This window comes from Balaenoptera ricei, chromosome 1, assembly GCF_028023285.1.
Source record: "Balaenoptera ricei isolate mBalRic1 chromosome 1, mBalRic1.hap2, whole genome shotgun sequence".
Taxonomy (NCBI): Eukaryota; Metazoa; Chordata; class Mammalia; order Artiodactyla; family Balaenopteridae; genus Balaenoptera; species Balaenoptera ricei.
In genome coordinates, this window is record NC_082639.1 from 47,842,995 (window position 1) to 48,131,352 (window position 288,358).

The window sequence follows — 288,358 nt, forward strand, 5'->3', positions numbered from 1 at the left end:
GGATACTTTACCACTGGACCACCAGGGAGTCCCTAAACTCACCTAATTCTTTAGAAACACAGACAAAAATGCAAATCAACTAGTCTGTTTCTAAAGTCATGATGAAGTACTCTAATCCAGATGATGAGCTGACTAGAGATTTTTAAGATGCTTTCAACGTAGCAGGAGGATTTCAGATTTGCATTGGGTAGAAAACAACTTTAAAATTGTTATTTTAATAGGACAAAAGAGTCCTATGGATTCTGAAGGCTGACTTTTTCCCCCTTAATCATAAAGCACTCTGTCCTGCCATCTAGCGTTCACTAGCTTATCAGAGGGAAATTTGTAAGGAGTTGCATATCTGTTTACCAGTGGCAGCACTACCAGCATTTTGTGGCAGGACAATTTCTAGTTATGCGGGGCCACCCCAGGCATTTAGGAATATTTGTGTCTCTGCCTCCACCCCACCTCCTCACTAAATAGCAATAACCAACCCCAGTTATCGTGAGGACTGAAAACCTTCCCACACGCTTTCAAATGTACCACTGCAGGAGGGGTTGACCGTGAGTCCCCACTTTTCAGATGAGGAAACCAGGGCATAGAGAAGCTAAGTGACAAGGTCACATTACAGAGAAGCAGTGGGGCAGGTGCTGAGTAAACACAGGTCCTTTTCTAACTTCCCCCTTTCCCTCTACAAAGGGTCTTGAAGTAACTTAAGCATTCTTAGTGCATTTGTACAATGACACAATTTATAAAAAAATTATTTTCACATGGCTGTATTTCATAAAGTGAGGTTCAATTGTAAGATTATCAGGGTAACAAAAATAAGACAGTTGAGAGATCAAAGTCATGAAGTACAAAGATCACTGAAAGTTTGAGAAAGAACTTGTGAGAGGAAATTTTAAGCAAACTTGGCTATTGAGTCTAAAAATTAGAATGAGGATTTGATAATGGCCTTCTGGCATATGAAGGGTTTTCACACAGAGAATGGTGTGTTTATGTGACATACTACATAGTCTGAGATAATATGAATTCATGGTGATTGTATTGGGGTATTGTTTGTACAGCGCTTAAAAGCTTATCAAGCACTTTCATATACATTATCTCATTTAGTCGAGTTAAAATGTCAATGTTATCTATATGTATCTTGTTATGTACATATGTAAAAGACTAGGAAAAAAGCAAACATTACTGATAAAAATGAGAAAAAGGGCTATTGAATACAAACATAACTAATGACCAAGTTTTAATTAGATAGGAAGATAGGAGTTCATATGAGCCCATGCCTGACCACCTAATATCTAGGTAATGTAGGGAACTGATTAATTTAATTGAAGGTATAGGTATGTATTACAAGACTTAGCTAGCTGAACAAACCAATAAAACATCAATCAAAGTGAAATCAAGTTCAAAGAGAAAGTATATATGCCTGACATATTGCCAGTTATCTATGAAAACAAACCAGAAAACAGTTAAATTAGGGACAGAATTACAGGGAATGCATGAGGCACAACAAAAAGACAGGACAAAGAAGATGATATAAGAGAAAAGCCTGAAAAAACAAGAGATTTGAGAACTCCTTATGAGAACAAAACTACATGTAAGCTGCAACCATCTAATTCATTATTCATGAAGAATTGTCCATCTAACTACCCACGTTTGTTAGCCTGAATAACTAGAAATGGGCACCTGATATGAGGTAAGAATGATTCACTATGCACTGTGGATATTTGTTTTCATAGTCACAGTATCTGACCAACTTTTAAATCAAGGAATTATCTTCTGTGATGGTGCTGTTACACCTTCCGTCTTGCATTATTCATTCCACAGAGAGAGCACCCACTATGTGACAGACACTATTCTAGGCACTGGGGATATAGTAGAGAACAGGATAAATATATTCTTACACTTATGGCGATTACTTTCTCATGTGTATAAGAAGCAGGGGAGGGGAGAAATAGAAGATAGATACACAAAATAAAGAAGTAAAAGAAGTGCAGCATGTAAATAGTGTTACAGAATTAGTAAAGCAGGAAAGGAGGTTAGGGACTACTGGGGCATCAAAGAAAAAACAACATTTGTTGCTTAGGATAAAATATTAGGTGAATAGAGCAGGACTGAAAACTGCATGTAAGTACATTGCCTGTTTTTATGTAAAAATATATTTTAAAAATATGTATAGAAAACAGAATCAAAGGAAATATTCTTGAATATTAAAGTGATTCTTTTTGGTTGGTGAATCTCAAAGTGGTTTTTAAAGTGCATCTCTTTATTCTTTGCTATTTTATTAGTTTTTCTATGATTAGCCTATATTACTTTAATAAATCAGAAACAATAAAAATTTTAAGATATTTTTCTAAATATCTGTTTTCCATTGCCACTGAATATAATGGTTTATGTTCCAGCATAATATATTTGTGTTAGATGTATAGAAGAATCATTTACTCAAGGGATAAAATAAAACCTTCCTGAAATGTCCTGTATTATCTATCACTACTCACATTTCTGTTATAATGTTATGAATTTTTAGTTCTGAACCATATACCCCTGACTTCTCTCCCCTCATGCACTTACTGCTTAAACCACTCATAAGATGCTTATCATGTATTTTCTTGTATCAGTAGCCTCCCCTTGAGAAGCTGCATGATAATCTCTAGGTCCATCCATATTGCTGCAAATAGCATTATTTCATTCTTTTTTATGGTTGAGTAAAATTCTATTGTGTATATATACCATATCGTATTTATTCATTCATCTGTGGATGGACATTTAGATTGCTTCCATATCTTGGCTATTGTAAATAATGCTGCTAGGAACATTGGGGTGCATGTATCTTTTTGAATTAGAGTTTTTGTCTTTTCCAGATATATGTCCAGCAGTGAGATCGTTGGGTCATACGGCAGCTCCATTTTTAGTTTTTTAAGGAACTTCCATACTGTTTCCCATAGTGGCTGCACCAATTTACATTCCCACCAACAGTGTAGGAGGGTTCCCTTTTCTCCACACCCTCTCCAGCATGATTTGTAGACTTTCTGACCAATGTGAGGTGATACTTCATTGTGGTTTTGATTTGTATTTCTCTAATAATTAGCGATGTTTGACATCTTTTCATATGCCTGTTGGCCATCTGTATACCTTCTTTGGAGAAATGTCTATTTAGGTCTTCTGGCCATTTTTTTGATTGGGTTGTTTATTTTTTTGATATTGAGCTGTATGAGCTCTTTGTATATTTTGGAAATTAAGCCCTTGTCAGTCACATCCTTTGCAAATATTTTCTCCCAATCTGTAGGATGTCTTTTTGTTTTGTTGATGAATGTTACTCATTATTATTCTAAATTTAATTTTCCAAAAGGCAGGGACCATGTTTTATATTTCTCTATATTCTTAGCTACAGCTAAGCACATAGTAAATACATCCATCCATTTTATTTCCCTAGGACCTAACATGTGGGGAACAGGTGAGATTTGGGGTGGCGGTGGGGGAGAATTAAATGCCAGTTTTAATTAAAAATTAAATGCAGTTTTATATGTTACGTTTGTAATCCACTCTGTTATTCTGTGAGGTAGATAGCAGATATGAAAGATGAGGCTCTGAGAATTTAAACAACTTGCCCGATATCACCCGGCTGTTAAGTGCAAATTAAGTCCATGTTTGTTTGACTCTTTCCATTGTACTGTGTGTTTGAAATGAATGTGAATAAATGGATGAGTGAATTTGAGAAGGATCTGGAATTGTCTTTTGGCTCCTCCTGTGTTTATCTATTTACCACTGTATTCCCAGAACTTCCCACAGTGTCTACTTCACAGGAAGAGTTCAATAATTATTTTTTAAATGAATGAATAAGTAAATGAAGAAAAGGACAAAGGAACAAATCAAGGAATGAATGGACAACATAGCCACTCAAAACGTCTCCTACATCCAGTATATGACATATTTATGACAAATTCTTCTATTCGGTACCTAGAGAAAGGGGAGGAAGTAATTCATTACCTATTTGCTACACGTACAAATTCAGACCAACTGGTACACAATCACCTTTGGCTTTATTTTTATAAAATGAAGAAGTAATAAGTCTCTAGCTGTGCAACCATAAGCTTCATTTATTTGTCTGTGGGTTCACTTGGAATAAGCAAAGGAATTCAAATAAATCTGTGTAGTGTATCCCAAACATATTTTTTCTTTCTGATTCAAGGAACTTTGGCAAAACACACATTTGTTTGTATTTCAGATAATTGTGTTCAACTCCCACCCTGTCCCACTCCAAAAAAAACAATCAGCCTCAAGCTGGTAAGGGTCTACAGGGACTAGGGACTCCTGGAGGGACTATTACAGATACTTCTTTGGATTGAAACTAGTCTCCCACTTCCTCTTAATATAAGCATGGGGGAAACACCATAAGCTTAACATAAAATGGATTTGTTTATAATAAGATGTCATCATGATAAAAACACATTAATATATCTGCAGGGTACAATGAAAAACTACTGCAAAAATCAGCTGTAAAAATAATACACATTTCGATGAAAAATACCAGATAGCTCAGGAACGAGCCAATACATGTCTTTGTGAAGGAAGTTTATATCCCACTTGTGCTTATAAAACATTTCTCAATTTATAAAAATATGCTTTCTTGCATGATTTTAGAGGATATAAAAATACTCATACTGGAAATGGCATAATATCACTATGTTTTATATGGTTATGTTCTCTCCATTCACACATACAAATCTTCAACGTTATAATTAATTTTGGAATGCTGAGGTTGTTCTGAGATAGCCACATAACTAAGAATCACAAATACTTTGTAGTGAGAATAGCAGAAATATAAATGAGTGTTAGTTGTAGATGATTTTCAAGTTTTGTGATGTACTGCTAATGCACAGCATTGAACAAGAAGTCTTTCTTAGTGTTAGAGCTACAACCTTGCTACAGATGAGGAAATTGCTAATGTTTGGTATGATTATTTTTATTATCACACATATTCGAGTATATAGTTATATGACATTGTATTCATAAACATGGCTTTTTTATTTTGTTTCCTGTGGTCATTGGTGGATAATGAAAACCATCTGAAGCATTTAATAAGCCTAAAGTTCTATTTTATTACAGTGAAGCTCCCTTACCTCATGTAATTTTCTGCATTGCATTAGATTAATGGCAATAAACTTTATTGTAAAACGAATCACTGTCCTTTTGAATTTTATAATCTAAGGAGAATCATGACAGATACATAGCTATTAATTATTTATACAATCATACAGATATATAGACATACCTGTAGATTATTGCCTGGCTCCTAATATTTGCATCCTAATATTTACATACAATTTGGTACTAAAAAGTTGACATTCTATTAAGGGTGATCAAATGGAGCATATTCCACAATCTGTATATAGCATTAGCTTGTTTTTTGTATTGAAAATCACTTCAGTTATCTTGCCTTTTGTTTATATTGTTTACTTTTTTTCACATATGTGTGCTCATAAGGTTGACTCATATTAATCTTATTTGCTGCAGTAACAAACAACCTCAAATTACAGTGGCTTATATTAACAAAGATTTATTTCATACTCATAGGTCTGTGAGTTGCCTACAGCTTTGATGGGTTCTGTGTGTTTTCTCAGTCTAGGACTATCTGAGGAAATCTCTTCTTTTGGCAGAGGTCAGAAGCTCAAGAGGCCTTGTCAAATTGTGCAAGCATATTTAACACCTCTGCAAAGACGGGGTGTATGTCACATCTGCCCACGTTCCATTGGCCGAAACAAGTCACATGGCTAAGCCCCTGGGGAAGTACATTCCTCCCATTGTGAGGGAAAGGGGATTGGAGAGTTAATATTAACACACTCTATCATGACTACTGATTATAAAGTTAAGTCATATCCCTGAGTTACAAAAAGAGTTAAACACTAAAAAATCATTGCAAATGTAAGTAAAAGTTTAATATTTCTTTGAACAGCTACTTACCAAGGACATTATTGTTTGGGAGCCGGAGTGGAAGTTGAGAGAAAAAAGTCCGATACATTAATTAAATCTAAGAAAGTACAAAACAAAACACATTCATTCCTCTTTGGGGCTTCCTTAGCACCTGTGCTTACCTCTATCATGTTGCTTATCACTGTGCTTTCTGATTGTTCATTTCTAAGACAGGAGCACTACTGATTATCTTTGTATACCCGAGGCCGAGTAAAATCCCTGGCACAGAGTAAGCACTCAATGACTGTTTGTTGAATGACTAAATGAATCCATGCACACATAACCCAGAAAACATTGTTTTATTGTTTCTTTTTTTTTTTTTTTTTTTTTTTACCATTTTTATTGCATTTACTTTAAGATTTTGTTTCTTTTTTTAAGTGTGAAGTTATTTATATTTTATGACATGGGAGAACTAACATATTTGCTTTTCTACTCCCCATTTTTTTTTCTACCTGGGACTTTACATGTTTCCTTCCCTCAGTGAGGTTATTTTATTTTATTTTATTTTATTTTATTTTTTCTCTTTTCCTTTTATTTATTTATTTCTTAAATATAATTTTATTTATTTATTTTTAATACAGCAGGTTCTAATTAGTTATCAATTTTATACATATTACTGTATATATGTCAATCCCAATCTCCCAATTCATCCCACCGCCAAGCCCACTCCCCACCCCCGCTTTCCCCCCATGGTGTCCATACGTTCGTTCTCTACATCTGTGTCTCTATTTCTGCCCTGCAAACTGATTCATCTGCACCATTTTTCTAGATTCCACATATATGCGTTAAAATACGATACTTGTTTTTCTCTTTCTGACTTACTTCACTATGTATGACAGTCTCTAGATTCAACCACGTCTCTACAAATGACCCAATTTCGTTCCTTTTTACAGCTGAGTAATATTCCATTGTATATATGTACCACATATTCTTTATACATTCATCTGTCGATGGGCATTTAGGTTGCTTCCATGACCTAGTTACTGTAAATTGTGCTACAATGAGCATTGGGGTGCATGTGTCTTTTTGAATTATGGTTTTCTCAGGGTATATGCCCAGTAGTGGGATTGCTGGATCATATGGTAATTCTATTTTTAGTTTTCTAAGGAACCCTCCATACTGTTCTCCACAGTGGCTGTATCAGTTTACATTCCCACCAACAGTGCAAGAGGGTTCCCTTTTCTCCACACCCTCTCCAGCATTTGTTGTTTGTAGATTTTCTGACGATGCCCATTCTAACTGGTATGAGGTGATACCTCATTGTAGTGTTGATTTACATTTCTCTAATAATTAGTGATGTTGAACAGCTTTTCATATGTCTGTTGGCCATCTGTATGTCTCCTTTGGAGAAATGTCTATTTAGGTCTTCTGCCCATTTTTTGATTGGGTTGTTTGTTTTCTTAATATTGAACTTCATGTGCTGTTTATATGTTTTGGAAGTTAATCCTTTGTCCATTGATTCATTTGCAAATATTTTCTCCCATTCTGAGGGTTGTTTTCTCATCTTGTTTATAGTTTCCTTTGCTGTGCAAAAGCTTTTAAGTTTCATTAGGCCCCACTTGTTTATTTTTGTTTTTATTTCCATTACTCTAGGAGGTGGGTCAAAGAAGGTCATGCTGTGATTTATGTCAAAGAGTGTTCTTCCTATGTTTTCCTCTAAGAGTTTTATAGTGTCCGGTCTTACATTTAGGTCTCTAATCCATTTTGAGTTTAGTTTTGTGTATCATGTTAGGGAGTGTTCTAATTTCATTCTTTTACATGTAGCTGTCCAGTTTCGCCAGCACCACTTGAAGAAACTATCTTTTCTCCATTGTATATCCTGGCCTCCTTTGTCATAGATTAGTTGACAATAGGTGTGTGGGTTTATCTCTGGGCTTTCTATCCTGTTCCATTGATCTATATTTCTGTTTTTGTGCCAGGACCATACTGTCTTGATTACTGTAGCTTTGTAGTATAGTCTGAAGTCAGGGAGTCTGATTCCTCCAGCTCTGTTTTTTCCCCTCAAGATTGCTTTGGCTAGTCGGGGTCTTTTTTGTCTCCATACAAATTTTAAGGTTTTTTTTTTCTAGTTCTGTAAAACCTGCCATTGGTAATTTGATAGGGATTGCATTGAATCTGTAGATTGCTTTGAGTAGTATAGTCATTTTCACAATATTGATTCTTCCAATCCAAGAACATGGTATATCTCTCCATCTGTTTGTGTCATCTTTGATTTCTTTCATCAGTGTATTTTAGTTTTCTGAGTACAGGTCTTTTGTCTCCTTAGGGAGGTTTATTCCTAGGTATTTTATTCTTTTTTGTTGCAATGGTGAATGGGATTGGTTCCTTAATTTCTCTTTCTGATCTTTCGTTTTTAGTATATAGGAATGCAAGAGGTTTCTGTGCATTCATTTGGTATCCTGCAACTTTACCAAATTCATTGATTAACTCTAGTAGTTTTCTGGTGGCATCTTTAGGGTTATCTATGTATAGTATCATGTCATCTGCAAACAGTGGCAGTTTTACGTCTTCTTTTCCAATTTGTATTCCTTTTATTTCTCTGTCTTCTCTGATTGCTGTGGCTAGGATGTCCAAAACTATGTTGAATAATAGTGGCGAGAATGGACATCCTTGTCTGGTTCCTGAACTTAGAGGAAATGCTTTCAGTTTTCACCATTGAGAATGATGTTTGCTGTGGGTTTGTCATATATGGCCTTTCTTATGTTGAGATAGGTTCCCTCTATGCCCACTTTGTGGAGATTTTTTATCATAAATGGGTGTTGAATTTTGTCGAAAGCTTTTCCTGCATCTATTGAGATGATCGTATGGTTTTTATTCTTCAATTTGTTAATATGGTGTATCACATTGATTTGTGTATATTGATGAATCCTTGCATCCCTGGGATAAATCCCACTTTATCATGGTGTATGATCCTTTTAATGTGTTGTTGAATTCTGTTTGCTAGTATTTTGTTGACGATTTTTGCATCTATATTCATCAGTGATATTGCTCTGTAATTTTCTTTTTTTTATATACTATGTTTGTTAGTATGTATGGTTAGTATAGTATGTTACTAACTATGGTTAGTATAGTATGTTAATATAGTATGGTTTTGGTGACAGGGTGATGGTGGCCTTATAGAATGAGTTTGGGAGTGTTCCTTCCTCTGCAGTTTTTTGGAAGAGTTTGAGAAGGACGGGTGTTAGCGCTTCTCTAAATGTTTGATAGAATTCACCTGTGAAGCCATTTGGTCCTGGACTTTTGTTTGTTGGAAGATTTTTAATCACAGTTTCAATTTCATCACTTGTGGTTGGTCTGTTCATATTTTCTGTTTCTTCCTGGTTCAGTCTTGGAAGCTTATACCTTTCTAAGAATTTGTCTATTTCTTCCAGGTTGTCCATTTTATTGGCATAGAATTGCTTGTAGTAGTCTCTTACGATGATTTGTATTTCTGCAGTGTCCGTTGTAACTTCTCCTTTTTCATGTCTAATTTTACTGATTTAAGTCCTCTCCCTCTTTTTCTTGATGAGTCTGGCTAAAGGTTTATCAATTTTGTTTATCTTCTCAAAGAACCAGCTTTTAGTTTGATTGATCTTTGCTATTGTTTTCTTTGTTTCTATTTCATTTATTTTTGCTCTGATCTTTATGATTTCTTTCCTTCTACTAACTTTGGGTTTTGTTTGTTTTTCTTTCTCTAGTTCTTTTAGGTGTAAGGTTAGATAGTTTATTTGAGATTTTTCTTGTTTCTTGAGGTAGGCTTGTATTGCTATAAACTCCCAATCTGATCCTAATCACCCAATTCAGCACACCACCATCACCACCCCACCGCAGTTTTCCCCCCTTGGTGTCCATACGTTTGTTCTCTACATCTGTGTCTCAACTTCTGCCCTGCAACCTGGTTCATCTGTACTGGGTTTGTTTTTGTAGATCCTTTTCTTCTCTTGTGTTCCCCACTCAGAGAAGTTCCTTTAGCATTTGTTGTATAGCTGGTTTGGTGGTGCTGAATTCTCTTAGCTTTTGCTTGTCTGTAAAGCTTTTGATTTCTCTGTCAAATCTGAATGAGATCCTTGCTGGGTAGAGTAATCTTGGTTGTAGGTTCTTCCCTTTAATCACTTTAAATATATCATGCCACTCCCTTCTGGCTTGCAGAGTTTCTGCTGAGAAATCAGCTGTTAACCTTATGGGAGTTCCCTTGTATGTTATTTTTTGTTTTTCCCTTGCTGCTTTTAATAATTTTTCTTTGTCTTTAATATTTGTCAGTTTGATTACTATGTGTCTCAGCATGTTCCTCCTTGGGTTTATCCTGCTTGGGACTCTCTGCACTTCCTGGAGTTGAGTGTCTATTTCCTTTCCCAGGTTAGGGAAGTTTCTGACTATACTCTCTTCAAATATTTTCTCAGGTGTTTTCTCTCTCTCTTCTCCCTCTGGGACCCCTATAATGCAAATGTTGGTGCGTTTAATGTTGTCCCAGAGGTCTCTTAGTCTGTCTTCATTTCTTTTCATTCTTTTTTCTTTATTCTGTTCTGTGACAGTGAATTCCATCACTCTGTCTTCCAGGTCACTTATCCATTCTTCTGCCTCAGTTATTCTGCTATTGATTCCTTCTAGTGCCTTTTTCCTTTCAGTTATTGTACTGTTCATCTCTGTTTGTTTGTTCTTTAATTCTTCTAGGTCTTTGTTCTTTAATTCTTCTAGGTCTTTGTTAAACATTTCTTGCATCTTCTTGATCTTTGCCTCCATTCTTTTTCCAAGGTCCTGGATCATCATCACTACCATTATTCTGAATTCTTTTTCTGGAAGGTTACCTATCTCCACTTCATTTAATTGTTTTTCTGGGGTTTTATCTTGTTCCTTCATCTGGTACATAGTCTTCTCCCTTTTCATTTTGTCTCTCTTTCTTTGAATGGGGTTTTTGTTCCACAGACTGCAGTATTGTAGTTCTTCTTGCTTCTGCTGTCTGCCCTCTGGTGGATGAGGCTATCTAAGAGGCTTGTGCAACCTTCCTGATGGGAGGGACTGGTGGTGGGTAGAGCTGGCTGCTGCTCTGGTGGGCAGAGCTCAGTCAGTGAGGTTACTTTAAATAAAATAAGTTGAACACGCTTGGTTTCATATACCTCAAGTGTGTTCCTGCAGATAAGCTTTGTGAATGCACATGTGTGCAGCTGGGTGTGTGGGAGTGTGTGTGTGTAAGAGAGAAAGACATCTGTGTTTTCATACATTTAGGAAATATCTTTAGGGTATTCACTATATATTAATGAATATCAGTTCTTGAACTGAGTTCTTGCCACTTTTATTTCTTTTGTGATTTGCTTACTGGGGAAACCTTCAGAGAGTCACATTATATAGTTATGAGCCTTTCAGAAGGACTATTACCATACTAGCACAGTTAAAAAGATTTCAAATAGGTTGTATAATGCAGCGCCTTCACAGTAAATATCAGACAACAATAAAGGAATGAGAAAGCTATGATAATTCAAAAGAAATGAAAATGGAAATAGCAGAATGCCAACTGGTTTCTATTACTATTCAACACAAATAATAAACTTTTCAATTTCTATAAAATTATTGTTAAACTCACTTGGCTCAATTGTGTATTTTTAAACTTCACACTGAAGTATTTTCAAATGAAGTTCATAAAAAATTGTATCTTTGCAAGTCATCAAGAAATAATATAGAGATATCATCTTTACAGTTCCCCACAACTTTCCAATTCTGTGGCTGGTTTTTGATAGACTATGTATGTGACAAGAGTAGAAAATATTTCAATGTAGCTACAGAAAAGGAAACAGAATTTGCTCATGATTTTTACAAATGCATATCATCTTACTGTGGAAAACTTAATTGCTCATGACAAAACTTTTGAGCGCTCAGAGGGATGATTTCTCAGTTCAAGTGACCTTGTTTTTTTTTTTTTTTTTTTTTTCCTTATAGGTTAAAATGTGAATAACAGTTTAGAGACTAAATGAATAATCCAAAGCACAGAGAAAAGCCAGCTTGCCCCATGAAATATCAGATGTATAAGGAATATCCAGAAGAATATTTTAACTTTGGAACTTAGACATATCACGGCAGGAATACTAACGTCATTAAAAATAGTTAACATTTGAAATCTCAAAATCTTTGGTGACTGCTGAGAAATATTAGCAATACAATAAGATTGTTGTTTTTACTTGATGATTGATTCTATTCTAAGGATGCTATCAAATACAGACTCAGCTAAGACTCATGACATAAACCTATGATATAGAGCTTCCAACAGCAAAGGAATGAGCATGTACAAATTCTTGTAGGGATTTATTTCTTAATTTATATTTGAAAAATGTTTCTAACAGATGGGAAAAAGTAAGGAGCTATTCATAAAACTTTTGGCTTATTCCCACGAAAATGCTCCATTCATTGAACAGGAAACAAGGTGTTGAATGTACTTTTAACCAAACTGAGAATTCATTTCTCCAATTTATAAAAGCTATTCATTCCTTCTACAAATCCAAACATTTCCTCATCTGATACCACTCAATATGCTTGACTTCTTAAATCAAGTTCAGGAAGAGAAAAAAAAAAAAACATCCCTTTTCAAAGTTGATGAATTCTAGTGAGTGACAAGGTTGGGGATTACTTGGTATGACAAAAAACTTGACAGATTGGCATGTTCCTGGTTTATTTGATACTATGGCAACCTTCTACTCAGGCAAAAGCCTGGAGCTTGCTAGGAGGTGCCCACAATTTTTAGAATGAATTTTGGACCTGTGAGGATGAGCCAGATGCTTTGGAGACCTTTAGACTGTGGATGGAACAGGAATGGAAAACAAGTGTAAACATCAAAAATGTAGAATTAACTGGCAAACTAAGAGGGAAAGTAAGGAACCACTGGTGAGCTGGTGAGCACGTATTTACGACCAATGCAGAGAGCACTTCCAGCAATAACTCAGAGTTGAAGCTGAATTTTGGATTCAAGGAACATAATCAATGTCAGGGTTTAGAAGATTTATTACAGACAGGTTTGATTAATTCTGTCTCAAAAAACAAAAACAAAAAAACAAAACCTCTTTGCCTTCCAGCTTGTTTTCACTAAGCAATCACCATACCATTTAGTTTTTGTCCTGTGGGCATCATAAAAACATCATTAGATTTTAGAATGAAGAAGTAAAGAAAAGGGTGGAAAAAATGTATAATCACAGTCTCTCTCTTTTTTTTTTTTTTTTTTTTTTAACAGGTCTATGTTTCTAAGGGTATTTATGTTAAATGCAAAGAAAGTAGGTAACAAAAATCGGGTAACTTCTTTCTTATGTAACTAAAGAGAGTTTGGAGAAAGAAATATAATGAGCCGCCGTTTTCATCCACGAGTTAAAAGATAAGTAACTTGTCTTTAAATTGTTTCCTGGGTATAAGTCTTCTCCTTGAGGAGGTAAGAGCCGTCAGGGCATTGTTCATGAGATACTTCTTTTGTATCTAGCACAGTAGGCATTAAAAAATCCTAGAGGCTGGAATCATACTCTGAAAAATTAGCATTTAACTTACTCCAAAAATTCCTCTAATGATTCAACTTTATAATAAGCCAAATAATAACTAACTGAAAAGAAGTCATGTTAAAAGTAGTTGTAAATTTGAGAAAAGTGAATTAGATCACCTAAAAAAGTACCTCCAATTTTAAAAAATTAATTGTTCCTCAAACGGCCTTTGAAATAGTTTGTAGAAGGCTTGACATGTACTTTATAAAATGAGAGGAAGATACTTAAGGTTTTTTTTTTTTTAATTCCCTAGGAGGAAAACCTTAAAGCCCTATTTCTAAGAATATAGTTAAAGATAGCTTTGAATTCTTTTTTTTTTTTCCTGGAACAACTCATGAGAAATGTTGTGATAAGTTTTTCATTATACGTCATAATTGTTAGCATTTCCCTATGTCCGTAGCTAAGTACGCCTGAAATTCTACACAACTTATTACATAATCTATGTGAGATATCAGGTAGATCAAGTAATGAAAGAGTAAAGGAGCAGGATCACTGTGGAGATGCCAACCACATGCTCACTTTCCGAATTCTGGCAAGGGCACCAAAGTGTCAAATTTGCACAGGGTCCTCCCCACGACATGGCTTGTTCTCCCTTCTCCCTTTATCTCAGTAACAGGAGAAGCCTTCTGGGGCACTAGGATGATGACAGAAAAAGAAAAAAAAACAAAGTGGGGGAAATAAAAGCTGCCTCCAATCTTTGGAAAAGTAGAAGATGTTCCCTGCGAAGGTAACCCAAGTGGTAGAAGAAAGCAGAAAAGACAGGTACAGTTGACTTGGGCTATTCAGTTATGGTTTGCAGGGATACTACTCATGACTACTTGTGGATGATGTCCTTAGTATGTTGCTGAGTCCTTTCCCTGAGAAATCTGTTGCCAGCTCTTCATTGTCAGGGGCTGTGGACTAAAAGAACAAAATCACCTCGTCAATTGTTAGAGTCGTCACCGTGAGGAGAAAATAAAAATCCTTCCTCCTTAATTTTGAGAATCAGGATGGCAGCAGAGGGCGCCAGATGGACAAACAGCGCTGAGGATCACTGGGAGATGGAAATGAGTGTGGGTCACGTGGGTTCCACAGAGACTAGAGGTCAGAACTCAATAAAACCTCAGAGTAAACTCAGTTCCTGAAACATTTCTACTTGTTTCCAAGACTAGCATGACCTGGGGAAAGGAGCATCATTTTTAAAAGTAAAACTATTATTTTCTTGAGAATTTAGTTTATGAAGGACATTATTGTCTTCCTCTAACCTGCACAAATAATTATTTCTGGCTCTAAATAGTAATAGATTAAATGAGTGGACTTATTTTGTACAAAAGACAAAGTCTGAATTCCATCTGAACTTGGTAGTAGAAATAATGCTCCTTCCTTCCTTCTTTTATTCATTCAGCAATTATTTAAAGAATATCTACAATGTGTAAGCCTCAGTGGAGCAAAAGATAATCATAAATAGTTACTAATGACAGTGTAAATGCAGTAGAAAAATTGTTTATTTGAACAAAATAAACCATATCAGATTCAAGAGTGTTGATTTACATTCCTTTCCAGTGGGAAAGGGTAGAATTATACCAAGTGCTCTAGGAATTGGTAGGGGTGTGTGCTACCCAAGTGCAGCAGTGCACAGAAGAGTTCAGAATCACAACGTATGGGCATACAATGAAGAATAAAAGGTTTCTTGTTCTTAGGCTTTCGTAGATACTGTATATAAGTAATATCCTAGAAAGCGATAATTACACAGAAGAGATATAGCTACAGTTTAATAGGATGCCAGAGCAAAAGATTAATTCTAGCCAAGAGTGATTAGGGAATTCTTTGTGAAGGTGGAAAAAGATGGGCATGATTACATGATATAAGACTTTAAAAGGTAAGATAGCTCCTTAATTATTAAGTAATACATTCTTAAAACATTTATTGCGAACCTAGGTGCTTGGGATACAAAGATAAACAGGATAAAACCCACGCCCTTGAATATTTCAGGCAGAGAGAAATGTTTTTCTCTCTCAAAAAGGGAGAAAAAACAATCCCACAGAACAAATACAGTGTTATATCACAACATAGTGCTAGAACGGAAGTGATAGAGGGCCTTATAGGAATAAACCAAAAGAAGCCTTTAGTGCTGCCTAGGAGGGGATAGGTAAATTGAGATAAAGTTATGCCTGAACTGAGATTTCATTCGTTACTCATGCCTACTATGTTCACAGTGCCTGCTCTCAAGGACTTAATAGTCAAATGGTGGCCCAGACATAAACAGATAAGTACAATGATGGATCTAATTAAGTGTAATTTACACAGCATTATTACATGCAAGTGGTCAAATGCATCTGGGAGGTTGAAGAAAGCCTGCATAGAGGAGGTGAATTTTGAAACTATGTCTGTTAGGCAGACTGTGATTGAGAGTACCAAGGACTAAAGAAGTTCCAGATAATGAGAACAATGGAGAATGAGTATATAGAGGCTTACTATAGCTTGGTGTGTACACAGAATGGAAATAAATTTGATATGAATAGAGCTTTGAGTAAGGAAGATGAGGTTGGCAGAGACCAGATAGAGGGCCTTGAATGCAGAGTTAAAGACTTTGAATTTGACTTTGTAGACCAGTACTTTTCAAACTGGATTCCACCAAGTCCTTGAGTTCCAAGGAAGTACCTCAGGAAGATGAAGGGCAAAAGGGCAGATTTTAGAGGTCCATGAATTCCATTATAGAGTTTTAAACATTAATTTTTAGGCAATGTAAAGTCTTTGATTATTTTGAAGGAAGGAAGTGATAGACTAAGAATGGATTTTGGAAGATTCATCTATCACAATAACATCATCCAGAATTGCCCCATTTCTCTCCTAATTTATAAATAAGCTTCACCAAATCCTATTCATTCTTTCTCTTAAATATCTCTCAAATTCATCCATTCCTCTCCTTCCCTACAGGAACTGGCAGTGGCTCGGGTCCTCATTATTCTTCCTCTGGTTAAGTACAAGAGCCTTTTAACTTCCTGCTCTACACTCTTCAGTCAGTCTTATCCACAACTTAGTCATATCACTCACTGCACCATTTTGAAATTTATTAATTTAAATGTATATGTTTTCCATTAGAGTTTAAGTTCCTTGAAAGCAGGTATGGGTGTTCCTGAAGGAGTGTCAAAATGGGATCCACAGCTAAATGTTCTATAGTATTAACTCTGTCATACACCATCCTTTTTTCTTTTTCTACACGATCATTCCTATCAACATACAAGCATGTTGAATTTTTCTTCACCCTAAAAAAATCCACCCTTGCCTACACATCCCCGCTTTGTTACTGCCCCCTTCATAGCAAAACAAAAATTTCTCTGCTCCCTTTCATGGCAAACATTAAAAGAATTGTATAGAATCACCTCTCTACTTCTTCACTGCAGCTTTCTCATAAACTCAGTCCACTCTTTATCTCCATCATTCCACTAAAAAGTCATTTGTCAAGGCCATCAAATCTAACTGTCAACTCTTCATTCTCATCTCACTTGATCTTTTGGTAGCATGAGACATGGTTGATAAGTGTCTTGAAATAGTTGACAATAGTTTCTTAAATTTCCTCCCACTTTAGTGGATATTCCTTTTCAGTATCTTTTGCTAACTCCTCTTCCTTTTACATATCCTTAAACCTGGGATATCTCAGTCTGAGAATCTTTTCCTTTTGCTGTTTCTATTTACTTCCTAAGGGATCTCCAGTCCTATTGTATATATGCTGATGATTTTGAAACTTACATTTTCAGTCTGGACCTCTCCCCTGAAGTTCACACTCTTGTGGTCAGCTACCTACTTGACATATCCTTTCGAATTTCAATTAAACATCTCACACTCACAATGGTCAAAACAGAATTTTGTCCCTCATCATTCCCTTCTTCCCAACTTATTTCTCATGAAGTCTTTTGCATGTCAGTCTATGGCACCCTTGTTCATCTAGTTGTACGGGCCAAAAAACCCAAGTCTTTGATCCCTCTTTGGTGGTTCTTCTTACACCTCCCATCCAACACTGGCAAATCCGCTTGGTGCTAACATCAAAATATATGCCAAATCTGAATGCCTCTCACCATCTTCATTGTAACCATTGTGGTGTAAGCTACTATCAGCACTCAACTGATCTACTACAGTGGGCTCTTAATTAGTTTTTCTTCCACTTTTGTCCCCTTAGACTCTTTCCCACACAGCCAAATAGAGAGATCCTTTATGTTTATAATTCATATCATATCACTCCCCTGTTCAAAAATGTTCCAAAATTATGTGATCACACTTTAAAAGAAAATCCATAGTTTTTAACATAGCCTACTCTAGATGATCCGGCTCCAGGCATTCTAATTGCAAACGCTGCCATTCTCATTCTTGTACTTACCACTCTGAATACACTGACTTTCTTGCTGTTCCTCCAAAATGCTATTTGTACTGTCTCAGGGCCTTTGCACTTCCCCTTCTTTCTGTCTGGAATGTTCTTATCCCAGATATTTCAATGACTCCTTCCTTCACAGAATTCTCAGGTCTCTGCTCAAATGTTACATTCTCAGAAAGACTTTTTCTGACGACCTATATAAAATGCCTATTCAACCCTCTCCCTTTCCCCACTTTCATCTTTGTATCCATTTACTCTGCTTATTTTCCTTTACAGCACTTGTCACTAACAGTACATTATATTATATATTTGTTTGATTGTTTATTGTCTGGCTCTTCCACTAGAATGTGACAAAGACTCTCTCCTTGACCTAACTCTTGTCAGGCTCCTCTGAGCCCAAATAGGCCCCATCCTTGGGCACGTCTTCAAGAGCCCAGTTTAAACAGGAATCCTGCTAAGTCAGTTTAGCCAGAATAATCATCCTTGATATCCAACAAAATTCCTCATCCTCACCATCACCTTGGTCTTCCTCTGGCAAGGATCCTGTTAGGTTAGTTTAACAAAGAATTACCCTACCCTCTTAGTTATTTTCTACCCACCAATACTCCCACCCTACTCCTTGGCTGTAAATCCCAACTATTCTTTGTTGTATTCAGAGTTGAGCCCAGGCCAATTTCTCTCACCTCCCCTATTACAGTAGTCCCTATACCTATAAAAATAGTCCTGAATAAAGGATGACTTAGCTTCTTTAAAATTGTTATGAATATTTTTTTCTTTAACAAATGTTAACACTACGAGTGGTAAACAAGAAAGACACCAGGTTGTCTTGTTCATTACCATATCCCCAGTACCTAGAATAGTGCTTAGCACACAGTAGGCATTCAATACATCTTTCTTCAATGAATGAATATATTTAGAACAAGGAACAATATACTCAAAGACTCTGGGAATCTTTAATTGGTGAAATAGCTAGTTTTATAACACTTTTAAAACATTTCAGTATTTTAAAAATGAGAGTGAAAAGTTTATTAATGAACATTTTAAAAAATTATTAACACATTTAATTTCATAAAATCAGAACCTCAGGGCTTCCCTGGTGGCGCAGTGGTTGAGAATCTGCCTGCTAATGCAGGGGACACGGGCTCGAGCCCTGGCCTGGGAAGATCCCACATGCCATGGAGCAACTAGGCCCGTGAGCCACAACTACTGAGCCTGCGCGTCTGGAGCCTGTGCTCCGCAACAAGAAAGTCCACGATAGTGAGAGGCCCGCACACTGCGATGAAGAGTGGCCCCCGCTTGCTGCAACTAGAGAAAGCCCTCACACAGAAACGAAGACCCAACACAGCCAATAAATTAATTAATTAATTAATTTAAAAAAATACTTAAAATCAGAACCTCAGAGTTAAGAGCCATTCAAGGGCACCTAGTACAAGCCCACATTCTAATTAAAAAAGAAATGGAAATCTCTGGCTAATTTTTAAGGTCTTTATTCTCGGAGGGAGAGTTATTTTATTATTTACAGAGCATTTGCAAAATTCGAAATTAGCTAATTGATCTTAAGTTTGCACTAATTAATCATGTTAAAGCTTTGTAGTTAATGTTCATAGGCTTGAACCAAAAAGCCAAAGCATTAACACCTGCTGGAGGTCATTAAAAGTGTATTATAAAAGACTTCAAATAATGTATATACTGTATAGTTTTGTCAAGGGTTGTTTTAATTCCAAAGCACAGCCATAACAAAGATGATAATCGTTTCAAGGTGACATTGGTATCTCTTTACTCAAACCTCACTAGTTTAAAAGCACAGTATAGATAGGCACTGAATCCATGCCAGGGGAGAAATAATTGATTTAACTGATTTAAAAGTATGTTTGAGATTTTTTCAGACAAGCTGTCAACACACACATGAAAGCAAGATTCTAAAAATGCTGTTAGATTCATAATGTTTATACAGCAAAGCAAACAATCTTTGTTATTCCAATTAATGAATCTGCTCACGGAGGAAATCTGATCCAAAATGTTTTATTTTTTTCTCAACTACGCTGAAAAAATGTTGACTCATATTGAAGCAATTTAGAAACATACTCGGCCACAAAATGGAAATGGATTACATTAAGTTTAATATTTGTTACTAGGCTATCTGCTAAAAATAACATCGCAAAGTTTTACACTTCCTTGAAAGGGTTTTAACGGTTGTCACATGTATTGTATCTACTAATCTTTTCGGAGAATGTTGGGCCAGGTAATATCATTCTCTCAACCTTACAAACCAGTAATAATAAATGTCAAGAGGTAAAATGTATGCAAGAAAAATAATGTAGCAAGATCAGTTTGTTGAGATACCTTGGACTATAGCCTATAGTACTTCATAGTAATCTCCCTTTTTCCTTTGATAAAATGGGGGGTGGGATTTGGGAATTGAATTGCCTAACAGTTGAAAAGAACTTTAAAAATAATCTACTTCAACACTACTAGTTTTACCAATGAGATGTAAATGATCTGTTTAAGGATACACTGTTAAGTGACTAAGCTGAGACATGAACTCAGGATTTTGTTTCTAAATACTATGCTTACTACAACACCATACTACCTCTTATGATCAAGAATAATTATTGAGCTAAGTCCAACAAGGTTTATAATATTCAACAGGTAAAATGACCCACTTTTTCAGCAAATAAATGACAGTTTTTAAAAAGAGGGAGGAAAAAAATCATAGATTAAAAGAGATATAAGATCCATCTCAACAAAGTGCTAACTGTAGACTTTTTAAAATCTTGTTTAGAATAAACTAAATGTACAATTACATTCTTAAGACAATCAAGGGAAATTGAACTCAGAGTGCGTATTTTATAATAGTAAGGAACTATTGTTAATTTTGTTAGATATGATAGTGGTAGTATGGTTATGCTAAAAAGAAGTCCTTATCTGTTAGAGGTATATACTGAAGTATTTACCAGTGACATAGCAAACAATATGTTTGCTATAAAACACCTTAGGAATCAAACAAATTAAAAAGTGCAAAGATAGACTGGTAAATGTTAACGATATTGATAATCATTAAGGGTGGGGATTATTTATCCTACTTTGGTGTATGTTTGAAATTTTTCATAATAAAAATTAAAAAGAAGGAATTATTGAACTTATACCACATATAAGACACCATCGACACACTTCATTAATCACTGAGTGTCCAACTTTCTTTTTATTTTAAACTGGAGAACGATAACAGGAAGACCTTATCATGAATCTCTAAGGTACTATACGTTCTAGGTTCTGCCTATCACCAACCTCACTAATGAGTGCAACACAGAGATGGGAAATTCTGCTTTGTATTTAACATATGTATGCATAAAATGAAACATTAATTTTGACTTATTTTTAAAAATACTTTTCCCAGAGATTGGTTCAAGATGGCAGAGTAGAAGGATGTGCGCTCACTTCCTCTTGTGACAGCACCAGTATAACAACTAACTGCTGAACAATCATCGACAGGAAGACACTGGAACTCACCAAAAAAGATACCCCACGTCCAAAGACAAAGGAGAAGCCACAATGAGACAGCAGGAGGGGCGCAATCACAATAAAATGAAATCCCATAACTGCTGGTGGGTGACTCACATACTGGAGAACACTTATACCGCAGACGTCCACCCACTGGAGTGAAGGTTCTGAGCCCCACGTCAGGCTTCCCAACCTGGGGGTCCAACAATGGGAGGAAGAACTCCTAGAGAATCAGACTTTGAAGGCTAGCGGGATTTGATTGCAGGACTTCGACAGGACTGGGGGAAACAGAGAGTCCACTCTTAGAGGGCACACACAAAGTATTGTGTGCATCAGGACCCAGGGAAGGAGCAGTAACCCCATAGGAGACTGAACGAGACCTACCTGCTAGTGTTGGAGGGACTCCTGCAGAGGCAGGGGGTGGCTGTGGCTCACCGTGGGGAAAAGGACACTGGCAGCAGAAGTTCTGGGAAGTACTCCTTGGCATGAGCACTCCCAGAGTCCACCATTAGCCCCACCAAAGAGTGGGTTAGGCTCCAGTGCTGAGTCGCCTCAGGCCAAACAACCAACAGGGAGAGAACACAGCCCCACCCATCAGCAGACAAGTGGATTAAAGTTTTACTGAGCTCTGCCAACCACAGCAACAGCCAGCTCTACCCACCACCAGTCCCTCCCATCAGGAAGCTTGCACAAGCCTCTTAGATAGCCTCATCCACCAGAGGGCAGACAGCAGAAGCAAGAAGAACTACAATACTGCAGCCTGTGGAATGAAAACCACATTCACAGAAAGAGAGACAAAATGAAAAGGCAGAGGACTATGTATCAGAGGAAGGAACAAGAAAAAACTCCAGAAAAACAACTAAATGAAGCGGATATAGGAAACCTTCCAGAAAAAGAATTCAGAATAATGATAGTGACGATGATCCAGGACCTTGGAAAAAGAATGGAGGCAAAGATTGAGAAGATGCAAGAAATGTTTAACAAAGGCCTAGAAGAACTAAAAAACAAACACTTAGAAGAATTAAAGAACAAACAGAGATGAACAATACAATAACTGAAATGAAAAATACACTCAAAGGAATCAATAGCAGAATAACTGAGGAAGAAGAACGGATAAGTGACCTGGAGGACAGAATGGTGGAATTCACTGCTGTGGAACAGAATGAAGAAAAACGAATGAAAAGAAATGAAGACAGCCTTAGAGACCTCTGGGACAACATTAAACACAACCACATTCGCATTATAGGGGTCCCAGAAGGAGAAGAGAGAGAGAGAAAGGACCCGAGAAAATATTTGAAGAGATTATAGTCAAAAACTTCCTTAACAGGGGAAAGGAAATAGCCACCCAAGTCCAGGAAGCACAGAGAGTCCCAGGCAGGGTAAACCCAAGGAGAAACACGCAAAGACACATAGTAATCAAATTGACAAAAATTAAAGACAAAGAAAAATTATTGAAAGCAACAAGGGAAAAATGACAAATAACATACAAGGGAACTCCCATAAGGTTAACAGCTGCCTTCTCAGCAGAAACTCTGCAAGCCAGAAGGGAGTGGCATGATATATTTAAAGAGATGAAAGGGAAGAACCTACAACCAAGATTACTCTACCCGGCAGGATCTCATTCAGATTCTACAGAGAAATCAAAAGCTTTACAGACAAGCAAAAGCTAAGAGAATTCAGCACCACCAAACCAGCTATACAACAAATGCTAAAGGAACTTCTCTGAGTGGGGAACACAAAAGAAGAAAAGGACCTACAAAAACAAGCCCAAAACAATTAAGAAAATGGTCATAGGAACATACATAATGACAATTACCTTAATTGTGAATGGATTAAGTGCTCCAACCAAAAGACACAGGCTCTCTGAAAGGATACAAAAACAAGACCCATCTACATGCTGTCTATAAGAGACCCACTTCAGACCTAGGGACACATACAGACTGAAAGTGAGGGGATGGAAAAAGATATTCCTTGAAAAAGGAAATCAAAAGAAAGCTGGAGTAGCAATACTCATATCAGATAAAAGAGACTCTAAAATAAAGAATGTTATAAGAGACAAGGAAGGATACTACATAACGATCAAGGGATCAATCCAAGAAGAATATATAACAATTATAGTACCTATGCACCCAACATAGGAGCACATCAATACAAAAGGTACAAGCTAACAGCTATAAAAGAGGAAACTGATAGGAACACAATAATACTGGGGAACTTTAACACTTCACTAACACCAATGGACAGATCATCCAGACAGAAAATTAATAAGGAAACACAAGCTTTAAATGACACAATAGACCAGATAGATTTAATTGATATTTATAGGACATTCCATCTGAAAACAGCAGATTACACTTTCTTCTCAAGGGCACATGGAACATTCTCCAGGATAGATCACATCTTGGGTCACAAATCAAGCCTTGGTAAATTTAAGAAAATTGAAATCATATCAAGCATCTTTTCCGACCACAACGCTATGAGATTAGAAATCAATTACGGGAAAACAACATAAAAAACACAAACACATGGAGACTAAACAATATGTTACTAAATAACCAAGAGATCACTGAAGAAATCAAAGAGGAAATAAAAAAATATGTAGAGACAAATGACGATGAAAAATGCAATCCAAAACCTACAGGATGCAGCAAAAGCAGTTCTAAGAGGGAAGTTTATAGCAATACAAGCCTACCTCAAGAAACAAGAAAAATCTCAAGTAAACAATCTAACCTTACACCTAAAAGAACTAGAGAAAGAAGAACAAACAAAACCCAAAGTTAGTAGAAGGAAAGAAATCATAAAGATCAGAGCAGAAATAAATGAAATAGAAACAAAGAAAACAATAGCAAAGATCAATCAAACTAAAAGCTGGTTCTTTGAGAAGATAAACAAAATTGATAAACCTTTAGCCAGACTCATCAAGAAAAAGAGGGAGAGGACTTAAATCAGTAAAATTAGACATGAAAAAGGAGAAGTTACAACGGACACTGCAGAAATACAAATCATCGTAAGAGACTACTACAAGCAATTCTATGCCAATAAAATGGACAACCTGGAAGAAATAGACAAATTCTTAGAAAGGTATAAGCTTCCAAGACTGAACCAGGAAGAAATAGAAAATATGAACAGACCAACCACAAGTAATGAGATTGAAACTGTGATTAAAAATCTTCCAACAAACAAAAGTCCAGGACCAAATGGCTTCACAGGTGAATTCTATCAAACATTTAGAGAAGCGCTAACACCCGTCCTTCTCAAACTCTTCCAAAAAACTGCAGAGGAAGGAACACTCCCAAACTCATTCTATAAGGCCACCATCACCCTGTCACCAAAACCATACTATATTAACATACTATACTAACCATAGTTAGTAACATACTATACTAACCATACATACTAACAAACATAGTATAAAAAAAAAAGAAAATTACAGAGCAATATCACTGATGAATATAGATGCAAAAATCCTCAACAAAATACTAGCAAACAGAATCCAACAACACATTAAAAGGATCATACACCATGATAAAGTGGGATTTATCCCAGGGATGCAAGGATTCTTCAATATACGCAAATCAATGTGATACACCATATTAACAAATTGAAGAATAAAAACCATACGATCATCTCAATAGATGCAGGAAAAGCTTTTGACAAAATTCAACACCCATTTATGATAAAAACTCTCCAGAAAATAGGCATAGAGGGAACCTATCTCAACATAAGAAAGGCCATATATGACAAACCCACAGCAAACATCATTCTCAATGGTGAAAACTGAAAGCATTTCCTCTAAGATCAGGAACAAGACAAGGATGTCCACTCTCGCCACTATTATTCAACATAGTTTTGGGCATCCTAGCCACAGCAATCAGAGAAGACAGGAAATAAAAGGAATACAAATTGGAAAAGAAGAAGTAAAACTGTCACTGTTTGCAGATGACATGATACTATACATACAGAATCCTAAAGATGCCACCAGAATACTACTAGAGTTAATCAATGAATTTGGTAAAGCTTCAGGATACAAAATGAATGCACAGAAATCTCTTGCATTCCTATACACTAACAATGAAAGATTAGAAAGAGAAATTAAGGAAACAATCCCGTTCACCATTGCAACAAAAAGAATAAAATACCTAGGAAGAAATCTACCTAAGGAGACCAAAGACCTGTATGCAGAAAACTAAAATACACTGATGAAAGAAATTAAAGATGATACAAACAGATGGAGAGATACACCATGTTCTTGGATTGGAAGAATCAACATTGAGAACATGACTATGCTACCCAAAGCAATCTACAGATTCAGTGCAATCCGTATCAAACTACTAATGGCATTTTTCACAGAACTAGAACAAAAAAATTTCACAGTTTGTATGGAAACAGAAAAGACCTCAAATAGCCAAAGCAATCTTGAGAAAAAAACGGAGTTGGGGGCTTCCCTGGTGGCACAGTGGTTGAGAATCTGCCTGCCAATGCAGGGGACACGGGTTCGAGCCCTGGTCTGGGAAGATCCCACATGCCGCAGAGCAACTGGGCCCATGAGCCACAATTACTGAGCCTGCGCATCTGGAGCCTGTGCCCCACAACAAGAGAGGCCGCAATAGTGAGAGGTCCGTGCACCGCAATGAAGAGTGGCCCCCACTTGCCACAACTAGAGAAAGCCCTCGCACGGAAACGAAGACCCAACACAGCCATAAATTAAAAAAAAAAAAAAAAAAAAAACGGAGTTGGAGGAATCAGGCTCCCTGACTTCAGAGTATACTACAAAGCTACAGTAATCAAGACAGTATGGTACTGGCACAAAAACAGAAATATAGACCAATAGAACAGGATAGAAAGCCCAGCGATAAACCCACGCACATATGGTCACCTAATTTTTGATAAAGGAGGCAAGAATATACAATGGAGAAAAGACAGCCTCTTCAATAAGTGGTGCTGGGAAAAGTGGACAGCTAAATGTAAAAGAATGAAATTAGAACACTCCCTAACACGATACACAAAAATAAACTCAAAATGGATTAGAGACCTAAATGTAAGACCATACACTATAAAACTCTTAGAGGAAAACATAGGAAGAACACTCTTTGACATAAATCACCACAAGATCTTTTCTGATCCCCCTCCTAGAGTAATGCAAATATAAACGAAAATAAACAAATGGGACCTAATGAAACTTAAAAGGTTTTGCAAAGCAAAGGAAAGTACAAACAAGACGAAAAGGCAACCCTCAGAATGGGAGAAAATATTTGCAAATGAATTAATGGACAAAGGATTAATCTCCAAAGTATATAAACAGCTCATACTACCCAATGTAAAATAGATAGCTAGTGGGAAGCAGCCGCATAGCACAGGGAGATCAGCTCGGTGCTTTGTGACCACCTAGAGGGGTGGGATAGGGAGGGTGGGAGGAAGACACAAGAGGGAGGAGATATGGAGATATATGTATATGTATAGCTGACTCACTTTGTTATAAAGCAGAAACTAACACACCATTGTAAAGCAATTACACTCCAATAAAGATGTTAAAAAAAAATCCAATCAAAAAATGGGCAGAAGACTTAAATTGACATTTCTCCAAAGAAGACATACAGATGGCCAAGAAGCACATGTAAGCTGCTCAACATCAGTAATTATTAGAGAAATGCAAATCAAAACTACAGTGAGGTATCACCTCACACCAGTTAGAATGGGCATCAGCAGAAAATCTACAAACAACAAATGCTGGAGAGGGTGTGGAGAAAAGGGAACCCTCTTGCACTGTTGTTGGGAATGTAAATTGATACAGTCACTATGGAGAACAGTATGGAGGTTCCATAAAAAACAAAAAATAGGTGGGCAGGACTTCCGCCGGAAATGGAGTGGTCTGGGAAATCTCTGAGCTGAATTCAGGCCAGGTTTTTCCCTGCAGGTTTGGCTTGTGGGCTGGGTGAAGATGGCTTGCGCCGCTGCGCAGTCCCCGGCCGACCAGGACAGGTTCATTTGTATCTATCCTGCTTATTTAAATAACAAGAAGATCATAGCGGAGGGGCAGCAAATCCCCATAAGTAAGGCTGTTGAAAATCCTACAGCTACAAAACAAAACAAAAAAAACCAAAAAATAGAATCACCATATGACCCAGCAATTCCACTACTGGGCATATACCCAGAGAAAATCATAATTCAAAAAGACACATGCCCCCCAATGTTCACTGCAGCACTATTTACCTTAGCCAGGTCATGGAAACAACCTAAATGTCTACTGACAGACGAATGGATAAAGAAGTTGTGGTACATATATACAATGGAATATTACTCAGCCATAAAAAGGAACGATATTGGGTCATTTGTAGAGACGTGGATGGATCTAGAGACTGTCATACAGAGTGAAGTAAGTCAGAAAGAGAAAAACAAATATCATATATTAACGCATATATGAAGATCCTAGAAAAATGGTACAGATGAACCGGTTTGCAGGGCAGAAATAGAGACTCAGATGTTGAGAACAAATGTATGGACACCAAGGGGCGAAAGTGATGGGGGGGTGGGGGGTGGGATGAACTGGGAGATTGGGATTGACATATATACACTAATATGTATAAAATAGATAACTAGTAAGAACCTGCTGTATAAAAAATAAATAAAATAAAATTAAAATATTTTTAAAAAGTTGCTCTTCCCTGTATTCTGTTCCTTGGTTCTACAATTTGGTAATCATTTTCTTTATTTCAATTCAATAAATATTTCTTCAATAACGTACCAGGTCTGTTAGGCCCTAGGAATAGTAGATGGGGTATGTCATTTTCACATGTATATGAAATATTAATTTATTTATGAAAATATGTGAAAGACATACAAAGTATTCATATATATAACAACAGAATTGATAGATGCTGTATTAACTATATGAAAAAAGCACTATGGGAATCCTAAAGAGGAAGATGTGAAGAGAAACTTGATCAATCATGTTAGAGGAAGAATGGAATTATCTTTCTATTCTCTCTATAAAAATATAAAATATGAAGAGGCAATCAAAGAATACATAGCCAAAAAAATGTAGAAAATAAGTATTATAGAGACATGTGGAACAGCTAATTTATAAAAAATATTGTTATTTTTCTGGATTTAGGGACGTTTGTATTATTTGTTAGCTTCAAAAATTTTGTAGATAGTTGTGTTTTTTTCATTTCAAATATTCACATTTGTGCCCAATTTTGTATTTTTTAATTAAAGAGGTTCCCCCTCACTGTATAAACTTCAGGTGCCCCACCAGCTGAATCCACTGGAGGGTCTGTAATTTGCTAGGATATGTCAGTGCTAAGGATATATCCATCAGTGAACAAAAATAGAGGGGAGAAAACTCTCTTGTGAAGCTTACATTCTAGTTGTGAGAGACAGACAAAACAAAAATGTAATAAACAAGGAAATTAAACAGTATGTCAGAAGGTAAGTGCCATGGAAAAAGTGCAGAAGGGTTAAGGGGATGACAGTGCAAGGCAGGGAGCATTGGGTGGGTGGTCAGAGTAGGTAAGCCTCATGCAGAAGCAAAGAATTGAAGGATCTGGTATTTGATAATATCAATGGAGTCTAGTTAAGTATATAAGTTTAGTGGTGCTTCATTATTCTATTACTCAGGCCCCCAGTTTAGAATATTTGAAGTAAAATAATTCCAAAGTCACAGTAGTAGGAGGGTAAAGCAGTAACAGTTGGACTGGGGTGAAGAATTGAATAGCTGCGTGGGACATTAATCTTAGAGACTGGTACTGAACAACAGAGGGGCACTAAAACATCACTGGAAAATAATAAAATGGGGAATACTGTATTTACTAGAACTTCTTTGGAGTGGGGAGGTGAGACTCCCAAGTGGCACAGCTCTTAAGGAGATTCAGTCTGATGAACTGTCAGGTTGTATTGCGGGGTAGGGTGAGACAAATATGGAACCGTATCCGAAATATTCAGGGCAACAGAAGGCTGAGTGCTGCCACCAAGAGTTGTCCTTTCCCACCCTCCTCACCCACTTAGCATTCGATCTTTCCTCTAAATAAAAGTTGGGAAAACAGCCAAAAATGTAAGTTTAAAGTATATATTGTTAGTCTGCCCTAGAAATAATAAAAAAATGAGAATTGGACTATAATTGTGAAAAATGTAAACATTCTTAGAGCATCACATATTCTTTTTTATATTGGTAGCTGTTGTATAGTAGAAAGACAAACGGACGAGTCAGAACTGGATATGAGTTCTGACTCTGCCACTTAGCTGATTTGCCTTGGGCAAATCAGAAGGGGAAAAACTAAGATTTATCATCTATGAAACGGGGATAATAATAAGTTTCTTTTATGACAATTAGTGAGATAACTGTGTTTAAATGAACTTTTTAATCAACAAAGTATCGTCCCAGTTGTTTGGCATAATAATAAAGCTACAAGGTAGTTCATAGTTGCTAGGTAAGGATCACAGTTATGAGGTGTATAATAGTTGAAGTTGCAATTATTAACCAACAGTTAAGACAGTGCAGAATGCTTTAAAATCTCTATTTATAGGCTGTCTTCATATAGCTTCAAGAAAGCAATCTAACACTCTTTAACATCTTTTACTAGGACTTTATAACAAGAGACACATACATCTTGTACCTCAAAAGTAGAAGAGGTATTTTTTCTTACTAACTTGAATGAATACTGAAGGAGTGACCCTTAACCAAATGAAGGTTCAGTATCAAAAATAACTGGCTATTTTCCCCGAATTGCCGGCTAGGTAGAGTGATTCTTAAATGATACTTCTTGTCAGCAAGAAAGAAGATCCCAAGAATGAACAAAAATAGCCTCTGTTCAACAGCTGTGATGTCTATAATTTATAAGCTGTGATCACCTCTCATCGGATTGTCTTGGTGTCCAAGCAAGAATGGATGCATGTTTGTCATTTGTATATTTATCACTTCTCAGAAAACAAATTTTTGTTACATCTTATTCTTTCTGATCAATACATTTTTCTCTTTACCTATAAATAGTGAGATGAGACTTACTGTATGGGGAATGTGACCTTGAAACTCTACTGTCAGACACAAAGTTAAAAATGTTCAACTAATCCTTAAACATTTATTCTCAATCACTAAAGCACTAAAAGACAGGCAACACTGAAGAATAGGGCATGCAAGGAAGGAAAGAAAGAAGAAAAGAAGGAAGGGAGGGAGGAGGAAGCAATAATCACTTCATTTACCATACCTCGGCAGTCTTTAAATGCTCTGCCTGGATGTCACGCTTCTAGTTACCTCTTACCGGTTTTCTCCCCCCCGTCCCCTTCAATCTTTACCTTTAATTTGTGTCCTTATATAGCTCTTGCTCTTCATAATTCTTTGTCCCTTAGGTATCTTACTTCCCATGCTCACCGCATTCAGTTTCTCTCTCCATTTCTTTCACTGTTTCCCTCTTGTGCAGCTCTACCACAAACTATTCCTACGCTATATATTTATGTAAGTATGCGTTAAAATACAATCGAGCAAATATTGGGACTGATTGACCGGAGAACTTTGTGCAAACTAGTTAAAATTGAGAGCTCTGGGGGAGAGGGTCTCCTCCATCTCCAGGGCAAAATAATTGAGAATTAGAAAGTACGTAGAGGAGGACCACTGAAGCCAGCACAGAATCGGGTTCTCTATTGCGCTGTGACCTGTATCAAAACACTCAGCCCGTGACTCAAGAAACTTCCTTGTGGCTCTCCTCCGACTGACCTTCGATCAATGCCCTTCCCCACCGTCTCCAGCCCCCACTTCCCTTGGACCCACACGCTGCTTTTCACGTCCCTCTCTCCTCACACTTAAGGCCTGTTTCTTCTCCAGATTCTACTTCCATCTCTTTCCATTCTCTAAGATTCGGACCAAATCTCACCCTCTCTTTTCCACTCCCTCCGGTTCTCCTGCTCACGGGCCCCCTAACCCGGCTCCCGCCCTTGGGCTCCTCCCCCAGGTAGCGGGGCGCCGTCCTGCCCCTCACCCCTCCCGCGCACACCTGTCTGCCTCCGACCCTCCCCGCACGGAGCTCGCGCCCTCCCTCCACTCCTCCCGCAGCACTAGGCGTCCCGCGCCCACCCCGGCCGCCCGCCCGCCCCGGGGGCTGGGCGCGCACACCACCCCCCCCCGCCCCGCCCACCTGCTCGTGGGCCCCCCGCCCCGCCTCGCTCGGTCCCCGGCGTCTCGGGCCCCCGCCCCCCGCGGGCCCGCTGCACTGTGGGTAGGCGGCGGCGGCAGCATAGAAGAGCTCGCGGCGGCGGCGGCGGCGGAGCGGGCGGCGGAGCGAGGTTGCGCGCGCCGAACATGGCTGAGAAGCAGAAGCACGACGGGAGGGTGAAGATCGGACACTACGTGCTGGGGGACACGCTGGGCGTCGGCACCTTCGGCAAAGTGAAGAGTTGAGTACGCGCCGAGGCCGCCGCGCCGAGCTGCCAACCTCGCGGGAGGCCGAGCCCCGGAGCCCCGGAGCCCCGGAGCCCGGGAGCCCCGGAGCCCGGGAGCCCCGGGCCGTGGGCGGGCGGCTGGCAGCGGGTGGCGGGGCCTGGCGGCAGGTGGAGTGGCCCCACCCGGGCCGCGCGGAGCCTGGGGACCCCGGGAGGGCAGCGGGCAGCGCCTCGCCCCGCGGCAGCTGCGGGCGCCGGGCGAGGGGGCGCGGGCGTCGCGGGGTCCAGGGCCGGCGCCCACCGCGCTTCTCCTGGCCGTCCTCAGTGCCCTCCTCTGTGAAGCCGGGAGACTGTGCTGTAGGGCGAGGTGCCTTCCAGCTGGGAGGCTGTATGGATAGGACTGGGGAATGACCCACGTTCCTGATGGTGGAGTTTCCATTTCGTGCCAGGTGCCCAGTTAGGTGCTTCACGTGTGATCTCCTTTAATCCTTATAGCAGGTGCAGGTGTTATCTTCACCTTAAACGGGAGAAAACGGGGACCCCTAGGGGTCTAGGAACGTGCTCAAGGTCACACCGAAATTGGCAGAACCGTGATGAAGGTCTAAAATGTCCTCTAATTTTGGCCAGGCTGGGCGGTTCCTGACATCCCGATTCTTTCGTGCTCCCAGACTCTGGGTTGGTGGGGATGACAGTTTAGGGGATGCTCCCGGGGCAAGAGCGGGGTGGGTCTTTCTGATGCCTGTGTGAAACGCTGGAATGCAGCTGGCTTGGGTCAGGGCTTAATCAGAACTGGGAGGTCTGAAGGTTGGTTGGTGTTTGTAAAATGGTTCTAGGAAGGCTTCTGGGATGGGGAGGACGAGGATGGGGATCTTGGAGGATGTAGGGCTGAGGCCAGAACTGCTAAGACATGCTCTGCTGAGGTCTGTATTCTTGGTGATGGGATCCCATTTTGGGTGTAGTAAAACAGGCTGGTTTAGAAATTTCTTTACTTTACTTCTTACTAGTTAAGTATTGAACTTCCCTGTTTTTCTTGTTAATAAGGCTCACGTGGGATTTAATTAATTTGTCCTCTCTCCAGAACTAGAACGAGCTTATTAAAAATACTTCTCTTTTGATTGTTGCAAATCCAATATTATAAGTAAAATGTTTGCTTTTTCTTTTCTTTTTGCAGGGGAAATATTAGGTAGGCAGTTTGGAGATTTTATTGAGGCGTCTATTTCCTTAAAAAATCGTATTTTAACCTTAAATCAAGGCTGTTAAATGGATAGAAGAGACTTGTTCATTCCTGTGGCAAGGATTAGCTCTTATTTATTTCCACGTGTCTGATACCCTTTCGTTTGTTCAGAAAACACTTATTGAGTGCCTACAATGTGCCAGGCACTGTTCTAGGTAATGGGGATACCCTAGGAACAAAATCAGATTAAAATCTCTCCTTTTGTGAAGCTTCTTTTCTAGTAGGGGAAGACAAACAATAATTGCAATATGTATATAAAATATTCAATATACAGTATTTTTAGTACTATTGAGAAAAATTAATCAGAGAAGGGAGGATAGGGAGTTTAGTGAGGTTAGCAATTTTCAATAAGGTTGTCAGGCAAGGCCTCACAGACAGGGTGGTATTTATGTAAAGACCTCAAGTTTGTAAAATTCTTTGAAGTCCTGTGAGGGCTGTGAAGGCCTGGCTTAGGTTTGAAAGACATCATAAAGTGGACAGTTAGGAGAATATATTTAGAATGAATATAGGAGGATCCAGGAATTGGATTAATGCCTGTGACATTACTAAGGACTATTGTGTTTTGACGTTATACCCTCAAACCTTTGCCATCTAGACATGTACACTCTCCAGGTTATATAATGTACCCTACGCCCTTTCAAATTGTGTTAAAATTTTTGTCTTTTTAAATCCTTCTGTAATCTGAATGTTGGCTAAAACACCCATCAGATCAATCGGTCCATTGTCATAGGACAACTTAAATATCTTTTTTGTATATATTCTTGAGCTGCTTCTAGGCACTGACTTCTTAAAATATCAACCAACAGAGGTACTTTGATTTATGAGAAATCCTTTTCCTGGAGGACCCCTTCCCAGTGAGCAACCAACTGGAGGGGTGTTCCTAACACTATATTAGCACTTCTCCAAAGTTAGGCTGTGGTTTCCCATCCAAGGTTAGAATTAGTACAATTGCTTAATAAAAATTATATAAGTTGCTGCAGTCTAAAGTTACTCATTTACAGTTGACCCTGGAACAACACGAGTTTGAACTGCACAGGTCTACTCCTACAGCAGACTTTTTTCACTAAATACATACTACAGTGTTATACAGTCCCAGGTTGGTTGACTCCTAGAATGCGGAATCATGGTTACTGCAGGCAGACTGTAAAGTTAAATACAGGTTTTCAACTGCCTGGGGTTCAGTGCCCCTAACTCCGGTGTCGTTCAAGGTCACTTGTAATTCTTTAAGGGACTAGAAACAAAAGCACATGCATTTTAAACACAGCTTTATTCAGGTGTATTTTACATATCATAAAATTTACCCATTCCAAGTGTACAATTCAGTGATTTTTAGTAACTACCAAATGGTACAGCCATCATCATAAATCGATTTTAGAACATTTTCATCACTGCAGTAAGTTTCCTCATGCCCATTTATAGTTAACCCTCAGCCCTAGGAAACTGCTAATCTGTTTCCTGTCTGGATAAATCTGCTTTCTCTGGACATTTCTTATAAATGAGATCATTCAGTATGGAGTCTCTTGTGTCTGACTTATTTAACAATGCTTTTGAGGTTCATGCATGACACAGCATGTGTCAGTAGTTTGTTCCTTTTTATTGCTGAATAATATTCGATTGCATGAGTATGCCACATTCTGCCTATGCAGTCACCCGTTGATGGCCATTGTTTTCCGTTTCTGGCTATTACACATAATGCCACCACAAACGTTCACATGCAAATCTTTGTGTGGACATATATTCTCGTACACATTGGGTAGATACCTAAGAGCAGAATTGTTGGGTCATATCATAGTTTTATTTTTAGCTTTTGGGGAAACTGCAGACTTTTCCAAAGTGGTTGTACCATTTTACAATCCCACCAACAATGTATGAGGGTTCTTATTTCTCCAAATCCTAAGATTTGTTTATTGTCATCTTATTATAGCTGTTCTAGGAGGTGTGAAATGGTATGTCATTGGGGTTTCAGTTTGCACTTTCCTAGTGACTAATGATGCTGAACATCTTTTCATGTACTGATTAGCCATTTGTGTATCTCCTTGGGTGAAATGTCTGTTCATATATTTAGTTCATTTGTTGAGTTGTTTGTTTTAAGTTGAGTTTATAAGAATGTTTTTTTTTTTATAAATTCTGGATACAAGTCCCTTACTGCAAATATTTTCTCCAGGTCAGTTGTTTGACTTTTCATTTTCTTAATGGTGTCTTTTAAAGTATAAGTGTTTTGAATTTTTATGAGGTCCAGTTTATTGACTTTTTTCCTTTTATGGACGATGCTTTTGGTGTTATATTTAAGAAATCTTTGCTTTGGGTTTCAAGGATTTGCTCATTTTTTTTTAAATAAATGTTTTATTGTTTTAGCTCTTACATTTACATCTATGACCCATTTTGAGTTAATATTTGAATATGGTGTAAGATGAGTTTCTAAGGCCAACGTTTTGAATATGGATATCCAATTGTCCCAGCACCGTTTGTTGAAAATACATGCATTTTTATTTGGTATAGATTTAGACTTTGTAAATTTAATTTCTACTAAAAAACTTAGTAGTAAATGATTTAGTTTTATATGGCTATAAAAACATGGAAATGGAGGAATGATGAATATTTTGTGTGCCTTCTCTCTTAACTATTATGTTATTTACAGATATTGAAAGTTTAACTTCAGTTGTTGATGTATCAATTTACAGACCAAAGTTAGGTACAGTAAACAAAAATGGAAATAACTAGTTTTCATTTAATAGTACTGGTTTCAAGCTATTTTTAAAAAGCATATTGAAATCCTTCTATTTGTTGATAAATAATTGAAGCCTTATTTAAAATATTCTAAATTGATTTTTCTCCATTGTTCTAGTGTAAGAGTACAAGGAGAGTGCTTATGGAAACAGATTATGTGGGCTGACAGGGTTTAGAAGTAATGCTTTTTATCTACTTAAATTTTTTTCTGTATATTGATTGTTTTGGTTCTTACTCTTTCCATGGTAAGGTAGAACTTCTGTTTAAGAGCTCTTGTAATTAGACTTGCTCAGTTCTTATCTAAATAATGAACGTGATAGAAATTCTAGAATAGATCTGGTGTTTGTGTTATACACTGGTTGAAGAAAAAAAATGTTTTTAATATAATGGTAATTATTTGTTTAAAAAGAAGCCTGTATTTTCGAGGTGAGGACTGATAGATTTGGTTTATGAAATAATTACTCTTCATTGGAATTGTACACCATAGGATCCTTTGTAGTCAGAGTAGCCTTTTCTAGTCAACAAGGTCTCATCAAGGCATTACTTTTTCTGTTTTTCAAATAGCTATGTGCATGGCTCACAGAATTGGCTTTCAAGAAATTAAGTAAATATTTTATTATTTCCCCACTTATTTTTTAGATAACAGGAAAGATAAGCAAATGGAAACATTTTTATTAATTTTTTTAAACAAGTAATGTTACTTTTTTGAAATGTAAGTAGCAAGTCCTAAATGATAAATTAGATTTTGGACAACTGCCTGGTCAGTTGGTGGGCCTCAGAGTTACACCTATGGTGTTTAGGGCCCACACTGGCATTGTTTTTGACTCTCTTGTAGTATCAAGGCCCTAAACAAGACATTTAACCTCTCTGGGCTTTGTTTTCTTCTTCTTCTAAAGCACGGCACTAGAACGTGAAATTTGTGAGGTCTTTTACAACTTATTTTTTAAAGATTTAATTTCAAAAAATGGGAGCGTTTAATTGTTCCTTCCGGCTTAATGGAAATTTGAATTACTGAAGACCAGAGCTGAAATAAAGATGTAATATAAAGCAAAAGAAAAGGGAAACACATTTGTAACACTTTAGTGATAAAAGCTACAACTTGAATCAGTTTTTACTATGTTTACTATATACACATTTGATTTTATTTATTCCCCAGAGTAATCCTGCATTTGATATTATCTCCATTTTACTAATGTAGATATTGAGAATCAGCTACTTTAAGTAATTTGTCCAAGGTCATGGTGCTAGTAAGTGGCAGAAATGGCAAATTCAGGGTTCTCTGATGCAAGTCTGTGGTATATGGAATGGAAAGTAAAAGTGCATAGTGTGATATCTTTTGAGTTTCAAACCTACAAGGATATAATTTTTACATGTCCATAGATATTTATCAAGGATTAAGAAAATAAGATTTAAATGTATTTGTTTTAATCCAAATTTACAGCCAATAACAGTTTTTTTGAAACTCCATTATGGATGGTTAAAAATTATATTTTCATATAAATTTTACTCTGGTGCCTTAATCCATTCCATTTTTTACATGATAAATTTACTGAATTCTGACAGTTTTAACCCAAATTTTTAAAAATACCAGGTATTTCAGGGGTCCCCCCCAATTATGAAAATAACCTTGACGAAAGATTACCAGTAACCTTTCGTAAACAGACAAAAGAGAATTTGTAAAAAAATAACTTGATGTCCTAGGAAAAAAGAACATTGGTTTAGGAAGGCATTAGCTGGGGATTGTTAATTCCATACCACAGCCAGTTATATGAATTTGGGAAAACCATTAAACTTCTCTGAGCCTGTTTCCTCCTTTGTAAAATGACAATAACAACACTTGGCCTACCCGCTTTCTAGAACTTTTTTGAGGATTAAATGAGTTGAGGCACTAAAATGGCTTTAAAAAATAAATTGCCGTACAAATAGATGGCACTGTTGTGGAGATGACTAGATACACGGCCATTGTGAGTGAATCCTGCACCCTGTGTGAGGTGTTAGTAAGTGTTTGCTGATTGCAATTCTGATTGCAACATTGAGACAGAGCTTTTATAATCTGCCCCTATTTTTTGGTTGCCTGCATTGGAAAGTTCCCAATGACTAATTCATTTGTGCTATATGATAATTATTAATGTTTATATTAAAAATGTGGTATCCTTTTTGGTTAAGCCATGAAATTTGTTTTTTCACAAATATGGAAAATGAATAAAATAGAAATGAAATGGAAATAACTGAATGTTCATGTAAGTTGCTAGCTGAACTGATTTTACTTTTGAAAATATGCAAATTCTAAACAACTGTTAAACAATACTTCCAAATAATGAAGCTATATATTTTCTGAAATACTAGAACATTAGTGTTGGAATGAAAATCAATTCATCATATCTCTCAAACAATTAAGTAAACAGTGTGCTATTTAGGGTTTTGTTTTTTGGTTTTGCTGATTTATATATTGTTTTTTATGATTTCAACATAGGTAATTTTGTCCTTAGTGCTGCCTGGATTTTGTTCATTTTGTGTAATCCATTGACTCTCAAAAGATATTTTTCCATAGGAAACAATGTTATAAATGATGGATAGATTTCAGGTTAAGTCCACAAAGGCAACATGGTATATAGTATAGAGAACACTGGATTTTAGAAGGCCTGGTGTGGAAGTTTGCTGTTATATAAGCCAGCTATGCGGCCTTAAGCCAAAGTCACTTGATCTCTGAAAAAGGGAATAAGACTATATGTTCTTTTATACTGTTAAGAGTAATACAGAAGAAAATGTAGGTGAAAAGATACCAAGTACTTAACTTTTAGGTACTTTATATATACTTGGGTCCTATTATGTACTTAAACCTGTAATTTGCTGAACTCTGAGAATAATCCGTGATCTGGTTCTGAGACCAGAATTTATTTGATGATGAGGAGGAAGAGTTTACTATCTCCTGTTTTATTTTTCCCTGGTCTTCTTTCCTATTTCATTTGAATATTTTCATTAATCTAATTCTCTAGACGCTGCTCACTTATCACCATCTTCTGTACACCATGCGTATGTATGCAATGCATATATGCAAACATGTAACAGATGTATATTCCAGGTCTCATGGTAGTGATCATAGAACTCTTGGAAGAAGGAGGCAAAGCTGGAAAAGGGAGGAGGATGTGAGCAGCAGTTGGCAGTTTTTATGTGTGGCTTGTTGTCAAGGTTCTACTTACAGTAGAACCAAAATAATACATGCAGTTCATTTTTTGTCGAACTATGGAAAATGCAGACTCTGAGCTAAAAATGCCTTTCTACAAACTTTCTCCTAACATATCTATGTAAATTAGAAAGGATTTTTGTAATTCATCATATACTGAGGAAATTACTTCAATTCTGTGGACTCTTTCCCTTTCCCACGCTGACACAGCACTGCTTTATCTAGGTTTTTTTGTTTTTTGTTTTGCTTGTTTGTTTTTTGTAAGAACATGCCAAAATATTCACTTACCTCCTGGTCCATGTTAGCCTTCCTTAAAGCATTTCGTACTGTTTTGTAATGATAATACTGCCCCATTTATTCTTCTGAGATTCCTGTGGTTTCCTTGATGATAGAGAAAATATTTTATAGAGAAAGCAGTTAATTTTTTGAAGCCAGGTAGATAATTTAATTGGATCTAACAGAAGATCTAATCTCAAATCCTTTAAGGGATAAGGAGAAAGTGGGCACACAAGACCCCTAAAATACTGAATGGGTTATGAAAGTGAGAGCCAATCTCCCTAGTATATTTATTAGATGCAGATATAAGAGCAAACACTTTGAATCAGGTTGAATAGATTTTTATCTATTATTTAAACCATTGAAATGCATGTGCAAAGCAATGTGTTTATTTTTAAATGTGGTGAACCATTTTATTTTTAGTTTGGTGTTATTAAGGAAAGAATTTGAGGCAGTGCTTATCTCTGCTAATAATAGAAACCTTCACCCCTTCAAAGGAACAGTATTCTTGCTTAAGTGGTGTCTTATGGTTAACAATGCTTGCCTCTGATAAATTTTACTGTATTTCTTTCGGTGGTGCTTTAGTTTTTAAAGTGTTAATAATTCCTTTTTTAATTTGCCCTTAGTTTTTTAAACAGCCTTTTATATAATCATCAAATCTTGCTGTAATGTCTCTTATCCTGAATGCTTGTGTATCAGTTTATTAAAATACTTTTTTTAGAATCTTTTTTCTTCATAGTATTTTGTACATTTTACACGCTATTAAAACCACAATGAGCAATATGTTCTCATTTAACATCTCTCAATTTCTAAATTATAAATTAGTTATAAGTTATCTAGCTATCATAATTGAAAATAATGGAATTAAAATTTTAAATATACCATAAATTTTTCTAAATTCTTACTTTACTTGATAAATACCGTAAGTATTAGTTATTTAATTTTTGTTTTTACTGTGTTGGAGCATAACTTGGTACCATATGTATTCCATAATTGACTTCAGTTCTTCCAGACTTAGTTAATGAAATAATAGAATGAATATATATTAAGCATCTACCATGTTTAGTCATACTGGATTTTAAGCAAACTATTTTTACCAGTGTTAAAAATGTGGCAATGACACTACAACAGATGATTTACTAATTTAAAATAAAGAGGAAAATATTCATCACCGAATTTACTTAAATGATTCTTCTCTCACATTTGAATTCTAAGTCAAATATGATATGATGAATCCACCTTTTACTCAGATTTATACCAGGCCCTCTTAGTGCTCTACTAATTCACAGTTGGATAGTATAACAGTTATACTATATGCTGTAAATTTGCTTTTAGTAAGAAATTTGACTTTGTGTCTTATGGTAGCTTTTTGGATAAGATAAAGAAATGTGCTCTGAATGTCTTATTGCTGATGAACAACTATTCCCAAAGAATTTAGGAGTCATTCTAAAGGGAAATCTTTGTCATTTATTCCATTTAATAATTATAGTAAGATTTCCTATTTGGGGTAGTACAAAGCTAGATGAGATAGTTAATAGATAAATCACAGAATCAGAATTTAAATGTGTATCGACTGCTTGAATTGCTAGGTAGAATTTAATAGGGATAAGTGTCAAATCTAGCACTTGGTTAAAAACAGAAACAAAAAACAGGTGCATAAAAGAGTAGAACAGTTGATAGCAGTTCCTAAGATGTTGAAGTTCTGTCTGACCATGAGTTTTGGAAATATATATTATGAGTGCTTAAGTGTAAAAATTGTTATTGGATAGAAAATAGACATATAGAGGGCATATTAGTTGGTAGTTGTAGAGGTAGTATAGTTCTGTACTTCGTATTAAGCTAAATTTTGATGATTGGATTTAGTTCTTTGTTCCACAATTTGGAAAAAATCTTAGCCAATTATGTTTCATTCAGAGAATGATCATTATAACTAGGGGAGTTCAAAAAGTGTGCCATATGAGGTATGGTAAAGAATATTTTTCATACTATGAGAAAACCTATTTTAAGTGTGATAGCTGTTTTTAGACAACTAAAGTACCATCATCTGGAAAAAGGAGTCCCCATATTCAGTGATGCTTTGGAGGATAGAACTGTGACTACTGAGTGAATGTTTTAAGGAGGCAAATTATAATCCAGAATAACGAGGATCTTTCTATCAAGGAGACTGTCTAGGAATGCTACAACTTATACCACACGTCAATTGTATTTCTGTTATTGACATACTTACTTGGGTACCAGATGGCTACCAAGATTGTTGCCATAAAATTTCTAGTTTGAATGGAAAGTTGGCGTAGATAATCTATAAAGTTCCTTTTAACTTTAATATTCTATTACTGCATATACATTTTTTTCCAGTGTGATTGACTTCCATATCTGGCTATGATTTCTAACTTGCATCTAATCAATTTTCTAGTTACAAACAATTAGAAAATCTGGAGAAAGTTAAAAATCTGAAGGCAGTCAGGACTTGAGTGATCACTATCCCTGGGAGAAGAAAAATGCATTGGAGTGAGTCTGACATTTTATTTGGCTTTTCTCTTTGAGTCATTTGCCAATTTGTAAAAATGGTAACTGTAAGAAGCCAAACAGAGAGCAGTGGCTAAAAGGCACTGCAGAGTTTGACTCCTGGGGAGAACGACAGCTGGAGTTCATAACTTATCAAGGAGGAAAGTCCCAGGTAACCAGTTGGGTTTTGGTTGCAACCCCCTGAAGACTGAAATCCTTAGAATCAGCTTAATCCTAGACTTATTAAGATGATCTGCCTCCTATCTTTATTCTCTGGAGGAAAATAAAATCAGGTGGACCCTCTACAGTTTTTCACACACAGTGTTTAACATTCCAGGAGACAAGGCCAAGACAATAGAAAAAAACCCCTAAGGATTCAGATATTAAAGCTATCAGACATGGACTTTAAAATAACTGTGATTGGAGTTATGTCAGCATCATGGTGGTGTGAGTTGTTCCTTTTTTCTCTGCCCTTCAATTTACATCTAATTGGACGTGCATAACCAAAAAAAAAAAAAAAAAAAAAAAGCACTTCTGCATAGCGTACCAGGGCACTCGGGAGATCCATCTATCTGTGTACCTGAAAGCGGGTACATTGGACTGCAGAAGAGGCTGTGGAGTGAGGGAATGGCGGCAGCAGGTCTAGCCATGGGCCAGCACAGACCTTTTTGGCAGAGGAGGTGAGGGTGAAGGTGGTCAGTGAGGTCTGCCCAGCTTTGCATGCTGCAGCTGCAGGAGCTTGTTGCTCTCTCTGAGGAGGGACCTCAGTGACTGGGGGAGGGGAAGGAAAGGGAATTAGGCAGACAAAGAAAACTGAAGGAAAGCATCTCCCGCTGTTGGTCCTAGGATTCTGGCAAGAGGACTGCCCACGGTTGCTGGCTGCCCGTCCCCCCCAGCCCCAAACTTGGGGATTCCTCTCCTAGGATGCGGGCACACCCAAAGTCTGAAGTGCTTAACATACACCTCCCTCACTGTGCCGCCAGCCACCCTCCCCTCTTTCATTTTTCTCTGACAGTTTTTGTTTTGTGTTGTTTTGTTTTTAATGTACCACTCCCAACTCCCAACCTTAGTGATGAGTTGGCACTGGTAAGAGAAATGAAGAACCTGTGCTATAGCGCCACCTTCTGGAAAACAAAAGGAAGTCTTCTAATTACCAACCTACTGAACTGTTAGGAGCAAAGTAAACAAAGCCTCGCCTAAATAAAGAAAGGTGTTGCTACTTCAAATGTGGCCACAAAGGCTCTTTTCATCAAACACCATGGAAAAAAATCATTGTAATATGGTATCACAAAAAGAAAATGACAGTTTTCCAACAACCAAACCCAAGGACATGGAATATTGTGATCTAACTGATAAAGAGTTGAAATTAGCTGTTATGAGGAAATTCAATGAGCTACAGGAAAACTTAGGCAATACAGTGATCTCAGGAATAAAATTAACAAACAGAAGGAGTACTTTACCAAAGAGATTGAAATTCTAAAAAGGAACCAAACAGAAATTCTGTAGCTGAAGAACTCAATAAGTGGGATGAAGAATTAGAATGCAGTGGAAATAGAGCAGATCAGATGGAAGAAGGAATTAGTGAGCTCAAGGACAGGAATATAGAGATGATTGAGGTGGCAGAGGAGAGAGAAATAAGATTTTTTAAAAGTGAAGAAACTCTGCAAGAACTCTTGGACTTCATTTGACTAGCCAAAAGAAGAAGAGAGAGAAAAGGGAGCAGAGGGTGTATTAAAGAAATAATATCTGAGAACTTCCCAGACCCGGAGAAGGAACTGGATATACAAGTCCACAAAGCTAATAGAACCACTAATTATTTCAACACAAAAAGACATTCTGCAAGACAGATTATATTAAAACTGTCAAAGGTCACTGATAACTTTAAAAGGTGGCAAGGAAAAATAGTAGCCTACAAGATTACCCTCATTAGGCTATCAGCAGATTTCTTAGGAGAAACTCTTATAGGCCAGGAGAGAGTGGAATGACATATTCAAAATATTGAAAGATAAAAGCTGCCAACCAAGAATATTCAATTTGGCAAAAGGATCCTTCATATATGAAGGAGAAATAAAGGCTTTCCCAGACAAACAAAAGCTGAGGCAGTTCACCACCACTAAACCTGCCTTACAGGAAATGTTGAAAAGAGCTCTTCAAGCAGAAATGAAAGATGAAAGTACACAAAGCTCTGATTAAGATGATAGACAGAAAACTAACCTTTTTTAGAATTGTATATTAAACTCTTAATTAGAGTATGAAGTTTAAAGGAAAAGAACTGTAGCTGCCACAACTTGTAATCACCGCATAAAAAGATAATTTGTGATGTCAAAAACGTAAAAGGGGTAGAGTAAAAGAATGGAACCTTCATAGGCAAATGAAGATAAATTGCTATCAGCAGAAAAAGAACTGTTTTATCTATGAAATGTTTCATGTAAATTTCATGGTACCCACAAAGCAAAAATCTAGAATGGAGATTGAAACATTAAAAGAAAAGGGGAGGGACTTCTCTGGCAATCCAGTGGTAAAGAATCTGCCTTCCAATGCAGGGGACGCAGGTTCGATCCCTGGTCAGGAAACTAAGATCCCACATGCTGTGGGGCAGCTAAGCCTGTGTGCCACAACTATTGAACTCATGCGCCTCAACAAGAGAGCCCGCATGCCACAAACTACAGAGCCCACTCTCTCTGGAGCCCACACGCCACAACTACAGAGCTCAGGTGCCCTGGAGCCCATACACCACAACTAGAGAGAAGCCCAGGAGCTGCAACTAGAGAGAAATCCTAGCAGACCATGCACCATAATTAAAAGATCCTGTATGCCTCAACAGAGATCCTGTGTGCTGCAACTAAGATCCAACGCAGCCCAAAAAAACAAGGAAAATAAATATTTTTTTAAAAATGGGAGACTGAGCAAATCACCATGAAAAATCACCAACTTATAAAGGTAGACAGAAACAGAAGGAAAAAGAAACAGTGGAGAGATAAAAATAACAGAAGATAAAAATAAAATGGCAGTAGTAAATTCTTACATATCATATAATCACCCTAAATGTAAATGGATTGAACTCACCAATCCAAAGGCACAGTGTGGCTGGATGGATTAAAGAAAAAAAAGACCCAATTATATGTGACCTACAGGAGACTCTTTAGCTCTGAAGACACACAAAGGCTCAACGTGAAAGGATGGATGATGATATTCCAAGTAAATGGCAACCCAAAGAAGGTGGGCATAGCCATACTTATATCAGACAAAATAGACTTCAAGTCAAAAAGTGTAAGAAGAGACAAGGTCACTGTATAATGATAAAGGGGCCAGTATATCAAGAAGATATAACAATCATAAATATATATGCTCCTAACATGCAAGCACCAAAATGTATTAAGCAAATAATAACAGATCTTAAGGGAGAAATAAACAATAATACAATAATTGTAGGGGACTTCAGTATTCTACTGTCAGCAGTGGATCATACAAACAAATTCAACAAAGAAATGTTGGAATTGAATCATACTTTAAAACAAATGGACATGTACAGAACATTCTATCCAACAGCAGCAGAATACACATTCTTCTCAAGTGCACATGGAACATTCTCCAGGATAGATCATATGATAGGCTACAGAACAAATCTTAGCACATCTAAGATTGAAATCATACCATCTTCTCTGATCACAATGGTATGAAACTAGAAATCAACAACAAGAAGATAGTGAGAAGATCTAAAAATACATGAAAACTAAACAACACACTTATAAGAAACCATTGGGTCAAAGAAATCAAAAGGGAAATAAAAAGTCTTGAGACAAATGAAAATGGAAATACAGTATATCAAATATTTTGGGAAAGCAGCAAAAGCAGTTCTGAGAGGAAAGTTTATAGCACTGAATGCATATATTAAGAAATTAAATCTCAAATAAACAACCTAACTTCATACCTTAAGGAATTTTTAAAAAAAGAGCAAATTAAGCCCAAAGTTAGTAGAAGGAAGGAAATAATAAAGATCAGAAAGGAAAACAATGAAATAGAGACCAGTAAAACAATAGAAAGGATCAATGGAACTGAGAGCTGGTTCTTTGAAAAGATAAACAAAATTGACAAACCTTTAGCTAGACTAAGAAAAAAAAGAAGTAAGACTCAAGTAAAATTAGAAGTGAAAGAGGAGACATTACAAATGACTACAGAAATATAGAATCATAAGAGACTGTTATGAACAGTTATATGTCAACAGATTACATAACCTAGAAGAAATTGATGCATTTTTAGAAACACAGAACCTACCAAGACTGAATCAGTACTGGAATCCTAGCTAGAGCAATTAGGCAAGACAAAGGAATAAAAAGCATCCAAATTGGGAAGGAAGAAGTAAAATTATCACTTTTTGCTGATGATATGATCTTACCTAAAAAATCCTAGAGTCAGTCAAGAAACTGTTGGAATTAATCAACAATTTCAGTAAAGTGGCAGGATACAAAATCAACATACAGAAGTCAATTACATTTCTTTTCACTAATGATGAAGCATCTGAAATAAAGAAATAAAGGAGACTATCCCAGTCACGATAGCATCAAAAACAATAAATGCTTAGGAATAAACTTATCCAAGGAAATGAAAGATCTATACAGTGAAAACTATGAGCCTTTGCTGAAAGAAATCAAAGACACAAACAAATGGAAATACATCTTGTGTTTATGCGTTGGAAGAATTAATAGTGTTAAAATGGCCGTACTATACAAAGCCATCTGCAAATTCCATATAGTCACCATCAAAATGCCAAAGGCATTCTTCACAGAAATAGAAGAAAAAAATCTTAAAGTTTATGTGGACCCACAAAAGACTCTGAATTAGCCAAAGAAATCCTGAGGAAAAAAATAAAGCTGAAGGTATCATACTTAGGAATTTTAATCAAAACAATATTTTACTGGCATAAAAATAAGCACATTGACCAATGAAACAGAATAGAGAGCCCAGAATTAAATTCCAGCATGTACTGTCAACTAATTTTCAACAAGGGAGCCAAGAATACCCAGTGAGGAAAGGATAGTCTCTTCAATAAATGGTGCTGAGAAAACTGAAGAAACACATGCAGGACAATAAAATTGGAACCCTCTTTCACAAAAATTAACCCGAAATGGATCAAAGACTTAAACAAAAGACCTGATATTATAAAACTCCTAGAAGAAAATGTAGGGAAGAAGCTCATTGATTTTGGTTTTGGCAATGATTTTTGGACATGATGCCAAAAGCACAAGCAACAAAAGCAAAAATCAACAAATGGGACTACATCAAACTCAATAGCTTCTGCACAGCAAAAGAAACAGTTAACAAAATGAGATAACAGATTTGAAAAAATGTTCATAAGATGTTCTCACTCCAGATGAACAATAGAATCTTCCAGAAACACCCCCAAAGCTTCTTAAATCATCTGTAGGTTTATAGAATGGGAGAAAATTTTTGCAAACCATATATGGGATAATGGGTTAATATTCAAAATATATAAATAATGCAGTCTCCTTAATAAGAAAACAATTCAGTGAAAAAACGGGCAGAAGAACTAAATAGACATTTTTCCAAAGAGGACATGAAAATGGACAACAGACATGAAAAGATGCTCAACATTGCTAATCATCAGGGAAATGCAAATCAAAACCACAATGAAATATCACTTCACACCTGTTATAATGGCTGTCATCAAGAAGACAAGAGACAACAGGTGCTGGTGAAGATGTGGTGAAAATGGAACCTTTATACTTGTTAGTGGGAATGTAAATGGGTCCAACCACTATGGAAAATGATATGGAGGTTCCTCAAAACATGAAAAATAGATCTACCATATGATCCAGCAATTCCTCTTCTAGGTATATTCCCAAAGGAAAAGAGAGCAGGATTTTAATGAGATATATGTAATCCCATTTTTATTACAGCATTATTCACCATAGCAAAAATATGGAAACAGCCCAAATGCTCATCAACAGATGAATGACTGAAAAATTGTGGTACATGTACACAATGAAATATTATTCAGCCATGGGAGAGGAGGATATCCTCCAATATGTGACAATATGGATGGACCTTGAGCGCATTATGCTAAGTTAGATAAGTCAGAGAAAGACAAGTATTGTATCATGCCATTTATATGTGGAATATAAAAAGTTAAACCTGTAAAAAACAGAGTAAAGTGGTTGTTACCAGAGGATTGGAAAGGGGGATAAGAGTGATGGTATTTAAGGGTACAAACTTGTAATGAATAGTAAAATAAGCCATAGAGATCTAATTCACATTATAATTAATATAGACAATGATACTCTATATAATGTGATAAATATTGCTATGTTGAAAAACATATTACAGCATGTAAATGTATCAAAGTAACATGCTGTACATCTTAAATTTACACAATATTGCATGTCAAATTTATTCAATTAAAAAATAATTGTGATTAATATGTTCAAGGTGAAGAATTTTAGCAGAGGACGGGAATCTATAAAAATAACCAAAGGAAAACTCAGTGCACCCCTTTTGCAGGGTTTAGAAGCTGCATGCGTTGGCTGTTATTTGATGTGGTTACTGTTTGAGACTTATGAATGCTGGAGTAGATTGTATCCATCTACAACCTAGTCTCCCTGTGTGATTGATTAAGGGTCTGGGAAGCAGCCACTGATATTTTAAGGACTCCTGATAAAGATGTGTTTGATTTTGCCATGCTGATACACTGTTTCCATTCCTAAATCCTTCCAAAAAGCTAAGTCTTAAGATTACTACCTGTTGTGTCCTGTGAGTATGAATGTCATTTTGAACCCAAGACCATTGATGATCATGCAGAGTAGGCACTTTCACAGTTCCAGAAAAGGAAGGGAGAGGGAGTGGGGCAGAAGCGATATCTGAAGAGATAATGGGAGAGAGTTTTCCAAAATTGATAAACACATCAAGCCACAGATTCAGAAGATACATGAACTCTAAGCAGAATAAATATAAGAAAACCATTCCTAGGCGCACATCATTGGAAAACTGCTCAAAACTGTTTTTTTGGTTTTGTTTGGTTTTGTTTTTGCTTGAGACTCTCCTATACTGGAGTGGACTTCATCTGTCTATGCAGAGATGGGGGAAAATGTTCAGAGAAAATCTTAAAGTAGCCAAAGGATAAAAAAAGGCATATTGTTTTCCAAGGAACAAAAATAAGCAGACTTTCTCAACAAAAACAATGAAAGCAAGGACGTGGTGGAATGATATCTTCAGAGAGGTGAAAGAAACAAACTGCCAACCTATAATTTTGTACACAACAAAAATATTCTTCAAAAATAAAGGCACAATACATTTTCAGGTAAGCATAAACTGAGAGAATATGTCTCCAGCAGACCTACAGTAAAGGGAACACCAAAGGGAATTCTTCAGGCAGAAAAATAGGTGATGCTTTCCCAGATGGAAGCAAGAGTACAAGAAGAAATGAAGACCATTGGAAAGGGTAAATATGTGGGTAACTAAATAGATATTCACTATGTAAAGTAGTAACATCTTGCGAGATTTTGAATACATGTAGGACTAAAATACAACAACAGAAAAAGTAGGAGAGGAAGCATAGAGTTAAAGTGTTCTAAAGTCCATACATTGTCTAGGAAATGGTGAAAACATTATATTAGATTCTATTAATGTCCAAGATGAATGTTGTAATCTCTAGGGTAACCACTAAAATGAACACTTGGAGAGACCTCTAAATTATTCCACAATTCTACTTTCAGGAGAAATTATGGAACATAAAATGATATTCAGTAAATATATTCAAAAACAAAAATTATTCAGGTAGGGGCAGTTGATGGGCATAGAAGGGGAGATGTTTGAAGACAGGAAAAGGAAGGAGAGTGAACAAGAGGGAGACAAAGCATGTAGAATAAGAGAGACACAGAAAGAGAATAGACACATAAGGACCAGAGTTGGAAAGACAAGAGAGGGGATGATTTAAGAAGCTTTGGGAGTGTTTCCAGAAGATTCTGTTGTTCATCTGGAGTGAGAAACATCTATGAACATTTTTTCAAATCTGTTATCTCTGACCTGAATGCTAATACTTTCTCCAGCAGTTTTAAATAATCTATACCAGAAAACTTTTTCCCTGACTCTATGTAAATGATTCATCTTAAATGATTCTGTAAAAAGTAAGTTGATTCTCCTATGGAATTCTTGATTGACTTAAGTTTTAAAGAAGTACTTTAAAATTATAGTCCAAGCCAGTATAAACACAGGTTTTAAAAATAAAGCAGAATACAGCATATCATGTAATCAGTTCTCAAAGAAGGTAGCTTTAGAACAAGTCTTTGCTAAAAAAATCACATCCTCAGGCCCTTCCTGATCTGTTTAAATTAGTTTTCCCACCTTCACCCCAGTCATTCTTGTTATTCCCAGTACTCTGCTTGATTTTCATTTTTTTATCATTCTATCACCATTATTATATGTTCATTTATTGTTTATATTCTCCTCCAGAATACAAGTTCCATTTATACCTGCATTTTCAGCATTTGGAGCAATGGCTAGTACACATTAGACCCTCAGAAGATATTTGTTGATTGAATGAATGAACAAATGAATGTTCAGGCCAACAGGGAGTAAAAACAACTAAGAGAAGAAGGTCTTCAATGATATGTGAGTTTGTTCTCTCAGTAAAAATCTAGTGCATGTTGCATATTGTATTATGGGATTATTTCAATCTGCATTTTATTTTCTTGAAATTAGGCAGTTCTTAAAGAACATCTTTCATATATCTGATCCATAGCAAAGGCCACAGCCCTACCCCAGCCTGCATTTGAGCTGAACATAGCAATTCTTCTTCCTTGATTTTTCTCACTCCATCCCTTTACTGTGCCCTAATTTCTCAGCTGAAATGCTGGACATAAAAGGATAAACATGCAAGTAAGCACTCTTGACGTGTTATAATCAAGAGAGCCTGGTTATTGGGAGGCAAAGTAATGTGAGTTTTGAACTTGTGTGTTGGAGGCAGATAAACCTTGCTCCTCATTGTTCTCTAATTCTGGTTTCTTCATCTGTAAACTAGGGGTAATGTTTACTTTTAGGGTTCTGGGGAATAAATAAGATTTGTATATAAGGTGCCCATAGTACTTTTTAAATCAGTGGTATATCAAAACAGGAAGTCTTTTGCTTCCTGTTCATAACTGTCCTTTAGAGAATTTTAAGGGACTTTCAAGGAAAGGAAATTTGGAGAAAAGCAATGAGACTGTTTTGTTTCACCATGGGCAAAGAAGAAAGGAGGCTTGTGTTATTTTGGCAGGAGTCTGCTGAAGGTAGGGGTCAGAACATGTGTGCATCAGATGACACTCCTGACTCCCAGAATGAAGGCTCTTGATACAAATGAGTAAGGGTGGCTGGTGCCACACAAGGCCCTGCTTGCTGACACATGGTGTCCCTTGGCTTGTAATAGCCTAGGTATGGATATAGTGTCATCCAAACATTCTTTCTTAACGTTTTAAATTGAATTGTACCATGTATGTAAAGCGGTACATACATTCTAAGTGATTTCTTACATAAATCCTCAATGAATTTTCACAGACTGAACATAGACATATAACCACTACTTAAAGGCACAAAAAATGACCAGTATCACACAAGCCCCCCACCTTTGTCCCATTTTAGTTAACGTTTCCATCTTCCACCCCCACCAAAGGTCACCACTATCCATGGATTATAAATAGTTTCATCTATTTTTGAACTTCATAGGAATATAATCATATTTCTCTCATTTATTTAACTTGAGATTTTGTTTGTGAGATTTACCCACGTCATTGCATGTAGTTGTAATTCATTCATTCTCACTGCTGTATAGTATTACATTAAGACTATACCATTATTTATACATAATGTATAACAAAAATATAATAATTCAAATTATTATACATATTATACAGTTCGTAGCCTTTACAGAAGAATGACATTTTGACAGTTCTTTGAGCCTCAAAGATAAATAGATTATAATTTAGACCTAAAATACACAATAGTTTATTTTTTGATTGTTCTTTTATTAGATTTTAATAAAGGATTTCTATTAAATTAGATTTTAATAAAATATTTTAATAAATCTTAATTAGATTTAATTGTTTCTTTGCTTTATTAGATATTACTGTTCTAAATTATGATATTAAAATTGAATGAAGTATTTTAAATGAATTAATATGGAATAATATATAGGAAGAGAAGTGTTCCAAGTTATTTTTCATAAAATTATAGGGTCCGTGCTTGTGGTAAAAAACGCTAGACTTCATTGGGAATGATACTGGACATTAGAAAAATTATAGTCTTTGTGCAAAACAATCATGTATTTACAACTCCATAATACAGCCATAAGAAGTCCTGCATCTTGTGTATGAAGAAAAGCTGGAAAGCATCCAGAAAATGACAACTAAAATCAAGAGGCTAGAGTGACTTAAAAGATTTATACCCTTAAAAGATGTAGTGTGGAATGATCCTTGGGGATATAATTACAAAAATCTTAGAATTGGAAGGGGAATTAGGCTTGATCTAGTCCAACCTGTTAGTTAATGCAGGAATTTACCTTATGGTGATCTTGACAAATGGCTGAGCTCCCTCTATTTGAATATTGGATAGTGCTTGCTGCTGGGTTTTAATTCCAGCCCTGCTACTTCATAGCTGAACGACTGTGGGCAAATTCTTAACTTCTCTGTGCCTCATTTTCTTGGCTTACCGCTTATTGCCAACCCTGGCAATAGAAAAAGACTACAGGGGACCTGACCTCCAGCCCCCTCCCATCTAGTATTGAGAGATGAACTGAAAAATCAATAAATGTTAGCATTACACATCCTGTGAAAAAAAAGTTACTCAGGGTACAGTAGTAACATTAAAAAATTTTAATGTTTTAATTTTCAGTATAGGCTTGAGTGGTGAAAAAGGAGGTGAGAGGGGCTTCGTAGAGCAGAGGACTCTGTTGAAAGAATTTGTATTGATTATTCCCAGTTTTGCTCCTAGAACAATATAAAACAGTTTTATTCTTCTGTATAACAACTCTTCACCTTATCAAATGTAAAATTCTAAAAGGATAGATTGGGTAAGTGTAGATTTTTCAATCGCTTTAGAGAGTATTTTGTGTAATTTGAATAGAGTTTGGGAAAAACAAAATGGACCACTAATGAGTGATAATTTTGTAGAATCCTTTAATCCAAGAAATTGTATGGGCTATAAATTATAGTTTATTTCCATTAGTTAATGGATGGTAGTTCAGCAAAATGGGAAATTTGAAATAAGTTCAAACATTTTGCATTTTAAAGTATTCTGAATAGAGTATTATTGAGATTCAGCTGTGAATGACAAGGATTTTCAAAATAAGAATAGCTTAAACAAGATAGTATTTTACTCTCTTGTAACAGTCTGAGCAGGTAGTTCCAGGCCTCAGGATGGAGGAAGGGATGAAGAAGCTGCTGCTAGAGACATTTCTGCTCGCATGTCATCGGCCAGAACATAGGTCACATGGCCATACCTAGTTACAAGAGATATTAGGATGCAGTCTCTACTCTGGGTAGACATGTACTCAAGTGTAATTTGGGAATCACATGTCTGGGAAGGAAGGCTGGAATAGATATTGGGGGACACCTAGCAGTGTGACAGAACTAATTTGTTCACTGCTTACATCCCAAGTGCCTATTAACTGCACTTGGTATGGAATACACCATAGTAGGCATTCATTAAATAGTTGTTCCATGGATGAGTGTTCTTTATTGCTCCTGTCAAAAGAGGTATTGATCTGGATATTTACTTATATACATGATAAACTATGGCAAATTTGTCCATCCTTGGTTTTTAAAAATGTTTTGTTTCTCATCTATGTTCTCCCTTCACAAATAAGGTATCCCTAACAGTTTTCAGACAGATTTGCTACCATAGAGAATCGATTTTAGCTCCTTTATTGCTCATGTTTCTTCTCCCTGCTAAAACTTGGAGACCTATTAAATCTCTCTTTACATGTGTCTTTGATCAACACAGTCCTGGCATGTAAATGGTGCTCAGTAAATGTTTTTAGATTGAATAAATGAATGTTAGTTAAACATTAATGAATGCAAGCCTTTTTTCCCCTGTTACTTCCATAAAAAGGTTATAGCTGTAATACACAAAAAGAAATTCTTGGTGTTAAATCTGTTTATATTACAAGATTTTTAGGAATGTTCATTCGGCTTTCAGGTAGGATGTGATTATGAGACAACTATCTGGATTTAATTAATTATAGCTAAGTACTAATTCACTTAATAAGTTATTAGGTAATAGAGGGCTTCCCTGGTGGCGCAGTGGTTGAGAATCTGCCTGCCGATGCAGGGGACACGGGTTCGAGCCCTGGTCTGGGAAGATCCCACATGCCGTGGAGCAACTAGGCCTGTGAGCCACAACTACTGAGCCTGCGCGTCTGGAGCCTGTGCTCCACAACAAGAGAGGCCGCGATAGTGAGAGGCCCATGCGCCGCGATGAAGAGTGGCCCCCGCTTGCCACAACTAGAGAAAGCCCTCACACAGAAACGAAGACCCAACACAGCCATAAATAAATTTTAAAAAAAAATTATTAAATAAAAAATAAGTTATTAGGTAATAGAGGCTAGTATATTTCAGCAAAAAGAGGGGGTGTTCTTAATGCATTTGAATCTTTTGACCTCAGATAAGCAATTAGCTTATCATTGTGCTTAAGTGTTTCAAGGGATGATGCCATTTCTTTTTTTTTTTAATTTTATTGGAGTATAATTGATTTACAATGTTGTGTTAGTTTCAGGTGTACAGTACAGTGATTCAGTTATACATATACATATGTTCATTCTTTTTCAGATTCCTTTCTCATATAGGTTATCACAGAATATTGAGTAGAGTTCCCTGTGCTATATAGTAGGTCCTTGTTGGTTATCTATATATAGTAGTGTGTGTATGTGTATGTTAATCCCAAGCTCCTGATTTATCCCTTCCCCCGATGTTTCCCCTTTGTAAACCGTAAGTTTGTTTCTGATATCTGTCTTTTTCTGTTTTGTACATAAGTTCATTTGTGTCATTTTTAAAAAAAATTAGATTCCACAGATGAGTGAAATCATATGAAATTTGTCTTTCTCTGTCTGACTTACTTCACTTTGTATGATAATCTCTGGGTCCATCCATGTTGCTGCAAATGGCATTATTTTGTTCTTCTTTGTGGCTGAGTAACATTCCATTGTATACATGTACCACATCTTTATCCATTCCTCTGTCGATGGACATTTAGTTTGCTTCCATGTCTTGGCTATTGTAAATAGTGCTGCAATGAACACTGGGGTGCATGTATCTTTTTGAATTATGTTTTCTCCAGATATATGCCTAGGAGTGGGAATTGCTGGATCATATGGTAGTTTTATTTTTGTTTTTTAAGGAACCTCCATACTGTTCTCCACAGTGGTTGTACCAATTTACATTTCTACCAACAGTGTAAGAGGGTTCCCTTTTCTCCACACCCTCACCAGCATTTATTGTTTGTAGACTTTTTGATGATGGCCATTCTGACCGGTGTGAGGTGATACCTCATTGTAGTTGTGATTTGCATTTCTCTGATAATTAGTGATGTTGAGCATCTTTTCATGTGCTTTTTGTCCATCTGTATGTCTTCTTTGGAGAAATGTCTATTTAGATCTTCCGCCCATTTTTTGATTTTTTTTTTTTCATTTTTGAGCTGCATGAGCTGTTTGTGTATTTTGGAGATTAATCCCTTGTCAATCACATCATTTGCAAATATTTTCTCCCATTCCGTGGGTTGTCTTTTCATTTTGTTTATGGTTTCCTTTGCTGTGCAGAAGATTTTAAGTTTAATTAGGTCCCATTTGCTTATTTTTGTTTTTATTTTCATTACTGTATGTCATGGTTCAAAGAAGATTTTGCTGCAATCTGTATCAATGAGTGTTCTGCCTATGTTTTTCTCGTAAGAGTTTTATAGTGTCCGGCCTTACATTTAGGTCTTTCATCCATTTTGAGTTTATTTTTGTGTATGGTGTTAGGGAATGTTCTAATTTCATTCTTTTACTTGTAGCTGTCCAGTTTTCCCAGCACCACTTATTGAAGAGACTGGCTTTTCTCCACTGTGTATTCTTGCCTCGTTTGTCATAGATTAATTGACCATAGGTGCATGGGTTTATTTCTGGGTTTTCTATCCTGTTCCATTGATCTATATTTATGTTTTTTTGCCAGTACCATACTGTTTTGATTACTATAGCTTTGTAATATAGTCTGAAGTCAGGGGGCCTGATTCTTCTATCTCCTTTTTCTTTCTCAGGATTGCTTTGGCTATTTAGGGCCTTTTGTGTTTCCATACAAATTTTAAAAAATTGGGGGCTTGTTCTGTGAAAATTGCCATTGGTAATTTAATAGGGATTGCACTGAATCTGTAGATTGCCTTGGGTAGTGTAGTCATTTTGACAATATTGATTCTTCCAATTCAGGAACATGGTATATCTTTCCATCTGTTTGTGTCATCTTTGATTTCTTTCATCAGCATCTTATAGTTTCCAGAGTACAGGTCTTTTGTCTCCTTAGGTAGGTTTATTCCTAGATATTTTATTCTTTTTGATGCAATGGTATATGGGATTGTTTCCTTAATTTTTCTTTCTGATCTTTTGTTCTTAATGTATAGGAATGCAACAGATTTCTGTGTATTAATTTCATATACTGCAACTTTACTGAATTCCTTGAGGAGCTCTAGTAGTTTTCTGGTAGCATTTTTAGGATTTTCTATGTATAGTATCATGTCATCTGCAAACAATGACAGTTTTACTTCTTCTTTTCCAATTTGTATTCCTTTTATTTCTCTTTCATCTCTGATTGCCATGGCTAGGACTTCCAAAACTATGTTAAATAATAGTGGTGAGAGGGGACATTCTTGTCTTGCTCCTGATCTTAGAGGGAATGCTTTCAGTTTTTCACCATTGAGAATGATGTTAGTTGTGGGTTTGTCATATATGGCCTTTATTATGTTGAGGTAATTTCCCTCTGTGCCCACTTTCTGGAGAGTTTTTATCATAAATGGGTGTTGAATTTTGTCAAAAGCTTTTTCTGCATCTATTGTGATGATCATATGGTTTTTATTCTTCAGTTTGTTAATGTGGTGTATCACAGTGATTGATTTGCAGATACTGAAGATTTCTTGCATCCCTGGGATAAATCCCACTTGATGATCATGTATGATCCTTTTAATGTATTGTTGGATTTGGTTTGATAGTAGTTTTTTGAGGACTTTTGCATGTATGTTCATTAGTGATATTGGCATGTAATTTTCTTTTTTTGTGATATCTTTGTCTGGTTTTGGTATCAGGGTGATGGTGGCCTCATAGAATGAGCTTGGGAGTGTTCCTTCTTCTGCAATTGTTTGGAAGAGTTTCAGAAGAATAGGTGTTAACTCTTTTCTAAATGTTTGATAGAATTCACCTGTGAAGTCATCTGGTCCTGGACTTTTGTTTGAAGTTTTTTAATCACAGTTTCGATTTCAGTATTTGTGATTGATGTGTTCATATTTTCTATTTCTTCTTGGTTCAGTTTTGGAAGGTTTTGTATTTCTAAGAATTTGTCCATTTCTTCTAGGTTGTCCATTTTACTGGCCTATAGTTGTAGTAGTCTCTTATGATCCTTTGTATTTCTGTGGTGTCCGTTGTAACTTCTCCTTTTTCATTTCTAATTTTATTGATTTGAGCCCGGTATCTTTTTTTCTTGATGAGTCTGGCTAAAGATTTGTCAATTTTGTTTATCTTTTTGAAAAACCAGGTTTATTTCATTGATCTTTTCTGTTGTTTTCTTGGTCTCTATTTCATTTATTCTCTGATATTTATGATTTCTTTCCTTCTACTAGCTTTGGATTTTGTTTATTCTTCTTTCTCTAGTTGCTTTAGGTGTAAGGTTAGGATGTTTATTTGAGATTTTTCTTGTTTCCTGAGGTAAGATTGTGTTGTTCTAAACTTCTCTCTTAGAACTGCTTTTGCTGTGTCTCATAGGTTTTGTATTGTGGTGTTTTTGTTGTCATTTTTTTGTTGTCTCTAGATATTTTTTTAAATTTCCTCTTTGATTTCTTCAGTAATCCATTGGTATTAATCCAACATGTTTAGTAACATGTTGTTTAGCCTCCATGTGTCTGTTTTTTACAGTTCTTTTTCCCCTGTAATTGATTTCTAATCTCATAGTGTTGTGGTCAGAAAAGATGCTTGATATGACTTTAATTTTCTTAAATTTGCCAAGGCTTGATTTGTGGCCAAAGACGTGATCTATCCTGGAGAATGTTCCATGTGCACTGGAGAAGAAAGTGTGTTCTGTTGCTTTTGAATGGAATGTTCTATAAATATCAATTAAGTTCATCTGGTCTAATGTGTCACCTAAAGGCCTGTATTTCCTATTGATTTTCTGTCTGGATGATCTATCCATTGATGAAAGTGGGGTCCCCCATTATTATTGTGTTACTGTTGATTTCTCCTTTTATGGCTGTTAGCATTTGCCTTATATATTGAGGTGCTCCAATGTGGGGTGCATATATATTCACAATTGTTATATCTTTTTGTATTGATCCCTTGATCATTATGTAGTGTCCTTCCTTGTCTCTTGTAACAGTCTTTATTTTAAAGTCTATTTTGTCTAATACGAGTATTGCTACTCCAGCTTTCTTTTTATTTCCACTTGCATGGAGTATCTTTTTCCATCCCCTCACTTTCAGTCTGTATGTGTGCCTAGATCTGAAGTGGGTCTCTTATAAACAGCATATATTTGGGTCTTATTTTTGTGTCCATTCAGCCAGTCTGTCTTTTGGTTTAAGCATTTAATCCATTTAAATTTAAGGTAATTATCAATATGTATGTTCTTATTGTCATTTTGTTAATTGATGTGGCTTTGTTTTTGAAGGTGTTTTTTCTTCCCTTCCTTTTTTGTTCTCTTCCCTTATGATTTGATGTCTGTCTTTTGTGCTATGTTTGGTTTGCTTTTTCTTTTTTGTATGTGTATCTATTTTAGATTTTTGGTTTGTGGTTCCCATGAGGTTTTGATATAGCAGTCTATATATGTACAAGATTGTTTTGAGTTGTTGGTCTCTTAATTTCCAGTGCATTTTCAATATCCTGTGTTTGTACTCTTCTCACAATTGCTGGTTTTGATATCATATTTGTGTGTGGGTGATTTCCTACCTTTGCTTTGTGTTTGCCTTTACTGATGAGCTTTGTGATTTGTAATTTTCTTGTTTCTAGCTGTGGCCTTTTATTTTCTGCCTAGAGAAGTTCCTAGGGTTTGTTTAATGCTGGTTTGGTGGTATTGAATTCTCTTAGCATTTGCTTGTCTGTAAAGATTTTGATTTCTCTGTCAAATCTGATTGAGAGCCTTGATGGTAGAGTATTCTTGGTTGTAGGTTCTTCCCTTTCACTTTGAATATATCATGCCCATTCCCTTGTGGCCTGCCAGGTTTCTTCTGAAAAATCAGCTGATAACTTTATGAGGATTTACTAGTATGTTGTTTGTTGCTTTTCCCTTGTTGCTTTTAAATTTTTTTTTGGCTTTAATTTTTGTTAGTTTGATTAATATGTGTCTTAGCATCTTGTATGGGACTGTCTTCACTTCCTGGACTTGAGTGAGTGTTTCCTTTCTCATGTTAGAGTAGTTTTCAGCTATAATGTCTTCAAATATTTTCTCAGGCCCTTTCTCTCTCTCTTCTCCTTCTGGGACCCCTATAATGTGAATGTTAGTGCGTTTAATATTGTCCCAGAGGTCTCTTAGACCTCTGTCCTCATTTCTTTTCATTATTTTTTCTTTATTCTGTTCTGCGGCAGTGATTTCTACCTTTCTGTCTTCCAGCTCACTTATTCGTTCTTCTGCCTCGATTATTCTGCTATTGATTTCTTCTAGTGTAGTTTTCATTCAAGTTATTGTATTGTTCATCTCTGTTTCTTTGTTCTTTAAACCTTCTAGCTCTTTGTTAAACATCTTTTGTATCTTCTCGATCTGTGCCTCCATTATTTTTCTGAGATCTTGGATCATCTTTACTATCATTACTCTAAATTCTTTTTCAGGTAGGTTGCCTATTTCCACTTCATTTAGTTGTTCTTGTGGGTTTTTATCTTGTTCCTTTGTGTGGAACATTTTTCTCTGCTGTCTCATTTTGTCTCACTTTGTGTGATTGTGGTTTCTGTTCCACAGGCTGCAGGATTGTAGCTCCTCTTGCTTCTGCTGTCTGTCCCCTGGTGGATGAGGTTGGTCCTTGGGCTTATGCAGGCTTCTTGGTGGGAGGGACTGGTTCCTGCCCACGGGTGGGTGGAGCTAGGTCTTGTCCCTCTGGTGGGTAGGGCCTTGTCAGGGGATGTGTTTAGAGATGGCTGTGAGCTCAGTATGGTGTTATCGGCCTGTCTGCTGATGGGTGGGGCTGTGTTCCTATCCTGCTGGTTATTTGGCCTGAGCATTGTAGCAGTGAAGCCTGTAGGCTGTTGGGTAGGGCCAGGTCTTGATACCAAAATGGCGACCTCTGGGAGAACTCACACTGATCAATATTCTCTGGGGCCTATGCCACCAATGTCCTTGCCTCCACAGTGAACCACAGCCACCCCTGACTCCCCAGGAGACCCTCCAAGACTTATAGGTAGGTCCAGCCCTGGCTCCTATTGAGTTTCTGCTTTCTGCTGGGTCCCTGTGTATGTGAAGCCTGTGTGAGCCCTCCAGGAGTGGAGTCTATCTTTCCCACAGTCCTGTGGAGCTCCTGCACTCAAGCCCCACTGGCCTTCAAAGCCAGATGGTCTGGGAGTTCCTCCTTCTGATGCCAGACCCTCAGGCTGGGGAGCCTGACGGGGGCTCAAGATTTTCACTCTTGTGGGAGAACCTCTTCAATATAGGTATTTTCTAGTTTGTGGGTCATCTACACAGGGGTATGGGATTTGATTATGTCATGAAAGCACCCCTCCTACAGTTTTGTTGTGGCTCTTTCTTCGTCTTTGAATGTGAAATATCTTTTTTGGTAGATTACAGTCTTTTGTCAATGGTTGTTCAGCAGTAAGTTGTGATTTTGGTGTTTTCATGAGAGGAAGTGAGCTCAAGTTCTTCTTCTCTACCATCTTTTCCGGGATTGAGGGCCTGCTCTTATTTTGGATTCTGGCTGTCTCTTTCCTCAGCGTGTGTTGGCTGTTATCCCCTTGATACAGCGTATGCAGGTGCAGTGGCCCTTGCGCACTCTGGGGAGAGCGGGGGCAGGACTTGTTGCCCGCTTGCGGGTCTGCTAGGGGCAGCTGCCATTCCTGCGCTCCCAGGACAGAGCTTGGCACCTGCTCACCAGTCTCCTGAGGGTGGCTACTACCCATGCACTCCTGGGACAGCACTCCTCTGGAGCCCAGGATGGTAGTGACAACTTGTGCCCGCCCCCAGAGTTCCTGTAGGTGGTGTCCTCTTGCCTGGGAGAGCTCACAGGGAAGGAAGCTCTTATGGTGTTCCCACCTCTCTCCTCGTGCACCCCCAAATAATGGCACCTTGCCTCTCCAGTGGGCTCTGGTTTCTTCTGAGTACCCCCTCAGTTGCCACAGTCCAGCCTCTTTAGGCTGTCTCTGCACATCCAACCCTGGTCCTCTTCCTGGGTCTGACCTCTGAAAGCTGAGCTTCAGCACCCAGCCCCCACCCACACTGACAGGCAAGCGTCTAAGGCTGGGGAGCACAGGGTGGCAGTGACAACCTTCTGTGCTCGTTACTCTCCATTTTGCCTTCCACAAACCAGTTGTTGCAGTCTCCTCCTAGGCTCCAAAGCTCCCCCTCCATCCAGGCTGATCTCCACACTGGTGAGGGTACTCCCCAAGGTGCATAAACCTTTCTTCCTTCACAGCTCCCTTCCTGGGGTTCAGGCCCTGTCCCAATTCCTTTCTTTATCTTTTTCCTTTGTCCTATATGGTTACATAGAGGTTTTCTTGCCCTTGCGGAAGTCTGAGGTCTCTGCCAGTGTTCAGTAGATTTTCTGTATGAATCATTCCACTTGTAGATGTGCTTTTAATGTTTTTGTGGGAGAAGGTGAGCTCCCTGTCCTACTCCTTTGCCATCTTGATCCTCCCCCAATTCCATCGATGCCATTTGTTTGCCATTGCTTCACGAGGAAAAATTTCTTCATAAAGAAATTTTTTTTTATAAAGATAAATGAGTGTGTTATTTCTTCAGATATCATAGATGAAGCAATGATTTGAAAAAAACTTAAAGATTCAGCTTTATTGGGGTATAATTGACAAAATTATAAGATATTTAAAGTGTTCATCATGGTGATGTTTTACATTAGATCCTCATATCTTATTCATCTTAGAACTGAAAGTTTGTGCCCTTTTACCCACTTCTTCTTATTTCCCTCATCCCCCAGCTCCTAGCAACCACTTTTCTACTCTCTGTTTCTATGAGTTTGACTTTTTTTCTTTGATATCCCACATATAACTGGATCTCATGTAGTATTTCTTTATCTGGCTTATTTCACTTAGCATAATACCCTCAAGGTCCATCCATGTTGAAAATAGGATTTCTTTCTTTCTCATGACCTAATAATATATTGCACTGTGTGTGTGTGTGTGTGTGTGTGTACGTGAGAGAGAGAGAGAGAAAGAGGGAATATGCACACCACATTGTCTTTATTCATTCATTCATATGTTCATGGACACTGAGGTAGTTTCCATATCTTTGCTTTTGTGAATAATGCTGCAATGAACATGCCAGTGTAGATATTTCTTTGATATCCTGTTTTTATTTCCTTTTAAGTATCCAGAAGTGGGATTGCTGGATCATATGGTAGTTCTATTTTTTATTTTTTGAGGAACCTCCACACTGTTTTACATAGTGGTTACATCAATGTACATTCCCATCAACAGTGCACAAGGGTTCCCCTTTCTCCACATCTTCACCAACACTTGTTATCTTTTCAGTTTTAATGACAGCCATTCTGACGGGTATGAGGTGATAGCTCATTGTGGTGGTGGTTTTGATTTGCATCTACCTGATGGTTAGTGATGATTACCTGATGATTTTGTGTACTTGGCCATTTGTATACCTTCTTTGGCAAGAGGTTTATTCAGTTTCTCTGTCCATTTTTAAAATCAGATTGTTTGGTTTTTTGCTATTAAGTTGTTAAGTAATGTATATATTTTGGGTATTAACCCTTTATCAGGTATATAATTTGCAAATATTTTCTTCCATTCAGTAGGTTGCCTTTTCATTTTGTTGATGTTTTCTTTTGCTGTGCAGAAGCTTTTTAGTTTGATTTAGTCCCACTTGTTTTTATTTGCTTTTGTTGCCTTTGCTTTTGTTGTCAAGTCCCAAAAAATCATTGCTAAGACTAACATCAAGGAGCTTACCCCCTTCTAGAAGTTTTATGGTTTCTGGTTTTAAATTTAAGTCTTTAATCCATTTTGAGTTGATTTTTATGTACCGTGTGAGATAGGGGTCTATTTTCATTCTTTTGTATGTGGCTATCCAATTTTCCCAACACCATTTATTGGAGAGAGTATCTTTTCCCCATTGTATATTCTTGATTCTTTTGTCATAAATTAATTGACCTTATATGCATGAGTTTGTTTATGGGCTCTTTATTCTATTCAATTAATCTCTATGTCTGGTTTTATGCCAGTACTATGCTGTTTTGATTACTATAACTTTGTAATATAGTTTGAAATCAGGAAGTGTGATGCATCCAGTATGTACAAAATACTGCGCTTATATACTTCCTAGGAGATTCAGATGAATACTGACTGTCTTATTCAAGGAGGGTAAGAGCTAATAGCTCATGTCATATGATTTTTCAAAAATACAAATATATATAATAGCCTCAAAATGGTGAATGACACATGAGCTTTATAAATACACTGTGAGGGTTTGAAAGAAGTAGAGATTCCATCAAATAGGGAGAAAATGGGAAAGCTTTATAGAAAAGGCAAAAAAAAGGGTTACATGTGGATTTTCTGATGAAATAGTTTTGAAACTAGTTATGAGTTTTAGTTTATTATAGCAATTATTTATTCTTCAATAATACAATGACTGGATTAACCAGAAGAGGAGGAAGAAAGAGATTAACAAAACATAGTAAATTCTATTCTATTCTATCCAAAAGATGTTTCAAATTTGATTATACTTTTAGGTAAGAATATGGAATTCAGTCATCCTTTCCACAAAGATTTAATTAACATCTCTGTGCTAGGTGTTGAGGATACAGAGGAGACTAAGATATAGTTTCTGTCCTCAAGGAGTGCATACTCCAATAGAAGAGACAGACATGAAAAGAGATATCTTCTGTTCTATGCAATAAATGATATCAAAGAGGCATACATGAGTAAAGAAGTTTGGGGTTACAGTGGAAGGAAGCATGAATAAATAATTATGTTGCTATGACAGCAAGGTTATTTTCCTTTTTCTTTTCTCTAGTTGGAGAACATCAATTAACAGGCCATAAGGTGGCAGTTAAAATTTTAAACAGACAGAAGATTCGCAGTTTAGATGTTGTTGGAAAAATAAAACGAGAAATTCAAAATCTAAAACTCTTTCGTCATCCTCATATTATCAAACTGTAAGTATTTTTGCACTTGATAATATAAAAGAGAAACTGTCTTGAAATATTATATTTAATAATTATTTATTTTTAGTTAAACTTTTATAAATATACAATTTTTTCATATTTATATTTAGCAAGTGTTAATTCATTTAACCTCATCACTCCTTTTTTGCATACTTCTGGTTTAGAATTAAAAGTCTAATTGTAAATTGGATCATCGCTAATATTCATGTTGAAGGTCATTTAGTATTTTGCTATTTCTAGATTTCTTTTATAATTATTTTCTAGTCACTTTTAATTAGCATACCAAGATATTTTCTTTATGGAAAAGGTAGAAAGTTACTATTAAAGATTATCTGCCATAGTATTGAATATTATTTGCCAAACTGCAATCATTACTTTAATTACTGATCGTAAAGCCCTTAGGAAGGCAAATGAATTTTTTTCTTTTTGGATAAGACAAGTTACAAATTTAGAAGATAAGTAAATTAAGAGTTTAATAAATAAACTACGTAATTAAATTGAAAGATAAATAATAATTTAAAATCAACTAGATCCATAGAAAATTTAGACATTAAGTGTGCAGCAGTGTTCCTTTACATCATTTGAAGTTGTGTTTAATATTTATTGCAAAAATGTAATATGCTAAACACTGAAAACTGTCTTTACTTTTATCTTAAAGCTTGGATAGAGTTTAATAAAATAAATATTAATTTTATTGACTACCTGATAATGGCTAGAAAATGTATTGAGCATTTTACATACATAATTTCACTTCATTCTCACAATAAGCATATAAGGAGTATTATTATCCTCATTTTATGGATAAGAAAATCGCATATCTAAAGAGGATCAGCAACTTGTCCAAGGTTAAATAGCTAGTAAGTTGCAGAGCTAGTAGTTGAGTTCATATCTGATTTCAAATGCCATGCTGTTAATTTCTACTCCAGTACTGAGAAAACTGAAATGACAAGCAGTAGTATTAATATCTTTGAGGCTTCGTTTGCTAGGTCATTATAGTCAGAGGTTATATTTAGCCTAAACTTTGTTAGTGAGTAATCTTTAGATGTCAGCATTGATGGGGAACAACTTGATAACCCTCTAGAGGTATGTTGTTTACCTAATAACAAGGCTGCGTAGTAACTGTGGTAGGGAATAGTGCCCCCCAGTCCCAAGATATCCTAATGCCCAGTGAGTATGTTATATTACATGGCAAAGGAGAAGTCTAAGGTTATAGATGGATTTAAGGTTGCTAATCAGCTGACAAAAATAGGGAGATTTTCCTGGGTTATCTGGGTGGTCCGAGTGTAATACAATGGTCCTTAGAAGTGGAAGAGGGGATCATAAGCCAGAGGGAGAGATTTGAGGATGGAAGCAAGGTCAGAGTGATGGGATGTGAGAAGGACTCAACTGGCTGTGCCTGGCTTTGAAGATGGAGGAAGGGGGCCATGAGCCAAGGATTGCAGATGGTCTCTAAAAGTTGGAAAACACAAAGAAATGGATTTCTTTTAGAGCCTCCGGAAGGCAATGCAGGCCTGCTATGTCTTGATTTTAGCCCAGTGAGGCATGTGTCAGACTTCTAACCTATCAGACTTCTTACCCCTATGTAAGATAATACAGAATACATTTGTGTTGTTTTAAGCACTAGGTTCTAAATATGGCAACAATAGGAAACCAATACAGGAAGGATTCTTGAAATCCTTAACTGAATGGCTGATCCAGTTATTGCTGGGATTTGGAACACGCATTTATATATTTCTAGTATTTATAGTATTTTTGTAACTAGATACATTTATTGCTAGAGGACCATTGCAAATTAGTATGTTAAATGAGGGTCCCACTCAGTGTATCTTACCAACAGCATGAATATGTCACCGACTGTTCAAAGAATGCTTTTCTTGGGTTTGGTGTGCCATTGGGTGACCTGTGATGACTCTGTTCTCACATCACTATGATGAAAACTTCATTCTAACAGTAAGCTTCAGTGTCATTTGATCTTCATTTGAAGTTCACTTGATCATAAACGTAAACAGGAAATGAGGCCCCTGAAATTGTATGGCAGTACTTGATTATGAGGTTGTCATCTAGGACCTGTATTCTAGATAATCCAGAATATGTATATACAGGTTTTTAAAGATTATCATAGGAATTAAAATATCACCTATGAGTTCAGTTACTCACTCTCGTATTCTTTGTTTCCTTAACTTTAAAATGGGGATACCCCATGGTGCTGTTTGAGGATTAAATGTGTTCTCACTGTTACAATGTCTGCTACTAGATGTGCATTGGCCCAGAAGCAGGAATGGGCAGCCTGCAAGCTGATTCCAGTGCTCTCATCATTCCGAATGATTTTCAGTTAACTGAAACAGCTCATGTCTGACTTCAGCTCCGTGTTAGTAATGACTTTATTCTAGTTACTGAATGACTTCTAAGCTAAGTCTCTTTGCTCTTCCTTACTGAGTGGTCACGTCCTATAAGAGGAGAAAACTGGGAAACCAGACTAAAAATGTCATATGCCAAAGTGAGAATGGAGAAGGGAGAGATCTCTGTATTTTCCTTGTTTCCTGACTTCATCACTTTTAGAATGCCAACCCTGAAAGATCCCAGGGAAACTTTGTCCATTTAGGGTATGAGTTCTAGTTCCTGTTCTGTTCCTATAAACACAGATCAGATTTTGTCAATAAGCAGTTGCAGTTGTCATGAGGATTTAGAAGCTTATGTTTGATGTTGTAATTACTAGTGTTTTCTTCCTTCCATTTCTATAATTACTTATAATTGTTTGATTTTGGTTTGATTACTTATATCATTCTGTTTTAGAATTATTTAATTATTTGCTGTTTTGTGAAGGAGTTATAGAATGTTCTCAGTATTGGTCAGAAGGTAATTGGCAGAGGTGAATTTAGTGTTTAAAGCTTCTGGCTTCCAGCCTTGAGCTTATCCATTCTGCCACATATCCTCTTTTATTGTGGATCTGAATTTTTTTTAAAAAGGCACCCATGTATTCTTGCTACACAACAAGCTTATTGACATAGCCTCTAACAGTGTTAGTGATTTAAACAGGGAGAGAGACCTGATCCTTTTACTGGTTTTGTTTTCTCTCTGCAGTCTTGGACTAACTGCCAAGAATAGTTTCCTTGCTACAGAATGGGCTTCTAGAGTAAGCAAGAAAGTTTGAAAACTAAATACTAAGAATGAAGGTTATATATTGCACAATTTCTTTATTAATTCCAATTGAAAAAACCCCGCTGGGAGAAAATTAAAAGGAATAAACAGGATTGAAAGGAAACTCCAAACTTTCCCATGAACTAGAATTTGTTGAAATGACTTTTGTCCTTGTTTTTCATTCCCCCATGGTTCTTAGGGAAACTTCATTTTAACTGGTCAAAGGATCAATACTTTCTAATTTGGTAGAGATGGTTTTGCCTGCCAACTTTTAAAAATGTCTATCTTATCCGACCTACGGACAGCTTTTAACATTATTCATCACTACCACCTTGAAATGTTGTAGTCTCTAGGTTTCCATGGCACCACAGTCTTCTGATTTTCTTTTTACATTCTTGCCTCTTCTTGAGACTTTCTTTTATGGGTCCCTTGTTATCTGCCTGACCATTAGATATTGATGTATTTCAGCATTCTGAGCTACAGTAATCTTAGTGAACCCTTTTTGGATGACCTTATCTACTACCACGGTGTCATTTGTCATCTCTATCTTAAAAATTTACAAATCTATATTGCTTCTGAATTCTGAACACATTTATTGAACTGTTTATTGGGTGTTTCCATTCTGGAGTCACAGAGTCATCTGAAACTAAGTTGAACTTTTTCTCCCATATATACATATTTTTGTGCGTGAATGAGAATACCATTCACACAGCTTCCTAAGCCTAAAACTTGGGCATCATATTTAATTCCTCTTCCCTCGCCCCTTACATATAATTGATCATTAAGTTCTGCCACTCTTAATCTTGAGTGTCCCCTAAATCTGTTCATTTCTCTCTGCTCTTATTGTCAGGCCACCATCTTCTCTTGCTTGCTATATTTCAACTGTTGCTTCTGCTTGGAAAACTTTACCTATATCTCCCTTCCTCTAGGCTTCCAATTCCAGCTTGTCCTTTAAATATCAGCTTTTAAATGCAACTACCTCTAGAAAAACTACTTTGCCCTAGTCCTAACACTGGGTTAGGTTTCATCCTCTCGGTCCTGGAGCACCCAGAATTTCAGCTTTTCCAAAGTCCTGGGCATTATATTGTAATTGGTCATTTTCTTATTAGTATCGCCATGAGACTGAATTCTTTAGGAGCAGAAGCTATGTTTGTTGTTTCTTTTATTCAGCAAATTTTTATTGGGCACCTAGTATCTGATAGGTACTGTTGTAAGGCATTGGGGGTACAGTGGTAAAAGACAGCATCTCTGCCCTTGTGGAGTTTATATTCTAGGGGTATCTAGCAGTTCTCGATAGTAAGTAAACAAATTAACCAGACTATTTTAGGCACTGATAAGTGCTATGAGGAGAGTGAAACAGGGTGCTGTCCTAGGGTGTGACGAGGAAAGAGGAGGTGCTAATTTAGATTGGGTTGTTAGGAAAGCTTCACTGAGAGGTAAGGTTTGAGCTAAGACCTAAAGGATGATAAAGATCTAGCCATTTGAAAATCTGGGGACAGAGTGTTTTTTTGTTGTTTTTTTTTTAAGGAATTCCTTTATTTTTATTATTTATTTATTTATTTATTTATTTTTGGCTGTGTTGGGTCTTCGTTTCTGTGCGAGGGCTTTCTCTAGTTGCGGCAAGTGGGGGCCACTCTTCATCGCGGTGCGCGGGCCTCTCACTGTTGCGGCCTCTCTTGTTGCGGAGCACAGGCTCCAGACGCGCAGGCTCAGTAGTTGTGGCTCACGGGCCTAGTTGCTCCGCGGCATGTGGGATCTTCCCAGACCAGGGCTCGAACCTGTGTCCCCTGCATTGGCAGGCAGGTTCTTAACCACTGCGCCACCAGGGAAGCCTCAGAGTGTTTTTAAAGCAAGGGGACCAGCAACCTCAGAGTTGCTGAGGTTGAAACAATGTTCGAGTATTATAGGAAAAAGAAGATTGCTATAATGTCTGGAGTGGAGTGAATGACGGAAAGAGAGGTAGTTCATGAGGTCAAAGAGTAGACATGGACCACATATCATAGAATCTTGATGACCTTGCTGATTTTGGATTCTGTTCAAAATGGGAAGCTTTCAGAGAGCTGGGGGAGTGACATGATATGACCATAGTGTGGAACGGATACAGAGGCAGAAGTGGAAGCAGAGAGACCAGTTAGGAAGCTGTTGCTATGGTCCAGCTGACAGATGAATGGTGGCTTTAGCCAAGAGGTGGTATAGATTTGTGCTGTCCAGTACAGTAGCCACTAGCCATATGTGACATAAATTTAAATTAAATGAATTAAAAATTTTGGTTATCTGGTCACACTATCCACATTTCAAGTGCTTAATAGCCACATGTGACTAGTGGCTATCATATTAGACAGAGAAGATATAAAATATTGCCATCATTGCAGAAAGTTGTATCTGACAACACTGGTCTAGCTGGAGGTAAATCTGTCAATTCAATGTATATTTTGGAGGTAAAACTAATAAATTACTGAGGAAAAGAAAGGGAGTGAGGACCCTCCCCCCACTTTTTTTTTTGCCTGAGCAACTGGGATTTTGGGTTTTGGCTTGAAAAACTAGGTGTTGATCATGATACCATGTTCTGAGATACGAAGAATGGAGGAGAACCATATTGGGGTACAGGTGAACATTAGTGGTCTGCTTTGGCTGTCCTAAGTTGAGAATCCCATTAGATATCCAAGTGGAGATGTCCAATACCATCTTTATCTCTCCAGCACCTAGTACAGCACTAGGTGTTCAGTGATTACTTACTGCATATATAAGGAAGTAAATGTGAACAAGGTCCTGATGATTCTAGGAGGACAGCAAAGCAAAAGAATGAAAGTGTAAAGAACATGGTGTGGTGGGAACAAACAGTCTTGTTTGTCTCATGCACAGAGTATGTATAGGGATATGGAGGAAAATAAGGCCAGAGTGTTAGCTTGTTGATCCATTCATTCAACAAATGGTACCATTTAGGTACTGGGGATACACCAGCAAACAAAAAGATGACAACAAAATTTCTGCTATTATGAAGCTCATATTTGTGTGTGTGTATTTTGTGTGTGTGTGTGTGTAGTGGGTGGCGTTGAAGAGATAGACAATAAATGCTATGTCAGTAAAATATGTTGTATGTTAGACAGTGAAGAGGAGAGGGGATATGCATGCAGATATCTGGAGGGGGGAAATAACAGATGGTGAGAACAGCACATACAAAGGCTCGGAGGTGGAAATTGCTACAGGCAATAGTAGGTAGATCATAGTAGCAGAGTGATCTAGGGGGAATTGGAGTAAGAGATGTGGTCAGAGACATAAAGGGGAGCCAGATTGTGTAGGATATACTAGACCACTGTAAGAGCTTTGGCTTTTAACTCTGAGTAAAAGAGAAGCCATTGGCAAGTTTTATCCGGAGGTGTGATGTGACCTGACTTACGTTGAAGCAGGGAAATCAGTTAGGGATCAATTGCAGTATTCTGATTAAAAGAGATGGTGGCTTGGAATAGAGCATAGTGTGGAGGGTGTTGAGAAGTAAGCATATTTTGTATATATTTTCAAGATAAAGAACAGCGTTTGCTGACAGATTAGATGTAGGTTGTGAAAGGAGAGAAGTCAAGGATGACTCCAAGGTTAGCTGGCGTGGGCAAATAAAAAAATGGAGTTGCCATTAATTGAAATGGAAAAGACTGTAGGAGGAACAAGTTTGAAGTGGGATGTTAGGTATCAAGAATTCGATTTTGTTTTTTTTGAAGTTGAAATGTTTATTATGCATCCAAGTAGAGATGCAAGTAGGTTATTTGATATGTGAGTCTGAAGTTAAGGGGAGAGGTATAAACCAGAGATAAATTTGGAAGTCATCAGCATATAGATGGTATTTAAGATATTTAAGACCCAAAGCCTAGATGATGTCACCAAGGATGTGCATATAAATAAATAAGAATTCTAGGGATTGATCTCTATGGCAGTATGATGTTAAGATGTCTGGGAGATGAGGAGGAACCAGCAAAGGAGAATGAAAGTGAACAGTTAAAATGGTTGGAGAAAAACCAAGAGAATTTGGCATCTTGAAGCCAAGGGGAAAATGTGTTTGAAGAAAGAGAGATTATTAACTGTTCCTATACTGCTGAATATTGAGTAAGATGAGGCTGAGGAGGAAGAGCTAATTGTAGAAACCAAGTCCTTTAGTAGGTGGGGCAGAGGAATCCAGTGCATAATTGGAGGAGTTAGTCTTAGACAGTATATGACCATGGAATGAGTCATTGTGTGTGGTAGAGGAAAAGAGAGTTAGAACTGAGGAGTCAAGGAAGTTAGAGGGCATGTATTGGGCAGATCATCTATGTGGATATTTTGTTTACCCGGAATGATGACAGCATTAGCAGTGGGGAAAGAGACATTAAGTCAAAATGAGAGGGAGTTGATAGTGAGGTTGGTTGATGACTATAACAAGAAAAGGTATTGGGTAATGTAATCTGGTGGCCTGCACTTCAGAGACAGTGGGGTTTTTGAGGAAGGATTTCCTTTAGACCATAGTTCATTACTAGACTCTGGAAATTGGCCAGCATTTAAAATTTCATTGTGAGTTAATAAAATCTAGGCTGTGATCAGTAATGGCTGCTAATATCTCAAAAAAGAGACAGATATCCTACACCTGTGGCTGGAAGCACATACCACCATCTAGTCTTTAAGAAGAAAATTAAAATCAAACTGAAATCTGATCAAGCCTCTGGATACAACAGTATTTACTGAAGACTGCAATATACTCGGAGGAATCAGCAACTAAATTTATTAGAATTGCATCACTTTTCTCTTTTACCCCAAAGATGTACAAAGCAGAAAAGTGACTGAGAATTCTGTTACTGAATCAGATCAGCCTACAGTGAAGTGACACAGTGGGTGCTCCTGTTCCTCACTATTCATTTTATTCAATTAGAGTTTGCTGCCTGTTAGGATTGCTTTTATAGAACCATTTTTTTCCTCGAGTTCTCAGGGAAGATTCCCTTTTCACAGTTCATTTGAAGTAGACTCAACCTTATTTGCCAGTTATATTAGTTTATTCTGTGTAAAGTGGGGTACCTTGTCATTTTTCATCCCAAAGACTAACGATGGCTATTATAAATATTTCTTCTGAAAGTCTGTAATCATTTTCAATACTACAGCTTTAATTTTTACTTTTTTCTAATTCTTTTTTTAATTGAAGCATAGTTGATTTACAGTGTTAGGTTAATATTTTACTTTTTGCAAGTGTTTAATTTATACATGATGTGTCCTCTTTTAAAATATATAGTAGGGCTTCCCTGGTGGCGCAGTGGTTGAGAATCTGCCTGCCAATGCAGGGGACGCGGGTTCGAGCCCTGGTCTGGGAGGATCCCACATGCCGCGGAGCGACTCGGCCCGTGAGCCACAATTACTGAGCCTGCGCGTCTGGAGCCTGTGCTCCGCAACAGGAGAGGCCGCGACAGTGAGAGGCCCGCGCACCGTGATGGAAAGTGGCCCCCGCTTGCCGCAACTAGAGAAAGCCCTCGCACAGAAACGAAGACCCAACACAGCCATACCATACATACATACATACATAAATAAAAAGAATGTAAGCAGACAAGAATAGCATTAAAAAATAAAAAAAAATAATTAAAAAAAATATATATATATATAGTATATAGTTACGTCACCAACTTCCTGGTCATTTTTTCCCTCCTCTTTTATGAAGACTAGTAACCAGAACCGCCATTTAGAACATACTCTCTTTTTTGCACCTTAATAATAAAAGGTGCCCCATCTGGGTGGACTAATTACCAAAATGTTCCCCTGCTTCTGGCATATCCTGTGTCAAGGCATACTTTCTACAGGGGGGCATCTGGGCCACTTCTCAGCCCCTGCTTGTGCCTTCCACTGGGTGCCTTTAAGCCATGCAGAACTGCCAGCTACACTTAGTGGCTTTAAATAGCAACTCAGTGTAAATTAGATATTGCTCATGATCAACCAGATTATAAATAATTCTTTATAAATAAAGCAGAGTAGAACAGTTTTTCTTTTATATGTGTTAAATGCAACCTTCATTTAAAACATTAGTGTTATATTAACTTGTTTTTAAAGTTTTCAGAACTCTGATACAATTGTGTGTGTATGTGGAAGTTGTAGTTTTTTAGGAAAAATTTTATTTTGTCAAATAGAGCTAAGGTTCTTTATTGTTTTATGTGCTCAGCTTTGAGTGCCTAGAAAATGTACATATATATTTTCACACACATAAACACACACACATACGTAAATACATACATCTATTTAATTTTTTATTATGGAAATTTCATAATGAATACAACAGTAAAGTGATGAAGCCTCATTTATCTGTCATTCAGCTTCAACAGTTATTAGTGTATTGTTTTATCTGCTTCCTCCTACTTCTCCCACCCCAAATTATTTTGAAGCAAATCCCAAATAGTATGTTTTTAGTCTATAAATTCTTCAGTATCTACTGTGGTAATTTAAAGGCTCTATTTTAATAAAACAAGCACAGTTCAGTATCACACCTAAACAGTTAGAATATTATGAACCATCCAGTCTGTATTCAGATTTTCTTGATTGTTTCATAAATGGTTTTTAAAGTTGGTTTGTTTGAACTGGAATGAAAGAAAACAAGTCTATACAGTATAATTGGTCAATATGTCTCTTGATTTGCTTTTAATCTATACCTTCCCCTCCCTTTTTTTGCATTTCAGTTTTTGAGGAAAGGATCATTTGTCTACTTTATAGATTTTGCTGATTTGTATCCCTTTTGGTATCATTTTACCTTTCCAAGAATATTTTTCACTTATGTTTAAATATAAGCTACCTCATCTCTATAGACTACAAACAAATTTTTGTTTAAATGGAAAAATTGATGCTTAATTTAGTTGTTGAGGAATGAAGGATTTTGTAAACGTGAAAGGGGGGATCTGAAGGGAAGTCTATAAGCCCTAGGAAGTAATTGAGTTTTGTGAAGCTTCGTGTTTATAGCTCTGTGATTATTTTGATAACATTATATAATTTGTTGCCATCTTAAAATATTGTAGAATACTGGAATACCAATTTATAGCAAGAATGGATGTACTAGGTTGATTCTGGTTAAAGTAACATTTTTTATTAAATTTTTTCATTTACAAAAAAGATACCAAGTGATCAGCACTCCAACAGATTTTTTTATGGTAATGGAATATGTGTCTGGTGGTGAATTATTTGACTACATCTGTAAACATGGCCGGGTGAGTAACATGCTGTTTAGTACAATAAGCCCTTAAGCTAAAAAAGAAGAAAGTAGTGAGAAATAGCAAACCACAAAGGTATCTTCAGAGTCGGGGTTGCTTCTGTAATAATGTCTAACTAAACATACAGAGTATTAGATATATTTTTCCTTAAAAAGTACACCTTATGAAATACTGATTTTAGGAAATATATTCCACTTAATTGCCAACGTGAAAAGCCTATGCTTTTCAAAATGAAAAATCAGTTCCATAACATCATGTTGAAGCTTCAGTTATTTCCTTTTCTTTGCAATTTCACGTAAGTTCTGTTTTAGATTATGTTTTACTTGTTGATTCCCTGAAACATTGTGCACACTTAGTAATATTAATTGAAAATGAACTGCCTAGCAGCAAAGAAAAACCTGTTGATTGACATGTTGAGCTTGAATGCAAGTTTTTGGCTTGTTTGTCTCATTTGTTGAGAATTCTAGCACAGTTCTGATTAGCGTACTCAGTTATATTTAGGCTGATTATGAAACTAAAACTTTTGCTATGTCGATGTCCCAATGTTCTTAGTGCAGTTTCTTTTATACCTGATAGGTTGAAGAGATGGAAGCCAGGCGCCTCTTTCAGCAGATTCTGTCTGCTGTGGATTACTGTCACAGGCATATGGTCGTTCATCGAGACCTGAAACCAGAGAACGTGCTATTGGATGCACACATGAATGCCAAGATAGCTGATTTTGGTATGTAACTCCAGGGTTGTTTAGAAGTGTGCTAGCTGCCTTTGCAAGTGTGTCAGGACCAACTCTTAATGAACTAAGAACTTTCAACTTCATTGATGTAAATCCTATACCGTGAAAAGGGATTAGTTGGGCAGTCTGCACACTAGCTTGCTCTATTCATTTAAAACCACTTTTTAAAAATGCAAGTATTTCTAGAGACATTCAGAGGGCTTGCGTCAAGGTAAATCCACTCAATCTGCATTGCTTCCTGAGGAAATGAGACTTAACTGTTTTTCTGTGAGGGCCACAAACTCCTTTGAAAATCTAATGAAAGTATGGGCACTTTCCCTGATAAATGCACTTAAATGGAGGTACGTGAAAATTGGCACGCAGTTTTGGAGCGTTGTAGTCCTTCTGAATTGATCGAGGAGGAATGTCAGTGGACTATGGGTAACATGTAACAACTTGGTAGAAGAATAGGAGTTTTTGTTGGTGGTAAAATAAGAGAGTAAAATGTAATTTTTATGCACCAAACACTTTCTGGGATAAACATACTTGGACAGGGTGCCACAGTAGAGGAAAGGATTAGAAAGTGAGAGATTATTGAAAGAGATGAAAAGGTATCAGAGTTCAGCATTACTTATTTAAAATTTTTGTCTGTACCTTGTCTTTAATCTAAAAGCCAGGAAAGTCATTTTCCTATTTCTCTTCCTTCTCTAAATCACAAAGCTCATTTAGTGCTGTAGTTCAACTAGATTTCTGGTTCAATGGAATATTTTTCTATGTTGAATTAAAGCTTTCCAAATTAAAAACTTTTGGAACGTAATGTTTATAAGTTGGAGCCTATCTGATTTCTACTTAGAGATTTTTAAAAATGCCTTTGAAAGCAGAGTATAAAAAAGTAATAGTAGTCTCTATTTTCTTTCATTTGCAAAAGTGGGTAAATAATATTTTGATGCTTTTATGTTTGGAAAAGTTCATACAATTTAGAATAACCTCATATTTGTGAAGTGAATCAACATTCTTATTTAGAAAAGGAGTTTAATTTCGATCTTAGGCATGGTGTGCTTTGGCTTTTTTGTCATGTATGAGCACTCTGAAATGGAGTCTTTCTAGTCCAACAGATGCTTTCTACTGCTTTTTAAAATAAACATTATGATATGTGAGGCATTACAGACTTGACGTTTTTCCTTATGCATTTATCTATGTTTAGTTTTAAACATATGTAGCACCAGGTAAACATATTACTCTTATTTTCAGGATTATCTAATATGATGTCAGATGGTGAATTTCTGCGAACTAGTTGTGGCTCCCCAAATTATGCAGCACCTGAAGTCATCTCAGGCAGGTAATAATATATCAGTGAAGAGTAAGCTTTTTGTAATGCTTTGTTCATTCTGATAACATTTAACTATAATATATTCTCTTTGGAAGATACGATTTTTAACATAATAGAAACATATTGTCCCTTTAATTTTTCTATTGTTGAAGAGAGATTACTTATATTAAACAATTTTTTAAAACATTTGATTTCGATTTTGTTATGAATGTATTTAAGGAGTTTTTCCACTAAAAATTGAAAAAAAACTTGATTTCTTTTTTTCATTTTAGAAAATTGCATCTAGGAGAGCAAGCATTTGCTGCATTTAAGCTAGTGTCATTATTTCTTCTCAGACACAGTCCTTTAATAATTCTGTATGTACTCTTTTATAAAGCATACAGAGTATTATTTTTATGTTTTGTCTTTAGAAGAATGAGGTTTTCTGGGGGGACAGTATTGTCATTTCATGAAGTTAATTGTGCAAGAGAAGACTCTGTAATTATTCATGTAACTTACTCATTGGTACATTTTTTAAATGTTTATACAGATTGCAGTGATAAATTCAAGTCTTCTATGGTGCCCAATGTCTGATTTTAAAAGTTTACAGAATTCTATGAGAGAAAATAAAGAAAAGGTATTATTGCAGATATAGCAGTTTGGACTATACAGCAAACAATGTAAATAATGGACAGCAATTTTTATTGAAATGGCGTGTATTTTTTTAATTGGAATTGTAGAGATCTACTTTGTTACCTCAGACTTAGGTTTGAGTTTGGTAATGTGCTATCAGGGGAATCTTAATAATGTAGAAAGGTGAGAGGAAAAGGGAATAACATTCTAGGCATAGGTTTTCTGGATAAAGGTAATCTTAGTCCCAGGGGCTACCAAGTGGTTAGAATGAAAGTAGTAGGTACCCAGGATAATGTGATACAGCATGAATACTGTGAAAGAGATTGCAGTAGGACTAGTTAGGTACTTTACTATTTCAAATATTCTTTAAAATAGGTGTGCCAGGCATAAACATTCTATTATATATGCATTTTCTTTTAATAGCTTTATGGTAAGAAGATTTAGCATATACACCATATAGTATTGCTTTTCTTCAAGTTTCTGGTCATCCACTTCAATGTTTCTGTCAAAAATCAACCATAGAAAGTTTCATATTTTTTAATTAGTCAATTAGTAACTTCAATTTAGTTTGTGTCAAAAAAACAAAAATACTATTTTCTCTTGGGAAATTTGAATAGTATTTGGTTAGACCACTTATTCTTTCTGGGGAACAACCACTGAGTGTTGGGGAACAGCCACGGACTTCACTAAAGACCTTGGAAAGCAATACGTATAGAGTCTATACTGTGTATATAAGGACATGTAGAAACAGGGTACACGTGGATGGGAAGTGGCACTTGCATTTCAGGTGTGTGTTCTCATCTTTCCCCCTAGGTTGTACGCGGGTCCTGAAGTTGATATCTGGAGCTGTGGTGTTATTTTGTACGCTCTTCTCTGTGGCACCCTCCCATTTGACGATGAGCATGTGCCTACGTTGTTTAAGAAGATCCGAGGGGGCGTATTCTATATCCCAGAATATCTCAATCGCTCCGTTGCCACTCTCCTGATGCATATGCTACAGGTTGACCCCCTGAAACGAGCAACTATCAAAGACATAAGGTGAATAGTCTTTTTGCTGCTATTAAGTACATATTCTAGTATTAATATTAGTACCACTACCTGAATGGCTGCTTTATGTTATGCACTGTAACACTTGATTTTATACGAATTTTACTTTCCTTATTACATAAAGCTGATCCTGTCACTCAACCTTTAAATATTTCAGATTGTTTCCCAAACTTTTCAGTTTAGGTAGCAAAACATCCAAGGCCCTTCCTAGTAAAGGCTCAATGCTGTACCCCTTATACCAGAGCTTCAGCCACAGTGAACTTTTCCTTGTTCCTCAAACATAATGCATATTTTATGCCTCATGTCTTTGTTTATATTATTCCCTTTGCCTCTGATGCCTTTTCTGCATTTTTGGACCTGAAAGATTTCCATTCATCCTTTAAAATTCTGCTCACTTATCACCTTCCTTGTGAAATCACTTCTGATTCTCCTGGGCAGTTTTAGTTGCTTCCACTTCTGTGATTTCCACATTTTGTTCATGCTTTCATTCTTTCATTCTCATTCTGTGTCTAGTTGTTTTCAGTGTATCTCTCTCCTCTCTTGTAACTATAAAAGGGTAGAGAGAGTGTCTTATCATCTTTGTATATACAGTGCTAGAAGGCCTAGAAGTATAGTATACACTCAGAAAGTATTTGAATAAGGTTCAAATGGAAAAACAGGGTAAGAGTTATATATTTTACATACGGTTGATGAAATAAACCATAAAAAGTTTTGCTAAGATTTTGAATCCAAAAATAGCTGCTAGTGGGTTTGCTGAGAAGGATTTCTTGTTATGTGAGAAACTTTGGAAAGTGCAGTTGCTGGTGTTACTGTGAATATGACCTTTATATAGCACACACAAGTCAGGATGATTCATTGCCTTCTACTTTTTATTTATCAGTCATGTTTCTTAGAGGGTTTTTTGTTCTTACCTAACATTTCATCAGGTATTTATTTGCAAACGCATTCTTTTGACATCTTTCCAGAATACTTTGCCTTGTCTTCATAAGCCAGAATATGACTCTTGGAATATTTAAATGGTGCCTGAGGTAGTTGTTTTTGTGACTGCTGCTGATCTCTTTTGCACTCCCGTTGCATTCGTGTACTGTTTTCTTCCCCCAGCCTCTCTTAGTGTTCCAGGCCTCATACATAAAAATGTAAAATTGTAAATTAGAACCAGATTTAGTTATGGAAATGGACTTAGCAGGGAAAAACTCTTTTGTGTTCATAGTCCTTTAGAATAAATAGTTCACTTAATTGGCTTTTCCTTAGAAAGAAAATTGGCTTTTCCTTAGAAAAGAAAATTAAGTATGCTAATATATATATACTTGCACCTGTTTGTATCAGCACATACATTTAGAATAGTAAAAGTACTGATTCTGTTATATTAAAACAGGTGTCTGTATGTTTACAATCTTTAGAAGAAAAATGTAAATAAAAGTCTACTAGGATGAGTTAATTTACACATATGTAGGTGGTATAAAATAGTGGCAACCATCTCTGTACTTAAAATAATAACTTGAATTTATAGTTTTCATCATTTTTTAATTTATCCATATTCTGTTTATTAATGTTTGGGAGTTCTTCATTTGACAAAATATGGTTCAACAGAGTTACTAATTATTGAACGATTATTATATAACAGGCATTTTGCTAGATACTTGACATATTTTATTACATTGATTCTTAATAGGTAACTATTATTATTCTCATTTTACAAACCATGAAACTGAAGCTTAGAAAGGTTATGTTTCGATTTATGTATCTGTTTGCCCCTATTAAATTTTAGGTTCCTTTAAATTAGGGACCAAGTATTAATATGTTCTAGGCATTGTGCATTTGATATGAACTAAGTTTTGAGTAAATCTGTATTTGTGAAAATTACCCAGCTAATAAGAGGCAGGCAGAAGTAGGGCTCAGAAATTGCCTGATTCAGAACCTGTACTACTTCCACTAATCCAGCTTGGCACACCAGTTCTATGACATCCATCCTTTCTCCAACATACCATGATATGGTATATTTCTCTCATGTTACCACATTCTGTCTTATAGTTACAGGCACACCTAGTTTTATCGTGCTTCACTTTACTGTGCTGTGTCGATACTGTGTTTTTTACAAATTGAAGGTTTGTGGGAACCTTGTGTTGTCAGATGATGGTTAGCATTTTTTATCAATAAAGTGTTTTTTAATTAAGGTATACACACTGCTTTTTTAGACATAATGCTATTGCAAACATAATAGACTACAGTATACTCTAAATGTAATTTTTATATGCACTGGGAAACCGAAATATTGGTGACTTGCTTTATTGCAATATTCGCCTTATTGCAGTGATCTGGAACCAAACCAGCAATCTCTCTAAGGTATGCCTGTATTTTTGTACAGATCTTTTTTTTCTTTTAAGATGGTAAGCTATTGGAGGTTAGAAAATATATCTCAGTATTTATTCGTTCATTTAATCATTTTTCCTTTTATTTATTTAACATCTACTCTGTTTAAGGTCCTATGCTAGGTGCTGGGAATATATTGGTAGGCAAGACAGACATTGTCTTCAGGAAAATCACATCTTTAAGTGCCGTAAGCTTAGTATTACTGTTAATGTTATTGTGGTTAAAAGTGAGTGTCTGAAGTTCAACTGTCTAATTACAAATTCTGATTCTTTGTTTACTAGCTATTGGCTTATTCCTTATAACTCTTCATGCTTTAGGTACATCATATATAGTGGAATTGTTTGGAGGATAGTCTTAGGTTGAACCATATGAATTTACTATTTCTGTAGATCTAAACACAGTTGAATATTAGAAACTGCAAACATTCATCCTAATGTAATTAAAGCTTTTCGAATAATGCCCAGCATACAATATTAGCTATTAATATTATTTTAAAGTGAATATATAAGGACCTTTTAGCTGCACTTAAAGAAGTTTGCACACATTGTGAAGTTTCTAAAATTTGATTGGTAGTCATCATAACTCATTTAGTCTTAAGTCATATATCAAAATCAGGTACTAGGCAATAGTGACAGAAAGACATAATTTCTGGTGGCTGTGTAGTAACCCATATGAAATGAATTGATTTTGTCTCAGGTGAACCTTCATAAACATCCTGGTTACTGCTTACCTTGGTCAAGTTAATTTAGAAATTGACTCCTGAATTTGGATTCTAGAACATTTTTCTCATCCCCAAAAGAAACTCTATACCCATTTCCTCCTCCTTGCAGCCCCTGGCAACCTCTAATCTACCTTCTGTCTTTATGGATTTCCCTCTTCTGGACATTTCATATAAATGGAATCATATGGCATGTGGCCTTTTGAGTCTGGCTTCTTTCACTTAGCATGATGTTTTCAATGTTCTTTCATGCTGTAGCATGTATCAGTACATCGTTACTTTTTTGCTTGAAAAATATTCCATTGTTTAGATATACTAAATTTTGTTTATCTGTTCATCACTTAATGGATATTTGAGTTGTTTCCACTTTTTGGCTCTTTTATAATGTTGCCATGAACATTCATGTATAGGTTTTTAAATGGTCATATGTTTTTATTCCTCTTGCATAGGTGCCTAGAATTTGTAAGTGTTGTATGTTGTTGTTGCTCTTGTTTGTTAAGTGATTTTATTGAACTAATTCCATAAGTCTATATTCTTTGTCATGGGTGGCCACTGAAGTCTCTGCTTGGTTAGCTTAATGGTCAGCTAATTATTAGACAAAGCTTTCCTTAAAGGCCTTGATCTAATAAGTCTCCCAGCCTTTGCTGAGGGACTTTGTGTGCATGTTGGGGTGTGTCTTCAGTGCTTTAATGAAAAGCTCATAACTCTGCATTAGTCTTCATTCCTGCTAGCACAGGGCCTCAAAGTCAACCAGTGATGAGAAATCAGGGCCTTTCTTGGAAATGAACACAGCCCTGCATTTGTGAGTCCCAGGATTATATAAGAGTATTTCAAGGACCCCTCTGGAATTTCTTTCTCTAACTTTTCCTTTTTAGTTTTTTGATGAGCTTCTTGTTTGCTCCAACTCTTATTGCTGCTTTTAGCAGCTGGGATGTTAGACAGTTGCCATTGATTGTTTTTGACAAATGTTCTGGGGAGAAGGCTTTTTAGAGGGAGCTCTGAGTCAGGTCAGATGAAGGCAGGGCTTGAGTGTAGAGGTTTCCAGAGATCTGCCAGCCATGTCAAATAACGACAGTTCTCTTGGGATAGGACTTTTGGAGAACTCTAAACCTATTCTTCTCCCCATCCCCCCACCAGTGGTTGCTAGATGCTGGTTTTTGGGGCTACAATGATTGTGAGGCTGTTGGTTTTCAAGGCTACCGTAGAAATGGGGGAAGGAGATGGATATTAGGAGTAACTTAACACTTTATTGACTGGGGGACTTTTGCAGAAACTAACACCTGTGGCTGCAATACGTCTCTGGTCAAAAATGTGTTAAAGTGTCACAAATCTCACTGTTCTTACTGAGACTCGGCCAATTTTTTAAACAAACACTCCTCAGATTATTACAGGCCTTTGGTTAATTTCCAGAGTTCTGAAAAAGTTGATTTTGACAATTTTTACTAGTAACCTCATTTCTGTTATGGAAGAATGAATTTTTGGAGTTCATTCAAAAGTGTTCATCTTCCCTATTTGTCATTGATATTTTAAAAACGTTAGATGTGTAACAATTTATTTTTTCTATTATTTCTTTTGAAAAAATTAGTATTCACCAGTCATTTTTATTACTAAACATTTATTTAAGTGCTTATTATTATCATGATATAGCAATTAAACACATGAATTCATTTTTTACTTCATTGGCTATTCATCATTTATTCTGCATTTATTGAGCATTTACTCTGTACTGGGTCCTGGAATGCAGGTGAATAAGGCATGGTCCCTGTTTCAAGGAGTTCCCAGTTTAGTGGGGAGGATTAAGAAAATAAACTGTAACAACTATAAGAAAGTATGAGTGTTATAATAGCATCATCTACTAGAGGCTGTAGAAGTTTCATCTCTGTGTATATACTCAAGGCCTGGCACACCATCATTTCTCACTTGGGCTGTTGCACTAGCATCCTCCTCCTCATCCTCATTATTACTCTTATCTTTTCAATTCAATTTCTTTATCACAAGCAGAATGATCTTTACAGAATGCAAATTAGATCATGTCACGCCTGTCTCCTTAAAATCTTTCAGTTATTTTCATCACCCATAGGTTCATCCAGAAACCTTTGTTATAGACTACAGCTGTCAGAAATACCTGATATCTTTTGCCATTCCAACCCGTAACTCATTATGATTTCATGAGTGTGGCCTCAGTTCAGTTCCTTGAACATAGCAAAATTTTTTCTTATCTCAGAGTCTTTGCATATATTGTTTCTTTTGCTGAGGATACCTGTTCCCCAGCTCTGCTTAGCTGACTTGTAGTCATTCTGGTATCTGCTTAAGTATTACTGAGAGTGGCTTCCTTAATCACCTACCTCCCATTCTGAATTATATACTCTTATTTTACCCTGTACTTTTCACTCATAATCTTTATCACAGGATTTTTATATTTGTAACTATATATTCATTTTTGAGAGTGTTTGTTTAATCTGTATTCAGCTAGAATATAATTTCTGTGAGAAGGAGTGTGCCTTTTTTCCACGGTTATGTCCTTAGTAAATATTCATAAATGAATTAGTCAATAGAAGGCATTCAGGTAAAATATATACTGAGCTAAATTTAGCTTAGGGAGTGCCCAATTTACCATGTAGCAATGCTTACACAATCTTGAAGGAATAGTACATGTTAGTTAAATGAAAAGGGGTGGGATATTCTAGGGTGGCAATAGTAACATCACGTGCAAAGGCCCAGAAGAGTGAGAAAATAAGATCTAGGAGACTGGTTCTCAAACATTTTGGTTTGAGTACCCCTTTACAGTCTTAAAATGGAGGACTCCAAAGAGTCTTTTTTTAAATATAGGTCGTATTTATCAATATCATATTAGAAATCAAAACTCAGAAATTTTAAAAATATTTAATTCACTTAATAGTAATAAACCTACTACATGTTATTCTGAATAATATGTCTCTTTTGAAAAATAACCTTATTTTCCAAAACAAGAAAATATGGTGACAAGAGTACCTTTATTTTACATTTTTCAAATCCTCTAAATCAGAGACAGCAGCTAGGTTCTCATTATCTGTTTCTTCAGTCATCTGTTGCAATATGTTGTATTAGTTGAAGTCTAGGAAAAATATCAGATCCCAAATAAGTGGTGGGAAAAGGGAGGAACATTTTCATAGCCTTTCAGATAGTTACATATATTTTTCTTTGATATTAAACCAAAGCTTAACATGTTAATTGCAATATCAAATAAGAAAACATATCAGTGAACTTCTGTACTTTATTACATTAAAATCCACTGGTCTTTTGTGCATTTTGAGTGGATCTTTTGCCCATGTATGATTCTGTGACATCTTGCATTGGTCATATGGAAAATATTGGGTTATTGAGGTAGACTGATGTTCCAAATGGTGACACATTTTATTAAATAATATCAAATTACAGTCATTATCCTCTTCATGATAAAAGTAGAAGTCTTTAAGTATTGAGAAGCTGTCAAACTCATGGAGACAGACACAAATTATACAAAATTCTAACATTTTGCTTGAAAGCTTGAATTTTATGATTGGCAACAAATATTGCCAGTTGTTTCCTTTGACGTGACAGGCTCATTTCATTTATTTTTGAGAAAATGTCAGCCAAATACCCAAGTCTGAATAATCATAGTTATTCAAGAGCAGGGATGAATCAACTTACCCAGGGTCCCCTAGCTAGTAAGTGACTAGAGACCAGGTCTTTCTGATTCTGTTATATTGTATTACCCCATGTCTAAATTGTTTGGGACTTGCCAAAGCATGTTCTTACAATAGTGTATTGTGGTATTTTTCCTAGAGAGCATGAATGGTTTAAACAAGATTTGCCCAGTTACTTATTTCCTGAAGACCCCTCCTATGATGCTAACGTCATTGATGATGAGGCTGTGAAAGAAGTGTGTGAAAAATTTGAGTGTACAGAATCAGAAGTAATGAACAGTTTATATAGTGGTGACCCTCAAGACCAGCTTGCAGTGGCTTATCATCTTATCATTGACAATCGGAGAATAATGAACCAAGCCAGTGAGTTCTACCTCGCCTCTAGTCCCCCAACTGGTTCTTTTATGGATGATAGTGCCATGCATATTCCCCCAGGCCTGAAACCTCATCCAGAAAGGATGCCACCTCTTGTAGCAGACAGCCCTAAAGCAAGATGTCCATTGGATGCACTGAATACAACTAAGCCCAAATCTTTAGCTGTGAAAAAAGCCAAGTGGCATCTTGGAATCCGAAGTCAAAGCAAACCGTATGACATTATGGCTGAAGTTTACCGAGCTATGAAGCAGCTGGATTTTGAATGGAAGGTAGGAAATTGTAGTATATGGAGATCATTTGTAGAAGCCATTTTCTGTGTCGTAAGCTGCTCTGAGCTGCTGAGTTGAGTACTAAGGTCAATAAAAAAAGCTGGTTTTGATTTAGATATGAATTTAGTGGTCTTGATGCTTCTGGCTGATAAATCCCATTCTTTCCAATAATGTACCATGTGCATTCAAAACAAAACAAAACAAATCTCTGTAAGGATGAAGAACTGTCAGTGTTGGGGACCTATGTATTTTTTTAATTATAGAATAGCATTCTTGGCTGAGAAACAAAGTTTTAATCAACTTGAAATCTCTTGAGAAATTAATCTCTTGAATTCAAGAGAATTTAATCTCTTGAGAAATCTCTTGAAAACCTGTTTCAGCATGCATCATAACAATAAAAAGTCATGTGTCTTCAAAGATACTATGTTTTTACTTTTCTCTCTCCTTTTTAAGGGAGGGTTTTTTTCTTTTTGCCAGTAGCTGTAACAGCAAGTGGTTGATACAAATTATACCATCAGAACATATTTATTCAGTAAACAAATACTTTTCTGTAAATTGAGAAAAATCTGTCTTATTTGGCTTGTTCTTTTAGTCCTTAGTTGCGGTATATTTTTCTTATTCTCAGCCCACATTTTACTTTTTTATTAGTGCTCAAATTCATTTCAATTCTATTTGAGTATATGTGGGGGAAAAATCAGTTTTTCATTTTCAGGTATCTTTCACTCTTGTTCCTTTCTTGAGGACTGTGAATGTACTTTTTTTTAACATCTTTATTGGAGTATAATTGCTTTACAATGGTGTGTTAGTTTCTGCTTTATAACAAAGTGAATCAGTTATACATATACATATGTTCCCATATCTCTTCCCTCTTGCGTCTCCCTCCCTCCCACCCTCCCTGTCCCACCCCTCTAGGTGGTCACAAAGCACCGAGCTGATCTCCCTGTGCTTTGCGGCTGCTTCCCACTAGCTATCTATTTTACATTTGGTAGTGTATATATGTCCATGCCACTCTCTCACTTTGTCACAGCTTACCCTTCCCCCTCCCCATATCCTCAAGTGCATTCTCTAGTAGGTCTGTGTCTTTATTCCCATCTTACCCCTAGGTTCTTCATGACCTGTTTTTTGTTTTCTTTTTTTTCCCTTAGATTCCACATATATGTGTTAGCATACTGTACTTGTTTTTCTCTTTCTGACTTAGTTCACTCCGTATGACAGACTCTAGGTCCATCCACCTCACTACAAATAACTCAATTTCGTTTCTTTTTATGGCTGAGTAATATTCCATTGTATATATGTGCCACATCTTCTTTATTCATTCATCCGATGATGGACACTTAGGTTGCTTCCATGTCCTGGCTATTGTAAATAGAGCTGCAATGAACATTTTGGTACATGACTCTTTTTGAATTATGGTTTTCTCAGGGTATATGCCCAGTAGTGGGATTGCTGGGTCGTATGGTAGTTCTATTCTTAGTTTTTTAAGGAAACTCCATACTGTTCTCCATAGTGGCTGTATCAATTTACATTCCCACCAACAGTGCAAGAGTGTGAATGTACTTCTAATGGAAGAAAAAAATTTTCAAACATATCATGTAAATATTCATTTGACATGTTTTTATTTCATTATTTGTACATGGAATGAATAAACAAAATAATATTTCCTTAATACCATTTAAAAAAAAACAGATCTCCCTTTTCCGAAGCAGTTTTATTTAGTTAAAAAGGAGATGTTAATGTCTTTAAAATTCTTACTGAGAAATTTTTGGAACTAATTTGATAAGATGTTTTGAAAACCAGAATCTTCTTTATCTGAGTTGCGGTTTTATTATCTTCAAAAGGCAAATAGTATCTTCTTTACGAGATTGCTACGATACTTAAATTTTGTGGCAGTACCTGTTAACAGTGCCTGATTCAAACCATTGACATGTTATTTGTCCTTTTTCTGTCTATTCTATATTCATAGGTAAAGGTATCCAAGTTGATACCTTTGGGCAACCAATATATTACTGATGGTTTAGAGTGGAGGCATATCTGGAAAGAAGGCTGGACTCTCTAGAGTCTCTGAGTTCCCTTTGAATTTTAACTTGTACACGTACTGTTAGTGGGATTAAATAAATACTAAGCTACTATGTAATGTTAAAAAAAATCATTCAGGAATTCCCTCTCTACCCCACCTCTATCAGTTATTTGTTTTGATATTATTCTTTGCAATAAGAATAAGGGAGATATTTTGTAGTTTGTTATTTTGAATGTTTTTCCTTAAAGATTTTTCATTTTAGGTAGTGAATGCATACCATCTACGTGTAAGAAGAAGAAATCCAGTGACTGGCAATAATGTGAAAATGAGCTTACAGCTGTACCTGGTTGACAATAGAAGCTATCTTTTGGACTTTAAAAGCATTGATGGTAAGGAAGCCATGCAGGCATGAGCTCTGAGAAGATAAAACTTGGCACTAGTTGACAAGATGTTAAACCATCTCAAAGACATGGTGGGTAGGTCTTCTATACTGGTTTTTAAGTAATCTAGATTTAACTAAAAATGTAAGTGAAACAAAAAGGATTGAAGACGTGGAAAATCTCTAATCTAGCACTTCTCCGAAAGAAGTGCTCCCTTGGTATAAAAAATGTCATTTGTATTGTTGGCTGTGGAGAAAAGTAAGGAACAACAGGAAAGCAGTTTTTACCTAAAATTAGCTGGTGTTGTTAGATTCTTTGTTACACTTCTCCATTCATCTTTTATCAGTAAGCATTATAATATCTAAACGTCATTCTTCATCAGCTTCTCTCATCTTGGGTGGCCAAGGTATCCAGATAGACCTTTCCTGGGATTTGGGCTGGATTTTGGTGCCCATCGCCATCCAGGAGGCAGAGGAGTCAAGGGAGGTGGTCATGTCCAAGGACCTAGTGTGTGCCAAGAGTCAAACCTGGCTGAGCAAATGTGCTTATTCCACTCAGAGGCCCAAGTGGGATACAAGTAGAATAAACCAAGAGTCCACTACTGGATGGAACCAGAGGAAAACTGAGTTCATAGTTAGGGAAGTTGTTTTCAACAGCATTTAAACATTTTTCTTGAACTGCCATCAACTATAGCTGTGTTTATATGGTCCCCAGACCACCATCATCAAAATTACCCAGAGTTCTTGTTAAAAAGAGGATTCTTAGGAACTCTCCCAGACCTAGCAAATCAGAATCTCTGGAGATGGGTCCTGGGAAACTGGGAATCTGCATTTTTAACAAGATTTCCCTTTCCCCTTCCCCTAGGCAGTTGCAGTGTAAACTGAAGGATCAGTGCAATGGTAACTTTTGTTTTTATCTTAATGATTCTTTTCTGTTGATACAACGCAAGAAAATAATCTTCCAAAGGTGTGCTTTCTTCAAATGAAAGGGATATCAGTTTGATTTCAAGGTTACTGTCGAATACTATGTTGAGAAGGATTTAGGAGTCACATTTTGACTGTATGGGAGTGTTGAGATTGGTTAGTGATGTGTGCTATGATTGTGGGAGGGAAGAGCTTTTGCCACCCCTGCTCCTATAACACTGAAACATGACATTTGCTGTCAGGTTGCCCTTGCTCAGATGTGTTTACTTAATATTCTGAATAAGGTGTCTTCATAGGAAGGGCTCGGGCAAATATACCTTTCATATAAATTGCACTTCTTTGGTCCATTTCAGATGAGGTGGTGGAGCAGAGGTCTGGTTCCTCAACACCTCAGCGGTCCTGTTCTGCTGCTGGCTTACACAGACCGCGATCCAGTTTGGATTCTGTAACTGCGGAGAGCCATTCACTCTCTGGCTCTCTCATGGGCTCCTTCATCGGAAGCACATCGTCTTCAGTTCCACCTCGCCTGGGCAGTCACACCATGGATTTTTTTGAAATGTGTGCCAGTCTGATCACTACGTTAGCCCGTTGATGATCTTTCCTTAGTTTCTATCTTTCTGTTTTTGCACTGTGAAAATCAGATATATTCTTTAAATTATTGTTTTACTTATGGATATCACATACTCTGCAGTACTGGTTGAGAGCTGTGACTGTCTCCAGGGGACACTCAACGCCACTGAAATTACTGAAAACGAAAAAGTCTGACATTTTATTTACTGTAGACATCTGTAATTCTGTTTTGCCTGTGATAAATTTACATAGGTAGTATCTTTAATACGTGAACATTGATGAAGATTATTGTTAATCAAAGATTGTGGATTCACTACGGATGATTAATACACCTTTACTGGTGAACCATCTCCGTCAAAGGGTGGTTTGGCAACATCTTCTTGCTTTACTGTTGAGTGTAGATAAATCCAGTTTGCTTTCTAAATTTCAGCAGGCTTTAAGCTGTGTTTATGCACAAGAAGATTAAAAAATAGCACAAACATTAGTAAGATAGTAATTAAATGTTGAAATCTCAAGAACCAGCCCCCCAAATTTCAGAAACCAAGTTCTGCTAGCAGTTTTTGCAAATATTGCCCAGTGTTCAACAGAAGGGCTGTGGTCCTGAAACAGGTAACGGCCATTTCCAGGTTCCTTAAAAATAGCTATAACCAACTAGAGGTTTTATCTTGAGATTTTCCTGAATAACATATTTAAGAGCCTTCAAGGTTCTACTCAGTACTGGAACATCTGGAATTACAACAACATTTGTATTTTTCATAAACTTATATCATTTTACAACATGCCTTCAAAATCTACGTTTCTCAAATTCTTTTTCACTCTATTTATTTTTGTACTTCACCAAGCATGATAAAATAGACAGTTAAATGAAACAAAGCAAGATGTCAACAGTCTCTTAAAGAGAACTCTTTATCTTTGATCCCTTATTGTGTGTGGTGGCGAGGAGTTTGGTGTGTATGTGTGTGTCCTGTTGTATCCCATAATGCTAATTATTCCTCAGAAGTTTGTTACTGTATTCACCCCCCTCCCTCACCTTCCCTAGTCACCTTTGTCTTTGTTTATTGTTTGATCCTTAGTGGCTAATTGACTCAGCTTTGACATCTTTTCTGGTTCTCTTTCTTTGTTCTATATCTTGGTTGCTAGCCATCTGGTTTGAAACACTGTTCTGGCCCTAAGGGCTTTTGTGTACTTCCAGAGCTTGGTAGGCTGTGACTTTCACTGTTGAACCTGGTAGGGCAGGGAAGCCTTAAACATTCAAAAAATTCTCTCTTGAATAAATATATGTGTTGTTTACATATATACATATATGTATTCGCACCAGTGCTTTTAAATGAAAAACCAAACTTTTTTTTTTTTTTTGGCTTTGTGCAGGTTTTTTTAAGGCTTTTAAAAAAACAGAAAACCTATATACGGCAGGGTAGATAATAGCCCATTGATTACATTTTGTTTTAGTAAAAATATTTAATTTTAAAATTATGTATAATTTATCGAATTTGTATTTATTCATTTGTCTTGTTTAATATGTTATAATTAACAATCTCATTCACCTGACTTACCCTATAAAAGACTAAGCTCTTGAAAACAAAAAGTGACATTGCCTTGACAGGTTTCTCTTTGCCAAAAATAATGTGTTTTCTACCAAGAAGCAAATGAGAATGTTAGACCAGATTTCTCTTGTGTTTATGAAAGACAAGTATGTCTATCTTTAAAGAGCTTTGAGTCAGGAGTTTGCAGTGTGTCACATCATATTGTTTTGCAGAACTTTTTAAAAATGGTGTTATATAACTTTTAAGCCTGACTTCTTAATATCAAAATACAAGGAATCCTTGTTAGCCAATTTGGGAAAGAGGGTGGGGTTGCAGTTAAGATGTGTTAAGTTTAAACCTTTGAAAGATTGCCATCTAGTGGCATCGAAGGATACTTTTTTGTGAATATTTTTATAGGGAAAAGCAGTCCTGCTGCATATAGGTATGGCATAATTTTGGCCTCAACAAATGTGTAAATACCTCTTTTGGGAAAAACAGGACAACCTCATAATACTTGCCTATGAATGGGGTGACCTTCAAAATAAGGAATTAATTTGATTCCTTATTCCCAATGACAAAATCCCTAACAATTTTGAAGACAGAGAAATGGTAGGAAGGAATCCAGTGGCATTTTAGCTTCTTTAGTCTAATGAATCAAATGTTAGAAACTTATATTAAAGTTGCTTTAAATGGATGATTGTCATGTTTTTCAAGAGTTAAAAAGTTATTTACTATTTTCTCATTCTTGCCAGTATTTATGAATATCTACATTTTGATAGCCATCTGTTGAATTTTAGGAGAACCAAGGGTCACAGTTTGGGTTCTTGTGTCCTTAAGTTTTTAGAGCACAGCTCTTCTGTGAATGTAGATGGCGTAGTACTTTGTAGAGACAAGATTACAGGAGACTCAGCCCAGCATAATGGGGCTAGAACATTTTCATAGGAGACTCTTTGTTGCTAATGAGTAGGGAGAGGGAAAGAAATCAGTTGCTAAATTCCCACATTTCAGTCTTGTAAACTGGGTAATTGTGGATGTGGTATGTGGTAGACAGACCTGGGGTAGGAACAGTTTCTTCATGTTAAGATTCTGGAGGAGAGCTGCTGTTATTAGGCTACAGATAAAGTCTTAGCTATATCATGGAAATGGAGTCCATACTGGTTCTAGAATAGCATTTCCCAAACTGCCTTCTGTCAGATGCTCTGTGGAAAAGGGGTTTCATTGCGCAAGTTTGGAAAATGATGCATGTTACTCTCCTGCTTGAAGATGACAAAGGATGTGGGCATAAAGACTTTGACCAGTCCTTCTGTGAAAAAAAGAAAACCATTTAACTTTGTTTAATCCTGCTTTGCCCAGATTAATTTAAACATGGTTTTAAACTTACCATCCCCTGGGAAAAAACATATTTGAAAAATACTATTTTAAGAAAATTATTGTACCAGGTTGCCATAATGGGTAGATAAGAATAAAATTAAGATTTCCTTTTCCCTTATCAGTTATTGGAGAGAATCTGGTTCAAAATCAGAATAATTTCATTTTAACCTGTAGACATATTCATCTTGAGCGAATGCTGGATTAGTAGAATTTTATATGTCTACAACTTGTTTCATAGCACCTTGATTTTCTTAATCAGGTTGTGGTATTTTGTGGAGGGCAAAATTTATTCTTTTTTGTGTTGAATGGATAACTGAAAAACCTTAAACAAGATTACTTCTAAAAATGGTCTAAGAGACTAGTAACTAATGCTTATGGCTCTATGGGTAATGAGTCAATAACACTGATTCTTACTTTCAGAAAGTATAGTCAGTGAACATTTTCTAAATACTTTTATATATAGAACACCATATTTAGATCTAATTCCTGTTATTCTGTAATGAAGGAACAAACAACATCCCGAATTAGATATGTTGGGAGGGAGGGAGGCAAACTATTATAAGTTGGGCTTTTGTTTTGATCAACAAATTTTTGAGACACTTTTGTAACCACTAGTGTTTGCATTCCTTGATACTTGCTAGCTATAAAGAGAATCCAAGAGCCTAAATTATTCAGAAATAACAGTATTCCATGTCAGGTAATTGACTATATGTAGTACAGACAATTCTCCCCTTTATGCAAATAGGTTTCCTGGGACAGTTACATAATCCTGGGCTTGCTTTCTCTTATTCCCTAGCCAGTTTGTACTCAGGGAATACAAATTGATTTTTTATTAGATGAGACATAATTGAGAAGTTAATCATAGACAACTGTTACAGATTTTTTGACTATTTGGATTTATCTGTAAATGTACAGTATATTGAGTTAATATAAGCAATGCACCTTCCATTTATAAAATATAAGATCTTGGAATGTGCCTCCCATAGACACTGCATGTTTATCTATTCACTGGTTAATAATTTAAATCCTGTTAATGGCTGTGAAATCTCAATATCTAAATGCTAGACATGTTCACAGTTTTGTCTGTTTTTATTTCTTTTTAAAGACCTCCACGTTTTCAATTTGGCACGTCTTTACCTGATCATTCTGTCACTCTGTGACTTAAAATAGGGAATGTACTTTATTTTAATAATAGTTCTCAGAAACTCTAAAATTCTGGATGAGGGATCTGTGCAATCTGTTTGTAAGTCACATCCTGTGTTGGGCCTCATTTTTGTAACCTCTAAAGTGGGAGGGATAGATTAAAAGACCTCTGAGTTACCTTTCAGCTTTAAAGTTCTGTCTTCTCTGCCTTTTCATATGATTTGTATTAGTGCTCACTTTTTACACATTTAGAGATTTTATACTTGTGTGAATGGTCTGTATTTGTTTGGCGAGGTGTTTTGAAGGTATATACTAAAATATTTTTTTAAATACAGCTGCCCCCCTGGAATACAAATGGTAAAAATCATCCAGAAAACCAAACATGTTAAAATGTCATGTGCACTTGCCATAAAGCAAAAGATTACTAATTTGGAGTGATGGAAGTGTTCCATACATTTTAATAGTGATTTTTAGATCCAGAGACCCTCCATATCTTCTATTAACTTATTTAATACGTTACGGTAACCTTGTGAGTTAACGATTTTCCAGATGAGAAAGCAGGACCAGAAAGCTCTTCACAAGGCTTTAATGCCATACAAGTGTTCAGTGATGATCACTGCTCTTTATATGCCCCCTTTCTCTGGGGAAAACAGTCTGAATCACTGAAATTATCTGCATAGTTGAGTAATAAAAATAAAGATGTATTGCTTTCAAGTCTTAGAGTGACATGAAGTAGTCTTAACTGAATATTTTTTAGTTTAATTATTTGAACCAGTTGATTGTACTAACTAGATGTAATTATCATAAGTATTTATGATTAGCATATTGATTTTTGTTAAGTACTTCTAAGTTATTGAGGGTGCTTAAAAAATACTGAAGAAACTTTTTAGGACATGATTCTTCCTTTAACTTTATTTATATGAATCTCATAGCACAAGATTTTTTAGAAAGTAAAACTAGCCCCAACTCCTATCTTAAATTATCATAGTTTTTGACTATTAATCTAAATTAGGCTTATCTAAATTTCATATACAGATTGGTAATTTTTCATTTTATATGCATATTAGATGATAAGACGCTATTTTCATAGAGTATATTTCTATTCACAGACTACCTAATCATTATTGGCTTGATATGGATTCTTTCAAACCTTATAAAAATTTGAAATGTAATTTATGTTTGAGCTTTTAAAAGTGTATCTTATTTAAGCAAGTTGCTGGCATCCTTACCAGCCTTTCCCTATGTAATTATAATGCATGTGATGCCACTGAACAGTAATAACATAAAGAACAGGACCCACGGTCTAGACTATGTTGAGTTTTAATTAAACTTTTTCAGTCATAACCTGATAAGAATCAGGCTGGGTCTAGAAGTTAAACTGCGGGGCTGTATTAATTTCATGAGCCAATGTTAATGCTTACTTCCAGCCTGCATAGCAGTGCCAGTTTGCAGCCGTGATTGTGTGTGTGACTTTTGGTAACTACTGTTTATATGTGAAGCAGCTCAGATGTTATGGAAGTAGCTCATGATTATTTGGACAAGCAGGGTAAGTAAATTTAAGTTACGTTTGAAAAAGTGCAATTAAGGAAATCCGAGAGCAGAATGCTCTTTCCAGGAAAAAAGTGAAGTGCTTGTAGAAGAATATCCTAGCATGACAACTCTTTTGAACATACAGAGAATTTTGACAGGGTTCATACAGTGGGAATTTTTTAATTCGCGGTTTGCTACTTTGTGTCGATTTAGAACTTCAAGGAAGGATGGGAGGGAGGCTCAAAGGGAGGGGATATGGGGACGGGTGTGCATATGGCTGATTCGCTTTGTTGGGCAACAGAAACGAACACAGTATTGTGAAACAATCATACTCCAATAAAGATGTATTAAAAAAAAGACTGAAGAAAAAAAATAAAATTTCAAGGAAGGAATAGGAACATTCTAGCCAAGGAGAACTGCGTATTTAATTTTTGCTGCTAATTTAAGCATGCATTTTTCACAGCTAAAAGTCCTTTTTAAGTTTTGTTGCAAAGAAAGTCCATTTTTCTAGACAGATAACATTTTCCTAAGATGGAAAAAAACAGATCCACTAAAAAAACAAAAACACCTTAATTAATTGTGCCTTTTCTCTTGAATTGTAGGACTAATAATTAGTCAAAAACTTGTTTAAACTGTGTTTTTTCCCTAATTCCTCTCATTTTTCCTTAAATCTGTCCTCCACAAACAGTCACATTGTTTGCTTTTGCCTGTTTGTTTTCAGGTTCCTTTGGCCAGACCTCACTATCATTGTCAGAAATTGTTCACTAAATGTGTTTTTCTGTTTGTTTTATGTTGCTTCACTTTTTAAGTCGCCTTGGTAAAAGTTTGGCTGCCTTTTCATGTTTTTAAAATGAATGCAATGAATAGCAGTCTTTATATTTCGACCCTTTAAAAAGTTTGTAAAGGAAAGAAATAATGCAGAGCAAAGAACAAAATCTAATTTTGAATCTGATTCTCAGTTTGGCTGCTTGACAGCAGCAAGTCATTTAACCTCATTTAGTTTTTTCATCTACAAAATGTGGATAATAACCTACCTCACAGATGTGTGTGAGAAACTGAAGGCCCTTGTTTAAAATACAGGCTTTATCATCATATTTAATGTAAATCCCTTCCTTTTTTTTAATAGATATCTTTGATACTGATAGGATGAGTATCTTCATTTTAGGTAAGTCTTATGTGGTAAGAATATAGTGGTAAAAATGTTTAAAAGACCACAGTTTTACAAATTATGGTATTCTTATTTTAAGGGACTTTTAAAATTTCTTGAAAGTATTGAATATCCAAATATCAAATTTGTCTTTTGTTGCAACAGATATTCAGAACTTCTTAAACTGTTGGCTGAAGATGCCTTAATGTACCAAAATACAGCTTTCTCTCCAGACTATTCACAAATATCTATGGTTGTATGATGTTTTGAGTGTTTAATGTAAAATTGTTAGAGAACTGTGAACTCTAAGCATAGTAATCTTAATGTTGTTTTAGGAAGAATGTTTGTGTTCTGTATCATGTATGCTTAAATATCATACAGTGACTTTTGAGTGCAACAAACAAAACTGAAAGTTGACAGCCATTAGGTTGTGTCCATGACAATCATAAGAAAGTGTAAGATTGGATATTAATTGTTCAAAAAATTTTCAAGAACACTTTGCATTCATTCTTTCTTAGCCCACCTTTGGAAAACAAATCCCATAGGCTGATGCATTTACCCACCGAAGCACTTGATTACATATCTATTAAAATAATTTTTTTAACTGTTGAAATTGGGATCATTTTTCTATAATTCATTTCAGGAAGAGGAAAAAAAAGACCAGACTCTTAGTGCTTTTGTGTTTTAATAACCATAGATTCAAAGTTCAGTTTTGTTTGTTATGTATTTTTTGTGAGTGTTAAATGATCAGTGGGAAGAATGTCTTCCAGCAACTGTGTGGTAAAGATGTCTTCTTGAATTACACAGCATTTCATAGTTACAGGTTCTCCCTAGTTAATACTTGCACTGTACAAACTCATAGGTAACAAACACAAAAGAGAAAAGCAGCCTGTCTGATTACTTATAAGCTTTTTTCAAAAAATCAAATTAAAGTCTCTGGTTAATTTGAAAGCTGTTTTGTTTCTGTTCAGTCATTAAGCTAATATTCTGCAACTCCATTAATAGTTACAGACAAAGCCATTGCAGAACTTTGCTGCCTGTGATTCCTTGGAGATTCCATACCATCTTTGTCCACTTTTGTCTTCCTTGTTCTACACTGTAGTTTCTAACTTTAGCCATTGTATTAGTTTCCTATTGCTGCCATAAGAAGTTACTACAAACTTAGTGACTTAAACAACACAAATCTTTATTGTCTTACGGTTCTGTAAGCAAGTCAGAAGTTCGGTGGGCTTAGCTGTTGTTTGTTTCTGCATCAAGTCACACAGGCTGAAAAACCAAAGCATTGGTAGGGCAGGGTTCTGGGGCAGAGTCTGTTTCAAGGCTCATTCAAGTTGGTGGTGAATTTAGTTCTATGCTGCTGTGGGATTGCAGTCCCATTTCCTTTCTGGCTCTTGGCTAGGGATCACTTGCAGCTTCTAGAGACCAGCATCATTCTCTGGTCCATGGCTCCCTTCATCTTCAAAGCCAGTGACAGGGGGCTTATGCTTCAAATGTCGCCTGCCTCTTCTTTACTACATCTCTGACTGGCTGACTCGTCTGCCTTCCTCTTCTGATTGTAAGGGCCCATGCTAGTAAATAGGGCTCACTTCTATAACCTCCCTATTTAAGGCCAGCTGGTTAGCAAACTTAATTTCATCTGTAAAGAAGTCCCTTTTTTCCAAGTCACATAACATATTTACAGGTATTAAAACCAGGACACGAAGATCACGGAGGCCAAAGTTCTGCTTACCATAGAAGACCTCAGGTTTACAACAAAATTTTACACTGAAGGCTGCTGAGAATAGAGAACAAGCAATGTAGATGTGGTCCTATGTGCTTATGATGGTCACCTCCCATATTTATATATCTAAAAGCAACTTTTTGAAAAATATTATATGCTAGCTCTCATTAAAAACACATCAAAGTCAAGCTATATAAGATTTCAATTTGCTTTATCCAAACTTTTAGAAGAACAGATTTGTTTTTATTAGCAAATACTTTTTCCTTTAGTCCCTAAATTGTGTGGGTAATAGATGCTTATTGTAGCAAATCTGAATACAGGAAGTTTGAAGAAGCTGAAAAAAATTATCCAAACCCTGTTACCCAGAAACAACCACTTCTTAGGAATTTGTCATTATATATTGACTTTTTGCTCTTCCTCTTCTTCCCCTCAGAATCTATGTTTTAAAAGTTCTGAACATGTGCGGGAGAGGCCCTGCTCAAGAGAATGCTATGTCGACTTGGAAGACCAAGTGTGTCAGAGGTACTCAAAAGGAGGAAGGGACAGCTTTGGTGGTGCATGTTAACAGGTTGCTGGTGGCCCGGCCTATAAATGAATGAGAGGCCCAGTGGTAGCCTCTGTTAGGGTCAAGTCCCTTTGTAAGCTTTTATCCAACAGAGTGTTGTCATCTTTAATGATTTATTATTTTTATGCAAAATTAAACAGTAAAATAGAAACTGTTTTTCCATTGAAATGTTCTGCTAGATGATTAGGGTTTCTAGGAGACAGATGACATTTGCTTGAGACATTACTGAAACTTTAGTTTTATGATGTTTACATTAAAGAACCTTGTAGATTAATAAATAGTGTGTGAAGTTGTTTAGTTTCAGTGCCGTGATTTAAAGAATGGAAGAAATGTGGCTGATTGATAGAGAAATAGAAACAACTACTTCGATGTGGATGGAATGTTCTTCCTAAAAATGTATTCCATATCAATAAATAGTAATTAGGTACTAGTTTATATTAGACCAAATGGTTTATACTTCAAAAAGCATAGAAAAGTGTTCAGTTTCAAAAGCCTGTTAGGTATATCTATGTAAAATTATTAACATCCTAGCCATTCTTTCAAGTCTTAACCTTTGAATTTCAAAAACCTGTTTTTATGTTCAGCATCTTCCAACTTCAGAAAAGGCCAGGTACTAAAAATAAGAACACTTAGACAGTATTTTGTATTAAGGATTTTTAAGACACTTTTATTTATATTATTACATTACAGCCTGACAACAACCCTGAGAAGTAGACAAGGTGAGTGTTATTAGCCCTGCTTTACTGATGAGGAAATGGAGACTCAGAGCTGAGTCATGGAATTAATTAGACTAAGAGGCCATGCGATGAGATGGAATGTGCATGGGACAAACCTGTGTCAGATAAAATGTAGTCCCACTGCCACCTCAGGATTTAAGATACTTCATGTTTTGGTGCGGTGGCAAGTGTGATATGTGGGTTTTGATCCTCTTTTGTACAGGATTATTGCAGGAATGGTGTCCGCTCAACATAGCCCTGCACTCCCTCTGGCTTACCACCTTGCCCATGGGCCATACCTGTCCCATGTCCTCCCTTCTACCGTGCCCAGTGTGGGAGAGGGCTGCTGATGCCTGGTCACCCTGCCTCTCACTGAGAAGTAAGTTCAGTCCAGGGGGGGGTCCAAGCAGAAATAATATATTCCCAGTCTTTCTTTGGTGCCAGCCTTAATCTCATCTCCCAGAAAAGAAATCTCAGTGTCACTTCCTAATTAATTCCTTTTCTCTCTCACTTCTACCTCTAATGGGGCTCCTGAAACTATATATTTCTATTGCTGCTGTCTTAAGGTCTAGTGGTCTTTCTTACGCCTCGAATATTGCAAAAATAATTAGTCTCTCCTCGTTCTAATCTGCCATCCATAATCTGTCAGTCACCCATATTGCCATGATTTTTTTTTCCTTTTTTCTCCAGACACCTGGCATTGTCTTCCTGCTTAAGACCTTTGAATGGTTCCTACTCTCTAAAGGAAAAAAAGTCCATGTGAACTCTGTCACATTCTAGCCCTGACTTACCCCATTCCAGCACTTGCCATTTCCTACCAGATACACTATACTCCTTTTACCTTGAATTTCTTCCTGGTCACCAGGCAGAGCATGGATTTTTCCATCTCTGTGTCTTGTCTAGCAAATACATGTGTTTAAAGACCAAGCTTCAGTGTCACCTATATGTTGTGTGTTATAATTGTTATTTGTAATAATCTCTGTACCTATCTATCTTCCTCTCTAAACTTTATGAATACTTTTGATCCTTGTCTTCTAGAATAAGCTTGGCCTTTATTGGCACGTGCCAATTTGGAACAAGAAAAAGAAGATAAAAGAACATAGAAGCTTAAAAAATAGTCTCACAGTATAAAGGATGAGGCCATGGATCACACCCTTGAAGGGCAGAATCACCCTAACAGGCAGTGTACATCATCTGAAAAATAGAATGTTATTTACAGCTCAGCTTATTTATGTTTCTTTACTTTCTGTAAGTAAAAATACTTATGAATTATTTTAATAGATATTTGGGCATAAACAAAATAATATCCTGCTGTTTAAAATAAGTAAAATGGTTATTTTAAACTGATACAGCATATATATTATTTAAATTTTATTAAATATATTTAGGCAATTCTCAAAATGTTGGGCGAATTTAGGAAAAAAACTACTTTCCAGCATACTATTCCCAAAGAAACCAATTTTGGGCAGCATTTGTCTGATTTTAGTTTTGTGATAAAATTGGTATATAAATGTCCTTCTGCTTTGAGATTATACCTTAAATTGGAGTATTTAAAAGATGTTAGTTATACTATTTACTTTTCAGAATTCAATTACACCCAATTTAAATGCACAACATCTTCTAGAAATTATAAACACTCGTGTACTAATATTAGAAGCATTAGAAGCAAACTAACCATCTGCACAACTGACTAGGTGCCATAAGGCGTGATTTCTAACTTTGGACATGGCTCATTAAACAAGTGCTGGAATGCCAACACACACTGTTTCACAGTCTCTTGAGCCAGCACTGAAATAGATACTGAAATAGACATTGAAAGATAACTGCTTAGGAGCAAAATCAACATCTAAATGTGGAGGATTTGTTTTTCTCCTCTAAATTCCTCATGAAAGTTTCCACAGATTCCACCATCTCATGCTGACACGTAAACTGATTGATGTAGGGCAGGACTGAGACGTTAGAACTAGTTCTCACTTGTGCAGACTGTACCATTTGATCTTGATCTTCCTAAGGTGACCAAACTTCATGCCTGAGAAAAAAGAAAAATAAATAGACAAACATTTTGAAATACAGGCCCATGGAATAGTGAGTAGGAGACTTCAGGGGAATTTTTTATCCAGTTTAATATTTTTATGCTCCTTTAAAATGTTTATAAATATGCTCTGTAGAGAAGTTTGATAACCTCAGGAGCGGCAGACACAAAAATAGTCTCTTCCAAGTAATCCTTATAGAATAGGGCATTGCATATTGAAAAACTTTTCCTGAATTTAAATATATGAAATAGTCTTTCCTTGAGACTTATAGACATAATAATGTATTATGTATTTAGAATTTATTATTTAAAGTATAAAATCAAACCACTTACTTGAAATCTAGATGTTCAATTAGCACATATCCATCTATAGAAATAAAAATCACTATTACTAATCTGAAAGTTATAATGCTTTGAGATTTTTTTAAAAAACAGTGATTGAAATCTTATGGGCAATAAGCCAGTAACTTACATTTGCCTTTAGAATTGCGACATATCAGTAGATTTTCTTCAGTGATATCAATGACTTCCAGTTCTTCTCCAGGGGTTATTGGCAAGTCGAATATTCCATTTCTTGAATTATTGGAACATGCCACTGCTGTGTTCATGACAGTAATTTCTTTGTCATACTGAAAGGAGAAATTACTAATCGGAATGTGCTTGCATGGTTTTCATTTTTCATTGTAACAAAATTAATGGAGGACATACTATAGTAACCTCAAAATAAACTCAAGATGCTAGATATTAATTAGTTAACTAATGACTAAGGGAAAAGAAAATAATAGCAAGATATTCAGGGAAAGAAAAGTTATTTAAGGAAATAATAGTACATTTATTATTATCATCACAATCTTACATTTGTTTGTTACGATCATATTTTCAAAGTGTTTTCACACCCATTATCTAATTGTACTAGAATGAATTCTGGTGGGTGAGAAGGCATTAACATTGGTATAAATTAAGTACCGTGAATGGTATGTTAACTGTTGCAGTAATAAAGTCACCACCAAACCTGGGAAAGGACAAGTTAAAAAAGAAAAAAAAAAGAGGGAGAGAGAAAAACCTCTTTCTTTGTGTAGTGCTTTAGAGTTTATAATTCTTTCTTACACACAGCATTTCTAGCTGTTCTTTCTACCCTTCCTCTCTGGTGGGCTCATGTATTCTTACATACATACAGCTGTAGCACACACATTTTAAAGAGGTAGGAATGATGTGTGAGGCAATTCCCACTCTCCCTTGGTGGCTAACGACGAGCATTTGTGAAAAAAACTGAGGAATTTGATTTCTGACCTCAGGGGAGTTTTTTTCTGTGTGGTAAACTAGCCAACCCATACAGCAACAGGTACACCACCTTCTAATGTACTGAAATCCATTGACTGGAAAAAAATAGTTCCAGAATATATAGCTTATATTTACAGATGTCCGCTTCACCAAATTAGGGTGGCCAAACATCTTCCTTTGCTTGGGATAGTCTCTACTTATAGTTAATGTCTCTATTTATAAGTACTTACTGTGATTAAGTGTGCCTCCTTCCACTCTCAGAAATGTCCTGAATTTGTATGATAAGTTATGATTAACCTATACCAAATGGGATCTAATCCACAAGATTTTTCTTTTGCCCAACAGAGTGATCTTACCCTTTCCAGGCCATTGTTCACTGTGAATGCACAGTGATTTCTTAAAATGTAAATCTGATTAGGTGGTCACCTTCTTTTTTATAAAGTCCTAAAAACTCTTCATTCAGGGTAAGATCCACATTTCTTAGTTTGACATTCAGAGTCCTTTGCCTACCATCATTCCCCGTCCCCCCATTTCTGTCCCCTTTATTGAAGCCACATCAAGCTATATGATAATCCTGAATGTGCTGTGTACCTTACATATTTCCATGCCATTGCTCCTACTGTTTTCTCTGCCTGAAATACTCTTTTTTCTTAAGTACCTTTTGTGAAGACTTCCATGACTGCCATGTATAATTTACTGTTTTAACTGCACTTTGTATATACCCCTATTATGGTATCTGATTAACATACCATCTCACAAAAGGAAAATGGAAAACAGTTTTATCCATCCTTGTACCCTCAATGCCTGGTACAAATGGGGCACCCAATATTTTGTGATTTGAGCTGAATAAAAATTATTGAAACGGTATAGCTTTTCTAAAGATATATCAAGGAAACTCACCATAGGTGATTAGGAAGAATAGACTCATGTACATATGAGAATGGGGATTTCTGTCCCATATGAGAGTGTCACAGCTACAGTGGGGGGCACTAGATGGAACGTAGGGTCCTTTCAACAGGTAATTGTTACACACTTGTTTTTCAGCTAATCAAATAACGTCACAGATTGCAGTAAATAATTTCATATCACAATTCCTAGATATAGTAACCCTAAATCAGCTTCGGTCCAAGCAGAATTTATTAATGATTATGAGGGATTTGTGTATGTTCCTATGTTAGTTCAGTCCAAAAACGTTTTTGGATATTTACACAGTGTTAGGTACTCCTATTCTGCTCTGTGTATGGATATAAAGATAGATCATATACCCTTGTCCTCCAGGAGCTCATAGTTTAATTGATGAACATGTAATTGCAATAATGCTAACACTTTGTGATAAGCTAGAGGTTTGCTCAGGTATATACATATGTATAGGTATGTAATTTCTTTAATCAAGAAGTGTGGGTTCCTAGAGGAGATGCCTCGATTAGGTCATCATAAATGAATAGGCGCTAGTCAGATGGAGAAAAGTAGCAAGGGTACACCAGACAGTTGGAACAGACCAGATAAATGCCTAGAGGAAGGAAATAGCAGGACAAGGATAAAGGTAGACGTTCATTCAAGAAACAGAACTATTGGGCTTCCCTGGTGGCGCCCTGGTTGAGAATCTGCCTGCTAATGCAGGGGACACAGGTTCGAGCCCTGGTCTGGGAAGATCCCACATGCCGCAGAGCAACTAGGCCCGTGAGCCACAACTACTGAGCCTGCGCGTCTGGAGCCTGTGCTCCGCAACAAGAGAGGCCGTCATAGTGAGAGGCCCGCGCACTGCGATGAAGAGTGGCCCCCGCTTGCCACAACTAGAGAAAGCCCTCGCACAGAAACGAAGACCCAACACAGCCAAATCAATCAATCAATCAATCAATCAATCAAACATACTCATCTGATTCAAGATCCTCATGTTAAAAAGAAAAAAAAAAAAAAGAAACAGAACTATGAACAATTTGTGGCCAAGGCACAAAGTGCAAGGTGAAGAATGGCAGGAAATAAAACCAGAAAGACAAGCAAAGGTCATGACATGAAGAGCTTTATATCTCATGTTAAGAAACCTAATCTTTATCTATTTGGCCATGGGGAACTTTTGAAAGATTTTAGGCAAAGTAGTAATTTGGACAGATTCCATGAGCAGGGTGCATACTTGCTCTCAATCCAATGTCTGGTACATGGAAGGTGTTCAATGTATGTTTCTTAAAATTAATAAATTCTTACTGTGACAGTATATGAAATCAAAAGGGAGGAGTGTTTGAACCTTGCAATTATAGAAAAATGCTCTATGGACTCTAAATGAAAGAAGTTTTTAATCATTTAGTGTGACCATTTTTATGTTGGGAGCTGGAGGGAAAACTTGAACAAGACAAAAATCTCTTCTTCAGAAGGGACTCAAGACTTTAGTTCAGAATACACACACACACACAGTAATATCCCTGATCAGTGTTATAACGGATACTGTGTAATAGATGTATGAAATGTGCTGAGGGAGTAACTTTGCCTGGTTGAGTTAGGGAAGCGTGGGTGACATTTGAACAGAGCCTTAAAGAATGACTTAGCAGTTTTTCCAGGCAGAGGAAATAGCATGTACAAAGGCATGATAATACAGAAATGTATCAGGAAAAAATTAACATATCAGATGTTTAATCAAAGATCATGTCAAGGGGCTTCCCTGGTGGTGCAGTGGTTGAGAATCTGCCTGCCAATGCAGGGGACACGGGTTCGAGCCCTGGTCTGGGAGGATCCCACATGCCGCGGAGCAACTAGGCCCGTGAGCCACAACTACTGAGCCTGCGTGTCTGGAGCCTGTGCTCCGCAACAAGAGAGGCCGTCATAGTGAGAGGCCCGCGCACCGCGATAAAGAGTGGCCCCCGCTTGCCACAACTAGAGGAAGCCCTCGCATAGAAACGAAGACCCAACACAGCCAAATAAATAAATAAATAAATAAGTCAGGAGCTCTTTAAAAAAAAAAAAAAAAAAAGATCATGTCAATCCCAGTGAGGCAGACGTGCAACACACTTATAGAATCTTTAAAAAAAGAAATTCCTCTTATTGTTAATTTTTACTTTCAGAGGAGAACGTACCTTGAATCTTTCTCTAAAAAGTTTTTCTTCTCTTTCCATTCTGTTCTTTTCTAAGTTTTGCTTCTTGGTTTTGAAGAAATTCCTGGGAGATAAGCAGGCAGAAATATGCAGGTAGAGTGACGTGTATTATAATAAAACTCTAAGCTTCCAAAGCCATAAACTCATTCTATTTCAGGATAAATTCAGATATAATTTTATGTGTTTAATTTTATACCATCTTCCTGTTGCCTCTCCTTCCTCAAATCTATCTGCATACCTTCCTCCAGAGTCATCTTTCTAAAATTTAATTGATCATGTCACTCTCTTGCTTAAAACCTTTCAATCTGTCTCTCCTGCCTATAAGATAACGTCAAATTCCTTAGTGTGGTACACAGGGCATTTTATAATCTGGCCCCAACCTACCTTTCCAGCTGCCCTTTTCCATATACATTCAAAGTATACATGGAACATCTTAGAAGGTGGGCTATCATTTCTCTGCCTTTATACCAGGGATACCCTCCCCCAGACTTCTCTGAAAACTGGTCATCATCTTTGATAAAGGGATAATAAAAGGGTTGCACTAATATAGAAAGTAATTCTTATTGGTAGAGTAAGTTGGTAGAAACCATTTAAAAAGGAACAAAGAACACATAGAAAATTGATACATCAATTTACAGGAATAATAATAGACTCAATATTGCATTTTCAAATTTACACAGTTGAGAAAAAAAGTAAACCATTATATCAGTTTGTTGTAAGAAATAAAAAAGCACAAGATTGTTTCCTAAAAAGACTTATGTATAGACATTAAAATACTAGAAAGCTTTCTTTGGGGTGGGGAAGGTAAACAATTTCACTGTTATTTCATCTCTTGGAATTCTGTTTTGTTATGCTACGCAAAAGTAAAAGTGTGAAGTTTAAGGTAGAAAGATGCTCTTCTCATCTAATGAATACATCTTTCCAACTTGGGAAAAATAAATTACATCAAGTCTAAACTTAAAACAAACTTAAGGAAAGGGCCATCCTATGCCATCCTCTGAGTTTAAATTTGGTATAGACTGATGTCTGATTTCTTTTGGGGTGCCCGTGTAGGACTTTTCTAGACAGATTTCCCAAAGCAGACAGACCATGCAGTGTTCTCAGCTCAGTGACCGTTTAGACAAGGATTTCCCCAAGACACTTATTAAACAAAGTGCCTAAGCTCCTGCCCCATATCCCAGCAACTGAGAAGACTGAAGCACAGAGAGCACTAAGTGACCATCAGAGATAGTAAAAAGCATCACCACCCCACCAAGCCAACTGGGAATTTGAATCACATGAATAAAGGTGAGATCTTGAGTCTATAAAACATTTTTTTAAATTTCTAACGCTAATGTAGTGATAACTAGAATTATATTGTATTTTAGGGAAATCAGTCTTACTATATGACACCTAGTTTCTCTTCTCAAAGCAGCATTTAAGTTCCAATTGGTGTATTATTTAAGTTCTGTCTTACTGGGGAAAAGTTCCTACAGCGCAAAGGAAGACTGGAAATTTTTCATCATTTGATAAGGACTGGCTAGAATTCTTCTCTTGCTCCCTATCCACCAAAAGCAGGAATGATAAAGATAAATGTGTGTGACACTTTACATTTTCATATTCTTTTTCTCTTTTAATCCTCTCAGTTGTACTATAATGTAGGTGTTAATATTCTCATTCTGTAGATGAGGAACCTGAAAATCAAATTTAATGACCTGCCCAAGGTCACACAGCTAGTAAGAGGTATAAATCGCAGCAGATAAGCTGTAATTTAAGTGTACTTTTGTGCTTACCTTTCTGATTCTTTAGCACCATTTTTGTCTTTTTTTTCCTTTGATATCAAAAACTTGGGCTTCCAAGTTTTTAGTTTATCTTCATCACTGAGAAGAAAAATATTTTGAGCAAGTAAATTAAGATTGAACTAAAACCCTTACAGAACAATCAGTACTTTCTGGGCAACTTTCTGGGCAATTTTTTTACCAAAAAATTAAAAATTAAAAAGTCATCTAGAAGTATATTTTGATAATCTATGGCAAGGCCAGAGCGTAAATATTTTAGGCTTTGCAAGCCCTGCCATCTCTATGGTAACTACTCAACTCTGCTATTGCGACTGCATTTACAATAACAAGTGGCCGGCCATATTTGGCCCCCAGGCCATAGCTTGCCAACGCCTGATCTGTGGCAATCCAAATTTGAAGCCAGAATCTGAAAAAGAATGGATATATGTATATGTATAACTGAATCACTTTGCTGTACACCTGAAACTAATACAACATTGTAAATCAACTATACTCCAATATAAGATAAAACTTAAAAAAAAATTTGAAGCCAGAAGCAAGAGATCAACCTGCTTATAATCACACTTCCTCTCCTTTCTGAGCCTCAGTTTCTTCACCTCTAAAACGCGAATGATAAAATGGACCTTCACTGTGGGACAAGACTAATCCAACTAGTATTTAGCATTAGCAGAAAAGGATGCAGAGAGGAGAGAGGGTATTATAGAAGGAACTAATATTTTTGAGCACCTATGTGTCAAGTCTTTTATGCTAGGCATTTTACATATGTTAACTAATGTGGTTTTTACAGGAAGTATTACAACAGTCCTTTAAAGTAGTCTTTCATAAAGTTTTACAAAGGGGGAAAGAGATGATCTAGGTAACTTATTATGGTCACAGAAATAGTGGCTTTGAACCCAGTGGCTTTGAACCCAAGTGTGTTTGACTCCAAAGTCTATGGTCTTTCATCATGCCTGCTGCTTTAAAACGTTACCTTGCTGGTATGACAAAGTAACCAATATGTTCATCATTGATGTGAGCAAAACTGGCCCCTCCTCTATCAACCATCTGTATGTCTATGGTGTCTGGCACATCAGAACACAGCTTTTCACTGGGTAAGTTATAACCACAAGAATATTACATCAGAGGAATTTAAAATTTTTTCAGTGACATTGTGTCACAATTCCCTTCAGAGTATGGTCACAAGGTCCAACAGAATATCAGGGACTCAGCATCTGACCAGCATTAAAGATGAGGCCTAGGAATATGGGTTTAACAGATACAAACTACTATACATAAAATAGATAAGCAGCAAGGATTTGCTGTATAGCACAAGAAATTATATTCAATATCATAATAACCTATAATGGAATATAATCAGAAAAAATAACTGGATCATTGTGCTGTACACCTGAAACTAACACAATATTGTAAATCAACTGTACTTCAATAAAAAGGAAAGATGCAGCTTAGGGAAAGCTTTTAAGAAGACTTCCAGGACTCGTCTAGGGATCTCCGATCACTCTCTTTTCTCAATGTCTGTTGCCTTTGGAGTCTATAACAAGGAGTTCAGCAGTTACTTCTTTTCTAATTGTCTGATGTTCACTCATTTTATCTCTTCACTTTAGGTTCCCAAAAGATGGGATCCAGACACACATTCCAGATATATCTACCACAAGCTCAGCACAGTGCTAGGCACAGAGCAAGTGATTAATGAGAACTTGTGCATGGACTTGTTAGGCAGGAGCTATAGCTGTGAGGGCAGGGAATAGGCAAAGCAAATGCCCGCTTAACAGTTTATTTTCTTTAATGATTATAAAACAATATATTATTTTCAGAAAAGTCATTCCAATTTTTACCCATGCCAGCCATGTGACCATTATGGTCAACTCTTTGTCAACTTATTTTAGCTTTTATAGGGATCTAGTTAGAGAGCTTAATTAATTTGGCAGGATGAGGATTGTTTTTTTGCCGTATCACAGGTTAAGGAATTAAGATTCAGAGAAGTCACATGACATGCCATAGGGCCCACTGGGACCAGGTTGTAGAAGCTGTTCCAGTGTCTTTTTCAAGATTCCCCTCTTCTTCCTTCCCATGCTGACTCTCTAGGGGAAATTCTAATGAACAAAAGGAAATGAAAATCAGAGGTCCAGATTGTCTAGCAGCAATTTAATCCAGAGTTGTTTAGGCATCTCTTCAACCTAATATGTACCAGGACATGACATGCAAACTAGCCAAGCTGACAAGAACTCAGATATCATCTTCCATCTCCCTTCCTATCCCAAATTCTGCTATTTTCCATCAGTGTTCCATCTGCTACAAATGTCTTTAATAATTGATTTCTCTGAGGCCAAACTACAGAAGATTTACTCTATCACATGAAAAAGAAATTGGTCAGATTTTGATAGGGTTAAGTGACTTGGTAAATATCATTTAATCTTAAAATATCTTCTTCATTTTTTTCACCACCCCAAAACACATTTTGATCATCTTTCACCTGAGCACCTTTAACAATATTCTAACAAATGTTCTACTTCCGACCTTCCCTCCAAAGCATTCTGCAGAAGGGTCTAGGTCTAGTTACTCTTCCTGAAGTGTGGCTCTGATTATATTTTCCTCTTGCCCATAGTTCTGGACTTCCTTATTTGGCAGTAGGGCAAAAGAATTTTCTGATAGGGCCCTCCCAGTACAAAACTGCTAGATCCTGGATAAAGGTTTTTTTGTTTTGTTTTAACAATTGCCAAACTTTACACTTAGATTAAGTCCTGTACATTATATCTTAATAGCCCCCAGCAAATAAACTGAAAGCAGACAGAGAGCAGTAAGCAGTATGCAAGCACAGAAGATAAGTCTGTCCTGAGGAAAATGCTATCAGCACCACAATATTTCAGAAGATTAAACTTTACATTAGGGCAAGGTAGGAGTTAAGACGTATCGTCACGTTAGATATTTTTAAAAGCCAGTTCAGCTGTATGCTATTTATATAAGACACATTGAACAAGAATATGGAAATCAGAAAAAGGATCAAAAATGTATCCTAGGGAAATACTAACTAAAAGAAAGGTCAGGTAGGTATAAGATTGGGCAAATTAGACTTTAAGACAAAGCATCACTAGGAAATTAGCTTAGTGTTGTAGTAAAGAGAATGGATTGGGAGTCTAGTTGCTGGGTTTTAATCCTGGTTCTACCACTTACTGGCGCTATGAGCTTGAGCAAATAACTTCACCTCTGTGTCTCAACCTTTCTTCTACAAAATTGGTATAATAATAGTATCTACTTCACAATTGTTGTGAAGATTGAATGAGTTAATACATGTTAAATCTAAAAACAGTGACTGACTCACAGTAAGACCTACATAAGTATTATTTTTGTTATTAATAGTATTGATATTAGGGGGGATGGAGATGGCTACAACCTAAAAAGAAACATTTAATTCAGCAGAAGATATTTAAAATTTTGTATGCAACTAATAAAAGAGCCTTAGAATATATAAAGAAAAAAATGATAGAACTTTTGGAAGAAACTGACATATCTACCATCTTTCTGTGAGATTTCAAGCCACTTCTTTCATATATTAATGAATCAAGCATCTAAAAATCCATAAATCTATAAACGATTTTATTAAGAGAATTAACACATATTGTGTTGGCAAAAAAATTCGTTTGGGTTTTTCCGTAACAGTAGAAAAACCTGAACGAACTTTTTGACCAAGCCAAATATTTGATTTAAAGGACATAAGTTGATCCTTGTATCAAACAATTAGAGAAGTCATATTTTTCTAAAGTACACATGGAACATTTATAAAAATTGACCATACTAGGCATGAATCATGTCACAGAATATGTCAAAGTACTGATATCAGCTACTTCCTCAGTGTACTAATACTGTATCAACTACTTTTCCAGATCACAATTCAATTAAGATAGAAATGACACACGGGGAGGGGGAAGGGTAAGCTGGGATGAAGTGAGAGAGTGGCATTGACATATATACACTACCAAATGTAAAATAGTTAGCTAGTGGGAAGCAGCTGCATTGCACAGGGAGATCAGCTGGGTGTTTGTGACCACCTAGAGGGGTGGGATAGGGAGGGTGGGAGGGAAACGCAAGAGGGAGGGGATATGGGGATATATGTATACGTATAGCTGACTCACTTTGTTATACAGCAGAAACTAACAACATTGTAAAGCAATTATACTCCAATTAAGATGTTTAAAAAAAATGACAAATAGAATACAGAGCATGGAAACAGATCTTCAGATTTTTGGAAACTTAGTATGACAAAGATGGCATTGTAGAAATGGGGAAAATAGGGGCTATGCAATTAATCTGCTAGAACATTTACCCACATGGAAGAAAATTTAATTGGATCTCTACTTCACTAAAAATGCCAAAATCAGTTCCAGGTAGATCTAAGGCTTATGTGTAAAAGCCAAAAAGTTAACAGTTTTAGAAGAAAATATGGGAGAATATCATATGATCTTGGGATAAAGCTTTCTTTAAAGATATAGAAAGCAACAATCATAAATCACGTGTATACTTAGAAGGGAAAATACAATAAATGCAAATTTTATAGGGAATGCAAATTCATAAGAAAATGCCAGCTTATTTTCCAAAGTGGTTGTACCAATTTACACTCTTCCCAGCAGTATTTAAAGGGAATACTGATCCACATTCTCACCAACAGCACAGAAAGAATTCTTAATTTTTACCAATTTATTGGGTATAAGATACTATCTCATTGTGGTATTAATTTGCATTACCTTCATTACTAACAATGTTGAACCTCTTTTAATATGTTTATTCACCCCTCATGTCTTTCTTTCTATAGAAGACCTGTTCATATCTTTTGCCTATTTTTCTGTGGAAAACAAGTTGGCATTTTCTTATGAATTTTCATTCCCTATAAAATTTGCATTATTTTCCCTTCTAAGTATACATATAAATAAGAATATTTGTAGCAGTATTGTTCAAAAGTGCAAAAAATATGGAACTACCTCAATACTCACAAGAAAATGGATAAATTGTGATATGTACATAAAATAGAATATTGTAGAACAGTAAAAATGAATAGATTGTGGCTTAAAAAGGATGGATTTTGAGTAAAAAAAAAAGTTGCAGAATTCTATCTACAACATACCATTTTTACAATGTTAAAATCCCTAATGAAACAATATATTTTTATCACCTGTGTTTGATAACAGTATTTTGGTTTTCAACAGGAAGTGAAAGACGTGAAATGTAGGAGAGTGTTTACCTTGGGGGAAGGCAATGGGATAGACCAAGGGATGTGCACAAGGTAGAGAAACCAAGGCACTGGATATGTTCTGGTTCTGAAGTTGAGTTATGGGTTGAGGGAAATTTGTTTTATCTTGCTTTAAACTTACATGTTTCTTATTTTCATTTTTACAAATATCATATAATTTATTTTTAAGAAAGAATTCATTCTTAACTCTAATTTTATATTCCAGGGCTCTCCTCTCCATCTCCTGCCAAATTGCATTTCCTGCTCGTAACACCCACTTTCTTGATCACATGCCTTATGGTCCAGTGAAACTTCCCAAACACACTTGTTTTCCATTTATACAGCTGTCCACCTCTCTCCCCCCAGCAAACCTGCCCCGCTTCTCTCTCTCTCTCAACCCCAATCTCCAGCTGTCAAAATGTTTCCTATACTTGCTTCTTTAACTTGGCACAGAGACTTTTCTGATCCCCTAAATAATGGAAATGTCTACCAATTCTGAGCTTCCAAATTATTTTGCACATTTTTTGGAGGCGGGTCCTTCTTTGTCATCTGATTTAACAAACTATGCTTTGGTATGAGGCCACATGATAGAGATCAGAAAGCCACAGCCCCTACCTCAGGGAGTTCCCATCTAGAGGAGGAGACAGGCAAGAAATAAGACGAATACAACTATGAAAAGAATATTCTGATAAAAAGGGGGACCTAACCCAAATAGATAAGCTCAGAGAGGACTTCCTGGGGAAAGCAAAATCTGAATTCAGTTTTAAATAATGAAGGATAAAATAGTCAACCAAGCAAAAAGCATGGCAAAGTGTGTTACAGACAGAACAATTCTTTTGTTCTTAAATTCTCACCTCCTTGGAAAGGCCTTCCCCAGATATCTACTTTAAAATGACTATCAATCTCCTTCCAACACACACACCATATGTCCACTCTCTTTCAAAATATCCAAAGCAATCAAAATCCTATGTTTAATTATAGATTTTTAAATTAATTTATTTATCTGTCTCTCCAATCAGATAGGAATAGGAATTACATCTGTTTCATTCACTGCTTTATACCAACACTTAGCATAGTGTCTGGCATATAGTACATGCTCAGTAAATATTTGTTGAATGAATTGAAGAAGTTGGAACAAATGTGAAGGTTTAGAAATGCTGGAAAGCTTGAAGAGTTCAAGGAACACCCAAATGTAGAGTATGGATGGAACATAGGAATGGTGAGTGAGTGGGAAGTACAGCTGAGGCTGAGAGTTTGCCAGCAGCTGGATCAATAATGAATTTTATGCCTTCTTAAGCAGTTTGGATTTCATTTTGAGAGCAATGGACAACCACTAACCATTTTTAAGCTGGTGAATGGTGGGTTTTGTGACATGATCCTATTTGTACTTTAGAAAATTTGGAAAATAAACTGAAGTGGAGGTGAGGTGGCCATTCAGGAAGTCATTGCAATGATCCAGCTGAGAAGCAATGAGTGCCTTCATGTGGCTGTGCAGTGGGGATGGGGAAGCAGGAACATTTTGAGAGTTATTTAAACAGAAGAGGGTGCAGGGCATGAGAGGAGGAGGAGTCAAGGACAATGAACGCCTAGGGTTTTGGTTTGAGCAACTGTGTGTTTATTGAAACAATCACCAACATAGAGATTAGAAGAAAGGGATCATATTTGGATGGCGACAGTTGAGATTATGAGTTATTATGGAATTCTGAGTTTCAAACAGAGTTATCTAGCAGGCTTATTAAAGTGGAAGAGAGAAATCTGATCTCAAAATTGTAAATTTTGATGTCTTTACTATAGTGATTGTAATTAAAGCCCTAGATGTAGATGAGACCATTCAAGAACATATAAAGGAAAAAGGGAAGAGAACTGATACAGGAAATCTGAGAAACACATAATTTTTAAAGAAATGAATGGCAGAATTAGAACACATACATGCACACAAAACCAAAACTAACCAACCAAACAGGAGGAGCAACAGCCAAAGATGAAGAATAAGAAATAATGATAACATAGAAACCTGGGGAAAAGTTAATATTTTTTTCCTTTGAAGGATGGCATGATCAACAATTTAAGATATTACAAAGAAGCCAAGTATAATAAGGACTTACATGTATCCACTGGATTTAACAAAGATGTTATTAGTGACCTTACCAAAAACAAGTCTGCTGTCATGGTGGAACAGAACCCCAGTCGCAGTGAGCTTGGAAAGATGTATCCAAGATGAGCAGAGGAGACCTTTATTTGCAACCATTTAGTTGAGAGGGAAAGGACAGATAATAAGTAGCTAGAGAAAGGGTATTGAGTTTCAGGATGGTTTCTCTTTTTTGATAGATTTTAGTTATTTAGGCCTTGAGAACAGAGGTTCTGTCAGGTGGTGCTTGCCATCTTCCACAGGAGGCATTTAAATAAGTATTTGTTATGTTGAAATGAGTTTCAAGTCTATAGATTCAAAGGTAAGAAACAAAGCTCCAGTGAGTTTTGAATCACCTACCACTGTTAGGTCATCTGCATTACTCATTATTTTCCTTTCCTAGTGGGGGCAATATATCACAACTTGACTTTTCACCCAGTAACCAAGGATCTGAAGGGATGGCCCTCTGACCGTATTTAACAAAGCATCAGGAAATGGGTTAAATATCCGCAGGGATGACCAATGCGGTAAATTGACTTACTTTGACTTTTTTTCATTTATGTCCACATCATCATAGATAATAACTTCCTGAGACCTAAGTTCTAGGGTCAAGATAGGATCAAAATAGTCTATTATTAGGTATGGTTTATACAATCCCCAGCTTTCCAAATTATACACACTTAATTATCTAGGTGTATCCCCATGCCTGTTTTATCAAAATCTGATCATAGGATATAGAAAGGATCAAAGAACAAAACAAGTATCCATTTGGGAAAAAGTTCAACTGAAGATTAAAAAATAGTGAGATGTCCTAGTATCTCAAACACATGCATAAATATTTATATCAATTTGATTTCATGTGGATTTCCAGAAAATATGAGTTGCTGAAAGGATCATGTTTAGACTAGGTTCCCATCATCCTGGAACTGGACAAAGATGTTATAATGCTAGAGCAGTGAGAGGGCTTAATTCCTAGGGCAAAAAAAACAACTTAATAGAACATTAATGTTGATTTTCCTTCGATGATTTTTATTTCAAAACACTGACAACTGCTTCTTTATAATAATCTTGCATAAAATTGAATCTGACTTAGTACATAATCATAATTAGACATTTTCAGTTTAGGATATTCACATTCCTTGGTGCTCTACATAGAATTCCATAATATTCAAGTGACTCACCACTTGAACTAGTTAGAAACCTTTTGGCATAATTATTCACAATTCATAATTCAGTTATTCATATATTTGGATGGGGGTACAATGCGTGCCTATTCTAAGTTGACTTTTTTGTTTGTTTTTTTTTTTTACATGACTGAGGATATTTTGGGAAAGCTGTTTTTTTTTTTTTTAATTTTTATTTATTTATTTATTTTTTGGCTGTGTTGAGACTTCGTTGCTGAGCACAGGCTTTCTCTAGTTGCGGCGAGAGGGGGGGCTACTCTTCATTGCGGTGTGCAGGTTTCTCATTGCGGTAGCTTCACTTGTTGCAGAGCACGGGCTCTAGGCGCACGGGCTTCAGTAGTTGTGCCACGCAGGCTCAGTAGTTGTGGCTCACGGGCTTAGTTGCTCTGTGGCATGTGGGATCTTCCCCGACCAGGGCTCGAACCCATGTCCCCTGCATTGGCAGGCAGATTCTTAAGCACTGCGCCACCAGGGAAGCCTGGGAGAGCTGTTATTATACCAGGTTTATGTAACTATTTGTTATTTAGTGCAGCAAACTTATATTTGTGGAATATAATATACATTTGAATTGTCAAGTCAGAGTAAAATCAAAGTAGCCACCATCGCTACAGCCCATAAACTAAACCTGACAAACAACAAAACACATGGCCCTCTCTCATCGATAGATTCAACTTACTGAACGTGACTGAGAGTGAGCACACTAGATGTCAGGCACTGTACTAATTTGTGCACTGTTGTTTTTATAGCAAAGCAAAAAGTATTCCAATGACCCATCCTTGATTCAGTTAGTATGTGTACTGCAAAGTGGTCATGTTCAAATTACTGTCTTAATTCGGGTGAGTTGGCTGTTAAATCCTTCAGAAGGTTATGTGGTATAATGTAAAATGCACGAGCTTCGTATTCAGAGACTTGAGTACAAATCCTAGGTCACTAAAATATGGATGTGAGTCCTAGAGCCTTCCTAAAAAGGGATAATGCATCTATTTCTCGGATTTTAAGAGGCCTGGCATATAGGAGGCACTTGAGAAATGTTACTCATCTTCCCCAATGTAAGTACTACTATTGTGTAAAATGTCTTTGATTTTGATGTATCAATTTTTCATTAAACGTGGAATGCAGGAAGAATTACTACTTCTCTTTCTCAGACTGTCAGTGCTGAATAATTTTGTTCCAGCAAATAAGCGAATGTCACTTACCTAAATCAGGCAGCGAAATGGAAAGTGCACTGTTAATTGACAAAAGACACAAAGGGTTAAGGGAAAAAGCCATGTTCAGAGATATTAGCTGATACATCTCAAATAACATATTGATGACTAGGTTTCTTGATATAGATGCTTTGGGGGAAAGAAACGAAGCCCACCTTTCCTGCAGCTTTGTTCTGATCACCTCCCCTCTCTTGTAAATGAGCTTATTTATCCCCGGTGACCACCCACACGCCCTTTCCTAACGAGACAATCTCAGGCTGTCCCTTAGCCCTGCCCTTCTTTGTCCACAGGATTCTGTTTCTGCCTTCTACCTTCCACGATGCCAATTCAATGTGGGGTAAGTATGGTGAGAGAGAACCATCTGGAGACACTGGACCCTGACTATGTATATGTTTAACCAAAGAGGTGACTTGAGGGGAGAATTCCAGGCCAGGTGGAAATGGAAGATGGTAAATGTGCTAAGTAGGAGAGGACATTGGCTAGGTAGACCATCTGGTTTTCTTCACATCTCACAGTTAAGATTACATGAAAGGAAGCATGATGTGGTAGGAAAAAATCCATGTATTTTAAGCAATTAATTGAAGTTCAGTCCTACAGGTATTCTGGGGACACTCATCACGGGCCAGGCCCATGTGCTGGGTTTTCAGAATGATCAGACACAGTTTCTGTCTTGAAGTAGCTCACGGTTTAGTGAGGGGCACCAAAAATAAGTTAATATAACACTCTGTGATAAGAACATAATAAAGGACTGACCAAAGGAACAGCACTAACCTTTATGGAAGCTTTAGTTCTCCATTTCCAAAATGAATACCAGCACCTATCTTGTAGAGTTCCCTTTGTATGGGATGAGCTTTCCTAAGTGAATGTGCCTGGGACAGGGCTGATACCCAGTGATCCCTTCCATTGGTGTCTATGAGACCAGAACTGTGATGTGCAGGACACAGTAGGAGAAACACATGGTCACTAGAGTCAGAGCTGATTTGACTCTCAGTTCCGCTACTTAGCCACTTACCCTGGGCAAGTCACATAACTTTTCAAAGCCTTAGTTTTTCATCTGTAAAACGGAGGAACAAGTTTCTAACTCATGGGTTATTGTGAGGATTAGAGAGAACACATGTGAAGCCTTAGTGCACTTCCTGCCCTCAACATCTAGTGAGCACATATCCTTGGGGCCTCGGCTTAAGCAAGCAGTCCCTTAAGGGAGCCTTTCTTAACACCCATTCCCTTCCTCCATTTTAATGAGGTCAGGGTGCTGGTAGCTCCTATTTAAACATAGAAACCAAGGCCACAAAAAAAAAAATCTATAATATTTCCTTCCTTTAGGTCATCTATTCATTCAACAGATATTTATTGAGAGCCTATTATATCCCAGGCACTGTTCTTTTTTTTTTTTTTTTTTTCTTCCAGGCACTGTACTTTACGTTGGAGATACTGCAGTGGACAAAACAGTCAAAATCCCTGCCCTCATGGAGTCTAGTAGAGTGAGACAGACAGAAAACAAACAAGGAAATTTATGATCTGTCATGTAAGGAAATTTATGGAGATAAGTGCAATTAAGAAAAATAGAGCAGGGTAAGGGGGGAGGGGAACTGGAGGTGAGGGCTGGTTTGCCATTTTTCAGAGGACATTCAGGGAAGGCTTCACTGATAAGGTGATTTTGAAGCAGAGGCCTGAAGATAGTGAGAGAATAGGCCAACTAGATATCTGGGGTAAGAGCATTCCTAGGGGAGGAAACAGCAGACACAAAGACCCTCAAGCTGAGGAGTGCTTGGCCTGTTGAAAGAAGAAGTCAGAACATTTGGAACAGAGGGAGCGAGAAGAGGCTTAACATTTAATTCCCATGTAAAACTCATAGCATAGCTAAGACCCGTGGCATTTAATTCTTGGTTTATTTATGCCTAAATCAAGCCATTTAATAATGACTATCCTAACAGGCAGTGTGTGCGTGTGTGTGTGTGTGTGTGTGTGTGTGTGCGTATGTGTATGTGTGTGTGTGTGAGAGAGAGAGAGAAGATTGAGAGTCCCAACTCTTTTTAAAGGTCACATTTTCATGGTTGCAACCTCCTTCTGAAGATAACGCAACAAACTAGGAGTTGATATTCCAGAGAGGAGCCCTCAATCAAAAGGCTCAACAAAAAGTAAACAAAGAAACAAATAAATAAACAAAGTTCTGTTGTTACCTTGGTATGTCTCCATGCTATTAATTGAAAAATTAAGGTAGAGAGGCAGATTTTGGCAAAATTTAAGGGGAAAAAGGCTTTTTAGAGCTTCCTACAAATGGCAGATTTCCCCCTGCACATAGTGAATTTCTCTTAATAGAGGTGTGCAGGCATAGAGATTTGGCTTCTTAGGAAATCTGCAGAGAAGCTTGTGTAGTGGGTTGGACTAGGTATATGGATTTCTCTTCTTACCCTGAGATTCTCTGACTCTAAGAAAAAGGGTTTCTCAATAGTATTAATAGATGTTACAAGATGTGCACGGGATGTTACGGAAACATAGAAGAGAAACTGGTAATACAGGTTTGGGTAGAAAGGTTCATGGAATGCGTCCCAGAAAGGATAATATTTGACCAAACTTTAAGGGAAGGCTAGAACTTTGATAATCAAAGGAAGTTGGAGAAGGGCAGGTACATTCCAGACCAACGGAATGTCATGGTCAAAAGCAAGGAGGCATGAAACGCCAGGGCACTCATATACAAAGAGGGAATGTGTTAATGGGCTGGTGATGAGAGTAAATCTGAGTGAGAGATGGAGCTGGACAAGTAGGAAGGGGCGGCCATAAAAGTATTGACTTGCAATGAAAAGGGATTGGATATTTGTTCTAAAAGTCATAAGCAGTCATTTACAGTTCTAAGAATAGCTCTAAGAAAAAGGGAATAACATTTGCATTTTAAAAACATCAGCATTGGGACTTCCCTGGTGGCCCAGTGGGTAAGACTCCACGCTCCCAATGCAGTGGGCCCGGGTTCAATCCCTGGTCGGGGGAACTAGATCCTGCATGCCTACCGCAACTAAGATCCTGCGTGCTGCAACTAAAACCCTGTGCAGCCAAAATAAATAAATAAATATTATTAAAAAAAAAAACAAAACACGCATCAGCATTCTCACCTGGATCAAATTTTTATGGGACTGCAGGTATCACACTAATAATTTTTGTCAGAAACATCTAACCTGCTAAGGTCGGGGTCTGCCTTTAGGTCTCATTGGCCACTGGAGCTAGACTCCCTCTTCTTCCATGGTCAGGACTACAATTTGTAAACCCCATATTCTATATAAATCTCTTGGTAGATCTACATCCAACAGACAATTAGACTTAAAGTCATGTTACTCTGAGGTTTTATAATTGAAAAGAACTTCAAGGTAGAATAACATAATTCCATGTCAATATATGTAATAACCTGGGTCAAATTATTTTACCATCCTCTGCCCTCATAAAATACAGATCTATGTCTATGTTTTTGTGTGTGTCTCTCTCTCATATACACACACACACACACACACACACACACACACATATATGAGAGAAGTGCCTCCAGAGACCACCCAGTCTCCTTCCTCCCTCCTATTATATGCAAGAAGAAACTTGATCCCTATGAATGCAAAATGGAAGTGATTTGCCCATGGTTGCACACTGAATAAACAGAAAAGCTGAAACTAGAATCCAGAACCTAGGCCTCTTGTTTCTTTCTCCTACTCATGAATTTCTAACATTCCCAATTCCCACTGGTAATTAACTAGAGTGACCTTGGAGGGTCCCTTCCAGGTCTAAGACTTTGAGGTACATGGACCATTCAGCCGAAAAATTCATCTTCCCTTTCCACACACTGCCTCTCTCAAGAGAGGCAAATTAGAATATGGAAGTGTAGACAAATAAAACCACTGGAACTTGTAGGGCTGAGAGAGCATAAAAGGATGTAATTAATAACATAATGCTCAGTAAAAACAACAGGAATCTATGCCAAGGATGATGAGGAAAGTTTCTTTCCTGGACTTTGTTTGATTAAGACTTTCCCTCTACCCTTGTTCACAACCTTTTCTCATCAATTTTTTCAAAAGGGACATTGTCACTTTCCCATTAGCATCTGTGGGTGTAGTTCACTCAAATATTGGCAAGGAGGAGGTAGGTGATAACCAGGGCCTTTGGTTTTAGTTTCTGGTACCACTTCACTAGAAGAACAGGATAGAGAACATCAGCTGTGTAACTAACCAGGCCAGCACTGCTAATCCTCTCCTGGAAAGAGAAATAAAAAGGGACCTTTTACCTTATATTTTCTTTTGACTTGGTTTTCTTCATTTTAAATCTATCCTTTTCTTTCTTGAAGAACCTCTGCAGTCTTTTAAGTGCTTCTTTTCCATCTAAACTAAGAGGAATCAGAGGATATAAATAACATGGTGTTTGAGAGAGTACTGGGGATGGAAGCCTGCTGTAGTCAAAAGGATCAGAGACTTCAGTCTCATTTCTTCAACACACCCCACTCAAGGAAGAGCAGGAAAATGCCTTGTCAGCTTCTATGCTCTTCTTCTTTGTTTAGATGCTGATAGGAAGTAGCACACGTCAGCTATGGATGGAATTACTATATTTCAATACAAACTTTCATCTACTCCAAATGGTTTCTATTTTAAAGAGTTTATGGAGAAAAGTCTTCCTTTTAGAGACGATGACTCAGGGACCCATAGTTTACAAACTATACTAGAAATACATTATAGAAATTCCTAGCTTCTGAAAGTCACGTCACTTATCTTTAATTTATGGAATGATAATATAATGATGTTGGTACACTGACTGGTTGATGATTAAAATTTTTCCAAATATACTCTTGATTGGGGGCGGGCGGGTAGGGAGAGGGAATGGTACACTCACATCATCCCACCCAGCACGAATGCCCTCTTTTCCCTTCAACCCTCAAACTTCTTGCTTTTGACTACTGCTGTTTTCCTTTCCACAGTGTGTGCCTAATAACTGAATTTGATTAATAATGCCCATTTGAACAAATACTGTCCTTGATAACACTGAATTATTAGATAATAAATTAAGCCCCAATCCCAGAGATAGCCTCATTAACTTTCAAAGATATAGGTAAATCATAACCGTTGATTTCTTCCTGGAAAAGCAACTACAGAATTGAAGCATTTTATTGATATTTACTTCTCTTTTCTCACTTATTCCCTAACACAGTATCAAAGTCCTCTACTCTGGGAGATGCACATTTTCTCAAAAGATAAAGCAATGTGATCAAAATTATTAGATATGATTGTACACAATTACAAGTACCCTATTGATCACAATGTTTTATTACAATAGCTTATCTCCATTCTCTATGCATATGTTCCCTAACGATGGGGTGGGTAGGGATGGAGGTCATTTCTTAAACTTTGGTTTTCCTAGACTAACAGGAAATACACTTAGCTATGAAGCCAAGAAAAAGAGAAACTCACTCTATCTTTGGGTAGTTGCTCTTTGTTTTGTAGACATCTTCATACATTTCTTCACTATTTTCTTTTGAAATTAAAAAAAAGTATTCATTATAATGGCAATAATTCAGATTCATATTTGACGCAAAATTATTGGATACCTACCAGGTGCTAGGTACTCTAATCTTTTGTTTGTGAAGTAGTTTTTATTGAAACATATGCACATGTTTTTACAAGCATGTGGTAAAAATAAATAACCTCTATAAAAGTACATACAAACAAAAATTAATATTTGCTTCTACCCTGTTTTCAAGTCTGTCTGATTTAAGAAAGTTAATTTATTAACAGATTCCCACCTTCAACCCTTTGCATACTTTACATATAACAATCAGTCTACTAAACACCAGACATTGTGCTGAATGCTGGGGAAATAATGGAGACAACCAGACACATCTTGAATAATCTTCCCCCATCATAGCATGGCTTTCACCTAGTCCAACACATAAGCTTAAAATACACAGATATACTTTGAATCTACCCTGGCAATGGAGGATTTTCAAGTTCAGAACTTGATTCACAATGAGTTTAGGACAGTCACTTAAATTCTCTGTGCCTCAGTTTCCTTTTTTTAAAATGAGGGTACCGTGTTTAATAATCTCTAAGATTGTTTCTCCATCTAAAATTCTAATATTCTAAGAAGGACAAAACCAACCAGAGGAGCATTTCATTATCCTTCCTCTGTTAACCTTTCATTCATTCAACAAATATTTTTTGAATGTGTAACATGTGCCTGGCATTATGATAGGGGCTAGGGAGAATGGTTAGCATAGAGAAGGAAATCATCTAGGAGGGAAGAGGATTATTAATCAAAGAATCACATAAATATAGAATTACAACTGTTACAAGTGCTATGAAAAAGAGGGTCAAGGTACTATAAGACTGTATACCTAAGAGAATATTCCCTGGGGAATAATGATTGAGCTGAGATCAGAAGAAAGATTAAGAGTCACTTAGACAAAGGGGCACAGAGGAGTAAAGAACATTCCAGGAAGAGGGAGTAGAATATGCAAACACCCTGCAGTGGGAGCTTAGCAAGTCAGAGAAGCTAACAGGTCAGCATGACTGGATCTCAAAGATGAAGCCTGAGTATGTATGAAAAGAGGATGGAGGGGTAGGTAGGGGCATTCAAGTCCTCTATGCCATGTTAACGTCAATCTTAAAAGTATTGTGAATATACTACAAAGTTATAGTACTCAAAACAGTATGGTACTGGCACAAAAACAGACATAGATCAATGGAACAGAATAAAAAGCCTAGAAACAAACACACATACTTATGGTTAATTAATCTATGACAAAGGAGGCAAGAATATACATGGAGAAAAGACAGTCTCTTCAATAAGTTGTGCTGGGAAAACTCCTAGAAGAAAACATAGGCAGAACACGCTTTGACATAAGTCTTAGCAATATTTTTTTTTTTGGATCTGTCTCCTCAGGCAAGGAAACAAAAGCATAAATAAACAAATGGGACCTAATCAAACTTAGAAGCTTTTGCACAGCAAAGGAAAACATTAACAAAACAAAAAGACAACTTACTGAATGGGAGAAGATATTTGCAAATGATATGTCTGAAAAGGGGTTAATATCCAAAATATATAACAAGCTCATACAACTCAATAGCAAAAAAACAAGCAACCTGATTAAGAAAATGGGCAAAGGCCTGAATAGACATCTTTTCAAAAAAGACCTGCAGATGGCAAACAGGCACAAGAAAAGATGCTCAGCAACACTAATCATCAGGGAAATGCAAGTCAAAAGTGCAATGACATATCACCTCACATCTGTCAGAATGGCTATCATCAAAAAGATCACAAAAGGGGCACCTTCAAGTTGGTGGAGGAGTAAGACGTGTAGATCACCTTCCTCCCCACAAATACGTCAAAACTACATCTACATGTGGAACAACTCCTACAGAACACCTACTGAATGTTGGCAGAAGACCTCAGACTTCCCAAAAGGCAAGAAACTTCCCACGTACCGGGCCATGTGGCTGACAGGGTCTTGGTGCTCTAGCCAGGTGTCAGGTCGGAGCCTCTGAAGTGGGAGAGCCAAGTTCAGGTCATTGGTCCACCAGAGACCTCCCAGCCCCATGTAATATCAAACGGTGAAAGCTCTCCCAGAGATCTCCATGTCAATGCTAAGACCCAGTTCCACTCAACGACCAGCAATCTACAGTGCTGGACACCCTATGCCAAACAACTAGCAAGACAGGAATACAACTCCACCCATTAGCACAGAGGCTGCCTAAAATCATAATAAATTCACAGACACTCCAAAACACACCACTGGACGTGGTCCTGCCCACCAGAAAGAAAAGATCCAGCCTCATCCAGCAGAACACAGGCACCATTCCCCTCCACCAGGAAGCTTACACAAACTACTGAACCAACCTTACCCACTGGGAGTAGACACCAAAAATGAACCTGCAGCCTGTGAATAGGAGACACCAAACACACTAAGTTAAGCAAAATGAGAAGACAGAGAAACACACAGCAGATGAAGGAGCAAGGTAAAAACCCACTAGACCAAACAAATGAAGAGGAAATAGGCGGCCTACCAGAAAAAGAATTCAGAGTAATGATAGTAAAGATGATCCAAAATATTGGAAATAGAATGGAGAAAATACAAGAAAGTTTTAACAAGGACCTAGAAGAATTAAAGAGCAAACAAACAATAATGAACACAATAAATGAAATAAAAAATTCTCTACAAGGAATCAATAGCAGAATAACTGAGGCAGAAGAATGGATAAATGACCTGGAAGATAAAATAGTGGAAATAACCACCACAGAACAGAATAAAGAAAAAAAGAATTAAAAGAATTGAGAAAAATCTCAGAGACCTCTGGGACAACATTAAACACATGAACATTCAAATTATAGGGGTCCCAGAAGAAGAAGAGGCAAAAAAAGGGGCTGAGAAAATATTTGAAGAGATTATAGTTGAAAATTTCCCTAACATGAGAATGGAAATAGTCAATCAAGCCCAGGAAGCACAGAGAGCCCTACACAGGATAAATCCAAGGAGAAACACGCCAAGACACATATTAATCAAACTATCAAAAATTAAATACAAAGAAAAAATATTAAAAGCAGCAAGAGAAGCAAGAATTAACATACAAGGGAATCCCCATAAGGCTAACAGCTGCTCTTTCAGCAGAAACTCTGAAAGCTAGAAGGAAGTGGCAGGACATATTTAAGGTGATGAAAGGGAAAAACCTACAACCAAGATTACTCTACCCAGCAAGGATCTCATTCAGATCCGATGGAGAAATTAAAACCTTTACAGACAAGCAAAAGCTAAGAGAATTCAGCACTACCAAACCAGCTTTACAACAAATGCTAAAGGAACTTCTCTAGGCAGGAAACACAAGAGAAGAAAAAGACTTACAATAACAAACCCAAAACAATTAAGAGAATAGTAATAGGAACATACATATTGATAAATACCTTAAATGTAAATGGATTAAATGCTCCAACCAAAAGACATAGACTGGCTGAATGGATACAAAAACAAGACCCATATATATGCTGTCTACAAGAGACCCACTTCAGGCCTAGGGACACATACAGACTGAAAGTGAGGGGATGGAAAAAGATATTCCATGCAAATGGAAATCAAAAGAAAGCTGGAGTAGCAATTCTCATATCAGACAAAATAGACTTTAAAATAAAGACTATTACAAGAGACAAAGAAGGACACTACATAATGATCAAGGGATCAATCCAAGAAGAAGATACAATTATAAATATTTATGCACCCAACATAGGAACACCTCAATACATAAGGCAAATGCTAACAGCCATAAAAGGGGAAATTGACAGTAACACAATCATAGTACGGGATTTTGACACCCCACTTTCACCAAGGGACAGATCATCTGAAATGAAAATAAATACGGAAACACAAACTTTAAATGATACACTGAACAAGATGAACTTAATTGATATTTTTAGGACATTCTATCCAAAAACAGCAGATGACAATTTCTTCTCAAGTGCTCATGGAACATTCTCCAGGATAGATCATATCATGGGACACAAATCAAGCTTTGGTAAATTTAAGAAAATTGAAATTGTATCAAGTATCTTTTCCGACCACAATGCTATGAGACTAGATATCAATTACAGGAAAAAATCTGTAAAAATACAAACACATGGAGGCTAAACAATACACTACTAAATAACCAAGAGATCACTGAAGAAATCAAAGAGAAAATCAAAAAATACCTAGAGACAAATGACAATGAAAACACGACGACCCAAAACCTATGGGATGCAGCAAAAGCAGTTCTAAGAGGGAAGTTTATAGCAATACAAGCCTACCTCAAGAAACAAGAAACATCTCAAATAAACAACCTAACCTTACACCTAAAGCAATTAGAGAAAGAAGAAAAAAAAAAAAAACCCCAAAGTTAGCAGAAGTAAAGAAATCATAAAGATCAGATCAGAAATAAATGAAAAAGAAATGAAGGAAACGATAGCAAAGATCAATAAAACTAAAAGCTGGTTCTTTGAGAAAATAAATAAAACTGATAAACCATTAGCCAGACTCATCAAGAAAAAAAGGGAGAAGACTCAAATCAATAGAATTAGAAATGAAAAAGGAGAAGTAAAAACTGACACTGCAGAAATACAAAGGATCAGGAGAGATTACTACAGGCAACTATATGCCAATAAAATGGACAACCTGGAAGAAATGGACAAATTCTTAGAAAAGCACAACCTTCCGAGACTGAACCAGGAAGAAATAGAAAATATAAGCAGACCAATCACAAGCACTGAAATTGAAACTGTGATTAAAAATCTTCCAACAAACAAAAGCCCAGGACCAGGTGGCTTCACAGGCGAATTCTAACAAACACTGAGAGAAGAGTTAACACCTACCCTTCTCAAACTCTTCCAAAATACAGCAGAAAGAGGAACACTCCCAAACTCATTCTACGAGGCCACCTTCAGCCTGATACCAAAATCAGACAAAGATGCCACAAAAAAAGAAAACTACAGGCCAATATCACTGATGAATATAGATGCAAAAATCCTCAACAAAATACTAGCAAAGAGAATCCAACAGCACATTAAAAGGATCATACACCATGATCAAGTGGGGTTTATTCCAGGAATGCAAAGATATTTCAAATATGCAAATAAATCAATGTGGTAAACCATATTAACAAACTGAAGAAGAAAAACCATATGATCATCTAAATAGATGCAGAAAAAGCTTCTGACAAAATTCAACACCCATTTATGATAAAAACCCTCCAGAAAGTAGGCATAGAGGGACCCTACCTCAACATACTAAAGGCCATATATGACAAACCCACAGCCAACATCATTCTCAATGGTGAAAAACTGAAACCATTTCCTCTAAGATCAGGAACAAGACAAGGTTGCCCACTCTCACCACTATTATTCAACTTAGTTTTGGAATGTTAGCCACAGCAATCAGAGAAGAAAATGAAATAAAATGAATCCAAATCGGAAAAGAAGTAAAACTCTCACTGTTTGCAGATGACATGATACTATACATAGAGAATCCTAAAGACGCTACCAGAAAACTACTAGAGCTAATCAATGAATTTGTTAAAGTAGCAGGATACAAAATTCATGCACTTGCATTAATGCTCTTGCATTCCTATACACTAATGATGAAAAATCTGAAAGAGAAATTAAGGAAACACTCCCATTAACCATTGCAACAAAAAGAATAAAATACCTAGGAATAAACCTACCTGAAGAGACAAAAGACCTGTATGCCGAAAACTATAAGACACTGATGAAAGAAATTAAAGATGATACAAACAGATGGAGAGATATACCATGTTCTTGGACTGGAAGAATCAACATTGTGAAAATGACTCTACTAACCAAAGCAAACTACAGATTCAATGCAATCCCTATCAAACTACCAATGGCATTTTTCACAGAACCAGAACAAAAAATTTCACAATTTGTATGGAAACACAGAAGACACCAAATAGCCAAAGCAATCTTGAGAAAGAAAAACGGAGCTGGAGGAATCAGGCTCCCTGACTTCAGACTATACTACAAAGCTATAGTAATCAAGACAGTATGGTACTTGCACAAAAACAGAAATATAGATCAGTGGAACAGGATAGAAAGCCCAGAGATAAACTCACACACATATGGTCACCTTACCTTCGATAAAGGAGGCAAGAATATACAATGGAGAAAAGACAGCCTCTTCAATAACTGGTGCTGGGAAAACTAGACAGCTACATATAAAAGAATGAAATTAGAACACTCCCTAACACCATACACAAAAATAAACTCAAAATGGATTAAAGACCTAAATGTAAGGCCAGACACTATAAAACTCTTAGAGGAAAACATAGGCAGAACACTCTGTGTTGTAAATCACAGCAAGATCCTTTTTGACACCCCTCCTAGAGAAATGGAAATAAAAACAAAAATAAACAAACAGGACCTAATGAAATTTAAAAGCTTTTGCACAGCAAAGGAAACCATAAACAAGACAAAAAGGCAACCCTCACAATGGGAGAAAATATTTGCAAGTGAAGCAACTGACACAGGATTAACCTGCCAAATATACAAGCAGCTCATGCAGCTCAATATCAAAAAAACAAACAACCCAATCCAAAAATGGGTAGAAGACCTAAACAGACATTTCTTCAAAGAAGATATACAGATTGCCAACAAACACATGAAAGGATGCTCAACCTCACTAATCATTAGAGAAATGCAAATCAAAAGTACAACGAGGTATCACCTCACACTGGTCAGAATGGCCATCATCAAAAAATCTACTAACAATAAATGCTGGAGAGGGTGTGGAGAAAAGGAAACCCTCTTGCACTGTTGATGGGAATGTAAATTGATAACAGCCACTATGGAGAACAGTATGGAGGTTCCTCAAAAGTCTAAAATTAGAACTACCATACGACCCAGCAATCCCACTACTGAGCATATACCCTGAGAAAACCATAATTCAAAAAGAGTCATGTACCAAAATGTTCACTGAAGCTCTATTTACAATAGCCAGGACATGGAAGCAACCTAAGTGTCCATCAACAGATGAATGGATAAAGATGTGGCACATATATACAATGGAATATTACTCAGCCATAAAAAGAAATGAAATTGAGTTATTTGTAGTGAGATGGATAGACCTAGAGACTATCATACAGAGTGAAGTAAGTGAGAAAGAGAAAAACAAATTCCGTATGCTAACACATATATATGGAATCTAAAAAAAAAAATTAAAAAAAGGTTCTGAAGAACCTAGGGGCAGGACAGGAATAAAGACACAGACGTAGAGTATGGAGTTGAGGACACAGGAAGTGGGAAGTGTAAGCTGGGACGAAGTGAGAGAGTGGCATGGACATATATACACTACCAAATGTAAAATAGATAGCTAGTGGGAAGCAGCTGCATAGCACAGGGAGATCAGCTCAGTGCTTTGTGTCCACCTAGAGGGGTGGGATAGGGAGGGTGGGAGGGAGATGCAAGAGGGAGGAGATATGGGGATATATTTATATGTATAGCTGATTCACTTTGTTATAAAGCAGAAACTAACACACAATTTTAAAGCAATTATACTCCAATAAAGATGGTAAAAAAAAAAAAAAAAGATGACAAAAGATGTTGGTGAGGATGTGGAGGAAAGGGAACCCTCCTACACTGTTGGTGGGAAGGTAAATTGGTGCAGCCACTATGGGAAACAGTATGGAGGTTCCTCAAATAATTAAAAATAGAACTGCCATATGATCCAGCAATTCCACTCCTGGGTGTCTATCTGAAGAAAATGAAAACATTAATTCAAAAAAGATGCACCCTAATGTTCATATTAGCATGATTTACAATGGCCAAGATATCGTAGCAACCTCAGTGCCCATTAACAGATGAAAGGATAAAGAAGATGTAGTGTATCCACACACACACACACAGGAATACTACTCAGCCATAAAAAAGAATGATATTTTGCCATTTGCAACAACATGGATGGACTTGGAGAGTGTTATGCTTAGTAAATAAGCCAGACATAGAAAGACAAAAACTGTACGTTTTCACTTACATGTGGAATCTAAAAGAGAAAAAGAAAAGAAAAATAAATGAATATAACAAAACAGACTCACAGATATAGAGAACAAATTGTTACCAGTGGGAACAAGTGTGGAGGAAGGGGCAAGGTGGGGTATGGGCAAGATGTGGAAGGGGATTAAGAGATACAGACTACTAGCTATAAAATAAATAAGATACAAAGATACGATGTACAGCACAGGGATTATGACCAATATTTTATAATAACTTTAAGTGGACTATAATCTATAAAAATATAAAATCACTATGTTGTACATCTGAAACTAATGTTGTAAATAAACTATACTTCAATGTTTAAAAAAACTATTGAGAATCCATGCAAGTGTTTTAAGTAAAACACATTCCTATCTTCAGACTTGGAATGTGAAGAGATCAGGAAGAAAGCAATTTCACATCAAAGATCCTTTCTTGCCACAAAAGACCCATTACCAGCATCTTCACCTTCATGATTCTAAATGCATTTATTCACACATACCTTGAACCACTTCTATTAGCTTATCATCACCCCACCCAAATGGCATTAATAAAAATATGTAAATAAAAGATACCTTACTACTAATCTGCCACAGAAACTCTTAGCAATTCCTATTGACAGTTTCAAATGTTTTCTTAAACTTACCATTATCTGAGACAAATGAGTTAGAGAAATCTGACTTTGCTCTGTGGGGAGAAAAGATACAAAGACCGTTGACCTGTTGTATTGTACTTTTAAAGTCTCATCACATTCATCTCGCTGAAGGGCTGGCACGTATTTACCTCTCTTTCCGGGGGTACTCAACATCATCATACGTCTCGGAAATGGAATTTGGCTTAAAGGCTCCTTGGCCTGGGGTTTCTTTAGTCATCTCCAAGGCCTTCACATATCCCCCTGTAAGGAAAACAGAGAACACCCTGAGAACATCTCACCAGCTGCTCTCATAAATGCATTCACACAGGTCACTGGCAATGGAGACAATAATAGGAAAAGGCAGATTAAATATGGTAACACTGGATTATAACCTGGATATGTATGATCCTTTGGCAAACCACTTCACCTTGCTGAGCCTCAGTTATGATTCTCTCAAGTTGGGATAATGATAGTAAGCCCTACTCTTGGATGATTATGGCAAGGATTAATGCATATTTATGAAGGGTGCTAATTACCCAGTAAACCAGTGATTCCTCCCCCTTCTTGGATGTTTCTTCCTCTAAGCCCTGACCTCAAATGTTGAAGTCTACTAGGGCACAGCCCTGGGGCATCGCTCCCTACATTTAGATGACTTTATCCAATTTGTGGCATTTTTTCTTAAAGTAAAATTTCTTAGACAAGTTGATTGAGCACATGCCAACATTTATTATGCATTAGTGATGGAATCAGCCAAATAGTGTGCCAGGTTAAAAAATGCCTAGGGATTGTTTGCACAAGTAGCTACCCTGTTACATGCAAGAGCTGGTTTATTTCACAGAGCTGTAAACTTGTCATAACCTTAAAACTGTCACCTTTTTATCAGTTGGCATAGGTTAATATTTACAGTATGGGTGATTCAGAACCATTTGTAGACATGAACTATTAATCAGAAATAAGTAATATATCTGAGAAATAACAAGCACATTGACTTTTTTTAAATAATAAGCCATTTATTTATTTATTTATATTTATTTTTGGCTGTGTTGGGTCTTCGTTTCTGTGCGAGGGCTTTCTCTAGTTGCGACAAGCAGGGGCCACTCTTCATCACGGTGCACGGGCCTCTCACTGTCGTGGCCTAACTTGTTGCGGAGCACAGGCTCCAGATGCGCAGGCTCAGCAGTTGTGGCGCACGGGCCCAGTTGCTCCGCGGCATGTAGGATCTTCCCAGACCAGGGCTCGAACCCGTGTCCCCTGCATTGGCAGGCAGATTCTCAACCGCTGCGCCACCAGGGAAGCCCAGCACATTGACTTTTATCTATTTTTTTTTTACATCTTTATTGGAGTATAGTTGCTTTGCAATGGTGTGTTAGTTTCTGCTTTATAACAAAGTGAATCAGCTATACATATGCATATATCCCCATATCTCCTCCCTCTTGTGTCTCCCTCCCACCCTCCCTATCCCACACCTCTAGGTGGTCACAAAGTACAGAGCTGATCTCCCTGTGCTATGTGGCTGCTTCCCACTAGCTATCTATTTTACATTTGGTAGTGTATATATGTCCATGCCACTCTCTCACTTCGTCCCAGCTTACTCTTCCTCCTCCCCGTGTCCTCAAGTCCATTCTCTAGGTCTGTGTCTTTATTCCTGTCCTGCCCCTAGGTTCTTCAGAACCTTTTTTTTTTTAAGATTCCATGTATATGTGTTAGCATATGGTATTTGTTTTTATCTTTCTGACTTACTTCACTCTGTATGACAGTCTCTAGGTCCATCCACCTCACTAGAAATAACTCAATTTCGTTTCCTTTTATGGCTGAGTAATATTCCATTGTATATATGTGCCACATATTCTTTATCCATTCATCTGTTGATGGACACTTAGGTTGCTTCCATGTCCTGGCTATTGTAAATAGAGCTGCAATGAACACTGTGATACATGACTCTTTTTGAATTATGGTTTTCTCAGGGTATATGCCCAGTAGTGGGATTGCTGGGTCATATGGTAGTTCTAATTTTAGACTTTTGAGGAACCTCCATACTGTTCTCCATAGTGGCTGTTATCAATTTACATTCCCATCAACAGTGCAAGAGGGTTTCCTTTTCTCCACACCCTCTCCAGCATTTATTGTTAGTAGATTTTTTGATGATGGCCATTCTGACCAGTGTGAGGTGATACCTCGTTGTACTTTTGATTTGCATTTCTCTAATGATTAGTGATGTTGAGCATCCTTTCATGTGTTTGTTGGCAATCTGTATATCTTCTTTGGAGAAATGTCTGTTTAGGTCTTCTACCCATTTTTGGATTGGGTTGTTTGTGCTTTTGATATTGAGCTGCATGAGCTGCTTGTATATTTGGCAGGTTAATCCTGTGTCAGTTGCTTCGCTTGCAAATATTTTCTCCCATTGTGAGGGCTGTCTTTTTGTCTTGTTTATGGTTTCCTTTGCTGTGCAAAAGCTTTTAAGTTTCATTAGGTCCTGTTTGTTTATTTTTGTTTTTATTTCCATTTCTCTAGGAGGGGGGTCAAAAAGGATCTCGCTGTGATTTATGTCATAGAGTGTTTTGCCTATGTTTTCCTCTAAGAGTTTTATAGTGTCTGGCCTTACATTTAGGTCTTTAATCCATTTTGAGTTTATTTTTGTGTATGGTATCAGGGAGTGTTCTAATTTCATTCTTTTATATGTAGCTGTCTAGTTTTCCCAGCACCAGTTATTGAAGAGGCTGTCTTTTCTCCATTGTATATTCTTGCCTCCTTTACCGAAGGTAAGGTGACCATATGTGTGTGAGTTTATCTCTGGGCTTTCTATCCTGTTCCACTGATCTATATTTCTGTTTTTGTGCAAGTACCATACTGTCTTGATTACTATAGCTTTGTAGTATAGTCTGAAGTCAGGGAGCCTGATTCCTCCAGCTCCGTTTTTCTTTCTCAAGATTGCTTTGGCTATTTGGTGTCTTCTGTGTTTCCATACAAATTGTGAAATTTTTTGTTCTGGTTCTGTAAAAAATGCCATTGGTAGTTTGATAGGGATTGCATTGAATCTGTAGTTTGCTTTGGTTAGTAGAGTCATTTTTACAATGTTGATTCTTCCAGTCCAAGAACATGGTATATCTCTCCATCTGTTTGTATCATCTTTAATTTCTTTCATCAGTGTCTTATAGTTTTCTGCATACAGGTCTTTTGTCTCTTCAGGTAGGTTTATTCCTAGGTATTTTATTCTTTTTGTTGCAATGGTTAATGGGAGTGTTTCCTTAATTTCTCTTTCAGATTTTTCATCATTAGTGTATAGGAATGCAAGAGCATTAATGCAAGTGCATGAATTTTGTATCCTGCTACTTTAACAAATTCATTGATTAGCTCTAGTAGTTTTCTGGTAGCGTCTTTAGGATTCTCTATGTATAGTATCATGTCATCTGCAAACAGTGAGAGTTTTACTTCTTTTCCGATTTGGATTCATTTTATTTCTTTTTCTTCTCTGATTGCTGTGGCTAAAACTTCCAAGACTATGCTGAATTATAGTGGTGAGAGTGGACAACCTTGTCTTGTTCCTGATCTTAGAGGAAATGTTTTCAGTTTTTCACCATTGAGGACGATGTTGGCTGTGGGTTTATCATATATGGCCTTTATTACGTTGAGGTAGGGTCCCTCTATGCCTAGTTTCTGTAGGGTTTTTATCATAAATGGGTGTTGAATTTTGTCAAAAGGTTTTTCTGCATCTATTGAAATGATCATACGGTTTTTCTCCTTCAATTTGTTAATATGGCTTATCACATTGATTGATTTGCATATTTTGAAGAATCTTTGCATTCCTGGGATAAACACCACTTGATCATGGTGTATGATCCTTTTAATGTGCTGTTGAATTCTCTTTGCTAGTATTTTGTTGAGAATTTTTGCATATATGTTCATCAGTGATATTGGCCTGTAGTTTTCTTAGTGACATCTTTATCTGGTTTTGGTATCAGGGTGATGGTGGCCTCATAGAATGAGTTTGGGAGTGTTCCTTCCTGTGCTATATAGTGGAAGATTTTGAGAAGGATAGGTGTTAGCTCTTCTCTAAATGTTTGATGGAATTCGCCTGTGAAGCCACCTGGTCCTGGGCTTTTGTTTGTTGGAAGATTTTTAATCACAGTTTCAATTTCAGTGCTTGTGATTGGTCTGCTTATATTTTCTATTTCTTCCTGGTTCAGTCTCGGAAGGTTGTGCTTTTCTAAGAATTTGTCCATTTCTTCCAGGTTGTCCATTTTATTGGCATAGAGTTGCTTGTAGTAATCTCATGATCCTTTGTATTTCTGCAGTGTCAGTTGTTACTTCTCCTTTTCCATTTCTAATTCTATTGATTTGAGTCTTCTCCTCTTTTTTCTTGATGACTCTGGCTAATGGTTTATCAATTTTGTGTATCTTCTCAAAGAACCAGCTTTTAGTTTTATTGATCTTTGCTATTCTTTCTTTTATTTCTTTTTCATTTATTTCTGATCTGATCTTTATGATTTCTTTACTGCTGCTAATTTTGGGGTTTTTTTTTTTCCTTCTTTCTCTAATTGGTTTAGGTGTAAGGTTAGGTTGTTTATTTGAGATGTTTCTTGTTTCTTGAGAGCAGATTGTATTGCTGTAAACTTTCCTCTTAAACTGCTTTTGCTGCATCCCATAGGTTTTGGGTCGTCGTGTTTTCATTGTCATTTGTCGCTAGGTATTTTTTGATTTCCTCTTTGATTTCTTCAGTGATCTTGGTTATTTAGTAGTGTATTGTTTAGCCTCCATGTGTTTGTATTTTTTACAGATTTTTCCCTGTAATTGATATCTAGTCTCATAGTGTTGTGGTCAGAAAAGTTACTTGATACGATTTCAATTTTCTTAAATTTACCAAGGCTTGATTTGTGACCCAAGATATGATCTATCCTGGAGAATATTCCATGGGCACTTGAGAAGAAAGCATAATCTGCTGTTTGTGGATGGAATGTGCTATAAATATCAATTAAGTCCATCTTGTTTAATGTATCATTTAAAGCTTGTATTTCCTTATTTGTTTTCACTTTGGATGATCTGTCCATTGGTGAAAGTGGGGTGATAAAGTCCCCTACTATGTCTGTGTTTCATCGATTTCTCCTTTTATGGCTGTTAGCATTTGCCTTATGTATTGAGGTGCTCCTATGTTGGGTGCATAAGTATTTACAATTGTTATATCTTCTTCTTGGATTGATCCCTTGATCATTATGTAGTGTCCTTCTTTGTCTCTTGTAATAGTCTTTATTTTAAAGTCTATTTTGTCTGATATGAGACTTGCTACTCCAGCTTTCTTTTGATTTCCATTTGCATGGAATATCTTTCTCCATCCCCTCACTTTCAGTCTGTATGTGTCCCTAGGCCTGAAGTGGGTCTCTTGTAGACAGCATATATATGGGTCTTGTTTTTGTATCCATTCAGCCAGTCTATGTCTTTTGGTTGGAGCATTTAATCCATTTACATTTAAGATAATTATCAATATGTGTGTTCCTATTACCATTTTCTTAATTGTTTTGCATTTGTTATTGTAGGTCTTTTCCTTCTCTTGTGTTTCCTGCCTAGAGAAGTTCCTTTAGCATTTGTTGTAAAGCTGGTTTGGTAGTGCTGAATTCTCTTAGCTTTTGCTTGTCTGTAAAGATTTTAATTTCTCCGTCAAATCTGAATGAGATCCTTGCTGGTAGAGTAATCTTGGTTGTAGGTTTTTCCCTTTCATCACATTAAATATGTCCTTTCACTCCCTTCTGGCTTGCAGAGTTTCTGCTGAAAGATCAGCTGTTAACCTTATGTTATGTTAATATAACATAAGGTTATGTTATTTGTTGTTTTTCCCTTGCTGCTGTTAATATTTTTTCTTTGTATTTAATTTTTGATAGTTTGATTAACATGTGTCTTGGCGTGTTTCTCCTTGGATTTATCCTGTATGGGACTCTGACTTTTGTCTATTAATTAAAGGCACCAAGGAACAAGATTTTATCTTCTGACAAGAAGTCAGTTAGCATGTAGGCCCCAAACCGTCTCAATGAATGTCAGCTCCCAGAGGCATAAAGGACCTACTTTTCCTTATGGAGTTATCGGTATGTTTCTCCAGCACAAAGCAAAGATGCTGAACACACAGTTTCTTAATTCTTACTTCAGGACACTTTTTTTCTTTCTTACTCCTTCCTTTTTGAGGCAGATGTATTGAAAAATGTTTATGGCTTCATTTTAAAAACACAGACAACTGCCAAATTACATCCCTAACTAAGACAGCTCTCATGAGTTCAGCCTTCACACCGTTCCCATTTGGTTGTCTCAACATATTACATTCCAAACCAAACTCTTGCTTTCTCTCTGCGAATGTGCTCTTCCTGAAGTCTGCCCCATCTCAACAAAGAGTAGCAACCCCAACCTTTCAGTTGCTCAGGTCCAAAACCTTGAAGACATCCTTGACTCCTTTCTCTCTCATATCCCACCTCCAATCCATAGCCATCTGTCAGCTTGATTTTCGATCTATTTCCAGAATCCAAGCATATCTCAACAACTTGATCTCGGTACCCTCCTCCAAGCTACCATAATCTCTCAGTTAAATTCTTGCAACAAACTCCTAACAGGTCCCAGGTTCTTCTACATTCTTCTTTCAAGACAGCAGCCAAGATATGATTCTTTAAAATACAAGTCAGATCATTCTGTTCTTGTGCTCAAAACCTTTCAATGTTATTTAAAAAAAATACATCTCTTAGAATAAATGCCAAAGTTCTTGCAATGGTCTACAAAAGCCCCTATATTATCTGGCCCCTTGTTATCTCTCTGACCTTATCTCCTACTACAGTCTCCTTCAGTCACTGCTCCAGCCACACTGGCCTCCTTACTATTCTACCAACACATCTAGTAGACTCCTGCCCTGCGATATTTGCACTCCTTCCCCTCTCTCCCTAGAACATTCTGGATAGCCATGGATCTACTGCTCACCTACTTTACATCTTTGAGGTCATCTATGTGCACTTTAAAATTGCAACTTCCACTCCCTCCCCCTGCCTCCCTAATTCTCTTTTTCTTTTTTATTTTAAATTTATTTATTTTGTTTTTGGCTGCGTTGGGTCTTCGTTGCTGCGCACAGGCTTTCTCTAGTTGTGGCGAGCAGGGGCTACTCTTTGCTGTGGTGCGTGGGCTTCTCATTGTGGTGGCTTCTCTTGTTGCAGAGTACGGGCTCTAGGCTTCAGTAGTTGTGGCACTCAGGCTCAGTAGTTGAGGCTCACAGGTTCTAGAGCACAGGCTCAGTAGTTGTGGCGCATGGGCTTGGTTTCTCTGCGGCATGTGGGATCCTCCAGTACCAGGGCTCAAACCTGTGTCCCCTGCATTGGCAGGTGGATTCTTAACCACTGCACCACCAGGGAAGCCTCCCCTAATTCTCTTTCTTTGCTTTACTATTTTTTTCTATAATATTTACTACCATTCCACATAGTGAATATTTTATTGTTTATATATTTATCATCTGTCTCCTCAGATCAGAATGTAATCTCCATGAGGACAGGAATTTTTGTCTGGTTTATTTACTGCTATACCCCCAGCACTTAGAACAATGCTGGGGATATAAAAGCTACTCAAATGTTTTTTAATATTGAATGATTTGAATGCATATGTCTTCTAAGTAGAGAGTTTCATGTTTATAGGGTTTACTGATATTTTGAAATTTATATCTAGTATTTTATTACATACTTTTTATTTGTTCTGTTTTTCCCTCATTTTCCTTGTGCTTGACTGACTGAGGTTTCCTCTCTTTTCTTCATTCTGTTTTTATTTTTTATTTGTTTGGAGAGTATACATGCTGTGTCTATCTTTTGACAGTTACCTTAGTAAAATTAAAATTAAAATTTTAATTACAGTATAACATACAGGAAAGGGCACAAATCATAAGAGTACAGATCAATGAATTTTCCCAAAGTGTGCATGAGGATCAGCTATGGTAACAGATTTTTTTTTCCTTTACCCAGCACCAGGGGCAAAATGGGCAAATTTCCTTCTGCTCCCTGGGGTTTGTCTTATTAATTCTTCTTTTTTTTTAATGGAAAGAAGAAGTTCTTTTTATTTTGTTCATTTTTTTCAAAAGAGGCCCATTTGTGTAGAAGGAGTATAGAAAGACACTCAATTGTATTTTTTTTCCTCAAAACTTTCCTCTCTGTTTTCACGCCCACTTTCCTTGACTAAGCATTTTGTGCTTCTCATCACAAGAGAGTAGGGAACTATTGCAGAGAACTATTAAATGGGTTTAGCACAAATTCCCTTTGTGCTTTAGCAGTATGTGCAGATTACGTAGAAGAATCTTCTTCAGACTGTTTTCAACATAGTGTAATTCCCAAACCTACAGTGACTTTTCATGGACAGTACTTAATTGCTTGAAAATGGCTTTCAGCCCCATATTTAGGCCTCTCCTTTAACTCTTTTATTCACTTCAGCTTGTTTTCCTCCCTTCCATTTTTTTCTACACTCCAAATTAGTCTATCCACTTCTCATCTTAAGGCATGGTTTTAGATTCAACACGACCTCTGTGCTTTTCATGTGTCATTTATCTCATTAGAGATGTCTTTTTTTATTTGTCCCATTTCTTTACTTTTTAAAAATTTTATTGTGTTAAGAACACTTGAGGTCTACTTTTATAATAAATTTATAAGTACACCATATAGTATTGTTAAGAATAGGCACAGTCCTATTCATTCTGTGTGGACATAATTCTTTGAGGTCCCTGTTATAAACTCACTTTGGGCAGGCCCTGGGTTATAGCTCTTGTCCTCTGTACACCATGCAGTCAAAACCAGAGCTCAAGGGGTTCAGAGCTAGTGAAAACCCTGAGGGCCACAGTAGCTTTGGCACTCACTCATTGCCCAGGGTTCCTGGTTACTGCAGGTATGTGGATGCTTCCTTTTAAATCAGTTCTGTTATACTTTTATGAATTTTCCAAAAAAAAATTATTCTTTACTTGTTTTAGTCAGGAGAATCATTCAGATTGTCAAATCTACCATACTCTCTCACTGAAGTTTGATTTATTCTTTCATTCCTCCCTTTAACAAAGTTTTGTTGGGTATGTCCACTGTGCCAGGTTGCAGAGATACAGAGAAAAATATCAAATGGTCTCTGACCCCATGGTGCTCACTGTGTACCATGGGAAACAAACATGTACACCGTGAATTATAATGTAAGGCATGCTGTAATTTTTTTTTTAAAAAGGAAATAAAGAGAACTGACAGTTATGTAGCAATGAACCAGATACTTTATATGCATTGACAAAGAGCCCTGGGAAATAAATAGTACTACCCCCATGTGTACATAAAAGTAAGTAAATTTCCCAAGGTTGTAGGATTAATGCATAGTAATCCTGGGTCCCAGGAATGCTTGACTCTAAAACCTAATACGGAAAAGTGGTTATTTGGTTGCTGTTTAAGTGTCCTGGAAACAGAGAAGAGTGAGCGATTATGGTCTCTGGAGAGTGGGAAAGAGGAGGATGGAGGTAAGGAAGGCCTCAGAAGAAGTGACTTCTGAGATAGATCTTGAAGGATGACTAGGACATCAGCAGGTAAAGAATGGGCATAAGGCCATCTCAGACAGAGGAAAGAGGTCAAGCAAAGTTATAGGGGCACTAAAGCACATGACATAGTCAGTTAACTTAGAATAAAGAGTATATTGGGAAGGAGGTGGGTGGCAGGGATGCAGCCATCTAGCCTGGAGGCAGACTTTATAGGGCCTGAGTCCATCTTATGATTGCAATGTATTCTCATCATTCTGATTATAGCACATTATGAAATGTTTGCCATGGCTTATTGGGCTGGAGTAGACATCTGTTTTGCCTACCCAGTGTCTACTGTTTTTTCATGATAACAGCTTTTTAATTTTCCTTGAGAAATCCTTCAATCTGAAATGATACCGTTTGGGTAGAACTAATTCTACCTTCGGCTCCAGATGTGAATTTATGACACTGGCTGGGTCAATCAGAGCATCCTATCCCACATTCATGATAACTGGATAGGGGTTGGCATGTGACACAGTCAAGCCAACAAGACTCAAATCTGGGCCTTTTCTTGAAACTGTTGAGAGGATAACCACTTCTAGTTTTCTTCTGGGGTTCCTAAGAGGACAGATAGTGCGTAAGCCTGTCACTGCTAGATGCCATCTTGCCTCCACAAGGGTAGAGTCTGCTTGAAAATGGAGACAAGAAGGAGGGGAGCAAAGCCAGGAGTAGAAAAAGTAATACTGAGTCCTTGTGATACTGTTTGTGTCCCTGGGTGCAGCCATGCCCAAACCTTCTGCTAGGTGAGCCTCCTTTTCCTCTTTTGCTTAACACACTATGATTTGATAACTTGCAATCAAGAGTCTTGACTCACATGAAAGTAAAATGCAACTTGAATAAAGTCAAAGAATAATATCATACTATGTCATCAGTGTGTCAATGTCTTGGGTCTACAAAGAACAATAGGAGCCGGTACATATAAAAAGAAATCAGCAACATTTGCTGAGTACCTATTACATAACATATGTCAGATTTGGTCCTCACCAAACCCCAGTTTGATCTATATTATGATCCCCCCTTTTTCTATGACCCCTTTTTATAAATGAGGAAACTGAGGAATACAAAGGAATATGGAGTTACTATGTTACATAGCTAATAAGTATGAGAGCCTAGATTTGAACTCAGGCCTTCTACTTCTAAATCAGTGCTTTTTTCACTCTTGCACAGCTGTCTCACTCAGGCAAGTGACTTTGTATATAATAGATGCTCAGTAAATATTTATAAAAGAAATTAAAATCTTGGTCACACACAGCTTTAAAATAATTCGATAACGGTGAAGAGAACCAGGAAGAAACACAACTCACAGTGGCCATCAGTGTGTCTGGCCAGCTTGGGGTCCTCGGGGCAGGCCTCTGTCTGGATGACGTCAATCTCAGCGTCCTGCTTCCTGGCCAGTGTGCTCCTCCTACCCCTGTGGACTTTCACCATCTGGGTTCTTCCAGGTGTCTCTTCATAGGTACCCACCTAAACACATGCAACAGGGACAGTCTGGCGGGGCTTTGGCTTATCTATTTGTTTTTTGCTTACTCGTGCTGTTCTGTATTCATTCATTCCTCCCAGGTAGCCACTGTTTATTCCTTTATTTAACAGAGACTTATCTCTCTAAGGGGCACATATAATGTCTTTTGTTGCCCTCTGAACAGCCAATGAATGCCTGGCACAGAGGCAGGCCCATAGGACACAGTCAGGATATAATGGAGCTCTGACTGCAGGATAGGCTCTTGATATATTTTATCTCACTTACTCTTCATGACACCCTATTCAAAAAATATCATGATTCCTCTTGATAAAGAATTTAGAAAGGTTAAATAACTGACTTCTGGTCTTATAGCTAGTCATCTGCCCAGGCAGGACTGGACCCCAGAGCCCTGTGCTCTTGCCTACCAAAGGATGCTGTGTTCCTTTTGCCTGACACTTCATCTTCCCACCCTCCATTCTTCTGTTTCCCCCCACTTCTTTCCACACTTCCTCTCTCTAGCATCTGTCACGCACTTACTGAAGGAAACAACATGCTAAGCCCTGGAGAAAGAGAGAGATGCGATGGGCATAGTGGCTTCCACGCCGGTCATGGAGCAATACATGCAAACAATTAAGGTATATTGTGGTGAATATCATTTACAGCAGGATTGCTCACTGAGGTGGAAATAGGAGGGGCAGGTCAGTTCTTGTGGCTAGGAGACAGGGTGGGGAAGACTTCAGAAGCACACTTTATGAAACTATTTTAAAATGTAAGTAAGAGACTGGTTGAAGGGATAAGGAATACCTGGTAGATAAATCAACACAGGCAAAGGGACAGAAGTGTTAGTGTCCTCATAAGGGTGGGACAGAGGCTATTGATGAAGGAAGAGTGAAGGGGATAGAGGAGGAAAGTCTGGAGGTGAGGCTAAAAAGATCAGCTAGAATGGAGCTGAGTTATGAAGGGTCTTGCACACGAGGCAAAAAGTGTGGGCTTTAGCTCCTAGTCTTAGGGAGCTAGGCAGGGGAGAAACCTGATCAGATTTGCATTTCAGAAAGATCTGGATAGATTGGCAGGAAGAGATGCTGGAGGCAGAGGCGAATTGGGACACTTCTGGCCATCCAAGTGTTTCATAATTACGAGATGACGATGGGAGAGGAGATTACTGTCCTTTCGACTACAAGTGGACACAGGGTTGACTGTGACAATCATCTGAAAGTACTTGCAAAAAGGAAAAATAATGAATAGATACAAGGCATGGAATTTCCTGAGTTCTTGGTGGGATCTGGGCAAGCGAAGAGGAAAAGAAGAGTAGGGGCATTCTTTTAAGTCACACAGCCAAGAATGAAATTTTTAAATGGGGAAAAAATGACAGGAAAGTAATGATATTATTCCACAAATGACACAAATATAGTGTTTCACGCAAAAATAGTGACCACCGTCCATCAGCAGAGCCCCTGCTGCAGCAGTGCATGGATTCTCTGAGGGCCGTCCTGGGGAATGGTTCCTATAGGGTCAGTTTGAATCACAATGCATTGTATTCCTACTGACGTACCATCTATATTTGACCCCAAAGAGCACTGCCCAGCTAGACCACCCACCACATTTACCTAACACATTCCAAATAACTTAACAATTTCCCAAACTCAAATCCACTCCATGAAAGTAGGACTATGTCCCTTTGGTGGTAACCTGACCCCATCTCTGGCTCTTGGCCAGCACTTGGTCGGCACTGAAAAAGGGCACATCCCTGCTTTTGCCCTTTCATGGTCAGTATCACTTTTTCTTTCTTTTTTTTTTTTGGATGTGGACCATTTTTAAAGTCTTTATTGAATTTGTTACAATATTGCTTCTGTTATGTTTTATGTTTTGGTTTTTTGGCTGCGAGGCATGTGGAATCTTAGCTCCCCAACCAGGGATCGAACCCGCACCCCTTGCATTGGAAGGTGAAGTCTTAACCACTGGACTGCCAGGGAAGTCCCTCATGGCCAATATCTTTAATCATGTTCCTCTGCTGCCTTTCTCATACGCTCCTGATGAACCCCTTCCTGATCTCTGGCCTCATCACCCATTATGGCCTTGTTCCTGCCCTCTGTCCTTGACACACCATGCTGCTGCACTGGCTCTGGTCCCTGTCTTTTGTTATTAGTGACTTACTTCTTTGAATTATGCCATTTTGTGACACTCTGTAAACACCCAACCTGGTCCAGCCCAGCCTCTGGGCCTACACCCCAGTTCAGGCCCACACCACCACCAAGATGCTTGATTTACCCAAGCCCTAGGTGGAACTGGAACAATTTGATATGTTGAGATAGGCACATCTCAAACAGACATCTCAAATGTTTTCAGCCCTGGTAGTAGCCCCAGTGCTATCTATTGTTTAAGCCTCTGACCACACAGTTTTGAAGGGGATAGTGTCCATTGGATATGGATACACACATATACAGTGTTTACTATTAATAAACAATATTAATTAATCAATTAATTAACAATATATTTCATTTTAATGGTAGCGTGTGGCTTACAAAACACCTTCATCTACATTATTTCATTTTCCCATCACAAATGAGATAGAATCAGGATGGGAGTGGGGATGGTAATCAGGTGTGGATGATTTATTCTCACTTTACACATGAGACGCCTGAGCTCAGAGACTAACTCCCTGTTCTCAGCAGGGCCCCAGAGCACAGAACTTAAGGAGCCCTCCTTCCAGGTTCTGCAAGAGCAGAGTGGGCACCTGAGTGACTGTCTCTTTGTATTTTGCCCTCTGGGTACCTTGCTGAACTCATACCCATCTCAGCCCTGCTTATGAGACCTGCTTCCTGGCTAATAAGTGGAAAATCCAAGGCTAGAGTTCAGTGTTATTGTCCTGTCGATTTCTTTGATAAAACACCCAACATTCACTGCATCTTCTGACTGTCTCTCTGTCTCTCTGGAGAGCTATATGGCTCAGCCTCTAAAAAGTCACCTCATGAACTGATCCTATTACATGGCTGACCTGGACTGCTTGGTCACAGATACCTTGGAAAGATAGATACCTAGAACACAGATACCTTGGAAAGATAGTCTGAATATAGATCCTTTTCTGTTTTTCGTGGTTCCAATTTGCATGGCTCTTTTTCCTCCATTTTTTTATCTTCGTCTTCATGTTTCAGGCTGAAATGTGAAGAGAAAAAGTGAAGAAAAAGTGAAGGTGAGAGTATTTCAATGATAGTGTGCCCCTAACCCTTTTATTTTTTAAAGATGAGGGGACCAGGATCAAGTCAAACATAGAAAATTTCCCTGAGTTTCTGCCTGTTCCAATCAATGCCAGAGTGAATTCCTGCTTAAAATCTCTTAATAACTTCCATTGCCTGATGGATAAAATATCAGTCCCACTGTGATCTGGCCCCCACCTTTCTTTCCAACCCCGTCTCCCTCTGCTCCTTCTATCCACGTTTATTCTAGTCTACACTCTCCTAACTCCCCAATCCTTCCATCCCATTTTGAGCAACTCTCCCTTCGTATTTGCTATTTCCCTCGTCAGTCACGCCTTCCACATCTTACACTGCTGAGAAACACGGTACCCTTTCCAATCTGTCTAAATCAGCTTACCTCTGAGAATCTTTGCTTGATTCTCCCAAGCAGCCATACCCTTTAATCTGTTCCCCTAACACTCTGTCCCTCTATCTTGTGTTAAACTGTAGTGTCTATGGATCTGTTTCCAGTTCCTCCACTTCCCCTTGTCAACTAACTAAAAATCAGAGCTCTGTTATTTGTCTGTATCCCCAGCACTAATGCGGCGTAACCTGTGGTAGCAAAGTGATCCCCAGCCAGTATTCCTCCATAAGAGGCATGCCTGCCATGCACCAGTAATATGGACACCGGCCACAGTGGAAGAGCAGAGGAGGGGGTCAAGGTGGAGAGTTTAGTGAAAAAGCTGAAAGCCGGGACAGAGCACTGAAGAGCATCAGCGTGCATGTGAGAACTTCTGTTTCTGGCATCATAGTGAAGTGGATAGTTCTACAACCACATTTACATGGAAAGCAGAGACAGAAGAGCCCTCAGAGAAAACCAGAAGAGGTGGCCGTGAAGGAAGGAGAAACACCAGGAGAGAGTGCTGTTCTGAAAGACCACGGGAAGAATTTTAAGGAGTTTCACTCATCCGTTCATCCAATAACTGATGACTCTTATCCACCATTAAGGCCACTAGTTCTAGAACATATATTAGAACAGGGGCTGTGTAGGCAAGGCTGGGTTCCAGTCCCCACTCTGTCTCTTTCCAAAAGCCTAAGATGAACTTTTCTAAAAATCAAATTCTTCCAGAATGGAGATATATATATGTATATATAACTGTCAAATTACATTTAATATTGTGACTCCTAGGAATGCTAGGGGAGAGGAGTACATTACTTCTGTTTTAAAACTCTTTTGTGGTTTCCACCGACCTTTAGGATAAGGTCTAAATCTGTGCCATCAAGACAGTGGCCACTGTCCACATGTGGCTATTGAACACTTGAAATGTGTCTGGTCCAAACTGAGCTGTAAGCGGGACTTCCCTGGTAGCGCAGTGGTTAAGAATCTGCCTGCCAATGCCGGGGACACAGGTTTGAGCCCTGGTCCAGGAAGATCCCACATACTGTGGAGCAACTCAGCCCATGGGCCACAACTACTGAGCCTGAGCTCTAGAGCCCACGAGCCACAACTACTGAGCCTGTGTGCCACAAGTACTGAAGTATGCACGCCTAGAGCCCATGCTCCGCAACAAGAGAAGCCACCGCAATGAGAAGCCCGTGCACCACAACAAAGAGTAGTCCCCGCTCGCCGCAACTAGAGAAAGCCCACGCGCAGCAACGAAGACCCAACGTAGCCAAAAATAAATAAATAAATTTGTTTTTTTAAAATATTGAGCTGTAAGTATAAAGCACATCTGGATCCTGAAGACTTGGTATGAAAAAAAGGATCTAAAATATTTCATTAGTGACTTTTGTGTTGATTACATGTTGAAATGATAATGTTTGGGATCTATCATGATAAATAAAATACATTATTAAAATTCATTTCACTTTTTTTTTTTTTGCTTTTTAAAAGATGGCTACTAGAAACAAATTAAGTGACATATGTGGTTTGCATTACATTTCTATTGGACAGGGTTGCTCTGAATTTAATTAGGGAGCGCAGGCCCTCCTGGATCCAGCTCTGCATACGACCCCGGCCTCGTTCCTGCTGTTCCCACACCACACTTTGTGCTCAAGCATCATCCAGCTCTTTGTGGATCCCTGTACTGGCCTCACGGTTCAACACTACGTCTTTGCTCCCACTTGTCCTTTGCCTGGGACATGCCTTCTGCCATTTTCACCTGGCCTGTTCCTACATGTTTTCATGATTCAGCTCAGTTGTCACTCTTGAAGGAAGCATGCCTGGTGCCTCACCTCTGTGTTTTCACAACTGCCTTAGCAGTGATGATATGATATTGTAATTTCCTACTTATGTGGTCTTCTTCCCTCCAAGGGACCCCCCTCATCCCAACCACTCTGGTCTCCACTCTCATTTTGCACTACACATTAGAGATATATTCTATTCATTTTCGAACCTCAGAATCTAGCAGTGTCTGAACAGAGAAAAAGCTCAGTAAATGTTGAACTAAATAGGTAATCATCTGACACGTGCCTCCTATGTGCCCAGCACCGTGCTAGGTGCTAGAAGGTAATTGCAGGGGTCATGAATTTAGGGTCAGGCAAGAACCCAAGGAGAGAGATAAAGCAGGGTTTCCCCCCATGATTCAGCTCGTGTGTTTTTAGCCTCAGCCAGGAAATGTTGATAATTGCTCCTCCAGAGCTCATGGACCATGTTTATTTTAATGCATTAAAAAGATGCAGACATAGAGAATGGACTTGAGGTCACAGGGAGGGGGAAGGGCAGGCTGGGACGAAGTGAGAGAGTGGCATGGACATATATACACTACCAAATGTAAAATAGACAGCTAGTGGGAAGCAGCTGCATCACACAGGGAGATCAACTCAGTGCTCTGTGACCACCTAGAGGGGTGGGATAGGGAGGGTGGGAGGGAGACGCAAGAGGGAGGGCATATGGGGATATATGTATACGTATAGCTGATTCACTTTGTTATAAAGCAGAAACTAACACAACATTGTAAAGTAATTATACTCCAATAAAGATTCTTAAAAAAATTAAAAAAAACACAAAACTCCAAGGGGAGAGAGTGAGAGAGAGGCGGACTCTGAAGAGTCAGGTAAAAGCACTGTTATGTGCCAAGGCCCTGATCTGGACCAAGAATGAGAAAAATGGGCCCTGCCCACAAGGAGCACACAGACAAGGAGGGGAGGGGAGAGTGAGGATGAACTGGCATCTTAGCAAACGAACGATGTACGTGACATTAGTGCAAACGTGTGTGTGCCTTACAGCAGTACTGCAGGGAAGGGACTGGTTACTTCTCTCTGAGGAGGGGAATTAGGAAGGCTTCTTACAGGAGGGGACATTTGATGGTTAGTAGAAGTTTGCCAGATCATTAAGTTGGGGTGAATGAATTAAATGAGCAAAGGCAAAGGGGCCTGAAACAGCATGGTGCATTTTGGAAACTGTAAATTCTTTGGGATCCATGTGATTGTTACATGCCTGTTTGACTGTGTCTCTCCCACTGGGGAACCCCTGAGGGTAGTGGTTAGGTCTCTGTCACTGCTCCAGCCCTAGTGGTTAGCAAATGGCCAGCACGCTGGGGACTTGGCAAGCCTCTGCTGAGTGAGTGCAGTGCGCTAGAACGAGATGAACCTGAAAGGCCGGGCAGGACCCCCGAGCACCTTTACTGCACCAGGCACCTTGAAAGGTGCTAGGGGTGTTGAACCAGGTCAGGCACTGGAAACAGTTGGCCCATTAAGGAAAACCAGTGCAGTGCAGAGTGCCAGCAGCTGATGAATGCTTTTCCTTTTGACGATAAAACTCACCGAAGTTCTTGATGGAGAAAACTCTTCCGAGGCTGAAAGTAAAGAGGAAAACGGTCATTTTCAGAAACCTACCCAAGTCAAACCCCAGCCAGGCCTCTGTTGTTTGGTTACAGATCATTAGAGACCTGAGCGGCCAGTGAGGTCTCAGTACAGAGCAAAGGTAGATGCTGACAACAGAACATTCCATGAACTGCTGCCAGTGTAACTGAAGATCAATCGAAAAGAAAACAGGCGTTTCTGAAGTTATGGTGCGTGCCAGCGGGAACGTGTAACTTGACTTAGAAAAATAAATTGTTCTCCGCACACCTTTCCAGGAATGCATCTGTAGAATAAAGAACTTTTAAATCTTATGAGCAAACAGGAATGTGCGATATTTGAGCAATGTTCCAGTGGGCAAAATTAGTGCAGGCAAGTGTGCAAGCCATGCCGGGAATTCCCCGTTCCTGATCACGCACTGCCTGATCAAAACTCAGCTCTCACGTGATCTAGACTTGGTGCCATTAAAATTGTGTCCCAGTGACCATAACATAGCTCCTCATTTAGTCAGTGGTCACATATCTGATGCCATTCCCTATCTGGATTCTAGCCAAGAACCTGAAGCGAACAGAAAATATCTAAGTATCCAAAATGCTGCCACAAAGTCCAGGCCCAAGAGCTCATATACCCTCCTTTGAGGAGAGCCTCACAGCTTTCATTCAGGGATGACTGGCTCTCATTTTCCATATAATCCTAGCAGATTGGATGGCACTGGTAAAAAGACAAGTCAGACAGACCTTGCTTTGTATCTTTGCTATATTATTTACAGGTTATTTAACCTCTCTGAGCCTTGAGTTCTCGTCTGTAAAATGGAAGCAGGGATACCAGCTCACAGGGTGACCGTGAGGATTATGAGCTGCCTTGTATGCACAAGCGCCTGTCCCCAAACAGGGACTTGGTGTGTGCTCAACCACATGAAAGACTCACTGCTGGACGCAAGAGGCTGACAGGAGAAGGAAATAATAATTGATAGAAATAAGAAAACAACTACAGCAAACAGACCGTGGTGGTTCGGTGTGAGGGCAACTGGCTCTGAACACCTACGAGGCAAGAGCATCTCATAAGAAAAGCATGAACAGTGCCCATTCAGCCCCTTATGTTCCAGGGGACTCCAAGTCATCAAGAAAGGGTGAAATCAGATGCCAGCCACCGAGCTCAAGAACACTGAGATGAACGTAATGCATATCTGAAGGTTGAAAGATTAAAAAAAAAAAATACCTTCATGCTTTTTTATTTTGAATGGGATAAAATTTGGTCATTTGGAAAGTTCCCTGGTGCAGAGAATTTTATTATTTGCTGATATTGCCAGCTAAGTGAAGCATCTTAATGAACTGTTTCTGCTTTTGTTAATAGGAATAATAATCATTTATATAGTTTTCTATCTATAAAGTGTATCACAAATGAACAATCCTTTCCAGTAAGCATTAGAACCATGAAGCAGAAACATGAAGGACCTCAACTAAATGTACCCAGTGATAAAGGAGTAGTACCTTAACTGTCCCAGTTAAAACATTAGGTAAGTGCCTACTGTGTGCCGTGTGCTGTACTAGGTGCTCACCTACTTTGTCTGGCTTAGTTCTCTCAGCAATTCAGTGAAACAAGTATTGGCCCCTTATTTATTGAGCCGCTACTACTGCAGATTAGGTAACCACAAGGCATATGCTTCCTGCCCTCATGGGGAACGCACCATTTTACAGAAGACACAGCTGTAGCTCAGAGAGGTAAAATGCCTGGGATAGATTCCAGCACTTCCTATTAAACTGTTTACCTGAATTTACCTCTTTTCATTCTCACAATGACTTCTGATGGGGATGCTTCTATGACCACTATTTTACACGTGAGGAAAGGGAGGTTCAGGGTCACACAGACAGGAGCCGGGATCAAAGCCCGTGATTCTGCTTGGGCCCTAAATCAAGTTGCTAGCACTGTGCCCACCAGAAGCCCAGAAAATATGCCTTCAGGAGTCTGGTCATTCTCATGAAAGCACAGGAGCTCTTCTCTCTGAAGGGACAGTTATTAAAGGCCAGTTGGTGCTGGCCACCCTAGATAAAGGGCCAGGAATGGATTAGGACCACCTTCTCCCATCCTAACACATTTTCTGTCTCTGATCTTACAGGGCCTCAGGCTTCAGAATCTTAGCAGCTAGAGTCTGGAAAAGCCCCCCAAATCAGGGGAAAACCCAAAACAAAGACCATTCCTCCCTCATGAAAGAAACTACTTCAGAATCAACTCTGCACACTTGCTTTAGTTATGAAGCTGATAAGAAGACAAGAAACAATACCTTTCGGAGTTCTTCAATTCTGACTTCATAAGTTGCTAAAATAAACATGAAAAAATTATTTCAAGGCAGTTTCTTATAGTACCCATTTCTTATACAGTATGCAGGATTAAAGCAATTATAGAAGGTGGCAGAGTTCAGTTTTCTCAGCCTTCAGAACAATAGATCTATGGGAGACTTGTCCACGTGGTTTGGGAAATTCTCAGGTCATTGATCACGGTATCATTTCTGGGGGGATTTCTAGGATGGAATGTACAGTCAATTTGTTTCAAAAACATTTGAAACAATTTTCAGTTTCCTTTTTGTTAAGTAGATTCATACTCTACAATGAAGAGAAAGTGCTGCAATATAGTGGTAGCAATCAGAAGGCAAAGTTGAAAGGAAAGGGAAAGGAAAAAGGCCAACAAAAGTCCAAATCCCACTTCAACAAGTCAAACTCCACAGCACGCCTAAAAGTGTTTGGCTCCAGGAGCGTTTTGTTTCCTTAGTACAGCTTGGAAAGAGGAGACTGACCGCCAACTAAGTCTCGAATATCTTTTGATTTTTTCCAAAAGTTTCGTGGATTTTATTTAATGACGATGCCAAATTTAACCATTAACAAATACAAGTAGTAGCAAGAATTTGGGTTCACAGCCTAGTCCTGCCACTTCCTACCTGTGGAACTGCAGACAAATTACTTCATTTCTTCGAACCTCAGATTGCCCATCTGTGAAATGGGGACAACTGGAACCTGCCTTCCAGAGTTCATGGGGAGATTAAAGGAGATGATGTAAGTCACGTATACCTAGCAGAACACCAGACGTTGTACAGAATGTGACATGTTTTTTGATAAAATTGCTAATTTAATTTGGCTTTGTTTATAAGTTATCTATAAAAGTTTTCCCTCTACTGTTAATGAATACTCATGCATAATAAACAGGACTTCCCCAGTTCCTTTTCTCTTTCTTGCTGCTACAGTCCTAAAGCTTTAGTTTACAGAACTGACCAAACAATAACATGCATTGCTTAGCCATTATTATTCTACACATAAAATCCATTAATAAAGTAAATGAAATCACAGTTTTTCTTTAGGGACTATGTGCATGTGATTGTTGACACAGGGACCTAAAATTCTGTGCGGAGGATTAATAATATGTACTTCAGCTTCGGTAACTGTACTCTTATTTTCACCAATTTTTGAATCAACATATTTTATTCTGCTATTATGTGCTTTAAAAACATTTAAGAATACCTGCTTATAATGCAGCCTGCCTCATCCTTTTCAAGCATAAATTTATTTTCCAATTTTAAAAAGGATAATCTCCTTCTCTCTCCCTTCCCCTACTTATTTACTGTTCTGTGTTTTTGAAAGAATTAACAAATCATGATCTCTTTGCTTCTACCTGCCACCTGGTGGGGAGGGAGATACTATTCTATCCTAGAAATGGGAAAACCAAGGCTCTGAAAGGACTTATTCAATACTTGCTAAGGCTAGTAAACAAAGATAATCCACACACAATTAATAATGCATTCATAATTTGATACTGTTTTTTAGCAAAGTGGAGGTTCTCCCAATAGTAAGTATTGCCATCAAAACCTGCTCCCAACGTAGGAATATAAAGGTCAAATATCACATCCCAGGGGGTCAGGGAAGGACTAGGAATTATAATATAACAGGAGGATGTAACCCAAAGCGTTAGAGCCCTCACTTACTTTCCACAGGGAGTTATATAACTCTTTCCACTGAATAGCTCTGTCCCAGCTGGGAGAAAAAGGACAAATATCAGAAGATGGTCCTCAGCAACCCTCCAACTGCAGTATCATATCATGGTCATGTCTTCCAGCCCTCAGCTCTTTTTCCATTTACTAACTCCCTGTGTGACTTTGGAAAAGTCCCTTCACCTGTTTTATACCAGGAGGTGAGACAATTATTACTAATATTATAAAGACAATAATAAAAAATAGCTAACCCTTTTTTATGATAATCACTACTAAGACTCTGATTTACTGATGAGGAATAGACACCGGAGAAATGAAGCAACTTGCTCAGGTTCGCTCAATAGGAAATGGCTTTCAAACTTTCTTCTAGCCATGGAATCATTCATTTAAACGCAATATTACAGGAGCATAAACAGAACTTCTCTGGAAGTTATCCCTGAGGGTCTCCAGGACCCCTTAGGACAGCCCTTGGTCCTAGGAAGCACAGTCTGAAAGGCACTGGTCTAGATGAGCTCTGAGGACAATTCTGCAGAGCTTCCAGACAAGCCTAAATCCTGCTTACACATCACCAAGTTCTGTACGAAAAGGTGAAGCTTCAAAAAGGCACCTATGCCGAGCTATGCACCCCTGAGGTGATGGCCTTCTGTTTTCTGGGCATTGTTTAAGGGACAGACTCACCCAAAGTGATGGCAAAAGCCTCTTTCTCCTTCCCTTCCTTTCCCCCTCATTCTCTTCTTCCCAGAAAGGTAGCATTTAGATTCCTCACCATTGGCAGGCAGAGGAAGGAAGAAACCCATTTTAAGCTAATTTTTTAATAAGATGTGAGACTTACATTGAGGTTTATTTATTTTTTTTACCTATGGATATCCAATTGCTCCAACACCGTTTGTTAAAAGGCTATCTTTCCTCCATTGAATTGCTTTACAATTTTGTAAAAAAACAAAATCAGTTGGGCATATTTGTGTAGGTCTTAATTCTGGGTTCTCAATTTTGTTCTATGGTTCTATGTGTTTCTCTCTGCCAATACCACACAGTTTTGGTTACAGAAGCTATAATTCTTAAAATTAGGTAGTCTGATACCTCCCACTTTTTCTTCTCCAAAACTGTTTTAAGCTATTCTAGTTTCTTTGCCTTTCCATGCACATTTTAGGATAATATTGTCTATCTCTATAAAAGAATCTTGCTGGGATTTTACCAGAAATTGCATTAGACCTGTATATCAACTTGGGGAGAATTAATATTTTTACTATATTCAGTCTGCCAATCCATAAATGTAGCATGAATGTTTCTCCATTTATTTAGATTTTCTTTGATTTCATCAGCATTTTTTAACATTTAACTCTTATACATGTTTTGTTAGATTTTAGTCTAAGCAGTTATCTTTTGAGTGATTGTAAATGGTATTATATTTTTTTCATTTTTAGTGTTCAAGTGTTCATTGGTAGTATATAGAAACACAATTTTTTAATGTTTATTTTGTATACTGTGACCTTGCTGAACTCATTTATCAGTTCTAGAAGGTTTTCTTTTTTTTTTGTAAATTCTTTGAGATACCCTACTTAGACAATCATGTCATCTGCAAATAATGACTGTTTGTTTCTTTCTTTTTGATCTGTATTCCTTTATTTCCTTTTCTTGCCTTATTGCACTCACTAGAACTTCCAGCACTACATTGAATAGGAGTGGTGAGAGTGGACATCCTTGCCTGGTTCCCAATCTTAGGGGGAAAGTATTCAGAGTTGCATCATTAAGTATCATGCAGACTTTTTGTAAATGTTCTTATCTAGTTTAGGAAGTTCCCCTCTACTCTTATTTTTCTGAGAGTTTTTATCATGAATTGGTGTTGAATTTGTCAAACATTTTTCCTGCATTGATTGATATGGTTGTGTGATTTTTTTCTTCTTTAGCTTGTCAATATGGCAGATTTAATTGATTGATTTTTGAGTACTGAACCAACTTTACAATGAATAAACCACACTTAGTCGTGGTATATAATTATTTTTCTATCTTGATGAAATCTATTTGCTAATATTTTATTAAGGATTTTTATGACTATACTCATGAAGGATATTGATCTGCAGTTTTCTTCTTTTGTACTGTCATCTGGGTTTGGTATCAGGTTAATGCTAGCTTCCACTTCTATTTTTTGGAAGAGATTGTGTAGAATTGGTATTTTCTTTAAACATTTGGTAGAATTCTCCACCAAAATTACCTAGACTTAGAGATCACTTTTTTATAAGTTTTTAAATTATGCATTCAATTCTCTTAATAATTACAGGGCTATTCAAATGATTTATATTAGGTGAGTTGTGTTTTTTGGGGAATTGTTCAATATTTATCTAAGTTGTCAAAATTTACATGTATACAGTTGTGCATAATATTCACTTATCCTTTTGACATCTGCAGGGTTTGTAATGATATCTCTGTTTTGCTCTTAATATTGTTAATTTGTCTTCTTTGTTTCTTTGTCAGTCTTACTAGAGGTTTGTTAATTGTATTGCTCTTTTCAAAGAACACGCTTTTGATTTCATTGATTTTCTCTATTGTTTTTCTGTTTTCAAGTTTATTTAAGTTTCTTTATTGCTTCTTCCTTTATACTTGCTTTGGATTTATTTTGCTCTTCTTTTACTATGTTCTTGAGGTAGGATTTTAGATTTGAGGCTTTTCCTATTTTTCATATAAGAATTTAGGGCTACAAATTTCCCTCTCAGCATTGCTTTAGCTGTGTTCCACAATTTTGGGTATGTTGTGTTTTCATTTTCATTTAGTTCAAATGTATGCTTTGATTTCCCTTGAGACTTACTTTTTGATCCACATTTAGAGGTGTTGTTTTGTTTCTGAATGTTTGGAGAATTTACTGTTACCTTTCGGTTCTTGATTTCTAGTTTGATTATATTGTGGTCTGAAAACATACTCTGCATAATTTCAATTCTTTTAAATCTTTTAAGGTTTGTTTTATGGCCCAGAATATGGTCTATCTTGGAATATGTTTATGGGCTCTTGAAAAGTATGTCTATTCTGCTCTTGTGTGTTCTATTGATGTCAATTAGATCCTACTGGTTGATAGTGTTGTTGAATTCTACTGTATTCTTACTGATTTTTTTGTCTAGGTGTTTTGTCAGTTGTTGAGAGAGGAATATTAAGGTCTCAAACTATAATAGTCTATTTGTCTATTTCTTTTTTCAGTTTTTGCTTCACATATTTTGCAGCTCTGGAATTTCATGCGTATACATTTAGGATTGCTAAGTCTTGTTATTGCTCCCAACGCAGCCTTTGCTGATACCACAGGGAGAGGGTGGCTGCCTTTACTACTGGGTGTTTGTGAAAGTCCTGACTCTCCACGAGGTCTGCTCTGACACCAACCCAACAGGGAGGGGAAGGGATGCCTTGTTATTTCTGGGTGGAGGGCTGGAGTCCATGCTCCCCATATGGTCTTCACCGGCTGTCACTGTAAGTGGAGTTTTGTTACCCTGGCAGGGATGAAAGTCCCAGCTCTCTACTTGGCCTTCTCTGAAAACACCTCAGCGGAGGGGTTGGGGTGCATCATTGTAGCTTGATGAGGGTGGATGTCCAGGCTCCTCACTCAGCATTGGCTGGTGGTGGTGGGGCCAGTTTTGTTTTCTGTTACATTTAGCTGGGGGAGAACAGTTGTTGTCTAGAGGCTTTCTGTCTTTCTAGGCTCCCCTTTTCCTGGTCCTTTGGTCAGAAAGAGCAGGCTTCTGTTGGCGCTGTTTTGTCTGTGCCCATTGGTGTTTCTGGGTTGGCAGCTACTTCAGCTCCAAGTCTGGGATATATGAAGCAAGAAGAAAACCCAAGGAACTCATCACTTATCCTTGTTGGGTCCAGAGGTCCCTAGCTGGTCTACCTTCTTCTTTCTACCTTTTCAGAGTGTTCTAGTTTTCTTATGTTTGAATATAAAAAATACTATATATATATATATATATATATATATATATATATATACATATATACATACACACATATACATATAGTGTGTATATATAGAGAGTGTAAATATATGTATACACTATACATACATATATATATATATATATATATATATATATATATATATATTACTTTTATATAGAATATCCAGGGGTTTTAGCTATACTTAGCAGGGGGACCAGGGAAAAGTACATCTGCTCCATCGTCTCAGAGCAGAGTTCACTTGACGTTAAATGTATTACCTTCTCAAACACACAGAACAATTACACAAAGGAGACATTATACCAATTTTGTAGATGAAGAAGCTGAGGTTCATATATCATTCAACCAGTAAGTGTAAAGAGGATGAAATACATGGGAACAGTCAGACGAACAGGGACAAGTGGGGGTCAAATAGTCCACTTCCTTCTCTTTTTTTCCTGTAGGGTAATTGTATCTTGGCTCTTTTGAGAGGGACAGAGAAAGGAGTGGGGGATATAACAGAATCTTTTTGATCCCAGGCTGCAGTTCCCCAGCTTCTTCAGCCCTGGCAGCCCTCTTCCTAACTCCCACAGGATGCCATTCTGGCCTGGGAAGCTCTCACCACCCTCACCCTTCTCTCACCCTACCACCTTCCTATTGCCCTCTGCTTGGTTACCTCTCAGTTGCATCAGTGGGTTATTTTCTGAGCCCTTTCTCTCTTCAGTCATAAACACTTAGCAGCACGGAGGGACACAAAGAATTCCTCAGTGGAAGACTGAAGAGAGGCCTGGGTTGGTGGTTCCTTCTTTGGGTATCTCAAATGATGTCCCCCACAGGCCCACCTTGGACATCTGTGGCCTGGAGAGAACAAATGCAGGCCTCTGGTCCAGCTTCCTTCCTTCCTTCTTTTCAGTCCTCAGCTTCACCCTACACATGAGGGGCCTTGCCTATGTCAACCCCACCCTCTCCTGCCCCCATGAACAGATCTCTCTGCAGCCCAGTGTGTCCTGAGGAGGAAGGACCTAGGGAAGAGACCCAAGCAGGATCTTAGAAAGCCACTTGTGGGAGGGCATTCTGGGGGTCTCCTGTAGTCCAGAGAGAAGGTGCAGGCTCTGACCGGAGAATCCCGTTGGCCTCGTGAGCTCTTAGCTTTGTAGAAAAACGCAGTTGGAATGTAGTCCAGACGGGGCCCACAGCCCTTCTATTCAAAGTGTGGTCTGTGGACCAGCAGCATCAGGATCCCTAGGGCACTTGTTAGAAATGCAGAATCTCAGGCCCGACCCAGAGCTACGGAACCAGAATCGATGCTTTAACAAGGTCCCCAGGTGATTCATGCAAACACTATAATTTCAGGAGCCGTGCCCTTAAGGGAAGGGCCTGGACACCCCAAGTACGGAGCGGCACTGCCTTCTGGGTTGATGGGGACAGGAGTTCTGCTTCTTATGGCTAGTACTTTACAAGCCAAATGGGAGAATCTAGAGTTTGCCCAGTCTAGGAGAGAATTTTTTCCAGGAGTTCTTCAACCCCTTATTTCCCAAGGGAGGGGAGGGAAATCTCCATGGGTTCTAACTGTTACCCGTGAACTTCCTAAACCTGTGATACCAGGCAAACGACTTCCTCTCCCAGAGCCCTGGGCTTCTTGTCTATGCAATAAAGAGGTTGTAGCAGAGGATCTCTCTCCAACTCTCCTTTCAGGGAAGTCAACATTCTTGACTGAGAAGCAGCATGAAATTGTGGAAAGAGCATGGATCTTAGAGGCAGTCTGAACCGTTGCACATTACAGCCCTACCGTGTATTACTTGTGTGACCTTATGCAACTCAATCTCTCTGACCTTCAGTTCTCTGTCTCGAAAAGTGGGTTAATACAACCTCTATCTCAAAAGGGATGTACACGGAGGTCGTAACACAGAACTGTGGCCCATAGTACAGGCTCCATAAATACTAGTGTTTATTCCAGCACTAATATTTATGCCTTTTGTAGAAAATTGGCTGATCCTATAGGCAGAACAAAGACATAGAAACCTGTAGAAATGCTGTGAGTCCCTGCTTCTTCATCATCTTGCCTGAGGGGGTCTCTTTTTTCACTGAAAGTTCTGACCTTTGTTGGAAGACTTAACTCTGAACGAGTGGTCAGATCCTTTTAATGAATCCTCTGCTTCTATTCAGGCTAAACACAGGGACCTCATTCCCACAGTCTCTTATCTCCCTCTCCACACACTGAGTTACCAGGGGACTTCAAGACAGACACCACGAGAAAAGAGATGATGTTTCCATGGGAGGAGAAGGAAGAAAAATGAATCGCCATATCTTGATTTTCCCTCCCACGTATCTACAAAAGGCAAAGCATCTAAGCAGATTGGTGAAGGAGAGAATAGAAAAGGGTAGAGAGAAGCCAGCACTAGGGCTGGGAGCTAGCCCTGATGCCCAACTGGGTTTATTTATATTTTTAAGAGACTAGACAAGGAAAAAATAAAAGGAAATGTGATAGTAAAGCAACATGGCTGTGAATTTTTAAACTTAGAGTTAGCTGGGGGGAAAATACCATTTTGGACACATTTTCATTCCATACAGGGTTACAATATTAATTGGCTTAGCAGACTTACAATCAGCAATCTCTTTTGTGGTGCACAGGTTAATGGAGTTGCTGGAGTGTCTCAGACAGGAAATTGTTGCCTCATAATTATGTGGTTCTTCAAATTCAGCACTGAGAAGTGTGGAGGAAAAAAGTTACTTAAAGCAAAACATTTTTTAAACATATTTTCAAACTTCGGGTATTTTTTTCCTCATTAGAGAAGTAATATAAGTAAGCCTGGTCCATATGGTGACCTAAACAGACATGGAAGGCATTCCACCCCCACTTTAAATACAGAGGAATTCTGGATGAAGTATAACGATGCAAAGAATTATAACAAGAACCCATAACTAACCTAGAAATCAATAAGGTAAAAATCCCCAGGTGCCAGACATAAAGAGGAAACTTACAATTAAAGATATCAGTGAGAATTGCAGCCAAGGTACTCCATGGGAAATTGGGATCAAAGAAAGATCTCACTGATTGAGTGGCTGGGGATTTAAGTTCAGTCTGAGCCACAGGCCTCATCTGAATGGGAAGCTGGAACTGAGCTAAAAGAATAAGGTCCAGGGTCACAAAATGCCATCCCATCTCTAAAACTAATTCTAAAAAATAACTGTGCACTCTCCCAGGGAGCAAACAGGGAAGTTTCCTATCTGACCAGGGCCACTGGAGCTCAAAGAGTCACCCACGAGAAGGCAGAAACTCTACAGCCCAGCACCGAGTAGGGGTTCTAGATGCATACGATCTGTGTATTTCTGAGACACAAAGCCAAAACTGCTACTTGAAATCCGCCCCCAACCTGCCTTGTAAAGGAAATCTGAAATCGTTCTGTAAACATGCTCCCACACCCATGGCACCTATGGTTTCCAAAGGAAACAATTCCCACTCAAAACAAGTGTATAATGAAAAACTGCAAATCACACAAGGAGATGAACCACCATAGGTAGTCAGAAGATGTAACAAATGGTAGAATTAAATATTAGAATGATATGAAAGTGACATTAAAATTACTATGTTTTAAGTGTTCAAAGAAATAACGTGAGGAATAAAAGCCATTAGGAAAAACAATAGAGTGTGAAAAAAATATAGATTTGGGGACAGGATAAGAGTTATGGAAATCATAAATATAGTTTTTTTAAATTGAGGTATAATTGATGTACAATATTACATAAGTTGCAGGTGTACAGCACAGTGATTCACAATTTTTAAAGGTTATATTCCATTTATAGTTATGATAAAATATTGGCTATATTCCCTGTGTTGTACTATATATCCTCATAGCTTATTTATTTTATACACAGTAGTTTGTATCTCTTAATCCCCTACCCCTATCTTGCCCCTTTCCTCTTCTCTCTCTCCACTGGTGACCACTATTTTGTTCTCTATATCTGTGAATTTACATCTTTTTTGTTATATTCACTAGTTTTATTTTTTAGATTCCACATTGAAGTGATTACATACAGTATTTGTCTTTCTCTGCCTGACTTATTTCACTTAGCATCATACCCTCCAAGTCCATCCATGTTATTGCAAATGGCAATATTTCATTAAATATAGTTTTTGAAATAAAAATGTAGAAGTTGAAAAGTAGACTAGACACAGCAGAAGAGAGAACTGGTGAATTAGTTAGACCTGAGGAAGTCACCTAGCATGTAGCACAGAGAGATTAAGAGATGGAAAGTATTAAAAGAGAGCTCACAGTAGGGAGGATAGAATGAGAAAGTCCGATCTATATATACGAGGGATTCTAAAAGGAAAAAAGAAAGAAGTTGATGAAAAGGAGCCAATATTCAAATGATAATAGCTAAGACTTTAATATTGAAAAGGGAAATAAATCTATCTATTGAAGCAGCTTTAATAATAAATCCACAGGTATACAGTTTTTAATAAATCAGAATAAGTGAAAGAAAAAAATGTAAAAGTTGTGTGAGAGAAAAGACAGATTATCTACAAAGGAATAGCAGTCAGACTGGCAATGGTATTCTCATTAGCAACAACAGATGCTGGGGATTGTGGATATCTTAAGGCAATGAGCTAAGATAGCTGTCAATGTAAAATCCTCTCCAGATATACTATCATTCAAGGGCAAGAGAGAAACAGAGATGTTTTCAGAGTACAGATACGTGTACTTACTGCTCCCAGATCCTTGCTGAAAACATCAAATGAAACTGAACTAGTAATGAAATATCATATAAGAAACAACAGTGATCAAAGAAATTAATAAAGCTATTGGTAAATCTAAATAAATACTGACTGTAAAAAATAACTAATTTGTAGAAGTTTAAGAATAAGATAGACTTAAAATACTAAATAATAATATGGAAGGTTGTGAAAGAGGGCTATGGGAGTTATTCTCAGGTATCATTTAGGAGCAGGATAGAGATTTTGATTATCATTAGACTTGGTTAATTGTGGATGCCTTTAATTGCAATCACTAAAAAGAATAGAAATAGAATATTTAACTTCTCAACTGGTAGAAGGAAAATATTCAATGAGAAAGCTTAAATATTAAACAAGAAGGCAGAAAAGGAAAAAAATGCATGTAAGGGAATTGCATAGTAAATTTAAAATATAAAATATAATGGGAAAAAGTCCAAATCGATCAAGAATCACAATAAATGTACATAGATTAGTCTACTCCAATAAAAATGGAGAGATCTGACAGGACGTTGTAAAAATCTCGCTAATGCAGCTCAAAACCACCAGACAAACCAAAGCTCCCATATCAATGTATGGAGAAAGAGATACAAAACAAACTATTCAAAAGAAAGCTTAGGTAGGTATATTAATATTAGACCATACTTTAGCATGACTGATCAAGAAAATGAGAGAAGTTACACACACGTGCATGCATACACACACATATACGCAAATCACAGATACGAAAGGGGACAAAACTAAAGTTAGTTTTAGATTTTCAGAAATCTAAGAAAATGTTAAGATCAGCTCTCTGCCAATAAATTTGAAAATTTAGGGAAATTCGGCAAATTAATAGGGAAATATAAAATTACCACAGTGACTGAAGAAGAACTAGAAAGACTGATAGGCCAATAAACCATCAAAGGGCTTGAATCAATAGTACACACACCCGCCTCCACACTAAGGTCACCTCTCTCCTTTTCGTCTGCTAAGTAGTTTTATGATCAAGTTTTAGCAAAGTTTCAGGGGATAGAAAAACAGAAAAGCTACCCTACTCATTTTCAGAGGATAGTGTAATTTTGATAAGAAAACCACAAAATGACCAAACAATAAAATAAAAATAAAGCCCAATTTCACTTAAGAAATTTTAGCCCAAACTCACTAAATACTAAATAAATGAGTCAGTATTAAAATTAACTCAAGAATAACCAAAATTTATTCCAAGACTTCAATGATGGCTCAACATCAGAAAATATATCTGATGCAAATTATTGTAATTAATCACATTGAAACAGTAAGAGAGGAAAAAAACCCAAATTATTTTAATAGATGCAGAAAAGCATTTCACATAGATAACTCTCTTAACTAGATTAAATACTAACAAATATCACACTTAATGGCGAAGTGTAATAAACTTCAGCCGATATCTAAACTCTGTTGGGAACTCCTGAAATAGGAAAAAAAAAACAAATCCATAGAAAATTGGACAAAAGGATATGATAGACATCACAGAAGAGAAAAACGGAATAGTTTATAGAAGTAAATATGCAACCTTATAGTCAACAGGGAAATGGAGTGAAGACAATGAGAATTTGGTTCATAGCCAACAACTCAGCAAGAATCCCCAAATTGGAAAATAACATCACATTTGGCAAGAACATGGAGAAACAGAAACTCTTTACACTGGTTTGAGAGTACGAATTGACACAGCCATTTTGGGAGACAATTTTTCAATATCTAGTAAAACTGAAGTTCCTTATTTACTATTGTTTAGCAATTCTACTTTAAGTAAATAACCTAGTGAAACTTGCTTATATTCACCTGGAAATACATGAGGATTACCATTGCAGTATCATTTGAAAAGGTGAAAATATAAAACAATCTAAATGTCCCTCAGTAAGAAAATACACAAATTGTGATACATTCATATGATGAAACATATACAATATGCAATTATAATGAATAAACTAGACATACATTCATCATCATAGATAGAATATGAAAACAGCTTTGAAAAAATTCAAGTTTCGGAAGGATAAAGTGAGATGCTATTTATACAAAACTATAAAATACTGTATCTTTAACAGATATCTGAGTTTGTAGCTGAATAATAAGAAATACCCTAAATGGATTCACTCCAACATTCACAGTTGGAGTTGCCTCTGGGAAGAAAGAATGAGAAATGGGACTAGGGAATGAAACAAAGGGGACTTCAACTGTATCCACAGCAAATGAAAAATCACTTCTTCACCCCAACTGTGGATAGGAGAGAGAGAAAAAAAATCACCCATAATTCTCCCACCTTCACACTAGTGAGCTCTTTGCATTTTGGTATTCTTCCTGATTTTCCCCATATTCTTATAGTTGTTATAGACAATGAAAAGGTTGGAGTTCTCTCTTTACTTTTTTCCCCTCTTTTTATTTTATAAGCATATTCCACCAATTGTTTTCCCATCTATGTTTGACCACTTTGAATATTTCAGGGTTTTTTTTCACAATCTCTGTAATATTTTAAAAGATGTATATGAGTAGTTCATTTTGCTGAAGAGGAAAAATATGAACTCTGATGCACCAGTAATTTCTCCCCTCATCATTTTGTTCCCCTCCCCCTCCATGAAATAATCCAGAGAAACGTTCTTAAATTATAGACTATGCCATATATCTTATGCTCCAATGGCCTAACAATCTCAATGTGTCTATGGTAAATTAACTTTATTAATAAGAAACAATTTGCAGAAATATTGAAAGAAGATGTGTAATCAATTTCTTGGACTATTTTTGTCAGAAATGAATAAATATCTGACTTCAGATGATCTGAAAGAATTTCAAGAGAATGTAAAAAAAAAAGTCATCTTTCAGATCAATTGTCTTTGTAGAGAGGCAGTCCCAGGATTAATGTTGAAAGGGAAAAAAGATATTGTACATGTATTTAAACTTCCCTTTTGGTTACCTGAGGATGTCTTTTATCTTTTTCCTGGTCCATTAAAACCAGATCTGAGATCTACCTTGATTTAATACAACATGGGTCAATATAATGAACTGGGATTGCTGGGAAGAAATAACTCTACAATTTAAATACATCTATGCTTCAATTTCATTGTTTCCACATTTATTAAAACATTCATGTCTCCAGGACTTCAGACGTTATTGGGAGGCAACACAGAATTACAGACAAACTTGGAGCTTGGGGTCAGACATTTGAATTTGAGTCCTATCTCTTCCATTTTCTAGTTTTAAAGTATTGAATAAATACCTTAAATCCCCAGTTTCCTACTCTATAAAACAGTAATAATAAAATCTACTTTAAAGGTATATTATAGATATTGAATGAAATATTTGCCCTCTGCATATAGGCACCCCACCAAAATTGGGCTAGTAATTTTATTATATTATAAAAATTACAGTATTTTCAAAAAGAAGTGTTGAGGTTTGCATTCTGGAAAGTTCCTTTTATTACTGGCATAGCATCAGTTTCTATCTTTTCTGACTTTCTTATAGAAAACCTCTAGTAATTTAAATATTACATAATAAAACACGAATGTTTCTTAATGATATCTTCAACAATATCTATGTTCCTAGAGAAACAAGAGCTCCATAAATGCAATGGAAATGTTAAAGATGATTTACAAAAGCAGGTATTTTCTAATTGTGTTTGGACGCTTGGACACCTATCTTCAAAACAGATTTTTGAACAACTAGGGGTCTCTCTGGCTAAAACACAGACTTGTGACCTCCCCTTGTGGTTGCTTCCACTTGCCATGTCCACCCCTGGGCTACCGCCTTCCTTTGGAGAAAATAATTCGTCAACCGCTGTATCAGACTGTACATGCTAGGGAAGCAGCTCACGCAGCTCATTCAAACATCTGTTCATTTGGTCAAACAGAGAAATTGTTCATGACAGGATTAGGTGCTATTTGTTGAGGGTTTACCACGTGTTGGGCACTGTACCTAGATTCATCCCATCCACCTCTCACTGGTCGTGTGGTCTCGAACAGCTCCTCAGAGCCTTCATTTCTTCATAGGGTCACTGGCGATTTGATGGGGGAATAACTGAGTTAACATGTGGGAAATGCCTGACGGGTACGTTTCCTTTCTCATCTTCTCCTGTGCCACACTGCATGAGGGTGAGTCGAAAAGTTTCACTGTGAGACAGTTCTGGAAAATCTAAAGAGCTTGCATTAAAGTAGAACGATTGAGACTTGAACAGCAAAACCAGTGAGGCTTTTGCATCTGTTTTATTAGGGGTGTGGACCTAAGTTGAAAAATCCAGCTTCTTCCACTTATGTCAATGGCCCACATGTTCTGGAAACAGGAAGAACACTTGTAGCTTAGCCAGCAGCTGCTCTCTGTGACATTCCACAGGTTCCTAGTGACAAGGAAGGATGAGACCATCCGATTTCTCAATTACTCAAAGTCCCAAACTGGAAAAGTTCCTGATTCCAACAAATACTTCTTGTAAGACTACTCTCCCCATAGGCTTTTCACTTAAGAAATTCTTGAATGAAAGAATTAACTCTTGGATCAAATAACTGATAATTAGACTTTAAAAAAATGGCATCCATTCTATCTAAAATTGATCTCAAAATGCATTCATGCCAGGTTCACAAAAATGCATGAGAAATTTTAAAGGATTTTTTTTTCTCATAAGCTATTCCAACCTCTGTCTTCTACATATAAGATAGTGGTTAAAGATGAAGCAGTTGAGCAGAATGCTTATAAGGAGACACAGGCTATGGAAAGAGAGGTGTGGGGCTGAATCTCAGCTTTACCTGGCTGTGATCCTGGATGGGTAATTGGACTCAAGTCACTTCTTCCTTTAATCCTCTTTTTTATGAGGATGAGGTGATGTACATTATGCTGTGCTTAGTGCAGTGCTTGGCACAAAGAGTTCACTACTTCCACTTCCACTCCTATGTTTACTACTACTTCCACCTCTACACACATCGACCACTCGGACTTCAACTTCTACCACCTCTACCACCAGTTCTCCCACTTCTACCATTTTTACAGAACACACACACACCTCTACATACACATCTTTGCATATCATGCCTATATTTTATGAATCATATATATGTTTATGCATATACACATGTATACACGTGTTTGTATGCAGGCCTAATTCTACTATTGCATGTTTCATAACCTTACGGATTCTACTATGACGTCTACAACCAACAGCAACAACAAACAACATATACAAGGCCTCCAATGTCATTCAGCCCTGGGCAGTAGGTATTTCTTTGTTTCTAATTCATGAATGGATAGCCCAATTCTTTCTATAAAGGGCCATAAAAGTATGACAACTGGGATGGTTAATTTTATGTGGCCACAGAGTGTCCTGATAAATATTATTTCTGATGTGTCTGGAGGGTGTTTCTGGAGGAAGTCAGCATTTGCATCAGTGGGCTCAGCAGAGCAGGTTGCCCTCCCTAATGTGAGTAGGCATCATGCAGTCCACTGAGGGTCTGAATAGAACAAAAGCAGAAGGAAAGAATTCGCTCAATTTTTCCTGCCTCACTTATTGAGCTGGGACATGTCAACTCATCTTCTCCTGCCTTGGACTAGGATTTATACCATTGGCTCCCCTGGTTCTCAGGATGTTGGACTTGGAATTACACCACTGGCTTTCCTGCTTACAGATGGCAGATCATGGGACTTCTTAGCCTCAATAATTGTGTAAGCCATTTCCTCATCCTTTTTTTTTTTTTAAATTTATTTATTTATTTATTTAATTTTGGCTGTGTTGGGTCTTCATTGCTGCGCACGGGCTTTCTCTAGTTGTGGCGAGTGGGGGCTACTCTTCGCTGCAGTGCACGGGCTTCTCACTGTGGTGGCTTCTCTTGTTGCGGAGCACAGGCTGTAGGCATGCGGGCGTCAGTAGTTGTGGCGCACGGGCTTAGTTGCTGCACAGCATGTGGGAACTTCCCAGACCAGGGCTCGAACCCGTGTCCCCTGCATTGGCAGGCGGATTCTTAACCACTGCGCCACCAGGGAAGTCCCTAATTCCTCATACTTAATGATTAAATAAATATTATATATGTAATATATACAAACTAATATGCAATATATAAAAATATAAAATATATGTGCTACTGGTTCTGTTTCTCTGGAGAACCCTGACTAATACAATGACCAAGTAAATGTTATTAAAGTGATCCCAGTTTCGGGAGTATTAGTAACTCTGAAGCTACTTTGTCAAACCATTGATCTCATTCAAAAGGAGGGCGTGTCAACAATAATGATAGCTAATAATTATTACACACTTACTAGTGCCAGGCACTGTTTCAAGTATATGCATCAATTTATTTGATTCTCATTTGAACCTATGACGATACTGTCATTCTTTCCATGTTCAGATGAGAAAACTGAGGCACAATCCATGGTCACAGAGTAGTAAGAGGCAGAGCAGAGATTAGAAGCCAGATATTTGAGTCCAGAATCTGGGGTCCTAACCACTCTGCTGGAGACCGCCTCGGAAAAAGGGAAGTGCCAGCTGAAGTCAAACAGAGCGTGAGCAGCTCCACAGCAGTGGAAGTCATCACAGGAGGAGGTCGTTGGCACACACAGCAGAGAGGCCCCCAGAGGACAAAACAAACTATGAAGCAAAGCCATGATGAGACACAATCACATGTGCTGAAGATGGGAAAGTACAGAAGATCTGAGATTTCTCATTCATTAACTCACACGCCCTCATTCCCTCTTTGACCAAACTCTATTCATGCTAATGTTATGTCTCCTTGAATCCTCTCAGTAGCACTATGAGGCATTTTACACATGTGGAAACTAAGGCTTGGAGATATTCAGTAACTTGCCCAAGATAGCACCATTGTGGGTCCAGAAACCAGGCCTTCTAATTCCTAGTCCATGCTCTTTTCCTCCAAACTACTAGTCACTCTAGAACCAAGGAGAAACTAAAATGAAAATGATGAAGCCCAGGTTGATGGTGAAAGTCAAGGAGCTAACAAGTGGGTTTTGGATGATATTTTTCAAAACATCATTAGGCTGATCCAGTAGTTTCACAGATCAATTCCTCTATACAATAGTCACTTACATTGGGAACATGTGACAGGGAAGTTACTATACTTCTCTATGCCTGACATTATCATCTATAAGAGAACAGTATTACTTAACCTGTATTTTGAGGTTAAGGCAGAATCTATGAAATCACTGTTGAACTTAGGAATGACTCTTTAAAACACCCTGACTTCTACTAATGCAACCATGAAAGCAATTTCTCAATAATCCAGCGGCAACTTCCACAGCATGGACAAAAGGTGACCTCAAGCCCTCATTTTCATTATTAAGGTCAAGCTTTAAAATATCTGAATTTCAAATTTCAGGGTGTCTGCTTTGAAGTGCGCCATCATGTCTGAGAGCATTTGTTTTAAGAAGTAGAAGGCAAGGTCACCCTCTGAGCTGCTGGCAGACTTTCCTAGGAGACCGGCCTCCTGACTCCCAGCTGCTTCCTGTAGCCCTAGACCTCGTTACAGACAAACCCTGCTACTCCAAACACACGACAAATTGCTTCCCTTTATCAAGTGTTTACAACATTGCCGGGTACTTTGTGGAATTATAGATATTTATCTCAATCCTCACAGCAACCCTAAAAGGTAGGATTTATTGATTTCTCCATTTTCCCATGTGAAGAAATAGGAGGCCCAGAGATATTAAATAACTCTTCTAAGATCACACAGAAAGTGTGGCGCTCAAAATATAAACCCAAGGCTATCTGACCTGACCCCAAAGTCTATGCTCTTAACCCCTTATAACACACTCCCTGGGTCTTCTTGTTTTCAAGTATTGCTATGTCATTCGATTTAAACAAATTTCATTGTAGCTGGTAAGAAAGAAGTATTTGATTCTCCCTCTGCTTGCAAAGAATTTATAATTTAGATAGGGAGGTGAACTACACCCAAAACAGACTGAATATAATAGAGTCGTAAGCTAAGAACCATCTAAGTCCATGCTATTATTCAGCCAGCATTTGTTGAACTGTTATTACATGCTACACTGCCCTGTATACACGCTACCACTATACATTCCAATTATGTCAAATTACCTGTGATTTCTGGACACACCAGGAGTTTTCCTGCCTCTGTGCTTTTGTATGTGTGGTTCCCCTGCTTGTAATGTCCTAACCTCCAGTGTCCTTTTCACAAACTCCCACTTATTCTTTAAAGCACTAAGTGTTATTTTCTCTGGTCCTTCTACAGTCTATTCTCCACACAGCAGCCAGGATGATCTTTTAGAAAGATAACTTACATAGACACATGAATGGATAAAGAAGATGTGGCACATATATACAATGGAATATTACACAGCCATAAAAAGGAACGAAATTGAGTTACTTGTAGTGAGGTGGATGGACCTAGAGTCTGTCATACAGAGTGAAGTAAGTCAGAAAGAGAAAAACAAATACCGTATGCTAACACATATATATGGAATCTAAAAAAAATAAAAGGTTCTGATGAACCTAGGGGCAGGACAGGAATAAAGATGGAGATGTAGAGAATAGACTTGAGGACATGGGGAGGGGGAAGGGTAAGCTGGGACGAAGTGAGAGAGTGGCATGGACATATATACACTACCAAATGTAAAATAGATAGCTAGTGGGAAGCAGCCACATAGCACAGGGAGATCAGTTTGGGGCTTTGTGACCACCTAGAGGGGTGAGATAGGGAGGATGGGAGGGAGGTGCAAGAGGGAGGGGATATGGGGATATATGTATACGTATAGCTGATTCACTTTGTTATACAACAGAAACTAACACACCATTGTAAAGCAATTATACTCCAATAAAGATGTTAAAAAAAAAACTTTTTTTAAGAGATAACTTAGACCTTGTCACAATCCTGCTTACGATTCTTAATTAAAAACAACAACAAAACCATCAAACGCTTCACCTTTACTATCTCATTCTTAGCAACCTCTCCAAACCCCTGTCCTGCCACCCTCTCCCTCCCTCATTACACTCTAACCACACTGGCCTCCTTTCTGTTTTGCAAGGATACTATCCTCTCTCCTACCTCAAGGACTTTGCAAATGCTGTTCCTGCTTCCCGGAATGCTCCTGTATGGCCAGCTACCTCTCAACCATGAGGTCTCACCTTAGATGTGTGGACGAATAAAGTCACCTGCCATATCAGTAAAAAAAGGATGTTGCGGCCATCAGGCCACTGCACCCCGCCCCCCTCCCCACTTCCTGACTGTGCACCCTGAGGGGATTAAAGATGGAGAAAACAGGATTTTGGCCTTAGGTAAGTTAAGGTGCATATTAAAGGAATGATTTCAATGAATCCAGGCTCTCTCACCTTCCCATACAGAAAAGCGCTAAATTCATTCACTTGAGATTTTTCTTTTTCCTTTAATTAGCAGAAATCTTTTGATGTTCAACTACCTGATGTTTGCAAAGCTCCTCTATACCCTGGCTCTTCCCTTACCTCTTGGGAACAGTCTCTCAGAGCTATCTGAGAGGCTGTCACCCCGGTTTCAGTCCTCAACAAGTCCGCCAAATAAAACACAATTCTCAACTTCTAGGTTGTGCTTTTTTTTTTCAGTCGACAGACATCACCTTCAAGAAAGTCCTTCTCCTACTACCTTTTCCCGAGAGCCCTCTTCCCCACCTGTTTCTATCTACCATAATTCTTTGCTTTATACCATTCTTAATAGTTGTCATAAATCTTTAAATTATTTCATTACTTTTATTAGTTTAATTCTGTCTCTTTTACTCTGGGGTCTTATACTGCATCACTCACCGCTGGGTCCCCAGTGACTAACACTACAGGCTCCCAGTGATCTGGGTCCTCCTCTGATGCTCACAGAAATACCGAAAACTCCGACTAGATGGACAGGTGGATGATGTCATATCATTAATTTTTCACTGAGCTCCTCCGCTGTGCCAGGCACTGTTCTAGAATATAAAGGCAAATGAGAGACAAGGTCCTTGAACTCAAGACTCTCATGGTCTCAAATAACACAGAAAATAAATAACTAGAATAAACATTATCATTGGAAGCATTAATAAATACTAACAGAAGAATAAAGCAGCCTTATATATGGAATAGATAGTATCTTGGGAGAGAAAACATGAGCTATAGTCAGGGAGGCTGACATTTCAGCATTTATCATTACCTTACATTATACCATCATTTGCTTATTTATTTTTCTTCCCAGCTAAAATGTATGCGTCATGAGGGCAGAGAGATTTTGTTTTCTGTTGGATTACCAGCATCTAACTGATGTCTGGCACATACTTGGGGTGAAAAAAAGATTCACTGAATGAATGAATGAATGAATGAACAAATGAACAAATCCTGCATGATGAGATGGAGTCATCAGGTGAAGATCTGGGAAAAGACCACTCTATACAAAGGAAAAAGCAAGTATTTCTGCCTGGTAAGAACATGCTTGTTGTATCTGCAGAGAAGCCAAAAGACCAGTGGGCTGAAGACAGTGAACAAGGGAAAGAGGGGGTTAGGAGAGGAGCAAAGAGCAGCCAGAATGACAGGACCTTCTTGGTCCTTGTAAAGAGTCTGGGATTTTTAAATTTTATTCTAAATGTAAAATGGAGGTGAAGTCCTCAATGATTAGTTTGATTAAATAAATATCAATATTTAATTCAGAGTGTAATGGGTCCACAGAAGAGGGGGAAGAGAGGAGACTGCCTTGAGGGCTAAAATAATAAGGACAAGCTTGTTGGCAGAGTGTCACTTGCTGGATGCTAGACTAAAAAGGAGAAGAGAAAAGAGAGGATTTCATGTGAATCCACATCTTCATAAGGCAGGAACCCTTACATGATACACAAGGGCAAATGAAGAGGTCAGATCATCCTCATTATTCGGCTTTGTTTAAATTAGAAGGATATGATATCGCATGTACAATCAATGCAAAATATACAGATAGAGTCTTGGAATGTTTAGTTATATCAAAGTCCATAGAGGGAAATTCATTCTATCTGTCCATCCTTCTCCCCATCAGTCTGTTTATCTGTCATTCCATTGATCCATCACCTACTTAGTTAGTACATAATTATTACTTGCATGTCTACTTCCTGGGGAAACAAAGGTGAAAAAGACAGATGGTCCATTCCCTCACTGAGTTTACAGTCTAACAGAAATGTCCCCAAATCCCTCATGTTGAAAAACTTTTGACACAGGACACTGTGGTTGAAAATATTTATAAACACACAGTTCTGAGTTCACAACCTGGATAAGCTCTGTATTATCTTATACTTTAGGTCAAGTCATGAAATGTCTCTGAGCCCGTGGTTTCTCCTCTACAAAATGGGAATATTAGTTTTGCCCTCTTAAAATGGTTAGGGGGTTCAAATGAGTCTAATAGATATGAAGGGCTGAGCAATGCCCAGGATGTGCCCAGTAACCAAAGATTAGTTTTCACTCAACTTTTCTGAATATACCTATGTACAAAAAAAGGCTCCAAGTCTACAACTTGTGATTGTCTGATTTCTTCCTAAATCATGACCTTTTCCTTATCAACTGAATGCTACCAAAGAGAGAAGGCACCGCTTAACTCTAAACACTTTCCACTGTAGCCAGCCTCCCTCACACAGATCTTTCTGCAAAGAGAAAATGAAATCCTAAGGCCACAATTCTCTTTCTTTTATATATAATTTTATTTCTATTTTATTCACAAACTCATTTTTAATTAGAAAGAACTGGACAATAGGCAATGAGGACAGCATAAGGGGTGAATCCACAGCTATGCCACACATGAGATGCTGTAAATATTTGTCAATTACCAAACAAAAAACAAGGAGGCCAGGAGTCTCTTAAACCTTGCCCTCTTTTGTCACAGGTAAGAGTCCCATGCGAATCCACAGTAAGGCGCCTGGGAGGCTGTGCTCTGGAGTTGGGCTGACCAGGTCAGACCCCGGCACTGCTGATGCAGTTACATCTTCCTGGATTACTTAACCTGACTCTATGGTTAGAGAGTCCACTAACCACTTACTTCATGGGGTTTTAAAATGAAAGTGGGGACATAAACATAAGGCACAAGGCTTTGTCTATAAAAAGTGCTCCATAAGTAGAATCTTTAGGTGATTTTTTTTTAAAAGGAGGAAAACTTAAAAACATGAAAGAAGAGAAAGAGCCTAAATAAATCTACTGTTCCCACCACCCTTGCCCTTGTGAAAGGCAGACGGAACAGAGGCCTTGGTATGTCCCTAAAGTCCAATTAAAAAGGGATAATAAGAAGTTATTGAAGTGGCTTGAGCTGAAGCCACCTGAATGTTCTGGATCTAAAAATTAATAAAGGCACAGTCTTAAAAAACAAAAAAAAGTCCTTCTCTTTATTTTTGCCCCAAAGTGACTCAGTTTAACACACTGGGATCTTGGGGCCAACTTTCACGTTCCAGATATCATTATGAGAAGCCTACTTTGTTGTTGGTCATTGGGAGCAGATCTATACTAGTATTAACTACCTAAAATGCAGCCATTCATGAAACAGCACTGTAGTTGCAAACAATTTAAAAACTAGCCTTTAGAAGTTCTAGCGTTACATGCATACGGCACAACGACATGCTTGTTTTGTTAAATAGAAACCAATCCCCAATGGCTTTTAGGAAAGTTCCATCTTATGCTGAGCACTGATGATGTGCCAGGTGCATTGTTAAATATCAACAGTGATGGAAACAGCAAATCACCTACAAGTTCTAGATTCCTCTCTTTCCCTCCCATCTCACTCCCCACAGCTGATCCAGCAACTGCTGGCTTTCCTTTAAAACATAACTTGAATCCATTCATTTCTTTATCTCCATTTCTACCCCCTTGTCCACGTCAAGTTATTTAACCTCTCTGTGACTCAGTTTTCTCATCTATAAAATATATAATAGCTTCATCTACTCCTTAAAGATTGTCACAAATGGAATCATTTATATACTTAGAACAGACACCATATCAGTGTTGATTGCTATTTTTAATGTTATTGTCATTGTTTCATTGTCACAATGGCTTCCTAGGCTGTCTGCCTATTTCCACCTGCTTCTCCACTAAATTTAGTATTTATACAGCATCCAGATAGATCTTTACAAAATACATGTCAGCTCATGTCACTGCCTGGCTTAAAAACTCTCCTCTGGCTTCCCAATGCATTTAGAGCAGAATCCAAACTCATTCCACGGCTCCTAAGAATCACCACCTCCATTCCCCTAGAGCACTGTGCTTTAGCTGTGCTCCCCGCCTTTCCGGTTCTTGAAATGTGTAGAGGGTGGTTCTTGAGAATTCGCCCCAGCTGTTCCATCTCCTGGAACATCTTCTAGACCTTCCATAACTGGGTCCTCATCATTCAGGTCTCAGCCCAAATGTCACCACCTCAGGGAGGCCTTTCTTGATCATCCTACACCTCCTTTATTTCACTCCCAACCCCCTGTTATTATCCTAATATGCTTTAAATTTTTTTCTTTATAGAAGCAGACTCACAGAGATAGAAAACAAACTAGTGCTTACCATTTGGGGGGGCAATATATGGGTGGGGAAGTGGGAGGTACAAACTGTCGGGTGTAAGATAAGTTACAAGAATGTATTGTACAAAAAAAGGGAATATAGTCAATATTTTGTAATAACTGTAAGTGGAGTGTAACCTTTAAAACTTGTATAAAAAATTGTTTTCTTTATAGCACTTACCACAATTCAAATAAGGACTACAGCTTCATCTTATTTGGCCACCATGTCATTTCTCTGTTATCATCATTATTTTACTTGAATGCTTTAGGAAAGGCATTTATTCCCCAGGTTCTATTCTCCTCGGTTGTCTAACACAGGTCCTAGACATAGTCACATAATCTGCTCAGCCCTAGCAGATGCTTGTGTTTCCCACTCTGCATGGGGAAGAAATAGCAAAAACCAAACACAAAAGTATGTCCCAAAGTATTAGGTTGAAGGAGTCCATCCAGAAGATTGAAAATAGGCTTATATTATCTTTTAAAGACGATCATCAAAATGAAAATACAAAATTAAAAGTCCGGAAGAGAATATGGTGGAATCCTGAGATCCACGCACAGACCCTCGCGCGAGAAACAGTGTACTGTCTGAATCTTTTCTACTCCTGAAATAAATAGCCTCTCCCTGCCTTAGTGTCTAAGTCAGAGATTCCCTGACTCAGGACTACCCTCTGACTCTTCTTAATAGGAGAAAACCCATATTGATAGCTAATGAATAAAATATTAGCCAACTCTGCTAAGTACTGACATAGACCCAGGGCTGATTGCTGCCCTGGGACTACCCTGCTTTGTTCACAAACACAAATAGGAGCTGCTTATTCAAGAGGCATGCCAACCAGCTTGGTTTGCACGAAAGAGTGATGACAAAGGATAAACTCCAAAGAGTCATTTCATTAATGCAATATTAATATTCCAGAGATAAGAAGAAATGGAGAGGCCAAGGGTTGAAGAAACGAAGACTCATTGATCATCTTCTGGTACTCCATGCTTTATATAATTTATCTCATTTAGTCTTTGTGACAATCAATGAAGTAAGTATTACTATGTTCACTTTACAGACACGCATATCAAAACTCTGAGCAGTTGAATGACTTGTGTAAAATAGAGGAGTGGTTGAACCCATGCTAATCTGACTCCAGACCTGTACTTGCTCCATTACACAATGCTGCTTATATTTAATACACAATATAGAGAGGCTCAGAAGTAAAAATGGCTATTCTAAATGCACTGAGTTCCTAACAAGAGGATTACAAAATATATCCACAGAAATACAGTGAAAACACAAAGACTCCCATTTTATGAATAATGGTTGAAAACAATGACAGTTTGAGATTAGAGAAGAAAGTAGTCCTTAGATGTTTTAAAAACTGTCATGTAAAGAAGGAGTAAAGACAACATCCCTTGTACCAATGAATAGATCTTGGAGGGATGGTTGGGAATCTAGAGTAAGGAAGTCATCTCTTTTTCCAGCCCAACTTGAAGGACTTTTGAATAAACAAACGAACAAATGTGTGTGTGGGTACATGTAAGATATTTTATACACTGCTGTATTCTCAATGTATATAAGAGGGTTTGGCATATAGTAGATGCTCAATAAATATATGTTCAGTGGATAAAATCTGGCCCAACAAAGAAAAACACTGGACTCCCCAGGCAATGAGCTCCCCATCAAAGGATTTTTGAAGAGACTAAGGTTCTGAGCATGAATTCTTGCCTTTGGTGGGAGGTTGTATAACAGCCAAGCAAACTTTATTGAGCACTCTCTAGATGCTAGGTAATGTGCTAAACACTTTACAATCATTACTTCATTTAACCAACACCACAATTGCATGAGTTAGGAACTATCAATATCCCATTTTACATAAGTAGAAACTGAGGTTTGCAGAGGTTAAGGTATTTGTCCAGCACTACATAGGTGTTAAATGGTAAGGCTTAGATGAAAAGCCCAGATTTTTGTTAACATTATGCTGTAATGGCCGGGCTGCATTAGATAATTGCCAGGTCTCCTTCCAGTAATAAGATCCGACATATTCTATTTCTAATCTAATATCTTTATTGAAAATTAATACCATGAACGTGGAAGATGTTCTTCCCAAACAAGCACCAGTTTCCACGGAAGTTGTATCTAAGGCTGCTTAGCATCATGGCATTTACTTGTTCAAACTAATTTCTTATCATTGACAAGATAAAATTCAAAACCCTTAGCATGGCACTTAATGTATTTCAGGATCTAATGTCATCTCTTACTTTTCCACATCAGCATACTTCTTTTGTCTCTTTATATCCTCTTTTTTATTACTACCACCTTGCTTTCAATCATGTTCTAGCTCTATACTGAACATCCATTGCTCTGTCCTTTAGTCCATCCATCTGTCCATCCATCCATCCATCTACCAACTACCAGTCAAGAATGTGGTTATTTCTGGGGACAAAACCCTGCCCTCACCTATCTTACAGTCACACAAAAGGGAACAAATAAGTAAGCCTACCTAATCCTGGCCTATCATACAGGATACATCTCAAGGTTTTTTTCCTTCTACGAAGCCACGCCTAAGTATTCTGGTGCCTCTTCATCTCTTGCCTTTCACTCTTACAGCAGTATGGCTCATATCATAACCGAAGTATAGTGAGTCTCATTTTAGATGAGGTTAGGTTCTAAAGTCAGTGTGAAAGGACAGAATAGTGAAACTGTCCTTGTAAATCCCTTAGGAAGAAGGTGTCACATTAGAGGCTGACTACAGTTTCCCAATACTTGCCTATCACAGCAAGTTTGTCCCCCATGTTGAAATGGATGATTAAAGTGCCAGAGAAGGAGTCAGCTTAGTTTAGAGCCAAGCTGTAGGGAAAATGCGTATCTAGCTGAACACTAGATTATGAGTGTGCTGAATCACACTCATAATCATACTGAGATGTTCACAGTATTTGAGGCAAGAGGGAATTAAGACTGACTCAGAGCACAGCAGAATTACATTGTCCCCTCAAACTGTGGTACTGAGGCCCATGTTCACTGAGTAAATAGTACAAATCATATCCCAAGCCTTCTAAATTTTTTTCTCTCTTTCATATAAATGCACATAGAAGGCGGCTCCACTGACCTACCTCATGCCATCCCTGAACTCTTTCAAATAGACAACTGAACCAGGAGTTCCTAGAGCACATGAATCTTTTCTAGCATCATTCAGTCTGTTCCTTGTTGAACAAGAGCGTCGTATCAAGTCCTTGGTGTACAGGATCCTGTCTCCCTTCCATTTCTTTCCATTCCTTACTGTACTTTCTATACTCTAACTCAAGTAGTTCTAGTTTCCAAAAGAAGACTTGTTACTCCACACTTCCTGCCTCTGCCTATAGTGTACCTTCCCGTGTTTTCCAACAGATGTTTATCCTCAATACTTATTTCAAATGTTTCCTCTTCACTGTTAGGTTGATTGAATTAATGCCCCTATTCTTCACCCCTTCATGGATCCCTGCCCACTGCCATGTAAAACTTCAATGCCCTCTCACTCTGACTCAGTATCAGCAAAACTGTCTAGATAGTCTTCAACACGTGAGCCACACCAGCTGAGCCCAGCCCAGATCAGCCGAACCCACAGTTACTTTGTATACTGTTGATGTTCTGTTGGTATTATGCAGTATTACTGCAGCAACAGACAACTCATATGTTTTCTATAAAGACTTGCCTGACCCTCCCAAGGAAAAATGATCCCTCTGCATTTTTGCAACCTCTGAAACTTATACCTTTCTCTATTACAAAATGTAACACATTCTACTATTATAAACATTTAATGAATGAATAAGTAGTATGATTATTTATTTTTATGTTTAGTTCTCCTTCTAAGACTGACCTTCTTGAGAACAGGAGCATCTTTGTGAAGGAGTTTGTATAGTCAAAATAGTTTGGGCATACCTGTTAGTACAGCCACTATGGAAAACAGTATGGTACTTCCTTGAAAACTTAAAAATTGAAATGCCATATGATCCAGAAATCCTATACCTTGGTATACACCTGAAGGAAGCAAAAACAGGATCTCAAAGAAATACCTGTGCTCCCATGTTCATTGCAGCATTAGTCACAATAGCCAAGATATGGATGGACACCTAAGTGTCCACAGATGAATGGGTAGAGAAGATATGAGATATATACATATATATATATAATCCACATATTATATATATATATAAATGTGTAAATGTGATAATGTTATAGATACATGAATGTAATATATTATAAATGTGATATATATGTATATGCACACATTTATATACGGAATATTATTAAGCCTTGAAAAAGAAGGCCATCTTGCCATCTGCAAAGACATGGATGAACCCTGAGGGCATTATGCTAAGTAAGATAAGTCAGACAGAGAAAGACAAATACTGCATGATATCACTTATATGTGGAATCTTAAAAAAAAAAAAACAGAACTTGTAAAAGCAGAAAATAGAATGCTGGTTACCAAGGGCTGGGGAATGGAGAAATCGGAGATGTTGTTTAAGAGTACAAACTTGCAACCTGTAGATAAATAAGTTCTGGAGATTCAATGCACAATATAGGGATTACAGTAAAAAAATAATGCTATATTATAAACTCAAAGCTGCTGAGAGACTAGATTTTTAACTGTTTGCAGCACAAAAAAAATAATTATGCAAGGTGATAAAGGTGTTAGCTAATACTACCGTAGTAATAATATTGTAATATATAAGTGTCTTGAACCAATACACTATGCACCTCAAACTTATACAATGTTATATATCAATTATATCTCAGTTAAAAAATAGTTTGGGCACACCTGGGTTGGAATCATGCCTCTGCAAGTGACAAACTTTCTGAGGCCAACTATCTTTAGCTGTAAAATGAGGACAGGGGCAGCAACTTTGCAGCGTTCTTGAGAAGAGGAAGTGAGAACATCTGTATACAGTAGCCAGCTTGATGCATGACACATCAGAGTGATTAATGGACTGACCTTCATGGCCAAAGTCTTACAATGAGCGCACCAAAACCAGAAGGTCCTTTGTCCCATTACCGATTCCTAACATCACACTGGCTGCCCACAGCACTCTGTGGCCCCTCATCTGATTTATTACTACAGAGGCCGATGTTTCAATTTACTGAACCCAACTGTATCATAAGTAAGAGGACCTCAGATGACCATCTTTGCAGCTTAACGCCAGCCTGGTTTTTAAATGCAGTTTATTTAATCTCTCATTTAATCAAAAGTTGCAGTTTGGTGCTTATAAATCTGCTCTTCCTGCAACTCTTCTGAGAAATACAGACACCTGGCGTGTGCTTATTGCCTGCTTTTGGTCAGGCTAAGCAGCCTCCTTGATGGGCTACGCTCCTACACAATTGAAAAACGGGTACTCACCTCTCTGGAGGCAGGTCGCCTTCCTCCCCAGCTGCTGCAAGATCAAGAGACAGGGTGAAAAAGAGGGGTTTCAGTGGCAGCCTGTTTAAGTGAATTGTTTGTGCAATGACCACACCCCCCCAACCTCCTCCCCCCACCCCGAGACAAAACATAGAAGGGCAGCTTACCTGTGCCCCAAGCCTCCCCTCCCCCCTGGCATCCGGGGACCTTCGGTCCTGCATGCAGTGTTCACCTACACTTTATGGTGCTTATTTATGAGTGCAATCTCCTGTATTAGACTTTGACCCCCTTGAGCCCTGGAACTCCTGTGGGCTTTACCTCTTAATCTCTTGTTTCTATCACAGAGCCTGGCAAAGAGAGCATAGCTGCTCAGTGTGTGCTTGAGTTAATGATAACAGTGCCTTTATCGAGCATTTACTGGTGTGCCGAGCACTGTTCAAAGTCTTCCCAGGCCTCATCTCATTTCTCCTCACAATCATCGAGTGTTATTATCATCCCCATTTTACAGATAAGGAAAATGAGGCTCAGTGAGTACCATGCCCAGACTTCTATAGCTAGTGAGGGGGGAGCTGGGATTTACAAAGCCCATTTTATTTCCCAAAACTTAGTCCTATGTTCTCTGTTCTCTGACAAACTTCTTCTCTTTCAGAGAGATGGTTTGAGGCCTGAATTATTTAATGTTTATAAAAGCCATACTGAGCCTTCTTTGACAAGGAGGTGGCCATATTATCAAAGTATACTCAGAAGAGCTCGATTTCTCACTATAGGATTTTCTTTGGGGATGAGACTTAAGATGACTTCCAGCAGTGGTTCTCAAAGTGTGGTCCCTGGGCCAGCAACATCAGCATCTCGCCGTGAACTTGCTAAAAAGGTAAACTCTCAGGCCCCAAACCAAGACCAACTGAATCAGAACTCTGGGGTTAAGCTGTGTTTTAACAGGTCCTCTAGCTGACTCTGATGCATGCTGAAGTTTGAGAATCACTGAGTTAAAGAAATTTCACCCTAAGTTTGCCCAAAGCAGTCTAATGAACAGTCAACAAACTAAGAATACATGAACGAAGAATTAGCTCTTTTAGCGTATCATCCACAGGCACTCGTGGCCACAGTAAGACAAAGGCTAGCACAGCACTACGCATCACCCCAAAGTGTATGTTCACCTTGTGTTTCACTAGAGCAAATGTAAGCGAAGGTGTTTACAGTGTCAACAGGATCGGGCTGCAGTGGGGGGGAAAAGGAGGGTGAGAAGGTTCCCTTTGCAAAGCAGAGGAAAACACACAAGAGCACAGAAGGATGGCTGTCAAGGATGCTGCAGGTCCCGGAAAGGACTAATGGGGGCAGGGGTGCGGGCCCTTCAATTCATTCCTGAAGGCAGATCACAGAGGCCCAAGGGACGCCCAGCATGACCCCAGGTCAAGTGCACACTGACTTTCCTCTCTTCACTCCCTCCCCCCCTCCTACTGCCCTTGGTTGTGTTGACAACATGGGCTTTGTAGGAAAACAAAGACTCCCTGCCTCCCTCCTCAGCTACTTTTTGTTTTCTTCCTCTTGGACAGATTCCCAGTGATCAAATGCAGTGCTCTCAGGGGAAGCAGGCTGGCCCAGGAGCGATAAGGGGCCAATTCCCACAGATGTGTCATTTCACAGGCGAGCTGCCACAGCCTCTACGTGAGAATAAGCAGTGATGGATGTCCAGCCCCACAGAGAAGCAGTCCGGCACTGTCCCCTGGGAGCCGATGCAGAGGGGGAGGTGACGGGGATCCGGCCACGGGAGCCATGACTTCTGTTGGCTGGCTGTGCACGGGGCCCTGCGCATTTCCTTACCTTCCCTGTGGGTCTTGGGAAGAGCAGGTGCCTGCCTCTGGAAGGCCTGGAGGTTCACGACCGGGGGCCTCGGTGGCTTTGCGGGAGGAGGACCCAGGGACTTGACGGAAGGCAGCGGCTTGGTATTGGGAAGTTGTGGATGACTGACATCCGGCTGGTTCTCTGAGCATAAATAGTCCAAAATGTAGGTTAGTATTTCCATTTCATGGCTGGCCTCAGCCTCACTCCCCTCCCATCTATTCTCCACCCAGCAGCCAGAGTGTCCTGATCAAAATGCAAACCTGATCTTTTTTTGTTTTTTGTTTTTGTTTTTTAAATTTTTATTGAAGGGACTTCCCTGGTGGTCCAGTGGTGAAGAGTCCGCCTTACAATGAGGGGGACGCAGGTTCAATCCCTGGTCAGGGAACTAAGATCCCACACGCTGCGGGGCAGCTAGGCCCATGCGTCACAACTACTGAGCTTGCGCGCCCCAATGAGAGAGCCCGCGTGCCGCCAACTACAGAGCCCGCGCGCCACAACTAGAGAGAGAAAAAACCTGCACACCACGACTAGAGAGAAGCCCACGCACCGCAACTAGGGAGAAGTCCTTGCGCCGCAATGAAGACCTGATACAGCCCCCAAAATAAAGAAAATAAATAAATAATTTTTTATTGAAGTATAGTTGATTTACAATCGATGTTGTGTTAGTTTCAAGTGTACGGCAAAGTGAATCAGTTATACATACACATACAGTCACTTTATTTTTAGATTCTTTTTCCATATAGGCCATTACAGAGCACTGAGTAGGGTTCCCTGTTCAAACCCGATCTTGCCACCATCCAGCTGCCCAGAGGATGAAGCCCTGTTTCCTCAGCTGTCGTCCACTCACTCCATACTCTGGCATTTAAACACCACACAGCCTCAATCTACATTTCTTTTCTTACCACACTTTACCACCCTCCTGCCCCAACCTTAAGCCCTAACATCTTTCGCTCACAACCACTGGCTTCTCAGTTTTCCAGATTTGATTTTTTTGTAGTTTCTATTTTTTTTAATTTACTTTTTAAATTGAAGTACAGTTGATTTACAAAGTTGTGTTTGTACAGCAAAATGAGCCAGATATATATATATATATATATATATATATATATATATATATATATATATATATCTGTAACAGCATTCCAGATTTAACTTTAATAGCCTTAAATAGCTCTCATGTATCCAAGATTTTGTTCATGCCATTCCTCCTGCTTCTGGAATGCTGTTCCCTCACTTCTCCCTTGGCGAACTTTGACTCATTCTTTAAGGCCCTGCTCCAATGACACCTCCTCTAGGAGGCCTTTCTTGATTTCTACCAGAAAACAAGCTCAGAATCAACCACTCTTTGTTCTGTATCCCCTAGCACATTGTTACCACTTCTGCATCAGTGTTGTGGCATATTAAAAGAGCTGGTCTATCTTCCCACTGAATGTAGGCTCCTCGAGGGCAGGGACTAGGCCCTAGTGACCTCCCCACAGCACCAAGCACAGGGCCTGCATCAGGGGAAAGGGATAATGACTATTCCCTGAAAGGATTCTTCAAGCACTGATGATGGGCAACTAACATGGGAGCCACGAAGAGGAGTAACAATTCGTCTCTGACTTCCGGGGCTCAATGCCTAGAACAGGCTTCAAGGCTGGCTTTGTGGTACCTGGGCACCTATGGATTTTGTGTCCTAGAATTTTCCAGGACAGTCCCAATTTCACGTATTTTGTCTTTCTGCACTGATAAGCCAACCAACAGAAATTTCAACATTATATATAAAAATTGTATCTGCCTCTTACACTGAAAATAGCACAAAATCTTATATAATTCAAGTGCCTTGATTTTTTGGTTTACATAATACAGTGGTTGACCACATGACAAAACTAGAGAAGTTGGCTAGTGTTTCACAAGTACCTCGGTGCAACCTCCTGAAAGCCCTGCTATCTTTTGCAGGCGGGGAGCGGGGCTTCCTTCTAGCCCTGCCAGCAGGGGTTACATAGTCAGGGCCAGAGTTCCATTCTTCTAAGGCTTGAATTATAAGCCGCAATGTCAGAGATTTTAGTCTTTATCAACTTAGGGAGAAGACAGTGAAAGTGGATGATCACTTACTAACTGAGCTCCTAACTTTTACCAGGCACTGTGCTAAGCAGTTTATGTAGGTTATCTCACTTAATCCTCCCAACAGCTCTATCAGGTAGGTTATCCAGCCCTTTCTTGCCTCGCATCTCTCCTTCCTCCCATTCATCCTCTCTTCATTTCCATCCCTTCATCAATAACTATTTACTATATTCCAAGCATTGTTCTAGGGGCTGGGGCTAGAGTTAAGAGCAAGAACATATAGAGTTCTGCCCTCAGGAATTTTCATTCTAACAGGAGGAGGCTGATGAGAAACATGCAAACAAATAAACAGATAAGAAAATCACAGGCGGTGGGAAGCGGGGGACAAATCAGGAGTTTGGGATTCATATATACACACCACTATACATAAAATAGATAACCAACAAGGACCTACTGTATAGCACAGGGAACTATACTCAATAGTTTGTAATAACCTATAAGGGAAAAGAATCTAGAAAAGAATAGAAACACGTATATATGTATAACTGAATCACTCTACTGTACACCTGAAACTAATACAACATTGTAAATCAACTATACTTCAATTAAAAAAAAAAAACCCAAAAAAGAAAATCACAGCAATCTATTAGTTCTATAAAGGAAATAATGATGATATGAAAGAATGTGAACTCTTGGTGGTGAGGTAGTGGTCTTTAGATGGAGATCTCTGGCTAGAGAAGGCTTATCTGGGAAAGTGTCATTTGAACTTAGATCTAAAGGCAATTATGCAAAGATCAAAGAAAAGAGTTGTCTAGGAAGAGGGAACAGCAATTGCAAAGGTCCTGAGTCATAACAAAGTCTGTTCAAGGAACAGCAAGAAATCCAGGGTGTTATCTATGGGTTAGTGAACCAGGGAAGAGAGCAGGAGGTAAGTCAGAGACATAAGCAGGGACCCAAAGAAGCAGAGCTATGAAGTCAGTAAGTAGTTTAGATGCTATTCTGAGAGCAAAGAGAAACCATATAAGATTATAAGCAGGAGATCCATCCATCCATCCATCCATTCATTCAATCATTCAAAAAATACTTTCTTGAGGACCCACTGAAACTGGCCTTGTTCTTCTAGGTTCTGGGGATACAGTGGTAAAGAAGACAGTTTTTATCCTCATTTAACTTATATTTTACTCAGATAAACAAACAAATACATAATAATTTACCAGATAGGGATAAGTGATATGAAGAAAACCAAAGCAATGTAGGAAGGTAAAGAATGCTGGTGGTGGGGTGGCTATTTTAGATAGAGCCATCTACAAGGTCCACTCACAGCAGGTGACATTGAGCTGAGATGCTGATGAAGTGAGGGAGTGAGACATCAAAGTCCTAGGGGAAACATGTTCCAGAAGAGGGATCTGTAGGTGCAAAGGTCCTGGGGTGGAAATAGTTTGGTGTATCTAAGGAATAGCAAGAAGGCCAATGTGGTGAGAGAGGAGAGGGTAAGAGAGGTAGTCAAGGAGCAAATCATATGAGCCACTGTAGTATGGCTGTGGCTGAAATGAGCTGGGGAGTGACATGATTAGATTTATGCTTTAGAGGATCACTGTGCCTACAAGGAGGAGAGTACAATATAAGAGGGCAAGAGTGTGAAAGCAGGTCCAGGCAAGAGATGGTCCATGGTGGTGTAGACATGGGCAGAAGGCAGAAATGGAAGCAAGTAGAGGGATTCAGAACATATTTTGATGATAGAACCAAGAGCTTGCTGATGGATTAGTTGCAAAGAATGAGGGGGAGACAGGAATAGAGCATGACTCCTAGATTTTTGGCCTGAGCAACCAAGAGCCTGGTTGAACTATTTACCAAGACAAGGAAGATTGGTGATGGATCAATTGACAGGAGAGCAGACCAGGCTTTATGAAGTTAAGCAGATTGTTCAATTTCATGCATCTTGTAAGAAGTAGAGCTAATATTCAAATCCAAGTTTGCCCCAACTGTGTCTCCGTATAATTCCAGGAGATTAATCACTTTACCCAAACCTGGGTAAATTATAACCTAGCAAATGGGCCTAGAATACCTGTGCTGGAGTTTGAAGCAAACATTGCCCAGCTCACATATGTGACCATCCCAAGCCAGCAAGCTCTAAATTAGAAACACAGTGCCCCTTCCCCCCAGGCCTGTGGGGATTCGATTTCTCACCTGGGGCCTGGCTGGTGAACTCACCCTCATAGATAGGGTGGCAGGTGCTCCCTGCCGGGCTCCTCTCAGGACTGGGGCTTGCTCGGCTCCTCCTGCCATGTTGAGAAAGTCGAACAGTGGGATCTTCAGAGGTGGCACACAATCCTCTTTGGGCCATCAAGCGCCTCTGGGAAGGAAGGGTCTGGGCTCCTTTTCTTTCCAGCTTTTTCCTGGGCTCCTCTGGAGTAAGCCCCATGCTTTTCTGCTCTTCCAGATGGAAGGCCCTGCTTCCACAACTGGCAGGGATAAAGACTGATGACATCTCACTTTTCTGAGACAAAACCTCCCAGTTCCAGAGCTTGTTTCTGAAGCTGTTGTTCACCAGTACTTTCTTCTTATTGGTTATCTCAGCATTTGACTGATTCACATCTAACAGCAGAGAAGCCTTCTGTGAATTTACTGAAGAAGCAGAAGAACTCCCAGGAGGTTCCAGGGAATGAGAACATTTCTGAGTCTCGCTCTTCTGAGCCAACTTCACTTTCTGGGCTTTAAGAGGCTGGGAGTCACCACTGGCACAATCGGGTAGGGGCTCATTGTGGTTGGAAGAGGGATGTTTCCCACTGGCCAAAGTCTTTGTGGACTGTCTGCTTCCAGGGTCACCCTTTTGAGAAACACCTTCTGGGAATTTAACAGGTCCTGGAAGAGATGGCGCATCAAGCTTTTGAAATTTGGCTCGAAGTTCCTTGAAGTTTCTTAACACTTCCTAGAGCATAAAAGAAAACAGTAATGTCTCGTTACTCTAGGAAGAAAGCAGCATGATTAGCTGACTTCACTGTGCCTGCTAAGAAGCTGTAGGTGCTGATGTAATGCCATCACTTATCTGTTGAGTGAGGCAGAGTGAAAACAATTGTGTGCTCTTTGAAACACTTCGGGTATGTTTAATTTCTTCACAACATATAAAGAACGCTTGTAAAAGAGATAGTACTAACAATTACCGATAAATCCCTTGATATAAACTTTTGGTGGCTCTCTGCTGCCTATGCAAATAAACCCCTTCGCATGACATTCAAGAACATTGGCAGAAGTTGTGGAATTATGATCTGAAAGAGGGCAGAATTATGATCTCCAGCCGTAGGTCAACATAACCACACTTAAACCAAACAGGATAACTTATAGTTTTCCTAGAAACTTTATACTCTCCACCACCCTGACTTCGCTCATGTGTTCTTGCTTCCCCCAGGTGCATCCCCCGTATACTTGTCAACTGCTTTCTTCCAACAGTAACGCCCACCTTCTCCATCAACATTCCCCCTGTGGCTGACACGTAGAGCTAACTCCTCCCTGACTCCACATTGCTTCCACAGCTCCTCATAACTTGGCTGTTGAACTTAACACCACAGGGTGGAGAAAAGAGCAATCTTTGGAACCTTTGGACAGGTCTGTGTTCAAATTCAGACTCTGCTCTTTATCATCTAGAAAAATACTTTGGGAAACTTGGTATCATCAGTGCAGTCTCGTCATAGAAATAACTTGCAAGTGGCAGAAGGATGAGGGGTGCCATATGTAAAGTGTCCATCACAGTGCCTGACACATAGTAAATAAAAGCTACTCATAAGGGACGAGATGACGCTCTTGTATTTTTTACTCCCCTTGGGAGACTGTGTTCCACTTTCTAAATTCAGCTCAAATTCAGTATATGAAGATGGGGGTAGTAATAGCAGCACAACCCTTTGGGCAGAGGCAGGGACATGCCTGGGATTATAGAGTGAGTTGGTGGTCTACTACATAGGTAGGATTAGGCTTGACTCCTGCTCCGTGCTCTTCCCAGTTTCCCCCTTTCTCTCATGAGATTTAATTTACTTTTGTAAGTGTGTTTTGTCATTTTCTGTCTTCAGAGGAGGTTGGAGGGGGAGGACACAGAGCATGGGAGGACATCTAATAGAGCCATTTCCAAAGTAAGAGCCACCATCTTCTCTTGATCAACTTAAAGGTCTTAATTTCATGTATACAGACAACCTCCATGCTACTGACTTCTGATTTTGCCTGCTGAAGGAATGACTGTTGCGGGACATTTTCTCACTGTGTTTACAGTTGACTCACACTGTAGATTAGTTGACTCACACTGTCCTCTGAAGATTTAGGAAGGGAGAAAAGTTGAACAGGAAATATGAAGCAGGTGTCTGGGAGCTTGCTTGCATGCTCTTCCCTCTTTCCTCCTCTCTCTCTCACATACACACACACATACACACACACACACACACACACACACACACCATACACACATTTATAGCTTTCCTCACAAATTGCCCAGGGTTAATTTCTTCCATTTCAACCAGCAGTCAAGTTGATTCCATTGACCTTCCTTTCCCCTGATGTGGTAGAAGCCAGCACTGGGCATGGAACTAGGAGATCTAAGTATGAGGCTCAGCTTTGCCATTTTCTAGTCATGTGTCTTCGACAGTTCACTTTGCTTCTCTGAGCCTTATGTTCCTCACTATAAAATGCGATGATTCTACTAACAGTTCAGGGTTATTGCAAGGGTCACATGAGATGACAGATGTACATACCTCAGTGGTTAATATTTTTTAAATTGTGGTAAAATACACCTAACTTTAAATTTACCACCATAGCCATTTTTAAGTGTACAGTACAGTAGTGCTAAGTACACTCACATTATTGTGAATGTCCAGGACTCTTTCATCTTGCAAAACGGAAGCACTATATTCATTAAACAACAGCTTCCCATTCCCCCTCCCTCCAAACCCTGGCAACCATCATTCTACTTTCTGTATCTACGAACTTGACTACACCAGGTACCTCATATAAATGGAATCATATGTACTTGTCTTGTTGTGACTGATTTATTTCATTTAGCATATTGTCCTTAAGGTTCACCCATACTATAGCATACTGCAACATTTTCTCCAGACGCGCAGGCTCACTAGTTGTGGCTCACGGGACCAGTGGCTCCACGGCATGTGGGATCTTCCCAGACCAGGGCTCGAACCCGTGTCCCCTGCATTGGTAGGCAGATTCTCAACCACTGCGCCACCAGGGAAGCCCCTGATCTTAATTCTTAAAAGTCCATGAGCCTGCCCCTTCTTCATGCCATTGCCACTGCCTTTGAGTCTTCCTTACTTATTGCTTAAAATGACTTCTTTCTGGCCTCCCTGCCTCCACTCTAGGCCCCTCTAATCTACCATTTACCCAGCTGTTAGACAAATCTGACTGAAAACATGAATCTGATCATGTACATCCCAGTTTAAAATCCTTCAATTTGGCTTCTTCAAAGCTTTCCAATACAGCTTGAACTCTTGCTTAGTACCTAAGGCCCCCCCAAATCCCAACTCTGTTAATTTTCTGACATCTTTTGGGCCCCTCCCTGACATGCTTTCTTCCTTCTGACTTCACTGAATTACTTACATTTTCCTAAACTTATTTTGCTCTTTCATGTCTCTATACCTTTGAATATGTTATTTTCTCTGCCTGGAATGCCCACCTTTCACCCAATTTCTTGAATTAGCAAATTCCTACTTGTTCAAAATTCAACTTGTGACACCTCAAAATATTCATTGGTTTCCTATTATGTGCTAGACAATAGGGTTACAAAGATGAATAAGACATTTCCTGAACGCTGATGTCAAATCCAGACAAGGATGACACAAGAAAAGAAAATTGTAGGTCAATACTGATGAACATAGATGCAAAAATCCTCAACAAAATATTAGCAAACCAACTTTAACAGTCCATTAAAAGTATCATACACCGTGGTCAAAGTGGGATTTATTCCAGAGGTGCAAGGATGGTCAAACATCGGCAAATCCATCAATATGATACACCACATTAACAAAAGGAAGACAACAAAACATATTATCTCAATAGATGCAGGAAAAGCATTCGACAAAATTCATCATCTATTTATGATAAAAAAAAAAAATTCTCAACGAAGTGGGTATAGAGGTTACATGCCTCAACATAATAAAGGCCATATATGGTAAGCCCACAGTTAACATCAAGCTGAATGATGAAAAGCTAAAAGCTTTTCCTCTAAGATCAGGAATCAGATAAGGATGCTCACTCTCACCACTTTTACACAACATAGAACTAGAAGTCCTAGCCAGAGCAATTAGGCAAGAAAAAGAAATAAAAGTAATCCAAATTGGCAAGGAAGAAATAAAACTATCACTATTTGCAGATGACATGATACAATATATACAAACCCCTAAAGACTTCACCAAAAACTGATGAAATAAAATTTATATTTTAAGGCAAGACAAGAAAAAAAACCAAAGATAAAATTCTCTCTGTGTGTTTGTTTGGGCCTTCTCCCTCCCTAATATGCAGTGTGCATCTGCATTACACATTAACCAAAGCTCCTCAGAGATGGGAGTGCCTGCTCAACCATAAAGATCATTTATTCTTTCTCCTGATGCAAGCAGTGTAACTTCTTAAAAGAACAGTGTTCTTAGCCAGCTCTGTGGGGGTCATGGTGACTTGCTGCTTACTTTGTACATGCTTACCTGGACTATGTATCCTTGGTGACCTTTCTGTAAAATATCAGTATGTCATTTTGATGTATGATCCTTTATCTCAAAAATGTATATGACTAAGCCTTTGACTTCTAAAAGGTGGAACAGTTTTCAGAGCTTTCTGAGAATCTGCTTTCTGGGTTATAATCTGCAGTTTGGCCCAAATAAAATTCCCTTCTTTCTTCTTAACTTGATAGTAATTAAATTTTTGTCAACAGAACTAATAAATTCAGTAAAGTTGCAGGATACAAAATAAATATACAAAATTCTGTCACATTTCTATGCACTAATAAGGAACTATCAGAAAGGGAAATTAAGAAACCATCCCCATTTCCAATTATATCAAAAAGAATAAAATACCGAGAAATAAATTTAACCAAGGAGGTGAAAGACTTGTACACTGAAACTATAAAACATTAATGAGATGAGGAGTCAAGATGGAGGAATAGGAAGACGTGGAGTTTGCCTCTCCCCACAAGTACATCAAAAATACATTTAAAAATAGAACAATTCTCACAAAGCACCTGCTGAACACTAGCAGAGGACCTTGGACACTAAAAGGACAAGAAAAATCCCTGCCAAACCAGGTAGGACAAAAGAAAGAAAAAAAGAGAAAAGAGGAAACGGGATGGAACCTGCACCTCTGCAGGGGCAGCTGAAGGAGAGGAGAGGTTCCTGCACTCAGAGAAGCGCCCTAACAGGTGGGGAGATCAGCTGGGACAGAGAGGGAGCTTCGGAAGCTTGGAGGAGAGCACAGTAGCCAGTCTGTGGCAGGCAGGACAGAGTAAGACCTACATGGATGGTCCATGCTGCAGCCATGCATGGCCCAGCCTGAGTCACGTCTGCTGGCACGGAGTGGGGTTGGGTGCTGCAACATGGGGTTTGGAGAGCAGACCCAGGGAGAGGACAGCTGTTGGCTGCGAAGAGACAGCCTAAGGGGCAGGTGTAAGGAGCTCCACAACCGGGAATGTTTGTGGAAGAAGCCTGGGCCACCATAGAAGCCGGGCGCCATTGTTGAGTGGTGCACAAGGAGCTGGGCTGCCATTGCAGCCCCCTTTCCCTTGTGCCAGCCCCTGCCTCCATGGGCACTAGGAGGGGCGCCTGCCTGAGCAGGCTTGCTCACCCTCCCACCAATGCCTCCTCCAGCTCTGCCAGCCCCAGTGGGCTCACGTGCCCCGCCTGCCTCTGTCTCCACCCCTGCCTGCCTGGGCAGGTGCATGTGCTCTGGGGCAGCCTGGGGAGCAGACACCGGTGGGAGGAACACATGCAGAGGTCGGGCTGAAACCACAGCTGAGCCCCAGGGGCCACGCAGCTAAGAAAGAAGAGCTGAATTCTCACCTCACGGCTGCAGGAACCGTGGATTTACACTGCCGCTGCTGGCTTTGTAAACCCAGCACCTGAGGAACATCTGAATGGATGAGTGATCACACAGCTGAGGTTGGTCTAGCTTTAGTAGGCACGTACATGCAGGGATTGGACCAGGCCAGAATCTGAGCTGCCTCCATAGCTCCCACAGGGGATCCATGTACATGATTACTACAGTCTTGGGACCTGACTTTGGTGGATCCGTGTTGGTGGCCTGGTGAAAACAACTCCTGAGAGACACTAGGGCCAATTGCTGGCATACCCACAGTTAAGGTGGGGCTGAGAGCAGTTCCAACAATAGTGTAATTTGTGAGCCAGCACAATGGGTGAAAAGTGACACAACAGAGTACACTCACAGGTGAACAGCTCCAGAGAAGGAAAACTCAGTGGCTTCTCTCCCAGTGGGAGTGCTCCAATCCCACCTACCTCACACTGCAGATCAGAAACACAGCCCAGAAACAGATCTGGGGGCCTCTACTCCAGCAACCAGGGAGCAGACCCTGCCTCTGATAGGGCAGTAACAACCACAGAGCAGAGGGGAGGCCCTGCAGAATATCCGGTGCAGGCTCAGTTCACCACAACATCAGTCACACCGCCTATCAAGGGGATAATGGCCAGCATACACTGAGGAAAGAGGGGGCAGTCATCCATACTAAAAACAGCCCTTGCACCAAAAAATATTAAACACACACAGACTACATTGGGACGTTCTCACATAAAAATAGCCCTCCAAGACAGTCTGAGGGTCAGGCATCAGGAGGAAGAACCCCCCAGCGCATTTGGCTTTGAAGGCCAGTGGGGCCTGAATGCAAGAGCTCCAGAGGGCTGGGAGAAACAGAGACTCCACTCTTGGAGGGTGCACACAAGACCTCACATGTGCTGGGACCCAGCACAAAGCAATACTTACATAGGAACTGGGGTTAGATCTAACTAGGGGTCTGGGAGGGTCTCCTGGGGAGGCAGGGGTTGGCTGTAGTTTACTGTGTGGGCAAGGATACTGGTGGCAGAGGCCCCAAAGAATATTATTCAGTGTGAGCTCTCCCAGAGGTCCCCAACTGGGCACCAAGACCTGGCCCCACCCAACAGCCTACAGTCTCCAAAGCTGGAACTCCTCAGGCCAAACAACCAGAAAGGTAGGAACACAGCCCCACCCATCAGCAGACAGGCTGCCTAAGTCATAATGAGCTCACAGATACCTGAAAACACACTCCTTGACACAGCCCTGCCCATCAGAGGGACAAGACCCAGCTCCACCCATCAGAGAGCAGGCACCAGTCCCTCCCACCAGGAAGCCTGCACAAGCTCCTAGACTAACCTCATCCACGACAGGGCAGACACCAGAAGCAAGGGGAACTACAATCCTGCAGCCTGTGGAATGGAGACCACAAACACAGAAAGTTAGAAAAAATGAGATGAAAAAGAAATATGCTGCAAACAAAGGAACATGATAAAAACTGACCAGAACAACTAAATGAAGAGGAGATAGGCAATCTACCTAAAAAAGAATTCAGAGTAGTGATAGTAAAGATGATCCAAAAACTCAGGAAGAGAATGGAGGCATGGATTGAGAAGATACAAGAAATGTTTAACAAGGAGCTAGAAGATTTAAAGGACAAACAGAGATGAATAATAAAATAACTGAAATGAAAAATATACTAGAAGGAATGAACAGCAGAATAACTGAGGCAGAAGAACAAATAAGTGACCTGGAAGACAGAGTGGTGGAAATCACTGCCACAGAACAGAATAAAGAAAAAAGAAAGAAAAGAAATGAGGACAGTCTCAGAGACATCTGGGACAACATTAAATGCACCAACATTTACATTATAGGGGTCCCAGAAGGAGAAGAGAAAGAAAAAGGGCCTGAGAAAATATTTGAAGATATTATAGCTGATAACTTCCCTAATATGAGAAAGGAAACACTCACTCAAGTCCAGGAAGTGCAGAGAGTCCCATATAGGATGAACCCAAGGAGGAACCCGGCAAGACACATATTACTCAAATTGACGAAAATTAAAGACAAAGAAAAAATATTAAAAGCAACAAGGGAAAAGCAACTAATAACATACAACGGAATCCTCATAAGGTTATCAGCTGCTTTTTCAGCAGAAATTCTGCAGGCCAGAGGGGAATGGCACAGTATATTTAAAGTGATGAAAGGGCAAACCTACAACCAAGAATAGTCTACCCAGCAAGGCTCTCATTCAGATTCGACGGAGAAATCAAAAGTTTTACAGACAAGCAAAAGCTAAGAGAATTCAGCACCACCAAACCAGCCTTACAAGAAATGCTAAAGGAACTTCTTTAGGGCGGAAAGAGAGCAGCAACTTAAAACAACCTTTTACATACATAGACTGCTATGTCAAAATTTCATGGGAACAGCAAACCAAAAAACTACAATAGATACAAACACAAAAAAGAAAAAGCAACCCAAACACAATACCAAAGATAGTCATCAAATCACGAGAGAAGAGAATGAAAGAGGAAGGGAAGAAAAAAGACCTACGAAAATAAATCCAGAACAGTTAAGAAGATGGCAATATAATTACCTTAAATATAAACGGTTTAAATGCTCCAACTAAAAGACACAGACTGGCTGAATGGATACAAAAACAAAACCCCTATATATGCCGTCTACAAGAGACCCACTTCAGATCTAGGGACACATACAGACTGAAAGTGAGGGGATTGAAAAAAAGATATTCCATGCAAATGGAAACCAAAAGAAACCTAGAGTAGCAATACTCATATCAGACAAAATAGACTTTAAACTAAAGACTGTTACAAGAGACAAGGAAGGACACTACATAATGATAAGGGATCAATCCAAGGAGAAGATAAAACAATTGTAAACATATACGCACGCAACATGGGAGCACCTCAATATATGAGCCAAATGCGAATAGCCATAAAAGGGGAAATCGGCAGTAGCACAACAACAGTGGGGGACTTTAACACCCCACTTAACACCAACGGACAGATCATCCAAACTGAAAGCCAATAAGGAAACACAGGCCTTAAATGACACATTAGATACAGATGGACGTAATTGATATTTGTAGAACATACTATCCAAAGGCAGAAGAATACACTTTCTTCTCTAGTGCACATGGAACATTCTCCAGGATAAATCACATACTGGGCCACAAATCAAGCCTTGGTAATTTAAGAAAATTGAAATCATATCAAGCGTCTTTTCCAACCACAACACTGTAAGATTAGAAATCAACTAAAAGAAAAAAAAACACGTAAAAAACACAAACATGTGGAGACCAAACAATATATTACTAAACAACCAAGAGATCACCAAGGAAATCAAAGAGGAAATAAAAAAACACCTAGAGACAAATGACAATGAAAACACAATGACCCAACTGCTATGGGATGCAGCAAAAGCAGTTCTAAGAGGAAAGTTTAGAGCAATACAATCTTACCTCAGCAAATAAGAAAAATCTCAAACAAACAACCTAAACTTACAACTAAAGCAACTAGAGAAAGGAGAACAAACAAAATCCAAAGTCAGTAGAAGGAAAGAAACTATAAAAATCAGAGCAGAAATAAATGAAATAGAGATGAAGAAAACAATAGAAAAGATCAATAAAACAAAAAGCTGGTTCCTTGACAAGATAAACAAAATTGATAAACCATTAGCCGGACTCATCAAGAAAAAAGGGAGAGGGCTCAAATCAATAAACTTAGAAATGAAAAAAGAGAAGTTACAACTGACACCACAGAAATACAAAGGGTCAAAAGAGCCTACTACAAGCAACTATATACCAATAAAATGGACAGCCTAGAAGAAATGGACAAATTCTTAGAAAGGTATAACCTTCCAAGACTGAACCAGGAAGAAATAGAAACTATGAACAGACAAATCTCAAGTAATGAAATTGAAACTGTGATTTAAAAACTTCCAACAAACAAAATTCTAGGACCAGATGGCTTCACAGGTGAATTCTATCAAAAATTTAGAGAAGAGCTAACACCCATCCTTCTCAAACTCTTCCAAAAAATTGCAGAGGGAGGAACACTCCCCAATTCATTCTAAGAGGCTACCATCACCCTGATACCAAAACCAGACAAAGATGTCACAAAGAAAAAAAAAAAGAAAGAAAGAAAATTACAGGTCAATATCACTGATGAACATAAATGCAGAAGTCCTCAACAAATTTCTAGCAAACTGAATCCAACAATACATTAAAGGGATTATACACCATGATCAAGTGGGATTTATCCCAGGGATGCAAGGATTCTTCAATATACACAAATCTATGTGATACACCATATTAACAAATTGAAGAATAAAAACCATATGATCATCTCAATAGATGCAGAAAAAGCTTTCGACAAACTCAACACCCATTTATGATAAAAAATCTCCAGAAAGTGGGCAAAGAGGGAACCTATCTCAACATAATAAAGGCCATATATGAGAAGCCCACAGCAAACATCATTCTCAATGGTGAAAACTGAAAGCATTTCCTCTAAGATCAGGAACAAGATCAGGATGTCCACTCTTGCCACTTTTATTCAACATAGTTTTGGAAGTGCTAGCCATGACAATCAGAGAAGAAAAAGAAGTAAAAGGAATCTAAATTGGAGAAGAAGAAGTAAAACTGTCACTGTTTGCAGATGACATGATACTATACATAGAAAATCCTAGAATGCTACCAGAAAACTACTAGAGCTCATCAATGAATCTGGTAAACTTGCAGGATACAAAATTAATACACAGTAATCTCTTGCATTCATACGCACTAACAACAAATGATAAGAGAAATTAAGGAAACAATCCCATTCACCATTGCAAAAAAAGGAATAAAATACCTAGGAATAAACATACCTAAGGAGACAAAAGACCTGTACTCAGAAAACTATGACATTGATGAAAGAAATCAAAGGTGACACAAACAGATGGAGAGATATACCATGTTCTTGAATTGGAAGAATCAATATTTTCAAAATGACTATACTACTCAAAGAAATCTACAGAGTCAATGCAATCCCTATCAAATTACCATGGCATTTTTTACAGAATTAGAACGAAAACATTCACAATTTGTATGGAAACACAAAAGACCCCCAAATAGCCAAAGCAATCTCAAGAAAGAAAAACGGAACTGGAAGAATCAGGCTCCCTGACTTCAGACTATACTACAAAGCTACAGTAATCAAAACAGTATGGTACTGGCACAAAAAACAGAAATATAGATCAACGGAAGAGAAAGTCCAGAGTTAAACCCATGCACCTATGGTCAACCAATCTATGATAAGGGAGGCAAGAATATGCAATGGAGAAAAGACATCCTGTTCAATAAGTGGTGCTGGGAAAACTGGACAGTTACATGTAAACTAATGAAATTAGTACACTTCCTAACACCATACACAAAAATAAACTCAAAATGGATTAAAGACCTAAATGTAAGGCCATATACTATAAAACTCTTAGAGGAAAACCTAGGCAGAACTCTCTCTGACATAAATCAAAGCAAGATCTTTTTTGATCCACCTCCTAAAGTAATGAAAATTTTAAAAATATAAACAAATGGAACCTAATGCAACTTAAAAACTTTTGCACAGCAAAGGAAAGCATAAACAAAATGAAAAAACAACACACAGAATGGGAGAAAATATTTGCAAACAAAGCAACAGACAAAGGAGTAATCTCCAAAATATACAAACAGTTCATGCAGCTCAATAAAAAACAAACAACCCAATCAAAAAATGGGCAGAAGATCTAAATAGACATTTCTCCAAAGAAGACATACAGATGGCGAAAAAGCACATGAAAACACACTCAACATCATTTCTCCAATTATTAGAGAAATGCAAATCAAAACTGTAACGAGGTATCATTTCACACCGGTCAGAATGGCCATCGTCAAAAAATCTACAAACAGTAAATGCTGGAGAGGATGTGGAGAAAAGGGAACCCTTCCACACTGTTGGTGGAAATGTAAATTGGTACAGCCACTATGAAGAACAGTATAGAGGTTCCTTAAAAAACTAAAAATAGAACTACCATATGATCCAGCAATCCCACTCCTGGGCATATACCTAGAGAAAACCATAATTTGAAAAGATACATGCACCCCAATGTTCATTGCAGCACTATTTACAATAGCCAGGACATGGAAGCAACATAAATGTCCATTGACAGAGGAATGGAAAAACAAGATGTGGCACATATATACAATGGCATATTACTCAGCCATAAAAAGAAACGAAATGGAGTTATTTGTAGTGAGGTGGATGGACCTAGAGTCCGTCATACAGAGTGAAGTAAGTCAGAAAGAGAAAAACAAATACTGTATGCTAATACATATATATGGAATCTAAAAAAAAAAAAAAAGTCATGAAGAACCTAGGGGCAAGACGGGAATAAAGACACAGACCTACTAGAGAATGGACTTGAGGATATGGGGAGGGGGAAGGGTAAGATGTGACAAAGTGAGAGAGTGGCATGGACATATATACATTACCAAACATAAAATAGATAGCTAGTGGGAAGCAGCCGCATAGCACAGGGAGATCAGCTCGGTGCTTTGTGACCACCTAGAGGGGTGGGATAGGGAGGCTGGGAGGGAGGGAGATGCAAGAGGGAAGAGATATGGGAACATATGAATATGTATAACTGATTCACTTTGTTATAAAGCAGAAACTAACACACCATTGTAAAGCAATTATACTCCAATAAAGATGTTAAAAAAAAAAAAGATGTGGCACATATATACAATGGAATATTACTCAGCCATCAAAAAGAATGAAATAATGTCATTTACAGCAACACGGATGGACCTAGAGATTGTCATACTGAGTGAAGTAAGTCAGACAGAGAAGGACAAATATCGTATGATATCACTTCTATGTCGAATCTAAAAAAATGGTACAAATGAACTTATTTACAAAACAGAAATAGAGTCACAGATGTAGAAAAAAATCTTATGGTTACCAGCAGGGAAAAGGAGGGGAGGGGTGGGATAAATTGGGAGTTTGGGATTGACTTATACACACTACTATATATAACACACATAACTAATAAGGACCTACTCTATAGCACTGGGAACTCTACTGAATACTCTGTAATGACCTATATGGGAAAGGAATCTTAAGAAGCGTGTATATAAGTATATGTATAACTGATTCACTTTGCTGTACAGCAGAAAGTAACAACATTGTAAATCAACTATACTCCAATAAAAATTTTTTATAAAAGAATCAAGTAAGAAAAAAAGACATTAGTGAAAGTAATTGAAGAAGACACAAATAAATGGAAAGATATCCCACAGAAATCTATGAATTCAATGCAATCCCTATCTAAATTCCAAAATTCCAACAAACAATTCTGAAAATTTTATGGAACCACAAAATATCTCAAATAGCTAAAGCAATCTTGAGAAATAACAACAAAGCTGGAGTATCATATGTCCTGATTTTAGACTTTATTACAAAGTTATATTAATCAAAGCAGTATGGTATTGGTATGAGAACATACACATAGATGAACAGAATAGAACAGAGAGCCCAGAAATAAATCCACAAATATATGGTCAATTATTTTACAACAAAGGAGCCAAGAATGTACAATGGGGATAACAGTCTCTTCAATAAATGGTGTTCGGAAGACTGGACAGCCACATGCAAAAGAATGAAATCAGACCACTATCTTACACCATACACAAAAATTAACTCAAAATGGATTAAAGACTTGAACATAAGACCTGAAACCATAAAACTCCTATAAGAAAACAAGTAGTAGGCTCCTTGACATCAGTCTTGGTGATGACATTTTGGACCTGACTCCAAAAGCCAAGGCAACAAAAGTAAAAATAAACAAGTGGGGCTACATCAAACTAAAAAGTTTCTGCACATCAAAGGAAACCAACAACAACATGAAAAGGCAATGTACTGAATGGGAGAAAATATTTGCAAATCATATATTTGATAAGGGGTTAAAGTATATTAAAAAACTCATACAACTCAATAGTAATAAAACAAAGAATCCAATTTTAAAATGGGCAGAAGATCTGAACAGATCTTTTTCCAAAGAAGACATACAGATGGCCAACAGGTACATGAAAGTTTCTCAACATAATATATTAATAACCAGGGAAATGCAAATCAAAACCACAATGATATATTACCTCACAGCTGTTAGAACAGCTATTATGAGAAAGACAAGAACTAAGAAGTGGTGGCATGGATGTAGAGAAAAGGAAACTCTTGTGCACTGTTTGTGGGAATGTAAATTGGTGCAGCCACTGTGGAAAACAGTAAGGAGATTCCTCAAAAAATTAAAAATAGAACTACCATATGATCTCCAGCAATTTCACTTCTGGTTATTTTTCTAAAGAAAAGGAAAACAGTACCTCAAAAACACATAAGCACCCCCATATTCACTGCAGCATTATTTACAATAGCCAATATATGGAGACAACATAAATGTCCATTTACAGATGAATGGATAAAAGAAAATGATACACACACACACACGATGGAATATTATTCAGCCATAAAAGAAGGAAATCTTGTCATTTTTGACAACATGGAGGGACCTTAAGGGCATTATGCTAAGTGAAATAAGGCAAACAGAGAAAGAAAAATACTGTATGATTTCACTTATATTTGTATTCTAAAAAAACAAAACAAAAACCCCATCAAGCTCATAGATACAGGGAACAGACTGGTAGTTGCCAGAGGTGGGGGGTGGGAGGTAGAAGAAATGGGTGAAGAGGGTCAAAAGGTAGAAACATCCAGTTATAGAATAAGTAAGTCATGAGGATGTAATATACAGCATGGTGACTGTAGTTCATAACACTGTGCTGCATGTTTGAAAGTTGCTATAGGAGAGCAAATCTTAAAAGTTCTCATCCCAAGAAAACAATTGTAACTACGCATATGGTGATGGATGTTTCCAGACTTATTGTAGTGATCATTTTTCAATGTATACAATTATCAGATCATTATGCTATATACCTAAAACTAATATAATGTTTTATGTCAATTGTACTTCAATAAAAAATTTTAAAAAAGAGGAAAAGCAGTCCCTGACCTGTCTGAGCTTGTGGAATGAGGGAGGCAGATGCAAATTGATCATTCTAGCATAAAACAGAAAGTTATTAGGTACACAGCACAAAGCCTGCTCTGAGAACATAGAGATCAGAAGAGATCATGAGGCCAACGCGGGGGAGGGTACAAAGCAGGGTTCCTAGAGATAACTCCTCAGATAAAACAGGCAGTCAAGCAAAGAACAGCAGGAAAGGCAGTTCAGATGAGAGAAGGGCATCAACAAAGGAGGCATGGCATGTGAAATAACAGGTCATATATGGGAAGAATAGGAATTCCATATTATTGGAGCCCCAGTGTTCAGTGCGTAAGGCTGAAGAAGGAAGTACAGATCAAGTCTCCTTAAAGTAGTTGAGCTTAATTTTCAGAGTGGATGGAGAGATGCTGATGAGTTTTACATGGGGATATGACATGGTTCGATTTATATTTCATGCTGATTAGAGACCAGAAACCAATTAAAAGGCCACTACAATGGTCAAGTAAAAATGATGAGAGGCTGGACTTGGGCAATGTTGGTGGGAATGGAAGAAGGGGACAGATAAGAGAAATGTGCAGAGAGTGGTATGGACTGGACCTGGAGATTTACTGGGTCTGAAGGAAAGGGGAGGAAGGACTCCAGGACGATGCCCAGGTTTCTAAATTGGGTGAGAGATGAATGTTAGTACCTGAAACTGACACTAAGGACTGGAGATATAGATATTGGAGAAAGATGATGAGCCCAGTTTGGGAAGTGATGGGTTGCATTTTTAGGGAAGCCAACTAACAGGTAGTTATACACGTGAATCCTATAAGGGTTAGAAATTTAGATTTGGCATTACAGTATTAGTTTATTGGTTAGCATGGAGCTTAAGAGCATGGACTCTGAAGTCCAACTAAGTTTAAATGCCAGCTCTGCTATTTATTAGCTTTATGACTCAGAGCAAATTACTTAACTATTCTGTATTTGTTGCCTTATCTGAGATAATAATTGCATTCCTCAAAGGGTGGATGTCATAAGTAAGATAATGGCACCTCAAAGATGTCCACGTCCTAGTCCCTGAAACCTGTGACCGTTACCTTGCATGGGAGAAAGGACTTTGCAGATGTGATTAAGGTAAGGATCTTCAGATGGGAAGCTTATCCTCTATTATCCGGAAGGGCCTAATGTAATCACAAGGGTCCTTATAAGAGGGAAGCAGGGGGCTTCCCTGGTGGCGCAGTGGTTGAGAATCTGCCTGCCAATGCAGGGGACACGAGTTCGAGCCCTGGTCTGGGAAGATCCCACATGCCACGGAGCAACTGGGCCCGTGAGCCACAACTACTGAACCTGCGCGTCTGGAGCTTGTGCTCCGCAACAAGACAGGCCGCGACAGTGAGAGGCCCGCGCACCGCGATGAAGAGTGGCCCCCGCTTGCCACAACTAGAGAAAGCCCTTGCACAGAAACAAAGACCCAACACAGCCAAAAATAAATAAATAAATAAAAATTTAAAATAAATAAATAAATAAAGGAATTCCTTAAAAAAAAAAAAAGAGGGAAGCAGGAGAGTCAGAAAAGGAGATGTGTCAATGCAAGTAGACATGAGGGAGGTAGGGGCTGAAGATGCTACGTGCTGGCCTTAAAGATGGAGGAAGGGTCCACGAGCCAGGGAAGGCAGGTAGCCTCCAGAAGCTAGAAAAGGTAAGGAGAGGGATTCTTCTCTAGAGCCTCCAGAAGGAATGACATTGGCAAACACCTTGATTTTAGGCATCTGACCTCCAGAACTGTAAGATAATAACTTTTTAATGCTATTGTAAACTACTAAACTGGTGGTAATTTGTTAAGGCCTCACTAGGAAACTAACACAGCTGTTATGAGGATTAAATTAATTAATAAGTACACATAAAGCATTTAGAAGGCATAATAAGTGCTCATTAAATTTTAACGCTTGCTGTTATTATTAGAAATGGTTGTTGAGGCCATGAGACTGGATGGGATCATGGAAGGGAATGTGCGGTGAGATCAGAGTCATAGGACAATAGCAGAGGCCAAGAAGAAAGTCTAAGAAGAAGCAGAGAGGTATGAGGTTAGGAGAGAAAGAGAAGGAGTGGGCAGTATTAATGAGGAACGAGTGCCCACAGTGGCAAGTGCAGCAAAGAAGTTCTGTAAGATAAAGATGGAAAAGCGTCTGGTGGAATCTGTCAAGATGGAAACCATTTCATGGACACTGCAAAAGAATGTCATGGCAGAAGCAAAGGTGCAGTGGCTTCCAGAATGAATGGGAGGTGAGGGAGTAAAAAATTGACTGTAACTTTTCTTTTAGGAAGCTGGCATGGCAAAGGAAGGAGAGGGAAGTAATTAGAAGGGGATTCAACATCCACCAAAGGTTTTAAATTAATTTTTCTTCCCAGTGAGCCTTCCCCTAACACAGATCCTGGAAAGCTCAGAACTATATTTCCCAGGCAGTCTTTCAGCTAGAATTCTGCCAAGCACAGGTGTCTGTGGGGTGTGGGAAATGAGCACATGAGGGTGTAGCCACTCAGGGGGAGAGGGGATCCCCTGTGGAGCAGCTGTGACAGATGTTCCCATGCTGTGCACTGGGCGGTAGCATCGATGAGTTCCCACTGGAATGGTCCCACATTGTACGTTTCCCTTAGTTGTAGCATACAAGCTCATCCCCAGCCCTTCTGGAGGTTCCTAACATAACCTATTAAAAATCCTTTCTGCTCAAACTGGCAACTACGGATTTGGTTGTCTACAACAAAACCCATTGACCAGTACATCTTAGTTTACACTTCTTCACAGCATCTATCAACGCCCAATATATCATCTATCTCCCACCGTCAGAATGTAAACTCCTTGAGGACAGGTACTTTGTCAGTATGTGTTCACCGCTATAGCACCAGTGCCCAAAAGCATATTTGGCCCATAGCAGGTGCTCAATAAAAATGAGGTGAATGAATGAATCCTTGATTTACAAGTCTTTCAACATCCTTTCAAGACAAGGATAGTGTCTCATTTATTTTGGTACCCCCAGTACTAGCCCTGGGGAGCACCAAATGTTTGTTGAATGAATGAGTCAGTGAATGAACATTTAGAAAAATTAGCTGGTTCATATAATGTATGCACTGTAACTGTACAGAATTTAAAACTTTTTTTTCCCACGGACAGCTTAGGATGCACATAGAAACAAGTTATCTACATGCTTCTGATCTGGACGGAACAAGACTCAAATACCTCATCAGGGAAGCAAAGACCAAAACAATTCCAGATATTGTAGGAACAACCTAAGATAAAAGACAGTGGTGTCCTCTTAACAGAAGGGATTTATCTCTTTGATATGGAAATTAACCAAAGAGGTAGCAATCAGCCAAGAAAAACAAAGACATTGTTATTCTAGAAGAATAGGGAGACCAGTGTGAGAAGCTTACAAGTCTGAACTCCCATTCTCTAAATGTGGTATTATTATATCTACATGAATATGTATAGCCAAACTAGGGGGAAAAGACTCCATCAAACAGACGTCTCTCATTCAGTATTTCTTTTACAGGAATCTAAGGAATGATAATGATGATGATAATAATAACCAAGATAGGCATTAAATGCCTATTTGACATACACATGACTTACATGACATCACTGTGGGCCAGGCACTGTTTAAACACTTAACTAAACAACAAAAAAAAACCTAATCGACAAATAGGCAGAAGACTTAAATAGACATTTCTCCAGAGAAGACATACAGATGGCCAATAGGCACATGAAAAGATGCTCAACATCGCTAATTATCAGAAAAATTCAAATCAAAACTACAATGAGGTACCACCTCACACCAGTCACAATGGCCATCATTAAAAAGTCTACAAATAACAAATGCTGGAGAGGGTGTGAAGAAAAGGGAACCCTCATACACTGTTGGTGGGAATGTAAACTGGTGCAGCCACTATGGAAAACAATACAGAGGTTCCTCAAAAAACTAAAAATCAAGTTGCCATATGATCCAGCAATCCCACTGCTGGGACTATACCAAGACAAAACTATAATTCAAAAAGATATATGCACCCCTATTTTCATAGCAGCACTATTCACAATAGCCAAGACATGGAAACAACCTATGTCCATCAACAGATGAATGGATAAAAAAGATGTGGTATATTTATACAGTGGAATATTAGCCATAAAAAATAATGAAATAATGCCATTTGCAGCAACATGGATGGACTTAGAGATTATCATACTAAGAGAAATAAGTCAGAAAGACAAATATCATATGATATCACTTGTATGTGGAATCTAAAATACAATACAAATCAACATATCTACGAAACAAAACAGACTCACAGATACAGAGAGCAGATTTGTGGTTGCCAAGGGGAAGGGTGGGTAGGGGAGGGAAGGAATGGGAATTGGGATTAGCAGAGGCAAACTATTATATGTAGTATGGATAAACAACAAGGTCCTACTGTATATATAGCACAGGGAACTATATTCAATATCCTGTGACAACCATAATGGAAAAGAATATGAAAAAGAAAAAAAAATATATATATATATACACACACATACATATATATATATATATATCTGAGTCACTTTGCTGTACAGGAGAAATTAACACAACATTGTAAATCAACTATATTTCAATAAAATTAAAAAAAAAAACACTTAACTATACTACACCATGACCATGTATCTTGTATTTTCAAGGCAGTGGTTTAACGTAATTTAAAAGGTGATAAAAAAATGCAGACCCAGATAACAAAATACAAGTTAGTGTTGTTATACCCTTTCAAAATAGACCTGCAAATGAGAATAAATTCTGTGTCAAATCACATGTCCTGACTTCTGGTTTATAAAATATGGTACAGGGAGCTGCTCCACCTTCTCTGGAGTTTGCCCTGCTGTGGCAGGCTGCTTGGAAACCTGTTCCTGCGTCACAGCTCTCTGAGTTTATATCTACAATGACATATATCCCAGCACAGTGAACGAGGACTACAGGTGCTCAGTGGATTCATAGTGACTCAGGAAGTGAAAGTTGCCATCAAAATATACATAAAATAAGTTCCCAAAGGAGAAGACACTGTTTTGATGCTGATTGAAAAAGAAAAGTGAACTCATTCCTGAATTTCTGCAGATCGCTGAATAGTGCCTTCCACAGGGAGAAACAATGACCAACATCAAATGGCAACAGTTTATAATGTTGAACATTCTTCTGGTAAGCAAATGCAAGACCCTTAAGGAGAATGCAAACTCAAAATCCAAGGCTTGGGGAAGGCAGTAGAAGTCAAGAAATTACAAGCCCAAGAAAAGAGCTGTCAAATCCTATCTAAGATGTAAAGAAATAAAAGTTGATTAATATTAGCATCTGAGTCAGCCTTTATGAATAAAAGGGCTTTGATTCAATCCTCAATACCACAAGAGCTGTAACAAGGGAAAAGTGGGTACCAATGATTGATTCCAAATCCCCCAAGGGAGGGGTAGGAACAACAGAGCATAGAAGTGTTGTTTAAAATCCTCCCACCTGCCCTCTGAACAGACCTAGGATAGAAAGGTTAAAAGCTTCCATCATAAAGGTGCAAGAACCAATAACTGCACATACCATCTCTCCATTACCCATCAGGTCAAGTCAGTACTTTTCATCCTTCACTTTAGATATGGGCAAGAAGCCCAGCTCTGCCAGATGCGTGATCCTGAGTAAGCTACTAAATTCTCTGCATGTATAAAATGGGGCTAATAATGCCCGAGACATGGAGTTATTGTAAGGTTTCAGTCAAATGGGTACAAAGCCTGGTAAGTGTCTAGCCCCAGGCCAGTGCTCTTGGTAGGACTGCCCCTCCTGTGGTTGCAACCACATATGTTGCACGCTAAATAGGAGGCATTTAGAGCTCCCCATGCTACTTGTAAAACCCCTCCTGCCCCAGCCATGACACTGCCCACTGCTGCCTTTAAAAGCAGCCCACAGAGTCCCACATGGTCCTAATAAGACGACCGTGTCGGGCTTCCCTGGTGGCGCAGTGGTTGAGAATCTGCCTGCCAATGCAGGGGACACAGGTTCGAGGCCTGGTCTGGGAAGATCCCACATGCCACGGAGCAGCTGGGCCCGTGAGCCACAACTACTGAGCCTGCGCGACTGGAGCCTGTGCTCCGCAACAGGAGAGGCTGCGATAGTGAGAGGCCCGCGCACCGCGATGAAGAGTGGCCCCTGCTTGCCGCAACTAGAGAAAGCCCTCGCACAGAAACAAAGACCCAACACAGCCAAAAATAAAAATAAATAAATAAATAAATAGATTAAAAAAAAAAAAAAAAAGACTACTGTGTCTCCCTCACGACAATATCCCCTGCATCACCATGAAAGCTGTAGTGGGCAATAGTTAGCCAATGACTCAGCGTCCCCTAAAACAACAGGCCATCATGCCTATATCCCTGTTTACCTTGGTCATTGTTGGAAAACCAAGCTAGCCCATTAACACAGGGCTTTACCTCCCACAGACCTTTATAACATCCCCAGTTGAATCCCATTTCTCACCCTTCCCTCACCTCCCCAACCTTTCCACTGAGCAATCTGGAAATCACAGTCAGTGGTCAGGAAAATTCCTCAGCTCTTCAGTCTTGTTTAGGAACATGCCCTCTGCCTCTTTACTGTAACTCAAACTGCTGTCTCTCCTGAAGACACAGCTTCCCCTGATGCTCTCCCAAGTGTGGCTTTTTTTCGGCCATGTTCCTCTACTCCTGGGCCAGGAGGTGGGTAAAGTGTTCTCTTAGCTCTTCACTGTTGCTTCCAAATCATTTCTTCTTCCTTAGAGATACCAGCTGCTACTAACAGGATACCAAACTAAACCCACTGCTCCCAATGGAAGTCATCTACAACATCCCTGGCCAATCCTCTTCTTTATTGATGATTTTAGCACCTGGCTCATTCCTCTCCCTTCTTTACGACACCCATAACAACAACAAAATTTAGAATCCATATAGATAATCCATCCAACACCCTGGCTTCATTTCTGATGACCTTGTCTTCACCCCGACCTCTGCCACTGGTTTACATGGATACACCTTAGGCTTTGTCTTTACCAATAACTGGACCATCTCCAACACATCAATTTCAAGTATCCTACTCCTGCATCACCACCTCCTATTTCAGCCTGCCTATTCTGGTACCTTAACTCCAGCAATTTTTTGGCCCCATCACATTAATCCTCAGGCCCCAATATTTCTTCCCTGTCTAGTCTCCCCTGCTGTCTTCATTTCCTCATATACACAGATTAGATCCCATGGGTGGGCACTATACTCACTCTCGTGTATATCAATTCTCTTGCCTCCCTCCCACTTCACATTACTTGTGCCTAGATGAAGGCATAAAATGTGCCTAGAATTCTATCCCTGTTTAAACTCTTTTCCTACTCTTTATCTGTACCTGTAATGTACCCAGGGTAACTCCTACCTTGCAATGTATAAAAAGCTGGAATTATCTGTTAGAGTAGGAGCATGCAGAAACTTGGACTCTGAGTTAAGGATTTAGGATTTTATTCTGTAGGTACTGGAAAGCATCCAAAGATTGTAAGCAGGAAAGAGACACAGTAGGTAACCCCTACACACTCAAGTCTCATTCAAGGCATTGTTTCCCAAGCCTCCTGTCCTCTCAGTTCTAGGCCAAGTGCTTCCCTCTGCTGACTTCTGTCTCAGTGCTTATCACACTCCAGCTTATCATAATGGTTTACTGACCTTTGGGATCTATTTCCAGGGCAAAGACGATGTCATTCCACCACTGTAAATTCAGTTGACTGCTAGGCTAGCTAAACAGACCAATTCAAAACTTTTGATCCCTGTTTAGTAAAGGCACTTATGTAAACAATTACCTAACAAAGTCTGTGTATGGGATCCATGAAAATACAGTGAGGTGAAAAATTAGTTTGGCCTGGCCCATTCAAGGAATCTTTCCCAAAAGAGGTAAGATTGAAGGATAAGTGGGTTTTCATTGGAGAGAGGCAGGGGCTCTGAATTCGAGGCTAAAGGAACATCATAGGCAAAGGCAGGAGGCATGCAGGTCCACTGTATTTTCAGGCAAGTAGATAGAGTGAGTGAGGTGGAAGGAGAAAGGCATTATTCTTCCCTGGAGCCCTGCTCACTTAGGGCCTTCAAAGCTTTCACTCAAAGAAGTAATAAGAGGACTTCCTTGGTGGCTCAGTGGTTAAGAATGCGCTGGCCAATGCAGGGGACACGGGTTCGAGCCCTGGTCCGGGAAGATCCCACATGTTGTGGTGCAACTAAGCCCGTGCACCACAACTGCTGAGCCTGTGCTCTAGAGCCTGCGAGCCACAACTACTGAAGCCCGCACACCTAGAGCCCATGCTCCGCAAAAAGAGAAGCCACCACGATGAGAAGCCCGCGCACCTCAACAAAGAGTAGCCCCCGCTCACCACAACTAGAGAAAAACCCGTGAGCAGCAGCAAAGACCCAATGCAGCCAAAATAAATAAATAAATAAAATTATTTTTAAAAATATATATATATAAAAGAAACTTTCTGGAATTACACAACTATATTAAAAAAAAGAAGAAGTAATAAGATATTTTTTTAAAAAGTAATAAGAAATATTTTTTAAAAAAAGAAGTAATCCTGCAGAAAGTAGGCATAGAGGGAACTTTCCTCAACATAATAAAGGCTATATATGACAAACCCGCAGCCAACATTGTCCTCAATAGTGAAAAACTGAAACCATTTCCACTAAGATCAGTAACAAGACAAGGTTGCCCACTCTCACCACTAGTATTCAACATAGCTTTGGAAGTGTTAGCCACAGCAATCAGAGAAGAAAAAGAAATAAAAGGAATCCAAATCGGAAAAGAAGAAGTAAAGCTGTCACTGTTTGCAGATGACATGATACTATACATAGAGAATCCTAAAGATGCTACCAGAAAACTACTAGAGCTAATCAATGAATTTGGTAAAGTAGCAGGATACAAAATTAATGCACAGAAATCTCTTGCATTCCTATACACTAATGATGAAAAATCTGAAAGTGAAATTAAGAAAACACTCCCGTTTACCATTGCAACAAAAAGAATAAAATACCTAAGAATAAACCTACCTTGGGAGACAAAAGACCTGTATGCAGAAAACTATAAGACACTGATGAAAGAAATTAAAGATGATTCCAACAGATGGAGAGATATACCATGTTCTTGGATTGGAAGAATCAATATTGTGAAAATGACTCTACTACCCAAAGCAATCTACAGATTCAATGCAATCCCTATCAAACTACCACTGGCATTTTTCACAGAACTAGAACAAAAAATTTCACAATTTGTATGGAAACACAAAAGACCCCGAATAGCCAAAGCAATCTTGAGAACGAAAAATGGAGCTGGAGGAATCAGGCTCCCTGACTTCAGACTATACTACAAAGCTACAGCAATCAAGACAGTATGGTACTGGCACAAAAACAGAAACATAGATCAATGGAACAGGATAGAAAGCCCAGAGATAAACCCATGCACATATGGTCACCTTATGTTTGATAAAGGAGGCAAGCATACACAGTGGAGAAAAGACAGCCTCTTCAATAAGTGGTGCTGGGAAAACTGGACAGGTACATGTACAAGTATGAAATTAGAACACTCCCTAACACCATACACAAAAATAAACTCAAAATGGATTAAAGACCTAAATGTAAGGCCAGACACTATAAAACTCTTAGAGGAAAACATAGGCAGAACACTCTATGACATAAATCACAGCAAGATCCTTTTTGACCCAGCTCCTAGAGAAATGGAAATAAAAACAAAAATAAACAAATGGGACCTAATGAAACTTAAAAGCTTTTGCACAGCAAAGGAAACAATAAACAAGACCAAAAGACAACCCTCAGAATGGGAGAAATTATTTGCAAATGAAGCAACTGACAAAGGATTAATCTCCAAGATTTACATGCAGCTCATGCAGCTCAATAACAAAAAAACAAACAACCCAATCCAAAAATGGGCAGAAGACCTAAATAGACATTTCTCCAAAGAAGATATACACATTGCCAACAGACACATGAAAGAATGCTCAACATCATTAATCATTAGAGAAATGCAAATCAAAACTACAATGCGATATCATCTCACACCAGTCAGAATGGCCATCATCAAAAAATCTAGAAACAATAAATGCTGCAGAGGGTGTGGAGAAAAGGGAACCCTCTTGCACTGTTGGTGGGAATGTAAATTGATACAGCCACTATGGAGAACAGTATGGAGGTTCCTTAAAAAACTAAAAATAGAGCTACCATACGACCCAGCAATCCCACTACTGGGCATATACCTTGAGAAAACCATAATTCAAAAAGAGTCATGTACCAAAATGTTCATTGCAGCTCTATTTACAATAGTCAGGACATGGAAGCAACCTAAGTGTCCATCATCAGATGAATGGATAAAGAAGATGTGGCACATATATACAAGGGAATATTACTCAGCCATAAAAGGAAACGAAATGGAGTTATTTGTAGTGAGGTGGCTGGAGTTAGAGTCTGTCATACAGAGTGAAGTAAGTCAGAAAGAGAAAAACAAATACAGTATGCTAACACATGTATATGGAATCTAAGAAAAAAAAAAAAAAAAGGTCATGAAGAACCTAGTGGCAAGACGGGAATAAAGACACAGACCTACTAGAGAATGGACTTGAGGATATGGGGAGGGGGAAGGGTAAGATGTGACAAAGACAGAGAGTGGCATGGACATATATACACTACCAAACGTAAAATAGATAGCTAGTGGGAAGCAGCCGCATAGCACAGGGAGATCAGCTGGGTGCTTTGTGACCACCTAGAGGTGTGGGATAGGGAGGGCGGGAGGGAGGGAGATGCAAGAGGGAAGAGATATGGGAACATATGTATATATATAACTGATTCACTTTGTTATAAAGCAGAAACTAACACACCATTGTAAAGCAATTATACTCCAATAAAGATGTTTAAAAAAAAAAAAAAAAGAAGTAATAAGAAATTTTAGTTGCCTTTGATGGACAATAAGAGAGAAAAGATGTTTTGGTGCAGAGAGCCTTTTGGTAGATTTAATATCCTATCACTTTGCTACTTTCTTATCTGCATCTACCTACGCCCTTCTCTTCATGAGGGCCTTTCTGCCCACCCATCACTAACTACAGAGCCATTAGAACTTTCATTCAAGAATCCCAATCGTATTTTGACACCAACATACATAATCACCTCCCTTGTATTCAACATGAAATCCTGTTAGCACTACCTCTGTAAAGCCTCTTCCATCCATGTCTTCCCCTTCATAGGAGCTCAGGCCCCATTTCTTCCTCTTTCCTTGGAAAATTACTTGGGTTCTCTAAGATTTAGTTTCAGCCTTTACAAAACAATGCTAATTTAGGTCTATAATCTCTTTACAAAACCCTTGGGCCAGATGTACTTCGGAATTCAGAAATTTTTCAGTTTTTGAAAGGTTACAGATTACAAATTCTATACATGCGGTCTAAGGCAGCATGCTGTGATCAAATGTGGTACTATTTCTGTAGTAAGACATATTAACGTTCATCTAATGTAGCAAAAATAAAGACTATAACATGGGTCATGTTGGTTCAGGTAGGCTTCTGAAAAAGCCTACCTTTTATGAAAAACTTGTGGTTTTTAGAGCTTATTGGATTTTGGAATTATGGGTAAGAAATCATGGACTTGTTCCTATTCATTTCCTAGGGTTCTTTCAAGGCTTAAAGAAGGAGAATAAAGCAAAACAATTATCTTAACTCCAAGCATAGTAAATGGTAGCTGTTACTATAATTATCCCTTGTTCAGCTGGTCATCTTCTACTAAGATTTTTTCAATCATTTTCTAACAGGTGATCTAGCCTCATTCAGACATTTCTTCAGTGACCCAATGGCTCTAAAATACAGTTCTGGTTATGTCATTCCATTTTTTGAAAAATTAGTAATGTTTAATAATTATCTAGCAATTAAAGTCTCAACTCCTTTGCCTCCTTGATCTGGTCCCAAACCACCATTACACCTCTTTATGTTACAGTCATGTACAACTCTTGGGGTTCTCCCAATGTGTGGTTTCTTTTCCTGCATCCCACCATAGCCTATGCACCTGCCACCTGGAATGGCCTTGCCAGACATCTGCCGTCCAAATTCTACTCATCTGTCTAGACACAGCTCAAATGCTTCCTACTCCATGAAGCCCTTCATCACCAGCCCCTTTAAAAATGTAACCTCTCCTTCCTCAGAGCTCTCTGGCAATGGTTCTCAAATCTGGCTGTGCACTGGAATGTCCTGGGGACTCCTAAACCTGCCCCACTAAAACAGAATTTCTGGACAGCCCATGTATCATGAATCATCTTGAGGGCTTATTACGTAGCCTGCATCTGGTCCAAGGAATAGATTGAGAAACATGTCTATAGACTTTTATCTGCATATCTCTTTTGGTCTCATGCCTCTTATCACTTTCCATGTCCTACTACTATTACTCAGATAGATGCCTCGTCTTCCCCAGTAGTCTGTGAACTCCTTGGCAGCAGGTAGAAAAATAATATGTACCTCTGTAGAGCCCACAGGCTCAAGAACAATGCTTTACTCCTAGTAAGTACTCAATAAGTATTTGCCAAATGAATATTGAATGAAACAAATAAATGGGTTTCTGGGGTAATGACCCAGAGGGGATGCTCTTTTTTTTTTTTTTTTTCAGTTTGGCTGCGCCAGGTATTAGTTGTGGCATGTGGTATGCAGGATCTTTTTAGTTGCGGCATGTGGGATCTAGTTCCTTGACCAGGGATTGAACCTGGGCCGCCTGCATTGGGAGCATGGAGCCTTAGCCAGTGGACCACCAGGGAAGTCCCAGGATGCTCTTTAAAAAGACTTTCTTAGAGACTTACAAATCAAGTTCATGCCAGTGATGCATCTAAAATGCAGTTCTGATTATGTCACTCCCTGTTAAAACCCTTCAGTGGTTCCCCATTACCCTGATGATAAATCATACCTTCCTCAGCCATACATATAAGAACCTCTGATATATTCCTGCCTCTATCACCAGCTTCGTTTCCCAATTCCTGCCTCTAACTCACCCCTCCAGCAATCTGAACTTGCCCCAGTGCGTTTGTTCATGCTGTTCCCTCTGCCTGGAATGCCTTTCCCATACCTATCCACTTGGCTGAACGTATTCATCTTTTGAGATTTAGCCGAGTTATCAATCTCTCCCAGAAGCACCTTCCAGCTCTTAGGTTGGGCTAGGAGTACCTGATCCATATTTTGTAGCACCTTTGGCTTACCTCTACCTTCCCATTTGTTTAATTTTCTTAAAATCTTCTATATTTATGTCTGCTTACTCACATCCCATTCACACTGTGAGGTCCTCAGGGTCATGGACCAGACTATATTCTTTTCTACTTGTGCTTCTGTCACTATGCCTGGGCACACTGAACTTAGATGGACAATATATGTTCTTTTGAATTGAACTGAGCTGATTAGAAAGCATTTGGATATATTTATAGATGGAGGAAACTGAGGGAAAGTTAGGAATAATTCCAAATAAAAGAATATGAAAGGTGCATTGAATCCTTATTATGTTATTAGGCTTCTAGGCACCGTGCACACAACATGTATTTCCTCTCAATTACTTTAATCCTTATAATGGGCTTCTGAGCTGTACCCCTGAAGGTGAGGACAAAACCAAGGATCAAAGTTTTTTGTACCGTGCTCAGGTCACATAGTTAATGAGTGCCTAGCCAAGGGCGGAACCCAGTCCTGACATTAAAGCCTGTGATGTTTTATTATTATTATTTTTAATTTTATTGAAGTATAGTTGATTTACAATGTTGTATTAATTTCTGCTGTACAGCAAAGTGATTCAGTTATACATATATACATATTCTTTTTCATATTCTTTTCCATTATGGTTTATCACAGGATATTGAATACAGTTCCTTGTGCTATACAGTAGGACCTTGTTTACCCATCCTATATATACTAGTTTGCATCTGCTAACCCCAAACTCCTACCCATCCCTCCCCCCATCCTGGCCTTGGCAACCACAAGTCTATTCTCTATGTCTGTCAGTTTCTGTTTCATAGATATGTTCATTTGTGTCATATTTTAGATCCCACATATAAGCGATATCATATAACATTTGTGTTTATCTGTCTGACCTATTTCACTAAGTATGATAATCTCTGGGTCCGTCCATGTTGCTGCAAATGTCATTATTTCATTCTTTTTTATGGCTGAGTAACATTCCATTGTATATATATACTATATCTTATTTATCCATTCATCTGTCAATAGACATTTAAGTTGTGTCCATGTCTTGGCTATTGTAAATAGTTAAAGCCTGTGATGTTTTAAAATGAACTCTATGCTATAGCATGCCTTTTCTTTGTGACAGGCTTTCATTTGTCTTTCCCCAAATTCATTCAGCAATTGTGCATTGCGTTCCTACTATGGGTAACATAAATGATTAAAATACACACAGGCCTTGCCCTCATGGTGCTCACAGTCTTATGGAAAAGACGGACAAGTAAACAGATGATAACAGCACCCAGTGGTCACTGGGACCAGGCAGCACCAGGGCTAGCAGAGGGAAAACCTAACCAGGTTTGGGGAGTGCAAAGTCCTTCCTGGAGAAAACCAGATGTGAAGAACAAACAGGAGCTTGACCGTCAGAAGGGTGGGGGACATTCTAGGTAGAGGAGACATTTTTAAGACCTGAGACATTTATAAGACCTAAGTTTGGTATGTGTGGGTTTCCAAAGTGGAGAGTGTGGCTGAAATGTGAGATGGGGAGCGGTAAGAAATTGGGCCAAGGCTTCAACCTGAAAGGCCCTGCAAGCCATTAAAAACAAACTTCTCAACACATGTTTACATGTTTGCATTTTTATGGTTCTAAATACCTTCACAGGCTATACAGGGAAATGGTAAATTAGAAATCAATATTTTGCAACTTACCCTCATTCAAGTCATGGCAATATAGAAACCCTCAAGATGAGGAAAATGGAGAGAGCTATTCATTTCAAACAAATGAGGTTTATGATGCCTTTTAGGAAATCAGAAAAAAAAAAAAAAAACCAAAACAACCTAAACCAAAACAGAAAAACCACAATGGTCTAGAGATTGCTTTAAGATACCAAAATGTTGCTTTTTAAGGGCATTTTGTGGTGGGGTGAAGGTCTCAGAGGAAATATTGGGCCATACATCCTCAGATGCCTAATTCAAACTGAAGGTCCCAGCAGAGGCGCTCAAGCATAACTGAGTTAATAGTCTGGGGATAAGGGCCTGAAGTCAGAATTTATGATCTCTGCCGGCAGGCCAGTCCTTAAACTACCCCATTACTGGCTTCCTCATTACGTTCTACATGCTTGTTTGGCATTGAAACTTGGGGCAAGAACAGGGAAATTTCCCTAGACTGGCTGCCAGCAAGTTGGAAAAATCGACCACAGAGTGTCCTTATTTGAAAATGCTTCCTGCTCTCCATACCGCCCTCTTGTGCCCCAGACAGAACAGTCATTCAGTGTCCATTGGGTTTGTGACAGTTTTATTTAAAGCGCAATTTACTGAACACTGAAAAGAGAAGGGCTGAATAACTTCTTTGAGCCACTTTATTGCTTTGACCCTACAGCGTGTGATATAAACTCCTTAGCCAATGAGGCCATTTTAATTTCTTAGGTTTGCTTTTCAAATTAGAGTCCCAGCTGCATGAAGAAACAGTAAAAGAAATCAAAGACATCATTCTAAACGCAACAGGGAACAGATTTTACAGGTGTTTGATGTTTTTGTTTTGTTTTTGTTTTCTAAAGAAGAGAAAGCAGCTCCTATCTCCTTTTCTGTCTATTCAGTATCTTCTCTCTCCAATAATAGCCATAGAAGTCACCTTGAAGATTTGCAGTGCCAATAATCCCCATGGGTATCACCATCCCCTCCACCACCTCTACCACCATGGCCCCACCACCATACCACACACTAAGCTGTGTGGACCCCCGCAACAGGTGCTTTCCAGATATAACCTCCTACCAACCAGGCTGGGCAGGTGTTATTATCCCCATTTTAAAGATAAGAAAACTGAGGTTTGGAGAGACAACAGTTCAGCTTAGAGATTAAAAACCATGTTGTGATCGCTAATTATTAGAGAGATGCAAATCAAAACCACAGTGAGGTATCACCTCACACCAGTCAGAATGGCCATCATCAAAAAGTCTACAAATAAATGCTGGAGAGTGTGTGAAGAAAAGGGAACCCTCATACACTGTTGGTGGGAAAGTAAATTGGTGCAGCCACTATGGAGAACAGTATGGAGTTTCCTTAAGAAACTAAAAATAGAGTTGCCATATGATCCTGCAGTCCCACTCCTGGGCATATATCCGGAATAGATGAAAACTCTAATTTGAAAAGATACATGCACCTCAGTGTTCATAGCAGCACTGTTTATAATAGCCAAGACATAGAAACTACCCAAGTGTCCATCAACATACAATTGGCTTAAGAAGATGTGGTACATATATACAATGGAATATTACTCAGCCACAAAAAAGAATGAGATATTGCCATTTGCAGCAACATGGATGGACCTAGAGATTATCCCACTAAGTGAAGTAAGTCAGACAGAGAACAACAAATAGTATATCACTTATATGTGGAATCTAAAAAAAAATACAAATGAATCCATATTCAAAACATAAACAGGGCTTCCCTGGTGGCGCAGTGGTTGAGAATCTGCCTGCCAATGCAGGGGACACGGGTTCGAGCCCTGGTCTGGGAAGATCCCACATGCCGCGGAGCAACTAGGCCCGTGAGCCACAACTACTGAGCCTGCGCGTCTGGAGCCTGTGCTCCGCAACAGGAGAGGCCGCGATAGTGAGAGGCCCGCGCACCGCGATGAAGAGTGGCCCCCACTTGCCACAACTAGAGAAAGCCCTCGCACAGAAACGAAGACCCCACACAGCCAAAAATAAAATTAATTAATTAAAATACTTATTAAAAAAAAATAATAAACAAACTCACAGACATAGAAATACACTTATGATTACCAAAGGGGAGAGAGAGGAGTGAGGGATAAATTAGGAGTATGGGATTAATAGACACAAACTACTATACTTAAAATATACAAGCAACAAGGATTTACTGTATAGCACAGGGAATTATACCCAACATCTTATAATAACCTATCATGGAATACAGTTTGCATAAAAAAAAGAATCACTACGCTGTATACCTGAAACTAACATAATATTGTATATCAACTATACTTCAATTTAAAAAAGCCATGTTGTGGACTTCGTGTATTTAGATCCTGCCCTTTCACTCTCATCAAGGTGATGTCCAACTTTACCTTTATCACCTCAGTTCTCATGAGTAAAACGGAAACAATAATAGTGTTTACTCTACTGTTGCCTATTAATTTAGACAATCCTTGTTAAGTGTTTAGCATGAGGCCTGGTGCATAGCATGTTTTCTATAAATTCTAGCTATTATTATTATTGTTATTATTATTACTGGTGTTGTCGAAGTTTGCATCATTATTAAGAGGTAAATTTGAATTTAAAAATCAAGTCTGATTCCAAAACTCAAGCTCTTTCATTCTACTGCATTGGGTTAGACCCTTTTCTTACACTGTATTGTTTACTCAACACTGCCACGGAGAAGTGGTTAACTTCCTTTTACAGATGAAGAGACTAAACTGGAGGGACCAAGTTACTTGCCTAAGATCAAAGAGCTAAGAAATGGCTGACCCTAGACCTTGGGACCTCCATCCCCAGCTCTTTCTAAGACACTACTGCAGCCTCAATTTTTGTCTGAAAACAGTCAAGAAATGCAACTGAAGAGTGTCTGCCAGGCCCTTTATCTGGGACAAGATTTCTTCATCCAAAACTGATGCTCAGCAATCTTTGTACTTTCTGAATACGTATCCTGCTAATCCACTCACTGAACCTCGGGATCTTTACTCAAAGAACTAGTGAAGTCAAAGCCTCTTGTGAGAGGTTTGCAGCAGCAATTTTACTTACACACTGATCCCTGACACAGGCTCCCGGCACCAGCTCCTAATTTCCTTCACCTTGGGAGGGTGCCAGCTGTGTGGGACCAGGGATAAACTCTGCAACCCAGCCATTTCCTAGGAAAGAGGCAACCTTGGCCCCTTGGAAGAAACCATGAACTGATGGATTTATGGAGAAACGGCTACTACTGTAGTAGAAAAGCATTGACTAGAGGAGGCCTGGGTTCCTCTTTTGGCTCTTCTCCCTAGATGTGTGTTTTGAGAGAGGCCCTTTATACCTCTTCCCCATCTGTGAAATAGACATGCTGATTAACAGCATGAGAGTTAACTAATGCCTCTTTCATGACTAAGAGGCTGAATAACACTAATCTCTGTTGAGCATTCCTTCCTGCCTTCTTCATTCGTTAGCTTATTCAGTCAACAAACATGAATCCCCTGGAGCAGATGTGAACCCAAGTTTCCAAGCTGCACATCCCCAGGGGCACTTGTCACATTGTGATCACACAGACCATTCACACAGACTACCCTGTAGACAGTGTCCTCTGGAGACCTGCAACTCATTGGCTTCCCTGCAGATACAAGTGGTGATCGTGGTGAACAAATGTTCTCTGTCCTCGTGGGACTAATTATAAGCAAATGGATTGTGTTAAAGGTCAAGAGAGATAATTCATTCAGTCGTTCATTAACTAGTCAAATGCCTATTATGTACTAGGTTGTGTTCTAGGCATGTGAAAAGGCACAATAAATCATAATACAGGATATTATCAACAGCTTGTTTTCCTCTCATTTCCCCCTCTAAATTCTTATTGTTCTTGAAGCTTCCAGACTTATCTTCTCTAGGGCATCCATTGCACTGGATATATTTCTCACTTTCTTATTCACCCTTGGTTTTCCTAACATAGTGCCTGGAGCAGAGAAGACAGTAAATATTTACTGAAGGAATGAATGCCCCCATACTTTCACACACATTTCACCCTCTGCCTAGAATGTTCTTCTCCTTTTTTCTTGTCTGAAATGTGTGCACTGCTTGACTCGGCTCAGTTGTAACTCCCTGAGGAAGCCGTCCATCAAGTATGCAGTGAGAGGTACTGACTCCTCTCTGCTCCCGGAAACCCTGTGCTTCTCTCAGTTGCAGTGTTGATTACATAGTTATTGTCTTTTACATTTCCCCTTCCTTCCTAGACTAAGAGCTACTGTAAGTGCAGCAATAGGATTAAGCATGTGGGCTTTGTTTGGAGTTGAAAGTCTTAGGTTAAAACCCTATTGATACAGCCACTATGGAGAACAGTATGGAGGTTCCTTAAAAAACTACAGATAGAACTACCATACGACCCAGCAATCCCACTACTGGGCATATACCTTGAGAAAACCACAATTCAAAAAGAGTCATGTACCAAAATGTTCATTGCAGCTCCATTTACAATAGCCAGAACATGGAAGCAACCTAAGTGTCCATCAACAGATGAATGGATAAAGAAGATGTGGCACATATATACAATGGAATATTACTCAGCCATAAAAAGAAACGAAATGGAGTCATCTGTAGTGAGGTGGATGGACCTAGAGTCTGTCATACAGAGTGAAGTAAGTCAGAAAGAGAAAAACAAATACCGTATGCTAACACATATATATGGAATCTAAGAAAGAAAAACAAAGGTCATGAAGAACCTAGGGGTAAGACGGGAATAAAGACACAGACCTACTAGAGAATGGACTTGAGGATATAGGGAGGGGGAAGGGTAAGATGTGACAAAGTGAGAGAGTGGCATGGACATATATACACTACCAAACGTAAAATAGATAACTAGTGGGAAGCAGCCGCATAGCACAGGGAGATCAGCTCTGTGCTTTGTGACCACCTAGAGGGGTGGGATAGGGAGGGTGGGAGGGAGGGAGATGCAAGAGGGAAGGGATATGGGAACATATGTATATGTATAACTGATTCACTTTGTTATAAAGCAGAAACTAACACACCATTGTAAAGCAATTATACTCCAATAAAGATGTTAAAAAAAAAAAACACAAAACCCTATCTGTATGAATTCTGGCTCTGTCACCTTGAAAAAACTATTTCTGTTCTCTGTTCCCTATTTCCAGATTAGTAAATTGGAGATTCAACTATTCACATCATAGAACTGCCATGGACATCAACACTGGCCCAGTGCCTGGCACAAAGGAGGCCTCCAGTAATGACATTTTGATGAGAAGAGCTGTAATATGGATAAAAAGAATGATGATTATGAACAGGAGGAGGAGGAAGACGATGATGTTGATGATCATGATTATCGTGGTGATTTTGACAATGATGAAATGATTGTCCGTGTCAAAGAGCACATGCTTAGGAAATATGTACAGAATTAATTGGCCTGATGATTTCAGATGGAAAAATTGTATCCATTCTAATTGGTGGCATTTTGGTTTCCAATAACAGAAATGCTTCCATTTCGACCCCCCTCTTCTTCTGCATTCACTGACCTGAAGTATCCATGGATTTTACCCCTTGGTTCTACTCATTTTGTGAAACCTCTGTATCCTTCTCCATTCCCCACCTGTGCCCCAACCCAGCCAACAAAGCTAGTTCAGAATAATGGACGGCAACACGGGACCCACCTTTCAGACATTCAGTTTGGCTTTACTTAGCCTCAATCTACATTTGCACTCCCTCCTGAAGGCTTCTCTTGTTTACTGGCAGCTAAATCTAGAAATACCAAAGGGGCCCCAAGCAAGAAAAGAAAATGACAAGGCAACCAGATGGAGATGGCCTTGTACTGATCTCATGGGTGCTGCGTCAGACTTTGTCACTTAGCTCAGAGATACTAGCTTGAGGTAAACAGGCAGAATAATTGAAGGGCAAAATGAGGAGAATGTATGGCTTAGTGGTACATTAACTGAGATTTTTCTTTGTGTTAAGTGACCAGAGGAAATAATAAGCCTTTAATAACAGATGATGCTGGCAAACAAAAAATAACCATTGGCAATTGCCTGACTTCGAGAGAAGAAATATGAGAATTAGGAGAGAAGTGATCTAGTTGATTTTTAAGGTGTATCTCCTTGGCTCCTTGTGAAGAATGTGTAAGCTTTTGACTCATTGAGGCCAAATTGAATATAGAAATAATACTGGAATCAGCCCGGGGGTGAATATCTATGTCACTCTGTGATCTTTGAGAAGTCATTTAGTTTCTCAGAGCCTCAATTTGTTCATCTATAGAATAGGACACCTTGCTTTTGAAAGTTCGTGGTAAGGATTAGAAATCCCTGAGTCTAACTTGATGCTGATCACACAGTAAACAGTTAATGAATTTATGTTGACTAAAGGGACATGCATACAAGAACTTTATTAACCACAACCTTATTCAACCATATAGAAATTATTTCTCACAGCACTTACCATGGCTTGAGGAAGTTAGCTAAAACACATACTGACCAATTGAAGATATAAAATCTCATTCTTTTTTTGTAATACTTAAAATGTAAATAATTGTATTTGTCCTGTCTACCTCACAAAGTCCTTATAAATATCAAGTGCAATGAATTATGAGGACACTTTGAATAAAATAAAAAATATACGGAATGCAACACAGATTTAAGACATTATCTTTAAACATGTATAAATGCCATAGATCTGACACAAAAGGATTTTCCAGATAGAAAGAGCAGTTAACCCTTGGAATTGGCTTACCAAAGGGGAGAAGCAATTAGCTTGGGATTTCAGTGTTCAACAAGGCAGCTACCACGTGGTAGATACTCAAAAATACATACTAAATTAATGAATAGATGAATAAACCTCATGGAGGGCTGGGGTAAAAAGAGGGAGAATGGCTTAAAGCAGGACTCAATATAATGATTCTATGAAGCTCTATCTGAAACTTTGAAACTAAGCAGTTCCCTAACCACATACCCGCTGGCTCATAAGCAACTTGAGGAAGGGGGAAAGGACTTAGGTAATTCAGAATCTGTTCTATCCTTGCTGTCGGCCCACACACACACTCTTCACCCTAGTACTTGTCCATTGCTGTGTAGAGGATGCAGTCCTCAGCAGAGGCACACAAGTGCCCAAGTTTTCCTTATGCCACTGTCCCTTTGTACCCAAACACGCCATGCCATTTTCTGCCTCAGTTCCTGCGTATATGCTATTCCCTATGCCTGGAATGCCTTTCCCTTTCCCATCCCCCATTGCTTGGTGAATGCTTTTCATCTTTTAAAACCCAAATCAGAAATTACCTCCCTTGGGAAAGGCTTTTCTACCTTACCCAGGTCTAGTTAAAAGATTCTCTCTCTCTGCTCCCTCAGTTACTTGAACATAGTGTCATTGTTCACATTGTTATAATTGTCACACTGTATTATAATTGTTATTTATATGCATCTTCCCTATTAAACTCTGAGCAATTTGAGGAAGGTATAAATTGTGTTTGATTTTGTGGTCCCTCAGCACCTTGTCTGTTAAATGAAAGATCTCTGGGACAGATTTGCGTTCAACTCCTGGATCAACTTAATAGTTGTGTGGCTTTGGGGTCTAGTTACTTAAACTCACTGAGGCTTATTCTCCCCACCTGAAAACAGGAGCAGTAATATTACTCTTCCTTGCCAGATCGCTGTGCAGATTAAATTATATTATTCAAAGGAAGAGCTAGACACAGTGCTTAGGCTCCAAAATGCTATCTATTGTCATTATTGTTGTTATTTAATCATTTAAACCATCAGGAGAGAGAACAGTGAACAAGAAGTAGGCACTGCCCCTTCCTAATGGAATTTACAATCTAGAGTGGGAGAAATTAAATGGATATTTACACTTAAAAAAAAAAAGCTGTGACCCATGCTCTGAAAAAAAAAAAAACACACAACAACTTTGGGGTGAATATGGTCAGGATAGGCTAGGACTGTGGTAGGCTGAATAATGTCCCCTCCCAAAGATATCCATGCCCTAATCCTCAGAACCTGTGAATACATCATCTTACATGGTAAAAGAGGACTTAGAAATGTGATTGAGTTAAAGATCTCGAGATGGGGAAATTATCCTGGATTATCCAGGTGGGCTTAATATAATTATAAGGGCCTTTATAAGAGGAAGGGAGGAAAGTCATAGAAGATATGAAGACGGAAGCAGAGGTCATAGAGAAGATACTCTGCTGCTGGTTTGAAGCGGGAGGAAGGGCCCATAGACCAAGGCATGTGGGTAGTTTCTAGGCTGAAAAAGGCAAGGAAATAGACTCTTCCCGAGAGCCTCCAGAAGAAACGCAGCCCCGCAGACCCACTTTAAACCTATGACCTCCAGAACCGTAAAAGAATGAATTTGTGGTACTTTAAGCCACCAAGTTTGTGGTAATTTGTTACAGCAGCAATAGGAAACTAGTATACATGCTCTGAAATAAAACTTTGGGGCATATAGTGGTTAGGATAGGATAGGTTTTATTGTAGTCAAGCAACTGCTCAATCTCAGTGGCTTAACCTAAAGGTCAGCCTTGCTCGCTCTCTCTCGCTCTCTTTCTCTCTCTCTCTCACTCACACACACACACAAACACACACACACACACACACACACACACTACATGTCCGATATGAGTTGGAAATGACTCTGTTCCTCATCCTCACTGAGGGACCTACCATCTAATGATGTCACCCTCTCAACACATGGCTTGAAAGTCATGGAGCTAGAATTTGAACCAAATGTTTGACTTGAAGCTATTAGATGCCCAGTATTGACTACAATCCTACATTTGGAGATCATTAGCCAGAGAAGCAAAAAGAAATGTGGAGACGTTAACGTGTGAGTTGTTGTTTCATATTCTACTTGGTACAACAGTGGGTTTACCAATGAATAAAATAACCATCACTAATCCTCTTAACCTCCCCACGAACCAGAAATTTTCCCTTGATGTTAGGTATAAAATCTTTGAATGTCAGCACTCAAAGTGGTAACTGAAGATTCTGATTCAACCTATTGTGTTATAGATGAAGATTCTGAAGACTTGCCCAAAGTCACATAGATTTCCTGCCAAGGCCAAGACTGTTTCTCAAAACAACACTTTTCTTAACATTTTGGGTGGGAGAATTGAAGCAGAGAAAGACATTCCATGTAAATCTTTGCACCATTTTAATAAGATAGATTCAGATATTACTCCAACATTTCAGGTTTTAAACACTGAGGTCCATGGAGTTAATGTCCCAAGGGGTACAGTTTAACCTTCAGCCTCTGGAACCCTGCCCAGGCTCCTAACCTGTACCACGCTGCCTCATCTGGGGGGACACAGCCCTCTCTCCATCGGTGCTGGTAGCATGGAAAAGCAATAATGGGATACCTTCTCATCCCTTATCGCCCCCAGGTCCACACTGCACTCCTGGGTTGAAGGAGAAAACAGGAAACATCCCGACAGTAAGTCTGAAAGTTGAATATTCTCTCCTAAATCAGTCTTGTGAAGCTAAAAGTCAATAGAAATCTCTCTTCAGCACTAGTAAAGATATGGGAGATTTATAGCCTGTGAGGCAAAGATGAATGCCTTCGTCTGTTGAAGGAGTTAATTGGAAAGTACTCAAAACATTTACAGATATATTTGGAAACAACTTTTCAGATGAAGGGCGTTTACCAGGTTCTGTTTTTCTGCTGGCAGATTTCTTACTGTTTTTCATTGTGAATGCATGCTATGAAGAGATGTCTTCTGAAAGAGAGGCTTGAGGAACGGTAAGAATGTTTTGACTATGCCATTTTCCCTGGGGGTAGTATATGGTCAAAACTGCTTTTGTTTTTCCAAGCAGAGACTGAGGCTATTTGTGTCCTTGGGTTTCATGGCATTGGTGTGCTGGGATACCTCCCCTTTTGCAGCTAGCTCTGTACTTTTGACAGCCTGATACCACTATCTTAGAGTTTCTGGGAGAGAGGAACTCTTACAGAACATGTTCTTTAAAACTGCAGCTTCTGGGTTTGAATCCCAGTGCCACCACCAGTGCTGTGTGACCTTCAGCAAACTGTTCAACCTCTCTGGGTCTCTCAAAGGGAGTGCCTACCTCCCTAATGACAGTGCCTATCTTAGAGTGGCTGTGAGTTAATACATATCTAGCACTCAGAGTCATGACTGATGTACAGATGTGCTCACAGTTAGCTGCTATTGTTAATAATGACAATAGCAAAACCATGTAACCCCAAAGAACTTTTGTTTCCTCATCTGTAAAATGGGGATAATAGTTCTCTCAGGTGACTGGTGAGCTTGAATGAAATAATGCATTTAGTGCAGGGATTGGCACAGAGTGGGTCCTCCATCAATATTATCTTCCTTCCTTCCTGCAATATAGTTCAACACAGTAGTCACTAAGCAAGGCACATGGGTGGGCGCTAAGGGGAATTAAGAGCACAGAGCTGGTTAGAGCACATCTACCGTTAATTCATTTGTTTCTGAGAATTACAGAGCCAGGCATTAGGGTCCCTTGCCCATGACATGGATATATTTGATGCTAGCTGCTTTTTTTCGAAATGTCACCTCATTCCTTTAATCCTTGTTAGTAAGTGAGGAAACTGAGGCCTCCCTGAGGTGAAACATTTGCCTCAGCGCACACAGGCAGGAGCAGCAGAGACTAAATTCAGAAAGCGGTCCTCCGACTCCCAATTCAGTGTCCTTTCCTGGGTACCACAGCTTGGGGAAAAGCTCCAGAGCATGTACTCAGAAACAGCGCTGGGTGAAAAACAAAACACAGGAGACTTTGGGGTCATGTTTTTAAGGGCGTGGAAGGTGGCACTTCTGTCCTGATCCTTTAAACGTTTAAATGACAACGCTGCTTTGTTTTTGTATATCAACTTCAAATTGTTAAACGCCTTTCCCAAGTGTGATTTCCTTTTTCTTACCTGAGATCACACACTGATCTTTGAGATGAGCTCTTGGCTGGCTCCCAGAAAGTGGAAAGTGCAGGGCTCGGAAAGTGCTTTGAATTCTACTGTCTTCTCTGCTCAAATTTTGGTTGGGGAATTGTAATGATATCAACAATTCTGAATATTTGTATGGAATTTTATTATTTACAACAGTACCTTCACATACATTATCCTGTGTAATCCTCACGGACAAACTATCAAATAGGTATCATTAGACACACAGAGATAAGAACACTGAGTCTCAGAGAAGTTAAGTGGTTCGTTCAAGGCCACATAACAAGTGGTTGGGATGGCAGACCCAGACTCAGATTCAGGCGTTCTGTTTGAAACATTTCTAAACACCTCTGTCCAATAAACCACTCACTGTGATCATTCTAAAAAGGAACCAAACCAGGGATCAAGAATAGGGACCCTGAGTCAAATATGTCTGAGTTTGAGTCCTGATTCTGCCTTATCTGTAAAATGGGTAAGATGAAAACAGTAATAGAGTGACGGGTAAGGAGTAAAACTTGAACTTTTTCCAGTATTATGATTCAAAACTGTTCATTATTGCTGAAGCATGTTATCTGTAACTTGCCTGTATTTAGTATGTACTAACAAAATATTAGTATTAATTTTAAAAAATCACCCCAAGAGCTTGCTATTTTAGAGTTTCACAGACGAGGAAAACCAAACCCAAGAGCCAGTGATCAGAAAGGAACACTGACCACTGGCCCTGAGAGCATGTCACTCTATTTCCAAAGCGGGGTACTAAGAAATACTTCTCAGATTTCTTCTCTGAGGAGCTAAGCACAGCTGTCTTTTTTTGAGAAGTCAGAACAACAACATGGTACAAAATCCTTCCCAGGTTGATGGAGGAAGGGCACTGCATTGGGTATTCACATAAATTCTCTTAATTTCCCGGTCAGGTCCATGTAAGAGTTTGCTAGGCCTGCCATAAAAAAGGTACCCCAGACTGTGCGACTCAAACAACGGTTCTGGAGGTTGGAAGTCCAAGATCAAGGTGTCAGCAGGGTTGGTTCCTTCTGAGGGCTGTGAGGGAAGGATCTGTTCCAGGCCTTTCTCCCTGGCCTGTAGATGGCCGTCTTCATGTTCACAAGATGTTCTCCTTTTATCTTCATGTTGTCCTCCCTCTGTGTGTATCTCCATATCCACATCCCTCCTTTTTATGAGGACACCAGTCATATTGGATTAGACCTTCCCTAATGACCTCACTTTAACTTCGTGACCTCTGTAAAGACCCTATTTCCAAATAAGGTCACCTTCTGAGGCAGTGGGGGGTTAAGACCTCAACATATGGATTTGCAGGGAGGGGACACAGTTCAACCCATAATGGTCCATTTATTATGACTGTACCGTATTGCTATTTTAGTTTTTAGAATTACCTGCCCTTTGAGCTCATTGAGCTGTCCTAAGCTCTTTATATAAAACTCAGTTGACTGCTGAGCGGTAGCTATTATGATCCCATTTACAAATGAGAACTGGGCACAGGGAGATTAGGTAACTTGCTCAAAGCTGAACAGCTAGTAAATGGCGGAGCCAGAAACTGAAACCAGATGGGCTGCCCCAGAGTCTGTACTTTGAAGTGCCAGGCTGTGCTGCCTCTGGGATCTCACAGTCCAGACCTGGGGCTGTTCAAAGGGCTGGGGTCTTGCAAGGTGGAGAAAGACCAGTTGTGAGCCAGGGGCTAGGGAAGGCTTCTCAGGGAGGTGATACCTGAGCTGAGTATTAATGAAATGACAATCAGGATTCTGGAGAGAGGTGCGTGCATGGGGTAGAACAGGCTGGAGCACAAGGGGTGCAGGGCCAGGAGGCTGGGGTGGGAGCACCTTGGCCTCGTCAGCCAGGTGAAGGGGCTTGGGATCTACCTGCACAGGCAACAGGGGACAACTGAAGGGGATTCAGCAGGGGCGTGACATGATCAGATTAGCCTATTAGAACCACCTCTCCAGTAGAGAAATGTAGGTGCATAGTTTGGGGAAGGGAAAACTTGACTCAGTGTCAAGGTAACACTGGGTAAATCCAGGGTGCAAGCTGCTGGTTAAGACCGGACATCAGCCCTGCAGCTGTGCAGGCCACTTAATGTTTCAAGGTCAAGGACAAAGCAACACAGTTCAAGATGCCCCTGCAGCACATTTTCTCTGCAAAGACAGTGGTGAGGTGGCCAGTCTTTAGGAACTGTGAATAATTGGGTGATCTTTCCTTGTCCCCGTCTCAGATATTCTCTTGGAACTCCCAAGAAGCCTCACCCCGACGATCTGATCTGAATCCCCAGTAAACTCCACTCTCCCAAGAACAAGCTCGTTAACAACAGACCATTTTTACGGCTACATCCTTCTCAGCGGGCCCATCCCCTTTTTCAGATGTTACCCTGTCTCATGACCTATTTATTAAAGATCAGAGAAAGACAAATATCATATGATATCGTTTATATGTGGAATCTTAAAAAAAGGGTACAAATGAACTCATCTACAAAACAGAAATAGAGTTATAGATGTAGAAAACAAACTTATGATTACCAGGGGATAAGGCATGGGGAGGGATAAATTGGGAGACTGGGACTGACATACACGCACGACTATATATAAAATAGATAACTAATAAGGACCTACTGTATAGCACAGGGAACTCTACTCAACACTCTGTAATGGCCTATATGGGAAAAGAATCTTAAAAAAAGTGGATATATGTATATGTATAACTGAATCACTTTGCTGTACAGCAGAAACTAACACAACATTATAAATCGACTACACTTCAATAAATTTTTTTAAAAAATCAGAGTAGTCAGCAAAAAACCCTGAAATTGTTCTTGAGGGCTTGCTAAGTGGTCTCACAGGCATTTAGAACCCAGGTTCTAGACTAAACGCTGTCAAAAATAAGCCACATATGACCTTGAGAAAGTCCTGCAGTCCCAGGACATCAGAGCATGAGAAGATTGCAGGGGACGTTTCGTCCCATTTGGGAGGTGCGGTCCCTCAGTGGCTCCCTTGGCCTCCAGGATGAAGTACATCTGCATTCAGGGGCTTTCTGGTCCCTATTTACTTCTTGGGATTTGATTCTAGCGCCTTCCTTCCCGGATTCTCACCCCACCATGTTGCTCAGCTCTGCTCCTTTGTCCATGCTCTGCTTTCCTCCCCTCCTTTCTTCTTTCCCTGATGAAGTGCCACCTAGTTCTCTGACGTGCAACTCAGATACCAACTCCTCCAATGCGGCCAGGATGGTTGCACTTTGGGTTAGGCCCCTAATCTCGATGCTCCTGTTGAAACCTGAGCCTTTCTTCCTTATTCTACTTTTCATTAATACTGCAGTTGTCTGTTTTCTTGACACTCTCCCCTGCAAAACTGAACAACTAGAGGGCATCTATGATAGGCCCCCTCTCAGAAATTCTAAGCAAGGGCCTGATTCAGAAAAGATGTTTGGTGAATTTCTATCAAATAATGCAAGGGGAGAGTGTAGGCATCTGCTGCCCAGAGTTTACTCTCAGAATTAACAAGAACATTTAAGAGCATCCACTCTGTGTGAGGCACAGTGGGGAAGTAGTTACAAAGTGTGTGCCCACTTTCCCCCATGGGTCCCAAGTTTCCCATCTCTAAAATGGGAGTTGTTACACTGGTTGGTCTTTGAGAAATCTCCCAACTCCTACATTTTATTTTTCAATGGCTGGCTCAAATCACTTGACTATTAAGAGGCAGAAATAAACATAAATATGGATCTTTCAACTCCAACTCCAATGCTCATTCATCAAAAATTCAAGTACCATTTTCTAAGCTTACTAGCATTCCCAGCTCAAAAGTGCTAGGATTCTCTCTTGCCAAGACGGTGGGGCTATCCAGCTGAGGGAGTGCACTAGGGTAGAACTTCACTCTCAGATTTAGAAAAACAAAAGCTCATCAATCTCTCTTTGGGTAGCTAAACTACACAATAAACTATATTTTTATAGAAACCCCCTGGAGCCTTATGTCTATAGGGGTGAATGATGTGTTTTTATTTATAACCAAAAAGAATGAAGGATACTTGTACCTACTGATGCAAAACAAACCACCTCAGAACTGAGTGGCCTGAAACAATAACCATTTTTCCATATCTCACAATTTTGTGGGATAGGAATTTGGGCAAGGCTCAGCTGGGTGACTCTTCTGTTCCACATCAACAGGGTGTTGATGAAATTGACCCAGTGGTATCTCACTGGTGGATGGGCTGGTCTGCAGAGCCCTGGTTCTTGTCTTGCAGGAATGCTGGAAGGCTAGGCTTAGGTGCTCAACCAGAGCACCTACCTGAGGTGTCTCCAAAGACCTCTTATGTGGAGGCTGAGGGCTGCAAGAGTGAGGGTTCTCACAAACCAGATGGAAGCTGCATAGCCCTTTATGTCACAGCCTCTGAAGTCACATTATGTCACATGTGTTGCAGTCTATTGGCTAAAGCAGTCATGATTCTGCCCAGATTCAAGGGAAGGGAACACAAACTCCACTTCTTTATGGAGGAATGTCAGAGAATGTGTAGCTTAGTTTGAAAACCACCACGGTAACATATACTAAACACTACTATGCACCCAGTATTTGCTAGTCAATGAAAATTTACTCTCTTAATCATACTTACTGCCTGGGCCTCTACCTTGAACTCTAAACCCAAATATCCAGCTGCCTACTCAGCCCCTCAACCTACAACTTACTATGTCTAAAACTGACCCCTGATCTCCTTGCAAACCTGTTCTACCTTAAATTATCTCATTCAACCTCAACTCCATTCTTCCAGGGGCTCAGGCTTCACACCTTGGAGTCATTTTCTTTCACATTTTTTTGGTCCAATCCTTCAGTTAATCCTGTTGAATCTACCTTTAATATATATCCGGAATCTGACCATTTCTAGCCGCCTTTACTGCTAAGATTCTGGATTGAGCCACCGTGCTCTCTTGCTTGAATTAGGGCAAGAACCTCCTAACTGGTCAGCGAACTTCTCATCCTGCTCTATCATCGAGTTTGTAAACAATAGCCAGGTGATCCTTTTAAAAAGTAAGTTGGATCATTCCCTTCTGCCACTCATGACACTCAGGTGCTCTCCATCTCACTCAGAGGAAAACCTGGAATTCCTACAATGGCCTCCGGCACCCTACGTGACCTGACCTCTACCTCTGACCACTCTCTCCTTTGATTTCTCTTCGCCAGACATTTTACTGCCCTTTGAACACATCAGACAAGCTTCTGCCCCAGGGCCTTTGCATTTGCTGTTATCCCTCTGCAGAATACTCTTCCCTAAGAGATCCACAGGGCCATCTTCCTCACTTGCTTCAAAATTCTGCTCAAATGGCACCTTACGTTGATGCCTTTCTTGAAACTATCCCATTTAAAATAGCAGCCTCTCCTGCTTGGTGCCTCACCATCCTTAAACTCTTCCTTATGCTGTGGTTCTATGTTGAATTCACTGCCATTTGACCTAATATATATATATATATATATATATATATATATATATATATATATATATATATACACTGTGTGTGTGTGTGTGTGTGTGTGTGTTTGTCTTCGCCACTAGAATATAAGTTGTATAAAGGCAGGCATTTTTGACTGGGTCACTGCGGCATCTGTAGCCCCTGAAACAGGCCTGACAACACAATGCAGGTGCTTAGTAATGCATATTGAATGGATATTTTATTGACTTAAGAAAAAAACCAAATCCTCCTTTTAAAATGAGAAATAACCCATATTTCTCTTTTGATCTTTTTTTCCCTCTTTCTCTGAGCAGAAAAAGTTGCATAACCACATCAGCTTATCCCATAACTGCATTATCTTCTCCCATAAAAATGTTATGAGCTAACATGCCCTTTGGTACATTTTTCTCTTCAGCTGCCTAACATTCCACCTGTTTTCTTGTCATCCTTGCTAGTGATACCTGGCTTACAGTTGGCACTCAATATTTGTTATTGACAAATTGCAGCCTGTGCTACTTACTGTGTGATATTGAGCAACAGACAACATTCTGACTGTTTTCCCCCTATAAGAGCTGGGGCAATTGGCATTGACCTCACTATGTTGTCATGTAGGTAAACTGAAATAATGGATGCCAGTGCATATCCTGGCACATCAGAGAAGGCAAAATATAAATCTGTTTCTTTTTCTCACAATCACACTAGATCTATTCAGCCTGCCATTTTTCCATCAAGGAGGAGCTTCTCAGAAGTTGCTAAACTGCAGGGTAGGGGGAGAGAGAATTCAGAGGAGGGGAGACGGAAGCCATACCAGCATGCCTTTGCTCTCTCTTTTCCAAAACTCAGCTAGTTAGACTGGAGGATCAGCCACAGGGGGACACATGTCCGCTGCCCTGGGACAAAGGGGAGCTCCTCCTGATGGGTGACTGCTGAAGTGGGTCCTCCGTCCCAATGTACCTCTGGGAAGGAAGCCTCCTGATTCACAGGAGAAAACGACTTGACTCCAAATGTATAATAAAGAAGTTATGGAGGTGAAACGCATCCCTGCTCCGCCCCCTTGGAAAGAAACTGACTTATTGAAGGGAGGAAGGGAGGGGATGGAGAATTAGAGAAGGAAAAAGGAAACTATGGTCAGTCAGGCGGAGAAACTCCAGCTAGGCAAACAGCACGTGGCCAGCCAAGGAGAAGGGAAGTCCACCTGCTCTGTGCTGGGCACGTCCCCACAGGTCATCTTTATTTTTTACAAGCAGCTCCAATCATCTCACAAACGACTTATTCTAGTAGTAATCCTATTCTACCAGCGAGGAACCAGACGCTTAGGAAGATGCACTTACTGGCCCCAGGCCACACAGTTTATAAGACGCAGAGCCGGCAGGAAAGTCACAAGCCACAGAAGAGCCCCCGCGGCCCTGCCCTCTGACCAGGGAAGCCCACGAATCTCCGGAGGACCGGCACAGTCCCCAAGGGCAAGCAAACAAAGAGGCCAACACTCATTGACACCCAGGCTGGGGGCGGGGGAGAGGGGGGAGGAGGGGAGGTTGGAAGCCCAGCTCGCAGGGTTAGAGGTAGGGTCCCTCCCGCCACCCCTCCTGAGAGCCTCTGTGCCCTCAGCCTCCAAGGTGGCGCAGGATGGGTACATACCCCTCTTCCGTCCCCCCCACCCCCCGCCAGGCCGGTGTGAGCTGGGCCGCACTGACACAACTAACACGTCCTGTTTATTCCTCTCCATGGGGAGGCGGGGCGCACACGCAGCCTCTCCCCACGCTTTCTCCTGGGAGGAACTGGACCCGGCAAGAAAGGATCCACAGAAAGCCCACAACTGAACCCGCACGACTTACCCCTTCCATGGCTTTCCTCCGAGGCAGAGTCTGGGAGACAGAGTCTGGATCCTGGGGCCAAGAGTCCGTTTTGCTCCGCCTGCACCGGCCGGGAAGCAATCGCTTCCCCCGGCCGCCACGGACACACCTGAGCCCAGGCTCCCCACCTGCCCCACCTGGGCGGCAGCTCCTCCCTCTGCGGCGGCTGGAGCGCTCTTGCCCGCGGCGGGGGCGCGCGCCGGCCTCAGTCCGCCAAGTTTGCAGGGCCGGCACCTGCCGGGGTCGAGAGGCATCTCTCCGACCAAAGATCTGCAGACTCTGGCCCTTCTCGGCAAGCGGCTCTCCCCACTGTTCTCCCCCAGGCTGGGCCGACAGTCACCCTGCAGGGAGTTCACACTGTGCCCGAGGCTCGGGGGAGCAGCCGGGGAACAGGGGGCGGCGGGGCTCCGGTTAGGGCAGCAGGCTCACGCCCGACCATGTAATCTTCCTTAGTAACAGCCTCGGCCCACCCCGGCCGACCCTGCGGATGGCTACTCACCCTCACAGGAGGACAGGGAAGCCAAAGCCCAACGGGGGCAGGTAGTGCCCAAGCTCATAGAAGGATTTCAGGGAGGCCAGAAAGGGAGCTGCTATAATAGGGCATCTGTTTTGGGTCAGGCACTATCTAAGCATGATACATTATTCTACCCAAATCCTGCAATCGCCCTGGGAAGTGCTATAATCCCATTCAAAAGGGGAGAAATCTGAGGTGCAGAGAGACCCAGTAACCTGCCCCATAGGTAGTAAGTAGAAGGATCAGGGTTTCAACACGGGTCTGGCTGACTCTAAAGGGATTTTATTTTTCTAGGTTTGTGTGGGTTTGCGTGTGTGTGTGCACACTCTTTTCGTTTTTCTGACAGAGCTGGTGCTGGAAACCCAATTCCCAGTTCTTAAGAGCTCACAGCTGTCCTGGAGTTTGGGAGGCCAGCACAGCAGGCAGTCTGTGTGACTTTTCTTGCTTTGTTAGGGCCAAACTCATGAAGTGAAAAGCCTCTCCTGGCCTGTCCAGGGCAGAGGAGGGGGAGGGCAGGTGAGGAGAGACCCCTGCCTGCCCGTTTCCTCTAACAGGTGGCTCCCATACCACGCTGATCATCACAGCTGCCAGGGAATATGTTACAAATACAGGCTTCAAGGCCCCAGGGCAGACAGGAGCCCACTCTTCTGGTCTAGGGTCTGGGAATCTGGATTTCAATAAGCTTTTGTGGGTCAAGGTGTTTTAATAATAAATGACTCACAGACCTATCTTTTACATCATGAGTCAGCACACACACGAAACTTAAAATTTCTCAAAACAATAATCACTCGTGCTGTGTGTGATCACAGTGATATTTTCTATTCTGAGCCATGATGTGATATTTAATTAAAAAATCAATGGTCAACACACCCACTCCATTGATTTCATGACTCACAGTTTGATCCACACTGTTGTCATGGGAACTCAGCCCACAATCAGATTAGGGGCCCACTCCTCCAAGCTACGTGGGGCACAAGCCCAAGGTTCTCTGTAACTTTCCCTCCCAGCCTGACCTTCACTCAGGTCAAAGGCAAGCATTTCTTGTATACAAGTGTACAGGATACGGTGAGAAATCAAGGGCAGAAGCCCTCAAGAGAACTTGAGCCCTCCTCCCAATCCCAGTTGATAACTAGGCTGTCAAATTTCCTTTGCTCTTAATGCAAGGGCGCCCCCTGGTGGCTTCAGACCAGCCTACAAAGGCAGAGAGGGATGGACTAAGTCAGAAGGGCTCTCACCTCCCTGGACCTGCCAGGGCTGGCAGCTCTGTGCTTTTTGGTTTGGGTCAGGACAAGTTACAGTGGCAGGTCATAGGATGTAGTGGGCACTACTTATTGGTAGCTGTTAGGAGTCTTTTGCAAGTGGGCTTAAGAACCATGACTGTTAGAACCCTGTTATTACGTTATGATCCTCTAGATGCTAAACTCAGTTTTCCCACTAAATGTTGGCCTTGGGAATGTCAACAAACCCCTAGGATGTACGTTTCTCTTGTGTACAACTAGATAAGAGGGCTGGCGGTGTTACCTTGAGGATTACTGTGCCAGGTGAAAATCTCTACAGTGCTTACTGCTTAATAAGCACCAAAAATATTGGTTCCTCTCTTCCTTTATTTTCTCCTTCTCAATTCATGGTGGTTATGTCACTGTCAAAATGCACATGTTGCACTTGGATGTACTAGTGAAGGAGCATTGTTTTATTTCCGTATAATGATCCCATTTTGCTCATGAGCTCCCACGCCATGAGTACGCAGGTCCTTGCATCCAGCTTGATAAAAGGAGAACTCACACGGGCTTATGTGGGAGGGTGGAGGCAGGTACAAAGTGCAGACATTGGTGGGGGATGGGTTTTGATCTAAGTTTAGATCTCGTTACACTTTAGGAATAAGTAATTCAACTGAATAAAGAACTATGAGATCCTCCTATATCTACAAGGTACTTTGGTGGCCCACTGTGAGCTTCAGTGATCTGCACTTAATTATGGGCCAGGAAGTGACTGACTGAGGGTCTACTGCCCACTGGGAATGGTCTCCCAGACCTTAGAAACATCACCTTATTTAGTTCTTATTATGATTCTCATTTTCCAGTTGAGGAAACTGAGACACAGACCAGTTAAAGTCACCAATCCAGGACAACATAGTTAACACGTGGGAGAGCAGTCTTTGCAATCCAGGAAGTCCGGTTCCAGAGCCCACACTCACCACCACTCTGGTTGCTTCCATTTAAATCTTAGAGAAATGCAGAATAATAAACTCACAGAATCTGTGAGCTTGAAGGGTTCTTTGAACCCTCCTCTCATTCAGTGAGAAAGCTTAGCAGATACGTCGGCTGAAGTTAGGCTCGATATCTTCTAGACCTTTCTGTCTTTCCAGACCCTAGCTTCAGTGTGCCCCCCTGGTAATGGGGATAATGGACCACACTCTCCAACAAGGTCCCGTCCATTCCTGGGCATACTAAGCAGTAGATATCAGTATTTCCAGCACATTCCTCACGCTTCCAAACCTTACTTTCAGTCTCAGATACTGCTTCTAGACTTTTAGTGTTTCCATTCCTGTCTGTCTTTCATTTCTCGGCAAACGTATTGCTACAAATTGCACCATAAGTAATGGTTTGTAGCAGAATACTGTGATGTAGAAAAGGATTTAAACAATATCCAAAAATGGGAAATCATGTGCATTCACCTCTTTCTAGGGTAAACTTTGAGCACCATTTGTTATATGAGGACAAAGGTGGAGCAAGTAGATTGATTGTCAGAATCAGGACGGTGCTGCTAGAGCAACATATGATTAATATTAAAATTATTATTGGTTACATTAATCATTTCTGAGGATTTCCAGTGCAATGCATGATTTATTTATGTATAATTTATATCCTGACTACTTTTGAATCGGAGAGAAGGAAAGAGGAAGGGAACTTAAATTTATTGAGAGTCTATTGTGTAAGAAGCTACACGGTTTGCATATGTTTTCTTCTATTCCTCAGGATGATGGTGAGATAAGAGATGTTATCCCTGGTTGACAAGTGAAGCACATGAGACTCAGGAAGGTCAAGGCAGATATACCCTGGTCTTGAAGAGTCCAAGTCTGACTCTCTGTTTGGATTCTACCCTGCCTCCACACATGGCTCCTTCCTCCCTTCCATGCTGCGACCAGAAGGACTTGAAGGATTGGGCAATACAAAGCCAAATAAAGTAGGATGGTTGAACAGGAAGGTAAATGCCATATAGAGGACAGGGTACATGGGAAGACAGAAGGGATGGATAAACAGTGCAGAAATATGGGATGGTTACTACAAGGTATGCAGTTATCTAAATGGAAATCATTTAAGGATAAAATACCTCAAATTATCTTAGGAGGTATGTGGGTTCAAAAAAGGGTTTGCTTCCTTTCTACTGGTTTGCAAAAACTGTATAAGCCAGCTGGTTTCTCTTTTGCCTGGAAGGAAGCTCACAGCTGAATTTTGTGCTTGTCTAAGGCATCAGCTTAACACTATATCATAATTTAGTAAGAGCATTTTTGAAGGATGCTAAAGAAACATGACCAAGGCAAGTTGCTTTCCCTTTAACAGCCTTTTACCAAGAATCTAAGCACCTAGTTTATGTCAAGTGCTGTGCTTGAAGCTGGAGACATAGCAGCCCTTTAGGCTCATCTTCCTCCACTAATGCCAGTTACATTATGTATGCATCACTCAGATGAATAAGTAAGATGTTTTCTGATCTGCTTATCTTGTAGAGATCAAAGGAATACCACTCCTCTGCGGGAAGGAGATGGGGCTTGCCAGGAAGTAGGGAATTGTTCCCAGTATCAGCCATTCCCATATCCCATCATCCAGAAAAAGGGGTCCTCAGATGGACAATTCAAGCAGGAAACCCTCTCTCTCTCTTTGGTCATGTTTCCTTGGGTCTGGACTTCAAGGCACAGGAATACCACATGATTGCAACTTGGAGGCTCGGAGTACTAAGACGTAGGAGTGGTACAGGTCAATTGGCATGTGACTCATGAATCATAATTTGGGTAGCTGATTTTATATATATTTGAAAGCTCTATCAAAGGATAAGAATTAGATTTGCTTTCCTTGCAAGGAGTTAGGGAGGCATAACTTCTCTCCTCCACCCATGTACACATCCCCCTCTCTTTCTAGCCACTCTCCTTCAAATGCCATGCTTATGCTTTGTGGACTTAAGACACCTGTGTAGCACTTCTGGATATGACGGGTCAAATGGCCCCTGACCTGTGGCTGGGGGACAGGAGTGTGGCAGGCAGGTGGTCCTACGGAAGACTCAGTTGAAGATGTATAAAATCCATTTTAAAAAAGCAAATTAGCAACTGTAGCTTACTGTTTATTTTTTAAAATTTTTATTGGAGTATAGTTGCTTTACAATGCTGTGTTAGTTTCTACTGTACAGCAAAGTGAATCAGCTATACGTATACATAGATCCCTTATTCTTTGGATTTCCTTCCCATTTAGGTCACTGCAGAGCACTAAGTAGTGTTCCCTGTGCTATACAGTAGATTCTCATTAGTTACCTATTTTATACATAGCATCAATAGCATATATATGTCAATCCCAATCTAGAGACTGTCATACAGTAAGTCAGAAAGAGGAAAAGAAATATCGTGTATTAACGCATATATGTGGAATCTGAAAAAATTGGTACAGATGATCTTATTTACAAAGCAGAAATAGAGACACAGATGTAGAGAAAAAATGTATGGATACCAAGCGGGGGTGGGTGGGATGAACTGGGAGATTGGGATTGACATATATACTCTCTGTTTAATTCCTCATATATCATCCCCCAATCTTTGGTGAAATCTAATATTGTTAGATATTTAACTTCAGCTCTGGCATAGTGAAAAAGGAAGCACCTTTGGTCCACCTTTGGGATGGAATGTTAAATAAAGGGAGAGCAGTGTCCACTGAGGTCAGCATGGGTGCAGTACTGATTAATGAGAGACTCAGTGCTGGTGAGCCTGGAGGACAGGGGATGGAAAACTCAGGGTTCTGAGATACAGCTACCTCTTCTCACTTGTTGGGGGCTATGGAGGTTCTTTTATTAAGGGAGGTAAGATGAGCAGAGAAAATGCTTTGTATTCACCAAATCCCCATTCCTTCTCCTTTTCTTGGGTATGTGAGAAGGCTGTATTTGCCAACCTCCCTTGCAATTAGATTTAGGTGTGCGACTAGGTTCTCATCAACGGGATGTGGGAAGAATTAGTGAATGTTACTTGTAGGCCTGCTTGCTCAATTGTCCACTTTCTCTCTTCTCCTTTTGCAGCAATCTCAGAAGCCATGTGCTGAAGATGGTGCAATCACAAAACAGAAGGAGCCTGGATCCCAAAGTCCCTTCTTCTAAGAGAGCTACTAAGGAGATCTGTCCAATAGTCATCAGATTATGATATAAATAAATCTTTGCTATATAAAGCTATTAAAATTCGGGGGTTATTTGTTACTGCAGCATAATCTATCTTATTCTGACTAGTGAAATGTATTAGTGAGCTGGTAGGAAAAGCAGAGGAAATAGGAAGAGTTGGGTCAGGGAATAAGGAAACTAATCCTTGGGTGGGTTTAGTCAACTTCTTGAGGATTGAATTCAAGACTAGATATCTATGCTTAAATGACATTATCTGGGCTGCTGGGAATAACAACAGACATCCTTTATTGATTGAGTGCTTGTGTTGTATCAGGCACAGTGGTCATTACTTTACATATATCAAATTGCCTTATATACATTAAATACATATACCATTCAATCTTCTCATTAATCTTAGGAGGTAGATGTCATTACTCCTATTTTGTGGATGAAGACACTGAGTCACAAAGAGATTGAGAGTTTTTCCCTTAGGTACAAAGCCTATAAGAGGCAGAATTGGGTTCAAACTCATCTGTTTGATTGGGGTCAAGTGCTGTTAATCACAATGCTATAGGTTGAAGCCAAGCTGAAGCTCACAGGGGTGGCATCATTGTGATTTTAGGGGAGGGATGGTATTAATTAGTTAGAGGATTATTGGCAGCATCTGGGGGATAGATTTCAACACCTAGGGAAAGAAGCTGCAGCGTCTAGAAAAGTTATTAAGGCATCAGGCAAGCAGACTAGGGTTTAAGGACTCACAGAGAAAAAAGAGTAAAAACCAAGAATAGAGGCAAATGTTTCATCAGTGGAGCAAGGTACACACAGTAAAGGCTGGGTGACAACTGAGGCACAATGGCACACTGGTGACAGAAAATTCATCCCAGAGAACAATGGACACCAGACCAGAGTAGCAAGATTAGCACCAGCCCTCCCCTGCTGGTGTGGATGCCTCCTACCATCCTCCTGCTTGGTTAGGAGGTGCTCAGGGTCTGAGCCCTGGTGGTCAAAGGCCTCTAGACCTGCTCAGTGTATAGCTGGGACAGGAGGGGAGATGGATTAGAGGGGATTCTGGCTCTGAGGCACTCATTTGTGAACAGATCAACCAGTCACACAATTAGTGTTCTGTTAGAAATATGGCGAAAGCAAATACACTGGGTCCTTGATTTCTGACCAATTCTGGCTCAGCCACTTACGAGCTTTCCTTCAGCCAAGTGACTTGTGTCTTTGACCCTCAGCTTCCCGATCTGTAAAAGGGGTCTAACAAACTCAACCCCTCAGATGGTTCTGAGTATGAAATGGTAAAAGGTAATATAAAGAATCGCGTGCAGTAGTTGACACCTAGTAGGCACTTGGTGAAGGCTGGATCTCTCCCCTCTTCTCTCTCCACAGAGAGGGAGTTATCTATCTCTGCCCAGGGGGTGGAGAAAGGCTTCAGAGAGGAAACAAGGCTTGATCTTAGTGCTAGAGTAGTCAAGGAGGAGACAGTCCAGAGGGAGAAAGTGGCTTGTGCAAAGCCCTGCCTTTAACAATCAAGCCTCCCAAGCAGGCCCTTTAGGGGGAGAAAAGTTTAAAAAAGCTTGGTCTCTGCTTTCAGGAGTTGCTGCTCTGGACCCTTCATCATCCTGAAAGCAGCCCTGTGATGGCACATTCTTTTCTGCTCTAATGCTAGTTTCTTGCTCACTAGCTACGTTATCAGAGTGGTCAGCAGCTCAGGTCCCACATTACCAAGATCTGGTGCAACAGCTTGCAGGCAGGTGGGTTGCAGCCAGGCCCCCCACCCCAAGCCCTGTGTGAAAGACCTCAGTTAAGTCTGAATGAGGCTGTTGGACGGGACAGGCCATTCGGCCCCTGTTCAGGTTGCAAGACGAGAGCCTTTTGTCGTTGCAATGAAGGGCTTCCTGGGAAGAGGGGTGGCATGTGTCAAAGAGATCTTGTTTCCCACTCGTTCCCAGAGCAGAGGAAGCTGCTTCAAGCCGTGTGGAACAGAGCATGGAGGTCAGTGTACTTATTCAAAGGCATTTCTCACCATGGCATTTAATCACCTATATAAGCATTTGGTGAATTGAATTACCTCATTTGATGTTCACAACCAGGGCACATAATAAATCCCCATTATACAGATGAGGGAAAAGCAGCTCAGAGAAGGACTTGAAAGGACTTGATCAGGATTAGATTTGGGGGGAGTAGCATGTGGAGAAAGAGGAGGGAATGGAGGAAGTTGGAGAAAAATGTTACAAACAAGTAACACTGAACCTGGAAGCTCCAGCTCACCAAGAACCATCCTTTCCCTTGGCTTGCATCTACATCCTGTCTGTGCCTACATCCACATCTCTAGCCCTTCATTCATTCAACTAGTATTGACCTGATCTTGCCTCTAAGCTAGGTTAGGCCAAGACATCCAGTGAAGAACAAAACACACACTGTGCTCACTGCCATGGAACGTGCAGTCTAGTCAGGGAGTCAGGCATCCAACAAACGGGTGAATTGTCATCTGATGACTCACACCCATAATTTCTGTGAAGGAAAACAACAGGGAACAATATAACAAGGAGCCCCACTTTGTAGAAGGTGGTCAAGGAGTCTAGGACATAACTGAATTCCAGACCCATTTACTCCTTCATTCACCCCCACAAAGATTTATTTATTTGTTGAGCTAGGCATTGTTCTGTATAACAGTGATCCATTTATCCAACTACCTGATGGACTGCTCACCTGGGCGCTCCATAGACACCTCACATTCAACACGGCCATAACTGAGCCAATGACTTGATCCCCTAAACCCACTCAAATGGCATCAAGCTCATCCACTTTCCAAAGCAGAAAACTTGCCATTCCTTTTTTCAAACTGAATTTAATTTTTATTTTATACTGGAGTATAGTTGATTTACAATGTTGTGTTAGTTTCAGGTGTACAGCAAAGTGATTCAGTTTCATATATATATATATATATATATATTCTTTTTCAAATTCTTTTCCCATTTGAGTTATTACAGAATATTGAGTAGGGTTCCCTGTGCTATAACAGTAGGTCCTCGTTGATTATCTATTTTATATACAGTAGTGTGTATATGTTAATGCCAACTTCCTAATTTATCCCTCCCCCCACCTTTCCCCTTTGGTAACCATAAGTTTGTTTTTGAAGTCTGTTTCTGATTTGTAAATAAGTTCATTAGTATCATGTTTTTAGAGTCCACATGTAAGTGATATCATATGATATTTGTCTTTCGCTGTCTGGCTTACTTCACTTAGTATGATCATCTCTAGGTCCATCCATGTTGCTGCAAATGGCATTATTTCGTTCTTTTTTATGGCTGAGTAATATTCCATTGTATATATGTACCACATCTTCTTTATCCATTCATCTGTCAATGGACATTTAGGTTGCTTCCATATCTTGGCTATTGTAAACAGTGCTGCAGTGAACATTGGGGTGCAAATACCTTTTCGAAGTATGGTTTTCTCTGGATATATGCCCAGGAGTGGGATTGCTGGGTCATATGGTAGTTCTATTTTTAGTTTTTTAAGGAACCTCCATACTGTTCTCCATAGTGGCAGTACCAATTTACATTCCCACTAACAGTGTAGGAGGGTTCCCTTTTCTCCACACCCTCCCCAGCATTTATTGTTTGTAGATGTTTTGATTATGGCCATTCTGACCGGTGTGAGGTGATATCTCATTATAGTTTTGATTTGCATTTCTCTAATAATTAGTGATGTTGAGCATCTTTTCATGGGCTTTTTTGGCCATCTGTATATCTTCTTTGGAGAAATGTCTAGGTAGGTCTTCTGCCCATTTTTTGATTGGGTTGTTTGTTTTTTTGATATTGAGCTGCATGGGAGAAAATATTCGCAAACGAAGTGACCAGAAAGGGATTAATCTCCAAAATGTACAAACAGCTCATGAAATCTTGCCATTCCTGACTCCTATCAATCCTCACTTTTCAAGTGTGATTGACTGTGCCTCATTCAACAACATTCACAGATATTTACTCAGTGCCCATTCCCGTGTTAGGCACTTGAGGTTTTCTGGCACGAAAGAGGTACCATCCTTGCCCTCAAGAGGCTTACAGTCTAGTTTCACCTCAGAAAATGACAAGACTACTCAAAAACATCTCTTCAACCAGTTTGCTTCCCTCCATCCCCTATATGGGGGGTTGTAGGCTTAGGCTGGTGGTCCCCCTGCTGTAAGCAGCTCTTTGCAGGAAACTGCCTTCAGCAGGAAGCCCATTTTCTTGTCACTTTTGCAAAGCTACATTGCAACTAACTTTTAAACCATGTGGGGTCAAAGTGATTTGAGAGATGCCTGGGGCAGGAAGGGGCAGGAAGGTGGGCAGCACCTCCTTCTTCATGGAGTAGAAGCACTAACCTCCAGCCACTCCCAGATCCCTTCCTAATGCCTGGTTTGTATTCACTTGGCCTCCAGACCGTGGCAATAAAATGACGCTCTGGGAAGCACTGAGGAGACCATCCAGCCATGTGCTGGTCTCGTGCACACGGGAGCATTTTAGCAGCCAGGCTAATACTCGAATCTTCCACGGTGGCCACAAATGTGCATCTTCCCTTTATCTGCAAATTGCACTGGGCTCCGGGAATCACTGTAAATTGGCCTGGCTCTGGCTTAAGTCACAGACAGACCTGAAGAGCGGAGAGATTATGAATCCTCCACTGTCACCCTGTGGGTCCCGGCCAACAGCCTGGGTTTGCTGGATTCTGCAGCTGTTCTCATCTTGATGATCTCACTCCACACCCGATGTCTTCACCATCTGTCAGCGATGCAGAGGCCATGCCGGACTTGAGTGTGGGTAAACTTGAACAAGGGGTTTGGGGTTGGGGAATCCAGCTAGGAAAAGTGGATAGAGCTTGAAAACAAATATTAAGGGTAGCAGAAGGAAAAACAGATTGACAGGAAGAGTCATAAAAGTGTCTTAGGAAATAGAAATATACAAATTATGTATGACAGGTAAACATGGTCGTCTGTTCATCCATTCACTGATGTCATTCATTTAACCAACCATTCTCGACTGCTGGATGGGGGACATGAGCTGATGTATCAGTCAGGGTCCAGTTAGGAAAAATGAAATCACTCTAAATGTTTGAAAGAGAGGGGATTTAACACAAAGAATTGGTTATACCAGGGATGGAAGAGCTAGGACCAAAATGGGGACCACGAGGAAACCTAGAGATTCCCAACAGCTGGGAGCCACTAGACTGAAGTGAAAAAGAAGAGGTGGTGTTATCAGGGCTCAGGAGCTGGAATCACGCAGAGGAGACGAGAGAGAAATGGCCTCTGGCACATATACCTCCTGAGGCTTCTATAGGAAGGATGCAATCAGCCTGGCTTCTCCCTTCCTCCCATCCTGTCTCCTGTCAGTGCCTCCCAATGGCCAAACCCAGGCAGATGCCAGTCAATGCAAGGGCCTGAGTCACGCAGCCTGCAGGGTCAGACACCCTGCCACCCAGGAGAGAGCAGGGTCGGGTGAGGATTGGATCTGTGGGCAATCTCACCCAGGTCAAGCACAGGGGATAAATACAAATATCATGAGAGAAAAAGTAAATGCTATAATAGACTCCTTTTCTAAAGTTGCAAGACCAAAAAAGATAGAGTAACAAAGTGCCTTTTTTGTGGAGGGGAAGGGTTAGGAAAACTTCTTGGAGGAGATGACAGATGAGGTGGGTCTTGAGTGAGGCATGAGAGGATGAAGTGAAAGCGGGGAGAGGACATTTCAGGAGAGGCGATGGCATGCAGAGGACCACAGCTTCTGAAGAGGGGCTGGCATCCCCAGGGAGCAGAGAGAGCCTTAAGGAGGGCAGGGCACGTGGGCAGGAAAGCAGCCCAGAGGAGGTAACAGCAGGAGGTAGGGGCAGCCCGAGGCCTGAAGGGTCTGCTGAGTTCAGATTTAGCCCGGAGGCCTGGGGAATTCAGCTGTATGGTGACTGAAAGAGGGTGGTAAGCAGATCATCTTCATTGTACAGGAAGAGTTTAAAACCCCAATATCCTCTCTTCTCCTACTAAACCAGTGGGAAATGCATGTGTCCTCCTGAATGCTCACTTTTAACATTTATTCAAAATAGGTTTGGAATTCTCTGATCTGACAACTGTCTTCAGATCTCAAGATACGTTATCTGAAAAGGCACATCTTTGCTTTGGAGGACAGATTCACTTTTTTGAAAACCTCACAGGGGATTGGGAATCCAATCAGAGGAAGAGTGTGGTCAGACAAGCCACTGTGCTTTTGTGGCTAAAACTGAGGTGTAATTAATACAATCTGAGCTATGGCTACATCACTGGAATGTGAAGGTCACTTCTCTAGGCAGCTGCTCAGAAGAGCGGTACTCATTCTTATATCTAAGGAGCCTGTTTAAAAGTCAGTCTCATTATTTTATGATTGAGCATCGTTATGATTTAGTTTAGGCATGAAGAGCAGATGAAAGGGACAGCCCCTCACATTGGTATAGCATCTTACGCTTTCTAAAACACTTGCACAAAATCCAAGGAAAGTACAAAGAAATAAAGATAGGAAAAGGAGGCAGAAGGGCAAGAAACTAAATTATTCTTAAGAGACATTTTTTTAACACTGCACTGTCAAGAGAGACAGGAGGTCAATATCCACGTATATTTCAAGAAGTCACTATCTGAGGATACTTTAGGGAACTCATTGTCAGAGGTTTGGAAGTTGAAAACCACAACGTCCAGTTAACTTTCAGATTTCTGAAAGGTTGGATGATCACTCCGAGTGATCACAAAATAACATTTACTATCTACTCCTACAACTTGTTTTTTTGCTTCAAGGAAAATAAACATACCAATTGCAGCACACACTTTTGGTAGCTAGCATTCATTTCCCTTGGTTCCCTCTTTCTCCTGCTTAAAAATATTCTTTCAAAAAAATGTATGCGCTCATTCTTCCCCCACAAGCCCATGTGATCTTGGGACAGCTGATCCCACCCTTAGTTCCAGGTATGGGTCTTGATTGACAGGTCATCAGCACCTGCCTCCACCCCAACAAAGTGATTGGGTCAGTGGTGATCATGTGATCTACGCCAATCCAATCAGAGGAGTTGGGGGATTCTTTCTTAGAATGAGATTTCTTCTTGTTCTCAAAGTACACTAGGAACATGTAGTAGCGAGGGCTGTTGACAGCCATCTTTGACCATCAGGAGGGTCAGGTTTAGAACATCTGAAACTAACACAACATTGTAAATTAACTATACTTCAATAAAAATTTTTTTAAAAAAAGAATTAAGCTTACCAGACAGAAGAAAGAACATGGGTCCTCGAGCTGCTGGATAGATTAAACCAGCCCTAAGGCTTAATCTACACATGGAATTTCTAGCTCTGGGAGCCAATAAAGTCCCCATTTGGCTTGCCATTTGGAGTTGGGTCTTCTTTTTCTTGTGATAGAAACCTGTGTGATAACAATACAAAATTCTTTTGTAGAATGAAAATATTGCTTATGTGAGACACAATTGCTTTTTAACCAGCACTTATTGAGCCCTGAGTCTGTGCCAAATGTTTTCGTATACATTTTTTTATTGGATCTTCATACATTATCCCTATTTTTAGTTGAGGAAACTGTGGCTGAAACAGGTGACCTGACTTGCTTTCGCAGGATAATTAACACTGGATGCTGTAACAAATACCTCTCAATTAGTGGCTTAGCATATATAAGTTTATTTCTTGCTCACATCACAGTTTGAAGATAATCAGGTGGTTCTCCTATGTGAGTGTCCTTAAGTGATAACTCACGATTTGGGCTCACTTCCCTTGTGTGACCCTGACATCCTTGATTATTCTGTTCCCATCGGTGTGGATACAGAGACAGAGAGTGTGTGAAAAATCACTAGGGATGCTTTAGGGATAAGGTCTGAAAGGGCTGCATCACTTTTGCCCACATCCCATTGGCCAGAACTCAGTCAATGGCTCCCAGTTGCAAGGTGGGCTGGGAAACAGAGTCTTCCTAAGTGCCCCAGGAAAGAGGGAGCATGTCTGTCTGTCTCTCTTGTGGAGGGCCATCTAAGGATGCCGCCTACCACCTTCTGTAAGCGGAGCCAGGATTCTAAGCTCAGTATTGTGTTTCCACAGCCTTCTGTTTCTCCGGTTTCTCCTTTTTCCTCCTCTAAACACCCCCTCCCCCCGGCCACCATACACATTCACATTTTTGTTAATTCCCTCAGTAAGCAGTTACATAAAGGTCAATTTGTATTTTTCTTCAGTATCTTCTGAAGCAAAGAAGAAACTCTCAGCTTCCCTGACATTTGGTAGAACCACAGAAGCTGTTACTACCTCAGAGAAGTGCTCACTGCATGATAATGTATATGAGGGATTGATCATTTACTTATCCTCAAAGCAGATGAACTTTATAAGGAGAAGTATTCTGTAATGCAGACATGACTGTGAAGAATAAATCAAATTTTTCTGTGTACTTAGGGGAGAAAGAATTATTCAAATGCCTTGTCGGCAGTTTTCGGTCCATTTACTGGACCCGCAATCCCACGTAACGGCCACCAGGGGGAGCGCTAGGCCCATCCCTGCACAGGCAGCTATTTTAGACGCTGCTCCTAGCCTCAAGGAAGAAGCCAAAGAAATAAAGGAGTATGATATTTTTTCCAAACCGGACCAACTTATAAATTATTTGTGAGTCCAATAAAAGGCAATTATCAACATTTCCTACTATTTCAAGAGTAATATATTCTATGTTAGAAAAAGATTCAATTATTTCCATGGCTATGATTCAGACAATGGAAATCGGAAGCAACCACAACCCCCCCCAAAAAAAAAAAAAGATTGTAATCCTGTGTAAATCTCTGTCTTTAAAACTCAAATCAGAGGATGTGAATTCTGGCCCCGGTGGACATGAGATATTTGCCCTGAAGGCAGTAGAATTTGATGGGCTTGGGGGAGGTGGCTGGAGAGGGTGTGTGCGTGTGTGTGTGTGTGTGCGCGCGCAACCACAGTGAATTTGACTCCATCTGACTCCTTATTCTTTCCCAGCACAAGGGAGGTAGGGCAGAATAATCTTGTCCAAACAACTGAATGATGAACATTATAGAATTATTTTAGGAAGTATAGTTTTGTTATTCCCAGCTCTATAGACATACAAAATAATGAGGCTCAGAAGATCTTGCTTGCATAAACCAGGTTGTTGCGTTAAGACAGGCCCTTCTGCCCTGTCCAGCTGATCCTCTGGCAGCACTCTTGCTAAGCAGCAGCCTGGGGGTAATGAGACAAGCGTGGTCCTTGGCTCCAGAGAGACAGAGCCGGAATCTTGCCTCTGTGGGCCACTAAAAATGAGACTTTGAGCAAGGTACTTAACCTTTCTGATCTTCAGTTTCTGCAAAACCCATCTCACAGAATGAGCACAAAGATGAAACGAAGTGGGATACGTGAGTATCCATCACATCGTGAGTGGTCAATGAATATCAGCTTTCTTCTTTGATAAGCCCCCTTGTTTTCCTAAAGAGGGCAGCAAGTAAGCTTGAACGGAGTTTGGTTCTGCATTTCCACACATTCTGAGTCTGTGGGCCTGGATTCATGAGGACTTACTTTGAAGGCACAGTGGGAGTTCTCTCCCCGAATCCCTTAGCTCTGGAACAGGCAGCCTGTTTGTTGGGGTGTGCGCTTTCCAGGGGACCCAGGCACTTAACTGAGCTAAGAAGTGCTTTCTCAAGGACAGGGACCCAGGAAGCAGAGAGTGGGAACTAGAACATGTAAACCCCATGTTCTCCATCAGCTGGCATGGTTACTCAGACACCCTTTTCCCCAATTGTGTGAAAAGCAGAACAAGAGGAGCTGGTGAAGTTGAGAGCCTCAGCTAGCATCTGGGGAACTCAGACATGCCAGGCCTAGGGCGTGGAAGGAGGGTGGGTTGCAGGCAGCCTGCGAGGGCCAGGACTCTGGGGGATCAGGTTAGCACCCCAGAACTGAGAGAAGAGTGATGATCCTAGGAGGAAGGTCCTCTGTGCCACAGGGACTGCCAGCAAGCCGCCTGGCGAGCCCAGAGCCAGCTCTCCATTCCCAGAACTGGTCCTGAACACTCACCTCTGTTCCCTCCCACTCCTCCCGGTCTGATCCCTGTTTGTGACCCCGTGTGCATCACGACTGCCTATTCTCAATTCCCCCTCCCCCACCCTCTGCCACTTCCCTCAGCCTTTCTCTGGGCCCTGGGAGGCTGACCTGCACAGACTTCATCACCTGGCCTTCCTCACTGTTTGGTTCATGTTGTGAAGTGCCAGCGGGAACTCCTAAGGTGAGATGAGAAGGAGGTCGGGGCATTTGTCTCCTGGCCCCTCTCCCTGCTTGGAGGGGTGTCTCTGGCAGCACCTGTGTCCTCCCATCACTACAGCGCCACTGCCCTCCTCCTGGCCAGGTACCCACTGGGCTCTATTCACCACCTTTCCTCCAGCCATCTGGGTGGTAACGGCTTCCTGCTCTTGCTAATCTCTGGGTGCCTCAGCACCCCTTGTCAGTTCCCTCAACTTCACCCACACCTCCCTGAGAGGCCCCATCATTCAAATCTCTCCTTCTGAATGACGCAACCTAAACTCTGATTCCCACCAGGGCCTTGATGGGTATAGCATCCCTTTATGAAGATTTATTTATTTGTATATTATCTTGTTTTAGAAAGGAGCTTATCAGGATACGTAAGATATGAAATCACCAACGTTAAAAGTGGAATTAAAAACCGTGGGTAGAAGGGCATGCTTTGGAACCAAAGAGAAAACTAAGAAAACTGCATGCATCGTAACCTCCCCCCTTGATCACTGGCAGGCCACACACGCAGCCCCTTGCCTTCCACACGCCCACAAAGTCTCGCATCTATTAAGTTCCGAGTCTATAAAATACAAATAAGTCAGTTACCCTGCACAAACACAAGTGTTTGGAGACAGGAGTTTCAGCAGCCTTCCCTTAGCTGTAATGAAAACGTTAGCACAGGTTTGTGTGCCGGATGCACCGTGAGGCCAAACTCACCAAAACGTCGTCGGAGTTTGGAGGAGAGAAAGGTTTATTGCAGGGCCATGCAAGGAGATGAGTGGCTCACACTCAAGCTCTCAGAAGGGTTTCGGCAAAGTATTTTTAAAAACCAGGTGAGGGAGGGAGGTCGCAGGCTATGGGATTAGCTCTTGCACAATTCGCTGATTGGCTGATGGTGAGGTAGCAGGGTGGTGTCACAGGGGTTAACAGTATCAACCCTTCGGCTCCAGGAGGCCTGGGGCTATGTGCTCAAGGTCATCAAGTAGTTAATATCTTCCATTTGGTGGTGAGGGGGGTGGTTCACATCTGTATAAAACAGCTCAGGAAATGTGCATCAAATACTGCTACCTAGGTCCTTCAGGGAGGAGCTAAAGCAGAGGATATGGGGGAAGGGCCTGTCCCGGGAAGGCCCCTTAGGGTCCTGCTGGGTTACAAAAAGAGGGTGGTGCAGCCGGCGCCAGAAAGGGAAGGAGGCGGGGAGGCTGTCACCATAATGATGGCCTTGGCAGTGACAGAGAGGAGGATACCCTGGGAATCTAAGAGCAGGGCCAGAGCGTGGCTGGGCCCCTCAGTCCTGGCCTGGATCCAGGGTTCCTGCAGAACCTCGAGGAAGGGATGGCTGGATCGCCATCCTATGTTCTGCCGTTAGCACAGCGGAGCTCTGTCAAGGAGTGGCTCCTCTCTGCTTCTTTTTCTGCCAACGGTCCCTCCTTGTCTTTCATCTTCCTTAGAGCTTCTAGTTACTCGGGTTTCCACATCGTCATGACTTTTGTTTGCACCTCACATCAGTTTATTCAGGGCCTCTGTTCTACCTTTCTCTGGGCATCCAACTAGCCTTAGTTTCTGCTACTCATAACTGGATTTTCCTTGTATCTTTCAATTCAGCTTCCCTAGAGTGAAAATCTGATTGGCCAGCTCACCTCTCTCTGGGCGGAGCTTTCCATGTTTGTCCACATGAGCGCCGGCCTTCGTCCACCTTTAGTGCAGTCACAGGCTTCCCGGGAGTCACATGCTAAACGTGGCAGCTCAGGGGCTGTGGTGGGGGTGGGGGGAGGGAGGTGGACGTGGGCAACACTGTCAATCATTTGTGCTCTTCATAAAGAAATTGTGGATGATTTGTAAACATCTGTTGAGTCAGGTCCCTTGCGGCCCCTGGGAGTCTCTATTACGACTCCATCCTCTGCAAGGAATTCTGCTGATCTACTCCAGCCCTGAAAGCAGAATGCAGACTGCTGAGGAAATATAGCCTGGGCCAAAACAGTAGGCCTTGAGGTTTGGTGAGGTCATTGTCCCCAACATACAAGAGAGTGAGCTAGAGGCTGCAAGACGAATCCCAGACACTGTCTGCTGGTAAGGACAGAGCAGGACTCTGGCCTGTTCCCAACTGACTCAGGACATGGAGAAGGTGAGCTATGGATGGAGATCCTGGGGGACTCCAGCTGAGCCTGGGGCAGGCAAGCGCTGTCACTTAGCCAGTCTCGGTAGCAAGTTCCTCTTTAGTGTGGACAGCTGTCAGAGGAGAACTTTCCCCAGAGACTTTTAAAGTGTCAGTGATGGCAGAATGGAAATCCCAACTCTGCCATGTATTAGCTGTGTGACCTTAAACAAATTACTTGATTATTGAACCCGTTTCTGCGTATGTAAAATACAGACAGTAAGTTCTACCTTTTGGAGCGGAAGCAAGAAATCCATGATAGGGTGGGTATTAAATCCTTAGAGACCAAGCTCTCAGAAATGGATAGTAATTTTTATGATTATGAGCACTGGTAGAGCCGCTGACCTATCTTCTAATATTTGCTCCCAAATATTAGATTGGACTTGGGCTCCCAAAGGCTTAGGAAGGAAATAATCTTTCCAACCAACGTGGGGCGTCGTGCCATCGATGACAAGGCAGACACAGCGTCTTGAATTACACGGGGCTGGCTGTGGGTTGAATAATCTATTGGCGAAGCTGAGCTTTGGAAATACACTTTTAAAAAAGGCAGCAGTACAAGAAAAGATAACAGTTCTCCCTAGAGGCACAACAGGCTAGAAAGCACCTTCTTGCCCGGAGTCACAACGGTGGCTGGGCCCATCATAGCATCCCCCTGCCTCTGAAATCCAGGAGGTTGTGAGGGAAAGTGCAGGCAACCTTGACCTCGTACTCCAGACACCATCTCTCAAGACAGTCCTCTCCATCAGTATCAGAGATCCTTTGCTCAAGCGAGAAGGTGAGCCACGAGTCACTGAATTCCACCTGTGCTGTTTGGGGAGTACGACAGGAGGCAAGCGGCCTATGGCCTCTCTCCTTCTGCCTGCTGGGGGAAGGGACTGTTCCCTGGCAGCTCAGGGGGCCATTTCTCTAGTGAGAAGGGAGGGAGCCCCTCAATCTTGCTGCTGGGGAGGGAGTGGGGGTCAGGCTGAATTATCTCGCAACAGCAACTGGCGTCTACCTTGGCTGAAGTCAGTGAGCTTGTAAAATCACTTCCCCGAGGCACTCCAGCACCCAATTTGGAGATGAGTGGGGATTTACATGATTCAACGGAATGTTTCTTTCCGGTATTGGGGCTCAGTCAGTCGTGAAGGAGGAATTTGTGAGCAAAGCTCACCGGCTGTGGCTTGTGCTTCCTTCTCGTCCAGAGGGGCTGCAGGAGTGCAGGCATAAAGAGCTCAGTCTTTGAGGTTCAAATAAATGATGCTCAGGGGTGGGATGCATCTGTTTCATTGTGACCCTAGGGAGTCTGTCTCTGGGGTAAGGAGAGATGAACAAAGAAAACCCTTCTGACTTTAAACCCTTAAGGTCAGGGTCACAAGATGTATTGAATGTTTATTTGGGGCCAGGTGCTATGTGAAGTCATTTACCTAATATGCCCTCATTATATCCTGATAATAACTCTTACGAGATTGATGTTTTTGTCCTTATCTTATGGATGAGGAAACTGAGGCTCAGAGAAGTTAAGTGATGAGCCCAAGGTCACACAGAGAGAAAGTTGCTCAACTGACCCCCAACACCAGGGGGCGCTCCCTGGAGGTGTGTCTGGAATTTAATCCCAAATAAGCATCATGCAATCTAAAAACAGTTGTCTGATAGATTGGGAGTTTGGAATGGACATGTACACATTGTTATATTTAAAATAAAATGCTTTCCATGCAAAATAAAAATAAAAAATAAAAACAGTTGTCCGGTTCATTTGTTTTGCATTTACAGTCCATGCAGGATCTTGCTAGAAAAAGGTAACCGGTGGTCAGAGAGCTGGAGAGTGGTTGCCTCTGTTTCACTGCTCTGTGGTTTCGTGGATTGCAGGGGATTGGAGACCTTACCCAGACTGAATCCACATCCATGCTGATCCACTTACTAGGTCTGGGATCTCAAGCAAGTCATCTGTGCTTACTGAGCCTCAGTTTCTTCATCTGTTTCACTGGGTTTCTCTAAAAATTCAAAATAATCATCACTGTAATGACCCTGTTGTATAGGAGAGGCTCCACAGACGTTAGGTTCACCTCTCTTCCAATTACCTCTTGCTTTGTACTAACCACCCCCAAACATCGTGGCATAAAACTACAATAATCCTCTATTTTGCTCGTGAATCTACACTGTGGTAGGGGCTCTGCAGAGACAACTCATCCCTGCCCCATAAAACACTGACTGCTCCATACAGCACTGATGGCTCCATACATACAGCACTGACTGCTCCATACATACAGCACTCACTGCTCCATACATACAGCACAGACTGCTCCATACAGCACTGACGGCTCCATACATACAGCACTGACTGCTCCATACAGCACTGACTGCTCCATACAGCACTGACTGTTCCATAGATACAGCACTGACTGCTGCATACAGCACTGACTGCTCCATACAGCACTGACTGCTCCATACATACAGCAATGACTGCTCCATACATACAGCACTGACTGCTCCATACAGCACTGACTGCTCCATACATACAGCACTGACTGCTCCATACATACAGCACTGACTGCTCCATACATACGGCATTGACAGCTCCATACAGCACTGACTGCTCCATACATACAGCACTGACAGCTCCATACATACAGCATTGACTGCTCCATACATACAGCACTCACTGCTCCATACAGCACTGACTGCTCCATACATACAGCACTCACTGCTCCATACAGCACTGACTGCTCCATACATACAGCACTGACTGCTCCAAAAAGCACTGACTGCTCCATACATACAGCACTGACTGCTCCATACAGCACTGACTGCTCCATACAGAACTGACTGCTCCATACATACAGCACTGACTGCTCCATACATACAGCACTGACTACTCCATACATACAGCACTCACTGCTCCATACAGCACTGACTGCTCCATACAGCACTCACTGCTCCATACATACAGCAATGACTGCTCCATACATACAGCACTGACTGCTCCATACAGCACTGACTGCTCCATACATACAGCACTCACTGCTCCATACAGCACTGACTGCTCCATACATACAGCACTGACTGCTCCAAAAAGCACTGACTGCTCCATACATACAGCACTGACTGCTCCATACAGCACTGACTGCTCCATACAGAACTGACTGCTCCATACATACAGCACTGACTGCTCCATACATACAGCACTGACTACTCCATACATACAGCACTCACTGCTCCATACAGCACTGACTGCTCCATACAGCACTCACTGCTCCATACATACAGCAATGACTGCTCCATACATACAGCACTCACTGCTCCATACAGCACTGACTGCTCCATACATACAGCACTGACTGATCCATACATACAGCACTGACTGCTCCATACATACAGCACTGACTGCTCCATACAGCACTGACTGCTCCATACAGCACTGACTGCTCCATACATACAGCACTGACGGCTCCATACATACAGCACTGACTGCTCCATACAGCACTGACTGCTCCATACAGCACTGACTGCTCCATGAATACAGCACTGACTGTTCCATACATACAGCACTGACTTCTCCATACATACAGCACTCACTGCTCCATACATACAGCACTGACTGCTCCATACAGCACTGACTGCTCCATACATACAGCACTGACTGCTCCATACAGCAATGACTGCTCCATACAGCACTCACTGCTCCATACATACAGCAATGACTGCTCCATACATACAGCACTCACTGCTCCATACAGCACTGACTGCTCCATAAATACAGCACTGACTGATCCATACATACAGCACTGACTGCTCCATACATACAGCACTGACTGCTCCATACAGCACTGACTGTTCCATACATACAGCACTGACTTCTCCATACATACAGCACTCACTGCTCCATACATACAGCACTGACTGCTCCATACAGCACTGACTGCTCCATACAGCACTCACTGCTCCATACATACAGCACTGACTGCTCCATACAGCACTGACTGTTCCATACAGCACTCACTGCTCCATACATACAGCACTGACTGCTCCATACAGCACTCACTGCTCCATACATACAGCACTGACTGCTCCATACATACAGCACTGACTGCTCCATACAGCACTGACTGCTCCATACAGCACTGACTGCTCCATACATACAGCACTGACTGCTCCATACATACAGCACTGACGGCTCCATACAGCACTCACTGCTCCATACATACAGCACTGACTGCTCCATACAGCACTGACTGCTCCATACATACAGCAATGACTGCTCCATACATACAGCACTGACTGCTCCATACAGCACTGACTGCTCCATACATACAGCACTGACTGCTCCATACATACAGCACTGACGGCTCCATACAGCACTCACTGCTCCATACATACAGCACTGAATGCACCATACATACAGCACTCACTGCTCCATACAGCACTCAGTGCTCCATACAACACTGACTGCTCCATACATACAGCACTGATGGCTCCATACATACAGCACTGACTGCTCCATACAGCACTCACTGCTCCATACATACAGCACTGACTGCTCCATACATACAGCACTGACTGCTCCATACAGCACTGACTGCTCCATACATACAGCACTGACTGCTCCATACATCCAGCACTGACTGCTCCATACAGCACTGACTGATCCATACATACAGCACTGACTGATCCATACATACAGCACTGAATGCTCCATACATACAGCACTGACTGCTCCATACAGCACTGACTGCTCCACACATACAGCACAGACTGCTCCAAAAATACAGCACTGACTGCTCCATACAGCACTGACTGCTCCATACAGCACTGACTGCTCCATACATACAGCACTGACGGCTCCATACATACAGCACTCACTGCTCCATACAGCACTGACTGCTCCATACAGCACTGACTGCTCCATACATACAGCACTGACTGCTCCATACAGCACTGACTGCTCCATACATACAGCACTGACTGCTCCATACAGCACTCACTGCTCCATACATACAGCACTCACTGCTCCATACATACAGCACTGACTGCTCCATACATACAGCACTGACGGCTCCATACATACAGCACTGACTGCTCCATACAGCACTGACTGCTCCATACATACAGCACTGACTGCTCCATACAGCACTGACTGCTCCATACATACAGCACTGACGGCTCCATACATACAGCACTGACTGCTCCATACAGCACTCAGTGCTCCATACAGCACTGACTGCTCCATACATACAGCACTGACTGCTCCATACATACAGCACTCACTGCTCCATACAGCACTGACTGCTCCATACAGTACTGACTGCTCCATACATACAGCACTGACTGCTCCATACATACAGGACTGTCTGCTCCATACAGCACTGACTGCTCCATACATACAGCACTGACTGCTCCATATATACAGCACTGACTGCTCCATACAGCATTGACTGCTCCATATATTCAGCACTGACTGCTCCATACAGCACTGACTGCTCCATACATACAGCACTGACGGCTCCATACATACAGCACTGACTGCTCTGTACAGCACTCACTGCTCCATACATACAGCACTGACTGCTCCATACATACAGCACTCACTGCTCCATACAGCACTCAGTGCTCCATACAGCACTGACTGCTCCATACATACAGCACTGATGGCTCCATACATACAGCACTGACTGTTCCATACAGCACTCACTGCTCCATACATACAGCACTGACTGCTCCATACATACAGGACTGTCTGCTCCATACAGCACTGACTGCTCCATACATACAGCACAGACTGCTCCATATATACAGCACTGACTGCTCCATACAGCACTCACTGCTCCATACATACAGCACTGACTGCTCCATACATACAGGACTGTCTGCTCCATACAGCACTGACTGCTCCATACATACAGCACTGACTGCTCCATACATACAGGACTGTCTGCTCCATACAGCACTGACTGCTCCATACATACAGCACTGACTGCTCCATATATACAGCACTGACTGCTCCATACAGCACTGACTGCTCCATATATTCAGCACTGACTGCTCCATACAGCACTGACTGCTCCATACATACAGCACTGACGGCTCCATACATACAGCACTGACTGCTCTGTACTGCACTCACTGCTCCATACATACAGCACTGACTGCTCCATACATACAGCACTCACTGCTCCATACAGCACTCAGTGCTCCATACAGCACTGACTGCTCCATACATACAGGACTGTCTGCTCCATACAGCACTGACTGCTCCATACATACAGCACAGACTGCTCCATATATACAGCACTGACTGCTCCATACAGCACTGACTGCTCCATACATACAGCACTGACTGCTCCATACATACAGCACTCACTGCTCCATACAGCACTGACTGCTCCATACAGCACTGACTGATCCATACATACAGCACTGACTGATCCATACATACAGCACTGACTGCTCCATACAGAACTGACTGCTCCACACATACAGCACTGACTGCTCCACACATACAGCACTGACTGCTCCATACAGCACTGACTGTTCCATAGATACAGCACTGACTGCTGCATACAGCACTGACTGCTCCATACAGCACTGACTGCTCCATACATACAGCACTGACTGCTCCATACATACAGCACTCACTGCTCCATACATACAGCATTGACTGCTCCATACATACAGCACTCACTGCTCCATACATACAGCACTGACTGCTCCATACATACAGCACTGACTGCTCCATACATACAGCATAGACTGCTCCATACATACAGCACTCACTGCTCCATACATACAGCACTCACTGCTCCATACAGCACTGACTGCTCCATACATACAGCACTGACTGCTCCAAAAAGCACTGACTGCTCCATACATACAGCACTGACTGCTCCATACAGCACTGACTGCTCCATACAGAACTGACTGCTCCATACATACAGCACTGACTGCTCCATACATACAGCACTGACTACTCCATACATACAGCACTCACTGCTCCATACAGCACTCACTGCTCCATACAGCACTCACTGCTCCATACATACAGCAATGACTGCTCCATACATACAGCACTCACTGCTCCATACAGCACTGACTGCTCCATACAGCACTCACTGCTCCATACATACAGCAATGACTGCTCCATACATACAGCACTCACTGCTCCATACAGCACTGACTGCTCCATACATACAGCTCTGACTGATCCATACATACAGCACTGACTGCTCCATACATACAGCACTGACTGCTCCATACAGCACTGACTGCTCCATACAGCACTGACTGCTCCATACATACAGCACTGACTACTCCATACATACAGCACTGACGGCTCCATACAACACTCACTGCTCCATACATACAGCACTGAATGCTCCATACATACAGCACTCACTGCTCCATACCGCACTCACTGCTCCATACATACAGCACTGACTGCTCCATACATCCAGCACTGACTGCTCCATACAGCACTGACTGCTCCATACATACAGCACTGACTGCTCCATACATCCAGCACTGAATGCTCCATACAGCACTGACTGATCCATACATACAGCACTGACTGATCCATACATACAGCACTGAATGCTCCATACATACAGCACTGACTGCTCCATACAGCACTGACTGCTCCACACATACAGCACAGACTGCTCCATACATACAGCACTGACTGCTCCATACAGCACTGACTGCTCCATACAGCACTGACTGCTCCATACATACAGCACTGACGGCTCCATACATACAGCACTCACTGCTCCATACAGCACTGACAGCTCCATACAGCACTGACTGCTCCATACATACAGCACTGACTGCTCCATACATACAGCACTGACTGCTCCATACAGCACTGACTGCTCCATACATACAGCACTGACTGCTCCATACAGCACTCACTGCTCCATACATACAGCACTCACTGCTCCATACATACAGCACTGACTGCTCCATACATACAGCACTGACGGCTCCATACATACAGCACTGACTGCTCCATACAGCACTCACTGCTCCATACATACAGCACTGACGGCTCCATACATACAGCACTCACTGCTCCATACAGCACTGACTGCTCCATACATATAGCACTGACGGCTCCATACATACAGCACTGACTGCTCCATACAGCACTGACTGCTCCATACAACACTGACTGCTCCATACATACAGCACTGACGGCTCCATACATACAGCACTGACTGCTCCATACTGCACTGACTGCTCCATACATACAGCACTGACTGCTCCATACATACATACAGCACTCACTGCTCCATACAGCACTCAGTGCTCCATACTGCACTGACTGCTCCATACATACGGCACTGATGGCTCCATACATACAGCACTGACTGCTCCATACAGCACTCACTGCTCCATACATACAGCACTGACTGCTCCATACATACAGCACTCACTGCTCCATATAGCACTGACTGCTCCATACAGTACTGACTGCTCCATACATACAGCACTGACGGCTCCATACATACAGGACTGTCTGCTCCATACAGCACTGACTGCTCCATACATACAGCACTGACTGCTCCATATATACAGCACTGACTGCTCCATACAGCACTGACTGCTCCATATATTCAGCACTGACTGCTCCATACAGCACTGACTGCTCCATACATACAGCACTGACGGCTCCATACATACAGCACTGACTGCTCTGTACAGCACTCACTGCTCCATACATACAGCACTGACTGCTCCATACATACAGCACTCACTGCTCCATACAGCACTCAGTGCTCCATACAGCACTGACTGCTCCATACATACAGCACTGATGGCTCCATACATACAGCACTGACTGTTCCATACAGCACTCACTGCTCCATACATACAGCACTGACTGCTCCATACATACAGGACTGTCTGCTCCATACATCCAGCACTGACTGCTCCATACAGCACTGACTGATCCATACATACAGCACTGACTGATCCATACATACAGCACTGAATGCTCCATACATACAGCACTGACTGCTCCATACAGCACTGACTGCTCCACACATACAGCACAGACTGCTCCAAAAATACAGCACTGACTGCTCCATACAGCACTGACTGCTCCATACAGCACTGACTGCTCCATACATACAGCACTGACGGCTCCATACATACAGTACTCACTGCTCCATACAGCACTGACTGCTCCATACAGCACTGACTGCTCCATACATACAGCACTGACTGCTCCATACAGCACTGACTGCTCCATACATACAGCACTGACTGCTCCATACAGCACTCACTGCTCCATACATACAGCACTCACTGCTCCATACATACAGCACTGACTGCTCCATACATACAGCACTGACGGCTCCATACATACAGCACTGACTGCTCCATACAGCACTCACTGCTCCATACATACAGCAATGACTGCTCCATACATACAGCACTGATGGCTCCATACATACAGCACTGACTGCTCCATACAGCACTCACTGCTCCATACATAGAGCAATGACTGCTCCATACATACAGCACTCACTGCTCCATACAGCACTGACTGCTCCATACAGCACTCACTGCTCCATACATACAGCAATGACTGCTCCATACATACAGCACTCACTGCTCCATACAGCACTGATTGCTCCATACATACAGCACTGACTGATCCATACATACAGCACTGACTGCTCCATACATACAGCACTGACTGCTCCATACAGCACTGACTGCTCCATACAGCACTGACTGCTCCATACATACAGCACTGACTACTCCATACATACAGCACTGACGGCTCCATACAGCACTCACTGCTCCATACATACAGCACTGAATGCTCCATACATACAGCACTCACTGCTCCATACCGCACTCACTGCTCCATACATACAGCACTGACTGCTCCATACATCCAGCACTGACTGCTCCATACAGCACTGACTGCTCCATACATACAGCACTGACTGCTCCATACATCCAGCACTGACTGCTCCATACAGCACTGACTGATCCATACATACAGCACTGACTGATCCATACATACAGCACTGAATGCTCCATACATACAGCACTGACTGCTCCATACAGCACTGACTGCTCCACACATACAGCACAGACTGCTCCATACATACAGCACTGACTGCTCCATACAGCACTGACTGCTCCATACAGCACTGACTGCTCCATACATACAGCACTGACGGCTCCATACATACAGCACTCACTGCTCCATACAGCACTGACTGCTCCATACAGCACTGACTGCTCCATACATACAGCACTGACTGCTCCATACAGCACTGACTGCTCCATACATACAGCACTGACTGCTCCATACAGCACTCACTGCTCCATACATACAGCACTCACTGCTCCATACATACAGCACTGACTGCTCCATACATACAGCACTGACGGCTCCATACATACAGCACTGACTGCTCCATACAGCACTCACTGCTCCATACATACAGCACTGACGGCTCCATACATACAGCACTGACTGCTCCATACAGCACTGACTGCTCCATACATACAGCACTGACGGCTCCATACATACAGCACTGACTGCTCCATACAGCACTGACTGCTCCATACAGCACTGACTGCTCCATACATACAGCACTGACGGCTCGATACATACAGCACTGACTGCTCCATACTGCACTGACTGCTCCATACATACAGCACTGACTGCTCCATACATACAGCACTCACTGCTCCATACAGCACTCAGTGCTCCATACTGCACTGACTGCTCCATACATACGGCACTGATGGCTCCATACATACAGCACTGACTGCTCCATACAGCACTCACTGCTCCATACATACAGCACTGACTGCTCCATACATACAGCACTCACTGCTCCATACAGCACTGACTGCTCCATACAGTACTGACTGCTCCATACATACAGCACTGACTGCTCCATACATACAGGACTGTCTGCTCCATACAGCACTGACTGCTCCATACATACAGCACTGACTGCTCCATATATACAGCACTGACTGCTCCATACAGCATTGACTGCTCCATATATTCAGCACTGACTGCTCCATACAGCACTGACTGCTCCATACATACAGCACTGACGGCTCCATACATACAGCACTGACTGCTCTGTACAGCACTCACTGCTCCATACATACAGCACTGACTGCTCCATACATACAGCACTCACTGCTCCATACAGCACTCAGTGCTCCATACAGCACTGACTGCTCCATACATACAGCACTGATGGCTCCATACATACAGCACTGACTGTTCCATACAGCACTCACTGCTCCATACATACAGCACTGACTGCTCCATACATACAGGACTGTCTGCTCCATACAGCACTGACTGCTCCATACATACAGCACAGACTGCTCCATATATACAGCACTGACTGCTCCATACAGCACTCACTGCTCCATACATACAGCACTGACTGCTCCATACATACAGGACTGTCTGCTCCATACAGCACTGACTGCTCCATACATACAGCACAGACTGCTCCATATATACAGCACTGACTGCTCCATACATACAGCACTGACTGCTCCATATATACAGCACTGACTGCTCCATACAGCATTGACTGCTCCATATATTCAGCACTGACTGCTCCATACAGCACTGACTGCTCCATACATACAGCACTGACGGCTCCATACATACAGCACTGACTGCTCTGTACAGCACTCACTGCTCCATACATACAGCACTGACTGCTCCATACATACAGCACTCACTGCTCCATACAGCACTCAGTGCTCCATACAGCACTGACTGCTCCATACATACAGCACTGATGGCTCCATACATACAGCACTGACTGTTCCATACAGCACTCACTGCTCCATACATACAGCACTGACTGCTCCATACATACAGGACTGTCTGCTCCATACAGCACTGACTGCTCCATACATACAGCACAGACTGCTCCATATATACAGCACTGACTGCTCCATACAGCACTGACTGCTCCATACATACAGCACTGACTGCTCCATACATACAGCACTCACTGCTCCATACAGCACTGACTGCTCCATACAGCACTGACTGATCCATACATACAGCACTGACTGATCCATACATACAGCACTGACTGCTCCATACAGAACTGACTGCTCCACACATACAGCACTGACTGCTCCATACATACAGCACTGACTGCTCCATACAGCACTGAATGTTCCATACATACAGCACTGACTGCTCCATACAGCACTGACTGCTCCATACAGTACTGACTGCTCCATACATACAGCACTGACGGCTCCATACATACAGCACTGACGGCTCCATACAGCACTGACTGCTCCATACAGCACTGACTGCTCCATACAGCACTCACTGCTCCATACATACAGCACTGACGGCTCCATACATACAGCACTGACGGCTCCATACAGCACTGACTGCTCCATACAGCACTGACTGCTCCATACAGCACTCACTGCTCCATACATACAGCACTGACTGCTCCATACAGCACCTACTGTTCCATACATACAGCACTGACTGCTCCATACATACAGCACTCACTGCTCCATACATACAGCACTGACTGCTCCATACAGCACTCACTGCTCCATACATACAGCACTCACTGCTCCATACAGCACTGACTGCTCCATACATACAGCACTGACTGCTCCATACAGAACTGACTGCTCCACACATACAGCACTGACTGCTCCATACATACAGCACTGACTGCTCCATACAGCACTGACTGCTCCATACATACAGCACTGACTGCTCCATACATACAGCACTGACTGCTCCATACAGCACTGACTGTTCCATACATACAGCACTGACTGCTCCATACAGCACTGACTGCTCCATACAGCACTGACTGCTCCATACATACAGCACTGACGGCTCCATACATACAGCACTGACTGCTCCATACAGCACTCACTGCTCCATACATACAGCACTGACTGCTCCATACACACAGCACTCACTGCTCCATACACACAGCACTGACTGCTCCATACATACAGCACTGACTGCTCCATACATACAGTACTGTCTGCTCCATACAGCACTGACTGCTCCATACATACAGCACTGACTGCTCCATATATACAGCACTGTCTGCTCCATACATACAGCACTGACTGCTCCATACATACAGCACTGACTGCTCCACACATACAGCACTGACTGCTCCATACATACAGTACTGTCTGCTCCATACAGCACTGACTGCTCCATACATACAGCACTGACTGCTCCATATATACAGCACTGTCTGCTCCATACATACAGCACTGACTGCTCCATACATACAGCACTGACTGCTCCATGCAGCACTGACTGCTCCATACATACAGCACTGACTGCTCCATACAGCACTGACTGTTCCATACATACAGCACTGACTGCTCCATACAGCACTGACTGCCCCATACAGCACTGACTGCTCCATACATACAGCACTGACTCCTCCATACATACAGCACTGACTGCTCCATATAGAACTGACTGCTCCATACATACAGCACTGACTGCTCCATACAGCACTGACTGCCCCATACAGCACTGACTGCTCTATACATACAGCACTGACTGCTCCATACATACAGCACTGACTGCTCCATACAGCACTGACTGCTCCATACATACAGCACTGACGGCTCCATACATACAGCACTGACGGCTCCATACAGCACTGACTGCTCCATACAGCACTGACTGCTCCATACAGCACTCACTGCTCCATACATACAGCACTGACGGCTCCATACATACAGCACTGACGGCTCCATACAGCACTGACTGCTCCATACAGCACTGACTGCTCCATACAGCACTCACTGCTCCATACATACAGCACTGACTGCTCCATACAGCACCTACTGTTCCATACATACAGCACTGACTGCTCCATACATACAGCACTCACTGCTCCATACATACAGCACTGACTGCTCCATACAGCACTCACTGCTCCATACATACAGCACTCACTGCTCCATACAGCACTGACTGCTCCATACATACAGCACTGACTGCTCCATACAGAACTGACTGCTCCATACATACAGCTCTGACTGATCCATACATACAGCACTGACTGCTCCATACATACAGCACTGACTGCTCCATACAGCACTGACTGCTCCATACAGCACTGACTGCTCCATACATACAGCACTGACTACTCCATACATACAGCACTGACGGCTCCATACAACACTCACTGCTCCATACATACAGCACTGAATGCTCCATACATACAGCACTCACTGCTCCATACCGCACTCACTGCTCCATACATACAGCACTGACTGCTCCATATATACAGCACTGTCTGCTCCATACATACAGCACTGACTGCTCCATACATACAGCACTGACTGCTCCACACATACAGCACTGACTGCTCCATACATACAGTACTGTCTGCTCCATACAGCACTGACTGCTCCATACATACAGCACTGACTGCTCCATGCAGCACTGACTGCTCCATACATACAGCACTGACTGCTCCATACAGCACTGACTGTTCCATACATACAGCACTGACTGCTCCATACAGCACTGACTGCCCCATACAGCACTGACTGCTCCATACATACAGCACTGACTCCTCCATACATACAGCACTGACTGCTCCATATAGAACTGACTGCTCCATACATACAGCACTGACTGCTCCATACAGCACTGACTGCCCCATACAGCACTGACTGCTCTATACATACAGCACTGACTGCTCCATACATACAGCACTGACTGCTCCATACAGCACTGACGGCTCCATACATACAGTACTGACTGCTCCATACATACAGCACTGACGGCTCCATACATACAGCACTGACTGCTCCATACAGCACTCACTGCTCCATACATACAGCACTGACTGCTCCATACATACAGCACTCACTGCTCCATACAGCACTGACTGCTCCATACAGTACTGACTGCTCCATACATACAGCACTTACTGCTCCATACATACAGGACTGTCTGCTCCATACAGCACTGACTGCTCCATACATACAGCACTGACTGCTCCATACATACAGCACTCACTGCTCCATACAGCACTGACTGCTCCATACAGCACTGACTGATCCATACATACAGCACTGACTGATCCATACATACAGCACTGACTGCTCCATACAAAACTGACTGCTCCACACATACAGCACTGACTGCTCCACACATACAGCACTGACTGCTCCATACAGCACTGACTGTTCCATAGATACAGCACTGACTGCTGCATACAGCACTGACTGCTCCATACAGCACTGACTGCTCCATACATACAGCACTGACTGCTCCATACATACAGCACTCACTGCTCCATACATACAGCATTGACTGCTCCATACATACAGCACTCACTGTTCCATACATACAGCACTGACTGCTCCATACATACAGCATAGACTGCTCCATACATACAGCACTCACTGCTCCATACATACAGCACTCACTGCTCCATACAGCACTGACTGCTCCATACATACAGCACTGACTGCTCCAAAAAGCACTGACTGCTCCATACATACAGCACTGACTGCTCCATACAGCACTGACTGCTCCATACAGAACTGACTGCTCCATACATACAGCACTGACTGCTCCATACATACAGCACTGACTACTCCATACATACAGCACTCACTGCTCCATACAGCACTCACTGCTCCATACAGCACTCACTGCTCCATACATACAGCAATGACTGCTCCATACATACAGCACTCACTGCTCCATACAGCACTGACTGCTCCATACAGCACTCACTGCTCCATACATACAGCAATGACTGCTCCATACATACAGCACTCACTGCTCCATACAGCACTGACTGCTCCATACATACAGCTCTGACTGATCCATACATACAGCACTGACTGCTCCATACATACAGCACTGACTGCTCCATACAGCACTGACTGCTCCATACAGCACTGACTGCTCCATACATACAGCACTGACTACTCCATACATACAGCACTGACGGCTCCATACAACACTCACTGCTCCATACATACAGCACTGAATGCTCCATACATACAGCACACACTGCTCCATACCGCACTCACTGCTCCATACATACAGCACTGACTGCTCCATACATCCAGCACTGACTGCTCCATACAGCACTGACTGCTCCATACATACAGCACTGACTGCTCCATACATCCAGCACTGAATGCTCCATACAGCACTGACTGATCCATACATACAGCACTGACTGATCCATACATACAGCACTGAATGCTCCATACATACAGCACTGACTGCTCCATACAGCACTGACTGCTCCACACATACAGCACAGACTGCTCCATACATACAGCACTGACTGCTCCATACAGCACTGACTGCTCCATACAGCACTGACTGCTCCATACATACAGCACTGACGGCTCCATACATACAGCACTCACTGCTCCATACAGCACTGACAGCTCCATACAGCACTGACTGCTCCATACATACAGCACTGACTGCTCCATACATACAGCACTGACTGCTCCATACAGCACTGACTGCTCCATACATACAGCACTGACTGCTCCATACAGCACTCACTGCTCCATACATACAGCACTCACTGCTCCATACATACAGCACTGACTGCTCCATACATACAGCACTGACGGCTCCATACATACAGCACTGACTGCTCCATACAGCACTCACTGCTCCATACATACAGCACTGACGGCTCCATACATACAGCACTCACTGCTCCATACAGCACTGACTGCTCCATACATATAGCACTGACGGCTCCATACATACAGCACTGACTGCTCCATACAGCACTGACTGCTCCATACAACACTGACTGCTCCATACATACAGCACTGACGGCTCCATACATACAGCACTGACTGCTCCATACTGCACTGACTGCTCCATACATACAGCACTGACTGCTCCATACATACATACAGCACTCACTGCTCCATACAGCACTCAGTGCTCCATACTGCACTGACTGCTCCATACATACGGCACTGATGGCTCCATACATACAGCACTGACTGCTCCATACAGCACTCACTGCTCCATACATACAGCACTGACTGCTCCATACATACAGCACTCACTGCTCCATATAGCACTGACTGCTCCATACAGTACTGACTGCTCCATACATACAGCACTGACGGCTCCATACATACAGGACTGTCTGCTCCATACAGCACTGACTGCTCCATACATACAGCACTGACTGCTCCATATATACAGCACTGACTGCTCCATACAGCACTGACTGCTCCATATATTCAGCACTGACTGCTCCATACAGCACTGACTGCTCCATACATACAGCACTGACGGCTCCATACATACAGCACTGACTGCTCTGTACAGCACTCACTGCTCCATACATACAGCACTGACTGCTCCATACATACAGCACTCACTGCTCCATACAGCACTCAGTGCTCCATACAGCACTGACTGCTCCATACATACAGCACTGATGGCTCCATACATACAGCACTGACTGTTCCATACAGCACTCACTGCTCCATACATACAGCACTGACTGCTCCATACATACAGGACTGTCTGCTCCATACATCCAGCACTGACTGCTCCATACAGCACTGACTGATCCATACATACAGCACTGACTGATCCATACATACAGCACTGAATGCTCCATACATACAGCACTGACTGCTCCATACAGCACTGACTGCTCCACACATACAGCACAGACTGCTCCAAAAATACAGCACTGACTGCTCCATACAGCACTGACTGCTCCATACAGCACTGACTGCTCCATACATACAGCACTGACTGCTCCATACATACAGCACTCACTGCTCCATACAGCACTGACTGCTCCATACATACAGCACTGACTGCTCCATACAGAACTGACTGCTCCATACATACAGCTCTGACTGATCCATACATACAGCACTGACTGCTCCATACATACAGCACTGACTGCTCCATACAGCACTGACTGCTCCATACAGCACTGACTGCTCCATACATACAGCACTGACTACTCCATACATACAGCACTGACGGCTCCATACAACACTCACTGCTCCATACATACAGCACTGAATGCTCCATACATACAGCACTCACTGCTCCATACCGCACTCACTGCTCCATACATACAGCACTGACTGCTCCATATATACAGCACTGTCTGCTCCATACATACAGCACTGACTGCTCCATACATACAGCACTGACTGCTCCACACATACAGCACTGACTGCTCCATACACACAGTACTGTCTGCTCCATACAGCACTGACTGCTCCATACATACAGCACTGACTGCTCCATATATACAGCACTGTCTGCTCCATACATACAGCACTGACTGCTCCATACATACAGCACTGACTGCTCCATGCAGCACTGACTGCTCCATACATACAGCACTGACTGCTCCATACAGCACTGACTGTTCCATACATACAGCACTGACTGCTCCATACAGCACTGACTGCCCCATACAGCACTGACTGCTCCATACATACAGCACTGACTCCTCCATACATACAGCACTGACTGCTCCATATAGAACTGACTGCTCCATACATACAGCACTGACTGCTCCATACAGCACTGACTGCCCCATACAGCACTGACTGCTCTATACATACAGCACTGACTGCTCCATACATACAGCACTGACTGCTCCATACAGCACTGACGGCTCCATACATACAGTACTGACTGCTCCATACATACAGCACTGACGGCTCCATACATACAGCACTGACTGCTCCATACAGCACTCACTGCTCCATACATACAGCACTGACTGCTCCATACATACAGCACTCACTGCTCCATACAGCACTGACTGCTCCATACAGTACTGACTGCTCCATACATACAGCACTTACTGCTCCATACATACAGGACTGTCTGCTCCATACAGCACTGACTGCTCCATACATACAGCACTGACTGCTCCATACATACAGCACTCACTGCTCCATACAGCACTGACTGCTCCATACAGCACTGACTGATCCATACATACAGCACTGACTGATCCATACATACAGCACTGACTGCTCCATACAGAACTGACTGCTCCACACATACAGCACTGACTGCTCCACACATACAGCACTGACTGCTCCATACAGCACTGACTGTTCCATAGATACAGCACTGACTGCTGCATACAGCACTGACTGCTCCATACAGCACTGACTGCTCCATACATACAGCACTGACTGCTCCATACATACAGCACTCACTGCTCCATACATACAGCATTGACTGCTCCATACATACAGCACTCACTGCTCCATACATACAGCACTGACTGCTCCATACATACAGCATAGACTGCTCCATACATACAGCACTCACTGCTCCATACATACAGCACTCACTGCTCCATACAGCACTGACTGCTCCATACATACAGCACTGACTGCTCCAAAAAGCACTGACTGCTCCATACATACAGCACTGACTGCTCCATACAGCACTGACTGCTCCATACAGAACTGACTGCTCCATACATACAGCACTGACTGCTCCATACATACAGCACTGACTACTCCATACATACAGCACTCACTGCTCCATACAGCACTCACTGCTCCATACAGCACTCACTGCTCCATACATACAGCAATGACTGCTCCATACATACAGCACTCACTGCTCCATACAGCACTGACTGCTCCATACAGCACTCACTGCTCCATACATACAGCAATGACTGCTCCATACATACAGCACTCACTGCTCCATACAGCACTGACTGCTCCATACATACAGCTCTGACTGATCCATACATACAGCACTGACTGCTCCATACATACAGCACTGACTGCTCCATACAGCACTGACTGCTCCATACAGCACTGACTGCTCCATACATACAGCACTGACTACTCCATACATACAGCACTGACGGCTCCATACAACACTCACTGCTCCATACATACAGCACTGAATGCTCCATACATACAGCACTCACTGCTCCATACCGCACTCACTGCTCCATACATACAGCACTGACTGCTCCATACATCCAGCACTGACTGCTCCATACAGCACTGACTGCTCCATACATACAGCACTGACTGCTCCATACATCCAGCACTGAATGCTCCATACAGCACTGACTGATCCATACATACAGCACTGACTGATCCATACATACAGCACTGAATGCTCCATACATACAGCACTGACTGCTCCATACAGCACTGACTGCTCCACACATACAGCACAGACTGCTCCATACATACAGCACTGACTGCTCCATACAGCACTGACTGCTCCATACAGCACTGACTGCTCCATACATACAGCACTGACGGCTCCATACATACAGCACTCACTGCTCCATACAGCACTGACAGCTCCATACAGCACTGACTGCTCCATACATACAGCACTGACTGCTCCATACATACAGCACTGACTGCTCCATACAGCACTGACTGCTCCATACATACAGCACTGACTGCTCCATACAGCACTCACTGCTCCATACATACAGCACTCACTGCTCCATACATACAGCACTGACTGCTCCATACATACAGCACTGACGGCTCCATACATACAGCACTGACTGCTCCATACAGCACTCACTGCTCCATACATACAGCACTGACGGCTCCATACATACAGCACTCACTGCTCCATACAGCACTGACTGCTCCATACATATAGCACTGACGGCTCCATACATACAGCACTGACTGCTCCATACAGCACTGACTGCTCCATACAACACTGACTGCTCCATACATACAGCACTGACGGCTCCATACATACAGCACTGACTGCTCCATACTGCACTGACTGCTCCATACATACAGCACTGACTGCTCCATACATACATACAGCACTCACTGCTCCATACAGCACTCAGTGCTCCATACTGCACTGACTGCTCCATACATACGGCACTGATGGCTCCATACATACAGCACTGACTGCTCCATACAGCACTCACTGCTCCATACATACAGCACTGACTGCTCCATACATACAGCACTCACTGCTCCATATAGCACTGACTGCTCCATACAGTACTGACTGCTCCATACATACAGCACTGACGGCTCCATACATACAGGACTGTCTGCTCCATACAGCACTGACTGCTCCATACATACAGCACTGACTGCTCCATATATACAGCACTGACTGCTCCATACAGCACTGACTGCTCCATATATTCAGCACTGACTGCTCCATACAGCACTGACTGCTCCATACATACAGCACTGACGGCTCCATACATACAGCACTGACTGCTCTGTACAGCACTCACTGCTCCATACATACAGCACTGACTGCTCCATACATACAGCACTCACTGCTCCATACAGCACTCAGTGCTCCATACAGCACTGACTGCTCCATACATACAGCACTGATGGCTCCATACATACAGCACTGACTGTTCCATACAGCACTCACTGCTCCATACATACAGCACTGACTGCTCCATACATACAGGACTGTCTGCTCCATACATCCAGCACTGACTGCTCCATACAGCACTGACTGATCCATACATACAGCACTGACTGATCCATACATACAGCACTGAATGCTCCATACATACAGCACTGACTGCTCCATACAGCACTGACTGCTCCACACATACAGCACAGACTGCTCCAAAAATACAGCACTGACTGCTCCATACAGCACTGACTGCTCCATACAGCACTGACTGCTCCATACATACAGCACTGACTGCTCCATACATACAGCACTCACTGCTCCATACAGCACTCAGTGCTCCATACTGCACTGACTGCTCCATACATACGGCACTGATGGCTCCATACATACAGCACTGACTGCTCCATACAGCACTCACTGCTCCATACATACAGCACTGACTGCTCCATACATACAGCACTCACTGCTCCATACAGCACTGACTGCTCCATACAGTACTGACTGCTCCATACATACAGCACTGACTGCTCCATACATACAGGACTGTCTGCTCCATACAGCACTGACTGCTCCATACATACAGCACGTACTGCTCCATATATACAGCACTGACTGCTCCATACAGCATTGACTGCTCCATATATTCAGCACTGACTGCTCCATACAGCACTGACTGCTCCATACATACAGCACTGACGGCTCCATACATACAGCACTGACTGCTCTGTACAGCACTCACTGCTCCATACATACAGCACTGACTGCTCCATACATACAGCACTCACTGCTCCATACAGCACTCAGTGCTCCATACAGCACTGACTGCTCCATACATACAGCACTGATGGCTCCATACATACAGCACTGACTGTTCCATACAGCACTCACTGCTCCATACATACAGCACTGACTGCTCCATACATACAGGACTGTCTGCTCCATACAGCACTGACTGCTCCATACATACAGCACAGACTGCTCCATATATACAGCACTGACTGCTCCATACAGCACTCACTGCTCCATACATACAGCACTGACTGCTCCATACATACAGGACTGTCTGCTCCATACAGCACTGACTGCTCCATACATACAGCACAGACTGCTCCATATATACAGCACTGACTGCTCCATACATACAGCACTGACTGCTCCATATATACAGCACTGACTGCTCCATACAGCATTGACTGCTCCATATATTCAGCACTGACTGCTCCATACAGCACTGACTGCTCCATACATACAGCACTGACGGCTCCATACATACAGCACTGACTGCTCTGTACAGCACTCACTGCTCCATACATACAGCACTGACTGCTCCATACATACAGCACTCACTGCTCCATACAGCACTCAGTGCTCCATACAGCACTGACTGCTCCATACATACAGCACTGATGGCTCCATACATACAGCACTGACTGTTCCATACAGCACTCACTGCTCCATACATACAGCACTGACTGCTCCATACATACAGGACTGTCTGCTCCATACAGCACTGACTGCTCCATACATACAGCACAGACTGCTCCATATATACAGCACTGACTGCTCCATACAGCACTGACTGCTCCATACATACAGCACTGACTGCTCCATACATACAGCACTCACTGCTCCATACAGCACTGACTGCTCCATACAGCACTGACTGATCCATACATACAGCACTGACTGATCCATACATACAGCACTGACTGCTCCATACAGAACTGACTGCTCCACACATACAGCACTGACTGCTCCATACATACAGCACTGACTGCTCCATACAGCACTGAATGTTCCATACATACAGCACTGACTGCTCCATACAGCACTGACTGCTCCATACAGTACTGACTGCTCCATACATACAGCACTGACGGCTCCATACATACAGCACTGACGGCTCCATACAGCACTGACTGCTCCATACAGCACTGACTGCTCCATACAGCACTCACTGCTCCATACATACAGCACTGACGGCTCCATACATACAGCACTGACGGCTCCATACAGCACTGACTGCTCCATACAGCACTGACTGCTCCATACAGCACTCACTGCTCCATACATACAGCACTGACTGCTCCATACAGCACCTACTGTTCCATACATACAGCACTGACTGCTCCATACATACAGCACTCACTGCTCCATACATACAGCACTGACTGCTCCATACAGCACTCACTGCTCCATACATACAGCACTCACTGCTCCATACAGCACTGACTGCTCCATACATACAGCACTGACTGCTCCATACAGAACTGACTGCTCCACACATACAGCACTGACTGCTCCATACATACAGCACTGACTGCTCCATACAGCACTGACTGCTCCATACATACAGCACTGACTGCTCCATACAGCACTGACTGCTCCATACATACAGCACTGACTGCTCCATACATACAGCACTGACTGCTCCATACAGCACTGACTGTTCCATACATACAGCACTGACTGCTCCATACAGCACTGACTGCTCCATACAGCACTGACTGCTCCATACATACAGCACTGACGGCTCCATACATACAGCACTGACTGCTCCATACAGCACTCACTGCTCCATACATACAGCACTGACTGCTCCATACACACAGCACTCACTGCTCCATACACACAGCACTGACTGCTCCATACATACAGCACTGACTGCTCCATACATACAGTACTGTCTGCTCCATACAGCACTGACTGCTCCATACATACAGCACTGACTGCTCCATATATACAGCACTGTCTGCTCCATACATACAGCACTGACTGCTCCATACATACAGCACTGACTGCTCCACACATACAGCACTGACTGCTCCATACATACAGTACGGTCTGCTCCATACAGCACTGACTGCTCCATACATACAGCACTGACTGCTCCATATATACAGCACTGTCTGCTCCATACATACAGCACTGACTGCTCCATACATACAGCACTGACTGCTCCATGCAGCACTGACTGCTCCATACATACAGCACTGACTGCTCCATACAGCACTGACTGTTCCATACATACAGCACTGACTGCTCCATACAGCACTGACTGCCCCATACAGCACTGACTGCTCCATACATACAGCACTGACTCCTCCATACATACAGCACTGACTGCTCCATATAGAACTGACTGCTCCATACATACAGCACTGACTGCTCCATACAGCACTGACTGCCCCATACAGCACTGACTGCTCTATACATACAGCACTGACTGCTCCATACATACAGCACTGACTGCTCCATACAGCACTGACTGCTCCATACATACAGCACTGACGGCTCCATACATACAGCACTGACGGCTCCATACAGCACTGACTGCTCCATACAGCACTGACTGCTCCATACAGCACTCACTGCTCCATACATACAGCACTGACGGCTCCATACATACAGCACTGACGGCTCCATACAGCACTGACTGCTCCATACAGCACTGACTGCTCCATACAGCACTCACTGCTCCATACATACAGCACTGACTGCTCCATACAGCACCTACTGTTCCATACATACAGCACTGACTGCTCCATACATACAGCACTCACTGCTCCATACATACAGCACTGACTGCTCCATACAGCACTCACTGCTCCATACATACAGCACTCACTGCTCCATACAGCACTGACTGCTCCATACATACAGCACTGACTGCTCCATACAGAACTGACTGCTCCATACATACAGCTCTGACTGATCCATACATACAGCACTGACTGCTCCATACATACAGCACTGACTGCTCCATACAGCACTGACTGCTCCATACAGCACTGACTGCTCCATACATACAGCACTGACTACTCCATACATACAGCACTGACGGCTCCATACAACACTCACTGCTCCATACATACAGCACTGAATGCTCCATACATACAGCACTCACTGCTCCATACCGCACTCACTGCTCCATACATACAGCACTGACTGCTCCATATATACAGCACTGTCTGCTCCATACATACAGCACTGACTGCTCCATACATACAGCACTGACTGCTCCACACATACAGCACTGACTGCTCCATACATACAGTACTGTCTGCTCCATACAGCACTGACTGCTCCATACATACAGCACTGACTGCTCCATATATACAGCACTGTCTGCTCCATACATACAGCACTGACTGCTCCATACATACAGCACTGACTGCTCCATGCAGCACTGACTGCTCCATACATACAGCACTGACTGCTCCATACAGCACTGACTGTTCCATACATACAGCACTGACTGCTCCATACAGCACTGACTGCCCCATACAGCACTGACTGCTCCATACATACAGCACTGACTCCTCCATACATACAGCACTGACTGCTCCATATAGAACTGACTGCTCCATACATACAGCACTGACTGCTCCATACAGCACTGACTGCCCCATACAGCACTGACTGCTCTATACATACAGCACTGACTGCTCCATACATACAGCACTGACTGCTCCATACAGCACTGACTGCTCCATACATACAGTACTGACTGCTCCATACATACAGCACTGACGGCTCCATACATACAGCACTGACTGCTCCATACAGCACTCACTGCTCCATACATACAGCACTGACTGCTCCATACATACAGCACTCACTGCTCCATACAGCACTGACTGCTCCATACAGTACTGACTGCTCCATACATACAGCACTTACTGCTCCATACATACAGGACTGTCTGCTCCATACAGCACTGACTGCTCCATACATACAGCACTGACTGCTCCATACATACAGCACTCACTGCTCCATACAGCACTGACTGCTCCATACAGCACTGACTGATCCATACATACAGCACTGACTGATCCATACATACAGCACTGACTGCTCCATACAGAACTGACTGCTCCACACATACAGCACTGACTGCTCCACACATACAGCACTGACTGCTCCATACAGCACTGACTGTTCCATAGATAGAGCACTGACTGCTGCATACAGCACTGACTGCTCCATACAGCACTGACTGCTCCATACATACAGCACTGACTGCTCCATACATACAGCACTCACTGCTCCATACATACAGCATTGACTGCTCCATACATACAGCACTCACTGCTCCATACATACAGCACTCACTGCTCCATACATACAGCACTGACTGCTCCATACATACAGCATAGACTGCTCCATACATACAGCACTCACTGCTCCATACATACAGCACTCACTGCTCCATACAGCACTGACTGCTCCATACATACAGCACTGACTGCTCCAAAAAGCACTGACTGCTCCATACATACAGCACTGACTGCTCCATACAGCACTGACTGCTCCATACAGAACTGACTGCTCCATACATACAGCACTGACTGCTCCATACATACAGCACTGACTACTCCATACATACAGCACTCACTGCTCCATACAGCACTCACTGCTCCATACAGCACTCACTGCTCCATACATACAGCAATGACTGCTCCATACATACAGCACTCACTGCTCCATACAGCACTGACTGCTCCATACAGCACTCACTGCTCCATACATACAGCAATGACTGCTCCATACATACAGCACTCACTGCTCCATACAGCACTGACTGCTCCATACATACAGCTCTGACTGATCCATACATACAGCACTGACTGCTCCATACATACAGCACTGACTGCTCCATACAGCACTGACTGCTCCATACAGCACTGACTGCTCCATACATACAGCACTGACTACTCCATACATACAGCACTGACGGCTCCATACAACACTCACTGCTCCATACATACAGCACTGAATGCTCCATACATACAGCACTCACTGCTCCATACCGCACTCACTGCTCCATACATACAGCACTGACTGCTCCATACATCCAGCACTGACTGCTCCATACAGCACTGACTGCTCCATACATACAGCACTGACTGCTCCATACATCCAGCACTGAATGCTCCATACAGCACTGACTGATCCATACATACAGCACTGACTGATCCATACATACAGCACTGAATGCTCCATACATACAGCACTGACTGCTCCATACAGCACTGACTGCTCCACACATACAGCACAGACTGCTCCATACATACAGCACTGACTGCTCCATACAGCACTGACTGCTCCATACAGCACTGACTGCTCCATACATACAGCACTGACGGCTCCATACATACAGCACTCACTGCTCCATACAGCACTGACAGCTCCATACAGCACTGACTGCTCCATACATACAGCACTGACTGCTCCATACATACAGCACTGACTGCTCCATACAGCACTGACTGCTCCATACATACAGCACTGACTGCTCCATACAGCACTCACTGCTCCATACATACAGCACTCACTGCTCCATACATACAGCACTGACTGCTCCATACATACAGCACTGACGGCTCCATACATACAGCACTGACTGCTCCATACAGCACTCACTGCTCCATACATACAGCACTGACGGCTCCATACATACAGCACTCACTGCTCCATACAGCACTGACTGCTCCATACATATAGCACTGACGGCTCCATACATACAGCACTGACTGCTCCATACAGCACTGACTGCTCCATACAACACTGACTGCTCCATACATACAGCACTGACGGCTCCATACATACAGCACTGACTGCTCCATACTGCACTGACTGCTCCATACATACAGCACTGACTGCTCCATACATACAGCACTGACTGCTCCATACAGCACTCACTGCTCCATACATACAGCACTGACTGCTCCATACATACAGCACTCACTGCTCCATATAGCACTGACTGCTCCATACAGTACTGACTGCTCCATACATACAGCACTGACGGCTCCATACATACAGGACTGTCTGCTCCATACAGCACTGACTGCTCCATACATACAGCACTGACTGCTCCATATATACAGCACTGACTGCTCCATACAGCACTGACTGCTCCATATATTCAGCACTGACTGCTCCATACAGCACTGACTGCTCCATACATACAGCACTGACGGCTCCATACATACAGCACTGACTGCTCTGTACAGCACTCACTGCTCCATACATACAGCACTGACTGCTCCATACATACAGCACTCACTGCTCCATACAGCACTCAGTGCTCCATACAGCACTGACTGCTCCATACATACAGCACTGATGGCTCCATACATACAGCACTGACTGTTCCATACAGCACTCACTGCTCCATACATACAGCACTGACTGCTCCATACATACAGGACTGTCTGCTCCATACATCCAGCACTGACTGCTCCATACAGCACTGACTGATCCATACATACAGCACTGACTGATCCATACATACAGCACTGAATGCTCCATACATACAGCACTGACTGCTCCATACAGCACTGACTGCTCCACACATACAGCACAGACTGCTCCAAAAATACAGCACTGACTGCTCCATACAGCACTGACTGCTCCATACAGCACTGACTGCTCCATACATACAGCACTGACGGCTCCATACATACAGCACTCACTGCTCCATACAGCACTGACTGCTCCATACAGCACTGACTGCTCCATACATACAGCACTGACTGCTCCATACAGCACTGACTGCTCCATACATACAGCACTGACTGCTCCATACAGCACTCACTGCTCCATACATACAGCACTCACTGCTCCATACATACAGCACTGACTGCTCCATACATACAGCACTGACGGCTCCATACATACAGCACTGACTGCTCCATACAGCACTCACTGCTCCATACATACAGCAATGACTGCTCCATACATACAGCACTGATGGCTCCATACATACAGCACTGACTGCTCCATACAGCACTCACTGCTCCATACATAGAGCAATGACTGCTCCATACATACAGCACTCACTGCTCCATACAGCACTGACTGCTCCATACAGCACTCACTGCTCCATACATACAGCAATGACTGCTCCATACATACAGCACTCACTGCTCCATACAGCACTGATTGCTCCATACATACAGCACTGACTGATCCATACATACAGCACTGACTGCTCCATACATACAGCACTGACTGCTCCATACAGCACTGACTGCTCCATACAGCACTGACTGCTCCATACATACAGCACTGACTACTCCATACATACAGCACTGACGGCTCCATACAGCACTCACTGCTCCATACATACAGCACTGAATGCTCCATACATACAGCACTCACTGCTCCATACCGCACTCACTGCTCCATACATACAGCACTGACTGCTCCATACATCCAGCACTGACTGCTCCATACAGCACTGACTGCTCCATACATACAGCACTGACTGCTCCATACATCCAGCACTGACTGCTCCATACAGCACTGACTGATCCATACATACAGCACTGACTGATCCATACATACAGCACTGAATGCTCCATACATACAGCACTGACTGCTCCATACAGCACTGACTGCTCCACACATACAGCACAGACTGCTCCATACATACAGCACTGACTGCTCCATACAGCACTGACTGCTCCATACAGCACTGACTGCTCCATACATACAGCACTCACTGCTCCATACAGCACTGACTGCTCCATACAGCACTGACTGCTCCATACATACAGCACTGACTGCTCAATACAGCACTGACTGCTCCATACATACAGCACTGACTGCTCCATACAGCACTCACTGCTCCATACATACAGCACTCACTGCTCCATACATACAGCACTGACTGCTCCATACATACAGCACTGACGGCTCCATACATACAGCACTGACTGCTCCATACAGCACTCACTGCTCCATACATACAGCACTGACGGCTCCATACATACAGCACTGACTGCTCCATACAGCACTGACTGCTCCATACATACAGCACTGACGGCTCCATACATACAGCACTGACTGCTCCATACAGCACTGACTGCTCCATACAGCACTGACTGCTCCATACATACAGCACTGACGGCTCGATACATACAGCACTGAGTGCTCCATACTGCACTGACTGCTCCATACATACAGCACTGACTGCTCCATACATACAGCACTCACTGCTCCATACAGCACTCAGTGCTCCATACTGCACTGACTGCTCCATACATACGGCACTGATGGCTCCATACATACAGCACTGACTGCTCCATACAGCACTCACTGCTCCATACATACAGCACTGACTGCTCCATACATACAGCACTCACTGCTCCATACAGCACTGACTGCTCCATACAGTACTGACTGCTCCATACATACAGCACTGACTGCTCCATACATACAGGACTGTCTGCTCCATACAGCACTGACTGCTCCATACATACAGCACTGACTGCTCCATATATACAGCACTGACTGCTCCATACAGCATTGACTGCTCCATATATTCAGCACTGACTGCTCCATACAGCACTGACTGCTCCATACATACAGCACTGACGGCTCCATACATACAGCACTGACTGCTCTGTACAGCACTCACTGCTCCATACATACAGCACTGACTGCTCCATACATACAGCACTCACTGCTCCATACAGCACTCAGTGCTCCATACAGCACTGACTGCTCCATACATACAGCACTGATGGCTCCATACATACAGCACTGACTGTTCCATACAGCACTCACTGCTCCATACATACAGCACTGACTGCTCCATACATACAGGACTGTCTGCTCCATACAGCACTGACTGCTCCATACATACAGCACAGACTGCTCCATATATACAGCACTGACTGCTCCATACAGCACTCACTGCTCCATACATACAGCACTGACTGCTCCATACATACAGGACTGTCTGCTCCATACAGCACTGACTGCTCCATACATACAGCACAGACTGCTCCATATATACAGCACTGACTGCTCCATACATACAGCACTGACTGCTCCATATATACAGCACTGACTGCTCCATACAGCATTGACTGCTCCATATATTCAGCACTGACTGCTCCATACAGCACTGACTGCTCCATACATACAGCACTGACGGCTCCATACATACAGAACTGACTGCTCTGTACAGCACTCACTGCTCCATACATACAGCACTGACTGCTCCATACATACAGCACTCACTGCTCCATACAGCACTCAGTGCTCCATACAGCACTGACTGCTCCATACATACAGCACTGATGGCTCCATACATACAGCACTGACTGTTCCATACAGCACTCACTGCTCCATACATACAGCACTGACTGCTCCATACATACAGGACTGTCTGCTCCATACAGCACTGACTGCTCCATACATACAGCACAGACTGCTCCATATATACAGCACTGACTGCTCCATACAGCACTGACTGCTCCATACATACAGCACTGACTGCTCCATACATACAGCACTCACTGCTCCATACAGCACTGACTGCTCCATACAGCACTGACTGATCCATACATACAGCACTGACTGATCCATACATACAGCACTGACTGCTCCATACAGAACTGACTGCTCCACACATACAGCACTGACTGCTCCATACATACAGCACTGACTGCTCCATACAGCACTGAATGTTCCATACATACAGCACTGACTGCTCCATACAGCACTGACTGCTCCATACAGTACTGACTGCTCCATACATACAGCACTGACGGCTCCATACATACAGCACTGACGGCTCCATACAGCACTGACTGCTCCATACAGCACTGACTGCTCCATACAGCACTCACTGCTCCATACATACAGCACTGACGGCTCCATACATACAGCACTGACGGCTCCATACAGCACTGACTGCTCCATACAGCACTGACTGCTCCATACAGCACTCACTGCTCCATACATACAGCACTGACTGCTCCATACAGCACCTACTGTTCCATACATACAGCACTGACTGCTCCATACATACAGCACTCACTGCTCCATACATACAGCACTGACTGCTCCATACAGCACTCACTGCTCCATACATACAGCACTCACTGCTCCATACAGCACTGACTGCTCCATACATACAGCACTGACTGCTCCATACAGAACTGACTGCTCCACACATACAGCACTGACTGCTCCATACATACAGCACTGACTGCTCCATACAGCACTGACTGCTCCATACATACAGCACTGACTGCTCCATACATACAGCACTGACTGCTCCATACAGCACTGACTGTTCCATACATACAGCACTGACTGCTCCATACAGCACTGACTGCTCCATACAGCACTGACTGCTCCATACATACAGCACTGACGGCTCCATACATACAGCACTGACTGCTCCATACAGCACTCACTGCTCCATACATACAGCACTGACTGCTCCATACACACAGCACTCACTGCTCCATACACACAGCACTGACTGCTCCATACATACAGCACTGACTGCTCCATACATACAGTACTGTCTGCTCCATACAGCACTGACTGCTCCATACATACAGCACTGACTGCTCCATATATACAGCACTGTCTGCTCCATACATACAGCACTGACTGCTCCATACATACAGCACTGACTGCTCCACACATACAGCACTGACTGCTCCATACATACAGTACTGTCTGCTCCATACAGCACTGACTGCTCCATACATACAGCACTGACTGCTCCATATATACAGCACTGTCTGCTCCATACATACAGCACTGACTGCTCCATACATACAGCACTGACTGCTCCATGCAGCACTGACTGCTCCATACGTACAGCACTGACTGCTCCATACAGCACTGACTGTTCCATACATACAGCACTGACTGCTCCATACAGCACTGACTGCCCCATACAGCACTGACTGCTCCATACATACAGCACTGACTCCTCCATACATACAGCACTGACTGCTCCATATAGAACTGACTGCTCCATACATACAGCACTGACTGCTCCATACAGCACTGACTGCCCCATACAGCACTGACTGCTCTATACATACAGCACTGACTGCTCCATACATACAGCACTGACTGCTCCATACAGCACTGACTGCTCCATACATACAGCACTGACGGCTCCATACATACAGCACTGACGGCTCCATACAGCACTGACTGCTCCATACAGCACTGACTGCTCCATACAGCACTCACTGCTCCATACATACAGCACTGACGGCTCCATACATACAGCACTGACGGCTCCATACAGCACTGACTGCTCCATACAGCACTGACTGCTCCATACAGCACTCACTGCTCCATACATACAGCACTGACTGCTCCATACAGCACCTACTGTTCCATACATACAGCACTGACTGCTCCATACATACAGCACTCACTGCTCCATACATACAGCACTGACTGCTCCATACAGCACTCACTGCTCCATACATACAGCACTCACTGCTCCATACAGCACTGACTGCTCCATACATACAGCACTGACTGCTCCATACAGAACTGACTGCTCCATACATACAGCTCTGACTGATCCATACATACAGCACTGACTGCTCCATACATACAGCACTGACTGCTCCATACAGCACTGACTGCTCCATACAGCACTGACTGCTCCATACATACAGCACTGACTACTCCATACATACAGCACTGACGGCTCCATACAACACTCACTGCTCCATACATACAGCACTGAATGCTCCATACATACAGCACTCACTGCTCCATACCGCACTCACTGCTCCATACATACAGCACTGACTGCTCCATATATACAGCACTGTCTGCTCCATACATACAGCACTGACTGCTCCATACATACAGCACTGACTGCTCCACACATACAGCACTGACTGCTCCATACATACAGTACTGTCTGCTCCATACAGCACTGACTGCTCCATACATACAGCACTGACTGCTCCATATATACAGCACTGTCTGCTCCATACATACAGCACTGACTGCTCCATACATACAGCACTGACTGCTCCATGCAGCACTGACTGCTCCATACATACAGCACTGACTGCTCCATACAGCACTGACTGTTCCATACATACAGCACTGACTGCTCCATACAGCACTGACTGCCCCATACAGCACTGACTGCTCCATACATACAGCACTGACTCCTCCATACATACAGCACTGACTGCTCCATATAGAACTGACTGCTCCATACATACAGCACTGACTGCTCCATACAGCACTGACTGCCCCATACAGCACTGACTGCTCTATACATACAGCACTGACTGCTCCATACATACAGCACTGACTGCTCCATACAGCACTGACTGCTCCATACATACAGTACTGACTGCTCCATACATACAGCACTGACGGCTCCATACATACAGCACTGACTGCTCCATACAGCACTCACTGCTCCATACATACAGCACTGACTGCTCCATACATACAGCACTCACTGCTCCATACAGCACTGACTGCTCCATACAGTACTGACTGCTCCATACATACAGCACTTACTGCTCCATACATACAGGACTGTCTGCTCCATACAGCACTGACTGCTCCATACATACAGCACTGACTGCTCCATACATACAGCACTCACTGCTCCATACAGCACTGACTGCTCCATACAGCACTGACTGATCCATACATACAGCACTGACTGATCCATACATACAGCACTGACTGCTCCATACAGAACTGACTGCTCCACACATACAGCACTGACTGCTCCACACATACAGCACTGACTGCTCCATACAGCACTGACTGTTCCATAGATACAGCACTGACTGCTGCATACAGCACTGACTGCTCCATACAGCACTGACTGCTCCATACATACAGCACTGACTGCTCCATACATACAGCACTCACTGCTCCATACATACAGCATTGACTGCTCCATACATACAGCACTCACTGCTCCATACATACAGCACTCACTGCTCCATACATACAGCACTGACTGCTCCATACATACAGCATAGACTGCTCCATACATACAGCACTCACTGCTCCATACATACAGCACTCACTGCTCCATACAGCACTGACTGCTCCATACATACAGCACTGACTGCTCCAAAAAGCACTGACTGCTCCATACATACAGCACTGACTGCTCCATACAGCACTGACTGCTCCATACAGAACTGACTGCTCCAT

The 288,358-nt window shown here is 40.2% G+C and overlaps 2 protein-coding genes and 1 long non-coding RNA gene across 10 annotated transcripts; 2 read left to right on the top strand and 1 right to left on the bottom strand.

The window, feature by feature from the left end:
• The first annotated feature begins 31,502 nt into the window (after positions 1 to 31,502).
• On the top strand, positions 31,503 to 97,099 carry PRKAA2 (protein kinase AMP-activated catalytic subunit alpha 2). 4 transcript variants are annotated; one of them, XM_059923572.1, is made up of 9 exons: positions 31,503 to 31,670; positions 63,965 to 64,106; positions 74,353 to 74,446; positions 75,026 to 75,170; positions 76,410 to 76,497; positions 77,914 to 78,138; positions 85,040 to 85,544; positions 87,824 to 87,950; positions 89,218 to 97,099. In XM_059923572.1, exons 1-9 carry the CDS (start codon positions 31,577 to 31,579, stop codon positions 89,454 to 89,456), a joined length of 1,659 nt encoding a protein of 552 aa, XP_059779555.1. In that variant the 5' UTR covers positions 31,503 to 31,576; the 3' UTR covers positions 89,457 to 97,099. The 4 variants fall into 4 exon arrangements, with proteins under 4 accessions (XP_059779555.1, XP_059779575.1, XP_059779584.1 ...); XM_059923592.1 differs by lacking the exon at positions 89,218 to 97,099 and adding an exon at positions 88,806 to 88,840; XM_059923581.1 differs by lacking the exon at positions 31,503 to 31,670 and adding an exon at positions 50,121 to 50,207.
• A 1,964-nt stretch (positions 97,100 to 99,063) lies between these two features.
• On the top strand, positions 99,064 to 117,809 carry LOC132366154 (uncharacterized). The gene is made up of 3 exons (XR_009503381.1): positions 99,064 to 99,528; positions 100,188 to 100,397; positions 117,352 to 117,809. It is a non-coding gene; the product is annotated as an uncharacterized LOC132366154 (long non-coding RNA).
• Positions 100,541 to 234,901, bottom strand: FYB2 (FYN binding protein 2). 5 transcript variants are annotated; one of them, XM_059923633.1, is made up of 20 exons: positions 234,682 to 234,901; positions 186,707 to 187,424; positions 182,432 to 182,593; positions 180,611 to 180,644; positions 159,679 to 159,779; positions 151,472 to 151,506; positions 149,155 to 149,186; positions 145,267 to 145,369; positions 142,062 to 142,221; positions 131,372 to 131,483; positions 131,235 to 131,275; positions 122,497 to 122,557; positions 121,323 to 121,421; positions 117,053 to 117,081; positions 115,214 to 115,274; positions 107,318 to 107,404; positions 105,528 to 105,609; positions 101,654 to 101,810; positions 101,515 to 101,548; positions 100,541 to 101,178 (listed from the first exon to the last, which is right to left on the bottom strand). In XM_059923633.1, exons 1-20 carry the CDS (start codon positions 234,688 to 234,690, stop codon positions 101,157 to 101,159), a joined length of 2,139 nt encoding a protein of 712 aa, XP_059779616.1. In that variant the 5' UTR covers positions 234,691 to 234,901; the 3' UTR covers positions 100,541 to 101,156. The 5 variants fall into 5 exon arrangements, with proteins under 5 accessions (XP_059779616.1, XP_059779608.1, XP_059779597.1 ...); XM_059923625.1 differs by having other exon boundaries at positions 180,611 to 180,641; positions 186,683 to 187,424; XM_059923614.1 differs by having other exon boundaries at positions 186,683 to 187,424; positions 234,682 to 234,900.
• Between the last annotated feature and the right edge of the window lie 53,457 nt (positions 234,902 to 288,358).

Excerpts from the sequence above, each read along its gene's own strand:
- PRKAA2 (XM_059923572.1), top strand. The coding sequence starts at position 31,577 with ATGGCTGAGAAGCAGAAGCACGACGGGAGGGTGAAGATCGGACACTAC. Across the intron at positions 31,671-63,964 it reads CACCTTCGGCAAAGTGAAGA|TTGGAGAACATCAATTAACA; the intron begins GTTGAGTACGCG and ends TCTTTTCTCTAG. Across the intron at positions 78,139-85,039 it reads GCAACTATCAAAGACATAAG|AGAGCATGAATGGTTTAAAC; the intron begins GTGAATAGTCTT and ends TATTTTTCCTAG.
- FYB2 (XM_059923614.1), bottom strand. Across the intron at positions 107,405-115,213 it reads ATAAATGAAAAAAAGTCAAA|TGATGAAGATAAACTAAAAA; the intron begins GTAAGTCAATTT and ends TTTTCTTCTCAG. Across the intron at positions 101,811-105,527 it reads TTTTTAGAGAAAGATTCAAG|TATGACAAAGAAATTACTGT; the intron begins GTACGTTCTCCT and ends TTCTCCTTTCAG.